The 227,448-nt window shown below is 55.6% G+C and overlaps 12 protein-coding genes and 2 long non-coding RNA genes across 26 annotated transcripts; 8 read left to right on the top strand and 6 right to left on the bottom strand.

The window, feature by feature from the left end:
- Positions 1-4,672: 4,672 nt before the first annotated feature.
- On the top strand, positions 4,673-9,905 carry LOC123605177 (3-galactosyl-N-acetylglucosaminide 4-alpha-L-fucosyltransferase FUT3-like). Its single transcript, XM_045491689.1, is given in 2 exon segments — positions 4,673-4,782; positions 8,405-9,905. A coding segment is annotated over 1 exon segment (1,152 nt). The 5' UTR covers positions 4,673-4,782; positions 8,405-8,416; the 3' UTR covers positions 9,569-9,905.
- A 2,367-nt stretch (positions 9,906-12,272) lies between these two features.
- NRTN (neurturin) lies at positions 12,273-26,295 on the bottom strand. Its single transcript, XM_045491688.1, has 3 exons — positions 26,165-26,295; positions 15,465-15,640; positions 12,273-12,839 (listed from the first exon to the last, which is right to left on the bottom strand). The coding sequence occupies exons 2-3, from the start codon at positions 15,631-15,633 to the stop codon at positions 12,415-12,417; spliced, it is 594 nt and encodes a 197-aa protein (XP_045347644.1). The 5' UTR covers positions 15,634-15,640; positions 26,165-26,295; the 3' UTR covers positions 12,273-12,414.
- A 7,997-nt stretch (positions 26,296-34,292) lies between these two features.
- Positions 34,293-39,303, top strand: DUS3L (dihydrouridine synthase 3 like). 2 transcript variants are annotated; one of them, XM_045491674.1, is made up of 13 exons: positions 34,294-34,526; positions 35,202-35,475; positions 35,730-36,242; positions 36,588-36,629; positions 36,754-36,906; positions 37,168-37,284; positions 37,486-37,551; positions 37,624-37,734; positions 37,980-38,076; positions 38,273-38,348; positions 38,663-38,851; positions 38,927-39,055; positions 39,149-39,303. In XM_045491674.1, the coding sequence occupies exons 1-13, from the start codon at positions 34,429-34,431 to the stop codon at positions 39,219-39,221; spliced, it is 1,938 nt and encodes a 645-aa protein (XP_045347630.1). In that variant the 5' UTR covers positions 34,294-34,428; the 3' UTR covers positions 39,222-39,303. The 2 variants fall into 2 exon arrangements, 1 of the variants encoding a protein (XP_045347630.1); XR_006715636.1 differs by lacking the exons at positions 38,927-39,055; positions 39,149-39,303 and having other exon boundaries at positions 34,293-34,526; positions 37,889-38,076; positions 38,663-38,779.
- Positions 39,304-39,418: 115 nt separating this feature from the next.
- Positions 39,419-41,670, top strand: PRR22 (proline rich 22). The gene is made up of 3 exons (XM_045491675.1): positions 39,419-39,961; positions 40,065-40,127; positions 40,532-41,670. The coding sequence occupies exons 1-3, from the start codon at positions 39,832-39,834 to the stop codon at positions 41,650-41,652; spliced, it is 1,314 nt and encodes a 437-aa protein (XP_045347631.1). The 5' UTR covers positions 39,419-39,831; the 3' UTR covers positions 41,653-41,670.
- Positions 41,671-43,227: 1,557 nt separating this feature from the next.
- Positions 43,228-87,440, bottom strand: CATSPERD (cation channel sperm associated auxiliary subunit delta). Of its 2 annotated transcripts, XM_045491672.1 has the most exons (22): positions 87,220-87,440; positions 84,506-84,560; positions 83,608-83,684; positions 79,556-79,628; positions 78,721-78,835; positions 74,645-74,712; positions 72,676-72,789; positions 69,030-69,113; positions 66,562-66,712; positions 65,589-65,684; positions 63,125-63,207; positions 61,727-61,903; positions 60,199-60,312; positions 59,345-59,434; positions 58,519-58,577; positions 55,474-55,552; positions 54,016-54,068; positions 51,543-51,617; positions 50,620-50,748; positions 48,854-49,037; positions 44,637-44,794; positions 43,228-43,515 (listed from the first exon to the last, which is right to left on the bottom strand). In XM_045491672.1, exons 1-22 carry the CDS (start codon positions 87,291-87,293, stop codon positions 43,248-43,250), a joined length of 2,376 nt encoding a protein of 791 aa, XP_045347628.1. In that variant the 5' UTR covers positions 87,294-87,440; the 3' UTR covers positions 43,228-43,247. The 2 variants fall into 2 exon arrangements, with proteins under 2 accessions (XP_045347628.1, XP_045347629.1); XM_045491673.1 differs by lacking the exons at positions 50,620-50,748; positions 51,543-51,617.
- LOC123605175 lies at positions 50,084-73,899 on the top strand. 2 transcript variants are annotated; one of them, XR_006715640.1, is made up of 4 exons: positions 50,084-50,466; positions 55,123-55,247; positions 72,502-72,621; positions 73,389-73,899. It is a non-coding gene; the product is annotated as an uncharacterized LOC123605175 (long non-coding RNA). The 2 variants fall into 2 exon arrangements; XR_006715641.1 differs by lacking the exons at positions 72,502-72,621; positions 73,389-73,899 and adding an exon at positions 62,757-63,118.
- A 457-nt stretch (positions 87,441-87,897) lies between the features above and the next one.
- LONP1 (lon peptidase 1, mitochondrial) lies at positions 87,898-108,092 on the top strand. Its single transcript, XM_045491671.1, has 18 exons — positions 87,898-88,424; positions 91,050-91,138; positions 91,757-91,876; positions 93,600-93,831; positions 95,378-95,439; positions 95,975-96,104; positions 96,487-96,570; positions 97,688-97,908; positions 98,649-98,787; positions 99,671-99,849; positions 101,907-101,994; positions 102,313-102,435; positions 102,515-102,631; positions 105,104-105,244; positions 105,659-105,824; positions 106,399-106,616; positions 106,711-106,875; positions 107,728-108,092. The coding sequence occupies exons 1-18, from the start codon at positions 87,993-87,995 to the stop codon at positions 107,902-107,904; spliced, it is 2,883 nt and encodes a 960-aa protein (XP_045347627.1). The 5' UTR covers positions 87,898-87,992; the 3' UTR covers positions 107,905-108,092.
- Positions 108,093-108,162: 70 nt separating this feature from the next.
- Positions 108,163-110,046, bottom strand: RPL36 (ribosomal protein L36). Its single transcript, XM_045491684.1, has 4 exons — positions 109,914-110,046; positions 109,644-109,738; positions 108,979-109,113; positions 108,163-108,293 (listed from the first exon to the last, which is right to left on the bottom strand). The coding sequence occupies exons 2-4, from the start codon at positions 109,734-109,736 to the stop codon at positions 108,204-108,206; spliced, it is 318 nt and encodes a 105-aa protein (XP_045347640.1). The 5' UTR covers positions 109,737-109,738; positions 109,914-110,046; the 3' UTR covers positions 108,163-108,203.
- Positions 110,047-111,152: 1,106 nt separating this feature from the next.
- Positions 111,153-115,852, bottom strand: HSD11B1L (hydroxysteroid 11-beta dehydrogenase 1 like). 5 transcript variants are annotated; one of them, XM_045491677.1, is made up of 8 exons: positions 115,745-115,852; positions 113,759-113,854; positions 113,547-113,677; positions 113,010-113,121; positions 112,589-112,680; positions 112,319-112,412; positions 112,024-112,189; positions 111,153-111,944 (listed from the first exon to the last, which is right to left on the bottom strand). In XM_045491677.1, exons 1-8 carry the CDS (start codon positions 115,764-115,766, stop codon positions 111,749-111,751), a joined length of 909 nt encoding a protein of 302 aa, XP_045347633.1. In that variant the 5' UTR covers positions 115,767-115,852; the 3' UTR covers positions 111,153-111,748. The 5 variants fall into 5 exon arrangements, with proteins under 5 accessions (XP_045347633.1, XP_045347636.1, XP_045347635.1 ...); XM_045491680.1 differs by lacking the exon at positions 115,745-115,852 and adding an exon at positions 115,409-115,705 and having other exon boundaries at positions 112,024-112,150; XM_045491679.1 differs by lacking the exon at positions 115,745-115,852 and adding an exon at positions 115,409-115,699.
- A 152-nt stretch (positions 115,853-116,004) lies between these two features.
- MICOS13 (mitochondrial contact site and cristae organizing system subunit 13) lies at positions 116,005-118,051 on the top strand. Of its 2 annotated transcripts, none has more exons than XM_045491682.1 (4): positions 116,005-116,249; positions 116,981-117,158; positions 117,375-117,426; positions 117,814-118,051. In XM_045491682.1, the coding sequence occupies exons 1-4, from the start codon at positions 116,221-116,223 to the stop codon at positions 117,909-117,911; spliced, it is 357 nt and encodes a 118-aa protein (XP_045347638.1). In that variant the 5' UTR covers positions 116,005-116,220; the 3' UTR covers positions 117,912-118,051. The 2 variants fall into 2 exon arrangements, with proteins under 2 accessions (XP_045347638.1, XP_045347639.1); XM_045491683.1 differs by having other exon boundaries at positions 116,071-116,249; positions 116,981-117,089.
- Positions 118,052-122,593: 4,542 nt separating this feature from the next.
- Positions 122,594-161,475, bottom strand: SAFB (scaffold attachment factor B). 2 transcript variants are annotated; one of them, XM_045491670.1, is made up of 21 exons: positions 161,092-161,475; positions 157,886-157,970; positions 145,154-145,218; positions 144,865-145,071; positions 141,700-141,762; positions 139,015-139,042; positions 137,563-138,073; positions 137,094-137,143; positions 136,167-136,261; positions 134,306-134,455; positions 134,146-134,228; positions 133,660-133,799; positions 133,407-133,495; positions 130,361-130,467; positions 127,904-128,194; positions 126,625-126,762; positions 126,367-126,409; positions 123,935-124,050; positions 123,623-123,723; positions 123,134-123,200; positions 122,594-122,926 (listed from the first exon to the last, which is right to left on the bottom strand). In XM_045491670.1, the coding sequence occupies exons 1-21, from the start codon at positions 161,452-161,454 to the stop codon at positions 122,797-122,799; spliced, it is 2,922 nt and encodes a 973-aa protein (XP_045347626.1). In that variant the 5' UTR covers positions 161,455-161,475; the 3' UTR covers positions 122,594-122,796. The 2 variants fall into 2 exon arrangements, with proteins under 2 accessions (XP_045347626.1, XP_045347625.1); XM_045491669.1 differs by having other exon boundaries at positions 123,623-123,729; positions 161,092-161,445.
- Positions 161,476-161,613: 138 nt separating this feature from the next.
- SAFB2 (scaffold attachment factor B2) lies at positions 161,614-194,759 on the top strand. Its single transcript, XM_045491667.1, has 21 exons — positions 161,614-161,947; positions 162,965-163,052; positions 167,504-167,568; positions 167,652-167,855; positions 169,628-169,690; positions 170,623-170,650; positions 171,568-172,078; positions 172,505-172,554; positions 173,097-173,197; positions 177,859-178,008; positions 178,098-178,210; positions 182,614-182,744; positions 184,216-184,307; positions 186,979-187,115; positions 188,661-188,951; positions 189,832-189,972; positions 191,129-191,171; positions 192,186-192,316; positions 193,775-193,866; positions 194,003-194,069; positions 194,366-194,759. The coding sequence occupies exons 1-21, from the start codon at positions 161,762-161,764 to the stop codon at positions 194,517-194,519; spliced, it is 2,838 nt and encodes a 945-aa protein (XP_045347623.1). The 5' UTR covers positions 161,614-161,761; the 3' UTR covers positions 194,520-194,759.
- A 3,501-nt stretch (positions 194,760-198,260) lies between these two features.
- Positions 198,261-200,860, bottom strand: LOC123605174. Of its 3 annotated transcripts, none has more exons than XR_006715638.1 (4): positions 200,545-200,860; positions 199,476-199,728; positions 198,579-198,678; positions 198,261-198,480 (listed from the first exon to the last, which is right to left on the bottom strand). It is a non-coding gene; the product is annotated as an uncharacterized LOC123605174 (long non-coding RNA). The 3 variants fall into 3 exon arrangements; XR_006715639.1 differs by lacking the exon at positions 200,545-200,860 and adding an exon at positions 200,088-200,198; XR_006715637.1 differs by lacking the exon at positions 200,545-200,860 and having other exon boundaries at positions 199,476-199,951.
- An 8,929-nt stretch (positions 200,861-209,789) lies between these two features.
- Positions 209,790-215,938, top strand: TINCR (TINCR ubiquitin domain containing). 2 transcript variants are annotated; one of them, XM_045491685.1, is made up of 4 exons: positions 209,790-210,103; positions 212,337-212,409; positions 212,617-212,705; positions 213,598-215,938. In XM_045491685.1, exons 1-2 carry the CDS (start codon positions 209,844-209,846, stop codon positions 212,341-212,343), a joined length of 267 nt encoding a protein of 88 aa, XP_045347641.1. In that variant the 5' UTR covers positions 209,790-209,843; the 3' UTR covers positions 212,344-212,409; positions 212,617-212,705; positions 213,598-215,938. The 2 variants fall into 2 exon arrangements, with proteins under 2 accessions (XP_045347641.1, XP_045347642.1); XM_045491686.1 differs by lacking the exon at positions 212,337-212,409 and having other exon boundaries at positions 209,792-210,103.
- Positions 215,939-227,448: the final 11,510 nt, after the last annotated feature.

Below are 227,448 nucleotides of genomic sequence, written 5' to 3'. Positions count from 1 at the left end.
CCAAGCCCGCCGGTAACCCCAGGGCTGCTTGCCTGCCACCCACATTCCGCGCCTGGGGCCGCCCTCCTCACTCGCTGGCCGCAAGCCAGGGGACCTGGGAGGCCAGCCCAGGGCATCCTTGCAGGCGGGCGCAGGGCCGGTCCCTGGGGTGGGGGGCACAGGCTGGAGCCTAGGGACCCCTTCGTCCCTGGGGCCACTGCCTCCAATTGAACTGATGTGTGGGAGCTGAACATCTCCCTCTTTCTGGAATTTTCTCTAAGCCTCAGAGGGGAACCTTACTTGGGCCCCAGCCACCTGGGCCAGTATCAGGGGAGGTGCCCCCGTCATACCCAAGCACCACGCCTGCACCCCCATCACCTTCTCATGTGGCTCAGATCACACATCCCAGGCCAAGGGGCCCCCCGCCAGCCACCCTTGGCTCACAGCCCTCAGGCCCCCGGGGAAAGAAATTTCCAGCCGGCTGGCAACCCCGTCACCCACCCGGCCTAGGGAGCAAGGCGCTGGGGGGTCCGTTGCAGGCAGAGACCCCAGCTGGGGGGTACAGACAGCCCCACCTCATCCCACACACCCGTGCCAGCTTGTCCTGAGCCTGAAGGAGGGGGTCCCCCCAGTCTGGGCTCTGGGACCAGTTTCCTTCCTAGGGAGGTCTGCCCAGGCTAGGCAAGCCTTGCCCAGAGAGGGTCAGGAGATCTCTCAGGCCACACAGCAAGTTCAGGAGAAGCACCAGCTCCCTCTGGCTTTGGGCAGGAGGGGGTCCTCTGACCCCAGGAGCTGGTGTTTGGTCCAGCTGCATATCCTGAGGCCCATAGGTTCAAATCCCAGCCCCCACATCCGACTTCGCAGCCTTGTGACGCAGGCAATAAAAATATCAATAGAGTGTGAAATAAAATTGTACGCAGAACAGGTGGCTTGAGGCCATAAAACTAAATGAAAAGAGGGACAGTGGCCGGAGGCCCCCGGAAGCAGGTTGACAAGGAAGAGGGTGAGGGCAAGGTAGGGTGTTCCGGGTGGGAGGAACCAGGGCAAAGGACACTGAGCCAAACGTGCCCGGCGGCTGCCAAGGACGACCACCGTGCCAGCTGGGGTGGTTTGGGAGGTGACCTGTCCCCGACCCCTGTGACTCCCAGGGGTTTCCTTTCCGGCCCCTGCGGAATGTCAGGACTCAGAGGGAGGGGTGGGCAGAATTGTAGTGACCAGGAGCCGCCCAGGCCTCCCATGAACCCCAGTCACCAACTTCCCCTGCTCTGTGGCTGGGGTGCCTGAAGTCAGGGGCTCAGCCTGGCTACAGTCACTGACCCCAGGAGCACCTCCAGCCTCCTGTTGCCCTCTGGGGTGCCCAGGCAGGCAGCTTCGGGGGGCTGGTGCGTGGAAAATCTCCGTCAGCACCCCTCCTGCTCCAGTCTGCACCCCACCCACGACTTAGTGACCGACGTCTAGAGCCCAGGTGGACCACAGGGGTCTTGGGGTCCTGGGGCAGAGTTGTGTGTGGGGACCCTCTGTGGAGAGCGTCTATCTGTGGACCGCCTCCATCTACCTCGCTGGCCACTGGTGACAAGAGCCTCTGAACCAGGGGGCCCCGAAGCAGGTGGGAGGGGAGCGACGGGGAGGACCTCCATCGGGCTGCCGTCCCAGCCCATCAGGAGCTTCAGGCGGAGGCGTCTCGAGCCTCGCTGGCCCGGTCCCGGGGGCAGACGAGGCCGCTCCTGGCTCCTCTGGGGCATCTCACAGTGTCTGATCAGTGACTTCCACAGCAGAGCCACCCTGCTTGGATCCTCCCCTCGACGGGGCCCTCCTTCCTTCCGGAGACGGTGACGGCGAGCACTGCCAGCGATGCTGGCACATGCCCACACGCCCAGTGTGCCCGAGGAGGGACAGCGAGGCTCTGAGAGGGGCAGCGCCGGGTCCCAGATCCCTCGGTGGCTGAAAGGCAAGACCAGGGCTCCCACCCAACACCGTCACAGACGTAGGCAGCCAAGCGTCGATCGCGAATGTGGAACAGACGGGACCTTATGGCCCCCCACTAGACACCTGCCTTGGGGGGTCTATTTTTCTTTTTTTTTCAGAAGATTGTATTTTTAAGTAATCTCCACCCCCCGTGTGGCTTGAACTCACAAACCTGAGATCAAGAGTCATGTGTCCTACCGACTGGGCCAGCCAGGCACCCCCGCCCCGGGGTTGAAACCCTTGAGATACAACTGATTTCTTTGTGTTTTTTTAAAGTGTTTATTTGTTTTGAGAGAGAGAGCAAGGGGGGGAGGGAGGGAGGGAGGGAGAGAGAGAGGATCCCAAGCAGGTTTCACACCGTCAGTGAAAAGTCCAATGCGGGGCTCGATCCCACGAACCGTGAGATCACCACCTGAGCCGAAACCAAGAGTCGGAGGCTTAACCGACTGAGCCCTCCAGGCGCCCCTGCAACCTGATTTCTGACTCTGTCTTCAAGCTTGTCTTGTTCTTCCGGCTTTTGTGTCCTCCTGGCCTGGCTCTCAGCCCAGCAGGGAAGGCAGCACAGTGTGGCCAAAGCTATGACGGGGAACATCGGCAGCGGCGGGAGCCAGAAGCAGGATGTGACCCGGCTGGGAGGGCAGGGGGAGGCAATCCGGGGAGGCTCCCTGGAGGACAGATCGGCCCGTAGCCTGCAGGACGACTAGGCTGTAACAAGGTGGCAGGGAGCACAACTCTGCTTCCGGCAGATCAGCATGAGTTACCAGAGGCTCCTTAGCGCATTTGAGATTCCAAGTGACTATGATGAGGACTGCTCCTCGGGCCCTTGGTCTCCCCGTCAGCAGCGTGGCTCTGGGAAGGCTGGGGTGTCACCATATCAAGGCTTGGCCGTGGTCCCAGTACACGGTGACATTAAGACCGAAAGCTCCGTGAGTTATATTTTAATAAGTCACCAAATACTTCAGGAGTAGATTTGGGTCGGCCTCCTCTGTAAATGCCCGGCCCTGCGCGGCCTCCAGCCTCCCAAACGTCCACCGGCCCCACTGGCCCAGGATGGCTAGACATTTGGATGACAACACTCCAGGCTGCCTCACGGAAACGATGTCTCCTCTGGACACAGGGAAGGGATGACACCTGAGAGGCAGACCTCAGGCCTTGGCCAGCCTGCAGCAGCCTCCTCCCTGCGGTCTCCCTGCCTCCTCTCTCCCCTGTGTGTCGAGCACTGCCTGGCTGACCATGGCCACACACGGCTCCGTGTGGCCTGGCCTCCACACCAGCTCTGGCCTCCTCTCCTGCTCGGGAAGACCCAGCCTTACTGAATCCCTCCATTCCTCTGTTCCTTGCTGCCTCGGGGCCTTTGCACAGGCTGTTCCTCTGCCCAGAAAGCTCTTCCCTCCTTTTTACAAAAAGAACTCCTATGGGGCTTTAGGTCACAGCTCACACATCCAGGAAGGCCAGGCCAGGCCCCATCTTCCTCACTGGTTGCAAGTTATAGTTTTATGCTCGCTTACAATTTCCTTATGGTTTTGTTTTTTTTGTTTTTTTTTTTTTACCCACTTGCTTCCTGCAGTATCCCTGCGGCCTGGAATGTAGCCAGAAGTCAAGAAATGTTCGTTGAAGGGCTAAACATAGGAGTGGGATGTGGGGGAACTAATGGGTAGCTGGACATTCTGCTCACCTGCCCCTCTCCATCCTCTAGGGAACCCCTGCCCACCCCTGGACAGAACCCACTTCTAGAACCAGTGATTTAGGTCAGCCTTTTCCCCTGAAGGATGGGCCCACTGCATGCCCAAAGCCACACAAGCCTCGGGCCACCGGTGAGGCCGGGCAGTGACTCTAGTCCCCGACTTCTAATACCATCCGTGATAGGATCTTAAGGGGAATTCAACTCTTCATGTTCCCGGACCCGATTCTGATGTGGGGGTGGGGTTCCCACACACACAATACCAGGCAGTTCTCAGAGAATCTAATTCAATTCCAAAACCGTCCGCCCAGGGACAGCATCAGATCCCACAAAGTTAGGGGCTCACGGCTCCAAGCCTGCCCCGCCCCCGCCCCCCCCCCAACTTCAGGTACCAGCCACAAGCCCAGGCCATTACCTGTGTTTCTGACGCACCAGCTAGAGACGAGTTTCCAAGGACCCGCTCCTAAGGTTTCATTAATTTGCTAAAGCGGCTCACAGAACTCGAGAAAACATTTAACATTTACCCGATCATTAAGGGATATGATAAAGGGTATGGATCAAGAGCCAGGTGGACAGGGGCACAAGGCAAGGTACCAGGGAGGGCTTAGGGTTTCTTTGCCCTTCCGGGCAAGCCACACTGGGCCTATGTCCACCTTCGTACCAACCTGGAAGCTTTCCGAACGCTGTCCTTCTTTACACACAGGCACAATAGCCTTAGTCACGGGGCGCAGGCTGGTTCAACCTCCTGGCACCAGGCTCCCACCCTCGGGTGGGTCCAAAAGTCATCTCATGGAAGGACAAGACACCCATTTCACTTTTATGGCCCCGAAGCATTTTCAGGAACCACGGATGAAGACCAAGTATATCGGAGAAATCAATTTGGGTCGTTTGAATGGCCAAATATACGTGCAGTCCTTACCAATCATTGTGTCACAGCCGAGTTCAGGGGAGTCCCACGGTCGCTTTTCGGCGATGGCCTGGCTCCTGGGACGGGGCACCCCGGGTCACCTGATGAAAGCTCTGGGGGTTGGGCTGAGCCGTGCTGCCGTGACAAGTATATTTCCTTCTCCTCCCTGGCGTTGTCTAATCCACACCCTGAGGAACCAGCTCTCCCCAGTCCTCAAATTCCTGGTCAGCTGCTAGCCACCCCTCCCCAGGTAAGGCCTCTTGGGGCAAATTTAACCCCTGCCGGAATGCATCGGATGCCCCCCTGGGTGAGGCTTGCTGGCTGCCCTCCTGGGGCCTTCCAGAGTCCAGGAGGGCCCGCGGTGGGGTGGTGGGGTGGGGCACGGGAACTTCCGAGGTGGGTGCCAGGCCTCGCCAGACCTCAGAGCCCCCTGCGCCCTGGCCTCCATTGGTAACCTCGAGCCCTTTGTTGTTCCAGACCTGGGACTCTCTCTGGCCTGTCTGGTGGGAAAAGGACTTACAATGCAGGGAAGTTTAGGGCTGGGTTTTCATTTGGTTCCTTTCTTTTCTTTCTTTCTTTCTTTCTTTGTGGTTTTTGTTTGCTCGCTTTTTGTTTTGTTTTGTTTTTTGCCGATCTGTGTGGCTTCATAGCACAAGGGCATTTTTCATTCTGTTTCCAAGAAAAAAATATCTTGGGTTCAGTTTGAGTGGGAACCCCCCGTCTCCCCCCACCAAATCTGTGCTCCTTCAAGGTCATTGCCAAGGACCTCCTGTCTCCCAGGAGGGGTGCCACACACCCAGGGCCCATACTGAAAAGCACCGGCTATATTCATTTTCGCTACATTTCTACATATTAACCTTTGGTGCAGGGCCAGAAGCCCTGAGACGCACGGCAGCATATGGGCAAAGCTCTGTCCCTTTCCCAGTCCCGTCTCAGCTATCTCCTGAAAAGCCTGTGTGCTGGGTTCCCTTCCAGAAGTGTTGGCACGAATACGTGATTCTGCACGCCACTCCTTTCCATCATTCAAGGCCACCTGTCAGGTGCTACACGCTGCCCCGACAGCTTTACCCCCCCCTTCCCCGGGGAGCACTGGCCCGCCAGCCACCGAGGACATTTTCTGAAACAGCTTCGTTGATCTACAATTCACACCCAGTACGATTCACCCATCTGAGGTGTACAATTCAATAGTTAACGTCATTTTATGACTTTTTTTTTAATGTTTATTTATTGAGAGAGAGAGAGAAAGACAGAGTGCTAGTGGGGGAGGGGCAGCGCGAGCGAGGAAGACACAGAATCCAAAGCAGGCTCCAGGCTCTGAGCTCTCAGCACAGAGGCCGATGCACGAACCGACGCACGAACCGTGAGATCATGACCTGAGCTAAAGTCCGATGTTTGAGCCACTCAAGAACCCCCCCCCCAGATGTTACATTTTAAAATAGGGGCACCTGGATGGTTCTGGCTGTTAAGGGTCCCTGTCTCTCTCTCTCTCTCTCTCTCTCTCTCCCTCAAAAATAAATAAACATTAAAATGTAACATTGCCTGTCAAAATGTTACATCATGTTAGAAATTGTGGCAAAAGGTACCTGACATAAAATTTGCTGTTTTAACCATTTTCAAGCGTGCGGTTCACAACGGCAGTGCAGCCAACACATCGATTTACGAAACTTTTTTGTCACTCCAAATAGAACCTCTATCCCAGGTAGCAAAGACTCCGGGCTCCCTTTCCACCCTCCCAAACCCCTGGTAATCTTTAATCTACTTTCTGTCCCTCTCAATTTGCCTGTTCTCCATGTTTCGTGGAAGCAGGATGACGGAATCTATGTCCGGCTTCTCTTACAAGAGAAGGGCAGTGCCCTCAAGGTTCGTTACACTACTGGCAGGTATCAGAATATCCTTCCTTTTGAGACTAACATTCCCTGGTGAGGATGGGCCTCATTTTGTGTACCCATTCATCCCTCAGAGAACATCTGGGTTGTTTCCAAATTATGGTGTTGGTGAACCATGCTGTTAGGAGTACAGGTGTACAAATATTTGAGTCCCTGCTTTAAGTTCTTTTTTTGCAGACCTCAGGGAGTAGGACTGCCGGCTGCAAAGTCAACTAGCTCGAGGTTTCTGAGCGGCAACGGAGCTGCTGTGCTACATGCGGAATTTTGTTTTACATTGTTTAATGTTTGTTTATTTTTGGAGGAGCGAGACAGAGCGGGAGCGGGGGAGGGGCAGAGAGAGAGGGAGACACAGAATCCGAAAGGCGCTCCGAGCTCCGAGCGCTGTCAGCACAGAGCCCAGCACCGGGCTTGAACTCACGAACCGAGAGATCGTGACCTGAGCTGAAGTCGGTTGCTTAACCGACGGAGCCACCCGGGCGCCCCCGTAATTTTTTTTAATTTCCTACCAGCTGTATTAAAAAGAGTAGAGAGACAAGGGGCGCCCGGGTGGCTCAGTCAGTTGGGCATCTGACTTAGCCTCAGGTCATGATCTCACGGTTCACAGGTTCAAGCCCTGCTGTAGGGCTCTGTGCTGACAGCTCGGAGCCTGGAGCCTGCTTCGGATTCTGTCTCTCCCTCTCTCTCTACCCCTCCCCTGCTCATGCTCTGTGTCTCTCAATAATAAATAAACGTTAAATAATAAATAAATAAGCATTTTTTAAAAGATTTTTAAAAATCATCTCTGCACACAACACGGGGCTCGAACGCACGACCCTGAGATCAAGAGTCGCCTGCTCTACTAACCGAGCCAGCCAGGCGCCCCTACTTTCTGTTTTGAAGCAGTGTTTGACTCACTTTTTCAATTGAAATTAGCGTTAAAGACTCTGTTCCTCAGACACAACGGCCACATTTCAAAGGCTCCATAGCATTACGGGGCTGGCGGCCACTGGATCAGAGGCTGCAAACACAGAGCGTTGCCCCGATGGCAGAGGGCCCTGCTGACAGTGCCTGATGTGTGGACAGAGTGGGGGACGCGTTGGGGGTTATGTCGAGAGGGAGAGTTTGGGCTCTGGGGCACGATGGCTGTGGCTCAGCGTACTTGGGCGAGACACGCATGAGTCTCTCCAAGCCTCAGTTTTCTCATCTAAAACGGGGGACGGGAGGGGCTGGGCTGAAGGAGGTTGCGGGGGCAGAGACAAGGTTCTAGATTTCTGCTCTAGCGGTTGGGGTCTGGGGTCTGCGGTCTGGGAGGACTTTGTGACCACAGGCGGGCACAGGAAGGATCTGGGAATGCAGGGACGCGGGCGGGACCACCCAGCACGGGACCAGAGGGGCTGTCTTGGAGCACTACTGAAAGAAACACTGAGTAAATCCAACATCAGGTTCACGCTGGCACCTCTAAGCACTTCCTTTGCTCTCCCCGCAAACCGGCCGGGCTCCCGTTCACGGCAGACCTCAGGGTTGGCTGTTGCTTTGGCCGGGAGCCAGGAACGCCCTGTGCCCGCCCGAAGCTCTACTCTACCCGGTGAGCTCTCGCCTCACCTTCAAACCCAAGCCCTTTGTACCCCTCCTGGACAGATCCCCGGGTTCAAGCCTCCACTCCAGGGCACTGGGGAAGAGGCTGGGACACTATGGGAAGGGCAGGGTCAAGGTGGGACCTGAGGGCCCTTGGGACCAGTGCCACCTCCCTGGGGACCCCTCCCCACATAGGTTATGCGGCCAGGTGGTTGGAGACACTGGGCTCAGGGCCAGGCGCTCTCTGCTGGGACACCAGCGATGCCGCTGTCTCCCTCTGAGTCACCTGGCCTCAGTTTCCTCAACCGCAGAATACAGGTAACAACAGTGCCAGCCTCAGGACTCACGTACGTCACCTGGCTGACACGTTGGGAACCCACGATTGTCTCCTTTGTTATCAACGATGCCGTCTCCACTCCCCCCTCCTCCCAGCTGCTCTGACCCATGGATGCGCTCGGCTGGACCAAGACCCGATGGCCCTGGCAACAGTGTCTCCTCGGGCTGCTGCTGCAACTGTTTCTGGCTCTGTGTTTCTTCTCTTACCTGCGAGTGTCCCAAGACACGCCCTTGTGGTCCGCCAGGTCGGGGGCCGATGCGGCAGAAGCTGTCCACGCGGCTCCCAACGGGTCCTCAGGGATGGTGTCTTCCCAGGGGGCGCCCTGCCCGACCCCCCCTGGGTCCTCTGCCCGCCCGCCCCTGGTGCTCCTGCTGTGGACATGGCCATTCAACCACCCCGTGCCTCTGTCCCGCTGCTTGGAGCTGTGGCCGGGCACGGCCGACTGCCGGCTGACTGCGGACCGCAGGGCGTACCCTCAGGCGGACGCGGTGCTGGTGCATCACCGCGAGGTCAGCTACGACCCGAGGAAGCAGCTCCCCACGTCCCCGCGGCCGCCGGGCCAGCGCTGGGTCTGGTACAGCATGGAATCGCCCAGCCACTGCGCGCAACTGAAGGCCCTGGACGGATACTTCAACCTCACCATGTCCTACCGCAGAGACTCGGACATCTTCACACCCTATGGCTGGCTGGAGCCGTGGCCCGGCCAGCCGGCCTCCACGGTGGTCAACGTCTCGGCCAAGACGGAGCTGGTGGCCTGGGTGGTGTCCAACTGGAGGGAAGACTCAGCCAGGGTGCGTTAGTACCACCTGCTGAAAGCTCACGTCCAAGTGGACGTGTATGGGCGCTCCCACAGGCCGCTGCCGGAGAAGGCCATGGCCCAGCAGCTGTCCCGGTACAAGTTTTACCTGGCTTTCGAGAACTCCTTGCACCCCGACTACATCACCGAGAAGCTGTGGCGGAACGCCCTAGAAGCCTGGGCCGTGCCCGTGGTGCTGGGCCCCAGCAGGAGTGACTACGAACAGTTCCTGCCCCCCGACGCCTTCATCCACGTCCACGACTTCCAGAGCGCCGAGGAACTGGGCCGGTACCTTCAGGCGCTGGACAAGGACCACGCCCGCTACCTGAGCTACTTCCGCTGGAGGGAGACGCTGCGGCCTCGGTTGTTCAGTTGGGCCCTGATGTTCTGCAAGGCCTGCCGGAGGCTGCAGCAGGACTCCACCTACCAGACCGTGCCCAGCATAGCTGCCTGGTTCACGTGAGCTGGCCGGGCCGGGGCGGGGGTCGCCCCACACCACACCCCTGGGGACACACCTGCCGGGACGCGGGTGGCCGGGGAGCTCGCTTAGCTGGGGCTTCACCGGCTGGCCACCTCTGCTGCCAGGAGACCGGCCCGGGCCACCTTTCCTGCCAGGGGCCTCCCCCCCCCGGAGGGTCTCACCCGCTGGGGACCCCACCCACGAAGGCACTCAGGCCCTGGGGAACCGGCCTGGGGGTCCCACCCGCTGGACGCGGTTCTGCTGGGTTTGCTTGGGGTTGCCCTTGCTGTTGTTAACCGCCTGTGGGGTGGCAGGTGGGCAATACTGGCACCAGTCTCCAGATGGGAAAACCGAGGTCTTCTCCCTTCTTTTACAACAGCAGCTCTCACCCCAGGGTCGCTCTGCCCTCCAGGGCATGCTCGGCCAGGTGCCGTGAGGCTTGTGGCTGTCACAGCTGGAGATGGGGCGATAGCCTCGAGTGGGTGGGGGGCCACGGATGCTGTGCAACAGCCTAGGGTGCCCAGGAACGTCCCCCACAACCACGAATGGCCTGGTCCCGTATGTCAAAAGATGGAAAAGCCCCCGAGGTCAAGCCCATCAGGCAGTGGGGAGTGGGGACCAGGCTGCCTGGGGGGTCACTGGGGGCCAGGGGCTGTCCGGCGAAGGAGGGGGGAGGGGCGGGTGTGGTGCCGTGCGAGTAGTCGGGCGGGCTTGTGTGACACGTGGCGACCATGCAGGGCGGGGAGCGTGACCATTGGCGTGAGTGTCCCCGCCGTGTGTGGGCAAAAGCCAGACCCCATGTGCTTTCCAGATGAGCGGTGACCTTGAGGTGTCCCTCGTAGCGTGCAGTTTTGACCGTGACGACTGAACGCATGTGGGAGGGCCGGGCCTCTGTGTGTGATCTGCTCTGCCGAGCCCCATGTAGGTGCCCAGTCTCAGTGCGTGCGTGTGCGTGTGTGTGCGTGCGTGTGCACTACAGGGAACCCAGCCCCAGGGATCTGTGGGGGCCGCCGGGTATGCGTTCCAATTCTCTGGTGGTCTGGGCCAGCGCCCTGTGGTTGGGATTCTGGAACTGAGTGGGAGATGAGGAACCGAGGTGCCAGGAAGTCCTGACAGGATGCACACACTCGCTCCTCCATCCACACACACGCGCGTGCACACACACACACACACACACACACACACGGTCATCCGGCTTCAGGGACCACAGACCTGGGCTCCAAGGTCGATTTTCCCACTATGGATCCTGGGCTGAGCACCTTCTGTCTCTGTGGCTCAAGGCCATCTGGGATGGGGAAACTGAGGCTTGGCTTCTGCTTCAAGCAGATAGGGACCCCGGCTGCTTCTCTGCCACGGCTGAGCTGAGTCAGCCCAAACTAACAGGAATCCACCACCCCAAACCTCAGAGCCAGAAGACTGCACGGGTGGGCGGGGACCCCATCCAGCCTCAGCTCTGAGACTTCCTTCCAGGCAGACCACCCATGGGCTGGGGCCTGGCTACCAGCCCTGCCCACGGGGCCCCTGGCAGTCCTGCCCGTTAGCTGCCTTCAGTGCGGCCAGCTGCAGCTGGCCACCTGGGCAGCAGGGAACTAGGGATGTTCCTGCTGGGCTGGATGAACCTTCCTGGGGCACCTTCTGATTTGGTCCCTCCAGCTTCGGGATACGGGACTGGGTCTGGGAGGGACACGGTGTTAGAAGGTGGTCCTGCGCTCTGCTGTGCGGGAGAGGACAGGGCCCGTCTCCGGGAAGAGTGAAGGAGGGAAGGGGCTGTGCCCGAGGGAGCCTCGGTGGAGCTGGGGGTGAGGGAAGAGGAGAGGGCAGCACATCCTCAGGAAGGCTGTCTGGGGTGGGGAGGGGGCTGCCCCTCCAGAACCTCACTGGGAGGTCCAGGAGGCCACGGTCCACGCCCTCTGGTCCAGGGTGCCGGTCTAGGGGCCCAGCACCCGCCCCCTGCCCTGCCCTCCTCCAAGCCTGGGACCCCCACCCCTCCCCACGGTCTGGGAACCCAACACCCTGGGGTGTCCCAGGCTTGCCAAGCATCAAGGTGACACCGCGGGCAAACCTCAACAGCGCGCCGGGCTTTTTCTGTCCTCCCAGGGGACGCGTTGTTAAATTCCCCCCGGAGCTCCGGCCAGGGCTTTTATGGGCCCAGGACCTACGTCCCCCGGGACCCGCTCTGCCCGGGCAGGCGCCGGATTCGGGCTGGACAGGGCTGGCGCCCGCCCCAGACCTATCCCCACAGGGAGATGGGCAGCGCGCATATATTTTTAGCTAGTGAAGGAGATAGTGCTCCGTCCCCTCCGGCGGGGGCCCACCGGCCTGAGGAGGCCCTTTAGGGGAGGGAGGCCGGGTCCACCTGGACCTCGGACTCATCATCCGCCTTGGGCTCTCTCTTCCCACCCACAAGCTCGCCTGACCGGGCGGCGGACGAGGGACACGTCGGGGAAGGGGCACGGGGACCTGCAGGCGAGTGGGAAGGACGGTCCCGGCCGACGTTGCCCCCACTCGCCCCACTCGGCTCTCTGTCCCACGGGAGGAGGACCCTCTTGTCCACCTCCTTTCCCCCAAAGCCCACGGGACCCTCCCACCATCCGGCAGGTGGAGCCCGCCCCCGCCCCCATTCCCAGCGCAGCTGGCGCCTTCTCCCCCCGCCCTCGGGTCCCTCGGAGAGGTGGGCACCCCCGGCACGCGGAATCACGACGCACGCTCCGCTTTCCACACTTTATCTGGAGCGGGTATTGGACAGTCCTGGGGCCTCGACGGCATCGTCTGCGCAGGGGCAGTCTGCGGCCGCGGGGCCTGCCCGGCGGGACGGTGGGCGCCGTCGCGCCGGCGCCGGTGAGGTAGGGTCAGACGCAGGCACACTCGCGCGCCGACAGCTCGTGAACCGTGTGGTAGCGGCTGTGCGCGTCCAGGAAGGACACCTCGTCCTCGTAGGCCGTCGGGCGGCAGCAGGGCTGCGCGCGCACCCGCTCCCGCCGAACCCGCCGCCGCTGGCGGAGCCGCCGCAGCCCCAGGTCGTAGACGCGCGCCGCCGCCTCGCAGGCGCCTGCGCAGTAGCGGAACAGCACCGTCTCGTCGGACGCGTAGCCCAAGCCCAGCTCGCTCACGCGCACCTCGAGCTCGCGCAGCCCGCACGGCCGCGTCCCCGACCGCGCACGCGCGCGCCGCCGCCGGGGCCCCGCCCGACGGCGCGGACGCGGGGGCCTTCCGACCCAGGGCGTCAGCTCGCTCAGCTCCACCGCGTCCGGGGCGCCCTGCAGCAGTGCGCGATCTGCGGGGACAAAGGGCTGCGTCAGCGGGTGGCTGGGGGAGCGCGCCGGACCCTCGCTGTTCCCCGGCAAAAACAGCCCCGCGCTGGGGCGCTGGCGCAGCTGTCGCATTCCCCCCACCCCCTCCACCCTCTCTGTGCACCCTGTCCCTAAGCACCGTTGCACTGGGACTTTTTCCCTTTCACAGAGCTGCTCCCTCCTCTTGGCAGGGAAGGAAGGGAGCACTCAGCTGGGGGGGGGTATCCTGGGCCAAATCCCTGTCCCTGATTGGGTCCCCCGCTGGCCCCACCCCTATGCTGGGCTGTCCCGGGGAACCGGCACACCCTCTCTGACCAGTGTTGGGGAGCTCCACACCAGGCTTCAACCGCTCACCCTTGGTTGAGCTGTTAACGAGTCTCTACGTCACTCTTTGGGGCCCACCCCCCAACCCCCCCCCCCCGCCCGCCGCCCCGTTCCTCCTGTTCCACTGCGTGGTGGGACTCAGTTTCTCCATCCACAGTACTGAGTCAGAAGTTTGGGCTTCAGCACGAGCAGAGGAGAAGCAGGCCTGCATGTGAGGCCTTGCGCGTGGCAACCACCTAACGTCACAGCCACCCCCGTGGTACAGGTAAGGCAATTGGGCATCCAACCCGACAGAGACTTGCCTAAGGCCACACTGTTAGCAGGTGGCAGAGACACAGACAAGCCCAAACAGCCTTCTTCCCGCCTCCATCGTGCACCCGAGTTTGGCCCCCGTCCAGTCCTCTTCTCCCACGGTCGCCGGGAGGTGCCCCGAGTCACCGATTCCCAGGGCCCCGTAGCCTAAATTGATTTCCCAAGCGGCTGGGCCTGCAGCCTCAGGACAGAAGTATAGACGTGGCAGTGGCAGGTGGTGCGGACTGTGGGACTGCAGGGAGGGGTTCCCAAGCCCTCCTCAGGCAGCTTCATACTTGTGGTTGGGAAAGGAGATCCTGAGTTTAGCCCCCTAAGGGCCCCCAGGCCGGCACCCCCGGCTCCCAAAGAAATAGCTTACGGCGTGGCCCAAGTGGGAGAGCCTGTCTGTCACCATGGGGATGTCTGTTCCCACGGGGGGTGGGGGGGTGTCTCAGGAGTCAAACCCTAGTTCTACTAGGCCACTTTCAGCCCTGTACAACTCAGGTAGGTGATGGCCCTGCTCTGGGCCTCAGTGTCCCCTTCTGCTCAAGGAGGCTCATAGGGTCCCTCAGCTTTGGCTGAGGCTGGACAGTGGAAAGCGTGGATCCAATGAGCATCACGTATCCAGTTCCTGAAGTCCAGGGCAGGACTGGGGTGGCTCTGGGGTCAGGTTCAGGCCTACCTCACTTAATGCTGCCTAAAATTCCACCGTGTTGTGCCCAGCCCTAAGGTATACATTTAGAGAGTTTTCCAGATAAAGCACAGATGCCCAGTTAAATTTGAATTTCAGATAAACAGTGAATAATCTCTTGGTGTTGCTGCCCTGCCTCCCTCCAGCAGGCCTGGCCACCGGCACAGGGGCTGGAACATAGGGGTGAGGTCAGCAGCAGCTTCTGCCCTTCCCCCTCCCACCGCCCCAACCGTGAAATTTCACCATCAGCGCATTGGTCTCGGGGCCTAACACTGGGGCTCTGAGGGGAGTCCGTGGTCACTCGCTTCCCTTAGGAGGGCTGTGCCCAGGGACGGGGTCCAGGGAGGAAATCACCGGCCCACGGACCGAGCCCCTTCCCGGTGCCTGAGATTTCACGATGGGTGTTGTGCCCTCGGGTTCTGGAACACTAGCGTTTGGGGGCCTCATCCGGGGTGTCTGGGACCCGTGTCCTGGAAGTTCTTTGACGCCGCAGGAAGAAGCGGCCAAGCGGCCGACGGAAGTGGAGCCCGTGCCGCCGGCTACCCTTGTCCATTGTAAGCCCAAGAAAGGAGGATTGTGTGGGCCCACAGGGCCGGCGAGGACTTGCACGCAGGCGTGCCTGTCGCCCCCCCCACAGGCCCGTTGCACGCGCCCAGACGTACACCTCGGTCATCCGCGCGGCTCCGCGTGGACACGTGCGCGCGCACGCACACCAGAGGTGGGACCCATGCCCGGCCCATGCCTGGCAGGAGGGCAGAGGGCAGGTGCCTGGAAGGAGTGGGGAGTTGGCCGTGGGGGCCACGCCCCCCCGGGGGGGAGGCCGTATTTCAAGTCTGCATCTCCCGCCTTCTAGTATGTCCATCTCTCCCAACTCCTGCCTCTTTGTCTCTGAGCCTTTATGCCTCTGTTTCTCTCCCCAGTTCTAGGTCTCTCGTGTCTCCCCCTCCGCTTGGTCTCTGTCCACCGGGCAGGTCAGTGGGGACTCGGGTGCAGCCTCCGTCTCCGCACACTCCCCGCTGTGCGGTGGGGGCCTCCGGGCCCGATGCCCAGGTCTAATCTCCATCTGGTCCCCTGGTCCCCTCAGGGCCAGAGCCTAATTCCTTATGACAGCTGAGCCAAGAGACCCCCCGCCACCCGGTTCTCAACCACCACCTCCGCCCCCATGCCACCCCTGCCAGGCCGCTGGGAGGACTGGCACCCCCTACACCCCATCTAAATAAGCCTCCGTGGCCCCTGCCGGAAATTCCACCGTTGTGCCCGCCCCTGGATCCCGCCATCTGACCCGCGACGGGGAGGGGCTTACACTGGGCCAGACGGGCGATCCGGGCGTCCAGGGTGCGAGGTGGCCGGCGCAGTGGGGACAGCGCGGGTCCCAGGCGGTGGCTGAGGAGCAGGCCGTCCCGACACATCCAGATGGAGAGCACGGAGCTGCAGAGCACCGAGGCCAAGGCTGCCGCCTTCCAGCGCTGCATACTCGGCCTGCGGGCACGGGATGGGCAGCCACATGGCCTCCGTCCGTCTTTCAGGCGACAAACGGGCACGGGGCACTGGGCCAGACACCGGGGACGTGGTGGGGCCCCTGATTTCAAACCGCTTCTGCTTAATGATCAGATATAACATAGAAATGATTCATCTAGGAGCCACTGAACAAGGTTGTGAAAAATGCTGCCAAGGAAAGGGGTGGGCGGGGTGCCAGGGGGAACGGGGAACCACCCCCACCTGGGGGGTCCCACAGTGCTCCCCTGAGGTGGAAAGCTGAGACTTGAACGATAGTAGGAGTTGGCCAGGCAGAAGAGAATGGCATCGCAGGCGGGGGAACAGCCTGTGCAAAAGTCCTGAGGCTGGACTGAGGTTGGCCAGTGCACCCAGGAGGCTGGGGTGGGTGCAGCCCAGTGAGCCTGGGGGAAGACTGGAAGGAGGGGAGGCCACTCCCAGCAGGGGGCACTGTGGGACCAGGGTGTGGTGGAGATTTGGTGATTTACAGCACGTTCTAGGAGGCAGGATCCCTGGGGTTGAGACTGTTCCTCACACAGTGAGGTCCTTGGGAGTGACTTCCTGTCCCTCTCTGAGCCCGGGTCCCCCCGCCCCTCCCCAGACACATACACTGATGCCCAGAAGGGGCATCCATGGACCACAGCTGCACTCGACCCACCCCCAGGCTTCGCACAAGCTGGGCCTTCCTCCCAGAATATTCTCTTCCCCTCCTCCTCCAAGCCCCGCCCCCTTCCCCTCTCAGTCTCCGCCTGGAGGGCGCCTCCCCGTGGAAGCCTTCTGTGGCTGCTCATACTCCCCGGGTGGCGCAGGTGTGCACCCTCTGGGCCACCACAGTGCCCTGAGCTCCCGCCCCCCCCCCCCCCCCCCCCCCGGTTAGGGCACCGAGGACTCCCTGCTGGGATCGCCTAGGCGAGTCGGCCCTGAGTGCACACAGTAGGTGTTTCACGACGCATGCGCACCCCCGCCCACCCGCGCCGGGACCTCTGCCGGCCGCTGGTTTACATTCCCCGCCTGGCCGTCTGGTGCCGGCCCGCGCGGGGCCTGGCGTCCGGCCCGGTGTAAACATTTGCACGGAGCGCTGAAAGCCGGGCTGGACGCGGGTCAGCAGCGCCTGTGCGCGGCTGTCGGGTGCCGGGCACCCCCGCGCGCGCACCTCGGGCCGCTAGTGCTGCCGGCCACCGCGCGCAGCCGGGATTTGCGTGAGATTTGCACCTCGGTTTTGCATGGGCGCCGCCCTGGGTGGTTAAGCGCAGGGCGTCTGGGACCGCCTCTCCCCGTCCCCACCCCCACCCCGTGGAGGCGCGGGCGCAGGACCTACAGCGGCCACCCAGCAGCAGGGGACATTAATTAAGCGCCTGCTGTGTAGCAGACCCCGTGCTGAGCCCACGAAGGAGGCGCCATGATCGCCGTTTTACAGCTGGGGAAAATGAGGCCCAAAGCAGGTAGGGCCTTACCCAAGGGCACAGCTAGGAAAGCATCTGGGATTCGAACCCGGGGTCTTTGGCGGGACCCACACGCATGGGCTGTGCTGTGCTTGGGAGCGGATGCTGGGTCATCCTGAGGGCTTGCCGCTTTGGGGGTGTTTGGTAGGGCCGTTTGCGCGGCTGTCGGTGGTGTTGGTGGAGAACGAGCTTCCTCCCCCACAGGGGGCGTGCAAGCAACCTGGGGCCAGCCTGGAGATCAGAGGTCACAGGGCTGTGCCTGGCACGTGGGAGGAACAGCGGTGACCCATGTGGCTGGAACAGAGTGAGTGAGGGGGGAGGGGAGTCCGGAGAGGGGCCCGGGGCGGGTCCCGCAGGGCGGCGGGGGCCGCGGGGAGAATATTTCATTGTCAAATTTGTACAGCAAGCGGGAGACACCCCCCACCCCCCCGCCCGAAGTTGTCAGGTGCCCACACCGCGCCCCTTTGCTCTAAAAGTGCCCCTGCTTTATGCCGGGTCCCGGTGGGCCTCACCTGGTCAAGGCCCTCTCTGGACGCCCAGCACCTCCCCAGCTCTCACACCCACGTTTTGAGGCGGGGAGATGGGGGGGGGGTGCCTCAGTTTCTCTGTGAGGCTGAACGAGGCCCCTGCATGATGCCTGGCTCTAGTCCTCTGTTTCTGCTCAGGGCTTCCCTCGGGGTGGGGGTGAGGGGGTGGGACGCTGCCAGGCCCGATGGGACTCCGGCCGTGAGAAGGCCAGGCCACGGGAGCCCCTGGTGTCCTTGGAGCCACGGGACCCCCCGGAGTCCTGATGGGGGCCGGAAAGCAGAGGGCCGAGGCTGGAGGGGGCCAGTAGGCGCAGCTGATAAGCGGCTGCTAACAATAGGCCTTTCAGCACGGGGGTCACCCAACTGGTTTGTCTCTGGCTGGGACCTGAGCCAGAGGGGTGCCGCGGGTGTGGCCGATGGCTCGGGGAGGGGCCGGTGTCCACCATCAGCCTCTTGGTGTCGTGGAGCCCCCGGACCTGGAGCCGTGCGCTCCCAGCACACGTGGGGGTCACACGCTCGGCCTTCTTGTCCTCGGAGGCACGCTTGGGTGTCCTCACTCCCATACACACCCAGACACGCCTGCCTGCGCCCACTGGGACCGGCTGTCCCTCGGCCACTCAAACACGGTCCCACTGATGCTCTGTGTTTTCACACTCATCCCCTCGAATCGATGGGCCTCACGCACTCGGGCGTTTCCACACACGTTGGGACTCGCACGACCACCCCATCCCACTCACTCGCGTGGCTGTTCTCACATCCATATACAAAGACGACCACATTGATGGGCTGGGGCATTTTCACACACATCCAGCGACATTATTACACCCCCAGGCATGTTCACAAGTCTTCCTCAAGCAAGATGACACCGACGGACAAAAACGCGGTCAGTAACTCGGATGTGTTCACACCCCCACCTGCAAACGTGGTGACACTCCCGTTTTTGAACACAGTCACCAGCTCAGTCCGTTACGCGGCACGGATCACTACCGGGGTCTCTCCGTCCCGCTACTCACGTGCTCGAACCCCCACCCCGGGGCATGTTGCCACCCACACCCCCACGCTCTGACAGCCACGCTCACACCGGCTCACACACTTGCACGCTTTCACACTTGTACGCCCTCACCCAGGATAGGCCGGCTTCGCTGGCACCCGATCCGGGGAGCTGTCACCCCCCCCCGAGCGCTCGCGCTCCCAGCCACTCGGGTGTTCTTAGCCTCTTGCACCCTTGGGGGCTCCCACACCAGCATTTTCAGACTCTCCCGAAGGACACACGTCGTCTCCGGCATGCTGCACGGAGAACGGGCACGGCCGCACACGCACGCATTGCACGCACGCACTGGGGCCTCTGCGCGTCCAGGGACACATACCTGCAGGCTCATGGGTGTCCAGCCGCGTGTGCATCCTGGCCTGGGGCCTAACTGGGGCCGCCCGTGCTTGCCCCTGCCACTCCCACACCCCGGCCACACACTCACACACATGGGGGCACGCGTGTGAACACCCGCTGGTGTGGCCAGGCGGTCAGCTCTGGACGTTCTGGGGGCGAGCGAGCGGCATAGCCGCGGAGTGCCGTGAGTTAGGTGAGCGGAAGGGAGGCTGCTGACCCAGGAGCGAACTGCCCTGTCCTGACGACCGGTACACGGCCCAGGTCCACGCAGCTCGGGTGCCTCCCACGCTGCCCAGACGGGGCCCGGCCAGCGGTCTCTTCTCAACCTTCAGAAAATATCCCGACCCTGGAGAGTCCTCACTGCCCAGGGACGGGAGCGTTCTTAGGGGCCGTGACAGTCCGAACTTCGCCATTGGGATCAAGGAGGACTTCCACATCTAGCCGGAGGCCACAACGTGCCCAGGGCTGGGAGGAGACTCAGAGAGGGTGGATGAGTAACCCAAAGTCACACAGCCAGGCGCTTCCGATCACCCAAGGAACAGCCGGGGTGAGGGTGTGGACATGTGGGTGTTTCTAGCAGCTTCCGTGCTAGTGCCAAGAATGCTGCTCATTATCCTGGTGCCCAGGGAACGCCCTGAGGCTCCACCTTTCCATGGAGCTTCCCAGGAGATGCAGGCCAGGCGTATGTGTTCCTAAGATCAACAGCCTCCTTCCCGCAGAACTCCTGGCCTCAGGGAGGAACCCGCTTCATGCTCCTTCCCAGGGAGAGGAAGGCTGGGAGGGGACCCTTCCCTCCGTCCCCTCATCTCTGTAGTCCGAGGGAGGCCTAGAAGCGGGGCCTGCCTGCATCTGGCAAACTCCTACTCATCCTTCAGAGCCCTGGCTCCCACATGCCCTCCTCTGGGAAGCCATCCCTGCTTCCCCTCTTGGATCCCCAGCCGTGGGTCCCTCCCTCTTACCCAGTCCTGCTGGCATAGTGTCTGGGTCCACAGCTGTCTTCTCGGGACTGGGGGATTTGGGAAGGACAGCCTGGGCCGGGGCCTTTCAAGGCAAGGGCAGGCAGGCTTCAGTATTTCTAGTCACAACGGCACGCACCTGCTTCAGCCCTGCAGTCTCCATAGTTTTGCTCACAGGGTGCCTCCCTCCGCGTCCAGCCTTGTCCTTCTCCACCTCACCCCTGGACACATCCCCGACCTTCCTGTGGGGGGGGGGGCATCTCCCCGAAGGGGGCCACTCAGCACCCAGAACACTAGCGAGGACCCAGGGGAGCCTGACCGGTGGCTGCTGGGACCGTCGTCACTGCCCACGGGCCGAGCAGCCATGAGGACGGATGTGTGGGCGGCCCGCACGTATGGGTGAGCTTGTGAGAAGAGGCTTGCAGATCCGGGGTTCTAGATTCTAGACTCTAGACTGGCTGATTTCCGATCCCTGCTCTGCCTCCTCCCTGCTGGATGCCATGGGGCCAGCTGCTGCCGCTCTGAGCCTCAGTTTCCCCATCCGTACAATGAGCTGCCCGAGACACCCTCCCACATTTGGAGGGCCATCTAATTCAGTGAAGTCCCGCAGGCCCGGCCGATGGCAGCAGGCTGGGCCTCAGACAACGTGCTGGCACGCTTCCTCCCTCCGCGCTGACAGCTCCAGGGCTGGTGGCCGGGCCCGTTTCTAGGGCAGCCCGGCTCCTCTCCGTCCCCCTAGATGGCTCCTGGAGGTCCCAGTGATGGGGAAACTGAGGTCCCAGCAGAGGCAGGACTTAGGTTCTCTCAAGGCAGGACTCAATGGTCCTGCAAAACAAGAAACAAATTCCGCAGCCCACAAAAATGTGCCCCCTCCCTGGGAGGCCCCAGGGCCCAGCCCCGCCCCTTGGTGGAGGTGGGGAAGCCAGGGCAGCCGCGAGCCGGCGACACACATCTGGGGGTAAACCAGGAACATCTGGCTAGCACAGCTGGTTCCGATGCTGCGTCTGCAGGGGCTGGGGGCCAGCCTGTGGGGCGGCCTCATGGGGGGGTGCAGTCACAAACACCCCCAGCCAACCTTCCAGGCCCAGCCAGAGGTGGGGGCCCGGCCTCTCTGCTTCCCCCAAGCCAGAAGCTCTGTGTTGCCTGATTGCTAGAACCATCGCTGGCTCCCTGCTACTCTGAGAATCAAGTCTGAGCTTCTGAGCTTGACTTAAGGGGCTCCGGGTCTGTCTTCACCCAAGCGAAGCCAATGGATGTACAGACAGAGTGACTTCTGGGGACACCTGTGCTGGTGGAGTAACTATAAGAACAGCTAACACCAGCACTAGTGAACAAGCCTACCGCTGTTGATTTTTTTTTTTTAATGTTTTAAAAATGTTTATTAATTTCTGAGAGAGAGAGTGCGAGCGGGAAGGGAGACAGAATCCCAAGAAGGCTCTGAGCTGTCAGCACAGAGCCCGATGGAAGGCTCGAACTGAGGAACTGAGAGATCATGACCTGAGCCAAAGTTGGACGCTTAACCGACTGAGCCACCAGGCGCCCCTCTTTCTTTTTCTTTTCATTTATTTATTTTATTCATTCATTCGTTCATTCATGGAGTGAGTGAGCGAGCATGAGTGGGAGAGGGGCAGAGAGAGAGAGGGAGAGAGAATCCCAAGCAGGCTCCGCATTCTGCTGGAGCCCCAGGTGGGACTGGATCTCAACCGTGGTGAGATCATGACCCAAGTGGAAATCAAGAGTCGGAGGCCTAACCCGCGGAGCCGCCCAGGCGCCCCCTACTGGCGCTGTTCTAAGCACTTTCCTCATAGTAACTCAGTGAGGTATGGACTATTTTCTCTCCATTTCATAGTTGGGAAAACCGAGGTCCAAAGACGTGAAGGTATCGGCTCAAGGTCAAGCAGAGTGTAAGTGGCCAAGCTGAGATCTGAACACAGATGGTCAGGCAAACTCCTCCTCATCCCTCAAAGTCCCAGCCCCGATGCCCCCTCCACATTCTTCCTCACTGTACCGTATGACCTCTCTAATAACAACAATAACATCAACGCCCTGCCACGTTGGCTGTTATGTTAATTTAGTGCCAAACAGTGTGCTAAGTGCTCTCCACGTGTTTAATTGTGCCCACAGACCTTGGAAAAGATGTTGGTATTTCCCACACGGGGAAGCTGAGGAGCAGGGACACAGAGCACCTTGCTCAAGGTGACGCAGAAAGTAAGTGGCTGAGCTGAGGTTGAACTTAGGTGTGACTCTGAACTTGTTCTCTCGAACGCCTCCACGGTCCCTGGGACCTGGGTAGCAGGGGTGATGCTGAGGGGCAGGGGGGCAGTGGGAGGGCATGACAGATCCTGCTGTTTGGGAGAAGGTGGGGCTGAAATCGACAGGAGTAAGAGGCTTTGGCAAAGACACTCAGCACCGCAGAAAGAGCGAGTCAAGTGCCCACATGGCAGCAAACCCAGTGTGCCGGGCTGAGCTCTGCCCCCCACACACCACATCAGCACTTATGGAGTGCCTACTGTGTGTGGCACCCGGCGGAGAACGCGGGCTGACCAAGGCTAACCTGGGCCGCACCCCTGCCACACTCCTCCCCATCCAATCAGGGAGGGGGGGGCCACAAATGAGAAATAAACAAGGTAATTGAGATGCTGGCAGTTCCAAGAACAAAACGAAACAAGGCGAAGCGATAGTGACTGGGGGAGGGGGGGGCGGCCTTTAGGTCGAGTGGGCAAGGGGGGCTTCTCAGAGGAGGCGGCGTTGGAGCTGAGACCAAGTGCAGACTTGGAGCGGGTGTTCTAGGTGGAGAGGCCCGTTGAGGGCGACCAGTGTGAGGAGCGGAGGGAGTCGGGGGGACGGTGTGGGGGAGAGGAGGTCGGGGAGACGGTGGGGCCGTGTGACCTGCGGGACCGGGGCTCGGTTCCCCACCGGTGCCTGGAGTCCTCTTCCAGAACCTGCGGCTGCGCAGGTGTGTTCTCAGGGAGGCCGGGCTGGGGAGCGTGTGCGATGGGGCCGCCGGCTTTTCAGACCCGCCACTTCCGGCCCTGCGTGCGGCTGGCCTGTAAAATTCCCACCTTGACCATAGCAGACTGGCCAGGCTGGCCCGGGGCTGGCCTTGCAGGCGTCCGGGGCGGGCAGGAGGGGGCTCCCTGGGGTGGGATAACAGGATCAGCCTAATTAGGCCTGGCACGGCGGAGCAGCTGGTGTGGGGCCCGGAGGGTGGCACAGGGGACGTGGGTCCTCTGCAAGTAGCCAGGACGGTGCCACCCCAAGCTGGCCATTAGACAGAAGGGGGGCCAGAGGCACAGACCTCAGGCGTGACTCAAACCCTAATGCTGATTTCCTGGGAACCGGGGCACCTGAGTCCCCAGAGTTCAAATCCTGAGTCAGGTCCCCAACACACTGAGCTTCTGAGCCTCAGATGGTGCCCCCTCTCTAGGCCTCGGTTTCCCCAACTGGGAAGTGAGACCCACCTGTGGCAGGCGGGAGCCCCTTGTCTGATTTCTTCCGGCAACAGCCCGAAGCCCAGTTTCCCTTGGATTTGAAGGGAAGATCATTCTGCTCCTGGACACCTTTGCTGAAGTGTGGCTGTTACCTCCCCTGAAAGTAACCTCCCAAAGGTGTCTGGGGACAGTCATGGTGCGGCTGTTGGTGGCAGGGCTCCTGGGCCTCGTCCTTCGAGGAAGACAGACTTAGACTCAGGGTAGACCCAGAGTGAGGAGCAAAGGGTGTACCTCAGGATAGGGGGGGTCAAGGGTGACTTCCTGGAAGAGGGGCATTGGGGCTGGGGCTGTGAAGGATGAGTAGGAGTTTTCCAAGTGGGAGAAGAAGGGGAATTCCAAGGAGCAGGAATTGCACACACAAAGATCTGGCTGGCTGGTTCATCGGGAGCCTCTCACCCACCCCCACCCCCCACCCCCAGGTGTATCAGGCACCAGGCTTGTCTGATCCTTTGCTTCAACCCAGCACATAGTAGCTCGATGCTTGGGAGATACGTGGAGCATGGAGGAACGATCCCCTGGCTAGCCCAGCCTGAGTTTCCTCAGCTGTGAACTGGGGAGAACCAGCCTCCTGCTGGGCCTGCCCAATGCTTACTCGGTGCTCACTAAGCAGAGTGAAGACCCCATCTTCCCTCCATCTCCCCATGTGGGCCTCCCCCCAGAGGCCCAGACTCCCTGCTCCACCTCGGGGACCAGGAAGGATGCATCTGCAGAGGCATCTACAGCCTCAGCAAAGAAGGCTGGGCCCAGGGATGCCAGAGGCATTAAAGGCCCATTCCTCTCTCCTCTGTGTTTCCAGCCCTAACCTCCAGGAATCCGTCCTTGAACGCCCCAGCCCGGTTCTCCCTGCGCCAACCTTTCAGAACAGCCTCTCCCTCCCACACTCACCCAGACACCCTGGGTTTTCCGAAACCGGCAGTGCCATTTTCTGCCTCCGGATCTTTGCATGTGCAGTTCCTCCTGCCTGGAATGCCCTTTCTTTTCCCACTTGGAAAACTCCTACTTATCCTTCACAGCCCCAGCCCCAGTGCCCCTCTTCCAGGAAGTTTCCCTTGATCCTCCTATCCTGAAGGAGACCCTTTGCTCCTCACTCTGGGCTCCACCCTGGGTCTACGTCTGTCTTCCTCGAAGGACGAGGCCCAGGAGCCCTGACACCAACACTCAGCCACACCGTCACCCTCCAACAAACATTTGTGGGAACAATCTCTTGATTGTGTCCTTGTGCCTGGCTGGAAACTCGTTTCTTCTCCTGCCCCAGACTCTTGAAAGCTATATCCTCTGCTCCTTTCCCAAAAACTGAGGCCTGAAACCTAAGGGGACAAGCACTGATGGCAGAATTTCAGCCAGTGTGCCCTGCCACGGAGGGGGGTGTTTCCTTTTCTTCCCTGTACCCCTAGAATTAGCTCTTTGCAGCTCATCACTGGGAGTGGTCTATAAAGCCCGGGGTTGGGGGTGGGGGCCTTCAGAACCCTGAACCTCAGGAATCCTAGGATGAAGGGAATGGGGAGGGGTGTCCAAAAGGCCCCAAGGCAAGGGGTTAGGGTGGGGGTAAACTGGTAAAGCTGGGAGTCGTCCCTCCACTGACATCCGCCTAGACCAGTCACGCCCCATTGGGGCTTCCTCAGCCTGGGGCACTTGAAGACAGACAAAGAGTGTCATGGAACACAGAGGGGAGGATGTTGGGCAGAGAAAGGGCAGGGCGGGCAGGCAGGAGTGAGGAAAGTCAGGGGTCTGGCCTCCAGCAACCCCCCCCCCCCCCGCCTCCCACCACCCTGGCCCTGCTCCCCAGATCCAGGCTGGGGTCCCAGACTTGCAGGTCACCACAGGCCCGCTGAGCCCAGCAAGTGACGACATCACAATGCACGCTGTTTCTTGGGGGAGAGGGTAGTGGCGCGCCAACCCCTGGAAGTGGCCGTTGCCTTCTCCAGTCCCACCCCAAATCCGCCCACTGTCTGCAGCCACTTCTGCCTAATGACGCCTAGCCCACAAACTGCACCTTCTGGGAGAACCGTGAGACTATCCTGAGCAAGAAATGCCTTTTCTAAAAAGCAAGGAAGGCACGGCCCCCTCTCCTTCAAATCCAGGCTTTGCCCTTAAGGGACTACCCTCCCCCCCCCCCCCATAAGGGTTTCGCGCCCTCTTGTGGCTGAACAGGCGGCTCTAGGAGCCGAGAGCGCCGGGCCCTTACCGGAGGACACCGTGTCCCCGGAGGCGGCGGCGGCTGGAACGCACCACTGACAGATGTTTACTTCTGCGGGCAGCTGGGCCGCGACGGCAGCTCCTCGGCTGGGGTCTGCGGATCCGAATGCCCGCCCCCCACAGCCCCGTGCACACCACAAGGCAGCGCGGCTGTCTGGGTCTCGCTCTCCTAGAGGCTGGGGAGAGGATTCGGCTGCCCCCGCTTCAACCCCTGTTCAGACGCACGCTTGGGGGTCCAAGGAGGCGGAGGCGCTCTCGTCCCGTCGGACAAGGACCCTGGCCAGATCCTGGCTTGGAGAGGCACCTAAGATCGCCCTGCCCACCTCTCCCCCCGGCCGTGCGCGGACCTGTCGCCCCCTTGACCCCACATTCATACACATACCGGTTCATGGCTGGAGGAGGGAAGCCACCGGTCTATCCCGAGCCCCAGTAAGCTCCCAAACCTCCGTCCAGGGGGCCGGCCCCCCCTCCCACCACCGGTGCCCTGCGGGTCCCCCGCCTGCCCCTGCTTACCTGCTCGGGGTGCCCGACTACCCGTCAGTGGTGGCCGCGCCTGCCGCCCGCGCCGGCCCCAGCCCCTGCCCCTGCCGCCGCGACCGCCATCCGGGCCGCCTGGGCCCGCGGCGCCCGGGGGGGCCCGGGCCGGAGGGGGCGGCCGCGGAGGGGACGCGGCGCGGGCCGGCCCATGGGGCCCCCCCGGGCTCGATCAGCCGCGGGCTGCGGCCATCCCGGCCGGGCTGGGGCTGGGGCTGGGGGTGCCCTGGACGGCCGGCGGCTCCGAGAGCGCTGGGTGCGGGGGCGCACGGACGGCACGGGCGGCCTGGGCGCGCGGCGCTGGGCTCCGGGGCTGCGGCGCGAGGGGCCGGGGCGCTCGGAGCGGCTCCACCGCGCGCTCTCCCGCCGCCTCCGCCGCTCCCGCCGCGGACGGCTTGGCCGGCGCGGGGCCGGGGGCGGGGCCGGGGGCGGGGCCAGGGGCGGTGGCTCGGGTTTCCCGGGACGGGAGCCGCCCCCGCCTAAGGGAGGAGGGGGGGCGGGAGGAGCGCAGGTGGCTGGGGTGCAGAGGTGAAGGTGATCTCCCCGGGCCCCGGAGACAACGGCGGCGCCCCTCTGGGAAAGCCGGGGCCCCAAGACGTCCCCATAAGGGCCCCCTTCTGGGAAAGGAGGTCCAGCGCCCCCGACGCCAGTACCCGCGGCTTTCAGCGCCCCACGCTCGGTTGAGGATCTGGTTTGACTGCCAGGCTCCCAGGTCCTGCCTGGTTCCCTTCCGGAAGGCAGGGCCCCAAGATGTACCCTCACCAAGGAAGCCCTTGAAGGAAACTCCCAGAGTAGCTGCCCCCTAATTAGCCGTTTTCCACCCCTACTCCAGAGACCCCGACGGCGCATCTTCCATGAATCTGGGTCCCCAAGAAGCACCCCGCCCCCAGATCCCCCTCCAGGGAATTAAGAGTTACAGCACTACCCAAGACGGCGGTGACAGCGGCCCACGATCTCCTCCCACCCCACTGATGATTGTGGGGTCCTCCCAGTCCTGCCCCGGGTCCTCTTTCCAGAAAGCTGAAGAAGCCCCCCCCCCCCATGACAAAGCCGTTCTAAGGAACTAAGACCTGAAGTTTTTCCCCGAGACAGTGATCGATCCCCTAAGACCGATGATACCCGCAGCCACAGAGCCCCTCCTCAAGTGGCCGTTCTCCCCATTCTGACCTCAGAGCCCTGCGGGGGATCCCTTTCCCACCCCAGGCGCTCCACGGCGCTCTCCTGGGAATCAAGACCCCGCGCTGCCCCTCCCACCTGCGAGCCCAAACCCACCGCGCCCCCTCCTCGACGGCTCCGCGTTCCTAAAGCGCCCCCTGGCGGCCCCAGCCGACTCAAGGGGGTGGGTGAAGAGGAGGGGTGGGCGGGGCTGGAACCTCCGTGGCCCCGCCCCACCCCGGCCTAGTTACCGAAAAACACCCGCCCTCGGCCCCCGCATAGGGCTTTTTCCCGCGCGGTCCCGGCCGCCTCCCGCGTTCCTTGGGCCGGGTGCTCTGGTTTCTCTCTACTGCCGCCCGATTTCTTGGGGCCTCCTCACTCTGGCCCAGGCCGCCCGCGTTCCTCTGATGCCAGCAACCCTGGGGTTTATACGGGCGTTAGACCTTCCTAGGACCCGCCGCACACACACACCCTCCCCCCCACCCCGCCCTCAACACACACACGCGTGCACGCACGCACACCCCCCAAAGGGCTTGTACAAGTTGCATCACTACGCGGTGATGGGGGGACGCTCAGGCAGCCTCACCCCCTGTACCGGGGCTCATGGCGGCGTAGGATGTCTGGGTGTGGGCTCAACGAGCAGGAGTCTGCCGGGGCGTGAGCGTGTGGGTAGAGTGGGGGCATAAGAATGAGCAGGTATGAGAGAAGTGGTGGCATCGGGTCCGCCCGGTCCTGGTCCAGGATGGGAAAGACAGGTGTCTGCTCCCTGCGGCCTTGGGCCGATACCGCTTGTACGTGCCTCAGTTTCCCCATCTGTAACACGGGGTATTATCGGTAGATCCTAGTAGGGTCGTAGTAAAGATTGAGTAAGTAAACGTGAGTAACCATGCCTTGCTGGTGGTGAGTGGTGCCCGAGCGCCTGCCATTCTTGTCGTCACGGTGTGCAGTGACACACACACCCTGGCCTGGAGACAGAGGTATGGCACCCATGACCATTCACACGGAGACCCACCCCAGATCTTTGATCCAGGCAGGGTCACGCCCAGGGCCATCCTTGTTCTCACGCTCCTGGGACACCCTCATGAGAACAGCGCTGACCCTACACACACAGGGTGGCCGCAGTCACCCAAGTCCTTGCCTGAGGACAGGTCCGGGCACACACACAGGTGTCCTCACTTCGCCTCCAGCCGGACACTTACACACATGGACCCAAAGCTCACACTGCTCCCTGACACACACACACACACACACACACGCCGTTCCCAGTGGAGACACAGACCCAGGTAGCTCACTGGCCCTCGAAGTGGCTCCTTGATTGCTCGTGCATATTTACACGCCACCCGGCACCAATACATACAACTCGCACGGACACACGCGTGGGCGTGGCGTGTGACCCGCTCCACACCCACTGCGGGCACGCGTGGCCGCACGGACACAACTCACTCCCCCGCGCTGTGCACGCACACAGCCCTCGTGGGTACTTTTCACCCAATAACTCACGACACACGCGCCACCCCGAGTGTGCGGTCGCCACCCCACAGCCACCCCCACATGCGCGCGCACACACGCGCCGGGCCAGTCTGGGAGGCGTCGCCCCTCGGCGCACAGGCAGCGCGGCCAGGAGCCCACCCCCCGCCCCACAGCCACCGTTAAGCTGTCACCAGCTGCCCCTTGGCCACCTCCCGCTCGCCCCGCGCTGCCTGTCGCCCCCTCCCCGCCGTGGCGGGGGCCATGCGGGTGGGGGTGTGCAGACACATGGGGCGCAGGACACACACATGTGCCCAGCATGTGGACGCTCGTAAAATGGTCGCCATGGCAACAGCAACTTGAAAGAGTCGCCTCTTCCTCCGGGGTGGGCAGGGGCAGGGGCTCCCGGCGGAGGCCACGGTGGGTGGGGCGAGACGGAGGCAGGAGGTGGGACACCGGGACGCGCTGGGAGACCCCGTCCCACTCGGGCCCCCAGGAAGCCTGTTCTGCCCCGGCCAGCGCCACTGGGGCCACAGGAGACGCAGGTGCACTCCCTCCTGTCACCCTCACACACCAGCGCGTCGCTTCACACAACCCTGCACCCCTGGCCGCTCTGTGGCACCAACCCACACACTTCGTTACCCCTTGGCCAGGCGGTGACAGACACCCCGTCACGCTGGCTGACTCACACGGCAGCTGGGAACTGGGGCACCGTGGGCGCGCCCTCCCTCCGGCCCCCACCCCCCTCGAAGGAGCTGTCTGGGCCCGGCTGCCCGGGAGGCCAAGGGGATCCAGGGGCCGGTTCTATTTGCAGGAAACACGGGTATTTACGACGCTTTATTTTTAAACCCTCCTTCTCCCAGACCGTGGCTGCTGCGGGGCGGGGGTGGGTGGAACCGAGCCTCGAGCGTCGCGCATCTAGTGCAGGGGACTGCGGTCTCCCCGGCACACGGAGAGGCGCAGGGAATCCGAGGCTCAGTGAGGAGCAGGGGGCACTCGGCCCCTGCGGTGACATGAGCCTGCTGACCCCAGGGTCAAGGCCGAGGCGGGGGTGGGACAGCACAGGTGCACCCAGAACCCAGCTCTGCCACCTGCCTGGCCTCCGTGGTGTTTGCCTGGGAATCAGTTCCACACACTCACTGCCTCCTCGGATGTCTCCCCCAGGTAGCTCCGGGCAATGCCCCCGCCCCCCCCCCCCCCCCCCACTGCTCTGTGCTCGATGGGCAGTTGTGAAACCCAAGGACCAGAGAGGTCAAGAGGCTGGCCCAAGGTCACACAGTAGAGAAGAGGCTCCAACCTGGGGCCGGATGATTCCAGAACATTCAGCCCCTGCCCCGGCCACTCCTCCACCCCTGACCCCCTCCCCCGGGGCTGGCCCCCTGCCCTCCCCGGGCAGTCACTGCTCCCAAGGGGAGCGCTCTGTTCACTGGTGGAGGCCCATGCAGAGATTCTGGGAGGCCAGCGGCTGCTGGCCAAGACACGGACTTGGCCGGTGGAGAAGTTTCCATCTTAGCATCAGGAGCTGGTCCAGGCCCCACGGGCCCAGGGCTACACCCCAGGACCCCCAGGAACCGGTCCTACAGGGGTGGGGGTGGCCCGGAGGCCTCTGTGTCTTTTGTCTGTTCAGGCACCCCCCGCTGGAGCCTCGGCCATCTCCATACCCTGAACGTGGCCCCACCCCACAGTGAGCTGGTAACTGAGTTGGCTGGGCCTCAGTTTCCTCAGCTGTGAAATTGCTCCCATATTTGCCCTGTGCCCCATGCAGACCCTGAGTGGTGGGTGGTGTCGTTCTCCCACGGGGAAATGAGAGGGCTTGTCGGGGGTCACTGGGATGGTGGCCAAGAGGCTCTTGTCAATTAATTAAGAGGCTCTTAATTTGACAGTCATCCCCACGCTGGACGACGCTGAGAGTGGAGAGAGGCCTCAGCCCCGACAGGGGGACACAGCCCAGGGTCAGAGTTAGGGTCCGGGGGGGCCGGTTAGAGCTGGTGGCCTCGGCCAGGATGGGGCCCTTGAGGCCTGTGGGTGGGCGGGAAGGAGCCAGCCGCTTCCAGGCGGGGGAGGACGGGAACAGGAGGGCTGGCAGCCATTTCTGCAGGGCCATTTGCAGCCACAGGCCACAGGTCAGGGGCCATGTCCCCGGGGGCCCCAGGTCAGCAAGTGGGAAAGCCATCAGGCCGGCCCGAGGGAGACCGGGCGGCGGGACAGGCAGCTGGGTGGGGGCGGGGCTGGGGCTCACAGAGGCACAGCCACACACACGCAAAACCCACAAATGTCTACACACTGTCACAGATACACATACAATAAGCACAGACACACATCAACACTCACCCACACTCAGAAGCACAATTATATCCACAGACACCCCGCAGTCACACACACACACACACACACACACTCTCTCACAGCAGCCCCAGCTGCCAAGGCTCGCGGGCGCCCTGTGCCACACACACACCCCAGCACCCTGGCTATGGCCATCCACCCGCCCAACTGCTGTCTCGTGTCCTTGGCCTGGGCTGCCCTAATCCCTGTCTCGTGTCCTGAAGCCAGAAGATAAGGGGCAGCTGCAGTCCCAGATAAAGGAGGCGCAGCCACAAATCCGGGGTGGCCCCGGCTGAGTCGGGCACGGAGCCCGGGCCGCACCCGCCTTGCTGCTCCCACCCCATCCGGCCTGGCTAAGAGGGACAGAGACGTGGAGGGGGAGAGACACGGGGAGGGGGCAGGGAGACAGAGAAGAGGGACTCGGAGAGAGATGTAGACAGAAGCAGAGGGAGAGAGACAGAGACCCCTAGGCAGACAGAGGGAGGGAGAGAGAATGCATGCAGCATACATAGTGACTGGCCAGAGTGCCAGCAGCGCCTGCCCTGGGCCCTGCCTCCCCGCATCTGAGTGCCTCCGTGTCCCCATCTGTACAGTATCCCCTGTGCCCCTGCCTGCTTCCTCCTTCTTCAAATGAGTCCAGATAGGGCATCCAGGGGCACCAGGGTGGCTCAGGCGGTTGAGCATCTGACTCTTGATCTCAGCTCAGTTGGTGTTCTCACAGTTCACGGGATCGAGTCCCGAATCGGGCTCTGAGCTGACAGCACAGAGCCTGCTTGGGACTCTCCTATTCTCTTAAAATAAATAAACAAACTTAAAAAAAAAAAAAAGGCATTCAGAGGATGACTCAGGGCTGAATCAGGTAGGGAGGACATCTTCTGAAACGTCCCCACACTCTCCAGGGCGACACCTGGAAGTTCTCATCCCCTGCCACAGCCTCAGTGAAGGCAGGATCCCCTAGAGCATTCCCAGCCCCTCTGAGCCTCAGTCTCCCAGCCATGATAAGACGCATTAATTCAGGGATGCGTAGGTGGCTCAGTCGGTTGAGGTTCCACTTTGGCTCAGGGCATGATTTCACCATTCGGGAAGTTCAATCCCCGCGCTGGGGTTGCTGCTGTCAGCGCACAGCGACTGTGCTTAGGATCCTCCCCTGTCTCCCTCCCTCTCTGCACCTCCCCACTTGCGCTCTCTTTCTTAAAAATCAGCATTAAGGGGCGCCTGGGTGGCTCAGTCGGTTAAGCGGCCGACTTCGGCTCAGGTCATGATCTCACGGTCCGTGGGTTCGAGCCCCACGTCGCACTCTGTGCTGACAGCTCAGAGCCTGGAGCCTGTTTCAGATTCTGTGTCTCCCTCTCTCTGACCCTCCCCCATTCATGCTCTGTCTCTCTCTGTCTCAAAAATAAATAAATGTTAAAAAAAAAAATTAAAAAAAAAATGAGCATTAAAAAAAAAAGATGCGTTCACTTGGCAAGTGTTCATTGAGCACCTACTGTGTGCTGGGGCTGGTGCTGAGTGCTGGGGACACAGAGTGACTACGGTGGACCCAACTCCTACCCTCTCTGGACTCATAATCCAGTGGGGAAGATAGTATGTGGCCTGGCAGGCCACAGGATGATGAGGCCCATGATTCCCGGGCGGGGGGTTGGGGGGACATGCTCAGGTGTGCCGCAGAGTCTGAAGGGGGCAGTATCCCCAGCAGGGGGCAGTTAGAGAGGCTTCTGGAGGAGAAGGAGGAGGGAGGGAGAGGAGGGGAGAACTAGAGGGTGAGTGGAATGAACAAGGTAATTGGGAGCAGGGAAGAGACTTCTTGCAAGAGGGAATGGCATATGCAGAGGCTGAGAGGTAAGACTGGCTGGTGGGAGGTCTGGAATGAACTCGATGCTTGAGTTGAGGGGGTGGTGAGGAATGAAGCTGGGGAAGGCAGCAGGGGCTGGGTCCTGTAGGAACTTGGGGGCTGTGGTACAGGGCTGGGGCAGCGGGGAGACATGGAAGGATTGGGAGCAGGGGAAGGCCGTGGTCAGATTTGTGGCTGGGAGGGGCAGGATGGGGCTGTCACGGGCAGGATGGAAGACTGATGCCCAGAAAGGTGGTGATGGACTAGAGAGAGACTCTGGAGGTCAAGTGAGCAGGATACAGGAACCACAGGCTGTGGGCGGAGAGGCGGGCAGCTGATTCCCTGGGCTCTGGCTCAGGACGGTGGAGCGGTCCCTGGGCCAGCAACCTCTGGGACCCAGGGATTCAGGTGGATTTGGGATGAATGCCTGTTCCCTCTACACAAGGTCAGAGAGTAGAGTAAGTGAGTTAATGCAAGAAAAGGGCTTAGGTGAAGTAAGCGCTCAATAATTGTTTAGTTACTGGTAAATAATTAATACTACTCCATTATAACAAGCAATTAATGTTACATCATCAATATTTATATTGTTATCAACGGGCAGTCCACAGTACCCTCTCCTCCCCTTACAGGAAGCCTTCCTTGATTGCCTTAACAGAAAGGGCAGGCCATCGCAAGGCAGACCCAGGGAGCCCTTGGAGGCCCCGAAGAGGGGAGGCTACGTTCAGGCAGCCCTCTGTGGGCCTCAGTTTGCCCACCTAGCCAACTATCTCCCTAGGGAGCTGGGGAGCCTGCCGGACGGTGCGGGGAGACTCCTGATGGACCCTCATCGAACAATAGCACGGGCATCTCAGGAGGGAGGAGTGAGCTCCCGGCCCAAGCACAGCTCGGCGTGGACTGCAGTGGCTTCTCCCAGTTTTGGATTCCACTAATTCCACCGCCTTATTCCCAGACTGTCCTACAGAGGGCAGCCGAGGCCAGCGACGGGGGACAAACCGCTCCGCCCACACCTCGGCTCCTACTCGAGCGCTCAAGGGCAGGGATTCGTCTGTTTCAGTCGCTGCTGTAGCTCTGGCATCTAGGACAGCACGTGGCACGCGGGCACTCAACTAATTACCTGTCGAATGAATGCCCCCGCGTAAAAGTAGGTGGAATTTAAGTTTGCTTAAAGCCCCAGCTTTAAAGTTTTTTAAACACTCCTGTGGGCCGACTGCGGCCCGTCGGGGGAGGCCCGCTTGCGGCGGGAGAGTCAAGAAGCACCTGCTCGCCCCGCAAACAGCTCAGCGGTACCACCGGGCCTGGGACCCGAGGCTCCGCCCCCACGAGGCTCCGCCCCCCACGCGTCGACGCTCGTATAATGGCGTCACTTGGAGCGCCCCGGCCTGCGCGTTTCCCCAGCCCGACCGGGAAGACGCACTCGCGACCCGGAAGGCCTTCCCGCCACACTCCGAGGCGGGCGTGAGGGGGGTCGATGGCGGAGGGAGCGGCGGAGGCCCCAGCAGAGAGCGGTGGCGGCGGCGACTCGGGAGCCAGCGCGCCGGAACGGGGGGTGGCGCCCATTAAACCTCAGTGAGTCGCCGGAGCCGGGGGAGAACCTCACGAGGCCTTCCCGGCAGCTGCAAGGCGTGCTGGGCGTGCTGGGCGACGGGGGCAGCAGCCCACACGGGAAGCTCGCAGGCTCTTCGGTCTGGGCCGTCCCGCCGCCCGCGGGGACCGCGGCGCCTCCGGACACCGCGCGCGTTGGGGGCTGTCACGTGTGCTGAGGACCCCACGGTGCCTGCCGGGGCGGGCAGGGTTTGCGGCCGGGGCCGCAGTGCGTGCTGGGGACTGTAGTCTCCGCGTACGGCGGGAATGGCACTGGGGCACCTCCGGCCAACCTCGGGCTTGTGTCTGAAGCGAGGGCCGTGGGGCACGCTGGGGAATGTGGCGGCTGTGGCCCTGTTGCAAGGCATGCAGGGACATGTAGTTTTCTCTGGCCGAGCGTGGCCAGGGACGTTCAGGTCTGTTTGTAGTTTGGCTCAGCGCTGTGGGCAGTGGGACCCAGGCAGAAAATAGGTCCTGCCTGTGGCCTCGAGGTGCATCCGGGCCAGTAGTCGGCGGGTTCTACGTAGTGCGCTTCCCATCAGCAGAAGCACTTAAGCAGGGACAGGCGTTCTCAGCCCCTTTCCCCAGCGTGCATTGCGACTGAGCTCCAGAAAGGACTCCCTCCACAAGCCCTTTCTCCCACCGCCTCTCTACTGGCAGATACCTCACCACCAAGGAGCAGTTCCACGAGTTTCTGGAAGCCAGAGGGCAGGAGAAGCCCAGCCAGGAAACCGAGGCAGGAGACCCTGGTGGCAATGACCTGGTTGAACCTGAGGCCAAGCGGATCCGACTGGAAGATGGGCAGACGGGGGAGGCAGCTGAACCTGGGGAGCAGCCGCAGGTTCAGAAGAGAGCCCGGGGCCAGAACAAAGGGCGGCCCCACATGAAACCCACCCACTATGACAATAATAGGCTCTGCCCCTCCCTGGTCCAGGTGAGTAATTGTTGCTTGAAAGTCCCAGAGACCTGCGGTCTGAGCCGCCATGCCCCCAGTTTGATCCTCAGGAAGTTATGACATAAGTGTCATTATTATTCCCATCTTTCAGCTGGACTAACAGGCTCGATGACGTCACCCGTGTGCCCAAGGACACACAACCAGGAGGGGAGGGATTTGAGGTTCTCAGCCAGGCTGCCTGGCTGTCTCAGCCCCTTCCCGTCCTCCCTCGTTGCCTCTTGGTTTGCACGCAGGAATCAGCCGCGAAGTGTTTCTTTGGTGACCGCTGCCGTTTCCTGCATGACGTGGGCCGCTACCTGGAAACCAAGCCGTCGGACCTGGGCCCCCGCTGTGTGCTGTTCGAGACCTTCGGCAGGTGTCCCTATGGTGTCACCTGCCGCTTCGCCGGGGCGCATCTGGGACCCGACGGCCAGAACCTAGTGCGGGAGGAGTGGGTCCAGGCCCCGCCCGTGCGCAACGGCCTGGACAAGGCCCTGCAGCAGCTGCTGCGAAAGCGTAAGGTCCGCTTTGAACGCGCCGAGCAGGCCCTACGCCAGCTGAGCAGGGACCGGGTGCCAGGCCCCTCCCCCGCTGCCGCAGTCCCCGAGGTCACGGGGGCCGAAAGTGCCCCCGGGCAGGACAGTGGTGACACCCAGCAGGCCCTCCCGGGGCCGGACGCCGGTGCCCTTCCCAGCGGCTCGGTGTGGACCCGTGGGCCCCTGACGGATGAGGACGTAGTCAGGCTGCGGCCTTGTGAGAAGAGAAAGGTACGTGTTTCGGGCTTCTTGTTCGGGGCACCGGTAGCGGCGGGGGCAGAGAGAGCTGGACAGAGAGTCAGGGCTGGGACGGAGGGAGGCAGAGGGAAAGGCTTCCTGCAGGAAGGGGCGTCGGGGTGGGGTTTTGGCAGTCGGGTCGGAGCTCTGCAGCAGAGGAGCGGGCGGAGCACGGAGCGGTCCTCATGGAGGGATGCGTTGACGTGTGCTGAGGCGCGGAGGGGGGCGCTGCCGGGCGGGGCAGGGCAGGGCAGGTGCTAGGCCGGGGAGAGGGGAGGCTCGAGAGCCCTCACAAGCCCGGCCGGAGGGGCGAGCTTCCCTGTGTTTACTGCCCTGCAGCTGGACATCCACGGCAAACTGTACCTGGCCCCCCTCACCACGGTAGGTCAGCCCGACGGTGCCGAGTGACCTCCCCTGCCTGGTGGGTCCTGGGGCCGGGGCGGGCGTCCGGGGTCCCCACCTGCCGCGTCCTCACGTGTGTGCGTCTCCCCCCGCCGCCCCCCAGTGCGGGAACCTGCCCTTCCGGCGGATCTGTAAGCGCTTCGGGGCCGACGTGACGTGTGGGGAGATGGCCGTGTGCACCAACCTGCTGCAGGGCCAGACGTCCGAGTGGGCTCTGCTCAGACGCCACCAATGTGAGGATGTCTTTGGCGTCCAGGTGGGTGTTGCCCGACGGAGGGAGGCGGGAAGGGCCGAGGGGCTCTCGGCTGCCTGGTTATCGAGCAGGGTTCGGGGCCGGATCTCCGACTCAGTCACTCCCGGACCTCTCTTGCCTCAGCCGTGGGCTGGAGCGCTGACCCGATGCCCCTTCAAGGGCTGAGGGCCTTGGCCCGGGGCCGCTGCGGGAAGACGGGGCCGCTGTCCGGATCCCCGTGGTGGGCGGGGGCGGTCTGGACCAGCTCTTCACCGCCTGCCACAGCTCGAGGGCGCCTTCCCTGACACCATGACCAAGTGCGCCGAGCTGCTCAACCGCACCATCGAGGTGGATTTCGTGGATATCAACGTCGGGTGCCCCATTGATCTCGTGTACAAGAAGGTAACGGCCGCTCGGCCCCGGACCCCCACGGTGTGGGTGGGGCAGAAGCCTGGGATCTGGCCTTGCCCCCTGCCGAGTCCCTGGAGACCCGCGGGCATCTCTGTGCCTCGGTTTGCCCGTCTGGGCAGCAGAGGCTGAGAAGGGCGTCAGGCGCGGCCTGCGTCCTGGCCTCCCTTGCTCCAGCCACCCATTTTCCCCCAGGGCGGGGGCTGTGCCCTCATGAACCGCTCGGCCAAGTTCCAGCAGATCGTCCGCGGCATGAACCAGGTACGCGCCTCAACGTCCCTGCCTTGTCCCCAGCCCAGCCCCGGGCCCCGCTGACTGTAGCCATCGCCGCAGGTGCTGGACGTGCCCCTGACGGTGAAGATCCGCACGGGCGTCCAGGAGCGCGTGAACCTGGCGCACCGGCTGCTGCCCGAGCTGCGGGACTGGGGCGCGGCCCTGGTCACGGTGGGTCTTGGGGCACAGAGGGTGTCGGGGCCGTGGGAGCGCTCGGCCGCCCTTCCTAATGGTCCCTCTCTGCCCGTCTCTCCCTCTTGCTCTCTGGCTCTCCGTTCATCTCTGTCTCCGTCTGTCTCTTTGCCTCTCTGTCTCTCCCTCTCAGCCTGTCCCTCTTGATCTCTCTGGGTCTCTTTCTCTGTGTCTGATTCTCCGCCTCCTGGGTCCTCCCTCCCCGCGCGTGGCTTCCTTTTCAGCTCCACGGCCGATCTCGGGAGCAGCGCTACACCAAGCTGGCCGACTGGCAGTACATCGAGCAGTGCGTGACGGCGGCCAGCCCCATGCCCCTGTTCGGTGGGTCCCCCGCCACCTGGCTCAGCCCTCCCGCCAGCCCTGCTCTCTCTCGGGCCGCATGCCTGGACCCCCCTCCCCGCCCCCCCCCACCGCCGGGACCCTTCCCTGCCCTCGTGGGTGTCGCCGGGCTGGCAGGAGCTCTCCCAAAGCTCCCATCGACACGCGGCTCCCTGAGACCCCAGCCTCTGTCCCTCAGGAAACGGGGACATCCTGTCGTATGAGGATGCCAACCGTGCCATGCAGACTGGCGTCGCCGGGATCATGATCGCCCGGTGAGTGTGCTCCGTGCGTGGAAGTGTCGCGGAGCGTGGGGAAGGCGCCGGCGCATCTGAGCTTTGTTACAGCAGCCGCCGCCCCCAGCCTCGCCGCCTCGTTCCCCCCGCTCTCCGTCCCCAGCAGGTGGCTCTGCCAGGACACGGGGCGGAGAGACGGGGTCCCGGCCGCTGGCGGCGGTCGGGAGGGGACCGGACATTTGCGCCCGTGCGGGCTGGCACTCTTGGGCTTTGGTGGTCGGGTGAGCTTAGCTGCGAGGCGGGGACCAGGGCTCCGTCCTGACGGCCCCCTGCCCTGCGCTGCCCGCCCGCAGCGGTGCCCTGCTGAAGCCGTGGCTGTTCACGGAGATCAAGGAGCAGCGGCACTGGGACATCTCGTCGTCCGAGCGCCTGGCCATCCTGCAGGACTTCACGCGCTACGGCCTGGAGCACTGGGGCTCAGACACGCAGGGCGTGGAGAAGACCCGGCGGTTCCTCCTCGAGTGGCTTTCCTTCCTGTGCAGGTGGGCGCCTGCGCTGTGCGGCTTGGGGGGCTGTGGGTGGACGGCTTGGCCTGACCCCGCGCCTGCCACCTGCAGGTACGTGCCCGTGGGCCTGCTGGAGCGGCTCCCGCAGAGGATCAATGAGCGGCCGCCCTACTACCTGGGCCGCAACTACCTGGAGACGCTCATGGCCAGCCAGAAGGCGGCCGACTGGATCCGAATCAGGTGCCAGGAAACCGAGGTGCCGCGGTGTGGACGGCTGGGGGGTCGGGGGGCCCCAGGCCTGACCCTGCCCTCTGCCCTCTGCCCTCTTCACAGTGAGATGCTGCTGGGACCCGTGCCACCCAACTTCGTCTTTCTGCCCAAGCACAAGGCCAACGCGTACAAGTAGTCGTGGGGGTGGGAAGGGGCGTCTGAGGGCCCAGCGGGGTCTCCTGCTGCGTGAGCAGACAATAAATTTTATTCTTTTAAAACCCAGGTTTTTCTGTCACCCCAAGGCTTCCCCGTCCTGCTCCAGTCAGCTTTGTCTCGACACCGGGCCGTCCCTGTCCCCCTCGGTTCCCTTTTCTTTCTCATCCGTGAGAGTCCCCGGCCGTCCCCATGGGCCCAGCCCTGTGCCGCCCGCCGCTGCCGCCCAGAGAGGCTCAAACCGCAAGGAAGCCACAAGGGCTCACGAGGCGGGGGCCTCGGCGTGCGTGGGTCTGGGTCCGGGCGGGCTGCCTGGAGGAAGGCGCTCTGGAGCAGTCCAGAGCATTGCCGGAGGCAGCAGACGGGAGTCCAGGGTCTGCCCTGCCGTCTGTGAGGCCTGTCTCTGGCCGTCGCCCCCACAGCCCCTGACGCCGGAATCCCGACCAGTGGGCGGGCCGCAGCCTGGAACCCGCCGCCCAGAGTAACCAGGCAAACAGAACTCTGTAGGACTCTGAACCTGTTCTCCGGGTGGGCCGCCAGTGCTCCCACCTGCTGCCCCCCTGGCCTGCCCGGGCCGGGACCCCTGCTTCCCCATGCAGCACCCCAAACCCTTCTATGCGCCCACAGCTCCCCAAGAAGGCTTCAGCCCCCGGGGCCCAGATGGCACTGAGGGGCCAGGCGGTCAGCCTCTCCCCGCCTGCACGGAGCCTCTTCCTACTGTGGGTACGAGTCGGAGGGCGCTAGATGTGGGGCGGGCGTGGGGGTGCCTGATGGGGTGGGGGACCGGGGCTCGGGCCCCCACCCACCTGCCTGCTTTTGTCCCCAGGTTCCTCCAACCTGTATCAGCCCCTAAACCCGGAGAAAGAGGTGTTTCCAGCCCCTCCGGCAGGTACCAGCCTCCCCGCAACCCTTGACGAGGACTCGGAGGGGTTGGGGGGGATGTGGAGCTGTCTAGGCCTGTCTTGCCCATGCCCCTGACCTTAGGTGGCCCCCAGAAGGTAAGGCCTGTGTCTCTTGTCCCTCAGGCCTTTAAGGGCAAAGCCTGTGCCCCCATTCCCAGACAGGTCCCCCCCCACCCCCAAATGATGCCCAGGGCCCCTGACTCCCAGATGGGTCCCCAAAGGCAGGAGCTATGTCCCCATCCCTCAAATGGGCCCCAAAGCCAGGTCTGTGTTTCCCATCCCCAGATGGGCCCTGCAGGTTTGGGCCGTGCCTCTCCCCCACCCCCCCCTCTACTCCTCCCCTCATGGGGGTTCCCAGAGCTCCTCTCAGAACTCCCTCCCTGGCCTGCAGGTTTCCAGATGGCGCCCTGCGGGTGCTTCTTTGACCCCCGCATCTACCGAATCGAGTGGGCCACCACTGACTTCGGCCAGTCGTCCCTGTACAAGCTGACGGCAGTGGGCGGTGGGGGGCCGCCCGGGGGTCCGGCGGGGGGCCCCGCCTCGCCAGGCACCTACCTCCTAGAGCCCCAGCACTACCTCAAAGCCCCAGTGCCGGCCCCACCACCCCCGCCCTACCCGCATTACCTGCCGGTGCCCGGGGGCCCCCAGTACCTTGTGCCCTACTTCCCCGCCGAGGGGCCGGGGCCGGAGGCTCTGGGCTTTGTGGGGGAAGGGGGGCCCCCCGCCTTCATGGAGCTGCCCCCACCCCTGCTCAAGGAAGGCCCAGGGCCGCCCCCACCTGCCCCCAAGGAGAACAAGCTGCCTCCCTTGCTCATCACGCTCCCCGCTGAGGCCGCGCTGCCCCCCGGCGCCTATGGCCACCTCAAGGGCAGCCTCAGTCAGCTCCACGGGCCCGGTGAGCCCCTGGCCTTCCCCTCCAAGGAGCTGCAGGGCGGTGGGGCCGGGCCGGCCCTGCCGTACCCGCCGGGCCCCGGGGAGCCCAAGGTGGCCGAGGCAGAGGCGGCCCCGCTGGGGGCGGGCGAGGCCAGGGCCCCCGAGGCAGCCAGGGCCTTCGTGCTGCCTGAGAAGGTGCTTCTGGAAGACGCCATGAAACTCTTCGACTGCTTGCCGGGCAACGCCGAGCCCGAGGGGTCCCCACGCAAGGCCCCGGGGCCAGCCCTGCCGGATAGCGGGGGCGGCGGAGACGACTCGTCCGGTGACATCCGCTCGTTGCACCTGCCAGACGAACTGCTGTCCTTTGACTACAGCGTGCCCGAGATCCTGGACACCGTGTCCAACGTGGACTGCCTTTTCAACTTCAAGGCGCTCGATGAGGAGCCGGCGCCCCGCCCAGGGCTCCCCGCCGCCAGCACCGTGGCCCCTGCCTTGCGACCTGAGCTGCCCGGCAGGAGGAAGGCCGGCACCTCGTCCACCAAGAAGGGGAGGCAGGGAGGCAAGGGCAAGCAGGCTGCGGGCCTGGCCAGCACCGACCCCTCGGGGCCCAGGCAGGACCTGGGAGCCGCCCCCCATTAAAATGGATTTGACCTCTCGGCTCGCTATTGGCTCGGTCGCATTGGGGCCCAGGGACGGTGGGCTGAGGCTGGCCGTGGGGGGCTGTCCCCTCCTCTGCCCTGTCGCGGGGGCGCTGGTTCGCACGGGAAGGCCCAGCGGGCCCTCGGCACCTCCTGGGTGCTGGGCTTCCAGAGCTGAGCTGCGGAGGCTTAGAGTCCCGGGGAATCCTAAACCACCCCCCTCCGAGCCCCGGAAAATTGGGAGTCAGCCTGCAGGGATGGGCGCTTCCGGAAGGTGGGGAGATGCCGTCCATTTCTGTAAGGATCTGTTGCCCGAGTGGCGAACGGGTTGCCCAGAGAGGGGTGGGAGATGAGGCCTCCCCCCCCCCTTCTCCCCCTGCAGAGGAGGAAGGGACCCTCCTGCCCCAGGGCCTGGGCTGGGTCCCTGGGACCTTCGTTGTTGGGCTCTGCCGGGGTAGCCCTGGGGGTGGCTGGGGTGGGCCCCCCTTCCCTGAACCCTCATTCCTAAGCTCGGGGGAGAGACAGCTGCTGGAACCGGGCTGCGGGCTGTGTGGCCGCGTCTGCGCTTACCCCGCCCGGCCCTGTTCTGGGCCTGGACAGAGAGGCCGGCGGCTCCCTTCGCCCAGCTTCCTTCTGAGCCCCCCTCTCCCCGCAGCCCCATCTGGGGTATCTTTGAGACGAAACTCCAGGGCATTCGGTGAAGGGAAGGCCCTGGCACGTGACGTAAGAGGAGGGGTTCGGTTTCCTTGGAGAAATGTTCGCTGCCAAGAGACGCCCGCCCAGGGAGGGCGGGGTAGGTGTGCGCGTGGAGGTTCCCCACCACTGGATCGCGACTGTTTGGGACAACTGAGGACGCCCACAATATACACCTAAGAATAATCAGGAAAGTCATGGGACTCAGGACAGGATGGCTGTCCCGGGCCGCCTGGGGTTCAGAATGAGGCGGTGGGTGGGGAGGGAAACCCCGGTGAATGGGTAGGTCGACTACACGTACCCGTGTACATTGTATGTACGCATGTGCACACGTCTGTGCACACGTGTATGTGCTACCTACATGCATGTGTAGAACAGGCATGCATGTCTACACACGTGTATAGGTCTGTGCCCGCGTGTGTGTAACCTAGGTGAATACACGCTATGGGTGTATACGTTCATGGCATGCACATGCGTGGACACGTGCATACGTACGCACACGAGTCCCAGGTATACACATGTACACATGCGAAATCTGCCCGACATGTTCGTGCACGTAGCAAAACACACACGTACGTGTTTGCATACACGTTAGGGTTTGTACCCAGGAAATGGAATCCCGCAGGTCGTGGTCTCCTACAGACATCCCCCCACCTGTCCTCGGGCCTTGTCCTCTACAGGACACGTTGCCGCGTCTCCTGCTTTTCGGAGACTTGCCTCTTGTCCCCCCGATGCCTGTGCTGGTTTATGTCACCGGCCTGCCCACCTCCTGTCCCAGCCCATGCAGGTGCCGCATGCAGAGGAACTGTGACGTGAGGACGTGGAGAGAGACAGTGACGGTGGGGTGTCGGGAAAACAAACCACGCCTGATACGCGCTGCCGCTGGCTTTTTTCCAGAATGCTTTAAGACAACTTTGGGCTCCTCCGCTGTGCGCTCAGCGCCTGCTTTGGAAACGGGCAAAGGTTTCTGAGTCTCCTGCACAGATTCATCCAGAACTCCTTGAGCCTGAGGCCCTTCTCGGTGTGCAGCAGTTTGGGGATCATGTAGGCCGACCACACGGACAGCAGCATGGCCATTATGAGTGGGATGATGGTGACTGTCGTCGGGATGATGGATGGGGGCAAGGCCCCGTAGACGTAGACGCTGAAGGTGGTCTCCAGGTGACAGTAACTGCAAAGGGGCGGTTGGGGAGAGGCCATGGGGCACTGCCCTTCACCCCGGTAAATGTGTTAAAACCCACAGACGGGACGGTTGGGCCCCGGGTGCTGGGCTGGGACACCGAGTTCCATGTGTGTCCACTTCAGCTTGTATCCGAGTGCTTTGGCGACAGTCATGTTTTCCCTCCCAGCATCCCTGTCCTCCCCTCCTCTGGGGACAGGGTGTCCCCTCAACTCCGTGCCCAGGCTCAACCTAGAGAGGCAAACAGACCAACCCATTGCTGACCGGAAGCGGAGGGCGGGCACGATGGGGCCACAGGCACCCAGCAGGCGGGGGTAGCAGGCCAGGAGGGAAGGGCGTCCCAGGAGAGGGGACCCAGCGTATAGGAGAACTCGGCAGGGTTCAGCTGGCAGCGCGGTGCGGAGAGAGGAGGTGACAGGCTCGAAGGCAGTCCCCTCTCTCCTCCGGATGTGCCACCCCAAGCCTCCCGCCCATGGCCATCCCAGAGTTGGCCCCCCCTAGGTCAGGGTGTGGGCTCTCAAGGGAAGGCAGGGTCTCCATGTGCTTAGAGAGGCGGACTTTGTATTTGGAGAGGACAGATGATGCGGGGGATTGTCCCCTAGTGCCCTGTCCGGTGGGAGACGTCGATAATCCAGACCAGCACACGTAGAAACGTCCTCGCGCACGGGGGTGGTAACCATTTGTAGGGAGCGCCGATTCCCATGGTGTGAATTCTCCCCCTGTAGCTGACCTCAGGCTACCAGTGCAAAGACAGTTAGCTTCCCAAACCCCTGCATATTTAAGAGTCAGCTCCTGCACTCCACCAGCGGGATGTGGTTTGCGGGGGTGATTCTGGTCCCCGAGGGCGGGGACGTGGCCGCTGGTCATTGCTGTTGCCCCAGCGCCCAGCATGGGCTCTGAGTAAGGACTTATTTAGCGAGTGAACAGATGTCTTTCAGAACTTAAAAGTATCATCCTTCCCAGGGACAGTCTGGGCTGCCAGGAAAATTGATGTTTATCCGGGATGCCCCAAGGGGTGGGAGAAAGGTGGGTCCCTCACGTGTGTGACCTGCCCTAGGGGAGCCATCCCCCCCCCCCAGGCCTCTGGCGCAGGGCGACCCGCCCCTGCTCACCTGTAGTAGGGATCCACAATAGAAAGGAAGAAGACATAGATCCCGTTCCTTTGGTCAAAAATAACCTTGTTTGCTGTTGGGCCTCCCAAGATCTGATACGGGACATCTGGCCATCTCAGAGGGGCGTCGTTGTCAGGGTCATGGCAGCTGATGTAGTTCTGGGGAGAAGGACAGAGGCGTGGCCACCAGCTCAGGGGCCGGGGAGGGCCGGGCCAGTGCCCGCAGATGCACCCCGTGCATGCACGGCCCCGCCTGCGACACATTTCACCAAACGCTCATGGGTGGGCGTCCAGGGCCAAGTGCTGGCGGGCAGGTGGTTCGTGGCCTTCGTGGGGGACGCCGTGGATGGCTGCTCGGTCTTTATCCTGCCCCCCTGCTTCTGGGCCTTCCCAAGCTATAGGGGCGGCAGCTTCACAGAATCCCTTACAGTCCTGAGTCTGGGTCTGGGCGCTGCCGGCTACACGTACAACTGGTGTTGTGGGCCGAGGTGAGCCCCCACCCCCGTCGCATGTTGGAGTACTAACCCGCGACGGTTCAGAATGTGACCTTATCCAGAGATGGCGTCTTTTTCACGTAAATCTGGCTAAAGTGAGGTCATCAGGATGCGCCCTGATCCAGTATGACCGGCGTCCTTACAAATAGGGGATGTTTGGACACAGGCATGCACAGGGAGAACATCAGTGTGCAGACAGAGGCAGAAACTGGGGTGTGTGTCTACAGGCCAAGGAACACCAAAGGGGGCCAGCAAACCACGAGCAGCCAAGCCTGGAACAAAGTCTCGCTTTCAGAAGGAAACAGCCTTGCCAGCACGTTGGTCCCAGACGCCTGGGAAAGTTCCTCCAGAGCTGGGGAAGCATAAATCTCCGGTTCGTGGTGTTTTTGCTACAGCAGCCCCGGCCAGCTAAGACACCTGGGAAATCTGAAGATACAGAGGAGACCCAGCCACCTTCCTGGGGCTTCTTGTTGGCATGGCCACCGAGCGTGGTCGTGGCACCAAGATGTGGTTGGGTGGGGGCAGGAGCTTTTCTTCCCTGTCTTCAGATCCCAGGATTTCATATAAAGGGGGAACTTCCCTGAAAACTCAACAGGTGCATCAGGCTGTCTGCCTGAGCTGAAGACCTCTCTCTTCTGCACTATTTGCTGGTGGACCCAGAAGGGAGGGAGCTGGGCTTGTAGACAAAAGAAGAGAAAGAAAATTTTAAAGCAAGAAAGTCAAAGTAATAGCCCAGCAATATGAAAAATAAAGGACTGGGGCGCCTGGGGGGCTCAGTTGGTTGAGCATCTGACTCTGGATTTCTGCTCGGGTCACGACCCCAGGGTTGTGGGATCAGGCCCCGCGTCAGGATCCGCACTGATAGCATGGAGCCTGCTTGAGATTCTCTCTCTCTCTCTCTCTCTCTCAAAAAAAAACTCATTTTGCATGGCAAAAGCGAAAACCTGAAAGACATAAAAGATAAACTGAGGGAAATATTTGCAACTCATATTGCAGTAAAGGGTTAGCTTCACAGATCTATAAAGAGCTCTTGAAAAGTGAGGAGAGTCTGAAATCCCAGCAGAAAAAATGGACACAGACTGAACACAATCCACAGTGCAGAGAAGTGGAAATGGCCCTCAGACAGGAAAAGACACAGCCTGGTCCACCGTGGAAGAAGTGTGCGCGGAAATAGACAAGTTCCTCCCGAGATAGTACACCTAGCTGGTGCGCTGTGGAGAGACAGGTGTCCGTGCACTGTGGTGAGAGGCACCGTGACACCACCCACGGAGGGGGCCTTAGTGGCATCCGCCTATGAGCCAGTAGGCACTTCCCTGGCCTGAAACCAGTTCTGCAGGACCAAGGGACTCAAGCTGGTGGGTAGAAGTGAGAGACCGGAAACATCCCGCGCCTGGCTGTTGGGCAGCAGAAAAAACCCTGGAGCACCCATCCTGTGGAGGGTGGTCATGTGACTTTAAAAGGAAGAAGCCCCCCCATGCCTCCTCCCCTTCGTGCACACAGCTCTTCCCATCAAGAGGTGGGGTCTGGGTGGGCCCTGGAAACTGCTTCTGAGCAGTAGAACAGGCCCGGGGGGGGGGGGGGGGGCGGGGTGTGCTGGGGGAAGGGGCTGGGCCTGGGACTTCAGGGGTCTGGAAGTTTCCAATCTGGAACCGTGAGGTCATGCTGTAAGGGAGCCCAGGCTACCCTGCTGGGGAGGACAGCACATGAACAACCCAGTGGCTGGCTAACAGAAGCCCCACATGGAAGAGGGGCCTTCTTGGACACCCCGTCCCCAGCTGAATGGCCCCTGCAGGGACGGTCCTGGCTGACGCCACAGCCACAGGTCTGAGGTGCAGGACTGGGAGGACGACCCTGCTGGGTTTGGGGTGGTTTCTTCTGCAGCACTCCATAATGGCTAGCGGTCCCTCACACCGCTCTTCGGCTTTTCTGGAGGTTTGGAAGTTCTCAGAATTAAAAACAAAAACACAGGGGCGCCTGGGTGGCTAAGTCGGTTAAGCAACTGACTTCAGCTCAGGTCGTGATCTCATGGTTTGTGGGTTCGAGCCCCGCGTCAGGCTCTGTGCTGACAGCTCAGAGCCTGGAGCCTGCTTCAGATTCTGTGTCTCCCTCTCTCTCTGTTCCTCCCCTGCTCGTTCTCAGTCTCTTAAAAATAAATAAACGTTAAAAAAAAATTTTTTTTAATCCTTCAGGAGTAAAAACAATTGAAAAAGCTGGGCCATATAAAGACCATATTAAAAAAAAAAAAAGTAACGGGACAAACTGGTAAATGCATGCTACGTTGAATGACAGCACTAATCAAAAGAATGCAACGCTATATGCGGGCACAGTCAGAAAATAATAAACCAATTATATGTACGTGGCTTTCTCCTTTGAAGAAAATGATCAGAGAGGTGGTGTTTGCACGGCAGTGTGAACCCACAGAATCCCTGAGCTGTGCATTTTAAAACGGTTCCTATAGTTTAGGTGAAGTTCACCTTGGATTGAAAAAAACAAAAAACAAAAAACAAAACCCAAGTAGAATCATTGTTCCCAACAAAATAAATGATCCAACTCACTCAACACAAGGAGTGTGAGAACACTTTGAAGGTGCCCAGCTAAGAAAGAAAGCGTAAAAAAAAAAAGGGAGCCCAGGGGCGGCCGGGTGGCTCAGTCGGTTAAGCTGCCGACTTCGCTCAGGTCATGACCTCTCGGTTCATGGGTCTGAGCCCCGCTTCCGGCTCTGTGCTGGCAGCTCAGAGCCCGGAACCTGCTTTGGATTCTGTGTCTCCCTCTCTCTGCCACTCCCCTACTCGTGCTCTGTGTCAAAAAAATAAATGTTAAAGAAAGCGGAGGAGTCCAGTGTCTACGCGCGGGAACGGGCATCAGGTGTGGGGAGCGAGCGCCACCTGCTGGCGGCGTTGCTGCGCTGCGGTCGCGCCCTCGCATCTGGAGGCTGAGCGGTTAGAAGCGGTTCCTGTGAAATCAGAAGGCTCACAAGAGGGCCCGCGGGGTCCCTTCCTTACACTGGCATCACGCCCTATTTCTCCATTGTGCGAGATCCCATGTGCACGACAGAAACGCCCCCACGGCAGGAACGACTGTGAATTTAATCGGTCCCAGTGGTGATAGGCATTTGGATGGTTCTGGAAGCTTGCATATTATGAGCATGCCTCGGTGCCTTTGGCCAACTCCCTTGAGAGAGCTTGCTCACTTCATAGTCCCCAGATGTCCTAGCGGGCATCCCCACCCCCAGCCACCTTGCTGTGGAAGGTCTGTGTCCCCCCGCCACCCCCCAAATCCCTGTGTTGAAATCTGCCCCCCAAGGTGGTGGTTTGGGGAGGTGAGGCCTCGGGGTCGGATCAGGTCAGAGGGTGTGGCCCCCACGAATGGATGAGCGCCCTGATGAGAGAGACACCAGAGGGCTCCCTGCCCCTGTGCCCTGTGAGCACACGGGGAGAGGACAGTGGTCAATGAACCAGGAAGAGGCCCTCACCAGACACAGAGCCCGCAGGCGCCTTGAACTTGGACTCCCGGCCTCCAGACCAGTGAGAAACAAATGTCTGTTGTTATAAGCCGTCCAGTAAATATTCCGTGACGGCAGCCCCCCTGTGGGTTGACACTTCCCCCCCCTCACCCCCCCCCCCCGCCCCGCGGAACCTCCCCCGCCACGTGACCAGTCATCACCACCCGCAGGTGACCGACAACGGGTTGTTCGGACCCCTTTTGGAAGAGGAGTAAACCCTACCTCTCGGTCCCAGGCGAAGGGCCTTTTGTCGCCTGCGCTCTCCAGGATGGTGGTCCAGTTCTGCGGCTGGGATCTGCACAGCGCCATCTGGGCGGTCAGGGAGTACGTGTACGTGAACAGCCCGTTCACCTCCAGCAGGACGAACTCTGCCTTCGTCACCTCCTGGAACTTTCCTTCCCGCCACCTAGGACACACGCGCAGGGCTTGGCTGCAGGGGGGTGCAGCAGCCCCGAGATGTCACGAGACAGTTCTGGGGACGGTGGGGGCGGCAAGCGAGGTCCCCTGGCCTCACCCGGCTGCCACTTGGCAGGGGACCAGCAGCAGGCGGGACGGGGCAGGGCCAGGAGGTGGGGGGCGGGGCGCGGGCACGGTGTCCTGTGGGGTGGCCACCAGAGGCCTCTCTGAGAAGCAGAGACTGGAAGAAATCGATGGGATGTTCTACAGGCGAAAAATGGCACTGGTAAAGAAGTAGATGAGGGGCGACTGGGGGGCTCAGTCGCTGAAGCGTCCGGCCTTGGCTCAGGCCATGATCTTGCGGTTCGTGGGTTCGAGGCCCACATCGGGCTCTATGCTGTCAACACAGAGCCCACATCGGATCCTGTCTGTCGCTGCCTCTGCCCCTTCCTTGCTCCCGCATGTGTTCTCTCTCTTCTCTCCCTCAATAATATTAAAAATTTTTTAAAAAATAGATGAATGAACGAGTAAGCAAGTAAACCAACAAAGAAAACCCTTCACAGCTGTCCTCTGACATTTTTCTAACGACATCTGCCAACATTCAAAAGGCGTATATTAGGGCCATTAATGAGGGTTGTTCTAAATCATTATTTTTTGGCACACGTCCTGTGCTCTCCTGCCAGGCGGGAGCTTACACCCCTCCTCTGCCCGGACGCCTCCCTTGATCTTCATACCCCGTGTGGGTTTGCGTCCCCGCCGCGTGGCAGCTCTGAGTGTGGGGCTGGGCCGTTGGGCCGGGCCGTCCCGTGTGCGCAGCCCACAGCCTCACCCGGGCACGGGATCAAGGCCACGAACCCGCCTGTTTGCAGGTGTGAGTCGGTGTCTGCTGCCTTCAATCAACTACTCTTTAGTCAGATGGTCTGCAGGGCACTGAGCTGAGCCCCCAGCCACCAAGTGCTTACTTAAATCGATTGGCATTCAGTAAAATGGAAAAGCTGCTTCCTCAAGCGCACTGGCCCCACGTACCCCCCCCCCCCCCTCATCGAGTACCCACCAAAGTGTAGCCATCACGCAGGGTGGGGTGTGCAGGGGGCGTGATGGAGGAAAACGGCAGAATCCACAGAGGGGGCAAATGAATGCTCGGACTCAACCATGTCCCCCAGAGCGCCCCCCACCCCCCGGGGACTGTATTTGGAGGTGGGGCCTCTACACCAGGAATTAAGGTGGAATGAGGGCCTCAGGGAGGGCCCTGATCCCACAGGAAGGGGAGGAGACGCAGTGTCGCGCGGGAGGACGCAGAGAGAAGGTGGCCGGCTGTAAGCCAAGGAGGGAGCCTCCCCAGAAGGGGGACCCCCGCCCTGTCCACGCTCTGACCTTGGCCTTCTGGCCTCCGGAACCGTGAGAGAATCACTGTCTGCTGTTTGAGCCCCCAGTCGGCGGTAAATTTCGTTATAGCGGCGGGAGCTGAGAGATTGCAGGGAGGGGACAAAACAAGGGCGGGGGAAGGTGTGGAGAGAGGGGTGGGGAGGGCGGCGGTGAGAGGGGTGAGGAGGGGGGAGCGTTATCTGAGGGGCCGGGCTGTGGGGTCTTACAGTTCCACCACCGGCCTCCAGGGGGTGTTGTAGTAGACGAGGCGGGGGCAGCCCAGCTTCTCGTACCGGTAGTTCACCACCAGGTCCTCGCGGGACATCTGTCCCCGGAAGTTGGGGTCATACGCTTCCCTAGGCAGACACGGGGAGGGGGCAGTGGATGGCCCTGCGCCGCCAGCCTCCCCCATCAGACTGTGGGCGTGCCAGACCTGTGCAGTCGTGGGAACCGAGTCCTTAAAATAAATCTCCGTGCCTCTCCTATCTCTGGCCCTCTCTCTGTCTCTCCTACTGTCTCTGTCTCTCTCTTAGGCTCTTTGTATCTCCGAGTGCGTCCCGTCACTTTTCTCTCTCCCTGGAGGTCCGTGCCCCCCCCAGGTCTGAGTGCAGGTTCACTGGCCGGGTTGGGCCTTGGCTGTGGGTGTGGACCGGAAGGTGACTGACTCCTGGCTTGTATCCGGGGGGCCGTGGTGTATAAAACACATGCGTGTCTTCGTGCTGGGGGTCGGGGTTCTCTGTTTCCCGGGTTCCAAGAAGGATCGAGTCCCACCCATCCCACCCCATGCCCACTTGGTGGCCCTGGGGACCAGCTGCACTGCACAGAGGGTCACCCTGGCCCTCACCCCCTCCTGCCTTGGCGGACAGTGTTGGGCTAACTGCCAGCTCAGAGGAACAGGTGCCCGGGCCCCATGAGCTGATGGCAGGCTGGCAAGATGGCAGAAAGGTGGCCTGGTAGGTGGGCAGACCTGAGCCACATCACAGTGGCCCTCCCACAGGCCCGGCACCTCCCCTACCTGTCCTCTCCCCACCCCGGATTCCCTTCTGTCGGGAAATCAGTTTAAAAACGATTTCTGAGTTGTCTTTGGGGCTGGGGGACAGTCAAAGGGAGGGACAATCAAAGGTTTCACCAACGGAAACCTTAGGCTCACTTCTCGATGATGTAGCTGTAGTTGTCCTGAAGGCCCACGGGGTCCAGGATGCCATTGGAACAGGCTGAGATTTTGCTGCAAGCGAGAAAAAGCGGCGAGAAGCTTCCAGAACCCACAGAGCACCAAAGGATTGTGAATTCTTCCCTTGGACGCGTATACCCCCGCCAGTTTGATTTTGGAGAACTTTCTTACTTCCATCCTCCCTACCAGGCCCAGAATCTCTCCAAGGAGCCAGAACTCGTGTGGGAGACCGACATCAGAGGCCAGGACCTAGGCGCTGGGTGTCCTGGCTCTTGAGACCATCATTTCCTGGGTTTTCTTTGTCGTGCTACATCTGTGCCTGCCTCTTTATGCAATATGGTTTATTTTGGGCCGGTTTCAGATTTTAAGGACTAGAATCATGCTGTGTGTGTCGTTTCGAATCTTCTGTTCCACATCCCTGGCACACGGCTATGATAGTCCATTGCATCGAGCCACTGCACCTGTTTATTTCCTGTCAATGGGATTCGAGCTGGCCTGCTTCCAGCTTGGAGCTATTAGGAATAATGCCGCTGAGAACATTCTGGAACCCTTGCCAATGTAAACGTGCCAGATTGGAATTGCTGGGTCAACAGATGTGTTTTCTAAAGCAGCTGAGAAACGTACATACCCGCGGCAAAGTCTGCGTGTTCCGGAGGCTGCCAGGGGCTCCCGGTCCTTACCAGTACCTGCTCCTGGCCGGGCTTTGTAAATTTCACCACGCTGGTGGATGAGAGTGATGGTCTCTAATAAAAGTTTTCATTTTCTTTTCCCTATGAAGTGAGGCTGACCGCGTTTTCGGCACCTTTTCCTATGCTTACCAGCCGTTTGGATTCCTTTCTTGTTCCTTTCTTGGAAGTGCCTGTTCAAGACTTTTGCCCATTTTTAAAAAATTAGTTTTTTTTTTTTTTTTTAATTATTAATTGGTAGGAATTCTTCATAAAGTCTCAGTAGCACGTGTGACGCTTGATCTTGGGGTCATGAGTTTGAGCCCCACAGTGGACGTAGAGATCACTTAAAAAATAAAATCTATTTTTTTAGTTTTTTATTTTATGAGGTATTTTTAAAGGTTTATTTCTTTAGAGAGAGAGTGCGAGTGGGAGAGGGGCAGAGAGGGAGAGGAGAGAGAGAATCTCAAGCAGGCTCTGCACGGTCAGTGCACGGCCTAACGTGGGGCTCAAACTCACCAACCGTGAGATCGTGACTTGACCCAAAATCAAGAGTCAGATGCTTAACCGACTGAGCCACCTAGGCACCCCCACCCAAATAAAGTCCGTTTACAAGTCCATTGCTGGTTACGCATGTGCAAATATCTTCCCCACGCTCTTTATGGCAAAAGCTATTTGTATATTGTTTAAAAAATGTTCCCTGCACATTATGTCCTTGTATATAAATATATCATTTGTTGATTCAACAAAATGTTTCCATTTGGGGGAAATGTGGTAAAATCATCACCTGTGTTTATTAGTGCCCTTGAGCAGGGGACATTGAAGCTGGCCCCGACTAGCTCCTGAGAGCCAAGCATTAAATCTGCTGGAATTTTGTGAGCCGGTGGATCATTCACGATGGTACTTGATATCCACACGGGAGTATTCACACCACAGGAATTGGCAAGGGCTGCAATTCGGGGCCTCCCCCTCCACCCAGAACTGGTTGTCACCCATTTACCAGCACGCCACTGCCTGCAGGGGAAGAGTATGGCAATTTGGCTGATCTTCTGGTTTCTTCCTTTTTTTGTGCCTTGGATTCTCGGGGCTGCGTTCCCTGGGGGTAACTATGGATACTGGAGCAAAGTTCCCCCAAAATATCAGCAACCAATTAAAACCAAAAACTGTAAGCAATTTTAATCAAAATGAGGAATTCAGGGACTCGCAAAAGACGACAAGAAAGAAAGAAAGAGGAAAGGGAAGGGAAAGGGAAAGGGAAAGGGAAAGGGAAAGGAAGGGAAGGGAAGGGAAGGGAAGGGAAGGGAAGGGAAGGAAAGGAAAGCGAACAATCACATGATTAGGAGAGAGAGCAAAGTGTAAATATCACCAAGCTGGTAAAGGAGGGAACACTGTGCCAGAAACCAAACTCAGCCTATCAGTATTCATTATTTAACTATTTCTTTTTTTTCCCCTAACATTTATTCATTTTTGAGAGATAGAGACAGAGCGTGAGCAGGGGAGGGGCAGAGAGAGAGGGAGACACAGAATCCAGGCTCCAGGCTCTGAGCTGTCAGCACAGGGCCTGATGCAGGGCTCGAACCCACGAACCGCGAGATCGTGACCTGAGCTGAAGTCAGACGCTTAGCCGTCTGAGCCACCCAGGTGCCCCATTATTTAACTATTTCTTATGAGAATGTTAAATATACATAAAAATGCACAGGAAAATGTCACCCGATTTCAACAGTTGTGAAACAACTGTCACCAAGCTTGTCACGTCCCAGTCCCCGCCCCGATATCGACACACTTACTTCTGAATGACGATCTTTTTCTCCTGGTCACAACCCACTGAAATGAGTGCCGTCTGCGGAGGAGAGAGGCAGGGATGCTGACCAGGGTCAGTGAGGGCCGCTGACGGCCCGGCTGTGTTAAGAACCCACGTGGGGACACTCACACCCAGGAGAGACAGGAAACGGTGTGCCCAGACCCTGACACAGTGACCCAGTCTCCCGGGACTCACTGTAACTGTGCCTGGCCCCGCGGAGCTCAAGCCCTAAGGGCTTGCCAGAGCTATGGGGGTGCAGTTAAGTCCCCTGTCACTAGCTTATATCTTAGTTCCAACCAGAGGCCAGTTTATAAATGTGGGACAGTACTTGGCATACAGAAGACAAACATGGATTTACCACGGGACAGAATGCAATATTCCCATCAATTTTACAAAAATCGTGGTAAAGGGGTGCCTGGGTGGCTCAGCTGGTTAAGCGTCTAACTCCTCTCCGGTTCACGTCATAATCTCATGGTTCGTGAGATCGAGCCCCACATCTGTGCTGACAGCACAGAGCCTTGCTGTCTTGGGATTCTCTCTCTCCCTCTCTCTCTCTCTCTCTCTCTCTCTGCCCCTCCCCTGCTCTCTCTCTTTCTCTCCAAATAAATAAATAAACTTTAAATAAATAAATAAGTAAATCAATAAATAAATAAACTTTAAAAATGTGGTAAAATACACATAACACGAAATGTCCCATCTTAACCATTTTAAGTGCAAAGCTCAAGGCCATCAGGCACACTCACACGGCTGTACACCCACCCCCACCAACTGTTTCCAGAACCTTCTCATCTCCCCAAACTGAGACTGTCCCCATGAGTCCTGACACCCCACCCCCTGCCCCACCCCTGGTGCCCACCATCTGTCTCTGTGGACAGGACTGCTCTGGGGACCTCAGAGAAGAGGAATCAGACAGTATTTGGACTTCTGGGATTGATTTCTTTCACTGAGCGTAACGTCTTCAAGATCCATCCATGTTGTGGTGGGTGTCAGAACGGACCGCCCTGTGTTTATTGGTTCACCCATCAGTGGACGTTTGGGTAGCTAACACCTTTTGACTATTACAAATAAGGCCACTGTGAGTATATGTGTACAGGTTTCCGGGTGGATGTGTGCGGTTTTCCGTTCTCTTGGGAGCACCAAGGAGTGCTGTCACCAGAGTTGGCCAGAGGTGTTCTGGGGATGACCGGGGAATGAGACGAGACACCTGCTCCAAGGATGGTGAGTCTTGAGGGGCAGACCTGGGGGGTGCAGTTGCGGGGCGCGAGGGGGGGGGGGTGGCGGGGGGGAAGGGAGTGACCCTGGACACTGGGACCAGATCACCTCCATTTTCAAATCCTGAACATGGGCTCGGCCAGCCCCTCGGGGAAACTCCAGGGGAGACCCACCACCGTTATTCTTAACGCTAACAACGAAGAATATGGGACAGTGAAAATTTGGGACATACCAGTGGCTTCAGGTCCACACATGAAATTTCCTTGTTGGCTACGTCCAGAGTGATGGTAGATAGTGTGGGTTTCTTTATGCTGCGAGGCAATGGGAGTGTGTATTATCACACATCAGTGTCACAAATAGTATCAGGGTTAAAAACAATCACCAACCCACCGATTTACTTATCCATCCATCCATCCATCCATTCATGATCCATCCAGGCCTCTGCTTGTCCATCCATTCATCCATTTGTTCCAGAATACTGACTGAGAGAACCTCTGCTCACATGTGGTGGCCCCACCCTCCCTTGAGTTTCTACCTCTTCTTGAGTCAGTTTTATTCATTTACGTATAATAACTTCTTGAAAACCACATCTGACATCCATTATTATTACCTAGCTACGTATAATGTTTTCTTGTTCTGTTTTTCATTGAAGTATAATTGCAATACAATATCATATTGGGGCTCCTGGGTGGCTCAGTCTGTTGCATGTCTGACTTCGGCTCAGGTCGTGATCTCGAGGTTCACGAGTTCGAGCCCCGCGTCCAGCTCCGTGCTGACAGGTCAGAGCCCGGAGCCTGCTTCGGATTCTGTGTCTCCCTCTCCTCTCTCTGCCCCTCCCCCACTCATCTCTGTCTCTGTCTCTCTCTCTTTCAAAAATTAAGAGCATTAAAAAAATTTTTTTAAAGAAATGCAATATCATCTTAGTTCCAGGCGTACAACATAGTTATTTAATGTCTGCATACATTGCAAAAGGATGGCCATTAATAGGCTAGTTACCGTCTGTCACCATACAAAGTTAATACAACATTACTGACCGTGTTACCCAGGCAGTTCAATACATCCCCATGACTTCTTTATTCTATAACTGGGGGCGTATTTCATTGTATACATACACCACGTCTTCTTTATCCATTCACCTCTAGATGGATTGCTTAGATTAGCTGGCTTCCATAATTTGGCTTTTGTAAATGATGCTGCAACAAACAAAGGGGCACGTGTATTGTTTCAAATTAGCGTTTCGGTCTTCTTCAAATAGTCAGACCTGGAATTGGGTTGTGTGGTGGGTCTCCGTTTCATTTTCTGAAGAGCCTCCGTCCCGTTCTCCAGAGCGGCTGCACCAGTTTGCATTCCCACCAACAGTGCAGGGCTCCCCTTTCTCCGCATCCTCGCCAACCCTTGTTTCTTGTGTTGTTGATTGTAGCCATCGTGATGGGTGTGAGGTGGTGTCTCGATGTGCTTTTGATCTGCGTTTCCCTGATGCTGAGTGACGTGGGGCATCTTTTCACGTGTCTGTTGGCCATCTGGATGTCTTCTCTGGAAAAGCGTCTCTTCAGATCTTCTGCCCATTTTTTCATCGCGTTGTCATTGTTGTTCTTGAGTTGCGCGTGTTCCTGACGTGTTTTGGACGTCGGCGTCTTCTCCCAGTCAGTGGGCCGCCTTTTCATTTTGTGGGTGGCTACCTTCACTGTGTGGGAGCTTTTGAGTTGGGTGAAGCCCCTCCCCTTATTCTTTCATAAGTCTCCACACTTGTCATTTTCTGTTCTACTGTTTGTGTCAATTCTCTCCTCCTTCGTCAGGATTGCGGGGTCGCCTTGTGTACTGGGCTTCTGAAGAACCAGCTTTATGTGTCACTTTGACTTTATCCTGTCTTTTTGCCCTCTGTTTAATACATTTCAGATTGTATCATCATTAACTCCCTTCTTTTTGTGGTTCCCCTGGTTCTTTAAGGTCAATGTTTACTTCATGCGTCTTCAGTCCGTTCTTCCCCCTCATAATAAAAGTGCTCAGGGCACAGATTTTCCTTTGAGTATGTTTCAGCCGTGTTGCATGGATTCTAGGATTCAAGGGTTATTTGTAAAAGCGTCTCTTACTTTCCAAGAAAGGGGGCTTTTTGTCATCGGTTTTGTTTTTCTGGCCATTCAGTTCTAGTTTTGTTGGATTATGGTCTGAGCATGTCGTCTGAAAATCTCTACTGGGAGATCTGGTTGATTTTTTTAATTGCCAAGTACATAAAAAATTGAGTTAAATATATTTTTTTAAATGTTTATTTATTTTTGAGACAGAGAGAGACAGAGCATGAATGGGGGAGGGGCAGAGAGAGAGGGAGACACAGAATCGGAAGCAGGCTCCAGGCTCTGAGCCATCAGCCCAGAGCCCGACACGGGGCTCGAACTCACAGACCGTGAGATCGTGACCTGAGCTGAAGTCGGACACTTAACCGACTGAGCCACCCAGGCGCCCCGAGTTAAATATTTTTTTAATGTTTATTTGTTTTTGACAGAGAGAGAGACAGAGTGTGAACAGGGGAGGGGCAAAGAGAGAGAGGGAGACACAGAATCCAAAGCAGGCTCCAGGCTCCGAGCTGTCAGCACAGAGCCCAACACGGGGCTCGAACTCACGAACCGCGAGATCGTGACCGGAGCCGAAGTGGGACGCTCAACCGACTGAGCCCCCCAGGCGCCCCTAGAATACTTTAGTTCCGATGTCTTAGCAAATTCCAATTATGTGATACAGTGATACAAAATTCCACATGTAGAATGAAGACTTGTTGAAATACATATTCTAGGGACCCCCTGTGCGTGGGGTCACGCAGGACGTGTCCTTCTGTGTCTGGCTTCTGTCACCACACACAGTGTCCTCAGGGTCCATCCACGTGGTGGCAGGCGGCAGGACCTCCCTCCTTCCTGAGGCTGGGTGACATCCCAGCGTGTGGATGGGCCACACTGTGTCCACCCACCTACTGGGCCGTCTGCGGATACGGGGCTGTTTCCACGTTTTGGTGATTGTGAATCAGGCTTCTGTAAACACGGGTGTGCACATATCTGTTCCAGTCCTGCTTCCCATTCTTCCGGGTGTAGACCCAGAAGCGGGATTGCCAGGTCATATGGTAATTCTATGTTCAATGTTTTGAGGAACCACCGTTTAGAAAGTGTTGCCGATTATTCTGGCCTTACTGTCCTTGGAGGGAGGGAGTCTGGATCTCGGCCCCGCGTTCCCAGATCTGTCAAGGGAACCCCGTACACAGGGGCCGCCCACTCCCATCTAGGCGACCGCGTACCTGGAGGTGAAGTTGGGGTTGGCCCTGCCCCAGTGGTGCTGCTGCCTCAGGGAGATGTTCTGTGGAACCGAGAACAAACACAACGGTGGGGCAGCCCGGGGTGGCTGAGGATCGGGGCTCGGGGGGGGACACTGAGGTAGGACGGGGCTTTGGGAGGAGGAGCCTGGAAAGCATCCAGCTGCCTCTTGATTCTAATTGTACCACCGGTGAGAGGCTTCTAGAAGTTCATAGAAATGACCAACCCCAAGCTCCTTCGTTTCCTGGCTGCCTTTGTCTGAGGGACCTGGAGTGAGGGGTGACTTTGTTTCCCCTCCTCTTTAGGAGGTGACGGGGACCGGTCCAAAAATCCCCCTGTGGCTGACTGATGCCTTGTCAGGCTCCCGTTTTGTGGAAACCTCCCAACCCTACCCTAGGCTTCTGGGGTCAAGTGCAAACTCCACGGTGTGACCGTGAGGCCTGGCTCGGCCCTGTGGAGCACCCTGGCCTCCTGTTTGGCCAGGACCCTCCTGCCCCCCCGCCCCCCGTTTCACCTCCATCCTCGTGCCTCAGTTTACCCAGCTACCCAGATTTCCCTGGGGCTATGTTAGGCTCTCTGTCACATCCTCCTGCTTGTCCCCTGTGCTTCCTGCCTGCAGGGAGCAGGGGAGGGGCGGGGAGCAGCAGGGCTGTGTCCTCTCCAGAAGCTTTAGCGCCTTATCCAGCCATGGGCGGGCGAAGAAGGAAGTTCAGGCCGAGGAAGCCTTCAGGCGGCCGGACCTGGCTGGGCCCAGTCAAGGCTGTGCCCTTCCCTGCACTGACCTGGTCCTGGGGCGGGGGCGCCACTCACCAGTCTGTGCTTGGTGTTTCCGTCATGGGTGTAGCCGTCCTCGTAGATGGCCACCTGCAGCCCCAGGGAGTGGGGGTTGCTCACCATTGCCTGGTGGGGGGTGGGGGGTGGGGAAGGAGACGCACACCATTTACTGGGGCCGGGGGACACAGAAGGGCGCCACTGGGGTCTCACCACAGGGGACCCCTGTGCCCCTTCGCACTAAAAACCAAGCTTGCTCTGCAAAGGCAGCCGCCCCTCCGATCCCCATGCCCCCGCCCCACCTCGTCTACCCCCCAGCGTGGCCTCTGAGCCCCGGCACTGCAGACAGCTTGGAGCTGCGGGACCCAGACCCGTCCCTGCTGGTGGGTCTGCACCCCCCCCCCCCAGAGGACCCCCCAAGCAGGCCCGTCCTGCGCAGGAGGCCGAGGGGAGAGCCCGAGATAAGAGCCGGAGCCAGCCTGGCCTCCCCTGGCTGGACTTCACCCCATGGCCTTACATTAATCCGCACCCTCCCCCCGAGAGTCTGGGCTTGGCCACTTGGGTTTCAGGTCTGGGGACCCCCACTGTCTCTTGAGCACCCCCCGCCCTGTGAGGGGAGGCGGGAGTCGGGACTGCTGGCCGGAAGCACAGAAGCGGGGTCCGGCTGGGCTAAGAGGAAGAGGAGTGGGAAGCATAGAACAGCCCAGAAGCAGGATGGAGAAGGAGGCACGGAGGCCCCCCGGGAAGGAGGCCAGCCGGGCGGAGGCCGTTTCTGCACAGCGTCACGGGTGAGGGCTCTCCCCGGCGGTGCCAGGGGACTCGCAGGGCCTGCGACGCTGGGGGGACCCCAAGTACCAGAAGCACCGGGTGGCGTCAGGAGGAGGTGGCCTTACCATTGGGACCGGTGACCTGCCTGGCCGCGGAATCATGAGCGCTGTGAGCTGCAGTTTGCTGTTCATGTCGATGCTGTACATCCTGTTGTCAAATTCTCCTTGCAGAAGCTCTACCTGGGCAGAAACGCCGCGCAAATCAATCCGTCGCATCAGATTCGCGGGGGCGGGCAGGCAGCGGTCTCCCCTGGGGATGGAACCTTCTAGTCTTTCATGCACGCCACTGTCTTCCCTGCCGGATCCTGCAGCACCCCCCCTCCCCCCCCCCCCCCGTAGAGCCTCGCGGCCCACCCCATTGCAGACGAGCCTCCTCTTTCTAGAAGTCTCCCCACCCCCCCACCCCCCCACGCCTGATTTTTGCCACAGTTGCTTCTTTGCCAAGTGCGCATCCCTAGGTGATGTAACTTGGTCCGGCCCGTTTTCAAACGTTGTTCTAAGCCCCTTGCAATCCACAGGCTCCCCCCTCACCCCGCCCTCTTCGTGTCTCTTCATCTCTGAAGCCCCCCGGCTGCTGGACCCGTAGATTCTCACAGTCTGGATTTTCCTGGTGCAGGTGGGCGTTGGAGGATGGGTCTGTTATTACACTTTGGCTTATTATCTAATACTGTGTGATTTATCTTTGCTGCCCAGCTTTCATCTGGGGGATTTTTACGTTTTGCTTTTTTTTTTTTTTTTTTTTAACATTTATTTATTTTTGGGAGACAGAGAGAGACAAAGCATGAGCAGGGGAAGGGCAGAGAGAGAGGGAGGCACAGAATTGGAAGCAGGCTCCAGGCTCTGAGATGTTGGCACAGAGCCTGACACGGGGCTCGAACCCACGAACTGTGAGATCGTGACCTGAGCCAAAGTCGGACGCTTAACCGACTGAGCCCCCCAGGCGCCCCTGCGTTTTTGTTTTTGTTTTTAAAGTAGGCTGTAGCCCAACGTGGGGCTCAAACTCACAACCTGGAGATCAAAAATCACAATGCTTTTCCGACTGAGCCAGCCAGGCGCCCCGTCACCCGTGGGTTTTTGTTACACTGTATAGTTGCTGGTTTGGGTGGGGCTTTTGGTGGGGGTGGGATTTGGGAAAACTACTAGCTAATGGCACAGCCTTTTTCCCCAGAAGAGTTCAAGGGCCCACAAGAAAATCCCCATGGCTGGGGACTGATAGTTTATTGTGGCAAGTAGAGGAAAGAAGAAAAAAATCACTCCCGTCTCCATAGATCGATACACTCAGTAGTTGCTTCCCATATCGCTAAATGCCGTGGATCCAAAGGCCATTTGGAAATGGACACCCTAGGGGCACCTGGGTGGCTCAGTCGGTTAAGCGGCCGACTTCGGCTCCGGTCATGATCTCACAGTTCATGGATTCAAGTCCTGCATCGGGCTCTCTGCTCTCAGCACGGAGCCTGCTTCAGATTCTGTGTCTCCCTCTCTCTCTGCCCCTGCCCCATGTTCTCTCTCTCTCTCTCTTCTCAAAAATAAGCGTTAAAAAAAAAAAAAAGAAAGGGTGCCTGGAACTTTGATCTAAACAGTTACGATCACATACTTTGCAAACGTCAACTTGGAGTTGGGGATCCATGAGAATCTCCTGAACGTTCATAGGGCACCTCTGGAAATCAAAAGCTGGAAACATCGGATCAGGGAGCGGGGTCAGTATTTCCACTTGCCCCACATCAGTGAACATCACGGCTGCCTCTTGGGACCAGATGTTTTGCCCTGAAAACTAAGAGAAAAGCAACTTGGGAGATCGGGTCGTTCTAAGTGTTTTTTGAGGATGTAAATTTTATCTCACGATTCAGGTTTAAATTTAGAAGGAAGACCAGATAAAGTCATCAGTACGCTTCATTCATTCCTTGGTGATTAACGATGGAAACTCCGTATTTCCTCAGCAGAGAGGATACACAGGAAATAATTCTAGACTTATCCACAGGTCCCGGACCGCTCTGGAAAGTTGGATGAAAGCTAATGACCCTCCCCCAGAAAATGCCGTGGTTGTCAAGAATGTGTCAGTGTGACGGGGTCCTGGGTGGCTCAGTCGGTTAAGTGTCCGACTCTTGGTTTTGACTCAGGTCATAATCTCACAGTTTGTGAGTTCGAGCCCCATATCAGGCTCTGTGCTCATAGCGTGTAGCCTGCTTGGGATTCTCTCTCTCCCTCCTTCCCTCCCTCCCTCCCTCCCTCCCTCTCCCTCTCTTTCCCTCTCTTTCCCTCTCTGTCTGCTCCTCCTACGTTCACTTTCTCTCTCAAAAATAAATTAACTTTAACAGTCCTCACGTTTCTTTTCTGGGTTAGCTGCTAATGAGTTACGGGCCCTTAGGAAAGAGAGAAATCTGAACTTCAGTTTTTCCTCTCTTGTAAAAGTTGGACGAGATTATCTCCTTCCTGGGGTTTTGTGAGAGTGAAATAAAATTAGACAGGCATAACGTAAAAGGGGATGTGAAATAACTCTGGCATCACCGCTTCCGGTCTCTCTGTGACTCAGTTTTCCCGTCTGTCCAATGGGGACAATACAAGGTTCTTCGACTTCTTTTTTTTTTTTTTTTTTTTTTACGATTATTTGTTTATTTCTTTTTTAGTTATCTCTACCCTCAACGTGGGGCTCGAACTCCCAGCCCAAGATCAAGAGTCACATGGTCCGCCAACCAAGCCCCCCAGGTGCCCCCGAGGTTCTACTTCTAAGACGATGGTCGGGATTAAATGGGGTTAACTGAGGGAAACCGCTCAGACCAGCACCTACTATATCCTGAACGCCCAGTAAGTTTTAGCTGCTGTGGCCGTAAATCCCATATTAATTAAAATCATTAAATGATTGCCGTTGTTATTAAAATACCAGTACTATTCTCATAACTAGAGTGATTTCCCGCCTTCAGGAAAAGGATCGGCAGTTTGAGAACGAGACCGTAATTCCTCACCGACACGGCGATAAACAGCACTTTGTACCTACTTTGATTAGAGAACTTGGCAGGATTCCGAGGCTGCCATAATACAAACTGTTCTCCCGAGTTAAAACTGCCAGTTCATTCTGATCTAGGAGAAAAGAAACAAGACAGAACAAAATGGAAATGAGGGCTGTTTCCGTGGACAAAACTGTAACAAATCTAACAAGTTGTTAAAAAACAATTACGCCCGATGCCATCATATAGACCAGGGGTCAGCAAACTTCTTTTGTAAAAGGCCAAATGGCAGGGGCGCCTGGGTGGCTTGGTTGGTTAAGCGTCCGACTTCAGATCAGGTCACGATCTCGCGGTCCGTGAGTTCGAGTCCCGCGTCGGGCTCTGGGCTGACGGCCCAGAGCCTGGATTCTGCTTCGGATTCTGTGTCTCGTCTCTCTCTGCCCCTCCCCCACTCATGCTCTGTCTCTCTCTGTCTCAAAAATAAATAAACGTTAAAAAAAATTTTTTTTTTTTTAAAAAAAGGCCAGATGGCAAATGTTTTCTGCTTTGCTGGTCAGGTGCTTTGTTACAAGTATTCAGCTCTGTGACAGCAGCTACAGACCAGTTGTAAATTAACGGACATGATTGCGTTCTAAGAAAACTGTATTTTTTTTTTTTTGAAGTTTGTTGATCTTGAGAGAGAGAGAGAGAGAGAGAGAATGAGCAGGAGGGTAGGCGAGAGGGAGGGAGACAGAGAGTCCCAAGAAGGCTCTGAGCCATCAGCACCAAGCCTGATGGGGGGCTCGAACTCACGAACCGTTGAGATCATGACCTGAGCAGAAACCCAGAGTCGGATGCTAAACAAAAAATTGTTTTCTTCCGTGACTGAACTAACCGGTCCTCCACGGGTGGGCCTGGAGGTTGTTTCTGGTCTTTCGCAGACACAGAGTTCCAAGGAACACGGGAGAGCATTAAAAGGTTTTTTGAAAGGGTCAACATGACCGGATGTGTATTTTTATTCTTAAAAAAAAAAAAAAAAAAAAAAAGACAAACAAGGGAGATTTCAGAAAAAGTGAGGCTTAAGCTGAACCTTGGGGAAAGCCTCTGATATAGAAAAGTGGAGGTGTGTTTGAGGAGCGGGGAGTGAATTAATGTACTGAGGGTTTCTCGACCTTGGCGCTAGTGAGGTTAGGGACCAGATCCTTCTTTGCGGTAGTTTGGGGGTGGGGGTGGGGTGCGTCCTGGCACTATAGGATGTTAAGCAGCATCCCTGGCCTCTACCCAGTAGATACTAGGAGCACGCCCCCCGATGAGACAACCACGGATGTTCCCAGACACCGCCGAGTGTCCCCAGGTTGACGAAATGGGGACTTGGCTGTATAACAGGTAAAAGGTTTCAGGTATGCAGGAAGTAATCGTATTTGTAATATTAAGAAGAAAAATTCCTCTAAGGGACCATGCACCACTGGTTTAATTATAAGGAAATGCTGTATCATGGATTTCTATAATTATGAGTTAATTTTAAATAGATACAGGGACATAGATAGTAGGATGTAATGCAACGATCAGCAAACAGAGGGAAATAGTGACTTGAAACTCAAGCGACGGCCCCCTTCGCCCAGTTTACTCCACTATTTGCCTTTCCAACCCACGAACCGTGTGAGAATTACTCAGGCGAATGTCATCTTTTAAGACAGCACCAGGACAATGATTTGGTTGCAAAGAAATCCTGGGGATGCCAGCTGGTGGGGGTTGAAACGTGTGCCCTCCAAAAAGACAGATTGGCATCCTAACCCCCAGGACCTCAGCAGGTGACTGTATTTGGAGATCAGGTCTTTCCAGACGTGATCAAGTCCCAGTGAGGTCATCAGGGTGGGTCCTAATCCAATATGACTGGCATCCTTATAAAAAGGGGAAACATGGGGCGCCTGGGAGGCTCAGTCCGTTGAGTGTCCGACTTTGGTTCAGGTCATGATCTCTCAGTTCGTGGGTTCGAGACCCGCGTTGGGCTCTGTGCTGACAGCTCAGATTCTGTGTCTCTGCTTCTGATTCTGTGTCTCCCTCTTTCTCTGCCTTGCTCCACCCCCCCCCCCTCAAAAAAACATTATTATTTTTTTTTAAAGGGGAAATATGGACATGGAGACATGCCCAGTAGGGGGCACAGTGTGCAGACATAGGGGACGAGGACCGTCTACAACCCAGAGAGACAGGCCTGGGGCACATCCTGTCCTAGAGCCTCTGTGGGGGGCACGGGCCAGCCCACATGTTGATGTCGGACTTCCGGCCTCTAGAACCTTCCCCCCACCCTCCTTCCCCGGTTTGTGGGCATTTGTGGTAGCGGCCTTAGGAAGGGAGCACCCGATGAACGGTCCATCGTGGTGAAAAGGCACAATAGTTTATGGCGGGAGCTGCTCTCGAACGTGCGATGATCACACTGTGGTTTGGTTTGGGCCGGACTGGATCTGGCGGGGTCGGCGGCGAACAAGCCCAGTGTAGGGCACCTTCTAGAAAGCTACCCGTAGGCTGGCCACGCACTGGCAGCGATGTTGTGGATGGTGATGTTGGCTTCCGAAACGGAAGAATACGAGATGCGGGGTTCTTCATCCATGGGGACAGGGTAAACGAGCTGACCTATGAGACGACAGGGCAGGATAATGAGGAAAGGGACCCCCGCCGCCCGCCCACCCCAGCCCTTGGTTAGCGACTCAAGTGGTAACCGAATGGAGGCAAACACGGCCCGGGGCCGCACCGCCATGGAGCGTCGCACAGAATGCGCTTAGGTTTGAGCAAAGCAAGCCTGGGTGGGCAGGAACGCCGGGTACCGGCTGCAGGGTTCCGGAGAACCGCTTTTCTCACTGCGGGAGGCGTGAATGCCCTGGAATGCCTTTTACTATATGTGTAACATGGAATCAGAGCTTCCTTTCTGGAATGAGCGCCCCGAATGCACCAGTCAGCCCTGAGCCCTTTCCTTGCGTGGGGTGGGGCTGGGTGGGGTTGGGGGGGGGGGGGACAACGGTGTTCAGGCGGCCTGACTGGTGCTGTGAAGCAGGCTGCGATTGTAGGTGCCCCTGCAGCCACATTGTGCCCAGGGGGCCCTGACAGTCCGCCTTCCCGGGGTGGGGCTGCCTTCTGTTCCCTGTCTCATGCTGGCTGGTGGGCTGGGGCTCATGTAGCAGGCCAGCCGGAGGTGCGGTGACTTTTCCCGGCCAGGGGAAGCCCTGAGCCACGTCCCAGAGTCGTGAACCTGTGGTTCCTGGTTGGAAGACCAGGGTTGTCCTAGGTGACTGGGGTGAGGGGTGACTTTCAGAACCTGCCTGCATGGCCCTAAAGACTAGAGGAGGCAGGAAATGGGGTGTGGTGGGGTGCTGGACACAGCGAGGGCTCACAGTGGGAATGGGTTGGTCCCAGTCTGCTCAAGCCAAGGGAGAGAAAAACCCACTGTGCTTTCCCCACCCGAGGGGACACCATGGGGACACCGAGGGCGGCCCCAAGCCCGGGCCTCGCTCACCTGCGTTTCCAGAAACCAACAGGCTCTTCTCAAACCAGAAGATCAGAATGCCTTTCTGGCCCGGGGTGATGAGGATGTCAAGGGTCCCGTTGTAGTCAAAGGGCAGCCCCAAACTGCGGTTCAGGGGGTGTTCTGAGTAGCTGAACATAGCCTGAGAGAAAGAGATCGCTGAATCCCGGGGGGTGACAGAAGGAGTCACTGAGTCGAGGGCATCCGCGAGCTTGGTCACTGGGGCTTCCTTCAAGCCTTATTATCGGGGCCAGTGGTTCTCACTGGGGCGGCCCTGCCCCCAGGGGACACTGGGCGATGTCTGGGACGTGTGGGGCAGTCGGGACTGGGGGAGGTCCTGGAGTGGTCGATGAGGCAGGGGTGCTGTCCCACACCCACAGCGCCTGGGATGGCCACAAACAACTATTCCTGCCACAGGGCACGCAGGGCTGAGGCGGAAGAGCCCTGCCCCCTCCCTCTGGGCTGCCAGAGACACAGCGCTCAGGGCAGGATGGATGGCACGCGGCCCCCAGTGCCCCCACCTCGAGGACACGGGGGCCGGGCCCGTCTGCATGACCCACTGGGCCTGTGAGCGCGCATCGGGCCCGACCCAGGCCCCCTGTGTAATACGCCGGCTGGCTCCGGTCCCCTGTCCCCGGGCTGGGCTGCCGGATGGCAGAGGAGCCAACTAAGACAACACGGCAAACACGAAGGAGGTCAGACTTGAATCGCTGACAGGGGAGGCCAGAGACAGTGCGGAGCTCCCGGCCACCCCTCCCCCATGTTGAGGGCCGTGGGGTCAGGCGAGGGGCTCCCCTCACTGCAGAGGGAGCCCCAAACCAAAGGCTCCTAAAGTTTCAGGCACTCAGGGGCCAGGGGGAAGGGAAGCCAGGAGCGGAAAAGCACTGAGCACTGAGTACTGAGTGCTGAGTACCAAGCAGAGAGATGTGCCCTGCTGGTTTCTTCCTTCTCCTTAAGGAGGCTGTGGTCAAGGCACCTCAACAGACTTCAGCTGGACTACAGACAGAGACCTAGGGTCAAGGGCCCCGTGGCGAGGAATGCAAACGTGCAGCGAGCAAACCCCCCAGTGTAGACGCCTGCCAGCCAAAGCCTCTGGGATTGTGGGTAGGCAGGCCTGAGAAATCGTGCGCCGGTGGTAACCACGTGTACACCACCGCACTCACTCCAGAGCGACGCACGGCCCAGGGAACCTTATGCTAATGAGGGCACTCACGTGGGGACGGGACCACGCACCTGATCAGGGGGTGAGGGGCTTTCAGCCACGGAGGTCAGCCCAAATTCTGGAAGCTTCCTCACAGCAGGGCTCCCCTGAACCACAGAGCTGTACATCCCACTTACAGTATCTGAAATGCCTGGGTACCGACTGTACCTAATCTTTTTCTGACTTAATATCTTTTTCTTCAAATGCACTTTCCAGTCTTATTCTAAAGGGTATCTGTGATATCTGTTTCATATGCCAAGTCTCTGAATACACATGAAAATAATCTTTAGCCAATGGTTCAACATGAAACATTTAAGACGATCTTTTGCGCGGTCAGTGACACATGCACCACACCTTGTATTGTATCCCTAGTGTTCAGCATAGTGCTTAGCACTTCCTGGACACCACTTAAATACTGCCAAGTGCATGACGGAGTGGACAAATGAATGCGGGCGGAGATGGCTGGTGGGCGTGTGAGTGGGTAGGTGGGTAGATGGATGCATAGGTAGGCAAATGGATGGATGAACGGCTGAGTAGGTAGGTGGAGTGGTGGGTGGATGAATGGATGGACAAGTAGGTAAATGGATGGATGGGTAGGTGGATGGATGGATGGATGGATGGATGGATGGATGAGTAGAGGGATAGTGGGATGGATGGATGGGTGGATGGATAAGTAGGCAGGATAGGTGGATGGATGGATGGATGGATGGATGGATGGATGGATGGATGGATAGGTGGATGGATGGATGGATGGATGGATAGGTGGATGGATGAAGGGATGGGTGAGTAGAGGGATAGTGGGATGGATGGATGGATGGATGGATGGATGGATAAGTAGGCAGGATAGGTGGATGGATGGATGGATGCATGGATGGATGGATGGATGGATGAGTAGAGGGATAGTGGGATGGATGGATGGATGGATGGATGGATGGATGGATGAGTAGAGGGATAGTGGGATGGATGGATGGATGGATGGATGGATGGATGGATAAGTAGGCAGGATAGGTAGATGGATGGATGGATGGATGGATGGATGGATGGATGGATAAGTAGGCAGGATAGGTGGATGGATGGATGGATGGGTGGATGGATGGATGGATGGATGGATAGTTAGGTAGATGGGTACATGGATAGACAGGTAAATGAAAAGCTAGATGGATTTCAGACATGAAAATCCAAGTGTGTGAGTTTTAACGAAAACCTGGCTTAGGGCAAAGGTCACTTAAGTCTTTCATCCCAGTCCAAAGCTACTCACCTTCCCTTGGTCAATGAGAAGCAGCCCAACCTGTGACAAGGAGTGAAAGTAGAAGACCCCACCCAAAGACCCGACTAGTTCTGCCTGTGAAACAAACAGAAACACACCACATATGAAGAAATCATTAACATGTGTTTGATTTTAACTCCAGACTACCTAATAAGCTAAAATGAAGGAAAGTCTATTTTGTTCTGGTCTATTTCCCCTCTAGGGAAATGTAGCCTGTAGGACAGAACCTTGAATGAAGGCAGCCTTGTTTGGGGGGTGCTGGGGGATGTGGTGTGACCCAGATTACCAGATACTTGCTTAAATCATTCCCTCCTGCCTTGTTTCCTCATGCCTGATTTCTGGTTGGTCAGCAAAGTGTCTGGAAGCCAAGTGGAGGCATGAGGTCACCCAAGGGCCCTAACCTAGGGGCAATGGGACAACACAGCTGGCTGCCTCCAAACATCTCCAGGTAAGAGAGAGAAAGACTATTATTTTATTTAAGCCTCTTAAGTCATTAAGGGGAATTTTCTAATATAGACAGTGCCATGAACTGAACTGTGTCCCCCCACCAAATTCGTATGTTAAAGTCATAACCCCCCGTCTTAGTCCATTTTGGCTGCTAATGGACATTTTGGCTGCTTAGTGCATTTTGGCCAAAATGCCACGCAGTAGCTTATAAACAACAGAAGTTTATTGCTCACAGTTGTGAAGGCTGCAAATCTGAGGTCAAGGTGCCAGCATGGGTCACGTGAAGGCCCTTCTGGGTTACAGTCTTCTTGCTGTGTCCTCACAGGGCAGAAGGAGGCTGGCAAGCTCTCTGTGGTCTCTTTTATAAGGGCGCTAATCCCAATCATGGGGACTCCACCCTCGTGATCTAAATGCTCCTAAAGGCCCACCTCCTAATACCATCACATAAACCACTAGAATGGCAGCACATGCATTTTGGGGGGAGGGACACAAACATTCAAACCAGCAACCCCGATGGAATAGTCCTTGGAGGTGGGGCCTCGGGTAGGTAATTAAGTTTAGATGAGGTCATAAGAGTGAAGCCCTGATGATGGGGTTAGCTTCCTCATAAGAGACACTAGAGTGTTCTCTCTTCTCTGTGTGAGGACACAGTAAGAAGGTGGCCATCTGTGAGCCAGGAAGAGAGCCCTCACCAAGGGCTGAATCTGCCAGCGTCTCGATCTTGGACTTTGCAGCCTCTAGAACTAGGAGAAATAAATGTCTGTTGCTTGAGTCACCCAGTCTGTGGGGTCTGTTGTGGTGGCCCAAGCTGACCAAAGCAGGCAGTCAATGCATCCCAACTGGCAGGAGTTGCCCATCAGCTCCCCACCAGACATGCCAACTCCTTCCCTGCTGGCAGAACCCCAAGGGGATGAATCACGATTGCTTGGAATCTCAGCCCTTCGGCACAAAAATAACAATAGCCACACATGCACGCGTGCGCGCACACACAGCAGGAAGACTACTGTATTAATAATTGGTGTTTGAGTGAAGGGGACATCGCGGAGAAGAGTAAACATCACCTAGAACTTGACCTTCTCCCCTGGGGAGGGGAGGAGTGCATTTTTGGTTGTACTTAGGATAGTTGTATTGTGTTGGGCAGAATGACGACCTTGTCAGTGTCTTTATTTGGAGATGAAGTACGGAGATGTGTATGGATGCCAAGCTGACCAGGGGTGGACTCGTGTTGGTTCGTTGTATGTGTCAGCTGGATGGAGCTAAGGAATGCCCAGGGAGCCGGTAAAACATTATCTCTGGGTGTGTCTGTGAGGGTGACTCTGGAAGAGATTAGCATTCAATTCAGTAGACCCAACAAAGAAGGCCACTCTCACCAGTCTGGGTGGGCATCACCCAATCTGTCAGGGCCTACATGGAACAAAGAGGAGGAGAAAGGGTGAATTTTTCTCTCTTCTTGAGCTGGGATGTCCATCTTCTCCTGCCCTTGGACACAAGAGCTTTTGGTTCTTGGGCCTTCAGACGCTGGGAATTGCTGTTGCCTGGTTCTTGGGCCTTTGTCTTCAGACTGAACAGCACAACCAGACTTCCTGGTTCTCCAGGTCACAGATGGCAGACTGTGGGGGCTTCTCTGCCCGCATAACCATGTGAGCCAATTCCTATTATCAGTCTGTCTGTCTGTCTATCTATCTATCTATCTATCTATCATCTACCTATTATCTATCACTTTATCATCTATCTATTATCTATTATCTATCATCTGTCTATATTATCTGTCATCTATCTATTATCTATCATCTATCTATATTATCTATCACCCAACTATTATCTATCTATCATCTGTTTATTATCTATTATCTATCATCATCTATCTGTCTATATCTAGCTATCTATCATCTATGTATCTATCATCTATCTATGTATCTATCTATCATCTATTACCTATCATCTGTCTATGTATCTCTCTATCATCTATCATCTATCACCTATCTATTATCTATCATCTATCTATATTATCTATCATGCAGCTATTATCTATCATCTGTCTATTATCTATCTATCTATCATCTACTACCTACCTACCTTTCGGTGTTTCTAGTGATGACAGTTTTCAACGAATCACACATGTTAACCCTGAGTCCTTCTAGGCCTACTTTCGGATGAAAGTATGTGGTCCGTTAGGTTCTAGGCTCCCTTGGGCCTCCTGGGCAGGGCAGAGAAATAGCGTCTGGGACACAGAGTTTGTGAGCAGAGTAGATTCTTTCTTCCTTCCTTTGCACATACTTCCCGAGTGTTTGGGGGGTGAGGCCATTCTCTGCATCAGAACAAAATCTCCTCATCCCCTGGGCTACCCCAGCAGCCTGTCCACTCCAGCTGTTGGGATCCCAGCTCTGCCCTGCACTCCTCTGGGCCCTCAACCCTCTATCGGTTTCCCGGGGCTGCCATGCGCTTGATGGCTTAAAACCACGGAAATTTACCGTCACCTTTGTGGAAGCCAGAAGTCTGGTGTTGGCAGAGCCGGCTCCTGCCGAGGCTGAGGAAGAAGCCACGCCACACCTCTCTTCCAGCTCTTGGTGGTGGCCAGTAATCCTCGGCATCCCTTGGCTTGTAGCCGCACCCCTGCCGGGTCTCCCTGCGTCTTCACACGGCCCTCTTCTCTGTGTGGGTCTCCCCATGTCCTCTCCTTTTCTTACAAGATACCAGTCCCTTTGGATTTAGGACCCATCCTGGTCCAGTGTGACCGCATCTTAACTAACTATATCTGCAAAGACCCTGTTTCCAAGTAAGGTTACACTCTGAGGTCTCTGGGGTTCTGGATGAACCTAATTTGGGGAGGGTGGGGCATATATTCGACCCAGGACAGTTCTCCCGTCTGTGTAATTGGGATGATGATAGTACCTGATGGTACGGATCTTTGGATGGGCCTGGGGTTAAGGGCCATAATTATTGTGCAGCCTTTACTGTGGCTTTACCACGGTGTCCTATGACCTAACACCTTTTGTATCCTTTCCTAACTCCCTAGTCTCCCTAGCCAGCTCCTTGGACCTTGAATTTCCCCTACCCTCCCAGCCAGCTGGACTCTTTAAAGAGAGAAAAGCCCTTGGCCACCCAGCGACTGCTGATTAGCCCCACCACGCAGGAGGTAAATATCTATTTGTTGATTTTGCTGTTCACGTTCTTACCAAATTGAACATACCTGTCTTTCGTAGGCAAACTTCTGAAATGTGTATCCCCGGGTGTTTGAGAAATACACATTGGTCTGAGATATCTGATCTCCATGCAAATAAGCAAACACGGAATTACTTATATCCTGGAAGAACAGACACATAGAAGTCTCTTTACTTTTTTTCCTAAATTTTTTAAATGTTTGTTTATTTTGAGAAAGAGAGAGAGACAGCAAGCAGGGGAGGGGCAGAGAGAGGGAGAGAATCCCAAGCAGGCTGAGTGCTGTCAGCACAGAGCCCCACATGGGGCTCAGACTTACAAACCCTGAGGTCATGAACTAAGCCGAAATCGAGTCAGACGCTTAACCGACTGAGCCACCCAGGTGCCCCATAAAACAGTCTCTTTAAAAGCAGAGAAAGGGTAGAGCTTGCAACTGACAGACACATACGTTCTAGAGAGTCTAATGCACAGCATAGCGATGGCAGGCAACAATATGTATTACCAATTTCAGAGTTGTTAAAAGACTAGATCTTAATTGTTCTCACCACACACCAAAAAGGGTAATCGTGTGATGGAGGTGTTAGTGAATGCTATGATGGCATTTACTGCCACCTATACGTGTGTCAGATCAATACACTGTGCATCTTAAATTGACACAGTGTTGTATCTCAATTATATCTCCATGGGAGGGAAAAAAAAAAGGAGATAGATGTCAGTGGTCACACTGCTGGGTGTTTATCCTAGAGATGAAAACTTCTGTGCGCACAAGAATGAAACCTTCACGGCAGCTTTGTTCGTAATAACCCCCAAAATGGAAACAACCAAGTTCACTCCATGGAGTATTACTCAACAGCGAAGCGGAGTGGGTTCAATACGAGTTTCCGGAGCATTCTGCCGAGAAAAGCTGGTCCCCAGAGTCACATGTCATACGGTCCCATGTATAGAACACTCTTGGAATGATGAGGTTATAGCGAAGGAGAACAGCTTAGTGTTTGTCAGGGGTTGGGGACAGTGGGGCAGGGATGGATGGAGAGCTTTGGGGTGATGGAACAGCGTAGTATCTTGAGGGTAGTGGCAGTTCTGGGACTTCACACGTGTGACTTCAAACGTGGCATAGAACCAGACACACGTGTTATTTCCATGTCGCTTTCCCAGTTTTAGTTTTTAGTATTTTTTTTAACGTTTGTTTATTTTTGAGAGAGACAGAGACAGAAGACAGAGCACGAATGGCGGAAGGGCAGGGAGAGAGAGGGAGACACAGAATCTGAAGAGGGCTCCAGGCTCTGAGCTGTCAGCACAGAGCCTGTTGTGGGGCTCGAACCCACGAACTGTGAGATCATGACCTGAGCTGAAATTGGATGCTTAACTGACTGAGCCCCCCAGAGGCCCCCTCAGGGGCCCCCCAAGTTTTAGTTTTATACTGTAGTTACAGAAGATGGAACCATTGGAAGAACCACTGGTAAAGGGGGCACGGGACTTCTTGTAGGGTCTGTAATTATTTCAAAATAGCAAGTTTAAAAAAGGAAGAAACTTATTTAAAGAAAAGAGAGAGAGAGAGAGAGAGAGAGAGTAGGGGGCACCTGGGTGGCTCAGTCTGTTGAGCATCCGACTCTTGATGTCGGCTCAGGTCATGATCTTGTGGTTCATGAGATCAAGCCCCACATTGGGCTCTCCTCACAGCTGGGATCCACGTTGGGATTCTTTCTCTGCTGCTCTCTCTCTCTCTCTCTCTCTCTCTCTTCCCTGCTCCCACTTGTGCACACACTTTCCCTCTCAAAATAAATAAACATTAAAAAAAAAAAAAAAAAAAGGAACAAAGGTGGATATATTCCTGCCAGCCAGGGGATCCCTCTCCTGAACCGGGGAGAAGAGACATTGCCCAAGCCCATCCTGTGACCTGATGTGCCAGCTCTCATGGCTTACTCTGTCCTTATTTTCATTCTTAATTATCTATGTTCAAAGCACTGTAAAAATGGACAGGCTACATACTGTATACTCACCACACAAAAGGGATGTCCGCTGTAACAACAATTATCACCAGAAATATGTGAAACAGGGTGTTCTATACCTAAAAGGAAAAGAGCATTAAAAAAACAAAAAAAACACAAAAACAAAAAACATGAGTTTGTGGGGGCATCTGGCTGGCTGTTGTAAGAGCATGCGACTCTTGGTCTTGGGTTGTGGGTTCGAGCCCCATGTTGGGCATGGAGACTACTTAGAAAAAAATATAAATCATAAAAAACACGAGTTCCCTAATTTCCAGGGAAAAGGGTAGAGCGGGGTTTCTCAGCCTTGACCCTACTGACATTTGGGGCCAGATTGTTCTCGGTTGTGGGCAGTATCTCCAGACAATGGCAAGTGTCACCTGAGGGACACAGCCGTCAGAGCTGAGAACCACTGGCTTTGCAGGAACTCTTAGGACCCTGCCAAAATGGCAGGAAAGGGGCGCCTGGGTGGCGCAGTCGGTTAAGCGTCCGACTTCAGCCAGGTCACGATCTCGCGGTCCGTGGGTTCGAGCCCCGCGTCGGGCTCTGGGCTGATGGCTCAGAGCCTGGAGCCTGTTTCCGATTCTGTGTCTCCCTCTCTCTCTGCCCCTCCCCCGTTCATGCTCTGTCTCTCTCTGTCCCAAAAATAAATAAACGTTGAAAAAAAAATGGCAGGAAAGGCTCCTTTCTCTTGGCGAGGCATTCATTGATTCTATTTTAATTATTTTTTTTTTAATTTTTTTTCAACGTTTATTTATTTTTGGGACAGAGAGAGACAGAGCATGAACGGGGGAGGGGCAGAGAGAGAGGGAGACACAGAATCGGAAACAGGCTCCAGGCTCTGAGCCATCAGCCCAGAGCCCGACGCGGGGCTCGAACCCACGGACCGCGAGATCGTGACCTGGCTGAAGTCGGACGCTTAACCGACTGCGCCACCCAGGCGCCCCTATTTTAATTATTTTAAATGTTTATTTTTGAGAGGGAGACAGAGAGAGACACAGTACAAGCTGGGGAGGAGCAGAGAGAGGGAGACACAGAATCCGAAGCAGGCTACAGGCTCTGAGCTGTCAGCACAGAGCCCGACGCGGGGTTCGAACTCATGAACCGTGAGATCCTGACTGGAGCAGAAGCCGGACGCTTAACCGACTGAGCCACCCCAGGGGCCCCTTGTGGATTCTATTTTAAAAGCAGAAGCTTCAGCTCCTAGGAAAATATACACGTGGCCACCAAGACATGAAAAGGTGCCCTCGACATCCCTGATCATTAGGGAAATGCAAAGCAAGACCACAGTGAGATAGCACACACACGCATCAGGATGGTTATTATCGGAGACACAGCAAACGAGCGTTGGCGAGGGTGGGGAGTGACTGGAACCCTTGTGCACCGTTGGTGAGAATGTAAGCTGGTGCCTGTGGCATGGAAAACAGGGTGACGGTGCCTCAAAAAATTGAAAATAGAGCTCTGGAAATCCCACTTCTGGGTCTACGCCCAAAGGAACTGAAGGCAGAGACACAAAGAGATATTTGCACACGCGCCCCCATGCTTCAATGCAGGATTATTCACAATAACTGAAACATGGAGAAAGCAACCCAAGGGTCCAGCGGCAGATGAATGGGTGAACTGAAACGTCACGTATACACGCAGCGGAATATTAACTGGCCTTAAAAAGGCAGGACATTCTGGGGCACCAGGGTGGTTCAGTCCATTAAGCATCTGACTTCAGCTCAGGTCATGATCTCACAGTTTGTGAGTTTAAGCCCCACACTGGGCTCTGTGCTGACTGTGCAGAGCCTGCTTGGGATTCTCTCTGCCCCTCCCACACTCATGCCTTCTTTCTCTCTCTCAAAATAAATAAATACTTAAAAAAAAGAGATAGAACATTCTGGCACCTATTACAATATGGGTGAGCCTTGGGGACATGATGCTCAGTAGAATAAACCAGACACGAAAGGACAAATCCTGTATGAGCTCACTTGTATGATCCCAGGGGAGTCTCGTCCACAGAGACAGAGGGTGGGGAGTTAGCCCTTTGGATGCTATTAAAGAAAGTTATGAAGAAAAGGGGAAGGACGGAGAGCAGACTGACTTATGTTACGAGGAACCCTTATGGTTCCTTCAATAAATTAAAACGTGGAGTTTCCACATGGCCCGGCACCTGCTCTCCTCGGTTATATTACCCCAGGGAACTGAAAACCTACATCCACACACAAACTCACGCACAAAGGTGCATAGTAGCACTATTCACGAATACCCAAAAGAACGAAACCAACCGAACGTCCACCGGCTGATGAACGGATAAACAAAAGTGGTTCATCCACACGGGGGAACATTATTCAGCCTTAAAAAGGAGAGAGGCAGTGACACCCGCTAAAACGGGGAGGAACCTCGAACACACGACACTGGGGGAAGGAACCAGATACAAAAAAGCCACAAGGGGTGTGAGTCCATGTGTGTGAAACGTCCAGCACAGGCTCATCCACAGACAGGAAGGGGGACCGTGACTGCCAGGGGCTGGGGCTGGGACTGGGGCTGGGGGGGAGGTGCCAGCTAATGGGGGACAGTCTCTTCTTGGGGTGACGGAATGTTCTGGAACTAGACAGAGGTGATGATTGTGCAACATTGCGAATGTTCTAAATGCCAGCGTACTTTGTACACTTTAAGATGGTTGGAAATGGCCAGTTTTTATGTGAATTTTATGCTTCCCTCCCCCGCACCACCTCCCGCCGAAGGAGAAAGAGGCATGAAGCTAAGATGGAAAAGAACCGAACTGAAGGTCAAAGGTCGGCAAGAGGACGGGGGGGGGGGGGGGGGGGGGGGGGGGGGGGGGGCTGCAGAGCTAGAGGGAGCCAGCCTGGGAGAGTTGGGAGGGAGGAGGCGGGGAGGGCCAGGAGGCAGTTTGGCTGCGGGCAGTGAGTGCTGTAAAGAATGGATGGGCTGTTCTGGAGGCAGCTCTGTATTTGGTTTGGATGTGAAAATCGATGGGCCCCAAGGCTGGTCAGAGCAGTTTCTGTGGCCTGGAACTACCGTCGGGTTCGCAGCCCCACTCGGGGTTACGTACATTCTCTACCAGCCCGCAGTCCACACCGCGCCTGCGCACGGCCCCCACGTATCCGGGATCTGTGTATCCGGTCACCTTGTTCTTGGAGGTCACCCTGGAACTCGCTCGAGAAAAGTCAGACAGAGGCCAAGCCAAGGTGTGGCTCTTCTGCTGTGCTTCTCGGTCCCTCTCAGGGCTGCAGGCCCCTCGCCGGCCAGGGCTCAGCAAACACCTGGCAGGTACCACACTGGCTGGGCCAGGTTCCGTCTTGTGGGGCCCACGATCTTTTGCCAAACTAACGCAAGCGAAGCAAAAGATGAACGAGTTGCCAGATGGCGATCTACCAGCCCGGTGGCTCTGGACTCGGTGATATCTGGGGACATTTGGGGCGTCAGGATGCATCGGTGGAGGGGCGCTCCTGACATGGGCTGGGTGGGGCCAGGGATGCCCTACACCCCACAGTGCCCAGGGTGCCAGCCCCCCCCCCCGCCAGAGATTGACCTGGCCCTAAATGTCTGCAGCAGTAGGGTTGAGAAACCTTGATGGACCTCTTTCTTTCTCATCTCAATGGGTACCCAACCATCCTTCTTTTCCAAAGAATAGTATCTTCCTTGTCTTCGTTCTCAACCTCGTCGCCTTGCATGCGACGGGATGGTTCTCTTCTCTCTCTTCATATGTCTTACCTTCTCTCCTGTTCTCTGTCCCTAACATGCAGTAGGTGGGACTGAATATTCCCATCACCCAGGCTTGTCACCAAGTGCGTACAAGCCATTCTCGGCCCTCCTCGATCCTTCCTGACATCCACTCCCACGCAGTTCCCGTTGATGTCCCTCATTGACTCCAATCAGTCAGAGCGGGATTTTGTGGCTCGTAACCACGATCCTGGACAGAAACACTAGGTTCCCACCGTGTAACCAATTTTCATTTGAATTTTAAAGAACAAGGTGATGTCCAGGGGCTGACATCCAAGGAGCAGCACTGTTTGTATTTCCAAAATCAACAACCTGTTCTCGGATGATCGCCAAAAAAATTTTTTTGAAAACCACACATATACCTATAGATGCGTTCCAGGAATTGGCTTCGTAATCATAAACATAGACTTTTTGATTCACTACTAACAGCAACACCGAGCCAGCGATATGTGCCGATGTTACTTCCGGTATGCCGACCTAAAAATAATGACACGTAGGAGATCCGTGAGTGCATCTTTTGAGAGGATTCGGGAAGTAAGACATCTAGATGCGCATTTAAGAGACATGCATGCTATAGCAAGAGCTGTGTGGTTCCTAGGTGCTGGGAACGGTATATCCTGGGGTCGGAGCCAAAACTGGGCGGTTGGAGTTGGTGTTCAGTGCCCTCGGATACCTGAATTCTCTCTAATCCCCTTCTTCCTTACCAAAACTTTCTCTGAGGGTAAAGCCTAAAGACTAACAAACGATGAACATAAATGATAAACATGTCGCTTATAAGAGAAATATTGGCATTTTAATTGATGGCAAAACCTTCTTTGGCTAGGGGCCAGTGGTAGAATTTCTCAGGGTAGTTACTGAGAGGGTAAAGGTTTTTCTGTTTTGGTTTAGGACAATTAAGGGAGGGCCCAAGATTACTGTATGTAATCTATCCTTAACTCACACACTTCCCACAATTCTCTTCAGAATTGTCTTTTTTTTTTTCAGGAAAAAGAATAGAATAGAATAGAATAGAATAGAATCAACCCTTCCTCTGGCTTAGAAATTGCTCTTAATGTCTTTTAAGAGGTACATTGTAATATAAGCCCCCAGGCTTACAAAAACAGACTAGTGTGATATTTCCAAACTGTATCTCCCCCCTCCGCCCCCCAAGAGTTACTTATGTTGGGAATCTTTCAGATGGTTAAGTAAGATAACTACCTTTATTGATGTAGGGAGGGAAAGTGGAAGGAGACTACTTTTGAAATTATCTCTTGTGAAAAAAATTTGTCTTCTGAAATAGACAATAAAAGAGTTAAATTAGGACAATTTCATACAAGAAAAGAAAAGAGACAAAGATAGGCACTCTAAAAATGTTCTGTTGAAACAAAATACCCCCCCCCTTTTTTTTTTAACAAGGAACCATTTAAGTTCTATCTATCTATCTATCTGTCTGTCTGTTTTTTCACGAGCAAACTTCTATAGACTGGATATTTGCATTCTTGAAATAACATTATTTTAAAAGTGTGACCATGTCAAATATAAAATTATATAAATGACATCTTTTATATATGTGACACTTGCCTTACCCAGGATGAACTTCAGTTTTGCCATTTATATGATTCTAATCCCACTGAAGTGAAAGGTTTCAGACTAGGAATGTGTGTGTATGAAAGAAACAATGTGTTCCCTCAGGCAGGAAAACTTTTAAGAAGTGAAAATTCATCAGGGTGCCTCAGTGGCTCAGTCGGTTAAGCATCAGACTCTTGATTTTGGTTTAGGTCATGATCTCACAGTTTGTGGGTTTGAGCCCCGCATTGAGGTTTGCGCCGACAGTGCAAAGCCTGTTTGGAATTCTCTTTCCCTCTCCCTCTATCTGTGCTCCTCCTCTGCGCTCTCTCTCTCAAAATAGATAAATAAACTAAAAAAGAAAGAAAGAAAGAAGTGAAAGGCCATCCATGAACATGGTATATTGCTTCCTTATCCAGAGCTCTTTCTCCTGCCCCCTCCAGGAGAGTTTTATGGTTTTAGACAGAAAGGAATTGCTGAGTTGATTCTTATGTGTTTTAAAGTTTTTGTTGTCACTGGGAATGATGTTTTTTATAACTGCTTTTTTTGAGTGTTCATGGCTAGTTTACGAGAGAGGTGTTGATTTTTTTTTTAATGTTTATTTTTTGAGATAGAGAGAATGTGAGTCAGTGCACAGGCTCACATGTGAACAGGGGAGGGGCAGAGAGAGAGGGAGAGAGAAATCCCAAGCAGGCTTGGTGCTGACAGAACAGAGCCTGACATGGGACTTGAAACCCACAAACCGTGAAATCATGACCTGAGCTGAAACCAAGAATCAGATGCTCAACCGATGCGGCCACGCAGGTGCCCTGAGAGGTGTTGATGTTTTTAATATCTGTGTTGTCTTTGGCCATCCTGCTGTACTCAGTTAGTGCTGCTGGTTAGTTCTTTGGATTTGGCAAAATGTTGTCTCTTTCTAATGTGTTTTGTATTTCACGTTTTTCTCTTGTCATAGTGCATTGGCTGGGACCTCCAATACATAGTTGAATGAGAGTGATAGGATTCTCTGTTATTTTTACCTTTATATTGTTTCTTTTACAGGGTTAGATACTTTCAGCAAGTATCCAGCTGACATCAAAACCAATAAAACACTGGGGGAGAAAAGAACATCATGGATTGTTGGGTGGAGCCACCCCCAAGACTCTTCCTCCTCTGAGCCACTAGATTCCATGTCCTATTCTCCTAACCCTGTCTCCCTCCAGTGCTGCCTCCCAGGTCTCTCTCTGGACCACAGCCTCAGCCCCTCACTTGTGTCCTTCTGCTGTCTCCCCTCTCTGCTTCCTGTTCTCCACCCAAAGGTCTCAGGAAGCATATGCTCTAGGAACATCAACAAGTTATAATTTTAGGTTAACTGGCAAGAAACGGGATCGTCGTGTCTGAGAACATGTGCTGACCATTTTGACAGATTCTGCCAAATTGTCCCCCACAGGAGGGGGACCCACTTTGGCCTCATCCACGTTTGCCCTCATCCTCACCAGCACGATAGGCAAAACGTGACATTCCATAATTTTATTAAACATTAGAATGTCTCATGGGGCGCCTGGGTGGCTCAGTCGGTTGAGCATCTGACTTCGGCTTGGGTCATGATCTCGCGGCTTGTGGGTTCGAGCCCCGTGTCGGGCTCTGTGCTGACAGCTCAGATTCTGTGTCTCCCTCTCTCTCTGCCCCTCCCCGGCTCACGCTCTGTCTCTCTGTCTCTCGAAAGTAAGTAAACATTAAAAAAAAATTTGAATTTCACATCAGTTCACGTCACAAAATATGATTCTACTTTTGATTTTTTTTCCAAGCACATAAAAATGTAAAGACGATTCTTATCTTGCCAGCCCGGCAAAATCAGATGGCAGGCTGAATGTGCCTGGGAGGCCACAGTTTGTGACTCCTGCTCTAAAGCAGACATGATGATGGAAAGCTGTCCGACACGGTTGCCACCAGCTACACTGAGTGCTTGAAATGTGGTTAGTTTGTGGCTTTTTCACTGTATTTAGTTTTAATTAAATTTTTTGTTTAATTTTTTTTAATGGCAGTACAATACACACAATATAAAATCTGTATTTCAAACTTATTTTAATGGTGATAAAATATACATAAAACAGACCATTATCATCATTTCTTTAGGGTGCAGTTTGGTGGCACTGAGCACAGTCACACTGTCGTGCAGCTGCCCCCGCCATCCATCTCCAGAACTTTCCATCTCCCCAGACTGAGACTCTGTCCCCATGAAGCACTGATTCCCTGCCCCTGCCCCACCCCTGGCTCCCACCATCCACTCTCTGTCTCTGCGGACGGGACTCCTCTAGGGACCCCTTGAGAGTGGGGTCACGCAGGATGTGTCTTTCTGTGTCTGGCTTCTGTCACTGTGCACAGTGACCCCAGGGTCCATCCACATGGTGGCAGGATGTCCTTCCCTTTTTTATTTTTATTTTTTATTTGAGAGCGAGTGAGAGAGTGCGCATTAGCCGGAGAAAGGGCCGGAGGGAGAGAGAGAGAATCCTAAACAGGCTCCACGCTCAGTGTGGAGCCCGATGCAGGGGACTGAATCCACAACCCAGGGATCATGACCTGAGCTGAAGTCGAGAGTCGGGGGCTCAACCCACTGAGCCACCTGGGTGCCCCAGAATGTCCTTCCTTTTTAATTTTTTTTTTTTTCAACGTTTATTTATTTTTGGGACAGAGAGAGACAGAGCATGAACGGGGGAGGGGCAGAGAGAGAGGGAGACACAGAATCGGAAACAGGCTCCAGGCTCTGAGCCCTCAGCCCAGAGCCTGACGCGGGGCTCGAACTCACGGACCGCGAGATCGTGACCTGGCTGAAGTCAGGCTGACGCTTAACCGACTGCGCCACCCAGGCGCCCCTGTCCTTCCTTTTTAAAGCTGAATAACGTTCCAGTGTGTGGGTGCCTCACCCTGTGTTTATCCATTCAGCTGCTGATGGAAACTTTAGATAGCCACGAGTGGCAAATCAACTTTCAAGGAAGGACAGAATTCACATCTTATCAGGAGTAGCTGAGTCCTCACTTGGCCCAGGGCCTGGCCCCATCCCTCCCCCCTTCCGTGGCCATCCCCTCGGCCAGGCCTTCCCACCAGCGGTCATGTCCAGACTCTGCCTCCCTCACTACACAGCCTCTCTCTCTCTGGTGACCTTTCTTCTCTCTTCGGTCTGTCTTGGCTTCCGGAGAGAGTGCCATCAACCTTGGACCTCTGTGTCCTTGCTTCCTCTCCCATCTGTCCCGCTGCTGTGTTGGCTGTTTTCCCCACCCACGTGCCCTGCCTTCTCCGTGACATCCCTCTCCTCCTTGGCTCCTGCCTTCCTCAGCCTCTAGGTCTCCTGCTTTCCGACCGCCCTTTTTCTTCTCCCAGTGGATTCACCAGAACCTCTGGCTGCTGGACATGTGATCCCCGAGTGACTACGCCGTCACGGTGTTGCCATTGCTTTGCGTGCTCGGGCCCCCGTGATGACTGATCATATCAGGATCTCTGACAGGAGGCACCACAGTGCTGTCATTATTTTAGTTTATTTGCCGGTGTTTTCCTCTCTCTTCCTTTGGCCCCCACACCAACTCCGAGCTCCCTACAGACCAGTAACCAGCAACACAGGACGGAGAGCCATCTTCCGTAACGTTTGTTGAATGAATGGATGAATGAATGAGGGCAGATCTCACGTTTTAACAGAAAGGACGGTAACGGGACATAAAACGGTCACTTACCCTAGATACAGGGCTATGTTTTTCTTGCAAGGATGTTTAATCAAGCGTGGGGTCCCAGATGAAAAATACAGATGGTCCTAGAGAGACAGTCACACAAATCTGAAGATCAGTAATAAGCACCCGATGAAAAGCAATTTCCAAATATAAAACATTGCAAGTGTAAAGGCGGAATTGAGGTAGGTGGATAATAGCGATGTAATTTTCCTGTTTTTATATCACACTCTGGTTACGTCAGATGTCATGCGGTGGGGGAGGGGAAGCCTGAGACATCTCTGTGCTGTATTTGCAACTTGCCGTGAATCTATAATTAGGTCAAGATAAAGTTAAAAGAGATTCACAGGCTAATGATTCATATCTCATTCCTTATGTATGTTACTGCCTACTTACATACATACGATCAGTTATTCGACAGAGAGGTCAGAGGACGAGGAATTATAAAGCTAACAAGGTAGAAAGCAGGCACTTGGAGAGGATTTAGAAATGCAGACACCGCTTCTGAAATAATGCCATGTCAGGAGGAAACGCACTTTAGCTGATGAACTAATTCTTTGTGCATCGTAGGGCACATAGGGTGAAAAAAAAGTGCCCTCTTGCACCGCGTTATTTAAGCAAAGTAACAGTCTGCTTCCTGTTACTCCAGAGTTCAAATTAAATGAAACTGGAGAAAAACTCAGGTGATCTGAGTTCTAAACCCACTTCCACCTCCTGGCTTTCTTCATGTTACTTGATCTCTTTCAACTAGTTTTTTAGTGAAACGGGAAAGATGAATCTCTACTTCAAAGCGCAGGCGTGGGGATTAGATCGTGTTCTATGCCTGACACAACACTGACACCCAAGAAACACTAGGAAGTGTTAGTTCTGGAAGTGAAAAATGAGACTGAAGTATGGAGCCACATACCCCTTGAATTTGCTGACTAACACGAAACACCTTTCCTGTCCTCACCGTGTGAATACTAGAGGTAAGTGACAAGAGAGACCATCTGTCATTTTTATTCAGCATGACTCCTACCAAGGTACCTCTTGGCTAACTCTAAAGCACCTGTTCCTGATGCTTTAGGGTCACGGGAGCCCCTGGGAAATCTGGTGCAACCGTGGGCCTTTCTCTCCCACAGACAGACATAGGTATACACAAAAATGGGGACGTAATTCCCAAGAGCTCAAAGGCACATTTGCAGACCCCATATTAGGAACTCCTACTCCCAGGTTTTTGGGGTTTTTTTGGCTGTGGCCAGGGGCAGGGAGACGGTGCTGGTGGCTGGAAAATGCTGGTACAGCATCTTGACGTGTGCCAAAAGCACCTGGAGGCTTGATAAACCACAGATTGCTGGGCCCCACCTCCGATTCAGTAGATCCAGGGAATTCTAACAAATTCCCAGGTGATGCTGATGCTGCTGGTCAAGGACCACACTTGGAGAACCAGGGTGACGAAATGGGAGAATTGGATAGAACCCGTCTTTTCAAGTGTGGAGACAAATCCCACCAGTAAAACTTGCTGGAGACCTCTACTTTTCACTTGGTGGTTTTGTGTCTTTAGGTAAGTGTGTCTTTATTTAAAAAAAAAATTTTTTTTTTTAACATTTTATTTATTTTTGAGACAGGGAGAGATAGAGCATGAACGGGGGAGGGTCAGAGAGAGAGAGAGGGAGACACAGACTGAAACAGGCTCCAGGCTCTGAGCTGTCAGCACAGAGCCCGACGCAGGGCTCGAACTCACGGACCGTGAGATCATGACCTGAGCCGAAGTCGGACGCTTAACTGACTGAGCCACCCAGGCGCCCCGGTAAGTGTGTCTTTAATTTTGCTGGGTCTGTTTTCACATCTATAAAACAAGGTTGGAGCTCCGGGGTGGCTCAGTCGGTTAAGTCTCCAACTTTGGCTCAGGTCATGACCTTGCAGTTCATGCGTTCGAGTCCCGCATTGGGCTCTGTGCTGACTGCTCAGAGCCTGGAGCCTGCTTTGACTTCTGGGTCTCCCTCCTCTCTGCCCCTCCCTGCTTGCACTGTCTCTCCCTCTCTCCAAAATAAATATTTAAAAACAATCTTAAAAAAAATTATTATTTGAACATTAAGGAATTACTGCCCCACGGACTTTGTTGTAAAGGTCAAGTTAGGCCATGCACCAGAAGCTCACATCTACTATTCCATGGGCAGACAGGGCCCTGCCGAACAGCTTACTCCAGGCAGGGTTTGCCGGAGGGCAGGAACTCGGCTTTAGCATCTGACTAGCTCCGTGGCACCCTGCAAACAGTATTCGCTGATCTGATATTTACCAAAATCTAAACATGTTCTGAGTAAGGAGTGAGATAAATACTCCATACCCTCATGGAGCTGATATTCTACTGACAGCAGTAGACAAAAAATTTGTCAAAACAGTAACAGAAGTTAGTGATTGATAGCAAAAACCGGTGGGGGGGGGGGCGCTGTAAATAAGATGTGCTAGGTGCCCCTGGGTAGCTCAGGCAGCTAAGCGTCCAACTTCCGCTCGGGTCATGATCTCACAGTTCAGGAGTTCCAGCCCCATGTTGGGCTCTGTGTTGATAGCTCACAGCCTGGAGCCTGCTTCAGATTCGGTGTCTCACTCTCTCTCTCTGCCCCTCCCCTGATCGTGCTCTGTGTGTGTCTCAAAAATAAATAAACATTAAAAAGGGGCGCCTGGGTGGCGCAGTCGGTTAAGCGTCCGACTTCAGCCAGGTCACGATCTCGCGGTCCGGGAGTTCCAGCCCCGCGTCGGGCTCTGGGCTGATGGCTCAGAGCCTGGGGCCTGTTTCCAATTCTGTGTCTCCCTCTCTCTCTGCCCCTCCCCCGTTCATGCTCTGTCTCTCTCTGTCCCAAAAATAAATAAACGTTGAAAAAAAAATTACAAAAAAAAAAAATAAAATAAAATAAACATTAAAAAAAAAAAAGGTGCTATTTAAGTCAGGATCAGAATGAGGAACCAGTCATGGAAGGAAAAGTGTGCCAGGCAGAACGAGTAGCAAACACCAACACCCCTGTCCCCAAGGCTGGACGGAGTTTGACTTGACTGGAGCACTGATTCACGGGTGGGCAGGGGCCACATCAGTGGTTCTCAAATTTGCAGGGGACACTTGGCAGTAGCTGGAGACATTTTTGGTTGTTTGTCAAGCCTGGGGAAGGAAGCGCTCGCTACCGGCGGTGGTGGGTGGGGGCCAGGGCTGCTGCTCAACATCTTACAATGTACAGGACGGCCCCCAAATGTCAGCAGCGCTGCTGTCGAGGAAAGCCTGGGCCAGATGATGCGGGAAAACGCTGGCCGCGCAAGGAACTTGGGCTTTATCCTGGGTGCCACAGAATCAGGGCAGGGGAAAGACGAGATCAGACTCGTTTACAAATCCCTCCTGCGGCCAGAGCGGGCGAGGGAAAGCAGCGCACGGCCTGGGGCAGTGGCGGCGGACGTGGCCCAAAGGGGTGGGAATCGGGCCCAAGCTTTGATGTGGCAGTGGAGGGACTTGGTGAAGGGCTGGAGTTGGGGAGAAAGAAGGGGCAACACCAAGTTCGATTCCTAGAACCAGAAACTGGGAAGCCTCCGCTCCAGGACAAGCCGGCCCCCTCCCCGACCCTGGGCAACACCCCTCCCCGGGGAGGGCAGCCCCACCGGCACAGCTGCTGAGCTCCGGCCACCAAGCAGAGCCGCAAGGTCGCCGCCGCCACCAACATCAACACCAGCATCTCGTATCAAGAACCGCCGGCGCGAAGACCCCTCAACCGCCGCTGGGTGTCGCCTCACGGTTTGGGCAGGCGCCGACCGGAGCCTGCGCCTGCGCACTCGGCCGCCAGCGCAGGCGCACCTCGTCTCCCAGGGAACGCGGAGCCGCCCACCTCAACCGCCCCCCGTGGACGTGAGCGCCCTGGCGCTCACGCTCTCTCCAGTTGGAGCATGCGTTCGTCGTCCCCTGAACTCAGCACCGGGCCCCCCCTCCCCCCCACACACAGCCGCGCATGAGCTGGCTGGTGTAAGCATGCGCACAGCGTTCCCCGGGAAGCCCGAATATGCCCACCGGGACGCGCTCCGCAGCCTGAGCGCCTGTCGCCCGTGCGCCAAAACCCAAGTGTATACACGGGGCTGCCTACAAGTTCTTACGGGTGCGCTTGCAGCACTAGTGGCTCCAGGGGCCCTGGAGCGTGCCAACGCCCCCCCTCCCCCACGTGACCCAAAAGGGCTTCGAGCGCGTCAGCTGGAAGGCCGGGGAAGGGGAGGGAATGTAGCGGGAAGACTGGGCCCCGCCCCACGCTCCTGCAAGCCCCACCCCCGTCGCTTCTGGTTCCACGCCCCTCGCCGGCGCCCAGGCACGCGCCGGGCTTCACGTGCGCACTAGCCTGGCGAGAGGAAGTGACGCAAGTGCCGTGCGTCGCCAGGATGGCCGGGCCATGGCGGCGGGCACAGGCTACGTGCGGCTGTGGGGCGCGGCGCGGTGTTGGGCGCTGCGGCGGCCGTTGCTGGCCGCCGCCGGGGGGCGGGTTCCAACTGCGGCCGGAGCGTGGCTGCCCAGAGGCCGGCGGGCCTGCGACGCCTCGCCTCCCTGGGCGCTGTGGGGCCGAGGCCCTGTGGCCGCGAGCCAGTGGCGGGGACTTTGGGAGGCGAACAGCCGCGGCGGCGGTGGCGCATTCTCCGGCGGCGAGGATACCCCCGAGGGCGGTGCCGAGGATGGGGCCGCGGGCGCGGGGAGCAGCTCGGGAGGCGGGGAAGGCCCCATCATAACGGCGCTGACGCCCATGACGATTCCGGACGTGTTCCCGCACTTGCCGCTCATCGCCGTCACCCGCAACCCGGTGTTCCCGCGCTTCATCAAGATTATCGAGGTAATGAGCGCCCCCGTCTTGACCTCCATTTCCCCACCTCTGCAAGCAGCGGGTTGGACCGAGGGATCCTTTAGCAGCACCTTCATGCCTCACGACTTTTCCCACGCATGAAGCTTCTTAAAAGTTGGAATTCGTGTCCTTGTCTTCTCATTAGTTTGGTGAGTTGGAGCCAGATTCCTCTCCCTTTCAGATTGAGTTTAGGATTGCCCAGTTAGAGTCCCACCCAGTCGTAGAAATCCGATGCTGGGAAAGACCGGAACTGTTCTGCGCGTTTGGGTAAATGTTTTGTAACACTCTCAGCTGGGGGGGGGGGGGGGGGTGCCACCTAGCTAGCTAGGAGCCTCTTTGGGATCAGGATTCATTCCTTTCCTAAACATTTCTTGACCGCTTACCACATGCCAGGTGAGGTTTTTAGGGATACAGCAGTGAATAAGACTGATAAAAATTCCTGCCTTTGGAGGTTATCCCACTAGAATGTGGGATACAAAAGGCAATAAATCAGGTTAGTAAATAAATTGTATGTCGGAAGGTAATACATATTATAGGGATAACAGAGTCGGGAATAGAGTACAGGAGATTTAGGGGGAAGGATGCTCTAAGAGGAGCGCAGCCTTGGTTTATTCGTTTAGTAGAGAGTTCCTCAGCTCCTGCTATGTAGCCGTAGCCGGCACTGAGGATACAGTAACAAACAAGTCAAATACAGCCCCTGTTCCTAAGGAACTTGTGTTCTGATGGAAAAGACAGCAAGATCATTTCAGACTAAGAGCCATGGGGGGTGGGGAGGATGGACCTGGGTGATGTAATCGAAAGCAACACGAGTGCCAGGAACTTGAGGTTTTAGAATACAAAGGACCTGAATGCCTTCTTTCGTCTCTTTTTTTTCTTTTAATGACGTGGAGATTAGAGTCTGTGGTGGAAAATGGTTATCTGTTAACTGTCCGAGCAAGGTCATGTAATGAGTCAGCCTCTGCGTTCATCTCCAACCTTTCCCTACACTCTAGTCTCTGCTAAACAAATCTCAGGACCGAAGGAGCCCCTGCCACCTCCTCTGAGGTGTCTGAGCAGCTATTCTGAGGGCCTTCTTTGGTTTCGAGTAGTGGTTACTTGCAGACCCCAGAGCCTGTGGATTCATATCCTGGCTCCACCATCCATAGCCCCTTCACCTTCAGAAAGCTGTTCCTCTGGGCCTCCATTTTCTCATCAGCAAAATGGGCGTCATAATTGTACCTCAATTCTCAGAGCTCATGGGGGAGGGGAGTTCACCTTTGTCAGGGGTATAGCCTTCTATCTCAGTCAGAAGCTGGTGCTACTGTTTCCTGTATGGTATTCTTCTGACCTCTCAGAAGTTTGCCCTGGGGGCCTTTCTCCTGTCCTCAACCCCAGCCGACCTCTGGGGCCAGGAGTGTTCACCAGGTAGGGTCCCCTCGGCCCTGCAAAGTGGCAAATGCCTCTTGTCCCCAGAGGTAGGATTCTTACAAGAGATTCTGTTTGCCTCGCCCCGGAGTTAGCCAGGAGGGTTAAATGAACTGCTGTGGAAAGCCTGAGACTGGCACAGAGTATGCCCTGTATTTCTGTCGTTGTTACCTGCTCAGTGATGGGACAGGGGCTGAAATGCAGCAGCTATTAGCAGAGGACAAACTGGAGAAACTTCCAGGGGACCGAGTTGGCAAAGCTCCGTCTACTCGTGTTTTTGTGGTTGACACTGTATGTGGCTAATTTGCCCCAGTCGTGTGTCCCCTCAGTATAGATCGGTGGCTCTTAAGTGTTGGTGGGCCATGTACCCCTCCTGGCTGTCCTGGACCTTTTCCCTGGGAAAGGTGCATCTGTGAGGTGAGGAATTCCTGAACCGTAAGAGACCCTGTTAAGGGATGAGTTAAAGCCCTGTTCTCAAAGTGTGGTGCCTAGACCGGCCACATGAGCATCACCTGAGAGCTTGTTGGAAGTGCGGATTGTCAGGCCTGCTCCAGGCCTCCTCAGGAAACTTCAGGGCTGGGGCTCAGCTGTCTGTCTTAACAAGTCCTCCAGGGAATTCCAGTGCAGGCTGAAGTTTGAGGGCCCTTAAGTGTCATTGTAATCTGGTGTGGGACTTAATGTCTGCTGGATGGAAATCAGTCGAGCCTTACAGATGTCTGTGCTCCTGCCCCATCAGATGTTTCCTAGAAGACGTTAGCCCTCTCCCTGCCATTGAAATGACATCAAGATAATGTCTTGTCATTCTGGAGCTTTCAGTCGTTGATGAAAAGGTTACAGATGGGATTGGGAAATCCTTTCAGTGAAAATTGGAGGAAGTTACCAGCCTGTGGGATGGGCCACGTTTGAATTATGCGCGTTCAGTGTTGATTTTCTGTCATTGATAAAATCATAATAGTCTAGACATTTTACCCCTGAAACAACTCTTGAAATGGGATGTTAAATCACTTTCTTGGTTCTCGCCATTGGGCTACTTTGACTTTTCTTTAGAAAGCAGTGGAAACCACTGAGGAATGCAGCCCTGCCAATCTGTCCCACGCCTTTGTGTGTTTGGTTTTTAGCATATCCCCGAGAATGATAGAGAAAACGCTAGAGCTGCTGTCAAAATGTCAGCTAGGAAACCTGCATTTCACTTTGGGGTCATTGTCATGCTAGGTTAAAAATAAGAAGTTGGTTGAGCTGCTAAGAAGGAAGGTCCGTCTTGCCCAGCCGTATGCCGGCGTCTTTCTAAAGAGAGATGACAAGTAAGTGTAACTTTTCCTTCACTCCTTCGTTGCAGTTGCCCTGGAGTGTAGCTCACCACAAATCCTGCTCCCTAGAGTAGCCGGACCTCTGACCTTTGACCTGCCGAGCATAAGGCTGAGAGCCAAGCATACGTTTTAGTCTAGGCTGAAGACTTGGCCTCGTGCATCGTCAAGATGCGAGGCGGGGAGGGGGAGTGGATTTTAACCTCCAGGACCCTAAGTGTTAAAGACACCCGCGAGGCCTCTTCAGCGCAGGGCTAGGCGGGCAGATACCTTGACTCTTGGTGGCAGTCCGCTCCACTTCTGAGTTAGAAGGTACATTCGAAGGCTCGGTAGTGGGAGGTGTGGAATGGAATCCGTTCTGTCCGGGCCTGCCCTTCCAGCAGACCTGGCCAGGAGCTGCTCACCTGTGTTCGTCGGCAGCCGCCAGGGGCGGCCCTCGGTGAGCAGGCGTCCTGCTGGGCCCTGAGCACCTGTGGGAGCGAGGCGGTTGCTCTCCATTTTCAGTTGCGGCTGGTAGGGGTGCTTCTCTTCTCTTCCTCCTCCCTCTCAGTCCGAGGCAGCCTGCTGAGAATCAGAGGGCCCGTGCCGACGCTCCTTTGTGTCCCTGTCCCTTAGCAACGAGTCGGACGTGGTCGAGAGCCTGGATGAAGTCTACCACACGGGGACGTTTGTCCAGATCCACGAGATGCAGGACCTCGGGGACAAGCTGCGCATGATCGTCATGGGACACAGAAGGTGCGGGGCCCCAAGTGCGTGCGATGGGGCAGGAAGAGAGGCCCCGAGTGCCCCCAGGTGCCAGCACGGACCACCCTTCTTGCTCAGCCCTGTCGCCTTGCCACGGCAGGGACTGGGCCAAAGCTGGAGGTGGCCGAGATGGATCACTTCTGGATCCCTCCCTCCTCGGAGTCCCCTGGTTGGAGTGGCAGCGTGGGTGATCAATGACAACCTGTATCTTTCATGCACATTATTCACAAAAGCATCCCGGGTACAGAGAGCAAATTGTCTGGGTGCGTCTGGGTGTTAGATGTTCCCAGTTGGGGATACTTCTCCTCTGGTGCCCTGTCTGCGTCAGCCAGCAGGTCCTGCTGGATATCCAGCCTAGCACTGTCGTATTTCACTCGAGCAGACACCTTTCCTTCTCGGGCGGTGTGGTTTCCATCTCCGCTCTGCTGAAGGGCCGCTCACAGCGGTGAGCCCAGCTTAAATCCTTGTTCGGCCACAGCTGATTGTGAAAAATGTGCCAGCTCGGCTGGGTGGACGCTGTCCGGTTTTCACATGTGCGCCAAGGAGCATCGGTCCTCAAGGTGCTTGTCAGGAGCGTCACGGTCACATCCACGTGGGAAACACTTCTGAGTCCTGCGCCATTACGTAGTAAATGTTGCAAATAGCCCCTCATCGAAGATGCTCGGCCTTGTCGAAGCGAGAGTTCCCGGTTCTTTTCTCTCCCAGAGCCCTGTCTGGGGTCAGCAAGGCAGCACCCCAGAACACACTCGGGGAAGTGGGGTGCTCCATGCACTGATTCTGTGAAAGGTCTCAATGGCATTCCCACCGCATGGAGCCCCACACCCGTTTTCATCTGCTCATGTTAGAGGCTGTTTTTGGGAAAGTGGCTGCTGCTGTCTCCTGGGGGGATTCGTGGGGGGGAGGGGAGGGGAATGCAACCAAAAGGAATAAAAACTGGGGTGGCTGCTGAGTGCCATCCTCGCCTACGAGGCGCCTTATGGAGTGGGTCCTGCGGGCTCCAGAGGCAGCTCTGTGCAACTTGCTGATGTCAGCCGGGGGTGGGGTCCGCGCCCGCCAGCTCCCAGGCCCGCCCTCTGGGGAAGGTGGCATGGGTGACAGGAGAGGGCCCAGAGGCGGAACGGCACGTTTGCATTCAATGTGTCACTCGACCCCTGGGGCCTGGTGTCTGCTGGGCACCTGGGTGTGGGCAGAAAGAGGCCAGCACCCCCTTCTCCCCAGCGGGGAGGGCATGAGCATCCAAACAGGTCACGGGCTGAGTTCTGATGGTGGTGGGTGCTTTCGGGGGGAAGCGAAGACGGACGGGGTGACGGTAGGCAGGCACAGATAGGGGACAGACCACACGTGGAGTGGTCAGGGAGGGCTTTGGCGGAGGTGCCCTCGAATCGAGGCCCGAACCGCACGAAGGAGCACCGTACGGTGAGCTTGGGGCTGAGGGAGGGCAGGCGGAGTCCCAGAGGTCCTGCTTGGTTGAGCTGACGGCTTGAGGTGGGCCCCAGAGCCGGTCACCGCTGGGTCACCCGTCACCCATTCGTGGAGGACAGCAGGGTGTTGGCGTGCGCACGGATTGGGCGGGTCAGCTGGAGGCCCGCGGTGTCGGGGGTGGGGGGGGGGGGGGCGCCGTGCCAGTCTTGGGGTTCTGAGACACCGGCTTGGTCCCCAGCTTGGCCCTGTAGCCACCCCGGCAGCTTCACCCCGGCCTCGTTTCTGTCTGCAGGATTCACATCAGCAGACAGCTGGAGGTGGAGCCGGAGGAGGCCGAGGCCGAAAACAAGCAGAAGCCCCGCAGGAAGCCGAAACGCAGCAAGAAGGAGGCGGAGGAGGGCCTGAGCTCCGGGCCCCTGACAGAGGTGATGGTGGAGCCCGCCTCGGCTCCCCCCGGCGAGGTGCTCATGGTGGAGGTGGAGAATGTCGTCCACGAGGACTTCCAGGTCACGGAAGAAGTGAAGGTACGGCGGGCAGCTGCCCAGGGAGCTCCCCTGGGCGGGGTGGGTGTTCGTCGACGCTCCAGCCTGTCGCGGCCGTCGGGTTCTTGCGGGATGCAAAACGTACTCCCCCCGCAGAAGTCCTAGGAGGGACTGGCATCCAGAAGGCAAAGGAGATGCACGGGGGCCCTTAGCTGCTCATGAAGGCGGCAGGACTTGAACCCGGGGCCGGCCCCAGCCGTGTCTCCTGTGCGGGAGCCCTCAGCCTTGCTTTCCATACTGGCTCCTTCCCCTGAAGCCCGGGGTGCTCGGGAGGGAAGCAGGGCACACCCGCCATTCCCCGTGGCTTCAAGACGGGAGAGCAGCAGCCTTCTGGCCACCTTGACCCCCGGCACAGGCCTGCCAGCAGCGAGCCAGCTGTCAGGGTGGCAGAACGTGTCCTTCCACCTGTTCTGGCGCGTTAGAGGCAGGGTGACCCCCGCCAGTGGGTGGGGACGAACAAGAAAAGCTTACATGCGTGTGGTCTCCCCGAGAACACGCCGTGCACAGCCGACGGCCTCGGTCTGAGCCTGCAGCGCGGTGTTGAACAGAGTTCTGGGGGGACCTCTGGCCTTGGTGGGAAGGGGTCCTGCGGTCTGTTGGTGACACCTGCCCCCGGTACCGGGAGGGGCTGCATTTGCTGTTGTCACACCCGCGAGCCACACGGGGGCCCTCGGAGCAGTGTTGTCCCGTCCTGGAGAGCTCCCCGTGGTGGTGCAAGTGTTCTCTGGCTCCACGCCGTTAGCCCCGTGGTTGGAGGGAAATGTCCAGTCCCGTCTGGCGCTAATTTATTTGAGTGCGAGTAGCTCCCGCCGCTTGCTAGACTGACAGCACAGCTCCCAGTTTCCTACAAGGGTCGTGTGGTGGGAGAGAGACGGGGCCAAAGTCAAAGATGCCGCAGGGGACAGATCAGGGAGACTTGACGGGGCTGCAGGCACCGTGGGCCTCTAGCTGCCTTCTGCAGTTCCTTTCTGGAAGGTCAGCTTGCTAGGGGCCACGTGCTTGTGGTGAAGGGACGCGGTCGCTCTCGGTGCCCACCGGTGCCTTCACTGGGGTGTGGCATGCTGGGAACCATGCCTTCTGGAAATCTTGAGGTTCTGGGCGTTCTACCTTAGACTGTCCCATCGTGTCCACCGCAGGGGGGATCCTCTGCCTCGGGAGCCTGGGGCGAGGTGCTGGGAGGGGGCAGGCTGGGAGCCCTGGTGAATCACAGGCACGTCCCCAGACAGAAGTCAAACCAGGATGTGCTGAGGTTGAGAAGGGGGATCGTGCTTGAAATAAGGGAATAAAGAAGCCCCCACCCCTCTTTTTCCCTCAAAACGGCTCGTCCTGAGGTCAGGATTTGGCGTGCTGTGAGGAGATAGGTGTTGATTTTCGTTTCTCCTGCCTGGGTCCTGAGTCCCTGGGACTTGGATTCAGGCCGTGCGCCTGGGCACCTGAGGCCATCCTTGGCCTGGGCCACAGCCCCTGCTGGCCCCAGGACCGATGGCAGCCCCCCCCCCCCCCCCCCCCCCCCCCCCCCGTTTGCCAGGCCCTGACCGCCGAGATTGTGAAGACCATCCGGGACATCATTGCCTTGAATCCGCTCTACAGGTTGGTCTCCGGCCCCCCTCTGCCGTCTGAGTGTACGGCCGACCGTCCCCCATCCCTGGGGCCAGGCTGGGGTTGCCTGCCTCTTTGTGCCGCTGGGTTGGCGGGAAGCTTTCTCAGAGCGTCGTCCTGACAGAGAACCTTGCTGGCGCGGGGGTTCGTGGCACAGGGCCCGGCGCTGCGTGAGGAGATCCTGCTTCCCCTGCGGCAAGGGGGCCCTGGCAGGGGGAGGGGGGTGGCCTACCCAGTCCGGGGCCTTTGCCTCCTTCGTGCTGACGAGGGCTTGGACTTGGTCGGAAGCCTTTTTGTCATTAGCTGCGGCTGGAGGGGATCTCATGGGGGGGGGGGTGCACCACACAGCTGCTGGAGGGGCTCGTGTCTGGGCACAGGGACGTTAGTCTCTCGGCTCTGGGACGGGTGGCCTCGCTCACCCTGCCGCCCGGCTCTCAGCATCCCAGGGCCTTGCCCCGTGCTGCCGGGGAGAGGGGATGCGGGCCACCGGCTTCAGCGGTCCCCACGGGGCCTCTGTCCCCTGCAGAGAGTCTGTGCTGCAGATGATGCAGGCGGGCCAGAGGGTGGTGGACAACCCCATCTACCTGAGCGACATGGGGGCCGCGCTGACCGGAGCCGAGTCGCACGAGCTGCAGGACGTCCTGGAGGAGACCAATGTGAGTCCCCCGGGCCCGGCTGCTTGTCCGCGGCTCCGCTTTCCGATATCACGTCCCCTCTGCACGGGTCCCTGTTCTCTCGTGGCTGCTTGGCGGCCCTGCGGGCGGTGCCTTGTGTTCACCGGGTGGCGTGCTCGGCTCGCCGCCAGTCTTTGGCCGCTATGAACGTTCTGGACCACAGCTAGCGGGCCTGCAGTTTACCTGTAGGAGGTGTTCGCGGAACTGGGCACGTTAGGTCCGAGGGCGCGTGCCTCCGGTGGGTACGGCGTGGCCAGGTGGGTCCGCCCTGTGAGTGCCCCGTTTGCGAGGTGCCTGCCCCCCCACCCTCAGCAGGCACAGAGGCGGCTTCTGACCGTCGCCCGCATCTTCCCTTTCTCGGCAGATCCCCAAGCGGCTGTATAAGGCCCTCTCCCTCCTCAAGAAGGAGTTTGAGCTGAGCAAACTGCAGCAGCGCCTGGGGCGCGAGGTGAGCCGGGCTGCCGACGTGCCTCTGTGGGGAGGGTGGCGGCGTGCGGGGCGGCCGCCAGTTCGGGAGGCTCTGCGCACCAAACCCTGAGGCCGGTCCTGGCAGCTGAGCCCGGAGCCTGTGGTCTCGGGACGTCCCCCGTCGGGACAGAGTCCTGCTGGGGATGGGGAACTGGCCCGGGAGAGGTTGAAAATCGGTTTCCCCACCACTCTGCGTTTTGCGGCCCACCTTCCCGATTGCGGGCGAATCTGTGGGCTGCCTGGATTTTCAGTTGCTCGCCATTCACTGTTGAGTGACTTTTTTCACTCAGCTTTATTTGAGAAAAACCTTCCACGTCACATCTGTAACTGGGAACTTTTTTAACTCTCAGTTATCAGCACGAGGTAATTCTTTTTTACGTATACGCTTATTTATTTAAGCAGTCTCTACCCCCCAGGGTGGGTCTTGAACTCATGACCCTGAGATCAAGAGTTGCATGCTCTTCTGACTAAGCGCACCAGGCACCCCATGAGGCAGTTGGGTTTTTTTTTTTTTTAATGTTTTTTACTTATTTTCGAGAGAGAGAATGAGCACGAGTAGGGAAGGGTCAGAGAGAGAGACACGGAATCTGAAGCAGGCTCCAGGCTCTGAGCTGTCAGCACAGAGCCCGACCTGGGGCTCGAATCCATGAACTGCAAGATCATGACCTGAGCCGAAGTCGGCCGCTTCACTGACGGCACCCCCTGGACGCTGCCCCTGCCCCCCACGAGGCAGTTCTTAACGCACCCCCAACGGGACGCAGGGGTGGGGGCTGTAGGCGGCACCGGGGCCCGGCCCCGGCCTCCGAGCCCTCGCCTGCTGCCCTGTCCTTCCAGAGGAGCTCTGTGCCCGTGGGAGGTGCGCCGGGGTCACGGTCGGGATCAAAGAGCAAACCACTTGCTCATCCGGAACCAAGAGTTTATTTTGGGGCCCCACTCAGGGAGACTAGGTTCAAGGTGGGGGGAGCTGGAGGCGGCCTCGTGGACTCTCCTCCTCCCGTGTCCTGAGGAAGCAGCGGCCCCGCCCCGGCCCGCGTGGGTCTGCAGACCTGCCCATGTTCCCTCCCGTGCGCTGTGACCGTAGCCTCTGGGCCCTGCAGGTGGAAGAGAAAATCAAGCAGACGCACCGCAAATATCTCCTACAAGAGCAGCTGAAGATCATCAAGAAGGAGCTGGGCCTGGAGAAGGAGGACAAGGACGCCATCGAGGAGAAGTTCCGCGAGCGGCTGAAGGAGCTCGTGGTCCCCAAGCACGTCATGGACGTGGTGGACGAGGAGCTTAGCAAGCTGGGCCTGCTGGACAACCACTCCTCCGAGTTCAAGTGAGCACCCTGGGGGCTGTGCTCAACATGACCTCCGCCCTCGGGGGCGGCCCCTTCTCGCTCCTCCGCCCAGACCCAGAAGCTGGGAGGTCGGGTCCCTTGGGCGCTCTCTGGTCACGGTGGGCGCCTGAGAAGCGCTTGACGTATGACGGCCCTGTCTTGGTGCCCCTGGGCGGAACAGACTTCTTTGTCACTCCGTCTCCCAGCTGGAGAATTTGAGGTTCAGAGAAGTCAAGTCAGCGAGCGGGGCCTCTGAGCTGGTAGATGGGGACGGGAATTTGAACCCCGGGGTGTCGGGCCAAAGCGGTGCTTGCTTGTGGCCCCTCTTTGGCATTTCTCCGAGGGCCTGGAGGTCCGCGCGTCTTCCTGGGGGCTCGGCCTTGTCCGGTGGGCACACGGCTCCCAGCCTGGGGGTCTCTCATGGCCGCGCTGACCTGCCACCGGCCGGGCCCATTTCCCACTTGCTCTGGGTGAGGTTGTCTCGCGTTTACCGCTGCCGCCTCCGCGGTACAGGCTTCTGACCAGTCCCTGTGCGCGCCACGTCTGGCTCGGGAAACGGGCCAAGCGCTTGTCCTGGGAACTGTGCCGGGGCCCACAGTGCGGCCTCTGCCAGGACGGCCTCCCCAGGCGGTCGGCGGCCCTTTTGGCTGAGGTGCTCGGTGTGGTCCGCGCAGTGGGTTCCACAGGTGCTGGCGATGTGGATTTGCCACGCTCACCAGCCCCGGTCTGTCCCGTGGCAGCGTCACTCGGAACTACCTGGACTGGCTGACGTCCATCCCCTGGGGCAAGCATAGCGATGAGAATCTGGACTTGGCCCGGGCCCAGGCGGTGCTGGAGGAGGACCACTACGGGATGGAAGACGTCAAGAAGCGAATCCTGGTGAGGCCCCCCCGCCCCCATCCCGGTGACGCCCCCCGCACGCCCCCACTTCCCAGGCTGCCGCCCCCATCCCAGGGACGCCCCTCCGCACCCACCCCCTGCTTCCCAGGCCGCCCCCCTGTCCCCCCACTCCCCCGCCCCCATCCTGGTGACGCCCCCCTGCACCCCCTGCTTCCCAGGCCACCCCCCCACCTCCATCCCGGTGATGCCCACCCCCCCCCCGCTTCCCAGGCCCCACCCCCATCCACCCCCATCCCGGTGACACCCCCCTGCACCCCCCTGCTTCCCAGGCCACCCCCCCGCCTCCATCCCGGTGACGCCCGCCCCGCCCCCCCCCCGCTTCCCAGGCCCCACCCCCATCCGCCCCCATCCCGGTGACACCCCCCTGCACCCCCCTGCCCCCATCCCGGTGACGCCCCCCTGCACCCCCCTGCCTCCCAGACCACCCCCCTCACCCCCATCCCAGTGAGGAAGGAGAGGTGGAGGGCTCCAGCTAGAGGCGGCAAGGGCAGTCTGGGCCAGGCTCCCTGCTCCAGGGGCCTCCGGTTTCTGAGGGGGACAAGAGTGCCTGAGATGACAGACGGACCTGGCCCCAGGGCCAGTAGGCTGTGGCTGGGGCAGAGAGAGGATCGGACGGTCCAGGATGTGGGAGGAAGGGGACACACTAGCCGGGCCTGGTGCTGTGTCCCCCACGGTCGGTCCCTGCCCTCCCCGGGGCATGTGACCCTTCAGTCAGCTCGGCCCCTCTGGGATACGCCTTGTCCCTTCCGCGGCCCCCGGAACCCTGTGAGGCGGCGTGACGGTGGCGAGGCCCACGTTGGGCGGGGCCGCTTGCTCTGCAGAGAGGGCGGCGAGCCTCACGGGAGCTCACCTCTGCCCGCAGGAGTTCATCGCCGTCAGCCAGCTCCGAGGCTCCACCCAGGGCAAGATCCTCTGCTTCTACGGTCCGCCTGGCGTGGGCAAGACCAGCATCGCCCGCTCCATCGCCCGTGCCCTGAACCGCGAGTACTTCCGCTTCAGCGTCGGCGGCATGACCGACGTGGCCGAGATCAAAGGGCACAGGTAGGCCCGGCCTCTTGTTGGGCTTCGTTCCCCCGCCCCGGTTCTCTTCCTGTGTATTAGAGGGGGCGTCAGCGGTGAGCGGGGCCCTGTGCTTGCGCTGCAGTAACGTGACCGAGTGCAGCCGCTCGAACGTGGGCTCAAAGCCTTCGCCTTCAGCACCGGGAGGGCGGACGGCCCCCAGCGTTTGTTCGCCAGGTCGTGGACAGATACCCCGGTGGATCCAGCTCCCGTCCGCCCACTCAGTGCCCCCAGTGCCGTGGCCAGAGTTCCGGGGCCGCGTGCTCAGCCCCAGGACCAGGGACTGTGGGCCAGGGCGAGGGGCGAGGTGGTCGTCCCAGCGAGGACGGGGCGGCACACCGGTGAGGTCTCGGCACGGCTCTTGGTTCTTTGCTCCCTCGCCAGGCCCAGGCAGGGGCTGCCATCCTGGGTCCGGGGTGTCAGAACTGCCTGGCCGTGTGCACGGCACCTTCCGTCAGGGCGGTCAGGATGTCGTGTTCTCCCGGGGCCTCCCGCCACGCCAGCCCCTGCTGAGGGTGGTTCTCGGAGCGGTTTCTTTAGGGAGACGCAGGCGTAACAGGTGTACGAGTATCTCGGGAGCTCCAGGAGTTCAGAGAAGGCATCCGGAGTCTGGCAGGGCCCTGGGGGACGGGAGTGGATGAGGCCTTCACGGTGCTGGGCGAGGAGTCAGTGAGGGCTTGTGGTGCAAGGGCGCCCGGGAGTCGTGGGGCCTTTGGGCCTGCCCCAAAGGCAGAGGGGCGGCTGTGCCGGCTCTTGGCTCGGGGCTGGAGTCTGAGCTGGGTGGGGGAGGCAGAGGCAGGCCCTGGTGGCCCCTTGGCCCCTGGTTCAGAAGGCCCAAGAGTGTGGACAAGGACCACTCACCCAGGCCGCGAAGGGGCCTTGGCTGAGGTTTCAAACAAGTATAGGTCTGTGACAAGTGGGGGTGAGTCACTGGGGGAAAGGGGCCCAGGAGGGCAGGCAGGTGTTCTCTATTGATGTCCGTCTGGGATCCCCAAACAAGGATGAGGAAGGGAACTTCTGCTGCTGTCCTTTAGTAACAGCAGCAAAATTTTCTGTGTCCACAATTCTCCAGGGCTCCCTCCTCCCTCGGGGTAAAAGCCCAGATCCACACTGAGGCCTGGAAGGCCTAGCACACCCTGCCCTGTTTGTTCCCTTCCCTCTCTCTCCCTCACTCACTCTACTCTGAAAGCCATATGGGCTTCCAGCACTCTGGGCCTGGTCCTGCCCTTGCCCCAGGACCTTTGCACAGGCTGTTTTCTTACGCAGAAAACTTCCTTCGAATACCCACACAGTTTGCCTCTTCACTTATTTTGCTCTGGGCGTCTCCCCGAAGCGTCCTTTGTCCCCGTCTTAGAGTAGTGTGCCTCTGAGATGGCATTGCAGGACCCCCATCCTTTTGTTGTCTTTGTAGTGTGGATAAAGTTTCTCTACCTCGTGATTTCCTCCTCTACCTGGCCGACCATCTGTCTGCCCTGCCGGGCCCTAACCTCACAGACACAGGGCTCGTGTCTGCTTTATGCTCTGTGAGTGCCAGACACCCGCAGAGCTGGGACAGTAGAGCAAGTAGATGGTCAGGAAACACCCGGCAAGCGCCAGCTGGGGCCAGGCCCTGGGCGCCGTGGCCCCGAGGCCTGGGAGGCCATGCTGTGCCTGCCATTGGGGAGGACCTGGGAGGCGGGTCGTTTGCTGCCGGCACCTGGCTGCTCTTGACCTTCCCTGCTCTGTGAGGTGGGCACCGTGGGCTGGGTTTCACCATCTGGATAGGAGGTGCTGGCTGGGGGGCTGGCCCTGAGAGGGACCTGCTTTCAAGTCTGTGTCTGTGCCTCGGGGCGGGGGGGCGGTGGGGAGGGTAGGCAGGGCGGCCTTCCCATTGCTGGGGCGAACAGGTGGTCGGGGTGACCGTGCTCTGCCTCCACTGTGGCCCCTGGAGGGCACCTGCCTCGCCGAGGTCCTGTCTGTGAGCTGGGCCTGTGGGTGCCGGTGTGACCAGCCCCAGGCTGGTGAGGGGCCATCCGTTCCTGCTGTGCTCTGCCCCCCAGGCGGACGTATGTGGGCGCCATGCCGGGAAAGATCATCCAGTGCCTGAAGAAGACCAAGACGGAGAACCCCTTGATCCTGATAGACGAGGTGCGCACGGACGAAGGGCGGGGCACGGGGCCGGGCTCAGAGCTGACAGGGCAGCGCGGCGTCCGTTCCCGGTGCCCTTCCCCAGACGCTGTCCCTCGGGCCTTCCGGGGCCAGAGCTCCGGGCAGTGCTGACCAGGTGGAGAGTGTCCCAGATCAAGCCTCGGGGGAACCCTTCTGCTTCCGCTCTGGGCCGGCCCCGTCCCTCCCCCTGGGCACAGTCCGGTCCCACCTGGCGCCCTCCCACCAGTGGCGTCTGGTCAGGAGACACGGGGAGCCGGACAAGGGGCTGAAGCCGTCTGCCGTCTACTGTCCCTTCAGGTGGACAAGATCGGCCGGGGCTACCAAGGGGACCCCTCGTCAGCACTGCTGGAGCTGCTGGACCCTGAGCAGAATGCCAACTTCCTGGATCACTACCTGGACGTGCCCGTGGACTTGTCCAAGGTGTGCGTCCTGCACGGGGCCTGGGCCCGGTGGGGGCGGCAGGTGCCAATCCTCCAGTACCTCCCTGCCGCCTCCCCAGGTGCTGTTCATCTGCACGGCCAATGTCACGGAGACCATTCCAGAGCCACTGAGGGACCGGATGGAGATGATCAATGTGTCTGGCTACGTGGCCCAGGAGAAGCTGGCCATCGCAGAGGTGAGGCCGGGACCCCCGCCCAGCCCTGGACCAAAGCGGCAGCCCCGCTAAGTGCCCGCCACCTAACCAGAGGGGGGTGTGGACAGCCCACAGTGGCCTTGCTCGGAGAGGGGGTGGCCGGGATCTGCCCGCCTGTGCAGTGAGGTATCGCCGAGAGCAAGGCGGGGCCTGCTGTGAACCGTGTAATGGCACAGCTCTGACGCCAACGTGGCATTTCCCTGCGCCACCCCATCTTCCGGTGGGGTGTCCGGTGACCCCCGTCGGATCCTGGTCCTGCCTGGGGCTCGGGTCAGACCCCGCAGGGGAAGGGCTCGGTGCCTCGGGCTGCCCCACTTACATGCCAGTTGCACGTTCCAGGTCTTTCTTCTGGCCAGCTGGCTGTAAATCCAGTTCCCACGCCCTGCTCTTTGGGTTTGAGAATTTGCTAGGACAGCTCACAGAACCCTGGAGAGGTTTACTTAGGTACCGGGTTACTGTAAAGGGTACAGCCAGGGAACCGCCAAAAAGGATCTGAGCCAAGTAGGGGCAGGGGCTTCTGTGCCCTCCCTGGGTGCGCCACCCTCCCACACCACCCAGTGAGTCCGAATTCACCCGGCTCCCTTGTCTAGAGTATTGACGGAGGCTGTTTTAGGTGCATCAAGTGAATCATTAGTCACCGGTGATGGACTCTGCTGGCAGCCCGTCCCCTCTCCCTGGGGGTCGGGTGAGGCTGAAAGGCCCATCCCTCTACCCCCATGGTTGGGTCCTCTGGCCCTCAACAGGGGCCACCTCACTGGCACGAGCTCGGGTGTGGCAGAAGGGGCTTATAGATCCCAACAGCTGTCCTTCTCACCCTGTCACTCAGAAAACGACAGGGTCTGGGAAGCTTTTATATCAGGACCTGGGATCAAAGACCAAGGACAGACTTCTTCTTTTAAAAATTTTTTAAGGTCTGTTTATTTTGAGAGACACACAAGTGTGAGCAGGGGGAGGAGGGCCAGAGAGAGGGAGAGAGAATCCCAAGCAGGCTCCATACTGGCAGCGCAGAGCCCGACGTGGGGCTTGAACTCATAAACCGCCAGATCGTGACCTGAGCCAAAACCAGGAGTCGGACGCTTCACCGGCTGAGCCACCCGGGCGCCCCCAGATTTCTCCTCATACCCCACTGTCTCGGGCCCCAGAACAGGAATAAGATAAAGACAGCCCGTGAGCACAGCTTTGGGGAGAACACGGTCTCTGGGGCTTTCAGGGCGCGGGGGACCCGTGCACCGTCTGGGGCTGTGTGCTCAGCTCTGTTAGCAAGCTCCCCCGTGAGCGTGCTGCTGCCTCGTCCCGCAGCGCATCTGTCCCCAGCGCGGGCTCTGGGCCCCTCGGAAGCCAGCTTCCGTGCCTGCACGCTTGCAGCCGTGGGCGTGGGTGCGGGTGCGAAGCTGCCGTCTTCCTGCCGGCTGGGTCAAGTTCCGTGCGTGCGTAACGCGTTTCCTAGGCCGAGGCGAGCCCAGGACCCAGGGCTCTGTGCGCTTCTTAGACGTTAGCAGTCTTCCGAGGCTGGAGACAGGATTCACACCCTTGGAGGATGTTGAGCAGAGCAGAGAGCCGGGTCTTCTCCCGGACGGGAGTCTCGGTTTCTGACTGCGTCTTCTTTGTGGGAAGGGGTTGAGCACGTTTCTCCCTGAGTCCGTCACAGCCGTCAGGGGCTGACCGTGGTCTCCTCTCCCCTGGGGTAGGAGGTGGGCAAGAGGAGCTCTTGGCTGAGGTGGTTACAGGGGTACCGGGGTCTCCACCCGGCCAAGGAGGGGCAGCCTGGGGGCCTGGGCCGGGGCTGCTTTTGAACCTTTAAAATGACAAGAGGAACACAGACTCCCAGAGGCTTCTGGTCAACCCATGTCAGCAGATGTACTGACGTGTGTGGTTGTGTCCCCGTGTCTCCCCTCCTGTTCCTCCAGTTGGCGCTCAGGACTGTCCCATGACCGCTGTGTGGCGGGAGTTGGGCTGGGCTGTGGGTGACATGGGAGTCCCTCGATCTCCCCACTTCTGTCTGTGCTCGGGGTGGCGGCCACTTGCCCTGACTCACAGGTCCTCAGTGTGTACGTGGGCTGAGCCCAGGGATCAGGGAGACCTTCCTGGGGGAGTGGCATCTCAGATGACATCTGGAGGAAGGGCAGGGCTGGGATCTGGGCAGAGACCCGGGTGCTGGGCAGCTGCAGGCTCACATGTGGGGTCCTGGCGCCTGCCGTGCTCTCCGCCCAGACTCCCTCCCTCCTAGCCTCGCTGGCTGCTTACCCTCAGGTCTCAGCTTTGAGGTCGCCTCCCAGGGCAGCTGTCCCCCAGCTACCCACTGGGGGCCGAGAGCTCTGTGCAGGCAGGCGCTGGGCCCACCTCCGTGATCTTTAGGCAGCCTGGGATCTTGGGAAGGCTCAGGGGTAAGCGGGGCCCACAGGAGAGGCCCTGAGGCCCTGGGGATCTTGACAACAGCCTCCCCCTCCCTGCCAGCGCTACCTGGTGCCTCAGGCCCGCGCCCTGTGTGGCCTGGATGAGAGCAAGGCCAAGCTGTCCCCAGAGGTGCTGACCCTCCTCATCAAGCAGTATTGCCGGGAGAGCGGCGTGCGCAACTTGCAGAAGCAGGTGGAGAAGGTGAGCTGGGCGGGCCGGCAGGGCTTGCGGGGGGGCGGGCTCTGCGGCCTGGCCAGGCAGGTGAAGAATTGTGAGGACCGGATGCCAGCTCTGAGACACGTCCTGCGTGACCCCACTCACCCCACTCACCGGGATGCCTAGAGGAGTCCCGTCCACAGAGACAGTAGACAGTGGGCTCCAAGGGTGGGGTGAGGCAGGGGGAGGGGAGTCACCGTTTCATGGGGACAGTCTCCGTTTGGGGAGATGGAAAGTTTGGAGATGGTTGCACGACTGCGTGAATGCCCTTATGCCACGGAGCTGTAAACTTAAAAATGGCTGAAAGGTTCATTTTCTGTACTTTACCATGATGTTAAAGATTAAAGACCAGCGGGGTGGGGGCCGCACCCACCCCGCTGCCTTCCCCCCCCCCCCCAGGTGTTACGGAAGTCTGCCTACAAGATTGTGAGTGGCGAGGCCGAGCTCGTGGAGGTGACGCCCGAGAACCTGCAGGACTTTGTGGGGAAGCCCGTGTTCACCGTGGAGCGCATGTACGATGTGACGCCCCCCGGCGTGGTCATGGGGCTGGCCTGGACTGCCATGGGTGAGCAGCCCGGGACGGTGGGGTGGGGGGGGTCCTGGAGAACGTCTCACACCGGTTCCTGTGCGGTCAGCTGGCGTCCCCCCAAGATACACTGGCATTGAAGGGAGTCCCAAGGGATCAGGGGCTGATCGAGGAGGAAAAAGATGCAGCCGCCAGGTGGCAATCTCCTCGCACAAGCTTTATTCGCATTGACGGGAGGCCCCCTCCCCTTGCTTGGGGAGCCCTGGGGATGGGGTCCCGGTGACCTTGCCCGGCCCAACAGGGAGGCTGGGGTGTGCGAGAGGCAGGCTCTGAACCGTGAATCAGTCTGCTTGTTTGGACCTCAGTTAAGCAGCCGCACCAGCCAAGAGGGCAAGAGGGCGGGCGTCTGTCGGCCCTTAGGCCGTAGGGCCGGTGCAGGTGCTGCATCGGATGAGCAGGCCTTGAGCAGGCCCTAGGCCGCGGAGAGCTAGTGAAGGGACAGTGTTAATGAAGGGGCATCCGCTAGGTGGCCCCACCGGTAGGGTCGGGGGAGCCACGGTCCCTAGAACCCGAGGGTCCCAGAGTTCACAGGCTCTGCGTGCTGGTCTCCCAGGAGGCTCTACGCTGTTTGTGGAGACATCCCCTCGGCGGCCACGAGACAAGGACGGCAAGGGGGACAAGGACGGGAGCCTGGAGGTGACAGGCCAGCTGGGGGACGTGATGAAGGAGAGTGCTCGCATCGCCTACACCTTCGCCAGGGCCTTCCTGATGCAGCACGACCCGGCCAACGACTACCTGGTGACCTCCCACATCCACCTGCACGTGCCCGAGGTGAGGCTCCACCTCCCGCCTCTGGGGGCAGCCCCGCCGCCTGTGCCCCCACCTTGTCCCGCCTGCCCACCCCCTGCCTGCATCTCCCCACCAGGGCGCCACCCCCAAGGACGGCCCGAGTGCCGGCTGCACCATCGTCACGGCGCTGCTCTCCCTTGCGACGGACCGGCCAGTTAGACCAAACCTGGCCATGACGGGCGAGGTCTCCCTCAGGGGCAAGATCCTGCCAGTGGGCGGCATCAAGGAGAAGACCATCGCAGTGAGGCCCCCCCCCCCCCCCCCGGGTAGGGCTGGCACCCTTGGGGGAGTCCGGATCGGGGGCCCTGCGCTGTGGCATCACACACACAGAGCGAGCCTCAGGCGGGGAAGGGTGACCGCGCAGTTTACAGACCATGAGGGTGAGGCCTGGGCCCTGCTGACCCGAGTCTCGGCCCCCCCCCCGTTGCATTGCAGGTAGGATCTGCTACCCTGTGGCCTAAGCGCCCAGATGCACAGAAGGCAGGGGACACGGGCCTCTGGGGGGTGGAGGGGTCTGCTCCGACCAGACCCTGGGTCCGGGGCTTCCTGTGTCGGGACTCCCACTTCTCTGCAGGGACCCCTCCCTTCCCCACCTTGACCCTACCCCCCACCTGCCTAGAAGGCAGGGTGTCCACAGATGGGGACGGACAGCCATCTCAGGCAGGGGGCTTTGCGGAGGCTCTCCAGGCCTTTCCTCACTTGTGAGTGGAACGTGTCCCTGGATGGAGCCTGGGGACAGATGGGAACCATTGTCCTCCAAGGGCCTCATCAGGCTGAGGGGCCCTCCCAGTGAGCCAGGGCCCAGGGAAGGACGAGGGAGCAGGCCGGGATGTGCGCTAAGCCTAGAAGTGCTTAAATGCATGTTTCCGTAAGGCTCCCGTGCCAAACCGCTAAAGGTGAAGCAATGGTGACTGTGGATTAATCCAGAAAAGTGGGGCTCTGGGAGAGCAGGTTCCTGGAACGGAGGCCAGTGATGTGGTTTGGGCTTTAGTTTCCTGATCTGTGAGCTAGCTCATGCAGTGCAGCCTGGCTGTCTGGGCCAGGCCCTGTCCCACTGCCTGCCCTGACCTCCCGGCCGGCCCCTCCTTCCCAGGCAAAGCGAGCTGGAGTGACCTGCATCGTCCTGCCAGCCGAGAACAAGAAGGACTTCTATGACCTGGCCGCCTTCATCACTGAGGGCCTGGAGGTCCACTTCGTGGAACACTACCGGGAGATCTTCAACATTGCCTTCCCTGAGGAGCAGGCGGAGGCCTTGGCGGTGGAGCGGTGACCGCAGCCCGGGCGCTGCTGGCATTCACGGGCCCCGTCCAGGCTGAAAATGCGCCAGGGCCGGGACTCTGGGCAGCTGAGCCCCCAGGAGGCTCGGGAGCGGCTGGAGTCCAAGGACCTCAATTATGGCTTAATCACGGAGTCTGACATATATGAACTATTTAATTATGATTAAAACCCTTTCCAGTACCGGCCGGCTGCTCGTGTCTGTGCGCCACGTCACCACCGCGCCCCTTCCCCCAGACCAATACAAGACCCCCAAGTTCCAAAAAGGCTTTATTACGTACAGAGGGGAGGGGCTCAGTCCTTCTTGGCTGCCGCTTTCCGCATGGCCGCCAGGACGTTGCTCAGCTCCTCTCTCTTCCTCTTGGCGCGGATGTGTGTCCCCACCTGCCGAGAAAAGAGACGGAGCGGTCAGTCTGGGCCCCAAGCCCCGGCCCTGCCGACAGTCCACCTATCTCCCCCACCTTTTTTTCAAAGCTATCATTAGGGGAAAACTGGGTTCTCAGATCTGACACATTTTAAATATTTAGACACAGCGCAAGCAGGTAAGGGGCAGACAGATCCCAACCAGGCTGCTGCGAGCTGTCAGCACGTGGGGATCCAATGCACCAACCAGGAGGTCATGACCTGAGCCAAAGCTGGAGGTTTTAACAGACTGAGTCACCAAGGCGACCGTGACATTTACTTATTTTGAGACAGGACAGTGGGAGAGGGAAGAGAGAATCCCAGGCAGGTTTCCTGCTCCCGGTGCAGAGCTCCATGTGGGGCTCGAACCCGTGGAGCCTGGAGATCACAGCCTGAGCCAAAACCAAGAGTCAACCCTTAACTGAACGAGCCACCCAGGCACCCCAACCACCTTCTTTTTCCACGTTTATTCTTGGGAGCACGCAAGCAGGGGAGGGGCAGAGAGGGGCTCGAGAGAAAGAGAGCGAGATCCCTCCAATCTGACACAGGCTCCGAGCTGTCGGCGCAGAGCCGGAGGTGTCGCGGAGGTTGCACCCCCTAACCGTGAGATCACGACCGGAAGCCCCCGCTTAACCGACTGAGCCCCCCAGGCGCCCCATCCACCTACCCTTTTCTTGATGAACTTGAGCGCGCGCTTGTCCTTGGAGACTTTGAGCAGCTCCATGGCTCGCCGCTCGTAGGGGGCAAAGCCACACACCTCTCGGATCATGTCCCGCACGAACTTGGTGTGCTTGGTGAGGCGCTGGGGGTTGGGGGGGGGGGGGGGAACGGCCGTCAGCGCGAGGCCGTCAGCGGGGCGCTGAGCGCCACGACGGAAGCGTGACTCCTCCTCACCCGCACCCCCGAGTCCCAGCCTTCTCGACAGGGCCCTCCCGCCCGGCCTTGACCTAGGCTGTTGCCTGCGCCCGGAAACCTCTCCCAGGGGGCGCAGCTGGGCACCATGGAGTCGCAGCTTAACGACGGAGCCCTTAAACCCGGTGCAGCGGAGATCACAAGCCTAACAGGGCCTCCGCTTTCCTTCCACATTCCAGCCTCGACCCCTCGACCCAGGCCCCGTGCGCCCGGCAAACACCCGCGCGGGGCGCATCCAGGTGTGCGGCCCAGGTGGGCGCTCCTCACGCAGGCGATTCGCACGGGTCTCCACTCGCTGCTCGGGCGAGTCTCACACCCCCCACGCCGCCCACGAGTCCCCGCCTGCGCCCCACCACTGTCGCCGGGGCCCTACCCGCCTCCCCCCAAGAGGCTCCCCCCGACGCGCGCACCCGCACTCACCCCGCGGCGGCGGCTGTGCCTCGGCTTGCTCACGTTCTTGGTTACCTTGTGGCCCTTGTTGAGGCCCACGGCCATAGGGTAGCGCAGAGCCATGGCTGCAGACGCGGATGGGGAGGGGAAGAGATGAGTGCGGGCTCGGTCCCCGCCGCCCGGAACCCCGCGTCCCGGCTCCCCGGGGCTCGCTCGCCGCACCCAGGCGGAGCCCGGGGCCGCCCCGGGGCCCCGGAGGCCGGATGGCAACAGATCCCACACACCGAGCACCGGACTAACCTGCTGCTCCTCAATGGCTCCCGCGGCGGAAGGGCTGTAGGCCCGCGGAACTCTGGGATATCTAGCTTCCGCGGGTCGAGCGAGCCAGAGAGGCAGGAACGCCGCGCACTCCCCCTGGCGGCTGGAGGCCCTGCAGTCTCCATGAGCATGCGCGAACCATCTCCCTGCGCATGCGCGCTTCCACTAGCGGACCAGCACTAGCCTTGGCCGTGGCTGCGGTGACTCCCTTCGCGGGTGGGTTGAGAGTCCGAATCCTACTTTTGCAGGCTCCTGGCTGAAATCCCACCTTGGCCACTGGCTTGCTGACCCTGCGCCAGGAACTTTACCACCCGGCACCTGAATTTCTTCATTTGTAAAATGAGGGCAGTAATAGTACCTATTCCAAACTGTTTAAGATACAGTGGTATTTGGCACAAAATAAAACTTCCATAAACAGATATTGGTTTCAATCTATATGATCCTAAATTCTTAGAACTGAAGATGTGGTATAGTGCCCCCTGATGGCACTTGATATAATTTGATGTAATTTTAGCTGGTTCCGGGACAGCAGGCAGGTTGAAACAAACAAACAAACAAACAAAACAAAAACAAAAACAAAAAAACACTTCTGGTTGTTTATCTTTCACTTCTACTTATCCCCAAACGATGGTCCCAGTTTGGGGCTGATCTGTTAGGGGTTAACCCTTGTAAACCCTTGCTCATTCTAGAGTCCTGCATAGCCAACAGCTATCGTAACATTGTATTTGTTCTACAGTTTTTATTTGTATAGTTGCTTTTTCCTTATGCAAGTGCACTAATTTATCATTTTAGGGAGAGGAGGCGTCACGTTTTCACTAACTGATATAAATATCAGTGATGTGCAGGTAGAGAATCCCAGCTCCTGCCACGGACGTCCAGCCTCTCTCTAAGCACCTTTTCTTACCTATGAAATGGGAACAGTGGCAACACCAGCTTCAGATTGTGATGATGCCATGAGATCAGCAATGCCAAGGGCTTAGTGCCTGATACACATTATCATTATTGCTGCGCAACCCCTGTACTTCATGCTGCAAATAAAACCTCTGTGCCAGTCAGTACCCTTCCTTTCACCAGCGACTTGCTAGGCAAGGGCTACCTCTCTCTCGGCCTCCATTTCTCCCCTCTAAAATAGGGTCGAGAAGTCTGGTCCCCATACACAAATTCCTCTTGACCCACCTGCCACCTGCAAACTGGAAGGACCAAGCAATTTGAACACACATGTGCAAGGGTAGAAGGATTTTTATAATGAAACAGGAGGCTGGGTCCAGCCCAGAACACGGTCTTTTCCTCCTCCCCCACCTCAGAACCCATCAGCAGGTGGACAGTTTCAAGGTTGTCCCTTGCTTGGGGCAACGGTAGGGGAATGCTCCAAAACTGAGTGGAAAGAAGAGATCAGGGCTGCAGAGGATCCAGGTGGGAGACGGATTGGGTTCCCAGGGTGGCTCAGGGGTGGTGTGCCCTGTTTCACACGGCCAGGGCCGTGGCGAAAGTCACATCACCTCTCTGAGCCTCAGTTTTCTCGTCTGCAAAATGGAAGCAGCAACCATGTCATCACTGGTGGCCCGGAAGGCTGAGGTCATGCCTTCCAGGTCACTGACAGGGTGCCTGGCACACGATCAGCACTTGCACACCGGGAGTGGTGGCCGTGTTTCCAGGTGCTGGTAGTATTTCTCGGTTTTTCCTTTTCTGTCTTGATGACTCTGTCTCGAGCCACGGCCACCGTCTCCGAGGTGTCTTCGGTTCGTGTCCCGGCTCCGGGACGGCTGGATAGAGGGTTCCCCTCTCTGGGAAGCTGAAGGGGTGCCACCCGCAACAGCTCAGGCAGCAGCGGCAGCGGTGACGTTGAGCTCCTGGCGGATGAACCAGGCCCTCGGGTGCGGCAGCCATCCCCGGAGCAGACAGAGCAGGCGGAAGCGCCACGGGTAGAAGACGCCAGGGGCGCGTGTGGCGCCGCCGCGGATCACGGCCAGGGCCGCCTTGGGCCCTGGGGCCGCCTTGGCCCTCGTGACGCCCCTGGGGACAGGAGGGTGCGGTGGAAACTGCGGCTGGGCGGCCCCTCACTGCCCCTGCCCCTGATGGCCCCGGGCCTCACCTGACTCCCTCGGCGGGGGAGGCGCGATCCCGGAGGCCCAGGACACACATGGTGATGGCCACGTTCACGTCCTGCACGTCTAGCTCCCGCCGCAGAGAGCCGAAGAAGCCGTCCAGAGCGAACTTGGCTGCCGAGTACGGGCGGGAGAAGGATGTGGGCACCTGGCCTAGGAGGGCGGGAGGGCAGCAGCTGAGTGACCACCGCCGCTCCCCCTCCTCCAGGGAGCCTTCCTGCCCTGGGGCTCGGCCGCATCGAGCCCTGTGGCCTCCCGACTCTCCGCCCCGCGTGCACGCACCGAGCAGCGAGGACACGACCACCAGAGAGCCTTTGCTGTCAGTCAGGCTGGGCAGCGCCAACGAAGTCAGCTGCACGTAACTCAAAAAGTTCACCTGGAGGGGGCGACGGCGAGTCACCGAGCCGCGGTGAAACTCGAGCCCGGAAGGGGCGGGGCTTTGAGGCGTGGGCGGGGCCTCGGGCGGGGGGCAGGGCCTGCGGTGGGGATTTAGGAGGGGGTGGAGTCTGGGGATTGGAGGGACGGGGCGCTGGCCGCGGAGGGGCGGAGCACCTGCATGAGCCAGCGTGTGGCCTGGACGCTCCTGGACCGCGAGCCTGCCGGGGTGGCGCCGAGGTGGTTCAGCACGAGGTAGTCCAGTCCTCCTGGCCCGGAGAGGCCCATCAGCAAGGAGCTAGTCCTTGAGGCTCCGCCCCTGGGCCCGAAGAGACCCCGCCCCTAGCGCCGTCGCCTTGAACTAGCGACGCCTCGGCCAGAGCGCCGACCCAGTGAATTCGGCCCCGGGTGGCGCCCCGCCTAATAGCAAAGAGACCGGGCCCTCCTCCCTGCATCCTGCCAGGCTTCGTCCCTGATCCAATAAGGCCCGGCCCAGAGTTCCAGCCCCTGGCCACGCCCCGGACCCCGTAAACCTCCACCCACCGACTACCACGGCCCCACCCCATTCGGGTCCTGCCCCGAAGGCCCCGCCCCTCACCCAGCTTGTCCAGCGCGAACTGCACCACGCGCTCGGGCACCTCAGGGGAGGCCATGTCCGCAGCGATGTAGAAGACCTTGGGAGCGCCCAGCTTCCGGCAGTTCCCTACCACCTGGGGGGGCCAGAGCTGCCCGTGGGCCCGTCCACCCCAGCCGGCCCCCACCCCCACCCCCCGCCACCTGCTAGGCCACTGGGGCCCCAGCCTAAAGCCCCCTCCCCTACTCCGAGCTTCAACATCCACCATCATTCATTCTCAATACTCAGCACGGGCTGTGGACACTACCCATCCGCCCACTGACTGAGGAACCCTCCCGGTTTTACCCCCGCTGTTTCACTGTACCAACCCAACACCATAACCCACGAGAAGGTACTTTTATTGTCTCCGGTTTGCAAATGAGGAAACTGAGGCACAGCGGTTTAAACAACTGGCCTCAGGTCACACAGGAAGCCTGGACCGTTGCAAGGATTTCAGTAAGCCCGGGCCCCGCTTTGCACCCACGCGCACCCGGCCATCAAACGGGAAACGGGATGTCTCACCTTCTGCAGGAGGGCCTCCGTGTGGGCAGTGAGCACCAGGTGGGAGCCCAGGCGGGCGTAGTGATATGCCAGTTCCTCCCCGACGCCCGCACTGGCCCCTGTCAGCAGCACGCGGGCTCCCTGGAGGCTGGCTGGCAGTGTGGGGGAGTGGTCAACCCTGGGGGTGCCCCGGACAGCTGGCCAGATTCCTCCCTCCCCCACCAGACACTCACCAGGGTCAAAGTTGTCATCCCAGTAATACGAGAAGAACAGGGCTCCCAGCCCGGTGAAGAGCAGTACCTTCATGGCCCTCCCCGGGGCTGCAGGGGCTGCGGCGGGAGAGAGGGTGGTGGGCACAGGCCTGGCTGACAGCCGCACCCATTTCCTCAAGTGTGATTTTGTGTGAAGAGGCTCCAGGCCCTGCTCTCGCTTCTCCGTCTCCGCAGCCACCACCTGTCCAGGTCACCAGGCTACACAGCTCCCCTGCTCCAATCCCCTCGCCTCTTCTGGGCTTTCACCCTCCCCCCAGCGGCCAAGTCACATCTTGCCTCGCCCTGCTCAATATCCAGGCTCCTTGAGGGTCAGAGGACCAGCCCCTCTTGCTCACGCTGCCGGTTGCCACACCTGCCTCCTCACTGTTCCTCGGAACCAGCCAGTCTCCATCCTGCCTGAGGGCCTTTGCACTGGCTGTGCCCTCTGCCCCGAATGCTCTCCCCAAATATAACCCAACGAGTTGCTCTCCCGCTTCTTTAAAGTCAGAGCAAAACTGATCTCCCCCTAGACTGTCGTGCTCCATGAGGCAGGAAAGAAACAGAAACCTGTTTCTGCTTTGTTCACTCTTGGGTCCTCAATGCCCCAAACTGTGCCGGGCACTCAGCGGGTACTCAACAGGCACCAGATGGACACTGAGTGACAGGAGGAACATTGCGGGTAGGAGCTGGGGGAGCGCAGAAAGATGACTCTGCCAAGGGACACCCAGAAGGAGTCTTAGGCCTGGGTTGGAGACACAAGAACCCATGCCACCAGGGTTAAGATGGGACGTCAGCTGTGGGAGTGAATTTACTCGTTCCAGGGAGAAGGTGAAAGAGAAACAGGCCAAGTGTTTAACGTTTTGGGGGGGGGGGGAGGGTCATGCATTTCCCCCCGGGGAAAGGCACAGGTCCATCCCATCTTGGGGTTTCAATCCTTCAAACTCAGGAGGACAAGAGAGGGGACTTCCAGAACTGAGAAATGGTGGAGTTGGGGTGTCCTCAGATCTTCACTAGATCCAGCCATCAGTCCTTTGCCCCCCCCCCCGGGCTCCCCCATCTTCATACGCCCTCCCTCCCCCCACCCCCTCAGGCAGCCAAAGGGATCTTTGTCCAAAGAAGTCTGATGTTCCCCTTCCTGCTCCAAACCCTCCTAGGGCTCACCACTGACCCCATAGAGACCAAGATCTTAACCTCAGCCCACAATGCCCAGCGGGTCGGGCCCTGGCCCGCCTGTCCACTCTCCTCTTCCACCATTCCCGTCTATGAACCTCCCTCAGTCCTCACAAAAGTGAACTCCTCGCCCTTCCCCAGTCGCGGCAGCCACCCCACCTCTTCTCACTTCCAGGGAAAGGCTGTGAAGCGCCTCAACCTGACCCTTAACCTGACCCTCTTCCGACCCTGGCCCTGACCACAGCAGCCACGCAGGGGGAGGTGGGGTCGGGTGGATGAATGGCCGGCTGGGCGGATGGATGGATGGATGGATGGATGGAGCAGTCGGCCTGCGATGGGGGACGAATAGGGGGAACCAGACGATCGCAGAACGTACAGGTCCCCTGACCTCCCCGGGCCTCAGTTTCCCCTCTGGACAAAAAGGACGTGGGCCGTGTTGCGCGCTCCCAACCTCGCACTTACCCACTCGGGCCTCAGTTTCTCCCCGCGGTGCAGAGGGGCTGGGGTCCGGGCCAGGGAACGAGGCGCGCGCCCCTCGGACCTCCCTAAGTGGTCGCGTCCGGCCGGGCCCCCGACCACTCCCCCTCCCGTAGGGCCCGAGTCACGTGACACCGAGCCCACCTCCTCAGGGGGAGGGGCCTGGACACGGAGACTTAGCGCCCGGGCGTTGCCGGGCAACGGCCAAGGGCCAGGCTAGCCCCCTCCCAGTCGTGGTCCTGGTCCCGCCCCCTGGACGAAAGCCCCACCCCCGACCCAGATCACGTGGCTGAGGGCCAGCTTCCCTCACACAATTCCAACCTCTCGTTGCCGTGACGACCATCTCACTGGCACACTCTTCCTGGGCCTGGGCCCTTATTCCCCCGCGCGGGCGCGGGTGGATCTCCCGGACTCCGACATCTTCTTGGGTCACGCTCCGGCCTCATTCTAGACGCCGGACACCTGTTTCCCCCTCACGCCCCCGGGACCGTGCCAGGCGGGACTACATTTCCCAGGAGTCTTTGGGGCCAGGCGAGCCATCCGGCGCCTCACGGGGCCCTGCTGACTCCATTTCCCAGGCAGCTTTGCGGCTCCCGGGCTCTGAAGATCACACTTCTCCGAATCCTTTCGCTGTAGAGCCGCCGTCCCTCTGCGGAGTCTCCGAGCCTTCGAGGGACTTCGACTCCCGGAGGCCTTTGCGGCCGACTAGGGTGACTACGTTTCCCAGAGGCCTCTGCGGCGCCGCCACCGGAAGCGGCGAGCGAGTCGAGTGTCCTTGCGCGCGGAGCCGAGGGACCATGGTGCCCCGAGTGTGGTCGCTGATGAGGTGCGTGGGGCCGCCGGGCGGGCTCGGAGCCCCCGAAAAAGTCCCCACCTGTGGGCACCCCCTCCGGTTTGCTCCCGATTGGATCTTCGAATTCCGTGGTGTCAGGTCCCCCATCGCCCAGATGGGGAAACTGAGGTTCAGGCGGGGAGGGGCTTCCCGAGATCTCCTGTCGCCTCCTTCCCGCGTCTCAGCGAACCCTTGCCTCCTGATTGTCTGTGTCCGAGACCCCTCGGAGCCTCAGTTGCCTCCTCTGTAAGGTGGGAATGCCGCACGCGCTGTTTCAGGAAGTTAACGCGTGCCCAGAGCGACGTATGACACACAAGAAATGACCGGGGTCCCTTGGAAGCCCCTCGAGGGTTGCGCTCGGGTCGTGCCTCCCGGGGCTGGAAGACAGAAAGTCAGGGGTCTTAAGTCTTCACTATTCCCTGCTCTGTGCGGGATCACGCGTGACCCACGGTCCCCCTCCGGGACTTAGTTTCCCAGGTAAACGGGGCCGAGTAGCTCCGCTTTGCAGGGTAAATTGAGTACAACACTCAATGGGCTAAGTAGGCGTCAGGCAAACCTCTGCGCTTCCAAAGTGCCTTCCGCTGCCTGGCTTCAGGTGTGGCGCTCTCAGGACTGTGGCAGCCCCGGGAGTCCAACTCCTCCCCAAAGTGGGCCTGGAGCCCCGAGGGTGGCCACCGGCGTCCCATGAGCTACTGAGCTGCTGTCCTTCCCTTCTCTGCCTGCAGGTTCCTCATCAAGGGCAGTGTGGCCGGGGGTGCCGTCTACCTGGTGTATGACCAGGAGCTGCTGGGGCCAAGTGACAAGAGCCAGGCTGTCCTTCAGAAGGCAGAGGAGGTAGTCCCCCCAGCCCTGTACCAGTTCAGCCAGTACGTGTGTGAGCAGACAGGTCTGAAGATACCCCAGGTACCCTGGGACTGGGAGTGAGGCTAAGGCTTGGGGGTGGGGGCCGTGGGGGGGGTTGGTGGTGTCAGTTCTGGAGTGGCTTCTGGTCCCTGGTCCCTCCAGCCCTGCGTGGTGTTCTCTGCAGTGGGCTTTGTGCTGCTTTCCGCTGCCTCCGGAGGGGGCTGGGGCTCCTGGGCCCTCCCCTTTTCACCTGCCCCTTCTCCCCTCTCTTCCCAGCTCCCAGCCCCTCCAAAGTTTAACTTTCACATCCGCGACTCCTGGAATTCAGGTAGGCCCCGGTCCCTGGGCTTGGGGTGGTGGCCCCTGATACCCCAGTCAGCACCCCCTGCCCCCATTTCCTGGCCATTCCTCTCCATCGTTCTCCTTCCTGCTCTGTGCACCCCCCTGCAGATCTAAGAGAGGACAAGGGGGTGGAGATTTCAGGGGGGTGGGAGCAAGATAGAGCCTCCGTTGAAGACAGGTCACTTTGGAGCTCACCGTGTGACTTCAGACAAGGCGAGGCCCTGCCCCATCTCTGCCTCAGTTTCCCCGTGTGGAACTGACCAGGCTGGAACTGGGGCCTCTCAAAGCCTTGCGGAGCTAGGGTTTCCGGGGGGAGCGGGGAAGCGGTGGCTGAGCCCTGTGGCTGAAGGCACTGGGCCCTCCCTCCCCACAGGCATCATTAAGGTGATGTCGGCTCTGTCGGCGGCCCCCTCCAAGGCTTGCGAGTACTCCAGGGAGGGCTGGGACTACCTGAAGAAGCGAATCAAGTAGCCTGTCAGAGGAGGCCACCTGCCCCAGCCAGGAACAGGGGCAGGGATGCCATAGAGCTGGAGACTCCAGACTGGGACTGAGACCCCACGCCAAGGGCAGCTCCCGGCCTTGCTGGCCCAATAAAGGACTTTGGAAGTGTTCCCGACCCGTGTGCTTGCCCTAGGGGCTTGGGGTGGCCCGGCTGGTGCCAGAGTGCAGGGACCTGGGCTTCTGGTGCCTAGCGGCTCGTCAGAGCTTAACTTTGACCACAGGCATTGGTTCACCCCTTTGCTGTCTGGGCCCTGCCCGCTGAGTCCCAGCCTGGTGTGGGGGTTGAGAGCCGACGCTTGGCCCTGGTGCTCTGTAGGCAGTGCTCCGGGCCCAGGAATGAGCAAGTGCTGATGGCCCGCCCAGGTTGGGGGTCTCAGTTCGCGGAGGGCTGAGCCCCTGGTGGGGCGGTCTGGAGGTGGGGACTCGGCAGAGTGAGCAGAATTCATCTGTCTCTGTGGCCGGGAGCTCGTGTGGCCGCCGAATCTCCGCCCGGCTCAGCTCACTGATCACCCGTGTCTAGTCTAGTCCTGGCCCTCCCTTGCCTGCTTTCCACCCTCAATCCCCCATGGTCTGGGGATTCCTGGGGACCGCAGGCTTCACGGTCATTGCAGTGGAGGGGGGCTCCCCGGCCCACAGAGGTCCTGCCTTCCCAGCGTCCCCTGCTCCCCTGGGAAGCCTTTCTGCCCTGGATCAGCTGCCTGGTGACCTGAGTGTTCTTCCCCACCCGGCGGGACAAGAGGGCGGACCCCGAAAATACTCCCAGCCCCGAGGGCATCCCACCATGATGGCAGCAGGAGGAAACCTGTGCCCCAGACGGGCAATAGGCCGTGGGCTTGGGTGGGAGGCAGAGACTGGCCCGGGCTGCTGCTCCAGGAGCGGAGACCAGGCCTGGGTAATGGTGCCCTGAGCTGGGATGGGATCCCCCGTGCCTGAGAGTTGTGGGAGTTCTGTTGCTTGGTCTAGTGGTCGGGCTCCCCTAGGCCCATGAGCAAGGAGAGGACAGCAGTTACACGTGAGGAAAGCAGAGACCAGAAGCCACGACGTTTTGCAGGCCCTTCGGGGATGAGAAGCTGGCGCAGGTCCACGGGAGGTGTGGGGAGGAGTGTGGTAGGGGATGGGTGGCCTGGCCTGGTGCGTTTGGGGAGGGAGAGCCCAAAGTGACCTGCCACTCTGCTTTCCAGGAACAGTGTAGGTGGGCCCCCCCGTGGCCAGTGGGCCCCTCCCATCCTGCCTGGGCCGTGGCAGGGGTAGGAGCAAGTCTAGGGCAAGGGCAGGACGAGTGGGGCCAGGGAACATCCCTGATCCTTGGGACCTCCCAGGAGGGAGCAAGCCAGGTTCAGAGGTGAGCCCGGTAACGCACCCTGGCCTGACCCCCCCCCCATCCACGGAGCCCTTCTACAGGGAAGGAAGCAGATGGGGGGCCCGTCGGATGGAGAAACCCGCGTGCGTGCCCGGGTCCAAGCCCTGCTCCTTCCGCCTGGAGCCCAGGTAGTAGGTAGTTAGCTTACGCCCTCCCCTGGGCACAGGATTTCCAGTTGCCTCACTCCCATGACCCAATCCTGGGCCTTTGAAAACTGGAGGGTTTGTGGGGCGCCTGGGTGATGCCGTCGGTTAAGCGTCCAACTCTTGATTTCAGCTCAGGTCACGATTTCGTGGTTTGTGAGTTCAAGCCCCACGTCGGGCTCTGCGCTGACAGAGTGGAGCCTGCTTGGGATGCTCTCTCTGTCTCTCCGTCTCTCTGTCTCTGCCCCTCCCCTACTCTCTTAAAATAAACTTAAAAAAAAAAAAAGGCCTTTGAAAACTGGAGAGTTTGTGCTCAGAGCACGCGAAGCTAGGGCTGTAGCACGTGTCACGTGAGGCTCCTTGCGTCCTCACGACCCTCCCGTTACCCTCACCACCATTTCACAAGGCGAGGCAGACCTGGAGGGAGAGAGGCCTGCCAGGGCCACCTTGCCGTGCTCTTGAACAACTCCCAGCGGAGCACATAGGAAGGGAAACCAGCCTTTGGAGGCAGGTTGTTAATGAGCCACCCTGGGAACGTGCTCGGCCCTTCCGGGGCCCCTCACCTCCATCCAGGCAGCTGAGTCCCGCAGGTCCGTCGAGTTCTGGGCTTTGGGCAGCGTCTCTGCCGGCTGGCATCAGTAGGGCTGGTCACGGGAGCGACTGCCGTCCCTGCGGGACGCACCTGTGTCAGGTGGGGAGGGGGCCGTGAAGCGGGGGCTCCGAAAAGGCGGAGGTGGCCTGGGGCGGCCTGGGTGGGCAGGAAGGGCTTGAGGAAGCACCCGGCCACCCCCACGGCTGCGCACAGCCAGGCCCAGGGCAGCTGAGGAAACGGGCTGAGGCGGATGCACCTGTCAAGAGAGCACAGAGCAAGCGGGGCTGGGTCATCTGACGGAGGAGATCCGATACCCCCAGGGCGCCGCTCCGGCTGCTCGAGGCCCCCCAGGCTCCCAGCAGCCCTGGGGGGATGGCCCACAAGGTTCCCCAAGCCTGAGGTTTCCGTCTACCCTGTTGGCCCCCGCCAGCTTTCCCTGCTTGCCTGGATGGCTCTTGTGTTCGGGGGCACGATGGGGGGCATCCCCCGAAACAAGCTCCGGTGTGCACCCACAGCCTGGGCCAGGGGTCAGCCGGCTGCTGGCCCCCTGCTCACACGGACCCAGCCTGCAGACTGGGGCGCCATTCGTGACTCCGCCATCCCCTCGTGCAGCCAGACCCAAACCCCTCTGTCCCCTTGTATCTGTCACCAGTGCCAAGACCACCTCCCTGGTCTTCCCACCTGCCCCTTCAATCTGTTTCCCAATGTCCCAAGATCGGGTCACTGCCCTACTCAGAAACCTTCTATGGCTCCCTGCTGCCCTCCCTTTGAGCCCAGACTCCTCAAAGGGCCGTTTCCTGCAACACAGCTGGTTTTCACCACAGCCCTCCTGCTACCCTTCCTCTGGACTCCTACTCATCCTGTCCACATACAGCTTGGCCTCCGCCTCCTCCGGGAAGTCTGCCCTGATCCCTCCTTCCCACCCCTGGGCTGAGTCTGGGCCTCGTGACCGCCCTGTGGGTGTCCCATCATGGCACTTACCGCTTCGGGGCCGCGTCTCCCCAGCTCAGCATCTCATGTGCTTGGGACCAGCCTGGGCACCGTAGGTGTCGAGCAGCACTCCCCCTCCCCCCCTCAAATACCCGCAGACCCTGTCTCCTCAGTCCCGACAGCCACAGGCGTCTCCAGGTGCTGCCGGGTGTCTGCCCACTGGGGACGGTCATCCCAGCTAACCACCACGGCCTCGAGAGTTTGTAGCAGTCGCGTGTCCACTGTGACCAGCGACCACAGACTGAGGGGCTTGATGCAACCCATGTTGACTGCACCACAGATCAACACGAGTCTCGCTGGGCTACCATGCAGGTGTGGACGGGGCTGGCTCCTTCTGGGCGCTCCAGGGGGAGTAATCCATTTCCTGCCTTTTCGGCTTCTAGAGGCCACTGCACTCCTTGGGATGAGGGCCGCTTCGTCTCCAAAGCCGGCCGTGTAGTCTGCTGGTCTCCGGCTTCCCCGCCTCCCCGCCTCCCTGCTCCCCCGTGAGGACCCTGGTGGCGGCACTGGGCCCACCCGGGTAACCCCAGGGAATTCTCCGTCTCCGGGTCCTGAACTGAATCTCATCTGCAAAGCCCCTTGGCCACGTTAGGTGCCGTATGTCCAGGTTGCAGCGATTGGCGTGGGGTCGTCTGCAGCCCCTCCGGAGAGGGGGGTTCGTCTGGCCCCCCACATCCGAGGGCTTGATCTCATGTCTGTCTCCCCCTAGCTGTGGGTTGTGGGGGGACAGGAGCCCAGGCTGCCCCAATGGCTGGGCATCCCCAGGCCCAAAACAGGGCCAGACCCTACTTGGACATGTCAAAGATGGGAGCCCAGAGGGGCAACCAGCCTTGGTTGGTTCCCACAGACCAAGCAGCAGCAGGCCTCCCTTGTGCTACTGGTGTCCTATGCGGGTGGGCTGGACCCCCCTCCATACCTCCCCCGCCCCCCTGCAAGACCTGGGAGCCACAGCAAGGGAGCCTGTGGACCACGTGAGGAGGCAGCACGGTCCCAGGTGCACACCTCGGCACCACACTGTGTTCTCGCTCCCCCCCCGCCCCCCCATGCAGTTCCACTCAGGAGATCCTAGGGGGTCAAAGCCACAGGGACAGGAAGTAGAAGGTGGGTGCTGGGGAGCAGCGTATAAGGGTTTGTGTTTGGGAAGACAGAAGGTTCTGTGGATGGAGGTCAGTGGTGGTGGCACGACGGTGTGCCTACGCTGTTGCCACGGGCCTGTCTACCTAAAAATGGTTAAAATGGTAAATTTCACGTGATGTGTCTTTCACCCGATTAAAAGAAAAGCACAGCGGCCTGTTGAGCCAGGGGTGGGAGGCAGGGTGCAGGGAACAGAAAGCTCTGGCGTCAATCAGAGGCCCTGGAGGAAGAGGGACAAAACGGCCCAGGCTCAGCAGGCGGCAGGTGAGCGCCACCAGCGGACTGCTTCCGGAAACCTTAACGGTCCCTTTAAGGCTGCCCCCGTCCGTCCTCCTCCCTCCTTCCCCGAAGGAAGAACCATGACTAAGTAAGCAATGCCGAGTATGATTCAACTTACGAAAACACGTGAAATGAAGAGAGACGACGCTTTAAATAAAGGGTATGTGAACAGAAACACATTTATTACAAAAAAACAAAAACCAAAAAAAAAAAAAAAAACAAAACACAAAAAACATTCACATTGTATTGAGCTACAATATGGCAGCAGATAAAAAAAATTATTGTACACAGTTTAAGAGAAACTCCTAACAGAACATACTCTTGTTGCCACGTGACAGAACACAGGAATCCAAGCGCTTAGTAGCGGCGAGTGAAGCGGGTGTCGTTGGGGCGGCTCCCCCGGTTCTGGCCTCCGAATCCACCCTGCATCCCGCCGCGTGGGATCACGTGGCCCCGCGAGGCCCCGCCTGGGGCGAAGCTGCCGCGCCTACGACACGACACACACGGTTCCCGTGTTGTTCCCGGGTCCGAGGGGCCCGCCCCACACGCCCCCGTGTTCCGGGAGCAGCGCCTCCAGCGGGCAGAGGGAGGAGGTCGGTGGGGCGCCTCCCGGACCATTTGCACACCGGTGGCCCAGGCGGGCCACCGTGCAGAGGGGAGAGGGCTGAGCTGGACGGGCGGCACAACACCTTACCCTGACATCCCTCCCCGGTTCATCATGTGACCTGGCCCAGAGTGTCCGGACATACTCCTTTCGCCACCTGCGAGACGAGAGATGCCGGTCACACGGTGCCTCTGCGCACCGTGGAGCGCACGTGGAGCGCAGAGGACACCGACGCGGGGCTCCCGTGACTCCAGTACCCTTCCTGAGCCACCCAGTGGACCCAGACCCCGCAGGCCCCCGCGGATGCACACGCCGGCCGTCCTCGCCGAGCAGCGGCAGAGAGCAGCTACCTGTGCCCACATCGTCTTCCCGTGCCAGACGGCTTCTGTCCGTTCCCCCTCCCTCCCCACATCCAGCCAGTAATGAGCAGGGCCCCAAGGAGGGACAGCAGAGGAAGCCGTTCCCGCCCTCGAGAAGCAGGGAGACGAGCAAAGACGGGCGTAGAGCAGGTGGAGCCTGAGCCTTCCAGGCGCTTCCCCACGAAGACAGACACGTCCCCGGCCGAGAGCCAGTCCTCACCTTGCCACCTCTTGTGGTCCCTGTCTACCATGCCTCCGTCAGCAGCACCCTGCCACGCACGGTCATCCTCTATTCTTCGGCCGTGGTCCCCCCAGTCACGTCTGCCCCTTAGGAAAAGATGCCTCTGATTTGGATTGCCCCCTCTGCGCCTTTCAGCATAGCAGGCGCCACGGGTTCCGGAAGGGGGGTTTCGCGTTCTGTGTTCCCGGTCCCCACCCTCTCTCCCTGAGCCAGGGCTCCTCAGGAACACACACCGATCCGGCCAGGGGCGTGTGAGGCCCCTGCAGGTGCTGTGGGGGGTGGGACACAAACCTGGGTGGAGGAGGCAGCCCCCGGCCCTCGCTCATCCTCTTGTCAGAGCCGTATCCCCAGCCGTCCCGGGAGTCCCGCCCATGGCGCTCTGGTCCTCCGTGGCGTTCAGGGTAATGCTGGACGAGAAAGAGCCAGAACAGAAAGAAGGCTTCGGTATCAAGCTTGGATCCCAAGGCCTCGGGGCCAACAAGCTGATAATGACGACAGTGACAGTAACTCAGAAGTACTGGCGAGCACTCTACACACGGTCGTGTGCCACAGAGGCCATTTCGGCTTGCTCAACAGCCACATCCTTGAAGTCTGCTCACGGACAAGTGAGGAAAACTGAAGAATGGAAACAACGGAGAAAGAAACCGAGGGAGGAGATCCACCCTAACCCAAAAGGAGAGACTTCAGGCACCAAAGGAGAGAAGGCGCTGGGGCCTAGTGGCCGCCCTGCGCCAGGAACAGACAGACAAGCCGTGCACCCGGGCCCGGTGCTCTAGCCCCTAGGAACCTCCAGAACCAAACGGCCACTAGGGATCCTTTCACACTCACCCAGACCTGGCGCCTCACCGGACCGACCACCAGCCACTCTGTGGCGTGGTCCGTGGAACCTGCTGGCCTGGCCCTGTTCTACGCGCCATCGGAAGGACGGAAGAGAGAGCCCTTCTAGGAATGGCTGTTTCTCGTTCTAGGAAATGCTGTTCTCAACAAGCGCTCACCACTGGCCCTTCACCCGAAGCCTGCCCTGCTTGCCGGAAGGACGCCCCAAGCCTTAGGGAGCTGGTGAGGCGGCTTCGGCTCCATTGTTGCTCTCATGATCCCACAAACCCAATCTGTAGCCCTGTGGTCTTTTGCTCCAAGATCACATTCTAAGCGAGAAAGCCTAGAAAGGAGTCCTGGTAATGAAGCCTCTTGGATGGATGCTCCGGCTGCCCTGTGGCTGCACGTGTCCGTGCTTCTGCGCCTGCTAAGCCAGGAGCTCGCCAGGGCCCGGGCCCGGGCCGGGGCCGGGGCCAGCCTGTCACACGGGAGCCCTGGCCACGTGTGCTTCCGCCTCGTGCCTCCACGGGCCTCGCGTTCCCAAATGTGTGCGGACACCTCCCTCAACCAAAGTGGGGGAGGTGGGGCTCAACTGTACCAGATGGACAAACACAGCACTGTTCCTTCCAGGCACAAAGCCAAAGCGTCCGGGCAGGACAACAGCTGCTTAAATGAGACCCCGAAGCCCCACTTCCATAAGGAACCTGCAGGACACACCAGCTTGTAAAAAAACGAAACAAACAAAAAAAAAAAACAACAGCTCACGATTCAGACCACTTCCTTTCGACAAACGCAAATATTTACGAACAAGCAAGCTTTTCTCGGCAGCCTTCCGAAGACACCGAACCGACAGAGAACACTTTGCACAAAGCCGATCTCTAGCTCTGCCCGGTTTTTCACAGGGTAGCCACACTCTCCTGCCCACCGACCAGCTGGTGTAACGGCTCAGCAAAACCCTGAGAGCCTGTGCTGGTGTCCCCTTCTGTGTCCCACGTCACTGCCTGTATCCAGGGCAGCACCAGGGTTACTAAGGACAGCACACGCAAGAGAAAACATCCTTTCAGGTTTGGGAGTGCTTCAGCCCACAGCGGCAGGAGAGAGCAGGCAGGGATTAGCAGCTGCGTGTCAGGAGCCGGGCCAACCGGTGTAGACATGGCTGTCAACCCATTTAGCCCCCACACCCCGAGCAGGGGGGAGTGAGCGCCCTCACTTCAGAGTTGGGAGACACGTGCTCAGCGCTGACACCAGAATGCGACTCTGGTTCTGGTTCCGGAGCCTGGACATCTAACCACCGAGCCCCACTTCACCAAAGAGAACCGCCAAGAGCAGGTGTAGATTCAGTTGCTCTTCAGATTCACCTCCAAGAAGAGGAAAAAGAGGCACGCGACGACCGCTCCGGAGGTAGCAGGGGACCCGCTGGGTACGGCCAGGACTACGCAGTCCCCAGCCACGCCCTCAGGAAGCGAGGAAGGAGGGCAGACAGAGCCGCGCTCCAGCAGGGAAATGAAACTCACGGGCAGCAATTGTGCCCCCACGCCGCCCTGACCACAACCTTCCGGAATTCCTCCCCGCACCCCCCGATATTCCAAGTAAACCCACTAAAGAGCGCGATGTGGAGAAGTTCTTAATCTAAACGTTCGACAAGTAAAAGAGAAACTCCAGCATATTTTCTAACATGTGAGTCCTGCAAAGCACGGGCCCCTGGCCTCTCATGGGCTGAGCTGTGCAGACGGTGACGATGGAGCCCTTCAGACTCACCCAAGGCTCCTTAGACATTGATACAGATACAGCATTTAGCTACTTCGCTATTCAGAAGTGAACGAACCTCAGCTGAGGAGGGAGACAGCACGGAGAGAGAATCGATTCCACGGCAAAAACCGTGGCTGCAACTCAAGTTTCTGACTCACCTGTCCTTCTCTTTCTCCCATCATGGATCTTGAACCTTCTCTCCTGAAAAAGGAAATTTAAATGAAAACATAAGAAGAGAAGGTAGGTCAGCTAGACACCCCCTCCCCCAATAGAAAACATTTCCCAAACCGAACCCAAGTTATTCATAGCCTGAAGGTCTCAAAGCCTAGAAAGGCCAACCCCAGTCCTTCATCATTCAGAACGAGAGGAAAAGAGAACTTGTACAAATGGGCAGGGTCATTGGGAGCCTGGCTGACCTGTCGACAGAGTGGTCAGGGTAGCGGCCCCGGTCCCTGTGGTCAAAGTCATGGAAACGGTCCTGGCGGTTGAAATCAGAATGGTAGCGCTCATCCAGAGCGGCCCGCTTTGCTTCCGGCCAGTAGGCATCGTCTCGCCTGGAGGGGGAATAAAGAAGTGATATAATTTCTCCTTCAAGTTCACAACCTTTGCGGAGCTGGTGAACTGAACCCTCAAACTGTCCCTGGCTCCTATCATTCCACAGAATGAGAATTAACTTTTTCGTCTTTGCTACACAAGCTGAGAGGGGCCAGTAGGGTGATGTGGGATCCGACTGAAGGACCCCCTTCTATTCTATCCAACAAGCCTCACTTGACCCTAAGGAGAAGAGCTTTGGTTTCCCTAACAGGAGGGGACGTGGGCACACCTGCACACCCGCAGGTCGCCTCCGGGAACAGCACACGGCCTCAATCTACCAGGACAGCAAGCGAGAGTCATGACCCCCAGCTCTCCTCAGTGCACTACCTCTTTTCCTCCAACGTGGACTTAACCCAGCAAAGACACCAGTGGGGGGACGTTGAGAGGCACCTGAAACATACTGTTTCAAAAACATGCATGACCGTAACGGACTCCCAGCAGCGGTGTTTTGCACAAAGGCATCAAAAATCCTAAAAGAGCTTGAAGGCCCTCGAAAGAAGTCTTGCGGGATATTACACGCAATCCACGCAATATCCACACGACAGAGGAAGGAATACAAAACGTGGTTCTTCCCGAGTGGCGATGCGTGCAGAAAAGTGGTGCTGGGATTACCACCCTGGACTCCCACCAGCAAGGACTGAAACCGGGCCCGCTTTTCACTGGGGCTAGCATTGGAGTATGCCCAAGTCATGTCGGTATGTCCAGGGAATTAAAGTTAATATTACTGGAAACGAGACACAACACATGGCTACAATGACAAAGCCTACACGGAGGCCTGAAGGAAGTTTCTTCCGGTTGCGGGTCACCCCCCTCGGCACTTGACTCGCATGTGGCCCCAGGCTGAAGAACTCCCTTCCCTCGGGGGTTCTGTGCTAGGACTTGAACGTGAGGCTTTCTTAGGCGCTGCTCTACCCATTTCCCCACTGACCCCTAACAATCTCAGGTGCCCGACGAACGACAGGACGTCAAATCGAGCTATAGCCCGTACGCGTGCGGCCTCTGAAAGGAGAATCTCGCGGAAGCGCGACGTGGGGGACCCTCACCCGATCCTAAAGGCCACAGGCCGCCTCCGGGGTGGCGGCTAAGGGCAGCTAGGCTCACCGGCCGTCCACGTCGTAGGGCCTCCGCACCGCGGGCCGCCGCTCCTGCTCGTAGCGCAGCTCCTGCTGGCGCCGCAGCTCCTCGCGCTCGCGGTGGATGCGCTCCTGCTCCCGCCGGCGCTCGTGCTCCACGTGCATGCGCTCGCGCTCCAGCCGCTCCCGCTCCATGCGCTCGCGCTCCAGGCGGTGGCGGTGGAAGGCCAGCCTCTCGCGGGCGATCTCCAGCCGCTCGCGCTCCTCCCGCTCCCACTGCGCCTGCATGCGCTGCTCCCACTCGCTGCGCTCGCGCACCCTGCGGGAGAGCAGCTGCTGGAGGGGCCGCGGTGCCGGTGGCATCACCCGGCCAGGCGAGCGGCCGGGACACGGGAGCCACGGCTCCCGCCCGCCCGGAGCGCGGACCGGCCCCGGGAGCTGCAGAAACGCGGCCCCGACCGGCCAGGGCGTCGGTGTGGCAGCAGCCCCGGGGTGCCGGCATGGGCTCTGCCGCCGGCTTGGTGCCCCCCAGTTCGGTCCCCGACCGGCGGGAATCAGAGCAGAGAGGCACGGGCACATAGGGGCTCCTCTAGGATAGGAGCTGAACCTCACTTCCCGAAACCTTTTGTGCAGATCAACATCTGATTCCATGAAACAGTCCGTTAAAAATAAGAAACAGAACACACTTGCCACAGGAAATTAAGTCTCGGTCAGGACCTCTTGTCCCTAAATGAGCTTTAGTCACCCCAGGGTGGGGCGAGCGCACTAGAATTGAAATCCTGACGATGTTTGTAAACTCAGGTGAGTTTACCGACAGGCAGCCCGTGGTGGCCGAGCGAAGGGCCGGGGAGCCCGCCCAGCCCGAAGGTGCGGCCAGCTCTGCTCGTTAGGGACACCAGCTACACCCCAGCGCATTTCCTGCCAGTCCCTGTACGTGTGACACGGAAGACAGTGGCCACGTTGTCCCCTTTCCACCCGTTGCTACGCCTTTACAGACAGCTACTTATACCGGCAGAAACGCATACTCTTGCCTCACTGCCGGGTTTTGGACAAGAATGGCTACAGCCTCCTTGATTAATGCGACATGTCCAGGCGCTCCCACATCCACCTTTACAGGTCGAGGGCAAGGGTTCAGGAAGGGCCCCGTGGAGCGGACAGGCCACGGTTTATACAAGCAGCACTCAGAGGCAGACCTTTTGATGGTCTCCTTTCACAACCTCACACAATCGGAGGCTTTCTCATGCACAAGTTACTCTAGGGAAGGTCTGGAGAAGTGGCACTTCTAGGTCTGGGGCACTAGACTCAGCCGCGCGGGCCCCCGCAGAATCCCTCCCCAGGGGCCGCGCCCCCGTCCCCCACACTGGAATGCACACAGTGCGCCCAACCAAACCGGCAGAAGCAAAAACCGGTCTCGCTGCTCTTTTCACGCGCGCTCCCGGTGCCCAGTGAAGCCTCCCTTCGTCCTGAGTCCTGCGGCACCTGACCCGTCCCTTCTGTCAACTCACTCGTGTCCGTTTCCTAGCAGGTTTTTTTTTTTGCCTCCTTACATTTACTTCACATCACGTTTATTCCCATCCCTCGTGGATCTTTCACGTACAGACAGAAGTTACATTTTCTCTCGGTCAACCTCTCCTTCCGGCCCCCAACTCTTGAACACACCAACTTCCGCTGTATACGGGTGTTGTCAGCTTTCATGTTTGTGTTCTGTCACCAGCTGACGGGGACTGTTTTGTCACTGATGGGAGCTGCAGACCCAGAGGGCCGACCAAAGGAATAGCCAAGTGACTTGAAGCTATTAAAGGATGGGAGAGCCCATCCTTTTGTCCCTGGCGAGAAATGTCACTACTGACATATGAAGTCCCCACATGCGCACGGGTCAGCTCTGTGGCCCTACGTCACTTCAACACAAGGGCCCTTTGTCTGGCGCCTGTCCCTGCGCGGCAGGAAGCTGTGAGTGCACGCACCCCAGAAAGGCCGTGCCCCGCCCCCTCTACTCGTTCTTACTCCGCCAGTTTTACGAGCGCTATTTTTTCAACTATAGTTTAAGAATTGTTTCTTTGTAAAAAACTGTCATACAGTGTGTTCAGTACTGCTTGTGTTTAGTTTTTAAAATTTCTGGAGACTTTTTCTTTAGCTATTTTAAGGATGGGGACATCTCTGCTCTCTCCCTGCGTGTGTCCCACTGTTTCTCTCCCTTCCAACCGCTCTGGGGGCACACCGGGTGTGTGAACCAGCACTGCTAGGCATTTCAACTCCCTGCCGTTACCTCCCAGAATCATTAAGAGATGGGCCTATCTGCATGAGAAGATCATTTGAAAATAACCACAGGATGGAAGAGCACAGCAAGTCTATTGAAGGCCAAAGGAGCAACTAGGTTTAAAGCAATATCCCACCCACAGGGGGCTCTGAAAATATGCCCCCATGACATGGCCTGACTAGTCCAGAGACAGAAGCAAACCAGGAACACTGCTGGACACAGACTCACCTCCGGGACTCAGAGTCTCTTGACTTCCGAGGCTCTTTGACTTTATCAAAAGACACAACAGACCGCTTCTCTCTGCTGGCCGATTTGCGATCCTGGCTCTTAGAAACCTGGTTCACCAAAAAATATTCACCAGTTAAGGTAGAAATGACAACAGGAAGAGTCAGGCGAGTCCACATCCAAGCATCCAACACGAAGATTGGAAATGAACGTTAACATTTAATGAGACAACCAGTTAATAGGCTGTTCCCTCCTAAGAAACTTCATGTTTTCCTGACCATACTTAAAAATCAAAACGTCGGGGCGCCTGGGTGGCGCAGTCGGTTAAGTGTCCGACTTCAACCAGGTCACGATCTCGCGGTCCGTGAGTTCGAGCCCCGCGTCAGGCTCTGGGCTGATGGCTCAGAGCCTGGAGCCTGTTTCCGATTCTGTGTCTCCCTCTCTCTCTGCCCCTTCCCCGTTCATGCTCTGTCTCTCTCTGTCCCCAAAAAAAATAAACGTTGGAAAAAAAAAAAAATTAAAAAAAAAAAATCAAAACGTCATCACCATGCCAAAATATCCAACGAGAATTTTCAAATGGGTCAAAATAGAAATATTATCTCCCTAAAACTTTTTAGATGATGAAAACCAATTAAAAAAAAAATGTATTTACTCATTTTAAGAAAGAGGGAATGAAAGCAGGGGAGGGGCAGAGAGAGAGAAGGAGACAGAAAATCCCAAACAGGGGCTCGATTTCACAAACCGTGAGGTCATGACCTGAGTCAAAACCAAGTCAGACGCTCAACCAACTAAGCCACCCAGGTGCCCCAAAACCAATTTTTTTAATACTTGGTCTTCTTCATCTAAAATAAACTCCTTGGAGGGACGCCTGGGTGGCTCAGTCGGCTGAGTGTCCGACTTCGGCTCAGGTCATGATCTCACGGTCTGTGAGTTCGAGCCCTGCGTCAGGCTCTGTGCTGACAGCTCAGAGCCTGGAGCCTGCTTCAGATTCTGTGTCTCCCTCTCTCTCTGACCCTCCCCCATTCATGCTCCGTCTATCAAAAATAAATAAACGTTAAAAAAAAAAAATTAAAATAAACTCCTTGGAGTGCCTGGGTGGCTCAGTCGGCTGAGCGTCCGACTTCAGCTCAGGTCATGAACTCGCGGTTCATGGGTTAGAGCCCCACGTCGGGCCCTGTGCTGACAGCTCTGAGCCTGGAGCTGCTCTGGATTCTGTGTCTCCCTCTCTCTCTGCCCCTCCCCAGCTTGCACTCGGTTTCTCTCTCTCTCTCTCTCTCAAAAATAAATAAAACATTGAAAAAATAACATAACATAAACTAAACTCCTTACTCTCAACTCTTTACTCCTGTTCTTTTCCTTCGTAATTAAACATGCAGCGAGTGCCCAACCATGGCTACCTCTAGTATAGCAGAGGATTCCTGATTTGTGTGACTGCGTTATCTTTACGAGATCTACCCATCTTAGCCCTGAAACTCATACTTCCATTTTGCCATTTTCCACTCAATTTACATAAAATAACTGTAAAAGAGGTCACATGTATTATAACATGTGCACAAACATAAGCACGCTGGAAGTTTGCAGAACTGGAACACTGGCTTGCAATAGCTAAAACGATTTGCCACCTCACAGCACAGGGTAACATGGCAGGCCCGAGGCTGGCGCCTGGGAACCTGGCATTCAGAGTGCCTCCAGCTGACAGTCCCAGGGTGGTCACTGTGCCTAGACTGTGCCCACTGTGGTTTCTGCTCAACACCTGCTTTCCTCTTAGAAGTCAAGAATTTCGGTATATATCTTGCAGAACGTCTAGGTAACCAGCCCCCAAATAACAACCTTGGGTGCTGACACCAACAGGCTAACGGGCTTCCCCGGGCAAGAGCATAGGCCACACGAAGGGGAAAGCACGAGGGAGCCTGCACAAGTCCTCTCTGGACTCTGTGTCTTTTCCCCCATGACTGGGCTGTGTATCCTTACTGCACCACTGTAGGCAATCTTAGCTGTGAGGACCATCACAGGCCAAGCCCCGTGGTCCTGAGGGTGAACTGGTGAATGTGGGTGGTCTTGAGGACCCTGGCCCCATATCTATCCAAGTTGCAAGACCCAAAAATTGAAGTTAGGGACACTGACAACCACCTAAGCCCTCACAGCAGGCAGAGTGAAATGGTAAGGACCCAAGACAAGTACTTTGTGAATTGTGTTCTCTGGAGCATCTGCGTGGAGAAAGAATACGGGACCAAGCCCAAGTGGAGATCCAACTCAGAAGGGCATGAAACCCCAGCTGGGTTACATAGGAGTTTAGGAATGTGTGATGGAGAACTGCCACCACTTTCAAGGGAAACCATGAAAATGGCCAGCTACATGTGGATTCGGGTGGGGGAAGCCAACTATTCCCATATCTTAATTTTATAAGGCAGTGCTCTAACTCTAAAGTCATGGCGCCTTCACATTTGAACTTTAAAATTAGCTTTAGGTAATAAGAAAACAAAAATTCTCATCAGAACAAAGTTACGTGCAAACAAAAGCTTTTAAACTCTTTCCGTTTTGGGGGGCAACTGGGTGGATCAGTCACCGGAAATCAAGCGTCCGACTCTTGATTTTTACTCAGGTTACGATCTCATGTTCTTTTTTCTTTTTTTTTTTTAATTTTTTTTTTTTTTTCAACGTTTATTTATTTTGGGGACAGAGAGAGACAGAGCATGAACGGGGGAGGGGCAGAGAGAGAGGGAGACACAGAATCGGAAACAGGCTCCAGGCTCTGAGCCATCAGCCCAGAGCCTGACGCGGGGCTCGAACTCCCGGACCGCGAGATCGTGACCTGGCTGAAGTCGGATGCTCAACCGACTGCGCCACCCAGGCGCCCCTACGATCTCATGTTCTGCAAGTTCGAGCCCTGTGTCAGGCTCTGTGATGACAGGACGGAGTGTGCTTGTGATTCTCTTTCTCTCCCCTGCTCTCACTCTCTCAAAATAAACTTTAAGAATAAAAAAATAAAAAAATAAATCAGCGAAATAAGAGAAACACTAAATACTCTAGTTAGAAAATTGATACTCACTCTCTCTTTGGATCCTGAAGTCTTGACACTAATAACAGGCACCCCTTTAGATTTATCCATCACTACGGTCCGCTCGGTTCCTCGACTTCCTACAGAAGAAAGGAGTTGTGTAATGGAAGAAACAGAAAACTCCGAGATTAGACAAAAAGGATTTCTCTCTATGGAAAAGAAATCTAGTATGCACTGCTGACAGCAAACCGTAAACCACACCAGCCAGGAACAGAGCATAGGGTGACATCACCAGTGACAGTACCTGATTTTGTGGTTCGAGATCGCTCTGAGGGGCCAGGTTTCTGATCATCTTGATCTTTACTCTTTTCTCCGCTTACATCTTCACCCTTCTTAGTGTCCTCTTTTCTATCAGCTTTATCTTCCCTCTTGAGGTTCGCAGATCTATAAATGACATCCCAGAACAGACGCACGTTACGTCCAAGATTTAGGCAGCAAAGCAGCCACGACGAGACTCTTGCAGTGAGTGCCACGTGACCAGGAGGCTGCCTGGGCGTCAGCGGGACGAGGCCCGACAAGGGGAGCCGCCTGCTCTCCCCAGGCACCCTTGGAAGAGGGGCTGAAGGAAGGAATCCTCTCAGGGAGTTACTGAAGGTGAACCCCCTCCACCAAACGTTAGTATAAACTACAGGGGGGGAGGCCTTGCGGTCTCCCTGTCTGTGGAAAACGTGCAGGATGCGAAACGTAGAAAGGCCATCTTGTCCACAGTTCCCTCAGAGAAGAGCGATACCTGTCACTGGTGCTGGACTTCTCCTTCTTCCCCTCACCCTCTCTCTTCTCAGAAGTTTTCTTCCCAGTTGGTTCATTTTTCGCCTGAAAAAAAGAATCAAGTGCAAGTATTACCTTATTTCCTAAAAGGGTCACATCCCGGTAAGAAAACCACCACTTACTTTTTCCACGGAGATCATCTTCCCGTGGAGCTCTGTTTTGTGCAGGTGGTTAATGCATTTTGTGGCCTCTTCTGCTGTGGACATTGTAACAAAGCCATAGCAGCGAGCTCCAGGACTCCGGGCATTTGTCACAACCTTAGCGCCCACCACCTCAAAGGAAAGCACACAAACGGGACTCAGACACAAAGCCCCCACTCACAGACCCCCAACACCCGCTGCGTGAAACGCACGGGACATCCCCGGTCACGCTGCTTTCCTCTGATGCATGAGTCCTGGCACCTGCCCTGGAACGAGGACTGTGGGCGACGCCCTGTCACCCAGGGCCTGACAAGTGGCACATGACAACTGGGGAGGATGACGCTACTGCCTCACTGGGACGACTCTGCGGATCTGCCCCACTTCTGGCCGCTCCCTCTGGGGATCAGACCTCAGCCGTCATTCTGTTAGCCATGTGGGCAGTGAAGCAGGAAGACAGATGTGCATGTGGAGACTGACGTAAGGATGCTAAACCCATCTTACTCCGAGCGATGACAAAATTCGGTAGGAGAGGTTTCTGGCACCAGAGGCACATCTTTGCACACTACTTACTTCTCCAGTGACCCTGGTAAGTTAAGGTTAGGCACTCTGGCTCAGGGCAGGTCCCACATAAGCCAGTATTCACCCTCATTATGCCACCCGGACACTCAGACCCAAGAGAGTTTCCGAGTGGGCTGTCCCTACTCAAGGACATTAAGCTGAGAATGAACCCAAGACACTGCAGGCTCCAAGGTGACATGTCCCTGCTGAGAGTACCCATCTGGGCCACAGGGGAATCGTGAAAGAGGCCCACCACGCATTACCGAGGCCCGGGGAATCATTAGTTATTTCTACAACCCCATCATATTTAATTTCACTCTTTTTGGTTCCTAGACATCGATAACCAAAGCAAATACTATTGGTTTTCTCCGCTATAAATTGTTGAATCCTTACTATAAACAGAGGCCTGTGCTTAAGTCTCACTTTGGCTTGCCCCAAAAGCTACCTCTGAGAAAATGAGCCCTGGATGCAGCAGTTTATTTAGGAGGTAAATCTAGAAAGCACATGGGGAAGTGGTGAAAAAGAGAAGGGAAGAGAGCCAACGCAGGTACTCTAAATCAAACATGGAACCGCAGCCGGCCTGGAGGGGTGGGGGAGGCGGGTGCCTCTATCCACCACCGCTCTTGGGCTGAGCGAGGAAGGGAATCAGGCAGAGGAGAAGGGGCCCGGCTGTGGGTGAAAGCAGGCGGGCTGAGGGACATGGGCCGGGGCACCAACAGCTCTGCAACAGCTACACACGCCATCCGAAGGAGCCAGTACCTCTGAGGGCCCTCAAGCAGACGGGAGCTCACACAGGGGAAATGACGTGCTCCCGGCCACTCGACTGTGAGCAGCAGAGCTGGGCCCACAGCTGCCCAGACCAGTCTGACCCTAAAGGCCCTGTTTACAACCCCTTTCTACAGCCTCCCTCCAGTTCCACAGTGACCACCATCTCGCAGAAGTGCTGACAGCACCTCCCCGCCCTGCCCTTTGCCACCACTGCTGAAGTTGAAGACTCAACACCACAGAAACGTATTTAGAAAATCCTCTAAAATTTACGTGGTGGCTTTGGAGCCTGGGAAAAGGGAGAAACAATACGGAGCAGGCGTGGGCTCTGGGAGCTTCCACCTCTCTCACCGCGAGCAGTGGAGGGACAGACCCGCCACAGGCTGTGAGCAAACATGAGCCAAAGAATGGCACGGCGTCGTTCAAAGCAGTCCCCGAGAGGGGACAATCATCTGCATGTAAAGGCCGTACTACATTGGCTTAAAAACACTTTCTCTCCTCGATGACCCCTTGGTCTTACCTTCCCATATTTGCTGAAAAGATTCTTCAAATCTGTGGCTCTGGTGGTAGAAGAGAGTCCGCTAACCCAGAAATTTCTACCACAACTGCTACGACCTATTTCAAAAGAAAAGTCTGGTCAAAACCACCACACTCACGAGAGTCTTAAAGACTAAAGTCATTCCAAACCAGATGCTTCCCCACTTCTCCCAGATGCCAGCACAACCCAAGCCGGCTAAGACAGGAGAGCCTGCCGCGTCCTCACACAACGCTGGGAAATGCACACCAGGTCTACCAGGGTGGTGAGCAAAGCCACTTTAACAGCAGTGACCCAGGGGCTATCAGGAACGTGGGAGGTTGGTTCACATAGAAAGTCACCAAATGGCACTAGGCAGCCCGGTGGAGTGGCTTCTGCCCATAGAACAGCTGCTATCAGGATGAACCCAATCCAGATGCTTCTCCTTCTTGTCATATATACCTTCCCACCTATGCCTCATCTGGATTTCTTCTCCTAGACTGCTAAGAAGGAATCCGAACCAACAAAACGTCGTCTCCGTTAGCGATTTTAATAGAGAGCGAAGCTGTTGATAAACCTGAGGTACCAGATAACCCCACGACAGCTGAAGTCAGAACATTTATTCCCATTTACAAGTATCACTGAGGCTAAGGAAGTCTGCAAATCAGAGGGCCAGTCAGGATCGATGAGCTCAAAGTGCTCCCTCGAAAACAAGTGTCTGCTTCCGATCGACAGGTTAACTCTGAGGACCTGGCCTGCCCTCTAGAACCCAGAACCTGCAGATGAGTAGCAGAGGAGGGGATAAAGCCTTCATGAGAGGCCCCGAAGCACATCTGGGAAAGAAACACCATATGCAACGAACCGGAAGCAGATACCCCACTGCTGCCAAGGCCCAACATGCTCCAGGAGACTGGGGTCGCCCCGGTGACCTACCCTTTTCCTCTTTGGAAAGCCTTTTTGTATCCGAGTCATCTTCGACAGAACTAGAGACAAAAGATAATGTCACTCCAGAAGGAAGCAGCAGAGAGGAAACAAACTCAAAATTATAAAACACGTGCTGAGGTTGCATACCTACCCGAAATTTAGTTCTGAAAAAATGATACCCCGACAAACTTGTATTGGAAATCTGACCTAACCATAAGATTTCAGACCCATAGGAGTTAATTAATTCTGCTGGGCTAAAGATAATTAGGAAGAATTAAAGAAAACAACCATGATAGGTTGAGAAAAGAAAAAAGATTATGTAATCAGTTTAAAATAAAGAGAAATAAAACATCGTTTAGAAGTAAACTACAATTGCATCAGTCTGGCTGGCCAATTGCAGAAAAAACAGCTTATGTGTGTCATTAAATGACCAATGAAAAGGAGATAGCGTCTGGTCTAAAACTGAGAAAAAACAAACCTCATTTTCTGATCAGCGCCCTCACTGGCTGAGGACTCTTTAGGAGCCGGAGGGACTTCATTACAAGCTTCAAAAGCAAACTTCTTCACGTCTTCTTTGCTATCTCTGGGGTCTGGGCTTGAGGCTTCCTGGGGCGCTTCCGCGACCTCCTCGCTAGAGGCTTCCGTGTGCTCTGAGGCTTTACTACTCTGCTCAACTGGCTTCTCTAGCCCTACAGGCTCACAGTCCGTCCGCGCGCCATCGCCCGGCTGCTCCACGGGCTCCCTTTTCACTACCGCTAACAGGGTGTCTGCCCTGCTCGCCTGAGCTCGTGCTGTTGACTCGCTGGCCAAATCTAAGTCACCCTCCTCCGGATGGGCGCTGCCAAAAAGGTCCTCTTCCTCCGCAAGCTTTCTGTCTGGCCCCACGCTACTTGTATCCTGTGCAAAGGGCTGCTCCAGCTCGGAACCTTCTTCTTTTACTGGCTCAGATTTACAAGTTTCCCCCAAAATGTCGAGTATTTTCTCATTTTCTACGGATTTAACAGGAATAGAATGGCACAAGGTTTAATTACCAGGGAAATAAAGCAATCACAAATGCGGAACCGGCACGGCTGCCACGCTAACACGAAGAGAACCGCTAGCTACACAGAGATTGGAAAACCCGCGGGTACACAAAGTTACACTGGTTACACTACCTGCGCTCCAACCGACTGCTACAGTAAGCCGCTACGCTACATGGAAGAGAAAAGCATCCCAGAGATTTAACCCCCAAAACCTTCTGGCTGATTCTTGACAGTCTTCATTCTGTCGTCGTTTACATAGAACTCTTCCAAATTTAGCTTCCAAAGTCCAAGTTGCTTAACTGAATGTATCACCATTCACTGAACAGCTCAATTTCCAAATTTCTTTGAATTTCTTTTAACAGAACAGTCCAACATGAAAACCAGAATCTCTTCCATCGGTGATCTGAGATATTTGCAGTCCAGAAAGTGAACGGTATTTGTTTGGAATTCTCATGAAGAAACTCTTTCCTCTTCTGGAATCCAGTTATGTCTCAATGTTTTAAAACGCATCTCCCTACAGCTACCTGCACTGCCTGAATTAAAAACCACAAAGTTAAGACACTGCCCAATATCACAAGATCTGTTTTGTGGGGTGCAGAGGTTATTAGCTCTTGAGAGGCATGCAAACTCTTTCTACATGTTTAAATGCCGTTTACGTTTAAAAAGGCATGAGATAGTCTCATCTCACCAATACAGTTTGTAAAATGAGAAGTCAGCCACTTTCACAGATCTGGTGATATGGCTGGGTTTCCAATCTCTATGATCCTGGTATGTTCTGGATCGTAAACCTTTAGAACAATGTATACTACAGTAAGGCAACTTTTTAAAATTAAAGAATTTAAATTAGAGAAGGTGGAAAGCTAGAATGGTTCCAAACCCCCGCTGGTAAGTTTTTCATTTAACAGTACCTGGCTCCAAGGATGGCTCTTCAATTTCCTGCAACAAAAAACATAAATAAGATTGTGCCAGATGAACGTAATCTAGTTCATTTACACTGAAAACTAACTAAAAGGGGGATTTCTGAAGTACATACTAGGAAACTCACAACTGCAGCAAGTGGAGAACCTGCTCGCGCATTCAGGAAAGAGCCTGCCCTCAGACACGCCACCTCCCTCCCCTCCGCCCCAAGCTCCCCAATGCAGGCTACTCTCCAAGGGCCTGGGCCCTGGTTGCGGATACGGTTTCTTTTGCCTTGTTTCCCCAGCACCTGGCAATCGTATCACTTTCAGTGGTGATGACATCATCACAGGCTTGTCAGTCCCCCTAGACTGAACTCTTAAAAGCCAAGAGAGCGGTGTTTTTGTCTACTTGTGGCGTGTAACAGAATGCCTGACATTTCATTCAACGTAGCGCTAATTTCTAAAAATTCAGAAGCACGAGGGAACATAGGTACAGGTAGTTGGACCTCTGTTCTTAGTTCACCTGGTCCTACTACCTCACCTCTGCCTGCCTGTCACTTGAGTGCTGTCCAACATTACACGCTACTACCCCCCCCCTCCCCCCCCGCCAGCTTTTCCAACCAGCGTTGCCACGGGGCCCCCTCTAATCCCTAAATATCCTCCAAACCCTTCCCAGAAAGTCCTGTCCGTCCAGACCATGGCCACTCCTCACCTACAACAGCATCTGGTCTCACTATCCCTTCCCCATATGCCTGCACTTTACCGCCATGGTGAGCATACGGTTCCTCGTGGCCTAAAGCCTTCAGCGATGGCCCCCACACCCTCTCGCCCCCAGCAGGCCCACGTGTCCCCGCCCCACCCCCAGGCGAGTCCTACACCTCCCTCAGCACTTGGCTTGGGGGCCATCTCTTCATAGAAAGGCTTCTCCTAATGGCTTCAGAGGCTGCCCACTATGGAAGAGCCCCTCTGTCAACATGCGGTCCTCCACACTGACATTCCCTCTGCGTAAGGCCCGTCATTCTGGACTTTAGGCAATACTGAGGAGCACCGACTAGGTTCCACGCACAAATTTAAACACCTCACACACACACACACACACACACACACATTAATCAGACAATCCTAACAGGTTGGAACTATCAGTATCAAACTTCTTTTCACAGACAGGGAGACTGGCACAGAGTGACTGACAAACTTCCTCAAGGACACACAGCACAGCCAGAATCTAAGCAATGGCTGTGTGGGTGGGAGTCCACACCAGTCCTGGTCTCTGCTCGACCCTGCTGAGGTACTTTCCATGGCGAGGAAGGGCCCCGGGAAGATGGTGACCACCCTTTCTTCTCATTCATCTCTGTATACACACCTGACACATGCTTGTGGGATGGAGGGGAATGGTCTGCACCTCCACTGGGAACTAGTCTGCCATCCTGGAAAGCACTGTGGAACTGTTCACTTCTCTCAGTTTCGTTTTATGCACTTTTTTTCATGCAACGTACCCCACCCTGGGAATTAAGCCTACAACTAAAGCCAAAGATCATTCTAGACAGAATTCTCTCCTTAACTTTCTCCAGAAAGAAATTAATGTACCTCTATTTGTCTCTGGAAGGGTTTATATATTTTCCACGTTAACACAGGAGTCTTTGACCAAAAAAACCCAAAAAACAAAAAACTAGAGCAAATGGCAAGACCCGGCTCCTCCTTTCCTTTCGGAGTCAGGAAATGGGTGGTATCCCTTTGCAGCTGGAGCGAGACATCAGGACTAAAGGTAAACTGGGCTCCACCACACTTTCTTGAGGTTTGCACCCTCCTCGCAGCTGGGATTCTGGCTTGCCAATAACCAACCTTGCCCCTGCCTGGCAGAAGCAAATGGGGATTGTGTCTGAAAGACGGCTTCTAATTAAGCAGTACAGGTAAATGAAAAATGACACCAAAAAACCCAAAAAAAACAAAACTGGCACATACTATGGTTTTATTTCCTTGCAAAATTTTCCAATGAAAATCAGACAGCTACCCAGATAAGTTTATTCCAGCAGTTTTTATCTAGGCAGGCTTGCTGAAAAATTAAAAGGAAACTCAAGACCCACATGTATGTAAATCCTACCTGAAAGTCAGTCCACATCTCATTTGTTCTCATCTAAGATTTAATATTTACACAGACGATACAGTCAAGGTGATAGAGTCATCAAAATAAAGCTCTGCATTTGCTGTGAGAAAATTCCCGTAGACGGAACCAGAACCCGAGGTTCCACCCTTCCCAGCTGTGACGTCACTGCTCTGGCCACCCCACCCCTCCTGCATCCTCATCTGGACCCCGAGAATCTCTCCTAGGGAGGGAGTGCTCCCCTCAGCCCCCCCACCCCCACCCCATCTCACCCAACAGAGGACACCACCCAGAACAGATCAGACGGGTGGTCTTTCCGCCGGCAATGAAACCAACAAGACCTTCCCAAACGGGCCCTCCTCTTGGCTGTACAGAAGCCACGGAGCTCGAAGGGGAAGGAAAGACGAGGAGTCCTTTGCAACAGGCACATTGTACTTGGAGAAAGTGGAAAGTAAAACCCTCTCTGAAGGTGCCAGAGGGGCAAACACACCTCACAATGCCTTGTACTTAGCAGTGCCATACAACATCTGAAGTGGTTGCCAGAAATGGTAGTCTCATCTTGGATTCTAAAATTATTGACACATACAATTTACCTGCAATATAGTGAAGTCAGATGATGAAGTATCTAAATTGTTTAGAGTTTCTTTGTCCTCCATCTGTAAAATAAACGAGAATACAGCTTATGTTGTCAATACAGGGTAACCCAACGGTACACCCATACAATGAAAAATAACAGCGATGAAAATCACTCCTGACACAGTGCAGGAATCAAAACAGCATTATAGTTTGACTTCACCTCAGTTTAAAGAAACATTCCAAGTGTATATACCTGCAGACAGAGTGTGAAACCCACTAAAATGGTACCAGTGAGGATTTTAAGACACAAGCCAAAGGAAAAAGGAAAAACAGTAGGTTTAATCTAAAAAGAGATTAAAATTAGGTAGTACAGACTCTCCCAAGTCAGTCGGAACCCCAAGTTCGGGGGCTGCTCTCCCATGAACAATGTCCAGAACCAGACTGCAGGACAGATTCTCAGATTTCTCGGGCCGCCACTTCTCCAAGCCTGAATGCTACGGCTACTGAGCCTGCTGCCCCAAGGTGGCTCCGGCCTAGACTGGGATGGATCCCTTGAGTACCTGACTCCTAGCCTCATCAATCTCCAAAGTGGAGTGTGGGGATAGGAACACGACTGCAAAGTCAGGTGGCCCAGAGGCACGTCTGTTGGGGAAGAACGACTGGTGTACTGATCTTCTAAGAGGCGGGCTCTACCCAATAAGGTGGGGGTTCCCCATACACATAAGGGAGATCCATAAAATTATTGGGCGAACCAAAATAATTTTAACTGCTTGCCATAACACCCCAAGCTGGTTATGTTTTAGGGAGGACAATAATGTTTCAAGTATTTGCTAAAGAAGACGGATGGCTATTACGTTTATCTGGCTAGGAAGCCACCCTTGCACCACTCCTTCCTTCCCGACGCAGCTGTCTCCAGATCGCCTGTGTGTGCTCCCAAGAGTGCAAGACCATCTGTCCTTTCTCTGCACAAGTGGCCACACACTGTGTACCCTGCCATAGCTTCACTTTCCTCTTGGAGATTGTTTTAATTCCTATAAACCTAATTAGTTCATGTACGTGGTTACATTAAAAGTAATAACTATAGGGGCGCCTGGGTGGCGCAGTCGGTTGGGCGTCCGACTTCAGCCAGGTCACGATCTCGCGGTCCGTGAGTTCGAGCCCCGCGTTGGGCTCTGGGCTGATGGCTCAGGGCCTGGAGCCTGTTTCCGATTCTGTGTCTCCCTCTCTCTCTGCCCCTCCCCCGTTCATGCTCTGTCTCTCTCTGTCCCAAAAATAAATAAACGTTGAAAAAAAAAAAAATTAAAAAAAAAAAAAAAAAAGTAATAACTATAATAGCAGAAGGGGTGATAATATTTCACACCGACGAGAGCAATGACCCTATGGTGCGGCTGTATGCTGGGCACTGCTCTAAAGCAGGGTCAGCAGACTTGTCCTGTCAAGGGCCAGCTGGTGAATATCTGAGACTTTGCAGGCCAAATGGTCTTTGCCATGATTATTCTACTGTACTGTTGGAGAAATCAACCACAGAAGACTGTCCCCAACAGGAGTGGCCATGTTTCAACAGATCTTTGGCCAGTATGAGGACTTTGGATCTAAGTTGGTAAGAAACATTTATCTTTTCAATCTTCCCCAAACCAATTATTTTTTGCAAGTGAGGTCTAGAGAGGTTAACTAACTCGCCTAAGGTCGCACGACAAATTAAGTGGCAGACCTTTACTGAATGGTCTTAGTTCTTAAACTATACCACTTCCATCAATCATAATTACTTAACCATCACTGACAGACACTCGAGACGCTTCCAGGCTTTTGGGACTGAATGTATTATTTTCTAATCAGAGAGGAAAAACCAACTTCAAGAAGCAGCAGCTAATAAGGAAGGGTAAGTACTTCATCTCACTGCTCTAGCGTTTGGGGTACTTTTGAGGAAAGCCACTGAATGAGACTCACGCCAAAAACTAAAATTATATACCCTATTTGTATCAAAATGAGAGTCATTTCTCAGAATCACACTTTCCATTCCAAGGACAGTCTGCTACCTCTAAGGATACTCAGGATCCGTTCCACTAGCAGAGAACAGAGGTTCCTTCCCTGAGGATGACTCAGGAGGCACCCACCAGAAGACATCTGAGAACCACTATAGAAATGAGGTGCCTCCCAGGAACCCACACATAAGCATTCCTACCGAGATGCCTCACATCTTCTAATTTTTACCACCTTTTCCATCTAGTCAACATTCATCCTCACAGAAATACAATAATCTAATAAATTTTTCGCACCAAGTCAACACGGTGTAGGAGTTAAGCACACGGACTCTGTCATCAGCCTGGTCTTCTTACTCTCTTACGAGCTATGTGTTCTTGGATCTTTACCTTTACTCTCCAATTTCCTCAAGGAGAAGATAGGCAAAACGTCATTTACATATGTCCTGTTGTGTCAAAAAGATTAAAGGACATCATGCCTAATGCCTGGCAGACAACATTCAATAAAAACACCCATTACAACTGTATTATAATTTGATTTGTTTCTAACGTGAAAAAACTAAGGCTTAAAAACTGTCAAAGCTGGGCGCCTGGGTGGCGCAGTCGGTTAAGCGTCCGACTCCAGCCAGGTCACGATCTCGCGGTCCGGGAGTTCGAGCCCTGCGTCAGGCTCTGGGCTGATGGCTCAGAGTCTGGAGCCTGTTTCTGAGATTCTGTGTCTCCCTCTCTCTCTGCCCCTCCCCCGTTCATGCTCTGTCTCTCTCTGTCCCAAAAATAAATAAACGTTGAAAAAAAAAAAAAAAAAAAAAAAACTGTCAAAGCTTATTATGGAAGGGTGACTAGGAGGGTACCAGACGGTTCTTTAACAGGAAAAGACCAACTTTCAACCTGTATTTTGGTATTTTCGAGGCTTCCGAACCATATTACTGTAGACCAACCTCCTAGAATAGGAAGGTCTTGCATAGCGCCCCCGAATGTTTAAGACTGCATTATGCAAATAATAGCACCTACTTGCGTACCTCACCAAGACACTACTTTTCCAAGCGAAGTGTGTTTTCAGAACTGTCTGAATTTTACACGTGAACAGATGAACTAGTTTTAAAAGGACCCAATTCCAAACGCAAACCTTATCATCTACCAAGATATTTGAGGAACTGACGAATCCTGGTACATCCTAGATAGAGACCCTGCCGAGTTACCTACAGCATGTTCTTGAAGCTGCTCAGGAAGGTCTTTCATTTCTCCCTCGACTAGCTCTCTGCTATCGGACAGGGACTCTGGGAGGTTATCCGCATCATCGTCTTCTACGCCATCTGCAACGCTTCCATTATCGATTTCTGCTTCATCCAACACGCTGATATCCATCATGTCGATGTCCTGCAAGTTCTCCAAACTTGTTTCAACGTCCTCCTGTGACAAAACAAAATATAACCATCACATGACTGCTATGGGTCATTCCACCAAGTTGATTCACTAACAACGCTGCACATACCTGTCCATCCCCAGAGTTTTCCTCCAGTCCATTGTCTTCCACACCCTCTTCTTCTGGTTTACGTCCTGGAGACAGAATCATTTACACCATGAGATCAGTGACATCTATATTCCAGAAGCAGTAACTTTTACAGGCCCTAAGCATTAAAGAAGTAGATACCAACACCATGGCACTTCCCAACTTAGGGATGGTAAGACCATTTGGGACTGGACAGCCTGCTCCTACCCCAGGCAGAAGAGTTCTGTTCTCAACAAGTGGCTGTGCAAGTGTGAGGAGCTAGAAATGAGTGCATAGGAAAGTCGGGGCAGATCAGACCTGTTTTAAGGCCTGGCCTCCGTGTCGAGTGGCTTTGGTTGTGGGAAAAGAGTATTTCACACAGTGTGCTGCTTTTTAGTTAAGAAAGAGCAAGCGTATTTTCCTACAGAAACTAACACAAAAGAACATAAATAAGCAAAAAGGAAAAACCATTCATAATTTTACCACCTGGAGTTATTAGTCCCCATGTTATCATATACTTACATACACAGACATCCTCTCCTATCTTGTTACCTACATATGCGTAAGATGCTTACAAAAATGGCACTGTACGGTCATTCTGTGATCTTGTCACTTAGTATCTTATGAACGTATTTCCATATTCTTTAACGGCATCATCTAGAGACACCACCATTGATCTGATTAATACATACAGGTAGAAATTCAAGAAAAAGCTTATGAAGATGAACATCCTGGCAGTTTTTTTAAACGTTGATTTATTTTAGAGAGAGAGAGAAAGAGCACATGCGTGAATGGGGGAGGGGCAGAGAGAGGAGGAGACACAGAATTGGAAGCAGGCTCCAGGCTCTGAGCTGTCAGCACAGAGCCTGACACGAGGTTCAAACTCACGAACTGTGAGACCATGACCTGAACTGAAGTCGGACACGAAATCGACCAAGCAACCCAAGAACCTCCTGGCAATTCTTTTTGCACATAGGCAATTACCATTCTAGAACGTATTTCTAGAAAGGGCATTCCCAAGACAAAGGGTATTTTTAAGGCTTTTATTAAAAAAGAAAAAAAGATCCTACCTATTATCAAGATAGGTCACTCCAATTCACACAGCTCCATCAACTATGAATGAAACTGCCAATCTTTCCAAATCTTTGGTAAAATCAGGTATTAATTTTTACCTTCGTCAATGTACTAGGCAAAAAAAGGAATAGTGTCTTCATCACAATTTATCTTAGGTTGCATTTTTTGTTCAGGAGGCTGGACTCACCCCTTAACTCTTCTCACTCAACCTCTTTTTTTTTTTAATTTTTTTTTTTCAACGTTTATTTATTTTTGGGACAGAGAGAGACAGAGCATGAACGGGGGAGGGGCAGAGAGAGAGGGAGACACAGAATCGGAAACAGGCTCCAGGCTCTGAGCCATCAGCCCAGAGCCCGATGCGGGGTTCGAACTCACGGATCGCGAGATCGTGACCTGGCTGAAGTCGGACGCTTAACCGACTGCGCCACCCAGGCGCCCCTCACTCAACCTCTTAATGTTTCTTATGAATAGACTGCTACATTCACAATCTGTTCTGAAGACAACAGTTCATAATGGCCGGCAAGTTGGCACTTTCATCTAAATAGTAATTATGTGGCCAATGCCTTTAATTTTTATACAAATTATCAGATGAATAAAAACAATAGAAAAAATGCAAATGATACTAGAAATGACAGATCTAAAGAGAAAAGGGAAATCGTTAGCCATGGTAGTAATGAAAACTATAGGGCAGAAGTGGAATTTTTGGTCCGAGAACAGGCTTGCTAAAATTAAACCCTTTTCGTCACGAAGAATGAAATCCCAGGTACAAAGTACACGAAGTACGCTGTGGAGGACGAGTCTCAACAGCAGAGTGTAATGCAGTGAGCTCATATGCTTTGGAGCTATAGCTCCTGGTCACGGAAGCAGAGCTCAGCTTCTGGAAGGATGCAGCAACGGTCGCTGATCAGCTACCTTTACTCAGTCACAAATCCTCAGAAAAACTTACTTCCTTCAAGACCTTTTTACCAAAATGAAGATCAGTTTCTTTAAAGCCAGTACCTGTTTTTCCAAGTCACGTAAGGGAAACAAACGTTAACTTGCTTACATTTAAGGATTTATCTTGTGAGTGTGCAAGATGCATTAACATTTAGGGCAAAGGGCGGGGGGGGGGGGGGGCGGCAAAAACACAAACCTAATCATGGATACCGTAATTGAGTTTTCTAAAAAAAACCCTCAGGGGTAAGAATTTCCTTATAACATCTGTTCCCTGATTTTTCCATATTCTAATTTCATTCAGCATTATCAGGAAATCTGAAAAGTTTTTTAGGAATACCTTCTTTAAAAACATAGAGCGTGTGGCACCTGGGTAGCTCTTTGGGTTAAGCGTCAGACTTGTCTCAGGTCATGATCTCAATGTTTTTGAGTTCGAGCCCTATGTCAGGCTCTGTGCTGACAGCTTGGTGCCTGGAGCCTGCTTCGGATTCTGTGTCTCCCTCTCTCTCTGCCCCTCCCCTACCCCACCCACACTCTGTTTCTCAAAAATAAACATTAACCCCCCCCCCCCCAAGAACATGACACTAACAGCACCATTCAATACATTATGTGCAAATAGTCTTTAGTGGCTGGCGGGGAACACCATTAGCGTTTTATAATATCTCCATGGCAAAATATGCCTTAAGCTTTAAAAAAATGTCTGGAACTCAACCCAGCGCTCTTTATATATAAATATACCAAGAAGATGCACTAGCAGCATGTCCATGGATTATATTTGATAAAGCTGGTATCATTCTAGAATATATACCTCGTACATCCTAGTTACTAGGAAAAATCTAAGTAGGTCACCGTGAACTTGCAACCCTTTACTGATCTCTCCCTTCCACAAGACGCAGCAGGTTTCCCACAAGCAAAATCAGTTTTCCACGTTCACAGTCACCTTTGCTCCAGAGCAGCAGCATAGGCACACTGCAGCCCAGACTCCTCACGGGGGAGCTCTCTCAAGTAAGAAATCAGCAGAGGGGCGCCTGGGTGGCTCAGTCGGTTAAGCGTCCGACTTCAGCTCAGGTCATGATCTCACGGTTTGTGGGTTCGAGCCCCACATTGAGCTCTGTGCTGACAGCTCGGAGCCTGGAGCCTGCTTCGGATTCTGTTGTCTCCCTCTCTCTCTGCCCCTCCCCCACTCATGCTCTGTCTCTCTCTCAAAAATAAATAAACATTAAAAAAAAAAAAAAAAAAAAGAAATCAGCAGAGAGGTCAAGAGGAACATGTATGTGGTTTGCTTTTTGTTTTTTAATATTTATTTGAGAGAGAGACAGAGAGAGAGACAGAATCGGAAGCCAGGTCAAGGCTCTGAGCTGTCAGCACAGGGCCCGAGATGGGGGCCTGACACAGGGCTCGAGCTCACGAACCACGAGATTGTGATCTGAGCCGAAGTTGCAAGTTTAACCAACTGAGCCACCCAGGCGCTTCAAGAGAACGTGTGCTCGGAAGAACAGGCTTCAGTACAAAAAGCATAACGCTGGTCGGGAAGCTTACTGAGAGCAACTATTTGGGAAAAGCCACTCTTCTAAAGAGAAGACAGGTATTTAAGTCGATCCAAAATGGATAAAAATGAAAACTACAGCTCTCTAGAATAAGTCAAAGTGCCATCTTTATGTCAAGAGAAAAGGAGGCCCCTCAAATCCTCCCTCCGGAGTAAACAGCATCCTTGTTCACAGCCTCCTAACTACAAGGTATTGCTCTACTCACTCTGCTCTGGCATCGGTAACCTGTAGAGCAGGAACCTGTCCCTTGCCCTCTTGCCTGGGATGCCATCTCCTCTTCCTCCCCAGAGCTTCTTTCTGCCTCAGGACTCACCAGTTAACTGCCTCCTCCGACTCTGCCAGGGTCCCCCAAAGCACGAGTGGCCAGATGCATGCGGGCAGGTCATTACTTTTAAAACGTATCTGATTAGGGGTTCATGGTTCCTAGCTTGAGCCTTGCGCCAGGATCTCTGCTGTCAGCACAGAGCCTGCTTTGCTCTCCCTCTGTCTCGGCCCCTCCCCTGCTTGTTCTCTTAAGTAAATAACTTAAAAAAAATAAAATGTATTCTATTACACAAACATTTATGCAATCATATGCTCAAACACAGTCACACTCCTCACTGTCATTTTTACTTCACAAATAAAAGATTCAGCCTCGTTTTCTTGCACTACATGTTAATCCACCTCCATCTTTTATTTTGTACTGTGGATATTCCTTAGGTTAGGGACTCCCACGCAAAGAGGCTTTATTAAAAAAAATTTTTTTTTCACATTTATTTATTTTTGAGAGAGACACAGCACAAGCAGAGGAGGGGCAGAGAGAGGGAGACACAGAATCCGAAGCAGGCTCCAGGCTCTGAGCTGTTAGCACAGAACCCGATGCGGGGCTCGAACTCACAAACTGTGAGATAACGACCTGAGCCGAAGTTGGCTGCTTAACCAACTGAGCCACCCAGGCGCGCCCGAAGAGATTCATTAAATCATTTCCAAAAACTGCCCAACTCCGCACATCCTTACTAACATGGAATATTAGAACGGTATAAAATTTTGCCAGGGTGAGAGGCCAAAATGAGAACTCTATTTTTTTCTTTGCTTTCCTTCAATTACCCGCAAAAGAATCTTTTTTCATTATACAGGCCAATATTTTTTCTTTGATCCATGAACCACTTGTTCATAATCTCTACTTTGTCAACTGGACTGTGAATTTTCCTTATTAAAAAAAATTTTAGTGTTTATTCATTTTTGAGAGAGAGAGAGAGAGAGCACGAATGGGGGCGGGGGGGGGGTGGGCAGAGAGAGACGGAGACACAGAATCCGAAACAGGTTCCAGGCTACAAGTTGTCAACACAGAGCCCGACACTGGGCTCAAACTCATGAGCTATGAGAGCGTGACTTGAGCCAAAGTCAGACAATTAACCAAATGAGACCCCAGGTACTTATTTTCCTTATTCTATAATACTTGCTCTCAATCTGTTGCATCTGAGTTATTTACGTCGTCTTTTACTGAGAGGATTAAACCTTTCGTGCAGCTAAGTTTATTAGCCTTCTTGTCTGTCGGTTTTAGTGTCATTTCAGGTCTTCACCAGGGTAACTTTCAAAGTACCATCCTAGCCAGAATTTTCTATTTGGCCTGGAAGGAGGAAGAACAGATCCTTTCCCACCATGAGATAGATAGCCAGCTGTTCCAGCATCATCTACTGAAAAACCCTCAGTGCCATTTTTAAGAGGAACAAATCCTCAAACTTCCCAGTTTCTGATATCCTATTAAAATTAGAGCAACTCGGGGCGCCTGGGTGGCGCAGTCGGTTAAGCGTCCGACTTCAGCCAGGTCACGATCTCGCGGTCCGTGAGTTCGAGCCCCGCGTCAGGCTCTGGGCCGATGGCTCGGAGCCTGGAGTCTGTTTCCGATTCTGTGTCTCCCGCTCTCTCTGCCCCTCCCCCATTCATGCTCTGTCTCTCTCTGTCCCAAAAATAAATAAAAAACGTTGAAAAAAAAAAAATTAAAATTAGAGCAACTCTACATCACTGGTTTTCCATTATTATTTTTTTTTTTTTAATATTTGTTTATTTCTTTTGATGGAGAGAAAAGCAAGAGTGTACATGCACAGGGGAGGGGCGGAGAGGAGGGAGGGAGGGAGAATATCCCAAGCAGGCTCCATGCCGTCAGCACAGAGCCCGACGTGGAGCTCAAACCCGTGAACTGTGAGATCATGACCTGAGCTGAGATCACCAGGCGCCCCACAACTTAGTTATTCTTATACATTTTCTTTTTAGATCACTTTAGGAATAACTGACAACTTTCTAATATGAAATCATCACATCTAGAAAAATGTTCTCAAAATTAGTCATGTCACAGGTTTTGAATATTGCTATTAGCTTTGCTATTTAAGGACACTAAACATACTACCTTTTACACCCACCTTGTCTTTGACTTACAAGTATTTCTGCCACCTCCAAAATCCAAGAGAATAAACAATTTTAACTAGCTAGCAAGTTCAGTTGGTACACTGTTCCCGTTAGCCAGAACTTTATTTTTTCACATTTCTGAAGCTGTCACTGGCTAATTTGATTGCTTCAACAGTATTTCATTTCATGAGGCACATTCAGTCCAACAGACCTTACAAACCCAGCACTGGCCCACGAGGAATGGACATCACAGTAGCAGGGTACCGCTCTCCACAAAAAAGAACATGGGTGCCTGGAAGAAATGGCTGATTCCCAAGGTACAGCAGGAAAGTACTAGAGGAATACCCTCTTGTGCCAGAAAATAAGAAAGTGGTCAAAGAGTGACACGGACGTGTCAAAAGACACGTGAGTCAGACTGGAGGGCTCTCAGTGGAACAATCTGAACATCAAAATAATCATCATAAGGTTTAACAACTTACTGAACAAAGTAAGTATCTCTAAATTCACACTGATAAATAAAGGAGAAGAGCAAGCCATCCCTTATGGCAGAAAACAGACGAATAAATGTAGATAGAATAATACATTTAAAAACTCACCAATGGCTAACCTAATGGATGCCACAAGTAATGGAGAATGAACAAGATATGAACACAAGTCTCAAAGTAGCCTTCTCATAGATACGGTTACAAAGAGTAAGAGAGTAACTTTCCAGTGGAGAAAAGGGAGGAACACCACTTTAAGTCAGTTACTCAAATGGACAGCATGTACCTCCACAGAGGATACACCGAGAAGAGCAACACTTCTGTTGGTACTGCTGACCAAAGTGTGTAATTTGAACCTAATGAGGGAAAGGAATATGAATGAATAAACAAACCCCAATTAAAAAAACAAACAAACTAGCCTTCGTAATAAACGATCTGTACTCTTCAAAAATGGCAGTATCAAGAATACAACAGAAACCTTAAAAACTGTTACAGACGGGCACCTGGGGAGGGGGCTCAGTCGGTTGAATGTCCAACTTCAGTTCAGGTCATGATCTCTCAGCTCATGAGCTGGAGCCTGGTGTCGGTGTCGCGCTCTGTGCTCACCGCACAGTGCATGGAGCCTGCCTCGGGCTCTGTGTGTCCCTTTTTCTCTCCCTCCCTCCTCCCCTCCCACCGAAATAAACATTAAAAAAAAAAAAAAAACCGTTACAGATAAAAGGAAACCAAAGAGACATGGCAACTGAATGCAATGCATGACCCTGGCTTTTTCTTCCTTTTGAGCCGTGAAGAGCCTAATGTCTAAATAAGGTCTGAGCTTAGACAACTTTATCGATGTTAACGTCTTCATTTTGATGACTACGGTTACGTAATACCCTTGCTTTTAAGCAATACTGGAGTATGTAGGGCAAAAGGGCACATGCCAGCAAATCATTCTCAAATAATTCAGGAACAAAACAAACATACATACGTATGTATACACACATACGAAGACTCAGAGGAGAATAAAAAAATTTAGTAAAATGCTAACATCTGGGGAATCTGGACAAAGGATACACAAAAATTTCTCAGTCTTACATCTTTTCTCTAATATTAACTTGTGTCAAACAAACAAATCAGCAGCACAGGATCAGGTATTGGCTAAAAAGCAAACGTATCAGTTTTGCTTTTTCCAGTTAAATTTACTTTTCTGACAGCTATTTTAAAACATTCTGCTTAGGGGCGCCTGGGTGGCGCAGTCGGTTAAGCGTCCGACTTCAGCCAGGTCCGGATCTCGCGGTCCGTGAGTTCGAGCCCCGCGTCGGGCTCTGGGCTGATGGCTCAGAGCCTGGAGCCTGTTTCCGATTCTGTGTCTCCCTCTCTCTCTGCCCCTCCCCCGTTCATGCTCTGTCTCTCTCTGTCCCAAAAATAAATAAACGTTGAAAAAAAAAAATTAAAAAAAAAAAAAAAAAAAAAAAAACAAAACATTCTGCTTAGGGGTGCCTGGATGGCTCAGCTGATTAAACTCTTGTTTTGGCTCAGGTTATGATCTTAGGGTCAGTAGACAGAGCCCCGCGGACAACTTGGAGCCTGCTTGGGATTCTCGCTCTCCCTCTCTCTGCCCCTCCCTCCCTCACGCACATGCACTTGATCACAAAAGAAATGAACGTTAAAAAAAAAAAAAAAAAAAACAACTCTACCTAACAGATTACTGGTATGACCCTACACTAGACAAGTGCTGAGATTACCTCAGACATACGTTCTAGGATTCTGATTAAAATAACCAACATGCAGATTTTAAACCATGGAGTTTGTCCACCAATCGGGCCAGAAAAAAGAACTTTATTTTCATTAAAATCTTGCTGAAGTGGCGGCCCCTGGCTGGCTCAGTCAGGTATGTGTCCTACTCTTGATGTCAGCTCAGGTCATGATCTCGAGGTGGTGGGATGGGGCCCTGCATCGGGCATGCACTGACAGCATGAAGCCTGCTTGGGATTCTGTTTCCCTTTTCCTCTGCCCCCTACCCCACTTACCCATGCCTGCTGAGTGTGCAAGTTCTCTCTCAAAACACATATTAAAAAAAAATCTTGCTAAAATGCAATAAAGTTGTTGAACATAATTCAGTAGAACTTACATACTTGCCCTATCAAACATCAAAATGTACTGTAGAGCTCCAGAATAGAATAAATTATGCCAACCAAAGAACCTGGTGCAAGAGTTTGTACTGAATGGTTCTGTTTTACACAAAGTCCTAGAAGAGGCAAAAGTAATCTACCGTGCAAGTAATCACAACAAATGTTTTTTAGGGAGGGTGTGAGGGGGCTCAAGGGAATGTGACTGGGAAAGGACAAGGAATTGGATAACACTGTTCCATATACTTGGATCCCTACCTACCTCACACCATACGCAAAAGTAAATTCCAAATGAATTAAACACCCAAATTAAAAAATAAAACAATAAACGTTACTCTACAATACAGAATATTTTTTACAGTTTCAAAGGAAAGGAAGGCCTTTTAAAACACAACATAAAATCTAGAAACCATATAGAATGGGTAGGTTGACAGTGCAGCCTGTGTTAAAAATTAAAACTTTAACAACCTGAGGTGCCTGGGTGGCTCAGACAGTTTAGTGCCCAACTGTTGGTATCATGATCTCATAGTTCTTGGGTGAGCCCTGCGTTGGGCTCTGTGCTGACAGTGCAGATTGGGATTCTCTCTCTCTTCTCTGTCCCTCGCAAAATAAATAAATAAAACTAAAAAAAAAAAAATTTAATAAAACAACCTAAACATCACGAACAAGTTTAAATTTTAAAATAGGAAAAAACAATTGCAATGTTTTTATAAAGAGAGAGTCCTCAAAAGTCAGTAAAACAAACTCAGCAGAAAAGTGGGCAAAGGGCATGAAATGAAAAGGCAATTAAGAAAATACAGATGGCCAATTACCAGAAGCTGTTTAATCTATGTAAAGAAATACAAATGAAAACTACCTGTGGAGAAATGCAGATAAATATGATACCTCTCTTCTACACAAAAGACAACATTTAAAAAAAATACATACTATTCAACATTGAGGGAGAATTTAAATAGACACTCCCCCTCCCTGTGGTTGGTAGGGATATTAACCAGTATAGCCTGTTGAAGAGCCATTTGTCAGTAGCTTTTTTTTTTTTTTTAATGCTTATTATTTGAGAAAGAAAGACAGAGAGACAGACACAGCAAGCAGGGGAGGGGCAGAGAGAGAGGGAGACACAGAATCCGAAGCAGGCTCCGGGCTCTGAACTGCCAACATAGAGCTTGACACGGGGCTTGAACCCACAGACCGCGAGATCATGACCTCAGCTGAAGTCGGCCGCTTAACCGACTGAGCCACCCAGGGGCCGCCATTTGTCAGTAGCTATTTTATTATTATTTTTTTTTAATTGTTTTTTTTTTCAACGTTTATCCATTTATTTTGGGACAGAGAGAGACAGAGCAAGAACGGGGGAGGGGCAGAGAGAGAGGGAGACACAGAATGGGAAACAGGCTCCAGGCTCTGAGCCATCAGCCCAGAGCCCGACGCGGGGCTCGAACTCACGGACCGCGAGATCGTGACCTGGCTGAAGTCGGACGCCCAACCGACTGCGCCACCCAGGCGCCCCAAGTCAGTAGCTATTTTAAAATAAAAGGCACATATCTTAACCCCACAATTCTTCTTCTGTTAAAAGTTACCAAAAAAGATATTCCCTTAAATACACAAAGATATTTCTGATTCATGGCAGCAAAGATCACTGAAAACACCAAGTAAAAACTGGAAAAAAAAAAATCTCAACAGTCTAGTAATAAACTGATGAGCTAAGTTGTGGAATGTTGATATGAAACATTACTATTAAGCTATTTAAGAAATCAGGTCTTTTTAGGGGCGCCTGGGTGGCGCAGTCGGTTAAGCGTCCGACTTCAGCCAGGTCCGGATCTCGCGGTCCGTGAGTTCGAGCCCCGCGTCGGGCTCTGGGCTGATGGCTCAGAGCCTGGAGCCTGTTTCCGATTCTGTGTCTCCCTCTCTGCCCCTCCCCCGTTCATGCTCTGTCTCTCTCTGTCCCCAAAATAAATAAACGTTGAAAAAAAAAAATTTTTTTTTTTAAAGAAATCAGGTCTTTTTACCTGTAATCACCGGGAATGCCCGTAAAATGGTAAGTGAAAGAAGCAACCTACAAAATATTTTGTAAATTAAGACCTATTTTCTGTTTTTTTTTCCCCCTAAGTTTATTTTTGAAAGGAGAAAGAACACTAGTGGGGGAGCAGTAGAGAGCGAGAGACACAGAACCTGAAGCAGGCTCCAGGCTCTGAGCTGCCAGCACAGAGCCTGACACAGGGCTTAAACCCACAAGCTGGGATATCACGACCTAAGCCAAAGTTGGACGTTTAACTGACTGAGCCACCCACGTGTCCCAGACCTCTTTTCTTAAAGAGAAAAATATATTTGTACAGCTGTATACATGCCTTTGTGCATTTTTTTTAAAGACTGCATATACACAGGAAAGTCCAGGAAAGTATCCCCAACCTTCTAATAACTGGGAAAAAAGGAACTTCTACATTTTACTTAATACATGTCTGTGTTTAAAAAACAAAAACTGGAGGGGCGCCTGGGTGGCGCAGTCGGTTAAGCGTCCGACTTCAGCCAGGTCACGATCTCGCGGTCCATGAGTTCGAGCCCCGCGTCGGGCTCTGGGCTGATGGCTCAGAGCCTGGAACCTGTTTCCAATTCTGTGTCTCCCTCTCTCTCTGCCCCTCCCCCGTTCTTGCTCTGCCTCTCTCTGTCCCAAAAATAAATAAACGTTGAAAAAAAAAAAAAAAATTAAAAAAAAAAAAAAAACAAAAACTGGGGCGCCTGGGTGGCTCAGTCGGTTAGGCATCCGACTTTGGCTCAGGTCATGATCTCACGGTTCGTGAATTCAAGCCCCGCATCCGGCTCTGTGCTGACAGCTCAAAGCCTAGAGCCTGCTTTGGATTCTGTGTCTCCCTCTCTCTCTGCCCCTTCCCCACTCAAGCTCTGTCTCTCTCCATCTCTCAAAACTGAATAAATGTTTAAAAAAAAAAAAAAAGATTAAAAAACATCAAAAACAAAATACCCACTTAGAATACTTCCTTTCTTTCTTTCTTCTTTTTCCAATCAAAAAGAAAAAGAGATCCAACAGGCTCTATTTCCCTCCAGGGTGACCATCTTTCTGTGATTTTCCAGTACTCTTTGCCCTGGCAAAGACATTTACTTGGACAAAGCCAAAAATGCACAATGTACTATAGACCACAGAAGTGACTTCATTCCAAAGTCAAGTCACCTGGCTGCTTTTCTCCAAGAGCTCACACTACACAGTGGGACTGACATTGGTCTTAGACATTTCAAACCCAATTCTTCACCACTGGCCAGACAATATAAATATTTCATTTTGTTTTTGGGCTTGAGCAACAAAGCCACCAATTATCAACAGAACTTTCAGAACAGTTCAAATGCTCAGTTTTAGTGGATTCTTTCTTAAAAGAGTAGCTGAATGTTACTGAATTAAATTACTGAGTGAATACTGAAGAAAAAGAAAGACAAGGAAGATAGAGCCCTTGCCCTCCACAATCTCAACACTGACGAGGTGACATAAGCATTAAAGCAAAGTATAAGGAGGCAGGTCATCGCACTGTAGAGGATCTAAGGAGGGAAGAGCTGTTGCCGACGGGATCACAGTTGTCTGCTGACGGACAAAGACTTGAATGCAGGCAGAGGGGGAAAAAGGGGAGGTGCAACACGTAAATTCAGGCAAAGAGGTTCAAGAAAGGAAACATGTCTGGGGCCTGACTAAAGCCCAGGATGTAGTAGAGGAAGGTGGTAGGGGTGAAGAAAGAAATAGAGATTTGGGTGAGATAGTGAAGATCATTAATGCCACGTGCAATGTGGCAATTTTGAAAGCAATGCTGTAAGAGTGACGAGCCTTGTTTTGGCCAGGTGGTATTTAAAAAAGAAGTTATGTTTTGCAAGTCAGAGAAATAGGAGACCCAAGCAGTCCTAAATACTCTCTATGTAAAGAAGAAGGTTAAGAGTCTGGACAAACAAGAGCTGCTGAGAAACCTACAGAGTAAAACGAACAAATACATAAATACCCTTCCCACTCTGTCTGAGTTCCTAAATACTAGAGAAACAAAATATACTAGAAGAATCTTACTGGAAACGCAAAGCTTCGTTCCAGGCCCTCTGGAGTCACAGGGTAGTCCACAGGCCCCAAACACAGCCAAGTAAGCAGGCAGGCACATTAGCAGAGAAAGTAATTGTGAAGAGAGCTCCTAAAGTTAGCAGTGCTTATAAGATTCTCAATACCTTTGCTGGATCTCTTTGACGTCTTCTTGTTTCCCTCAGAGGTAATTTCAATTTCATCAGGATTACCCCCTTCATCTTCAATTGCCTAAAGGGAAGGTTAAAAAGAAAAAGTTAACCAAAAAAGGCAACATGCAGACTTGACTTCCATGGAGACTTCAGGAAAGGGCTGCCCCCCAACTCCTCTGTGGTCTAGCTCTATGTTGGAACAATGACTCTGGAGTCAGACTCTACCAGTCCTTAGCTGTATGGATTAAGGCACGTTTACTTACTCTGAATAGTTCACTCTGGAACGTGAGGCTAATAAAAGTATTCACCCTAGAAGGTCATCCCGAGAACTCTATCATCTGTGTAAATCAAGCACTCAACAATCAGCTGTTTTAACACTATCATCACCACAACCTAGTTTATTCTATTCCTGGACCAAGGAGAACTCAAAAAGGGAAAAGCACTCTCTTCCATTTCCTACGACTTCACCCAGCAATGTGCTGTTGACCCTCTGTGACCCCCTCTCCATGCCGTCCCTACACTTAGCACTGTCTGGACAGACTACTTACTAACGCTCACGGGCTGAGATCATAGCGTGTGCAGCACAAGACTGAACTGACACGTATTACCTCATCAGGTCACCGACACCTATGACTGACTCCAAAGGTGTCGCTCTTAACCGCTAGGGGACCCACCTGAAAGGATACAGAATTATAAGGCTCTCCTGGCAAGCCGGACCTCCCATCCTGAGAGCCTGTCCTTCACTTGAACAGCCCACACCCACAATATGGGCATAATATGGGCACAATATGCCCAGCACCGAGGAGGCACTCGGCAAACTGGTACTGGGCAGGTCGCTGATGACCTCCACGGACGCTGGGCTGTGCTTTCCGGCTTTACCGAGAACCCTGTCTCTGGGTGCTATACTCTCCTGTGAGCACGAGTTCTATTTAAACCTGCTGCAAACGCTGTGTTTTATTTGTCGGTGGTTTCAGAAATTTCAGGTTGGAAGGAGTTTTCCAGTGTGGAAGGCTGAACGTGAAATGGGTCTTAGGAGCTTCCACATCTAGTCCATACCAGGAGCAAACAAAGTCTCTCCCTTCTCTCCAAAGCCACAGCAAGGAGGAAGAAGTGGAAGTTCCGCTCTGGGACCCAGGAAAGCACAAGCAGAAAGTCCCCCATGTTCTTCCTGGCAACAGAGGATTCTGGAATCCTGCAGGGGGGACAGAGAACTGCCCCCAGACAGAAGGCGTACCGTTCTGCCCCTCTGTACGTCTCCCCTGGGTGCCGTGTTTACAGGATCATCTCTAGGGGCACTGTGGGCTCTGAGTCATCCTTACAGAGCTCGGTGAACTACACTCTTTGTGCTCCCTCCGCCTTTTCCTCATTTCCTTCCTGGAAAAATGACTGGAGAAGGGACACTAGGTGGTAAAAACAGAAAAGAAAAGGAGGAGCAGTAGTTCCAGACTCGCTGGGGCAGGGGAGCGGATAAACACAAACGCTGATGGCATTTCTGCACGATCACCGCATCCCTGAGAAAACGAAGGGACAGAGGAGGAAGCAAAGACGGCTCAGAGAGGACAGTGCTGGAGGGTCCCCGAAGTCCCACACCAACCGGTCTCAGCCACCAACGGACAGGAAGGTTCAACGCCATCCTATCAGCCTTGCAGACCGTCTGGGGTGAAAAAAGGATAGAGGTCCCGATTTGGCTTTGCCGACGGGGGGCCCCGGTGGCTAAGCAAGCCCACGCCAACTCCCCAGGTGCCAACCCTCGGCCTGCGGGCACTTCTGTCAAGGTACACGTCTCGGCTGACGGGACTACGCCGAGTCTCGAACAAAGGAGGCCGGTATCCATAGTGAGAGAAACACAAGCTCCGACGAGAAAGGCCCAACCGACTCTGAGCTAATCGACTCCTGGTTCTCAAGTCCGAGCTTCCTCGTTGGGAAAATAGGAAACCCCTGCTTCCTCTGAACAGTGATCAGTAACAAATAAAGCCCTGACACCCGACTGCTTGGGAGCCAGGAGGGGGACAGAATCACAAATCACGTCGCCTGCAGGGACTGCCGGCCGGGGAGGCCAAGATTACCCGGGAGACGGCCCCAGATAGTGCCGGGCGGACGGGAAAAGGCAAAGAGGCCAAGCGCAACGCGCAGAAACGGGAACCGAAGGGCCCAGACGTGTAGCTAACGCGTGCTTTCCGCGCCGGCCCCTCAGAGCCCCTCACGGTGGGGGTCACGACAATCCCGCCTCTGCAAACAAGCCGCACAGGGGAGCGGAGTGAGCTGGGCCCACCACCGCCCCTTCACGTGCCAGGCACCGTGCCAAGCCCGGCTCGCGCGACCTCGGCTGATCCGGCCACGAGGGCGCCACCGTCCCTTCTGTCCGGGGACACACAGGCTCAGGGAGCGTCCACGGGCTTCCACGCCCGCGACCGGGCCGCGGAGCCCGGCGTCCAGACACCCGGACGGGAGCCCCCACGCTGCCTACGTCCGGGTGAAGTCCTGACGCGGTCTCCGCGCTCCTCCGGCCAACGTCGCTACGGCCCCGGTCGCCACTGTAAACGCTGCCCTCCCTTCCCCGGGATTTTCTGGACCTGCGGCTGGCAAGTCCATAAACCGCTTTTTGTCTTTTTTTTTTTTTTTTTTTTTAAGCGTTTGAAGCGCTCTTGGCACGCCTCTGTGAATTAGCCCTCTAGTCGAGGTGCGTCTGCCCTAACGGGTCAAGGCGCATCTCCATCTTCGGAGAACGCCCGGCGGCCGGCGCGGGTTCCAATCCCGCCGCCTCGTCTCCGCGGCCGTGTGACCTTGGCCGAGTCCCCCGACCACGCCCGGGAAAAGAGGGTTTGCGGGCTTCCTGTCATTTTCGCTGGCTGCGATAGGACAACGAGAGGAAGCCCCTCCGCGCAGCGGTTGGTGCGGAAAACAGGGGCCCTCGGCCTAGGTGCCCCGCCGCCCGCCGCCGCAAGGCCGCGGCGCTGTCCCCGGGTCGCGCCGAGGATTTCTTCTCTCTCCTGAGCGGCGCTGCGCTTCGCACCCAGAACCCGCTGGGCTGGGCGCTCCCGCTGAGGCCTCGGAGGAGCCGGGGAGAAGCCCGGGGCGCCAGGCCAGGCGCAGGCCCCGAAAAGGGCCGGAGGCGGACCCAGAGACCAGGGGACTCCCGTCGCGGCCGCGAGGACCCCCACGCCCGCCACCTCCTGCCGCCCCCAGGGCCCCAGCTCCACCTTTTTGAGCCGCTCCATCAAAACGCTCTTATTGCCGCTCGAGTCCAGATTCCGTTTCCTCAGCTCCGCCCGCAGATCGATTACCCGCAGGTCGCTGAGGCGCCGCGTCCCGGTCTCGGACGAGGCAGAGCTCAGAGCCGCTGCGCCCGCCGCACCCGAATCGCCTAGGCCTGAGAGAGTCTCCGCCATTCCAGGGACCCTGGCTCCGCCGCCCACTTCACACAGAACCGGGCCGGTTTTATCTCGGCTCCTAGCACAAAATGGCGCCGCCTGCGAGGGAACCGCTCCAGCCGCCCTGGCGCGCCTGGCTTCTGCGCAAGCGCACCCGGCGCGGAGCCGACGCTGCCGGTCGCGTCTGCACATGCGTGGTGAGCGCTCACAGGGATGGGCGCAGGCGCGTTGCAGCTCGCCTGCCTCCCGCCGCGGACGGCCGCGACACATGCGTGCTGCAGTTACGGCGCCTGCGCGTTGTGGTGGGGAACGTGCGGTTGGTCGACGCGCGAGCGCGCGTGCTGCTAATAAAGCTGGCCTGTGTGGCACGCATGCGCGGCCGGAAAGCGGGGCGGGAGAAAGCGAGTGCGTTTTCCTCTTAGGAGGCGCCATTTTGTGCTCAGAGCCGCTACAGCCGCCGGCGGTGTGGGAAGGAGGCGGCGGGGACGCGGAACCTGGGATGGCGGAGACTCTGGCAGGCTCCGGCGAGTCGGGTTCTGGCACAGCCGCTGTGGGGTCGGGTGCCTCGGAGGCTGGGACGCGGCGGCTGAGCGACCTGCGGGTGATCGACCTGCGGGCGGAGCTGAAGAAGCGGAACCTGGACACGGGCGGCAACAAGAGCGTCCTGATGGAGCGGCTCAAGAAGGTGAGGCGGCTCGACGTCCCGGGGTGGAGCAGGAGGTCGGGGCACGCCCCCGCGCGGGCCTGTCACCGCGGTTCCCGGACCTCCTTCCTCCACTCCCCCCGTGTGACGGACCCCGGCCCGAGCTCGCGGGGACCAGGGGGCCCGGCTGTGTGACCTTGGTCCGTCACCGCCCCTCTCTGTGTCTCGCCTTTGATCCTCCTTGCAACCAGTGCCCTCGAGTGCCGAAAGCGCGTCTTGATAGCCACCGACTGGCCCCTGCACTTGTTCCGGGCCCCGGTTGGAGACTTGGTTCTGTGACCTTGGATAGGTGCCTTCTTCTCCCTTGCGCCTCAGTTTCCCCTCCTGGAGAACGGATGACTGAGGAGCCTTTGAGATGTTGCAGGAGAGGGAGCTGTGCTGGTTCCTATTCCAGGGTCTTCGCTCGTAGGTCTTGCGCTCGATGGCTCTTCTTCCAGGGTCGTCCTCTGGCTGGCGGGCGCCTTGTCGTCTTTCCCGGTTTGCTTGAGATGTTTCCCCCAACATCCTTTGTAAGGTGTTGCTCCGTCTCCCCGCTTCTGCGTTTATGCACCACCCCCGCCCGCGTTTATCCCAACCCCGATTGGGGGGGGGGGCGTCTCCCCAACCAGAACAGGCTCCTTGCAGGACTTGAGTTTACCATCGAGTTCCCAGTCCTGTCCAGCCCCCCCCAGTACCCCCCTTGTTGAACGCCACTCCGACTTTTACAGAAGGTGTGTCTAGCGCAGGGTCGCTGCTGGTTACCCTAAAGCGGAAGGTAGGGCGATTTTTAGGGCCCGTTTAGAACCGTCATTGACCCCCGCTCGCACATCCCCCTGTGCTTCGGACCCAGAGAGGACCCAGACGTGCAAGCCTTTCGAAGGGCTTGCGGCTCAGGTAGCAGAACCAGCGTGGCTCTTTGCGAGCAAGGGTTTGACTTTGTGGGCGGGGGAGTCGTTACAGAGAACAACGCCAGCCCTGTCGCGCTCCTCAACTTTGTTCAATTTTATCTCTTCTCAACAGGCGGTTAAGGAAGAAGGACAGGATCCCGATGAACTTGGCATCGCGTTGGAAGCCACCAGCAAGAAGATGGCAAAGAGATGCGTCAAAGGTAGCGGCTCGTGCCTGTTGCCGCCTAAGGCCCGGTGCTCAGAGAACCTGCTACTGCTAGCGGGACTGGTCTTGCCGCACCGTTTCTGTCCGCGGGCCGGGAGGGGGGCTTTGGTGGTTCCCGCCTGACGATTCCGCTCGCTTTTTGTTTTCATCACCTTGCGAGTGGTTCTGGGAAGACGAGAGAGACTTTGGGGGTACTAAGTGGGACACCTGGGCTCTTGTCGTTGGGATTTACGCTGAATTAGGGTAAGGCCCGCTCTTAAACCTGCTGTGGCTTCCTCCTCGGTTCAAAAACTAGGCTTTAAACCGAGCGAAGGACACCAGCAGGAGACTAAATAGAACCCAGCTGCTCAAAGGGTCCAAAATAGATTGTTGGGAGCGTTTACACCCAGCCTATTTTCCGCTAGTGAGTTGTTTCTTGTTCGCTTTAAGACTTTATTTTTAAGCAATCTCTGCACCCAGCGTAAAACCCCTGAGGTCAAGAGTCACATGCTGCATGGACCGAGCTTGCCAGGTGCTCAGCAGTCAGATATTTTTTTTTCTCTCTCTCTCCCTTTTTTTTTTTTTTTTTTTTTTTGACACGGGATTCAAATACTATAAAATCCACCTGTTTACAGCACACAATTCGTTACTTCTTAGTATATTCATAAGGCTGTGTCGCTGCTACGGGATTCTAGAACGTTTCCATCACCCTATGTAGAAGTCTTTGTGCCTGTTAGCATTTGCTCCCCATTCCCCGCCCCCCTCCCCGGCCGGAAGTGTGTAATTGTTCTGTTCCACGTAAATAGGATCGCACAATACGTGGCCTTTTGTGCCTAGCTTCTTTCATTGAGCGTGTTTCCAAGAGTCTTCTAGTTGGTGACATCTGTCAGTGGTTCATTTCTTTTCGTGGATGGGACCAGCTGTTTCTGGAAGTATTTAGTTCCACAAAGCTTTGAAATCTTGTTACCGTCATTGGTTTTCGTCCTCAGTGTTTGTATGGATAAGGACAATCTGATTTTGGAACTTGCGTGTGATGTGGGTTATTTTCTTGAAAGGTGCCACCGCAAGAATTCTCACCGTGGGCTGTACCCTGTTCATCTGAAAAAGAGTTAAATTGAGGCAGTGGAGCACACCCGCTTGCAAAAGGAGAAAGTAATTTGTAGCGTTTTCAGTAACTTCAGTTTACTTCTTAGAAGGGCTGTTCTAGAAGGGCTTTTGCATGACTCATCTGTTTAAAAACTTTGTGTGTTTTGAAAGGTTAAACTTCTGAGTTAGGTTGCCTTAGGGATTTCCATTTAAGCTGAATTTTAAAACATTAACGTGTTGTTACTGCTCTTGTAATGGTCTGGTATCTATACTGATTAGTCAAGAGAATGCAGATTGAGAGCCCTGTATCTGTTAGAAGTTGTGTCTGAAAGTTCTTAATGTAGGTGCTCATTTAAAACTTGGGCGATTCGAGGCTTACGAGTCAAAAATGTTCTTGGCTCTTAACAGGGATCTTTGCATTGTTAGACAAACCAGATCGTGGCTGAGTGCTTCCAGTGCGTGTCTGAACATGTGGGTTGCAGTTTAGGTGACATTAAAACTGCTTGGACTTACCATTTTGTCAAAAAAAAAAAAAAAAGCTTTGGTGGTCTTTATTTCTGCTGGTATAAAGAAACGTTTATACTAGTACAACTGTACCTGGAATTGGAGGGGCACCGGTCCCTTCCCCTTTGTTTTTCTGAGAAGTCACCAGAAGGGTCCTGGGGCCGAGGGCAGCTCCTGCAAGTTGTTCAGCTAGCATGCTCTTTGCAGGTGTCTGCACATGTGGGTGTTGGTATGAAGTGCCAGACCCTCTTGTGTCTTGGCTGAAATTAGATCTTCAAAGGTTACGTCAAAGTGAAAAGTAGCTAAGCTTTAGACAGGCAAATTTTTGAAGCTTGTGGATGTGATTTTGAAAGATTACCGTTCTGAATTAGGTTTTCTAGCATCTTTGTCCGCCACCCCTTCAGCTTTTAGTTGCTGAAACCAGACCCTTGGAATTAGGGCGTGGCCCCTGCCCAGCTTTTGTCGTTCTGTTGGCCTTTAGGGAGGGCTTTTCTCCATCTGCATCTGTCCTGTTTACGTCCTTTGTGGGTACAGCAGGCTACTAGTTAGAGGGCCTGAAAGTGGGTGCAGCCACCAAACATTAAAAAAAAAATTTTTTTTTTTTTGACATTTATTCCTTTTTTGAGAAACAGCACGAGCAGGGGAAGGATAGAAAGAGGGAGACATAGGGGCTCCTGGGTGGCTCAGTCGGTTAAGCGTCCGACTTCGGCTCAGGTCACGATCTCTCGGTCTGTGAGTTCGAGCCCCGCGTCGGGCTCTGGGCTGACAGCTCAGAGCCTGGAGCCTGTTTCTCCGTCTCTGTGTCTCCGTCTCTCTCTGCCCATCCCCCGTTCATGCTCTGTCTCTCTCTGTCTCAAAAATAAATAAACATTAAAAAAAAAAAAATTTAAAAAAAAAGAGAGGGAGACACAGAATCTGAAGCAGGCTCCAGATTCCGAGCTGTCGCCACAGAGCCTGACGCGGGGCTCGAACTCACGAACTGTGGGATCATGATCTGAGCCGAAGTCAGGCACCTAACCGACTGAGCCACCCAGGTGTCCCAGCTGCCAAATGTTTTTAGAGCGCATGTTGCGAAAGGGAGTGCTGGATTCCCATATAACGGGAACCAGTGCAGCTGAGTCTTTAAGAACTGAACCAAGTTCTCAGCTGTCAGATGCAGCTAATAAACCTGCTGGTGTCGTGGGAGTGTTAATAATATAAAGAGCACAGTGCCTGACAGGTGATAAAGCTACACGTTTTGAGTGAGTGTTAACGGTGGCCCGGAGGGCGCGTGTGGGGGTACATACTGTTTGGATCTGTGCTCAAAGATTGAGGTTTCTTTTTAATTTTCTCATTTCAAAAAATTATGGAAGGGTTTAGGTACCTTAGAAGCTGTATTAGCTTAGAACACGTAAAACGTATACACGTGAAAGTAAAATTGTATCTCTAATTCTACCATTGTGTTTGAACCCCTGTTGATGACTGCCTTTGTTACTTTTACGTATGTACTGTAAATACGTCTTCGCATTTGGATGTATACAAACATGTACGTGCTATTTTTTTAAGTTTATTTTGAGAGGCCTGCTAGTGTTGTTGGGGAGGGGGGGCCGGCGGGAAGAGAGAGAGAATCCCAGGCAGGCTCCATGCTGCAAGCACGGAGCCCAGCGCAGGACTTGAACCCATGGAACCGTGAGATCATGACCTAAGCAGAAACCAAGAGTCAGATACTTAACCGATTGAGCCACCCAGGCACCTCTATGTGCTATTTACTAAAAGTAGACGTACTGTACCTGATTCTTTTTTTTTTTTTTTTTTTTTTTGTATAGGCATTTTCACGTATTCTTAAACATTCTTTAGAAGCATGATTTTTTTTTTTTTTTTTTTTTTAAGACCTTTGTGGTGTGCCACAGTGTTTTGCGAACTTGGCACTGTTGACAATTTGGGGTAAGGAATTCTTTCCGTCCTGTGCACTATCTTAGGTTGAACAGCATCCCTGCTCACTACCCACTAGATGCCAGGAGCGTCTCCCGGTTGTGACACCAAAAATGTTTCCAGTCATGGCCAAATTCCACCCAACTTCCCCTGTTGACAGCAACTGGTGTCCCATGAGTGAACAGACTCATGATGTGTTTCCCTTTGTAATGCTTGGGCTGTGTATATTTCTAGATAGGGTACTTTTGGTTTTGTTCTTTGTCAGACATTTTAGTGTTAGCACATGACCCTATAGAGGGAATTTCTAGAATAAAAAGTTTGTACAATTTTAAGGCTTTTTGATCCACGATGGAGCCCAAAGGTTTTACTTTTCTTCTAAGCCTAGAAGTTTCCATCCTCCTCCTCCAGCCCCCCTTGGAAATATTTAGCATTAGTCCTAAGTAGTTCTGCATTTACAAGATCCAGGATGACCATTGATTTTGTGGTAGCCTTTACCTTTGTACCTTGCAAAGAAAAGTTCCTGAGCCGGAGAATGAGGAGAGGTGGTCAGCCTGCCTGACGTGGGTGGAATGTGTGGGAGAAGCAGCAGCTTAATCTAGTGTTATTTTGGGATGAAGCTCTTTGATCACCAGGTGGACTTGGCATTTGTAAGTGTCTGTTTGTTGCAAAATGCCCGTTCATCCTTTGCTCGTTTTTCTTTTGGGGTGTTTTTTTTAGTTTGGAGTGGTTTTGAGGTCTTTTAAAGTTAGATATCTTGTGCAAAATCAAAATGCTTTGACAATAGTATAGAAATCCTCGATTTCCACGTCCTGGTTGCAGCAAAATTCCACACAGTGGGAGAACGGGTACTTCTTCTGTTTGCTTATGATGTATCCTCACCCAGGTTGAAATCTGTTAGCGTGCATAAACTAATTAGGAGGTGAGAACCTAAATGTTAATCTAACTGAAAGGTTATTTTGTAATTAGGACAAAAGATGGAGGAAGAAGGCACAGAAGACAACGGCCTGGAAGAAGATTCCAGAGATGGGCAGGTATGTGGCATCGAAGGCGGAGATGCCAGCAGGAGCGCCACCACCAGCCCCCCGGTCGTTGACGCGTTTCCTTCTCTTTCCAGGAGGATGTGGAGACAGGTTTAGAGAGCTTGCGGAATATGGACGTGATGGATGTCGGTGTGTTGGAAGAGAGCGAAGTTGAAAACAGCACCGCTCCCGACTTTGGGGAGGACGGCACGGACAGCATTCTTGGTTCCCTGTGTGACAGCAAAGAATATGTGGCGGCACAGCTGCAAGAGCTCCCCGCGCAGCTCACAGAGCACGCTGTAGGTAACTTGAAGACGCGGTGGAATGTGCCAGTAGCCCCGAGGCTCCCCAGTGCTCACGTGCTGCTCACGTGAGCAAGAACACCCTGCTGGTTGATTAGACCGCATCCACCATAGACACTGAACTCGGTGTCTAAACCTTCGTGGCAAGTTACATCCGTTGAAACTCCGTAGAAGTCTGATGTTAACTACCGGAGAACTTCTCTAGAATTCTGAGGAATATTTTGATAAATGGGTGGGAGGCACTTTCTACGCATAAGTCTTAAAAGACTGATGTACTTGGTCAGAGTATTTTCCTTTGGAAAAAAGGTTTTAAAAATGTGTGGGCTGATAAGAAAACAGGTCATAAGTTCATCATTTGAATTGTCCTATTGGTGGTTTTGTTTTGTTTTGTTTTTTTGTTTTTTGAGAGAGAGAGAGCACAAACTGGGGCAGGGCAGAGAGAGAGAATCCCAAGCAGGCTCCACACGTGGGGCTCGATCTCACAAACTATGAGATCGTGACCTGAGCCAAAACCAAGAGTTGGACACTTAACCAACTGAGCCACCCAGGCGCCCCTAAAGAAAACCACTTTTCGTATCCTTGTGCATAAGGGAGGGCTTTAATCTTGTTACCAGTGTTGCTTTCTCAAGCTTTGACTTTTAGTATTTGGCAGAGACCTCTCTGTGGTGGCCTTCCTAAAACTGATTGCCGTTTTAGCCTTACCACCTTGGCATACTCCGTCCTCTTAGTTTGGTTGGTATTTTTTGTTTGTGTTTGTTGGGTCCCCCTCCCTCCTCCCCCCCCCCCCCCCCCCCCGCCTTAACTGTTCTCGCTTTAAACTGGGGAAAAAAGTGCCCTCGTAAGACTGAACTTTAAACCTTAAACCGTAAAGGTCAAAAATCACAAACTCCAAATATCACTGCATCTCCGCCTAGGGTGCCATTGGGCAGCTGTTTTGCTGTCCTCTCTCAGTGCGATCCTGTTGTGTGTTAATTATTTCCAAGCATGAACTTGGTTTCTTCTTGGTTAATCAGATCACCCAGGTCATAAGCTTCAAACCTGGAAAAGGAAGCACATTCGGGAAAGCGTATTTTTGTGTTTCACTTAAGAAGGTTAAAAAGTTTTCAGATTGAATACAGAAGGTACCAGTTTGGTTAAATGTTTTAAATAAAGCCCCTAGGAGAAAGTGCCCAGTGGATGTTGTTTTTAAAGGTATTGTTACCAAGGGAAAGTGGAGAAGTGTGAAGTTTTTCATTTTCCTTTTGAGTTCTGCTCTGGGAAAATGTCTGGGTCATGTATGTGGACCACCAGTAAATAGAAACTGCCTGGGAAATGACTTTGTATGTTTGTGGGCCAGCACTGACAGCAGCCACCTTGTGTGAGACCCTGTCAGAGGAGGCAGGGAGGCCAACGATAAACTGAATAATCCAATGGTGAACTACCCGGTGGCACTAGCAGGTGGCGGCGGGCGCTAAGAGGGAAACAGACGTGTAAGTCACTTAGAAACTGGTGAGGTATGGGGTGCCTGGGTGGCTCAGTCGGTTGAGCATCTGACTTCGGCTCAGGTCATGATCTCATCAGTTGATGAGTTCGAGCTGTGCTGACAGCTCAGAGCCTGGAGCCTGCTTCAGATTCTATGTCTCCCTCTTTCTCTGCCCCTTCCCTGCTCACGCTCTGTCTCTCTCTGTCTCAAAAATAAACAAACATTAAAAAAGCAACTGGTGAGGTGTATAGGCCTTGACCTTCATAACTTTGTCTCCATTAAGCGGTCTTCCGTTTTTGTCTTTCAGGTGGATGGGGAGGGCTTCGAGAATACTTTGGATGCTTCATCACTGGACTTCAAAGTACCTCCGGTAAGTTACCACCTGGTTGTGCGTGGTTGGAAACATCAGGCGAGTGTTTAATATTCCATAGTGAAAAAGGATGTGCATCTGTAAAAAATTGATTTGAACACTGATTTTGAGCCAAAGTGCCTGGAGTAAGAGGTTAAGCCAAACAAGTTACAGTCTTGCTTTTTGTATTCTACTGGGGGCATGTTAATAACCAAAAAGAAAGTAACTAGAAAAGAAAAGAAGTTCATCAGGGAGAAGGCAATAAAAACTCCTGAAAGGCTTCCCGGAGGAGCCCAACCCAAATTGAGGTCTGACACATAGGTCAGGAGTTAATCCAGAGAAAGGGGAAAGAGGACTTGGGCCCGAAGGGAGGATGGCTGGTTGTAGGGGTGGAGGATGCAGGAGTGAGACTGCAGACGTTGGTGGGCCTGACTACCCCCATCTGGGGTCAGGGAAAAGATTTGGCCCGCTGTCTTAAGTACAGTGGGGAGCCAGGGAAAGGATTTGAGAAAACAGATGGTTTTGTTGACAGGTTCCAGTGATAAATAACAGCTTCTTTGGAGAGAACTAGATCTTACTCAAATCTGGCATGATGTATAAAGCAGTAGTCGACTGTGTGACCTCTCACTGTGGCCTTTGTTGCCCTCTCCAGAGGCCCTTCGGTCAGCTCAGACTTGGGTGGGGTGGCCACACCCTCCCCGGGAATTCGAATAGGCCAAGTGTCACTGCTGCCTGCCAGGCTTTGCTGGGGAGAAAGAAGCCAGCAAAATGGGTTTGTTCTCATGGAAATCATCCTAGAATGCAACACGGTGTCTTGACTGGAACCACTGGAGAAAGTCGTTTGAAACAGGCATTTATTCACACTTGATTGAAGCTGTGTCTGCCAGGGAAAGGTATCTGCCCTGTTTCTAAGTGCCTTGTGGATTTTTTTCTCTTTTCTTTTTCCAAAATAGGATATTGAAGAACCTCTCTTGGAGCCAGGTACTGATAAGAGAAACACGACAGTTAATGGTTTGAAAGTTTTCCCACTCTTGTTTTTCAAGCTGTCTATATATTCTAAGCTGTGTATGGTCATGTAAATTATTTTAATGGTGGACAATCCAGATCGTACGAGGATCAGAGATTGGAAACCCACTCGTATCACCAGATCTGTGGAAGTGCCGTTCTGGTTTCTGGAGGTCAAATATATGTGGTGAGATGTAGTGATTATTTTCATCTCTCTAACCACGTAGAGTGGCATTTTAAGTAATTTCCCCCTGTGATTCTTCCATGTGTTTCTACACATGAAACAGATCTTGTGATATTTTGCCCCAGTCTTTCTGAGTGATAACAGTTAAGGCAGGATAAAAAGCGGTTGTCAGGGCACGTTTAACCCGAGAAGTGACTGGATTCTAGAAGAGGAAACAGTTTCTTCAGGAAAATTTCCAACGTGTCACTCCCCTTCCGGACTGCGTGTCTATCTCCTGCCGTCGGAAGAGATTCTGGGTTTCATGTCGGACTGTCCCGTTAAAAGAAATTCAAAGAAATTTGGAAACTGAGCTGTCGTCAAATGGTGATCGCATTCGGTTCCGCACCTCGGACACTGGGAAAATAAGTCGAAGACCCACACTTGAACAAAAACCTGACGAAGACTGTCGAGAAGCAGCCACGTGGTTGTAGGTGTTTAAATCTGTGGGGGCCTTTTCTCTTCCATGTAGCGTAGCGGCTTACTGTAGCAGTCGGTTGGAGCGCAGGTAGTGTAACCAGTGTAACTTTGTGTACCCGCGGGTTTTCCAATCTCTGTGTAGCTAGCGGTTCTCTTCGTGTTAGCGTGGCAGCCGTGCCGGTTCCGCATTTGTGATTGCTTTATTTCCCTGGTAATTAAACCTTGTGCCATTCTATTCCTGTTAAATCCGTAGAAAATGAGAAAATACTCGACATTTTGGGGGAAACTTGTAAATCTGAGCCAGTAAAAGAAGAAGGTTCCGAGCTGGAGCAGCCCTTTGCACAGGATACAAGTAGCGTGGGGCCAGACAGAAAGCTTGCGGAGGAAGAGGACCTTTTTGGCAGCGCCCATCCGGAGGAGGGTGACTTAGATTTGGCCAGCGAGTCAACAGCACGAGCTCAGGCGAGCAGGGCAGACACCCTGTTAGCGGTAGTGAAAAGGGAGCCCGTGGAGCAGCCGGGCGATGGCGCGCGGACGGACTGTGAGCCTGTAGGGCTAGAGAAGCCAGTTGAGCAGAGTAGTAAAGCCTCAGAGCACACGGAAGCCTCTAGCGAGGAGGTCGCGGAAGCGCCCCAGGAAGCCTCAAGCCCAGACCCCAGAGATAGCAAAGAAGACGTGAAGAAGTTTGCTTTTGAAGCTTGTAATGAAGTCCCTCCGGCTCCTAAAGAGTCCTCAGCCAGTGAGGGCGCTGATCAGAAAATGAGGTTTGTTTTTTCTCAGTTTTAGACCAGACGCTATCTCCTTTTCATTGGTCATTTAATGACACACATAAGCTGTTTTTTCTGCAATTGGCCAGCCAGACTGATGCAATTGTAGTTTACTTCTAAACGATGTTTTATATCTCTCTGTGTATTTTTAATGGGTGAACCTATTTCTTTTCTTTTTCTCAACCTATTAACGGTTGTGTTCTTAAATTGTTAACTCTTATCTTCGGCTAAATCCAATTGACTTTTAAGAATCTGACATTGTATTTTGGGGGTCAGATTTCCTATAAAAGCTTGCAAAGGTGTCTTAAAATTTTATTTCAGACTAATTTTCTGGTAGGTATTCAGTTTTAGCACATACCATACTTTTAATTTAGTTCTCTTTCATTTTTTTCCTGTGTGAGTAACATTAACTTTTGTCTCTAGCTCTTTTAAGGAAGAAAAAGATATAAAGCCAATCATTAAAGATGAAAAAGGTATGATTTAACTTATGTGGCAGGGAGCCGCCTGTGGATCCCTTATTTCGGGAGGGAGGGGCCTACAGGTGCCCACATTTGGGATCCAGTAGTTGGTTTGATTGAGGATTACCGGGAGTTCCAACTAGCGGTATCTTGAGAGACTAGATGTAAATGTTGATGAGCTTCTGTGGTTTCTGTCTCTGTCGTGGGTGTCATTTATGAGATAGTGAAAGTCTGACTGCACTGCGTCCTATTCTCATCCTGTTCTGCCCATTATAATAATGGGACAAGGTTGTAGAAACTGCCATCTTGGGTGAGAATTGGGCACCCAGTAGTCATTTCCGTTTGTAACTGACGTGGGCCTGAGGATTCCTTGAGTAAGGAAGCCGTTTCCGCAGTCCGTATTTTTGGTCTTCCGTGTGTTGGCAGTAATTACGTTCCTAAACCAGAAGAGTTGAAATTGGATGTGGCTGGGGTTTAAGAGAGGGCCACGTTCTGAGGCACGCCGTGCTTCCTGTTAGGCCTGGAGGCAAAGCCTGATCCTTTCCCTCCTGCCCCAGGTCGTACCGGAAGCAGCTCTGGCAGGAACCTGTGGGTCAGTGGACTGTCCTCCACAACTCGAGCGACAGATCTGAAGAATCTATTCAACAAGTATGGAAAGGTACGTGCTCCCTTAACGTCCTGCCACCCAGCCTCTATTTGGCATTAAAAAATAAGCTCAGAGTTTGGGGAGTTCTTTTTTCTATCGTTAATCTGGTCGGTGGTCTTTTTTGTTTTTGGGGGCTTGTATATATATACATGTGTGTGTACGTGCACGCATACATATGTATGGAAAACAGAACCCCACAAGGTAGTGGGCCTTGTTTCCCAGTTGAGAGTGGGGAACAGCCAACAGGTAGTTCGTTGTGTCACAGAAAATGTATGTAAATAGCTACAGTCTAAACGTTGCTGTGGTTCATTCTAACTTGTCTTAAAGAAACTGCTGTTTTTGTGGCCCATTTACAACTTAAAAGCTGGCATGCTGGATTTTTTTCCTGAACAGTAAGTGACGAGTTAACTTTATATATTCCGGCGTTTTTAAACCTATAGTTCAAAAACTAGAACACGATAGTGGTTTAAAAATATATCAACTAATACGCTGTCCACAGGGGCAGGAAGAAAATAATACAATTTCGAAGCCTTCTGAGGACTCGAGAACATTTAAAACCGATTTTCATCATCCTGGAATTAGATAGTGAAGCAGTCTCATTTTAGGGCAGGAGGACTGCCCTGGTCTTGTGGGTGCCTGTGGGGAGTGGCCCTCCAAGGGGGGAGCAGGTGTGGGGTTCCCCCCACACACACACCCCCAGCATGGAGAAGCTGCTGGGAGTCCAGGCGGAGCTTCACAGATGTCCTGGATGCCCTGGAGGCCTGTCTTTGCTCAGGTCTGCGTCCCTGACTAGACGTCAGCAAATGTGTCAGTGTCTTAAGTGGACAGGACCCAGAAGCAGTGTTTGTAAGATGAATTTTTCTTCACAGTGAATGTCTTTCACAAGGGCTTCAAACTGACGCTGTAACCTATTCGTCGGTTATTTACTTGACTTAGACACCAATTATGAAGCCTAACAGCACATAGAAGGTCACGTCCTCGTAGGTCTTAACAGTCTGATGGGGAAATCGTTTAAGAAGTAAATACAACAGGGGTGCTTGGGTGGCTTCAGCTCGGGTCATGATCTCACGGTTTGAGTTTGAGCCGTGCATCGGGCTGGGCTCTCTGCTCTTAGCACAGAATCCGCTTCAGATCCTCAGTCTGCCTCTCTCTGCCCCTCCCCTGCTTGCTTGCTCTCTCTGAAGAGTAAACATTGAAAAAAAAAAAGTAAACATAGCCTAAACGATGGGTTTATTCAGGGAAGTTAACAGCATGCCATCAGCGTTTGGGAGGGACACCAGATTTAGATGTGGGTCTGGGGTTTGGCGCACCTTGCCGAATAAGTGCTGTTTAAGTGAGGCCTGGGTGATTCTGGAGTTGACCTTGCCCACAGGTCTCAGCTGTGGACTAGAGCAGTGGCACGGAGGCCCTGTGGTGGGACAAGTCTGTATTTTGGATCAACTAATCGGAGGCTGCTGTGGGGGGCAGAGGGCGAGGCCAGGGGACAGGGACAGGTGAGGTTGTCTTGGCTTCTGCTCTCGTGGCCATCAGAAGCGATGTCCTTGCAAGGGTACTTAGTTTGGTGGGGAAGTCACGTGACCCCACAATGGGCTCGGCCCCTTGACCTTGAGGAGAGTGAAGAATGGGAAATTCGTCTCTGAGAGAAGTGACATCTGTCCCCTTCAGAAAGTCCCCTTTGGCCCTGTGTGAGGTGCTCTGGACGGAGCGGGGCTCTCCTCTACTGGGAGAGCAGCGCTGCTCCACACCTGCGGGCGGGAACACAGACCCCCGAGTCTGCTGCGAACCTAGAGATGATGGAACGTTCCTCCACCCCACCCCCACCATCATCGCACAGGTGGGGACGTTGAGGTCCGGAGAGAGGAGAGGACTTGCTCACATTGACCTGAATCAGGTGGTCGGGGCCAGACTCAGGGCTCTGCACTCGCGTAGGTGCGGGCTCTCCCCTCAGTTCTCTGCACATCCCATGGGAACATTCACATGTAACACGAGCACGAGCATAGTGGGGTTTGAGTCTGCTCTGGCTCTGTCTTCTCTCTGACCTATTTCTTGGCCTCCTTGCTTCTCTTGCTGCCTTTTGCATTGAGTGCTTTTTATGATTTGTTCTGCCCTAGCTGTAACTCATGTATGGGACTAGTGTTACTATGGCCTGGTTTCTGGAGGTTGTAAAATTTAGTTGTTTATTTGAGTTTTTCCTTGTTTCTTGATGTGGACTTCCATCACCGTGAACTTCACTCTTCACTGCTTTTGCTACATCCCATAATTATTGTGTGTTGTATTTACTTTTTGTTTGTCTCAAGGTATTTTTTTTTTCCTCTTTTTTTTCACTTATTGGTTGAACTGTAACATTTCTTTTTGGTGGCCGCATTTAGGAATTCTATTACAAGGTTCAACTTGGGGTGCCTGCGTGGCTCGGTCAGTTAAGCGTCTGACTCTTGATTTTGGCTCAGGTCACGATCTCACGGTTCGTACGATCGAGCCCCACATCAGGCTGTACGCTGACAGTGCGGAGCCTGCTTAGGATTCTTTCTCCCTCTCCCCTGTGTGTATTCCCCCCTCACCCCTCTTAAAATACATAAATAAACTTAAAAAAAAAAAAGACTCAATTTAGCCCAGTCTGTCCCTTCAGTGATAATCTGGTTCCCTGGAGGCGTGCAAACCTTGTAACAGTGCACCGCCATTTTCCCTCCCAGCCTTTTTGGTCTTGCCATCGTGGTCTGTTTTCTATTTAATAACACAGTACGTTATTGGCTTATTTACGTGTGTAATATGCTTTGTGCTTACACCTTAAAGAGGTACATAAATAAGAAACAACGGGGACTTTTCAGTTACCTACGTGTGTATCTTTTGAGGTGCTCTTTATTCCCTTTTGTTGACATCCAAGTTCCTGTTGGGTATTATTTTATTCTATCTTTAAACCTTCCTTAAGGTACAGGCTTGCCAGTGATAATTTCCACTGCTCTTGTGGCTCTGGGAATGTCATTCTTTTGCCTTCGTTTGGAAAACTCTGTTTGCCGGGTGCCAAATTCCAGGTTCCTTGATTTTTTTTTTTTTTTTTTCTGGACAGCAGTGCTGCCTCCTTCCTTCCGGCTCATGTCATCTGACCTGTGGCTATGATTCTCACCTTCGCTCCTTAGGGCACGGGTGTCTGTTTTCCTCTGCCTTACCTGTAAGATTCTCTTGATCACTGGCTTGGAGCGATTCGCTGCCACGAATATTCTGGGGTTTCATCCACTGAGTTTTTCCTGTGCTTCTTGCCTTTGATGACCCATGCGCTGTCATAAAGCCTGCCGTTGCCATGGTTTGTTTTGGCGTGTTTTGTCTTTTTTCCTCCATTTATTTCGAGTAGCTTCTGTTGCTATGTTTTCAAGTTCCCTTACCTTTTTTCTGCAGGTCTGCTGTCCGTCTCCTCTGATGTATTTTCCAGCTCCAAAATTCCGGGTTGGGTATTTTCAAATACCTTCTGTGTGTTTACCCGGCATGTTGAGTGGTTTCTCCAGCTTCTTGAGGGTTTAGGATATAGCCAAAATAATTTTAACATCGTTGTTGACTAATTCTGTTATGGAGTCACTTCTGGGTCTTTCTCTATTGGTTGGTTTGTTTTCTTCATTAGAGTCCCTTTCTGCTTCTGGGCCTGCCTGGTTATTTTCGATCGGACGTCAGACTTTGTGATTTACATGTATTCTAGTTATTCGTATGTCCCTATAAATGTTCTTGAGCTTTTGCTGGGACGCAGTTCACTTATTTATTCCTCAGATTTGCTGTCTGGCTTCGTTATTCCTCAGATTTGCTGTCCGGCTTCGTTAGGTCAGAGCACGTTGGTTAGGCTAGTTCGGCTCCGGGGGCGGCACCCTTCTGGCTTCTCAGCCTCGTGCCCTGTGAATTGCAAGCTTTTCCATTCCAGCTGCTGGGTTCACTCTGGAAAAAGTGAATCGTTTGAGGCCCTGAGCAGCCCAGCCGTGGGGATTGCTTGCTCTCTTCTTACGGGTGGTTCTCTCGCCCCTGGCCGCCCGTGGGCTCCTCACAGGTGTGCGGCTCCCCGCAGCGGTCTTTATGCGGCGCTGCCCTCGTCGAGACTGGGCTCTCGCTGCCTCGATTGTTTCAGACGTTGACTTGTGCGCCGCCCGGGATACCGCCCCTCACCCCTCCACAGGCCGTCCCCCCTCTCTGCCCATGGCCAGGTACTTCTGGGAAGTGAGCCCAGACACCCATACGGCTCCGTGTGTCCTCTCTTGCAGGTCACCATCCCGTGTGGCCTGGTGTGCGGCGTCCGAAAACCCTTGTTGCCTGCTTTTCCTCTAGTTTTCTAGTTTCAGGCAGCCGGAGGGTAATTACTTGGTGCGTCAGCCTGGCTGGAAGTAGAAGTCCAGTTGGAGAAAATGATCCAAGTGGGAAGGACTTTTGATGAATTAATGAGGTCGGGTTGGTGAAGTTTAAATGTCTTTAGCTTTTCCTGTTTGTTTTTTGTCACTCCGAGGGCCGATCTTGCATCGTAAACAATTGTATTTTGATGGGATGGATTAGAACCACTTGCATAACTAGTCCTGGAGAACCACCAATTTGTGGAGAAGTAAAAAGTAGCGGAAGTAATTCCGATGATCAATTAACTGCTCATCAGTTTTGACAGATTGTGTGGTGATCTGTGCGGGAGAATAAGCGTGCCCTTTCTCGTGAAGGTTGTCGGGGCCAAAGTGGTGACCAACGCCCGCAGTCCTGGAGCTCGGTGCTATGGGTTTGTCACCATGTCGACATCTGATGAGGCTACAAAGTGCATCAGCCATCTCCACAGAACTGAGCTTCACGGAAGAATGATCTCCGTCGAGAAGGTGAGGCCGTTCTCGCCTGCCGTAACCCACGGAGCCGACAAGCGAGAAGACCTGGACCGTGAGCCATTTCTATCCGTCTTGTGTTTTAGGCCAAAAATGAACCGGCTGGGAAAAAGCTGTCCGACAGAAAAGAGTGTGAAGTGAAGAAGGAAAAACTAACTAGTGTTGACAGACATCATCCCGTGGAGATCAAAATTGAAAAGTAAAGTGGTGATTTCAAACCTTTCTCAGGGCGCCCGGGGGGCTCAGTCAGTGGGGCGTCCGACTCTTGATCTCAGCTCAGGTCTTGATCTCACAGTTGTGAGTGGAAGCCCTGCGTTGCCTCTCTCTTAACTTTTCTCTTGGGAGTGGGCGGGAAGAGGGCACGTGACAGCCACAGGGTCATTCCTCCTCTCCAAGGACAGCCTGCCTCTCCAGCTTCTCACTGAAGTGTCCGATTTGTGCATCTTGCTGCCACTTGAGTATTGTTTCTGTAAAGCTGTCGCGTGAAGTAACGCGTAACTCTGAGAAATGTGTTCGGAGGATCCTTAATAAGCGTTTGTGTCTAAACAACTTAGTAATCTGTTGGGAAAAAATGACACGCAAAATGGAAGAATAATAATTTTGTAATTTTTTTAAGTTTGTTTATTTTGAGAAACAGAGACCGTGCCAGTGAGGGAAGGGCGGGAGGGGGCGGTGAGAGAGAATCCCAGGCAGGCTCCGCTCTGCCACTGCAGAGCCTGACGTGGCGCTTGAACCCATGAAGCTGTGAGGTCATGACCTGAGCTGAAACCAAGAGTCGGACACTTAACCGACTGAGCCACCCAGGCGACCCTAAAGAATGATTTTTATTTCACTGTTCATGTTCTGGGTCCTTGCACAGTCTCTCAAACCTTGGAATCGTTTCCTGATCCAGACTGGTTTTCGTTCAGTTCCTGCTTTTTATCACAGCCACTTTTAAAAAACGTAGCATCATCCAAAGGAACGTAACCTGAACTAATACCGAAAAGAATTATCGTCGAGCTAGTAGTTTGTGCGGTGTCTGACCACCGTCAGGTATTACCGTGTCCCTCAAAAATGTCCGGTACCTCAGGGCACCTGTGAGTTCACTGTGGCACCCTGAGGGGTACCTTGGCACAGAAGTTGGGGAACTGTGGGTCTGGATGCCATCTATGAAGGAGGTGATTTGTATCTTTAACCAAGATGAAAATAGGGACAGACGGGTCATTCGGAGTAGGCATTGCTTACTTGCAAATTTTCTCAAAGTTAATAGGTTTATCTCCTGGAGGAGGTAGGCTTCCGTGAGGTGCTTGATGGTGGTACAGTTCTCAGTGCCCAGCACGGTGCGTTCATATTGTCTGTGCAACCTTCTTGCACACCTGGGGCCATTCTCCCTGCAGATTGAACCCGTTGCTGAGAAGTCTGTCCGTCTCAGTGATTCAGTTTTGCCTTTGTTTTTTATGTTAAGAAAACGGACGTCGAGCGAAGGTGCGGACATCGTTAACACTCCTAAGTTCAACTCCATTTTTAACAGTTTAATTGCCGCTCTTCATTCCAAATTAGTCTGTAGGCCCGTGAGTACTAGGTGTCAGAGTAGCCTTCGTGTATTTACAAGCGAGACCAGTGATTCTGTGAGCAGCTTCTCCCAAGAGACCTGTTCTGTCCGCAATTCTAAAACCGTATTTGTCAGATATCGGTAGCTGTTCAGAATTCTTGGTCGTCTTGGTGTTTGGGAATCCATTTCCCTCAGTGATTTTTCTGACCACCCAGTGAGATGTGTCTGGACGAAAGGAAGGGGCTAATAACTGGCTAGCGTGCGTCGGGTGGTTCCCTTGGTCCCTGGAAGAGTTTCGTGTCGCAGAGGGAGCAGGCTCCGGGTCGGGGACTGCCCGGCTGAAGGGCACACAGAGCAGCCCAGCTAAGAAGTGACAAGGCCAGGGTTCGGTCGCGGCGGGCAGTGAACTCGGGGCCGTTGACAGCCACACTGCCTTGAAGTGACTTGACTGGGAGATTGAGGAATTCACAGTATGTTTGAACCACAGTTTTTTTCTTCCAGTGAACACTTTCATTAACCTTTCCTTTCGAGAATCTCTAGGTTCAGTAGGTAGTCTAAGCGAAGGAGAGAAACTTTTCTGAAGAAGTGGCTCGTCTTCACAGTCTCGGATGAGTGGTGCGTTTGCTGCGGTTGCCATTTGGAAAGCACACGCACGTGTCCAGCACCAGCCCCTGCCCGAGGGTGGCCCCTTCCCGTGTGTCCCTCCAGCCTTTTTGTGTCCGTATGCATTCGTGTTTTCGAAATTACATTTTTAACTTTCGTTACCGAGAGGTTCCTCTGCGTGCGGGAGGTGCCGCGTGAGTACAGGACAGCGGGAGGGGTCTCCTCGGAGAGAGAAGGCGCCACCACAGGATAGCGAGGGCCGTGCGTCACCCGTGATTTGTCGCAGCTTTATCTGGAGTCACGTAGTCACCAGAACGATTTCCGCCTCTGTCAGAAGGGAAGGGACATGGACTGCGTAGCCGTGGAAGGGAGCCACGTCTGTGTGTGTCCCCCGACACGGACGTGAGGTGAGACGCTGCGGTGCAGCGTTCTAGTGCCGTCGCGGTGACGCCAGGCGGTGAGGCTACCCAGGCACCACTCAGCAGAGACACGGGCAGTGGAGCCCAGGGATGGTCAGGAAAGGCCCTGTGGTGGCCGTCACAGGGAAGTTCCTTGAGTAAGTTGACACGCGTATGGTGTTTTGGGTTTTGGCTTTGTTGTTTTTAGTGAAACCAATATGCTTAAAAAATTTTTTTTTTTTAAATTTTTCTTTTAACGTTTTTACTTATTTTTGAAGGAGAGAAAGAGCATGAGTGGGGAAGGGCCAGAGAGAGAGGGAGATGCGGAATCTGAAGCAGGCTCCAGGCTCTGAGCTGTCAGCACAGAGCCCGATGCGAGGCTCGAACTCACGACCTATGAGATCATGACCTGAGTCGAAGTCGGACGCTTAGCCTACTGAGCCATCCGGGTGCCACCCCCCCACACTTTTTTTTTTTTTTTTTTTTTAAGTGTTTGTTTATTTTTGGGAGAGGGAGAGAGAGAAACAGGAGCAGGGAGAGAAGGAGACACAGAATCCAAACAAGGCCCCGGGCTCCTAGCTCTCAGCACAGATCCCGTCACAGGGCTCAAACCCAGGAACCGTGAGATCGTGATCTGAGTCGAAGTCGGATGCTTAACTGACTGAGCCACCCAGGCGCCCCCAAATAACAGGTCTTGATTCTAGTACACACCATCAACTGGTGTGTGTATTTACATTTTCATAAATTTTAAATAGGGGCACCTCGGGTGGCTCAGTGGGTTGAGCTTTGGACTCTTTGTAAGTTTATTTTTAGCGAGAGTGTGAGCAGGGGCGGGGCAGAGTGAGAGAGAATCCCAAGCAGGCTTCTCGCTGAATGTGCCGCCTGCTTAAAATTCTCTCCCTCTCTCTCTCAGCCCCTCTCTCCAGTTCACACGCTTAAGCTTGCTTGCACGTGCACTCTCTCTCTCTCTCTGAAAAATTAAAATACAAAAATTAAAAAAATTTTTTTAAACGAGGTTTTTCTTAAAGTGTGAATATTATTTTAAAGACGACGTGCTGTGGAAGTTGAGGAGGGAGGAAGAGTGACCTTGGGAGAGGTTTCTCCAACAGGCTGAGCCCTGCCTGGGTTGTAGGGAAGACAGGGCAGGGACCTGGTCAGGGAACCCGAGGGGCCTGGCACACGGTGGGCATTTAAGGAATGTGAGATTTGATCGCCCGAGACAACAGCGTTAGGGAATAAGGGAGACAAGTTTGGGTGGCGACGAGGATTTATTTCACTGCTTAGAAAAAAGCTGCCTCCTGGTTGAAATGTGACAGCAGTTGCTGCACAAGCTGGGAGGTAGCCTGCCATTTTAACTCCCCCACAATATGCAGAAATGACCAGGCGTGTTGTTACAGGCCCGTGGCCCGCTACTTCGTGTAAGCCGCCACCTCCTGTCCTCATCCCGTACCTCCACTCTGTTTTATTTCATTTTTTTTTTTAAGTTTTTTGTTAATGTTTCTTACTTCGAGAGCTAGAGAGAGAGTGTCTGAGCAGGGCAGCGGCAGAGAGAGAGAGGGAGACATAGAATCCGAAGCAGGCTCCAGGGTCCGAGCTGTCAGCACAGAGCCAGAAGCGGGCCTCCAATCCACGGACCTTGAGATCACGACCTGAGGGACACTCAACCGACTGAGCCACCCGGGCACCCCTCCATTCTATTTTATACTGTATTTGGAAAAAATGTTTTTTTCCACACACGGCGAAACACTCGAAATTAGTTTTTAACGCACATTCGGACGTAGTTTCCCATGTGTGTGCCCGTGAGCCGCTCTGCTATCCCCGGGCATCGAGCAGTTGGCAAAAATAGCCACAAGCCTGCAGTTCCGTCCTGACGGTTCTAGATGTGGCAGAGATCTCCCGGGGGAATGAGGGCTCTGCCTCTCAAGAGGATATTGTCCCTACCTCGGTTTCCCGAGAGTCGTGTCCGTCCGCCTGCCGCCAGGCTGGTTGGTTTTGTGTGCAAGTCTGAAGAGGTGTGAGCTGCCGCCCGAGTCCCAGGAACTCAAGTTTTGTAACCATGTTTTTCAACAGAACCGTGATTAAGAAGGAAGAGAAGTTGGAGAAAAAGGAGGAAAAAAAGCCTGAAGACATTAAGAAGGAAGAAAAGGAAGAGGATGAGCCGAAACCAGGACCTGCAAATCGGTCGAGAGTCACCAAATCAGGTGAGCAGAGCTTTCCACGTGCCCACAAGAAGGGAGGAGCTCAGTGGGGGGGCGGGGGGGGGGGACGGGGGGGGGGACCGCGGGTTCTGTTGACAGGCGGCTCTGAACGCATCGCAGCCCCAGGGTGACGTGGCCTGAAGGAGTGTCTGGTGACGTCACACACGTGGGGACGCTCCCCCCGGTGACTTCTGCTCACTGGCGGCCCCGCGACTAGGCCTCTCGCTCTTCTGCGTAACATTTGTCAGGAGCACAGACGGATATGCGCGGGAGACGCGTCCTGGTTCTTGAAACTGATTCGATGCAGTTATGCAGGCGTGTGGTCAGGCTTCTCCTGCGTGTGTGTTAAAGGCAGATAGAGTCAAAACCGGAGATACGGTGCAAACCTCAGAACCTCTGTACCCGTTGACGTAGCTGCACTTGGGGCGTGCCACCTCTTGACATTTGACATTTTGTAAAGTTCATCGTGTTCCACGCCTTCAGATTTGCATGAGGCTCCACGGAATGACGTCTGGAAAAAATAAAACCAATTCTCCCTGCGCCTCCCTCCTCTCCTCCCCAACAAAACAAACAAAATTCAGCCATCTGGAGCATTGGAACTGGGTACAGCACATTACAGAGCGTTACAAATTAGGTCTTTGGCGTTTGGTGTAATTTACTGGCAGTGTCACGAGGAACATGTTTTTTGTTTTTGTTTTTGTTTTTTAATTTTTCAACGTTTATTTTTTGGGACAGAGAGAGACAGAGCATGAACGGGGGAGGGTCAGAGAGAGAGGGAGACACAGAATCGGAAACAGGCTCCAGGCTCTGAGCCATCAGCCCAGAGCCCGACGCGGGGCTCGAACTCATGGACTGCAAGATCGTGACCTGGCTGAAGTCGGACGCTTAACCGACTGCGCCACCCAGGCGCCCCGAGGAACATGTTTTTAAAATGTTCCTCAAGTATGGCAAATCTCCCCAAATCAGGAATAGTCCTGGTGGTTAGTCTGGTTATTGTGTCATCGAGGGGAAGATTCTATTTGGAGGCCTTTATTGCTGTGGATGAACGAAGGGAAGCCCAACCGTCTGATTGCGATGAGGGCCTGAATGCTGCAGAGTGTTCCAGGATGTGGAGGAGAAAAAAATCAAAATTGGTTCTCCTGGAGCTGCTAGGATTTAGCGCAAGGGTAAAGGAAGCTTGTGGGTTGGATGTGTGTGCGTTGCAGAATGCACCTTGGCTTAGATTTATGTTGCAAGATGTGAGGAAATCCCGGCCGCTTCATTCCAGGTGAGCAGAGACCTGGAATGCCTCGTGTCGGTAGTGGGTGCTTCGTGTCAGAACGGGAAGGAGGAGGAGACACAGAGGCTCCAGAGGTTAGCGTTAGTCACTCGAGGGAGCCTGGCGGGCCCCCGGTCAGCCCATGTGCTGCCTGCTCTTTGGAAGTGGGGGCCTCAGCAGGTTTTCATAGCTGGTTTTTTGGTTTTTTCCCTGAAGGAAGCAGAGGAATGGAACGGACAGTCGTGATGGATAAATCGAAAGGAGAGCCTGTCATTAGCGTGAAAACCACAAGCAGGTCAAAAGAGAGAGTAAGTATTGCTTCTGCCATCTCAGGTCCAACTGATCTGAGGGTGGTTTAACGGCCACTTTGATCTGCACTACGAATACAGCTTTGTTTCGCCCTTAAAATTTTAAGAGTTCTTTGATGTATTCAGAAGGCATATTATTAGCCGTTGGATGGTAGGTACAGACACAAAGATTCTACAACTTATTTCAAAACAGCACCAAATGTTTTCACTTCACACGACGTGTTGACCCCGATTCTCTGTCAGGTTACGCCATCTTCTGGAAGAATCGATTCGCAGAAAGCTGACCATTGGGTAGAATGGGCAGGACCCAGGCTGTTCAAGTCAGAAGGCAGGTTCTGCTCTTTGGTTAACCTAGTGGTAGCTGATTCATCGCTTTGGGCGATGCTTCATCTTCTGTGACGTTAACAAGAAAGAAAAATGGAGTCCGCTGGAAAATCGACTCACGTTGTCAGAGAGCGGACCTCCCGTTTCTTAAGTGGTACACGTAGCTGGACCAGCTAGTGGTTCCTCGTTTTGTTTTTTCCACTCCGAAACACAAACCCCTCTGCTCACCACCTGAAGGTTCTAGCTCAACCATTCATGAGAGCCGGCCCCTTCTAGTGAATGCCGAGCTAGCAGTATTCATCCAAGAACCCTTTGTGGTGCTGAGACTTATTTTTGAAATGAACGTTTGGTTTCTAATCCATCCCTTCCTGACGTCATTTTCCTTTTGGGGTACGTGAAAACCACAAAGACACTAAAATAGAAAAATCTCTCAAGGAAGCCTAGATAAACCATAATCTCACCACCTAAGTACCTCTGACGTTAAAAAAATAAATAGTAACACGCGCACGATGAGAACGTTCAGATCTTCAGATCGTATAGGAGGATGACAACAGAAGTAGGACAGAAGCCTCTTCGCTTTCACGTGGACTCCTCGCACTTCCTTTCTTTTCTCTTCGAGAGCGAGTGCGAGTGGGGAAGGGGCAGAGAGAGAATCGCGGGCAGGCTCCACGCTCGGCACAGAGCCCGACTGGGGGCTCAATCTCATAACCCGAGGCAAAACGAAGAGTCGGAGGCTCACCCAGCTGAGCACCCAGCGTGTACACTGGATTTCGAAATAATGGTAGTTTCACAGGAAGTTGCAGAAATAGTACAGAGGTCCTGGGTGCCCTTCCCCCAGCTTTCCCCAGTGACTTCTTTTGTGTCACTGTAGCAGAGTAGCAAAGCCAGGATGGTGACATTGGTATCCGGCGTGTATGTGCCTACGTAGTGCTAGGACTTTTCTGTTACTGGTGTGGACCGCTGTGAGCACCGCCATCAGGATACAGGACTAGCCCGTCACCACAGAGATCCCCTGCCTGTCACACCCACGCCACCAGCCCACCTCCAGCCCTGGGAACACCGGTTGTCTGTTTCCCATCTCTGGAATGTTGTTGTTCTGAGAACATGTACAGATGGAGTCGTGCAGCACGTGACCACAGCATGGTGCCCTTGAGAGCCATTCGGGGTGCACAGGTGCTGTCCTTTCTCTTTAGGAAGTCGTGATCATTTTAACCAGGCTCTTGGTTACGGACGCTCGGTTGTCTCTCGTCCCCTGCTGAGAACTGTGGTGGGACATTTGTGTGCACACCCCTTGGCATACTGTGGGTTTCTAGGTGCAGAGGGACATGGATGTCATTCTTAGGGATGGGTGTTAGCAGAATGCCCTTCCAGAAGGCAGCAGGTTACTACAGTCCGTGGCTGCGTCCGGTGCCCTGGCCGCTAGTAAGTAGGAGGTGGTGAGCCCAGGGCTCTGACCCCGAGACCCTGGTGCTACGCTGGCCTCAGCACGAGGTTGCACCCTCACCTGGACACTTAGGGTGTCTGTCCCCCTGCCTTCTACCTACAGTGTCTGTGATCAGACTCCAGTCAGTTTGCCCGTCTCCTCGACAAAGGGGGGTCATCGTGGTGTTTTGGGTTATGGATCTTTCTGTGATGAGATGGTCCTCTCTTTTTTTTGTTTTTTTGGTAAAATTTCTGTTCAAAACTTCTGCCTGTCTTTCTCCCACCACCCACGAGGTAATTAAGAAAGTAAGCTAAGGAAATTTTTTTTAAATGTCTCCCAGGCCCATTCTCTAGAGACTCTGAGGCTGTGGGTCAGCAGGTAGCCCTGCGTTCTGAGCTATAAAAGCTTCCTGGGAGAGTGATCGTGGGCAGCTTGGGTGTCGTGGCCCCTGAAGGCCTCAGGCAGGAATAGGAGTCAGTAGTTAAGGTTTCGTGCCCTGTCCTGGAAATGAGAGTGGCACGGAAGTTGCCCGTTAATGCTCTGGAGCTGATGAGGAGCGCTCTTTTACGTTAAGCATCTTTGACCTGTTCTGTTCGAAGGCTGCCTGCCTGAGGCCCGAGTCAGCGGCTGAGAAGTGTGGTCCGTCATGCAGCTGTGCATCCAGCATGCACGCGTCCCGTGGCTCTGTGAGGCCTTGTTCTAGACTACACATAGTCCTGGGCTCTGCCGCACTAAAGAAACCTGCCTGTAGGTTTTGTGGGGTGTCATCCTCCCTTCCCCTTCCATGACGCCCTTTGTTGGCAGGCCTTCCCGGAAACCACGTGGGACAGAAGAATTTTTGTCTACCCTAGATACGCAAATGTAACTTTCACTGTGCGTCTGTTGGCATTTTTCTGGTGTTAACCGGCCAATTTTGGTAAACAGAGCTCCAAGAGTCAGGATCGCAAATCGGAAAGCAAGGAGAAGAGAGACATCTTGTCATTTGATAAAATCAAAGAGCAAAGGGAGCGTGAACGCCAGAGGCAGCGGGAACGGGAGATCCGAGAGACGGAGAGGCGGCGGTGAGTGGGTCCTGGCAGGCTGGCCGGTTGGTGGGCTCCCCTGGGGGTGCTCGGCCTTTCTCCCTGAGCGAGTCTCCTGCCCGCCCAGGCGTGATGACTGCCTCGTGTGTCCCCGGAGACAGAAGGGTCAGGGTGGCGAGGGCCAGCGGTCAGCCTCGGCACGGCGATCGTCAGAGCTGGAGTCTGTCTAGCAGCACCTCTCCTGGCCCCTGGTGGGCCCCGGCACGTGGAGTGAGCTCATCCACGTGTGGCTTTGGTGGGAGGGTCTCCAGTGTTGAGGTCTCAGTCTTCACTGCCGAACCGCACGTAGATAAGATCCAAAGTGCAGCCAAGGGATGTGGTGCTTTTGTTAGAGGTGTTACTCAGAGGAGTAGCGTTCTCAGGCAGCCTCAGTCCCATGAGACGTTCTTTGCCACGCACACCTTTTTTTGTTGAGACAGTTTATGGAAGTAGGCCTGCCGTTCCCAGTTTCGCCTTCTGCCGTTTTCCGTCCATAGCTCCCTTGTCGTTTTCCTTCACGTGCTGCTCGGCAGAATGAAAGCCTCACGCCTCACAGCATGGTATTAGGAGAACTTGTCTGAGTGAAAGTGGGTCGTGTAGACACTCTCCGGTTGTGCTATGTTTGCTTTCCCAAGTAGTGTGGTTCTGGTCTCTCTGCATATGTAGCTTTAGAAAGTAGAAGCACCATTCAGACGTCTTTTGTTTCCGACTGGCTCCCAACGGCTTTGGAGCCTTTCCAGTCTCTGAGGGCGGGCACGAGGAGTGACAGTGACTCCTTTCTGGGATGCAGAGGGGGTGTACCCTGTCCCTGTCTCCCCCTGTTCCTGCCCCCCCCCCCCCCAGCTCCCAGGATGCAGGGGCCGGTGACAGGAGACCTGGTGCCGGGCCGCATAGCATCGGCCCCCTTTGCTCATGCCTAGCCTTCTCCTGGCCCCACAGTCCCCCAGGTCTGCTCAGACGCTGTCATTAGCACACGCAGCCACCTTGGAGGGAAAGGGTGAGGGAGGAAGGCTGTTTCGGGGCATCACTCAGTTACTTGTTCCTCCAGGGTTTTCTATGTGCACGGCGGCTTTCGTAGTAGCAGTTCTCCTCCGCTTTTCTTATTCTTCTCCCTTTATTTAAAAAAAAAATTTTTTTTTTTAACGTTTGTTTATTTTTGAGACAGAGGGAGACAGAGCATGAGTGGGGGAGAGGCATAGACAGAGACACAGAATGTGAAACAGGCTCCCGGCTCTGAGCTGTCAGCACAGAGCCCGACTCAGGGCTCAAACCCACGAACTGTGAGATCATGACTGGAGCCGAAGTCGGACACTTAACCCACTGAGCCACCCAGGCGCCCCACTCTTCTCCCTTTAATGTGTGGCTTAGTCCTCCTGGCCTGGACGCCAGGCTGGGTCTCTTGGCCCCCTCCCTGCCTGCGCACCCTTGGCTTTGCTTTTGTGAGAAGGGAGAGTCCGGAGGTTGGGGTTCCTGGCCCAGCCCGGTGCACGGTCACAGGGGTGCGTGCGGGGACATCAGGGCGGCCTTGCGTGTGTGTCCCCGCAGAGAGCGTGAGCAGCGTGAGCGGGAGCAGCGCCTGGAGGCCTTCCACGAGCGGAAGGAGAAGGCGCGCCTGCAGCGGGAGCGCCTGCAGCTCGAGTGCCAGCGGCAGCGCCTGGAGCGCGAGCGCATGGAGCGGGAGCGGCTGGAGCGCGAGCGCATGCGCGTGGAGCGCGAGCGCCGCAAGGAGCAGGAGCGCATCCACCGGGAGCGCGAGGAGCTGCGGCGCCAGCAGGAGCAGCTGCGCTACGAGCAGGAGCGGCGGCCGGTGCTGCGGAGGCCCTACGACGACGGCCGGTGAGGACCCGGCCTCGGCTGCCCCCCTGCCCTGGAAAGTCGGGGCCCCTCTCCCACCGGATCCGGTGCCTCTGGACGCCGTCGCGGGGCTCTGCGGTGTTTGCCTGAGTTACTCGCAAAGTCTTGACGGTGGCCGCTTGCTGAAGGGGTCGCCATGCTGTGGCTTAGCAAGGCCTCCCGTTGCATCCACACTGTGGTTCCCGGTGGGGCGGTGGCTAGGCCCGCGCTCGCCGCGGCCGCCGGTCGGCCAGGGATGGGGAGAGGCACCGGGCTGCACTTGGAAGAAGAAATTGCCTTCCCGTTCACAAAGTAGGTTTATTGGTCTCCAGCTCCTCTGAGCTTCTTAATTGACAGTCACCCATCACCCCACCACCCATGAGCCTGCTTTTCTGGTAAAAAATCAGGAGGAAGATAATTGGATGCCATCCTGAGCCGTATGCAGTTCACTATCACCCGATCTAATTCCCTTTGCTTTTGCAAAAAAAAAACTCAGAGGGAGGTTCAGGTTACCATAGAAGACAGGAAGGTGAAAATGTGGCAACTCAGAATGCCATTCCAGAAGAATCAAATATTTCATTTCACTTGCATCTGAGCTCACGCGGGGATCAAGGTATTAACAGCCTTGTGATACAATTAGCTCCCAGCAGCCCTCCTTTCAGGACTGTCAGATGAGAATGCTGGCATGCCTCTTGGCAGTTTGGGGGATTTTAATTTATCAAATCAAAGCGATAATGATTGAATGTTTAGAGATTAGCCCTGCAGGACATTTTAAATGATACCGGGTCTGGAGAGAGCTCCTCTCCCCACCTCCACCCCTTTCCCTATTTCCCTCGTTCTCGCTCATAAATGCAATTCATATCCTTTTAAAAACAAAAAATAGGCGAGATGATGCTTATTGGCCGGAAGGAAAGCGTGTGGCCATGGAGGACAGGTACCGCCCAGACTTCCCTCGGCCCGATCACCGCTTCCACGACTTTGACCATCGAGACCGGGCCCAGTACCAGGACCACGTGGCTGACAGGTCAGCACCCACCGTCTCCCGAAGCCACGGACACAGCCAACTGAGCCCGATGCAGGGATAGGTCTCTGTTCATTCTCTGATGTCTCATTTATTTGTGAGGCTCCTGCTGGCTGGCTGACCGGCTGCACGTGGGATTTAGAAGCACAGGCCTTGAGCAGGATGTTGGACTCGGGGCTCACTTAGGGTGTCCTCAGCTTGTATGGTGGGAAGGCCCTCCACTCCTTTCACTCGTTGTCCCCTTTGCAGGTCGGGGGCTTGAGGCGATTCCTATGTCTCAGCGCCCCACGGCCCACTCTCTGGGCCTCACGGCTCCCCGGGGCTCTCGCCCAGCCTCTGCTCCTCTGCCATGTCCCTCCTTGTTTTTATGGTGAGGATGCCGTTTACAGAAGTTTTCAGAAAGGCACCTGAGTCTGTGCAGGCAGGGCAGGCTGGCGTCCACATCCATGGGGTTCCCTGACTGACACAGGCTCCTGGGTTGGCATACTGTGTAAGAACTGACCGGACAACGTGGGAGAGTGTTTACTAGGCTGGCTGTGTCTGAGAAGATTTTTTTTTTTTTTTTTTTTAGCTGGTTCCTTTGTCAGTGTCTTCTTAAATGAGGAATATATATATATAGTTTATTAGAAAGGCAGCCCTCGATTTTCTAGTTTAAGAATTCTCTCTCTGGGGTTCTCATCATGGTCCCCTGGGCCGCATATCCCTGAACCATTTCTCCGTTCATTAGCTCTTCTGTAAGGGAAGGGAGAGCAGGGGGGAGAATCCTGTGAATCCTGTAAATCCTGTGAATCATGTGCTGACTGGGTCAAACCAGAGGTTAGGGATCCTCTAAAGACTTCTTGTTAGACCCTAGATTTGTTACCAGTCCAGATATATTAGTCTTTGGCTTCGTGGTGTGGGCCTCTGTTTCTGAGATCCCTCCAAGGGACTTTAGTTCAGTAAAATTTTTATTCCCACCTTCTTAGGATCCAGCTTCACTCCTACTCCCTGGAAGAAGGCTTTAGCTGTAAGCCAGCTTTTTTTCACAGGCCAGCATATCACAGTTCTTACTTGGTGAAATAGAATCAGTACCCCAATTGTGGAAAACTTGTGTGTGGCCTGCCGAAGTGTTGTCTAGTGCCATCAGCAGCTGTTGGAATGAGATGTTTCCCTTTTGCAGGAGGGAAGGTTCAAGGTCAGTGATGGGAGAGCGAGATGGGCAAGTAAGTAAAACCCGACCCCAAGCCTGGGGGCACCCTGCTTTTGTGTTGGGGTGGGCGAGGGTGAGTGAAGTGTGCATAACTGTTTTCTGATTACGGAGTTCTACGTGTGTTTCTAATACATAGGGTTTGTTTTTGTTCAGTTGGCTCTAGTAGATTGCGAACATCTCTGGGTTGTCCACTTGCTTAGAGTGTCTTTGAGTCTCAGTATTGTGAGCTGCCCCACAATATCCCAAATGGGGGAGGCATTTTGCCTGTGTTGGGGTGGGGGAGGGTTCCTGTGTCTCTGGTAATCTGCAGGTGCCCTGTGAGGGATGCTCAGAGAAAAGGGGAGCTCTCCAAGAGAGAGGTAGGGGATGGGCATCAGAATCATGCCTTTTTAAAATACTGGGGTGTTTTTTGAGGGAACATCATGCGATTATGTCTCGCTACAAAGACGTGCTGGGTTTTTGAGCACAGGATTGGTTGGCGGTTGGCCAGGGGCACGGAGTGGCTCCCGTCCTCAGCACCTGCCTCCAGTGTCACATAGACAGGCCTCTGCTGCCTCCATAGAATGGTGCGCACAGGGGTTCGAGGGCACTGCCTGTCCCGGGGTGTGGGAGGGGCCCTCCTGGCATCAGCAAGAAGGAAGTGTCCTGATTCTTCTGGGGAGGACTAAGTGACCCTCTCAGAGGACCCTTCAGCAGAGCCGTCAAGTGCCATCAAGTGCAGGGCTCTCCGAGCTCACAGGGCCAGAGGGGCCTCCGCTGGCACTTTATGTGGTGCCAGAGCTGGAGCTCTAGGGGTGCCCAAGGGTTCTCGAGCAAGGAGGGGATCAGGAAGCAGAGGGCCCACCAGGAGCTTCTGTGGCCTCGTCAGGCTTGGGAGCAGAGCATCCGGTGAGGTGTGAGGTTTGGAAGGGGCCCGGACAGGTCCCCTTGGGGCCACACCCCGGCCCGCTGCAGCAGGATCTGCAGGTTCACAGGCCCCTCCAAGAATGGCATGGTCAGGGTGCCCTGTCCCTCTCGTGCCTTCCAGCACTACTCAGATGAACGCCACAGCCACGGAGGACCGCCAGAGCGCCATAGCCGAGACTCCCGAGACGGCTGGGGGGGCTACGGCTCCGACAAGAGGATGAGTGAGGGCCGGGGGCCGCCGCCCCCACCCAGGTAAGCAGCGGGCAGCTCTGGGGGTCCCTGCCTGCTGAGGGACACCGCCCTGGATCCTTTCGTAGACTTGCCCCAGGACATCCCCGCCCCTGTGCCCCAGGGGCCTGTAGGTGTTTTTAAGGCAGGTCTTTGCATGTCAGAAGGTTCTGCCTCATCTCGAGGTGGGTTTTCAGGGGTTGAGCGAAGGGTGCGCCACTCCGGTAGAGGAGCGATGAAAAGTCTTCTTCCCCAGGTGACCTGTTGAGCTCTCGGTCCTTGAATGCCATTTTGTCCGTTTTGCCTTAAATATCCATGGGAAATGTAACCGGGGAGCTCCTCTGCAGACAAGAGGGGACACTGAGCACTGTCACTGTAGGGCTGGGTGGCTATCACCCAGCGCGGGGCAGTCTCGCCTTCACCCTCGCGGACAGATGTTGGGGGCTCTGATGGGCTCCTCGCCCGCGGCTCTGTGCGCTGGCCGGCCTGGCAGCTGGTACTCTGACCATTCCAGACTCAGCCTGAGTCTGGGAAGCTTTCCTGGACACGCCTGGTGGCCGCTGGTGGCCGCACATTGGACTTATGTTTTGGTTTGAATCACTTGGACTTTCTGTCTGAAACTTTTTTTTTTTTCCTTAAACAGCTCTTTTGAGCTTTATTCACGTGCCATATAGTTCATCCATTTGAAGTGTGCGATTTGATGCTTTTTAATGTATTCAAGAGTTGTACGCTCATCACCACAGTCCACCCCCAAGGGAAGTTCCATTAGCAGTCACTGCCCGGTCCCTCCCCACCCCGCAGCCCCTGCACCCCTGATCCACCATCTGTCTCTGGGTTGGTCTGTTGTGGGCGTTTCACACAAGTGAAATCACGTGTCACAGCCTTTTGTGTCCCGCTTCTCTCAGCATAGTGTTTTCAAGGTCCGGTCACACGGTCACCTGGGTCAGAGCCGTATTCCTTCTTGGGGTTCAGTAACAGGCCACATGTGGAGAGACCACGTTTTGCGTCTCCCGCTCGTGAGCTGCTGGCCATTGGGGTGGTTTCACCTTGGGGCTGTCAGAGGATCCTGCTGCTAAGCATATTTGTGCGCGGGTCTTCCCGTGAATGTGTTTCCCGTTCCCCTGGGGTAGATGACCAGGGGTGGACTCGCTGGGTCCCGGGGTCAGCCTGCCGCACTGTTGTCCGTTCTCACCAGCCACGTGTGAGGATCGCTGTCTCCACGTCCTCCGAAGCGCCCAGCGTCTGTCCCTTTGCCACCGGCCAACCCAGGGGGTCGCGTGGAGGTCTCACTCCCATGCACGTGGCTGCGCCGAGCTGCTCCGGGTGCTTACTGGCCACGTGGGTCTCCGTGGGGGCGTGTCCATCCTCACGCTTCGCCGTTGTCTCTCAGAAACGCGTGACATCGGGCAGGATCGGCCATGCTACGGCCTCCCCTTGCAGGCACGTGGGACACTCTCCGGTCGGCTTTTTGTTTTGACACAGGGCTGGACGTGACTGGGCGGAGCATCAGGAGCGCGTGTGGCCGGGTTCGGTGGACGCAGGCACGGCGGGCCGGGAGCACGCGCGGTGGCAAGGTACAGGCTGACCTGTGCCCAGGAGTAGAAGGAGGGTTCCCAGGACGCTCCCTGGGGACTGGTCCCTCCAGCGGTTGCAGAGGCTTCCAGGCACTTCTAAGAAGGGAGTGTGTGCAAAGTCTTTCTTTTCTTCCAGGTGGTGAGAGGGGCCTCTCTGGGCCCTCGGGGCCAGGACACATGGCAAATCGGGGCGGGATGTCGGGGTAAGAAGTTTTGCGCTCAGATAAAATTGATTTGTTCCCGCTCCTCATTTCCTCTCCCTTTTTTGCACGTTTGGTCAGTTTGCCGGGTTGAATGTTTTGAAAACAAACCCGAAAAGCAGCTCTTGGCAGCTTATGCAAGTCGCACCGGACACTTACCCGGAGCTCAGTCTGTGATTCTGATTTCCCTCACCTGGAAGAGCCAACGGGCCGTAAAGGCTGCACAGCCATGCGCTGTGCCACAGAACGGTGAGAGCGGCAAGCGCTTCAAGGGGACAAACGTGTGCCTTTGTTCCTAGGCGAGGCGGCTTTGCACAAGGCGGGCATTCCCAGGGTCACATGGTGCCCGGTGGCGGACTGGAAGGTGGACTGGCCGGCCAGGACCGGGGCAGCAGAGTTCCGCACCCCCACCCCCACCCCCACCCGTATCCCCACTTCACCCGCCGCTACTAAACCCCACTCCGAGTTTCCAGGTAGGCAGATGCACTGTTGAATCTCAGCCAGAGTTACCTTGAACTTGTGGAATCTTTTAAGAAACAAAAAGCAAATCCTGCCACCATGTTGTAGCTCAATACAATGTGAATTCACTTTTTTCTTTTTTTTTTTTAATAAACGTGATCTCTGCCATTTTTAAGACAAGATTTCTGTTAATAAGGCATTCCATTTTCCATTAATAAAAGTTTACGGTTCGCACCGGTGTGTGTCGCAGTGATTGCAGGACAGAGAACACTTCCGACCTCCGCGGCACCTATGTGTGTGTAGAGGCTCCCGTACCCAGTTCTCCTGGCCTCCCCGGGGAGTGGGACGTCCATCTCCCCTCCTTACAGATGAGGAAACGGGTGTGGGCCACCTGCCCAAGGTCCTAGAGCTTGTAGGAGGCCGCAGGGCTGGGATCAGAATCAGGATTTCTTTTTATTTTGTAAATGTTCATTTATTTTTGAGACCAAGGGAGACGGCGCGAGTGGGGGGAAGGAGCAGAGAGGGGGAGGCACAGAATGGGAAGCAGGCTCCGATATGTTGGCACAGAGCCCGACGTGGGGCTCGAACTCAACTGTGCAATCGGGACCTGCCTGAGCCGAAGTCAGACATTTAACTTGAGGCACCCAGGTGCCCCAGAATTAGGATTTCTTAATGGCAAGGGGGGGTGCATCGTGGGGCCTACAGACCAGTCGCTTCACCCCTCGAGTTGGTGTGCCTGGGGTGGGGGGCATCCAGTGATGGTGTGCGGGGTTGGGGTCTGGCTGAGGGCAGTCCCTGCATTTAATGTGTAATTTCCTCATTTGTCACTGTAAACAATTCTAATTTTCTTCGTTAAAGCCTGCCAGACAAGGCCTCTGGCCAGCCGTAAGTGCCGTACATGAGTCCTCTGATCCAGGCCCCTCCTGTGTGACTCCTCAGGAAGAGTTTCTACCAGAGAACAGCTGAGCCCATGCCAGCTGAGAGCATAGGTGACCCCGGGCACGCTGGGGCATCCAAGGGACCTGTGCCGGGGGGCGGGGAGGGGGTCTGGGTGTAAGCCAGAGGGCCTGCTTCCCACAGATCCTGGCCGTGATCCGGCGTGGTGAGAGTTAACCTCAGTGCCGCCTGCCGGGAACCTGGATTCCCTTCGTAACTAGGACAGCCACCCCACAGGCTACTGAACAATCACTGGTTCTCCCGGAGTAGCCTGTGTTCCCGCTGGGGTGTTTAGTTTTAAAAGAGCGATCTGAAAATCTGCCCAGCTTGCCGCGGAATCTAGACCGTTAAAGGCAGGTCAGCGCTGGCCTTTGGCGTCCTGCTCGTCTGAATTGCGGCAAGTAAATACCTCATGGCTCCCCCCACCACGGGGGCCCTCGGAGTCGTTTTCCAATGACAGGTGGGCACGATGCTGTCTCCGCGTCACCTCCTGCATGGGGCCCCGTCTCTTCTCTGCAAGTCAGAGTCTAGAAACGGGTCTGAGCTTCCCATGTTGGGTGATCAAAGCCATACCCAGCCTGGGGGTGTGGGTGAGACCCGTTTTGAGATCTTGTCACCTGGCTGCAGTTGAGTGACCGCCCTTCAGGGGGAAAGGGTGACCGAAGGTGTGACCCGTGGCCCTCAGCCAGGGCACCGCTGCCGAGCTGCCCCAGGGGAGCCTCGGAGAGCCGCGGGGGCAAGAACACCCCCTTCCTAGTCCGCCGAGCCTGCAGCCTGGGTCTGGCTTACGTGGATGCAGCGTTTGCTAGGCCTGCGGGAACACAGTGCCGCAAACGGGGTGCTTTGAGACCAGTCTATTCTCACGGTTCTGGAGGCCGGAAGTCCCCGTGTCGTCTGGGCCGGTTCCTTACGAGGCTGTGAGAGAGTCCGTTCCGTACGCTCGCCCAGCTTTTAGGGGATCGCTGACCATCTTCGGCATCCCTTGGCTTTGTCGACACGTCACCCTGAACTCCGCCTCCGCCATCGGCCTCCCTGTGTGCGTGTCCTTGGCCAAATTGCCCCTTGCTGTGCGCACGCTGGTCACGTGGGTTGGGGCCCACCCGAATGCCCTCATTTTAACTCCATCACTCACATGAGGGCTTTGTCCCCAAATCCAGTCGCGTTCTGAGGCCCTGGAGGCCAGCGTTTCAACACAGCAACGGGGTTGGCAGAGTTTACCCCCCGTAAGTGCTCCTCACGGTTTTCATACATACAGGTCTTCCCAGGATGCAACTTCCTTTTTTTTTTAGTTTATTTGCTTCGAGAGAGCACAAGCCAGGGAGGGGCAGAGAGAGAATCCCAAGCAGGCTCCGCACTGGCAACACAGAGCCCAACTTGGGGCTTGATCTCACGAACCCTGAGATCATGACCTGAGCTGAAATCCAGAGTCGAGCACTTCAACCTACCGAGCCACCCAGGCGTCCCCTCTGAGACGTGACTTCTGGGCAAGTGGAGCATTGCTCAACACTTGAGTCCAGGACCTTCCCAAGAGTTCCCCATTTCTGTGACCAGAGCTGCTGGGGCTGCCGGAGTCTAAATGCCTCCCAGCCGCCTCCATCCAGGATCGGAGCTGTGCGCGCGCGTGCAACTTGAGCACCAGGTCACGTTCGCACTATAACTGGGCCCTGCCCCCGAGCAGTGATAGTCTCTTCTTCTTTCTTCTGTTTCTGTCTGAGATGCATCGTATTTTTTTCTAATTGTAGTTGGGTTCTATTAGGTCTGATTTTTATGTCAGGAGACAAGGGAGGTGGAACCAGGCGTGTGTTCTAGAAGGGGCCTGCTAGTGGGCACGGGGATTGTTTGCACTTTCGGCTCCTGTGAACGTTGCTTACGGTGAAGGCCGGAGCACGTGTATTTGCTCGCGCACGTTTCCCATTCTGGGTAGGTGCCTAGGCATGGGATTGCTGGCTCCTATGGTAATTCTGTGTTTAACTTTGGAGGAACCACCTGTTCTCCACGATGTCGAAAAGTTGCGCCTTTTCCACGTCACCAACACGGGTTTTCTGGGGCTTATGACAGTCGTGTGCGGTGGTAAGGATAAACTGTGTCCATCCACGCACTGAACTGCCACCACGTGGACAGCCCTGGAGGTCACTGTGCACAGGGACAGGAGCCAGACACAGAAGGACACATCCCGCGTGACCCCACGCACAGGGGGTCCCCAGAGGAGTCCCGTCCGCAAAGGCAGAGAGTAGATGGTGGGAGCCAGGGGTGGGGTGGGGGGGCGGGGAGTCAGTGCTTCATGGCGACAGAGTCTCAGTTTGGGGAGATGGAAAGTTCTGGACACGGCTGGTGGGGGTGGCTGCACGACAGTGTGAATGTGCTTGGTGCTGCTGACCTGTGCACTTAGAAATGGTTACATTTTATGTGTATTTTATCACAATTCAAAAAATGTTGAGGGGCGCCTGGGTGGCGCAGTCGGTTGGGCGTCCGACTTCAGCCAGGTCACGATCTCGCGGTCCGTGGGTTCGAGCCCCGCATCGGGCTCTGGGCTGATGGCTCAGAGCCTGGAGCCTGTTCCCGATTCTGTGTCTCCCTCTCTCTCTGCCCCTCCCCCGTTCATGCTCTGTCTCTCTCTGTCCCAAAAAAAAAAAAAAAAACGTTGAGAAAAAAAAAAATTAAAAAAAAAAAAAATGTTGAGAGAGAGACGCGGAGCGCGAGCAGGGGAGGGTCGGAGGGTCAGAGAGAGAGGGAGACCCAGAATCCGAAGCAGGCTCCAGGCTCCAAGCTGTCTGCACAGAGCCCGACGCGGGGCTCGAACCCACGAACCGCGAGATCATGACCTGAGCCGAAGTCAGACACTTGACCGACTGAGCCGCCCAGGGCCCCTAAAAGTATTTTTTGAACATGGGGGTTCTGTGGGTTACCATCGGAGCAGGAAGCACTGGGTGTGGAGGTCAGGAGGCCGGGCTCAGGATCCATCCCATCTGCCTTGTCTTCCCGCAGGGAGTTCATGGTCCCTCTGCTTTGGCCTCCTTAACTGGAAGAAGAAAACAATAGTAGTATTTACCGTAAAGAGTCTTTATGAAGATTAAGTTAGTCAAATACGTGAAAAACTCAGAATTGTTGCTGGCATACAGTAAGTGCTTAATGTTGACAGGCACTGGGAGGCCCTTCAGGAAAAGGTCCTGGGGTGCTTGCTCGTGCTGTTCAGAGAACCTGGAAGAAGTTTTGAGGCCTGGAGAGAAGGAAGAAAGAGATGATCAGCTCCCCAAATAAAACCCAAATCAGAATTAATGCCTTATCAAATGTCTCCACGTCTACAAAAATGTGTCAACCTCATCAACTGCTAAATTTTGTACTCACACAGATTACGTTTCAAAACAGTTGCTAGGTGAAATTTTCTCACTTTGCAGGAATTCCCAAGCCTGCATGATGATTGCCAGTCTTAAATTGTGTGTGTTACTTCTAGTCAAAAAAAATCTCAAACACAAAGTTATAAAAGGCCCTTTGGGTTTTTTAAAAAAAACACAGACACAAAAGTCGCCAGCTAGTGGGGACGTAGTGCCTCCAAAGCGATTTGCCGGAGGGGCGCCTGGGGGGCTGAGTCGGTGAATCGTCCGACTCCGGCTCAGGCCATGATCTCACGGTTCATGGGTTTGAGCCCCGCATCGGGCTCTGTGCTGACAGCTCAGAGCCTGGAACCTGCTTCGGATTCTGTGTCTCCTTCTCTCTCTGCCCCTCCCCCACTCATGCTCTGTTTCTCTCTCAAAAATAAACATTGAAAAAAATTTCAAAAAAACAAAGCGGCTTTCTGGGGGTGAGGGGTGGGGCCTCCACCGATACTCCTGGTGGCGTGCCCCCCCATCTCCCCCGCCCCCCGGCCCCTACTCCCACCAGGTAAGATCCCCCCCTCTTGAGTCATATGGTCACAGGATGGTGAGTCATGGTTTGAATCTGGGCTGTCACCTTGTCAGGTGGGTCCACAGCTCAGCTCCGCCTTTGGAGCTGTGTGTCCTTGGGAAAGTGACTCACCCCTTCTGGAGCCCCCTGCTTTCCCGTGCCTCCAAGGGGTGTGTGCTGCCTTCATCCGGGCAGGATTTGATGGATGGCCACAGCAGGCCCACCCCACCCCGTGTGCTGGCAGCCTCCTTTGCTCGCTGGGGCGCCGGGTTCTCAGCAACGGTGATCTCCTCCCGTCCCCAGAGTGCTGTGCTCATTTTGGGATTGGAGCGTTTCACACAATACTTGCAGGATAACTGGGTGTGTGCGTTTTCCTGCGGCTGCCCTCACAAATTACGACAAACTCAGTGACTCGAAACAGCACCAACTCATCATCCCCCGGTTTTGGAGGCCAGAAGCCCCACACTTCAGGGTGGGCAGGGCCGGTTCCTTGTGGAGGCTGCGGCACAGGAACAGGTGCCCTGGGTTTCCAGGTCCCCCTCCCGTGCCCTGTCCCCGCCCCTCACCCATCCGCAGAGCCTTGCCGGAGTCCCTTCTCCGACCACAGGCAGGGAAGAGCCTCCAAGTTTAAGGGTTCGTGTGATCAGATTGGACCCCCCTGGGAATCCAGGACCTCCTCGCGGCCCGACAGCGCCCGACGGACACTTGCTCCTGGGTCCACCCTGGGATGCGGGGGCCACGTACTGAGGTCACGTGGTGAAGTGACAGTTCCTCCCTGCAGGCCGGACTCGAGGGTGACTCTCTACTCTGTGTGTGCGCCTAACCTTTGGAGGTGACCTCAAGGGTAACTTCCGGTGTCCCTGATGCCATCGGGGCTGGAAGTGGCCCCCGCGAAGGTGAAAGCAGTGCCGAGGCCCCCAGATCACTCCCGGAAAGGCAGGTGACCGGGAGCAGCAGGATGGCCCGTGGCTGTTGGCTTGTTACTGGCTCGTTACTTGTTGCCACCAGTGTCGCCTCCGGCAGCAAATCCTGGCCCAACGGGACCCGGTCCTGCTCCGCGGGAAGCTCTCAGGACGGGATCCAGTGAAGTGAGGGCCGTGCCGTGGCACTGGCCACGCCGACCGCCCCTTCCGACCTTGAAGGTCGGGGCTCAGATTCCACCCACCCCGAGGTCTCCCTTCCCACCTGGTCACTGTCACACCTGCCTGTCCTCCTCGCGTTCTGTCCACAGCCGGCACCAGAATGTCAGCGTCCGCAGGCATTGGCTGTCTCGTTCTCAGCTGTGTCTCCAGCGGCAGGCGTTTCAAGACGTAGGTTCCATTGTGCTTCAGGGCTGACGAGGCCAGCAGATCAGCAGACGACCGCCGCTGCAAAGATGGTCTGGGGCAGCTGGCGTGCTCAGTGGTAGAGTGTGCGACTCATGATCTTGGGGTGGTGAGATCGAGCCCTTCGCGTTGGGTGCAGAGATTACTTTAAAAAAATAAATAGGGGTCGAGGCACCTGGGTGGCTCACTCAGTTGAGCGTCAGACTTCCGCTCAGGTCATGATCTCACAGCTCGTGGGTTCGAGCCCCACATCGAGCTCTCTGCTGTCAGCACAGAACCTGCTTCGGATCCTCTGTCCCCGTCGGATGGCTCTGCCACTACCCCGCTCGCTCTCTCTCAAAAATAAACATTAAAATTGGGGCGCCTGGGTGGCGCAGTCGGTTAAGCGTCCGACTTCAGCCAGGTCACGATCTCGCGGTCCGTGAGTTCGAGCCCCGCGTCGGGCTCTGGGCTGATGGCTCAGAGCCTGGAGCCTGTTTCCGATTCTGTGTCTCCCTCTCTCTCTGCCCCTCCCCCGTTCATGCTCTGTCTCTCTCTGTCCCAAAAATAAATAAACGTTGAAAAAAAAAAAATTAAAAAATAAATAAATAAATAAACATTAAATAAATAAATAAATAAATAAATAAATAAATAGAAAGGTCGTTACTCACTGATGCCACGGCAGGAGCAGGGGTGGGGGCATGCAGGGCCACACGGGGAAGTGCCCGGGTCAGTCAGGCAGAGGGGGCGGGGGTTGGGGGGTACAGGGGGGCACAGAGTGGACAAGGACTTTAGTGTGGTTTCGGCCAGCAGGAACAGTGAAGCCGGGTCAGCAGGCCCAGGATTGCTAGTCTGAGTAAGGCCAGAGGGCTCTGGGGTGTAGGGAATGGCCTAGTTGTGTGGTCCTGGGCCCTGGGGTGATAGGGCAGGGGGACATTGGCCCTGAGTGGGACAGCCTCCAGAGGCCAGAGTTGGGGCTTGGGCTCTGTGATGGTTAGTTTGCATGTGAGAGGCAGTCCAGGGTGGGTCGGTGGGTCGTTTGCTATCTCAGAATTAGCTGGCCCCCGGGAGGGGCTGTGCCTCCAGGGTGAGTAAGGCCCCCGGTGTCAAAGCATCAAACAGCAGAAAATAAAGATACGGCCAATACACCTGGGCAATGGCAGACACACACTAAATGCTCATCAAGTCTCAGAGGGGACGCTGCACACGCGTTCGGACGGATGCAGTAAAGAGGCTGCCGTTTCTGTGAAGGGACTCTGGCAAGAGTTACCTGGGGCGGAGGCAGATGCCAGCTTCCCGTGCAGGTTCCGAGGCCCCAACTCAGAACTGCTGGTCTGATTCAGGCCTGCCTTCCAGTCGCCCCTGGGATCCTGACCATTGAGAAGCGCCGTGGTTTCCAGGGTATCCACACGGTGGCCCTTGCCGGGGACGGTTGGGTGATGAGACCAAGCCAGGCCAGAAGGCCAGACTCCACAGCTCTGCCCCTCGCCAGCTGGGTGACCTCAAGCCAGTTACCTTGAACCCCTCTGACTTGTGTCAGTGTAAAAGGGGCTGCGTGATTTCTGAGGACCCAAGGAGGCGGGGCATTTAAACTGCTCAGTACTCCGCACACAGCAGGGGCTTCGCCTTTGATGGTCAAGAGTGGCCTTTGATTCTTCGAGAAGAGCTACACGTACACAAGGCCTTCCACCTCCTTGCCGGAAATACCTCCCCCTAAGGATTCAGTGTGTCCTTCGGGCTTGGGAGGGGATGCCGCTCAGTCTCCGCTTCAACCACGCCTGTCATCTCATGATGTGGCATTAGCCATTTGTAAAACGAGAGGCCCGGGTCTGGCCTCCCGATGCTGCGCACGGCGGGGTTAAGTGCCAGAAGCCTCTGGTGGCTTCTTGCGGCCCCACAGTCCTACCCACCTCACGGCAGCCAGCTGTGACACTGCCTGGGCGTCCCACATACCCCGCCACGGAAACCTCGCGTTAGGCGCCTGCGGGAAGGCTCATAAAAGGCACTGAAGCTTCCCCTGCCTAGATGCTGCTGGCCGCAGAGGACCAAATATTTACCGACTCGGCTGAAATGAAACCCAGCAGGGTAGATTTCACCAGTGGCCCAGAAAATGTCCCCTCACTCCCCATCCCGGGGAAACAGGGCGCAGAGCGGGAAGCAACCCACTCGGCCAGGGTCTCCCCAGCAAGGCAGGAAGAAACATCTGGGCTCAAAGGCACAGCCCTGAACCCTTCCCTCCTCTGTTTAGCAAACGCTTCCCGGACCCTTCCTGTGAGCCGGGCTCCGTGCCAGGGTCACCGCCATGACCGTGACTGAGACAGACCTGCTTTCTGATGTTCAACAGATGGCTTCAAGCAGCGGGTGGGGTGAGGCGGGCTTCCTGGAGGAGGTGACCGGAAGGGCATCTGGGGAAGGAACAGAATGCGCAGAATCCCCCAGGGGGGAAAGGGTGTGGCACCTCAAAGGAATAGAGTGAAAAGCTTGGGGACCTTGGGGTCAGACTGGGCTCTGAGGCTTGGGCTGCCCAGGGAGCAGGCCCGTGGGCGATGGCGGGGGGGCGGGGGGTCCATGGTGGGTTTTCGGCAGTTGAGACCCCTGTCCTCCTCGCAGGGTTCAAGGGTGACCATCACTGTCTCTCTAGGCCCTTCCTGGCTTAGGGCGTTCAAATCCTCATCGTCCCCGGGCCCCTCCCCTCCAGACAAGTAGCACTTCTCCCCTCCGGGGCAGCCAGCGTCGGCCAGCCCCAGGGAAAGCGTGAGCCAAGGTGGGTTCCTGCACCAGGCTCTGGCGGAGGGCGCAGATGCGGTCCCCTCCCCGGAGACCAGAACGGAGGCTGTGGGAGCGGCGGGCTGGCAAAGCTGACGAGGTCGGTCACCCCACCCCACCTGGACTGAGTCATGCTGGCAGCCCATGGGTGACAGGAAGGGCCAAGATGCCATCGGAAGACCGGGGACAGGAGATGCTGCTGATAAGAGGGGTGGGTAGGGAGGGGTCGTTGGAGGCGCTCAGGCTCCTCTGTGGAGGAGGGCTGGGGCTCCAGAGGCAGGGGGAGGCACGGGGGGAGGGGAGGAAGAGGGAGCAAAAGGCAGAGACTTACAGAGAAGGGAGACAGAGGCTGAGCGAGACACAGAGAGAAAGGGACACAGACTCAGAGACAAAGGCCCCCCCGCCACGGGCCCAGAGACGCCCACAGACCTGCACAACTGTGGAGTTGAGGGGCTGCCGTGCCCCCTGCCCCCCATGCCCACCGGGTGGCGCCCAAGAGCCACGCTCTGTGCCCTCAGCCGGCCCGCCTGCCCCGCCTGCTCCTTTCTCTCCGCCAGCGGCTCCTGCCCTGGTCCCCCACCCCCACCCCAGTCCGCCCCCGCCTTAGCGGGTGGCTCTGGGCCCCAGGGTGAAGGCACAGAGGTGGGGGCTGAAGCCAGGGCTGGGATCCAGGCTGTCCAGAGCCTCCCTAACCCGGCCAGGTCAGGCCAAGGCCCCGGCCTGCGTGCGTCTGTCTTGGGGTGTGTGTTTGCATTGGTCCGGGGTATGGGTGCGTCTAAGTGTGTGTTTTCATGTGGGTGGGCGTGCGTGTATTTGTCTTGGGGTATGTACCTAGCAGGCCTCTTTGCCTCGAGGTGTGTGTGTGTGTCCCAGGGGCTGCGGTGTCTGTGTTTGTCTTGGGGCGGCGGGGGGGGGGGGGGGGGAGGTGACTATATGCAGCACGTCTCCACGACGCCAGAAACCTGCCACGACCACTTCTCTTTGAGTCACCCAGGGAATCCGAGCGCTGAACCTAGGGAGCATTTGCGGATGCTCCATGGGACCGCAGTCTCTCACAGGCCCCTAGAAGACACGCTTCCCAGAGAGCTAGGAACTCGTGTTCACACGCTGACTGAGTACGATTTCGGTTCTACTAAACCTAAGCACTTACTCTGTGCCAGGCCCTTGCTGGGACACTGCTTTCATGCCGGGGGCTCAGTTTCCTCATCTGTAAAATGGGCCTAAACATTAGCACCCAACGCAGAGCTTCGCTATGAAGCGACTGAGCTGAGTGTTTGTAAAGCTCTTTGGACACAGTCTGGCCCAGCCTATGGACTAGTAGGCGCCAGAAATCATCCCACTTATTCCTTAGAATGACAAGCACGTCCATTAAGCTGTGGGGTCAGTGGGAGGCCCTGAAAATCCTCCCTGCCACTCCTAGGGATTCACTGGTTGTCTTTTATTTATCTTTAAAATTTTGTTTTTAACGTTTATTTATTACTTTTGAGAGACAGAGCATGAGCAGGGGAGGGGCAGGGAGAGAGGGAGACACAGATTCCGCAGCAGGCTCCTGGCTCTGAGCTGTCTGCACAGAGCCCGATGCGGGACTCGAACTCACGAACCGCGAGATCATGACCTGAAGTCGGACGTTTAACCGACTGAGCCACCCAGGCGCCCCCACTGGTTGTCTTAAAAGACCTAAATAGAGTGGATGCTCAGATATCTCTCCGCACCAGAACTTCCTTTTTGATGAAGTCTAGCTCAGTGGTTCTCAAACTGCAGTGCACAGAAAAATGAGTAGTCTAGACCGTGCTGGGTATATACATCAGATCTACGTGCTGTTAGTGGCACTAGGGACCCAGCAGTGAGCCAAACACACAAAAATCCTCGCCCCAGGGGAGCTTCTGTTCAAGTGGGGGGGACATAATAAGTGAAGTCGATCTGTTATTCAACAGAAGTGAGTTATCATTGGTTATTATCCATCAAAGGCTTTCAATACACTTAGCCATCTTGCCTTCCAGAAAGATGGTACTAACTTACACTAGCAATGGACATGAGTACCCATTGCCTTGCATCCTCGAAAAGTCAAATATTATCAGGGATCAGATATCTTTCTCAAATATAAGAGTGGGAGAATTCTAGAAGATTAAACACTTTTGTATGTGAGTCTGTCTTTTATAATTTCCCACCTACATCTTTTGGGCGTCCAAAGTAACATCCATGTTCTTTGCGTGTGTCTCTCTATTCTTATTTGTTTCTGACAGCTCTTTATATATGAAGGATGCCACAAGAGAGATAGACTAGAATAACACAACTTACCAGCAGAGACCGTCGTGAGCCCTCATTTGCCAGACCTCCTAGCGATGAAATTTTATTGGAGGGGGGCCAGAGGTCCAAGAAGTGGTAGCTATGGAGGGCACCCTGACCTGAGGCAAGGCCTTTCCTAGCTAAGGATCAATGTATCCATCTTCTGAGATGGACTCAGCACTGTCAGGGTGTTTTCTAATGCATAGAATAGATCATGCCATTCCCTTGCTTCAAACCCTCCCATGGCTCCCCACTGCCCTTAGAAGAAAATCCAAACTCCGTCCCATGCCCTTCACAAAGCCATTCCTACCCCCACACCACATTCTCCTCTTGCCTCCCAGCTAGAGAGGCGCCTGAGCCCTGCCACGTTCCAGGGGCTCTGCCCCTGCCTTCTGATGTGGCGCTGAGAACGTGATTTTTTTCCCTGGGGGGCAGGGGGGGACCTTAGCAAAAAAGCTGCCCCTTGGAACTCACTTTCTTGGTCGTAAAATGAAGAACCAAAGTGAGTACTATCACTGGTCCAGTGAGAGCAAACGCGCCCTTCAGGGGTCAAGGAGTGAACGGGACCTTGTAGGGACGGTAGAGAACGCAGCCACAGAGTGCCCACGGCTGCCACTTGGTCTAGGGACACCAATGGAGCTCCGACTGCTTACGTGGAAACTCTCGCTCCCCAGATCTTTTTTCAAAAGCATTACGCACACGCCAACCAGATTCAGCCCCTGGGCTTCCGGTGTGAGAGACCCCCGATCCAAGGGGATAAAACCAGGTGAGAAATCTCTTCCGCATCACAAGAGCATCTGGGATTCCAGAATTCTGTGATGCCAGGTTCAGTGGCCGTCGCTCTCCAATTCTGGAACGTTCAGGGGGATGTATCCTGCGGGTCTAGAACGCCAGGCATTCCAAGATTCTGGGAGTCCGCAATTTCAGCGGTCCCACGACTCTGAGCTTCCCAGGTTCCGGAACTCAGGGATTCTCTGAGCTTGTCACTGTCCGCCTGGGTCTCCTATAATCGCCCGTGACAGATAATATAGTGTCTTGAGGCAGAAACCATGATCCCTTTAATCCGGCAGCCCAGGCAGAGGGCTACTGCCTACAGCCACCTGGCTTTCCTAACGGCTTAATGAGAAAGTCAGAATTAATTGGAACTGGCACCCAACACTCACAGGGCTCGGCGTGGCTGGCTTGGCCTCCGTATGCTCCCAGCGTCCCTGGGCCTCGCTCTGACCTGTTTGAGACACCAGCGGGTGTGATGGGAGAGCCTGAAGCTTAGGCTGACAAGGGAGGTGGCCGGGGCCGGGGTGCCGGTCCAGCCGGCCCGTCCACCTGCCCTAGAAAGAGGGCGCACCAGCCTGGGTCCTCGTTCTCCCATTTCTGCTCTGTGGGCCTTAGTTTCTCTCCTTTGACCTATGGGCTCGGCCTCACAGTTTGCTGTGGGTTACGCGTAAATGGCTCAGCGCTTGTGCGATAGTCTGCCCTCGGGCCCATGGACAGACTACCAGAAGGGACATACGGCTGGTTTGTCGTTTCAGTAGCTGTCACTAGAGAGATTATGCCATTTCGCACTCCAAAACCCAAGGCGTGAGCCTGCTCTTCTCCCAAAGCTGGGCCCAGCAACATGGTCAATGATCAAACTTCTTCATCTCTAGCAACTCGATAGATTTCGTTTTTTTTTAAAAGGGTATTTCGTGGTAGTTTCATTTTACATTTCATTTACTGTGAGTGAAAAGAAGCTCTGTTCATATGCTTAGAAGACATGCATATTTCCTTTCCAAAGACTGTCTTTTGCTGCTTTTTCTATTGGGTTGTTGGCCCTTCCTTATTGATTTCTGGGAGCTTTTTACATATTAAGGAAATCAGCTTTTCATCTAGCATGTCTTGGAAAGGTTTTCCTAACTTTGTCTATTGACCTAGGATGTGTGATGTGTGTGTGCACACGCGTGCACATGCAGGAATTTTATATTTGTATGCAATCAATTACTAATCTTTTAATTAAAGGCTTCAGGCTTAATGTCATGCTTCAACGCACTGGGACTGTTATTATTTTGAACTCCCATGTTCTCTTCTAGTAGTCTTATAGCCTCTGTCTTTTTTTTTTTTTTTTTTTTGCACGGGGGAGGCACATTCAGGGGATGGGCACCCACCTGAAATTTATTTTGCTTTTAGTCGCTTTTAAAATCTGCATCTGAAATCCGATGACTGTGTAACACGCTGGGTAGCAAGTGCACAGTGGCGTGATTCATGAAGTTAGGTGGCCAGCGAGCACTTGGCTAGGGTTCTGGTTCTGCCATTTTTCACTGTGTATCCTCAGAGAAGTCACTCAGCCTCTCTGGGCCTCAGTTTACTCATCTGTAAAATGGGAGATGATCGCACCAGGTGACAATTAAGAGAAGCTTTTTTTTTTTTTCTTTCTTTCTTTTTAAATCATATACCTGGAACCCCATCTGTCACTGAGCAGGTGACTTTTCTGTTTGCTATTTTTGTTTTCACCTGCTTTTCTTGGCGGAGTCAAATTGCACTTCTCTGTGACTACTCCCTCGGCACAGCCAATTAGCGAGCGACTATGCTTCAGGAATATTCTAAGTACTTCACCCCCAGCAATTTATCCTCATAGCAATTCCCACTGGATAGATGGGGACCTCCAGGACCAGGGAGGGTACGTTCCTTCCTCAGGAACTTCCAAGAGGCAGGGTCAGGATGGGAGCCCACACTCTGTCTTGTGCTGGCCTCAGCCTCTCTCCCTCCCTCCCTCCCTCCCTCCCTCCCTCCCTCCTCCTCCTCCTCCCTCCCTTCCTCCTGCCCTCCCAGCCACTGCTGGAGCAGGACTTCCCAGGGAGCCCAGTGAAACTGGCTTCTAAGTACAGACTTAGAGTCACTGAGGTCAAGCCAGAATCCTGGATACCAGAACCGGTCAGTTCTGTCCTGGCAGGTATGACAGTGGGTAGGGGCAGGCAGCAATCAGGAAAGGCTTTTGGGAAGAGGGCGCTTGGATCAGTGTGACTGCAGAGGCCAGCTGGGCCTGAGAAAGGGATTGCAAGGTGGGGGGGTGGGATGGGGGGGGGAGAGAACAAGCAAGGAATTGGGGTAGGCGATCCCCTGCTCACAGCCTCTTGTGGCTGATACTGGCCGTAAGTCTTGACTCCCGTTTCTCCCCACTAGGCACACATTGAACTCATAGTTGGTGACCGTGGGCAGGTGCCTCCTTAGTGGGAGCGTTGAACTCCTACTCATCTGCCAAAGCCCAAGCTCCGATGCCCACCCATCTGGGAAGCCATCCCCACCTCCTGGCCTTTCCCAGCCTGGGAGCTCCTACTTCTCAAGCCCTGAGTGCATAGGGCCGGGAGTGTCTGTGTCCTGCTCTGTGTCCCCACCTCCCCAACTGGGAGACCTCGGAGGGCAGGACCCTAGGTTGAGACTTCTCTGCTGCCCAGCACTGCCCAGACCAGCCCAGACCCAGACTAGGTGCTTGTTGTATGTGTCTCGAAGGAAATAAGGGAATAAATGGGTAACAAGCGTAAACTCCAGTCACTTCCTTCCAATGCCCACAGCCTTCCAGGGGTCCCATCTCCCTCGGAGTAAAAGCCCAAGTCTTCCTCCCCTCACCCCTCGCCTGTCTTTTTAACCTCCCTCCCTCCTGCCCCCGCCCCGCCACCGCTCCAGCCAGAGGCCTCCTCCGCACCGTTCCTGCGGGGCCTGCCCCGGGGCCTTTGCACTGGCCGCTCCCTCCTCCGCCCGCACGAGGACCCTTCCCAGGGCCGGCGCGCCCCCCTCGTCCTTCACGGCTCGGTCCGGACGCCGCCTCCTCAGAGACGCCTCCCTTGACCCTCGCCTCGGTCTAAGATGGCCCGCCAGGCTCCCGTCTTGCTCCCTTCCCTCCCCTCGGGCCGACGCCTCGTGTGTGTCCAGACTCATCTGCGTGACGCGCTCCTTTCGGGGCGCCCTTGGCGCGCAGGCGTCCGGGGCGCGTCTCCGCCGGAGCGAGGGGGCGGCGGCGAGGGGCCCCGGCCGGGCGCCGCCGCCGCCGCCGCGTCCCGCCCTCCGGGGCCCCCGCCCGCTCGCCGGGCGTGCCTGGACGGGCGGGCGGGCGCGGGCGCGGGGGCGGGCGGGCGGCCGGGCCGGGCCGGGGCCGGAGCGCCGGGCGGGCGCCATGGAGGGGCTGCGGCGGGGCCTGTCGCGCTGGAAGCGCTACCACATCAAGGTGCACCTGGCGGACGAGGCGCTGCTGCTGCCGCTCACCGTGCGGTCGCGGGACACGCTCAGCGACCTGCGCGCGCAGCTCGTGGGCCAGGGCGTGTGCTCCTGGAAGCGCACCTTCTACTACAACGCGCGGCGGCTGGACGACCACCAGACGGTGCGCGACGTGCGCCTGCAGGACGGCTCCGTGCTGCTGCTTGTCAGCGACCCCAGGTGGCGGGGCGGGGGTCCCGGGGCGGGGGGGGGGGGGAGGCGGGAGGACCGGGGGCGGGGGTCCCGGGTGGGGCGCGGGGTTGGGGCTGCCAGGAGGCGGGAGGGCCACGGGCTGGGGTCCCCGGTGGGGGAGCTGGGGCTGGGGCCCCCGGGGCCGGGAGGCGGGCGCAGGGCCTCTCCAGGGCCTGAGCGCCGGCTACCGTGGGAAGCAGCTGCAAGGAGGCGGGAGGCCGGCACGCAGGGGCCTGGCCCCCGCTTCGCGATGCCTCTTCTCTGGCTCTGCCCCCTCTCTCTGACCTGCCCTGTCTTCCTTGCCGTCCCTCCGCCCCAGTCTCCTTCCTCTCTCCGTGGCGCTGGCCCTGTGTGTTTCACTTCCGGTCACTCTTCCGGTCTCCGTCCCTCTGTCCGTGGCCGTCTCTGCTGCTTGTGCCTGTGTGACCCTCTTGTCTCTCTGCGTCTCTCTGCCTTCCCTGCCATCCCCACAGCCCTGCCCACACGCTTCTTGCCAGCACTCTGACCCGGCCATCTGAGTTTTCCAAAGGGGTGTCTCTGCCCAAGGAGGGGTCTGCGCAGAAGGGCATCTGGGACAGGCACGCACATGGAGAGGCCTGGGGCGGCTCCGGGAGATGGTGAAGGCTGCCGTGTGGCAAGAGGGACAAGGAGGTCGTAGACGTGGGCAGGGGTTGGTCCCAGGGCAGAGGCCGGCTTGGAAGTGTGGGCAGGGGATGGACTGAAGCCAGATGTGTAACCGTGGTTTACGGAGGTCACACTTGCCAGGTTTGGCCCTTGAGGTTTGATCTGCAAGCCTGGGGTGATGCTTTGAGCGCGGGAGCCTCAGAAGCGGGTCCTGGAGGCTCCAGGTTGCGGGGACAGCCGCCTTCCCCAGGTCCTCTGGAAGGAGGGTCTCAGGGGTGGGGTGATTCGAGAGTGGAGGGATGGGGGCTGTCATTTTACATGTTTATTTTATGTATTTTGAGGGGGGTGGTGAGCGGCAGAGGGAGAGGGAGGGAGAGAATCTCTGGGCAGATAGCGTGGAGCCCAACGCAGGGTTTGAACTCATGAGCCGTGAGATCACGACCTGAGCCAAAATCAAGAGTCAGAGGGTTAACTGACTGGGCCACCCAGGTGCCCCAAGGATTGTTTTTATTTTATTTTATTTTATTTTATTTTATTTTATTTTATTTTATTTTATTTTATTTTAAGTGTATTTTATTTTATTTTATTTTAAGTGTATTTTATTTTATTTTATGTATTTATTTTATTTTTTAAGTGTATTTGTTTTTGAGACAGAGAGAGAGTGCAGGTGGGGGAGGGGCAGAGAGCGAGGGAAAGAGAGAATCCCAAGCAGGCTCCACACTCTCAGTGCAGAGCTCCGTGTGGGGCTCAAACCCACGAACTGTGAGACCATGACCTGAGCTGAAGTCTGGTGCCTAACCAACGGAGCCACCCAGGTGCCCCCTGTGGGTTGTCATTTTAAACAGGGTTGTAGGGACAGCTTCACTGAGGAGGTGACAGTTTGAGTAAAGTCTTGATGGAGGTGAGGGAGGGAATCAAGTGGATATGCAGGCAAAGGAAAGTTTGGGCAGAGGGCACAGTTCGTGCAAAGGCCCTGGGGCAGGACCAGGCTTGGTGTGTTGGAGGAACAGCGAGGAGGCCTATGTGACTGGAGCAGAGTGAGCAAGGGGGAGAGAGGGAGGAGGGGTGGCCATGGAGGGGTGGAGGCAGATCATGGAGGACCTTGGGGGACCTCATGGAGGACTTGGGTTTTTACCGTGAGGGAGATGGGAACCCTGGAGGGCGGTGGGCAGAGGAAAGGAGGCTCTACTCAGGCGCCCTCTGGTGTCCACTGCAGGGAGGACAGACTGGGGGGGGGGGGCGGTGAGGGCAGAAACCTGGGGACCAGGGCAGAGGTCCAGGTAAGCGGTGGTGGAGACTGAACTACGAGGGAGCCAACTCACTGTTTTTCCAACACTCTAGGCAGGGTCCTGCCTCCGGGCCTTTGCACTGGCTGTTCCATCCGCCTGGAATGCTTTCCACCTGCCCTCCTCCCTTAGCGCTTTCAGGCCTTAGTTTGGGTATTGTCACAGTTCAGTCTTCCCTGATGACCCGGTTTAAAACTGCCTCCCGCTGACAGGGCCCACCCCCCACCCCTGCTCTGTCTCTCTCCCTAGCACTTATCGGCAGCTGACGTCTTTATGTTTCATCAGTTTTTTCACCTCATCTCCTCCCCCAGGCTGTAAACTCCATGAACACTCTATTGTCCCTCCTGCTCTCTGCTGTGTTCCCAGTTCAGTGCCCGGCACATAGTAGGTCCTCAACAAATATTTGTTCAGGGGCTGCTTAGCACATTTTCCCGGAGCCCTGGCAGTGCCTGGAAGTGGGGGGGGGGAGGTGAGTCCCGGGCGGGTTCTTGAAGATGCGTTGGCGGGACGTTGAGCAGATCACGGCTGTGAGTGCCAAGATGAGGGCTGCATTTGGCCTGCCACATGCGTCTTTCTGTCCCCGTCTTTCAGGTAGTTGGCGGAGGTGGAGGCATGACCAAGGGGACTGGAGGTGACGGCTGAGGGAGCAGGCTGGGGCAGGAGCCCCGACTTCACTCTGGGTAAGTCTCCAGTACTTTTTTTTAAAAAGATTGATTTACTTTTTTATTTATTTAAGTTTACTTATTTATTTTGAGAGAGACAGCACGAGGGGCAGAGAAAGAGGGAGAGAGAGAATCCCAAGCAGGCTCCATGCTGTCAGCACGGAGCCGGACACGGGGCTCGAACTCACAAAACCGCAAGATTGTGACCTGAGCCAAACCAAGAGTCAGCCGCTTAACTGACCGAGCCGCCCAGGCGTCCAAAAGATTTTTTTTTTCTTAAGTAACCTCTACACCCCATGTGGGACTCAAACTCACAACTCTGAGATTAAGAGTCGCTGTACCGACTAAGCCAGCCAGATGCCTCTGTCCCTAGTACAGAAAGGACACTGTAGAGTGTAGAGACCACAGATGTGGAAACTGAGGCCCAGAGAGAAGGGACTCACTTCTGTTGACTATCACCCCACGGCACACCCTCATGATTTTTGCCCCCTGGGTAAGGACGTGGGCCTTACTCTCTCACTTACCGGTAGACCAACATCTGTTGCCCCGAGCTAGCAGGAATGATGTTGCCCCGACTTGCTGTGTGACCTCGGGCAAAGCACTCCACGCTGGGCTTCTTAGGAGGCAAGAGTGGGGTCTGGTCGAGAGGGTCGGTTGAATTGCACTTTGCCTGCAATTCCTGAGACGGTCACCAGGGGGCTCCAAACAGCCAGGCTCCTGCCATCCCTGTGTCCCCGCCTCCCGGTAGGCACTGGGGCCAGCGGGAAGAAGGAGATGGCTACATGCGTCACCTGCCAAGTCGAGGATGTTAGGGAGAGGGAAGAAGGAAAACTGGCCAGACAGCTGGTGTTTCACCTTTCCACGGGCCTGGATTGAAATTGTTCTGTTCCCTCCTTGCTGCTGTTGCAAGTTCCGGGCTCCTGGGGGCGTGCGGTGACGTCCGGCCTGACCAGCTGATGCCTGCTACCCCAGACACACCTGATCACACCCAGGGGGAGGCCCAGTCCCTGACGCCCAACTGGGATGTTGCTACTCCAGCCCAGGCAGCAGGGAGGAGCCTGTGTGACCCTGAGGCCATGGCTCCCCCCTGGGGGCCTCCAGTGGGACCCCCGGTGCCATCTTGGAAAGCTCCCATATGCAGCCAGAGGGTATGATCCGAAGAGACGCACAGAGGGGAGAGGCGAGGCGCGCGAGGACGTCATCCCTTCACCTTGGACGTTCTCTGCGCCACACCTTTGCCCAAGCTGTGCCCCCTGCCTGAAGCACCTTTCATGCTCCTCTCGGCCACTCCAGCTCACCTGAGATTGCAGCCTCCTCCGGGACGTCTTCTCGGATTCCCTTCTCACCAGTCAGTGAGCACTTTGTCCTCCTTGGGGCCCACCCCAAGCCCCCTGTACTGCGAACAGCCTTTGCGTGGGGGCCCGAGGGTGCAGCCAGTTACTGGCGAAATCGCAAATGGCTACAGGTGGAGACTGGGGGGACCCCAGCCCTCTCACCCCCTCAATGGTGCCCACTCCCTCGGCGGTGTCCTCCTTCCCCTGAATCCCACTGCCTTGTCCCTTACACGGGGTCTCCCCGTTGGGTGTGAAGGGGTCTGGTTGAATGGGTGGGGTTGGGGGGTGCTGGACCGCATAGAGCCATGAGGCACAGGCGGTGATCACGGGGGCATTCCAGGCGACGTGGTGTGCGAACTCTGGGGACAGGACCCTCTGGGTAGAAGGCTGGGCCCCAGCTGGACAGGAAGGGAGGGGGCTCTTGGGGACCACCCAGATCACTCCTCGGCCCCCACTGCGTGCCCCAGTCGGCGCCCCATCCTCGGCCGGCCTCGACTTACTGGAGACGGACCACCGCGTGGTGGTGGCTGGGATTATGGCCCGTTTTACAGATGGGGTGTCCGAGGTCATCCTTCTCGGGGCGGCTGCCCCAGCAGCCCCTGAACGGAGGGGTCCCAGCCCAGGCGGAGGTCCCTGATGGAGGAAGGGGAGGGTTTCCTGCTTCTTGGCTGAAGGTGGGGGCGGCGGCGGGGGTGGGGGGGAGCGTTTCAGGCTGGTTTGACATTTAACAAACACTATGCAAATCACATGCAAATCACCACCCATTTCTTAAGCCTGGACAGCTCAGGCGTGTTCTGAGATACTAAGGCTGGACCTGGCCGTGGCCGGTCGCCTGGGGGAGGGGTTCAAAGCCTCTCCCTTCCCCCTTCCTCCCTTCCTCCCCTCCCGTCTCCCGTCTCTCCCCCTCCTTCCCTTTCTTCCTGTTACCACTTTTCTTCCTTCGTCACTTGGTTTGTTGGATGCCTCCCAGTCCTGAGGCGAACGCAAAGAGCGACAAAAGCAGCTCCCCGCGTTCCCGTTTTCCAGATGGGGAAACGGAGCTGCAGGGAGGCACAAGCCTGGCCTGAGGTCCCAGAGCCACATGCAGAAAGCGGTGCCCCCCACCGCATGTCGTCATGGACTGAAATGGACAGAGCCTGTGCCCCAGGAAGGAGAGGGGACAGTGGCTGGAGCCGGCAGGACTCTGAGGAGGCTCCAGGCCTGGCAAGGCTGGCAGAGCTCCGTGAAATCATCCTACGGTGTGGTTTGCCCTTGAGTGGCCACCGCGACCTTGGATCTGGAGAAACCTGACACCGCCTGATTCTACCCCTCGGGTCCTCCTTTCTCCTGCTACTCCATCAGCATGGCCTTTGAATTCCGCCCCCCTCCAGCTGGCATGCCCTGCCTTCTCTGTTTGGCAAACTCCTAGTCGTCCTGCAAAGCCCAGCTACAACGCCCCCTTGTTCGTGCGGTCATTTCTAATCCTCCACGAAGAGTCTCCGTTTCCCTCTGGGCTTCTGTTACCCTAGGTCTCTCTCTGGTCCAGCCCTGACCCCTTGAGGCCTGTAGGGTCACTGCCCACTCGGGCGCAGTTCTGGCACCTGCCTGGGAATGACACGACTCCAGACCTTTGCATGTGCACACTCTGTGCCCAGAATGCCCTTTCTGGTCTGTTCCACCTGGCACGCTCCTACACTCTCAAGGTCCTCGCACGAATGCCCCACTGCTGTGCACGCTCTGCTGTGCTCCCAGTCGGCCTCCGGGTCCTGCAGCCTCCAATCCCACTGGGATGGGCTTCGTGCGTGGAACTAGGGGGTGTCTCCCTCCTCCCAGCCTGACAGATCCTGCCTGGGGCCCCGGGATCACATCAGCAGGTTGGGACCGGGCAGAGAAGGGCCCTCTTCGCGTGTGTATGAATAAAAGATCACGTGAAAACAAGGTCAAGTTCAAGTCCCCTAACTTGGTCTTGGGGCTTCTGCCCAGGAGTGCCTGTCTCGGCCTCCCCTCCAGGACCGTGCAAGCTCTGCCCTCCCCGGGAACACCCTTTCCCTCCACTCCTATTCTGGCTGACCCCAACCAGGTCGCCCGGGTCACCCCTCTCTGGGCTGTGAAAAGAGGGGAGGCCTGGTCCCTCCCCCCACCCCCGCCCCGGGGCCTCTCAGGCTCCCGGCTCCACCCCAGGAGCAAGTCTGGGCGGCAAGGAGTTTCGAGTGAGACTTGGCAGCCACCGCCTCCCGCGGGGGCCCAGCGCGTCCCGGGGAGGGGCCACCTCCCGCCCTGGCTGCCCGCTTGGTTTGTGCTCCCAGAGTTCCAGGCCGGGGAGGGGGTTCCCGGGCGGCAAGTAAATCCAGGCGGTTCCCAGAGGAGGCATCAGTCGCCCAGCCAGAAGCTGCCGGCGCCCAGACTCCCGGAGCTGGTTCTCTGCCCCACTCCCTCCGCGATGCCCAGCCAGGTCTTGGCATTCGCTGAGTCTGTTCCTTTGTCCACTGGGCACGTACTGAGCGTACTCCGTGTGCCTGGCCCCGTGCTGGCTGCTAGAGAGGTCAAGACAGACCCTGCTCCAGCTGCCACAGACGGCGGGACAGGTTGTTCACTGCACAAAAACACCCAGCTGAGGGGTGAGAGGGCCCCAGGAAGGGGATACTTTTTTACAATTCACACAATGTCTCCTATTCAGGTGAGTGGTGGTCCTGATACACACACACACTTTCCATCCATCCATCCATCCATCCATCCATCCATCCATCTCTGTGTCTCATTTCACTGCTTTTTTCTCTTTTTTTCTTTCTCTTTTTTTTCTTTTCTCTTTTTCCCCCTTTTTTCCTTTTTCTCTTTTCTCTTTTTTTTTCCCCCCACTGTGTCTCTTTATCTCTGCCTCCCTCCAAGATCTCTATCTGGGTCTCTCCCTTGTCTCTCTCTTTCTCCCCACATCTCTGGCTGCTTATCTCTCTCTGTCTCTCACACCCCCTATCAGAAAGGAACCTCCCTCATGCCCTGAGCATGACCTCGGGGGCGTTTTCCAAAGCTGCTGGGCTGGTGAATCGCAGTCACTGACTGAACACCTCTGATCGTCAGCACGCTGGGGACGGCGTGGTGGCCCAAACACCACCTGTTGGCTCTCATGAGACTGCAGGGCCAGCAGAAGACCCACGAAGCTACGGGGAGGAGTCCGCTCCTGGGATCCCAGAACCCCCCACCTCTGGGCTAAGCCCACAGTCCTCCACCGAAAGACCTTGGGGATCCTTGTCCTTCTCCGGGCCTGTTTCCCCACCTGCCCGGGGAGGGAGTGCCTGGGCCAGGAGCTGCTCGCATAGTATCGGCTGTTTGTTGGCAGAGAAATCCTGACTCACCCCCACCCCCAACTGGGTTTGAAAGAATCCTCCAAGGGGGAAACAGTTTTAAGAAGAAACAAAACAATAGCAGACTCAGCTGCCCAGCCTACCATCTGACTCACCTGGCGTGGAAGCAGCCTTACTGCCAGCCCCCAAGAACGTGAGAGAAACTTGCCTGTCCCTTCCCCCGATGGCCCCTGGTACCCACTGCAGGCTGCTGGCCTCACCCTGAGGGCTCCAGGCCTGGCTCTACAGGGCTCCCGACTTGGCACTGACCTCACCCTTGTGCTCCGACCTCCAGACCCACTCAGCCTCTTGCTGTTGCTGGGTCCCACATGGGAGAAACTCTTCCTAGCCACAGGGCCTTTGCATGTGCTGTTCCTGTGTACGCAGCCCCCTCTCACCGCCTTTCATCTTCCGACTTGCAGGCTCAATGTCACTTCTTTGAGGAGGCCCTAAACAAGTCACGTCCCCCCAGTTTCGCATTCTCACATCATCCTGTTTCTTTCCTTTGTCGCATTAATTATTTACATTATTACTTATGCAGTATGTATTTTTCCCACGAGCCTGTGACACTGCAAAGGCTGGGATGGGGTCTCATCTGGTCACTGCTGGATCGCACAGCATTTAGTAAGGGAGTGGCGAGCCGGGAACACCCTCCCTTCCCAGGCTCAGTGAGGGACCCCTGCCGTCAGCACTGTGTCCGGCTCCAGCTGGCCAAGGGGCACAGAGGCTTGGGATTAGGATTCCATGCGCTCTGGCTCCTGCCACTGTGATAAATGGGAACAATTCAAAATTAATTATTGACCGCCCCGCTGAGCTGGTCCGATGTGGACAGATAGTGTGCCCTTGCCATCATGCCTGCCCAACATTTCTCAGGAGTTTCTAAGAGGTTGAGAGGCAGCTGGCTGGGGGGAGAGGCCCGGAAGACCCTGGAGCCAGATGGAGCTGGGTGCAAAGCCTGGCTCTGCGGGGCTGTTTTGGGCAACCCACTTTCCCTCTCTGAACCTCAGTTTGCTTAGGATTCGTTGCAGGAATCACCTTAACAGAGCGGAGCACAGTGGTTCTACAATCAACGCTACAGACTCTGTGAGTTGACTCTGGAGGCCTAATTCTTTCCCCTGACCCTGGCCGAATAAACCGGAGTCAGGGTGGGAGGCAGAATCCTTATCCACAGGTGGCTCTGCCCCCCCTTAGATGGTGAGCCATGGCAGATGGCAAACATAGATCTGGGTTGTAAGAACTGATCCAAGGCAACGACCACAAAGGAGCAACTGTCTGAGTTACTACTTCCTTTTCCTTTAGATTCCAGATTGCCCCCACCCCACTGCAAGGACACAGCGTCCCCTGGTGGGCAGTGAGTGAAAAGGCCGCTGCATTAGAATTTAAATGCCTAGTAGAAAGGCATTTAAATGGTAGAAAGATCATGGAAGCCACGGATGTAATTTAGAACTTTCTGGTAGGGGCGCCTGGGTGGCTCAGTCGGTTGAGGGTCCGGCTGCGGCTCAGGTCATGATCTCACGCTTCAGGGTTCGAGCCCCGCGTCAGGCTCTGTGGTGACAGCTTGGAGCCTGCTTGGGATTCTGTGTCTCCCTTTCTCTCTGCCCCTCTCCCGCTCATGCTTTCTCTCTGTCGTCTCTCAAAAATCAATAAACCAAAACAAATGTTTTTAAACTTTCTGGTAGCCACAAGAGGAAAAAAAAAGTGAAAAGAAACGGGTGAAATGAATTTTGATATCTTTAAAAAAAAAATTTTTATTATTTACTTTTGAGAGGGGGGAGGGCCAGAGAGAGAGGGAGACACAGAACCGGAAGCGGGCTCCAGGCCCTGAGCTGTCAGCACAGAGCCCCACGAGGGGCTCGAACTCACAGACTGCGAGATCATGACCTAAGCCCAAGTCAGACGCTTGACTGACTGAGCCACCCGGGCGCCCCAATTTTGATCTGTTTTCTTTAACTCAATACAGCCAAAACGTCAGTTTAACATGCAATCGATAAACAATTGTTAATGAGCTATCTTAACATTCTTTTCCCACCAAGTCTTTAGCACCTGATGTGTGTTTTGTGCTTGGAGAACATGTCGATTTACACCAGTCACATTTGAAAGGCCAGTGGCTCCCACACTGGACAGTATGGGATCAGGGAGTACGGTTCCATCGCCCGCGTGGACCAGCGCGGTCCCCTCTGCTCTGGTTCCCTCCTCCCCCACCCGTACAAGGTGGGGTCCTCTTCCCGGAAGCAGCCACTAGGGGGCGGCCGTAAGCACCCGAGTCAGGTCCCCGACCTCCTTTGATCTCATTGCCCTTGGAGGTAGGTCCTGCGGGGGCCCTGGGGGCCACAGGATTTGGGCTTTTATCCCAAAGAAGGTGGGAGCCCCGGAAGGCTGTCGAGGGTTCAAATCCCGCCTCTGCGTTCTTTTAGCCAAGTAACCCGAGGCCCGTGACTTGCCCTTCTGGGCCTGTTTCCCAGCTATAAAATCAGTCCAGGGGCCCCTGGGTGGCTCAGTTGGTTAAGTGGCCGACTTCAGCTCGGGTCGTGATCTCACGGTGCGTCAGTTCGAGCCCCGCGTCGGGCTCTGTGCTGACGGCTCGGAGCCTGGAGCCTGCTTCTAATTCTGTGACTCCCTCTCTCTCTGCTCCTCCCCCGCTCATGCTCTGTCTCTCTCTCCTTCAAAAATAAAAAAAATAAAAACATTTAAAAATAAATAAATAAATAAATAAATAAATAAAGATTTAAAACGTGTAAAAAAAATAAAAAATAAATCAGTCCAGTAATAGACCATCCGTCCTCTAACAGCTTCTGGCCTCAGGATGCTTACTTAGGAGCTCCAGCCTCCCCACAGCTATCAGGACCCGGATAAGGTGAGGCCAGAGAGGCACCACGGCCTCTCCACACAGCTTAAGAGGTGACGCCAAAGTCAGCCGTCTGGATAAGTACTATTTTGATAGCACATTGAAAAAGCACAACGAAGAGATAAAAAGTAAAAACTACTCCCAATGAATGCAAAAACATCTACAATGAACAAAGTATCAAAGTGCTAAGTATTGACAGGCACTCACCCCGCACCGGCTCCACCCTGCCTCCCTTGCCTCGCCCTATTCCGGGTTCTGCTGCACCTGGGAGGCCCTGCCTGTGCACAGCCTCCCCTCCTTGCACAGCCTCCCCTCCCCGACGTAAAGGCTTCTGATTGAACCTTAATTCTCCATGATTAAGCCCAGGGATCTGGGGGCCTAGCAGCACCGCAGGAGGGAGGCCCTGGCAGGGGCAGGCCAGGCTGGGCCTCCCTGGGGGAGAGGGGAGACCGGGAGGGAGGGAGGCCGCTGAGTGGCTGGAGCGGAAGCCGGAACTTAATGAGCCCCTCAGGATTAATTACCGGGCCCAGGAGCAGGCTGAGAAATCTATTACCCGAGCCTTTCCCAGACTCCGGGCTTCCCTCCTTCGCTCCATCATTTCCCGCCCCACCCCCCAAACCTCCTCCCCATTCTTTTCCAACAAAATATATTTATTTTAAAAATGCACCTTTATATCCTACCGTGGAAACCCAGATATGTATTTTTTTGAGCGGAGTAGATGGTGTCCATAAATTTGGGAGGATATACATTGAAATGAACATATAACTGTTAAAAAATGATCTGCGTGGTCCTGGTTGGAACCGTAGTAACAGCAGCCGCCCTGTGAGTACTTGAGTATGCGCTGAGTGTTTACACAGTTGGCTCAGCTCTTCTTGTCCCAACAGTAGCTCTGGGGGTGCCAGCTCTCATGACCCCCCACTTTGCAAGTGCTTCTCGGACTGTAGGAGCTGCGTTCCTGAGCCCCGCTGTCTGCATCAGGGTGGGTTCTGACTTGAGATCTTGTCCTGCAAAGCCCCACCAGGCTGCTCTGTCCAGGGCAAGCCACTCTGGGTTCCAGCTGAGACCAGAATTTGTGACATTTTTTTTCTCTCCTGCCTCCAAGCATTCGCCTCGGCCGTTCCCTCCACAAGGAATGCCTTTCCTTCTGACCTGTGCATCCTCCTCGGTCTTCAAAACTCAGGGTGCAAGTCTGCCTGCAGGAGGCTTTCCTTGTGAACCCCACACTGAGGCTTCACCCACCCCACCGTGGGCACCCTGTCTTCCGCCCAGCCTGACCCCTCGGGCAGGTAGGATATCAGTAGTGGGGGAGGGGGGCACCCGTGGCTCTTGGAGTCTGTGGGGAGAGGGGCCCCCCGCTTGTCCTTCGTCTCCCTCCTTCAAGCACCGTTATCTCTCCATCTTACAGGGCAGGACACTGAGGCTGGGGGAGAACCGACGACCTAAGTCACACACCAGGGGGGTGGGGGGCGGGGGACAAGGCCTGGTGACTCAACTCTGACGCTGGTGACAGGAGTCGCCTCCTGGGTCCACGGCCCCTCCCCCGTTGTGCAGATGGGGAAACTGAGGCGCTGAGAGGCAAACCGGCCTTGCTGAGGTCACACGGCCGGTCCTCGGGGTAGAGACGGGGACAGTGCCATTGTCAGAGGGGGAGTGGATCTGGAAGGGTGAGGTTACAAAGGCAGCAATAGTGTTATGGGAGGAGGAGCAAGGGGGGGGCAAGGAGGGGGGAGGAGGGTGGGACCCACGGGGACACCGAGGCTCTGCCCCCTTCCCTGTCTCTTCTCCACCTCCCTCTCTGGGCCTGTGTCTGGTCAGCTGGCTGCCGGGTGGGGTTGGGGGGGAATCTCACCATTTCCTTGGGGCAAGGGAATTAAACGGTGCCAAGCGGGGCAAGGTGACCCCGGAGGGACAGCCGGCCAACCCCCCAGGCTTTCTCTGGCCACCAAAGGTCCAAAATGCATGTGGGAAGGCTTAGGTCCTCGTGTCTCTCTCTTTCTCTCACCCCTGCCCCTCGATCTCATAACACCCCCAGACCCCCGCCCTCATGTTTAATTCATTTCACGGCTAATTAGAGCCAGGCTGGGGGAGGGTCATGGTGACCTTGGCCTCCCGCCCCCCGCCCTTCCTGCCGCTGGGGAGACCGGGGAACGGTGGGGGCAAATTCAAGGGGCTCTGTGTCCCCCTCTGCACCCCCAGCCTCCCAGCACCTCCTCCCAGGGAGCATGCTCCTCATGGCTCGGGAAACTGTGGGTGGCGGGGGGGGGGGCAGGCGGGGCAGGCAGGATGGGGGCGAAGAGGTGGGATTTCCAGCTCAGGCCAACTGCACTCCAGGGTCAGGATGCTCCTTCTGTCCCGCCCTCCCGTCCACCGATCGGGATTGATAAAAATACCTGGGGGGGGGGGAGGGGATGGGTGCAGGTGGGTCCCCCAAGGCCCCAGGTCCCAGGGCACCAGGCTGAATATTCAACAAGAGTGAATAGTCACCAACGCTCCGGGTCACATGAGATCCCGCCGTTGAGTGTGGCACGTGGCTCTCTGAAAATGTTAGCCACGGTGACGGCCACGGTCCTGGAGGACTTACCGTGGGCCAGGCGGGGGACTGAGCAACCTTGGCACTTATCACCAGGCCAGGATCAGAGGCGCCAACAGGGCTGGTGAGCGAGATAAATACTATTTGAAGCCATAGTCTCAAGAGTTCAAACCAATGCAAAACAAAGGCCACGTGGAACAAAATCGCCAATGTTTTTTTTTTTTTTAATGTGTATTTAATTTTGAGAGAGACAGAGAGAGAGAGAGAGAGAGAGCAAGAGAGCATGAACGGGGGAGGGGCAGAGAGAGAGGGAGCCACAGCATCCGAAGCAGGCCCCAGGCTCCAAGCTGTCAGCACAGAGCGGGACGCAGGGCTCGAACTCGTGAACCGTGAGATCATGACCTGAGCTGAAGTCGGACACTTCACCGACTGAGTCGCCCAGGCGCCCGAGCTATCCAATGTTACAGACCACTCTGACGCCCTGCTGGCCTCCCCACCTCTTGGCCCAGGTGGGACTTTGTTCTTCCCTCCCCGCTGGCTCCCACTGTGGGAAACAGGGGTGGGCATCCCCGTGACATCAGCCCTGCACAATAGCTCGCTCTCTCTCTCTCTCTCTCCCCCCCCCCCCCCGCATCCCCCGGAGGTCAAAGACCCCAGCTTCAGGCATCAGCATCGGGCAACCTGCGGCTGGGGGCCCAGCCTCGATGCCCCCATTTGTCCCCCGTAGGAGCAAAGCCTCTCTCTCACTTCTGTTTCCCATAATCAAGGTGGGTGGTAGAGACCAGGTCCCCCCCGCCACCCCCCCCTCAGAGACCACCATTCACGAGGCCCTCCTCCGCGGACAAGCACAAACCCCCCAAATTCCGGTTCAGACACACGCTGTAGGCCAATCATGGATCAGTGCTCAGCTTCCGCAGCCAGCCGTCCTGGGTTCAAGTCCCAGCTCGACCTCGAGCAAGCCGTGTGACTCGAGGCCGACCGTTTACCCTCCTCGGCCAAATGCCGCTGGATGAAACGAGTGCAACGGGCGCACGGGGCAAGCTGAGGCCGCCGCCCGGGTCCCCGCCGTCGTGCGGGGCGGGCCGGGCGCAGAGCTGAGCGGCCGAGGCTCGGGGCGGAGGCGGTGGGGGTGGGGGTGGGACGAGCGGGAGGCCGCGCGGCCCGGATCCGCGCTCGGCGGCGGCGCCGAGCGTTTCCATGGCAGCCTGGCGGGAGCCGGCCGGAGCGATTAGGCGTCCCGCGTCGCTGCTGCTAAAAATAGCCCGCGCCGCACCGGGCTCATTAGCCGCTGGGCTTTTGGCCGCCAGGTACCCCCTCCCGGCCCCCCTTCCCGCTGGCGCCCGGGCGCAGGAGGATGCGGCGGGGACGCGCGGCCCCGGGGCCCGGCCCTGCTCCCCGAGATCGTCCCCAGAGGCAGATCTGATCTCCCTGCGGCCGCTGCCCCTGAATCCTTCCTTGGCTCCCCATCGCCCTCGGCTCCCCTGACCGCCCTGACCCCCTCTGGATGCCTCTCAGGGGCTCGCAGCCGCCGCAGCCGCCGCTGCTCGGGGCCCCCCTGCCTTCTCCCCCTCCGCCTGTCCTGCCTCAGCGGATGCATCGCCTCCTCCGGGAAGCCCGAGTCCCGCCCAGCCCAGCTCGGCCCTCTTCTGGGCGCCTCGTCTCGCTAACCTGCGAGCTCTTGGAGGGAGGAGAGAGCGCGCTCCAGCCCCGGTGGCGGTGGCGGGAGAAGGACACGGCACACAGCCCGCGTTCAGGCTTTGTGGAAAGAGCCAGGGAAGGAAACGATCCATGTGGGATGCGGGGATGTCCTGGGGGAGGAGGGGTGGGCGCTCCGACTGTGCGTCCCCACAGCCCTCCGTGGGCCAGGCTCAGCCATCTGCTTCCTTTGCAGAGGGTGGCCCGGCTGCGTGACCCCGCCGAGGCCACTGGCTCTCTCTGGTCTGCTTTTGGGGAAGCAGTGGGCAGGATTTCCGGAGCCGGGAAGGGCAGTTCCGCGGCCGGCCACATGGTGGCCCGTTTGGCACGCTACAGCTTGGTTGCAGCAAGGCTGGGCCGCGCACAGGGGACTTCCGGGGAGATCAGGAGGCGGAGATGGGGCGCTGGGCAGTTTGCAGCAGGGGAGGGTTAGCGGGAAAGAGAGGAAGTCCGGGGCCTGCAATATGGGTGGTGACGGTGTGCAAAACTTTTGATTATCGGAGACCTGTTGTTGCCATGATTCCACGACCCCGTCTGTGAAACCGTTAAGACCGTGGCTTCAGTGAAAGAGAAGCTCACCGTTCGTGTCCTCACTGTCCCGGCATCATCCCAGGCTGCCGCAGTGGCCCCACAATCACCAGGGACCAGACTTCTTTTACCTTGTTCCTCTAGCCCCTCAGCTGAACTCCCATCTGTGGACCATAGTGGCTGCTCCAGCTCCTGCCATCACAAATACCTCCCAGCCGAGAGGGCGGAGGCGGGAGGGGAGAAGGGTTGGAGGAGGGCCTGTGCATCCGTGCTGAGGTTACAACCTGGAAGTTACATGAGTGATTTATGCTCATGCCCTGTCTTCCACTCTGTAGCCAAATGGTCACGCTGAGCTGCAAGGGGGGCTGGGAAGTATAGTCTTTAGCGGGGAAGGTTCTCTTTCTTTCTTTTTCTTTCTTTCTTCTTTCTTTTCTTTCTTTCTTTCTTTCTTTCTTTCTTTCTTTCTTCTTTCTTTTCTTTCTTTCTTTCTTTCTTTCTTTCTTTCTTTCTTTCTTTCTTTTTTCTTTCTAAGTTTATTTATTTATTTTGAGAGAGAGCAAGGGAGGGGCCAAAAGAGAGAGAGAGAGAGACAGAATCCCAAGCAGGCTCTGTGCTGTGCTGACAGTGCGGGGCTCGACGCAGGACTCGAACCCCCCACCCCCACCCCCACCCCCACCCGCCCCCGGCGCCCCTGGGCAGATTCTATTTCTAAAGGAGAAAACAGAATGAATATCAAGGGCCAGCTCGCAGCCTCTGCCACTGAGGGGGCTGGGAAGGAAGAGTGGACCTTTGTGACTGTTTCCATGATCCTAGCAGAGTGATGCCCTTTCTCCTCGATCTCTGGACAAGGAGACTGGCACGACCCCGTCCTGCTCCCTCTCCCCCTCGCTCACTCTGCTCCAGCCACACGAGCCTCCTTACTGTTCCTCCAGCATGCCAGACTCAGTCCTGCCCAACAAGGGCCCTCGCACAGGCTTCCCTCCGCCTGGGATGCTCTTTCTCCACATCTCTCCATGGCTCCCTCCTTCCCGTCCTTCAGCTCTCTGCTCAGCTGTCACCCTCTCCGAGACCTTCCCCGAACGCCCTGTTTAAAATTACAACCTGCCCTCCCTCCCCTCTTCCTGCCCCTTCCAGAAGCCTTCCCTGCCCTCATATTCTTCCGAGCACTTTGCACTCTTTAAAGCCCTGTAGGTTTACTCGCTCTGTCTCCCCCACCAGGCCGTGAGCTGGACCAGGGCAGAGCTTTCCGCCTCTTACGTTCGCTGTCGCGGTCCCAGTGCCTGGACCAGTGCCTGGCCCTCCGTCGGGGCTCAGGAAATATTCTGAACGACAGCCCTGAGTATATAAAGAATTCTCCTTTACAGATATGGAAACTGAGGTCCTAGGGGGAAGGGCGATTCACCCACGGTCCCATGGTGGTGGGCAAAATATGGCCGCGTTGCCCGCCTGGCTCCCATCTCCTCTCTGTCGGCCTCTTTCCCCACCTTTCTCCCCCCCCCCCCCCCCCCCAGTGAGCTACTCACCAGTTTTGGTTCAGGTTCTGCTTGTGTTTCCTGGAGCACATTCCTGATGCCTGAACACATTTCTGATGCTTGCAGCAGCCGAGACGAGCCTGTGCCTGGGCCCCTGGCCGCTGTGTCGCATTTCAATGCCACGCAAGTATAAAGGCACGTGCAAATTTAAAATCGCACCCGAAGTTCTTCCGGCCCCGATTGTAGAGGTGTGGAGAGATGAGGCACGGCTGGGGGGGGGGGGGAGGGCCCCGGGAACACGGCCAAGAGCAGACAGAGGTGGAGGTGCACGCCTCTTGCTTCCTCCCCGCTGTTGGGCGAGGCTCACTGCCACCCAGGGTGGGGCAAAGCTTTGGTCTCGGGTTCGAATCCTGCCTTGCGTGGCCTCAGGTATCTTCTTTTCCACCCGCCCCCGGCCTCAGGTTTCTACTGAGAAATAGCCCACTGTGTGCAGAGCCTGGCCTACGGACGGTGCTCCCACGAGGCAGGAAGGTGAGGACATCAACTGGCTCCCCGAGGCTGCAGACCACCCCCCCCCCACCCACCCCAGACCCTCTTCACCTTCCCGGCCTCGCTCCCTATTCCCTCGGCCGCCCTGTGCCAGGTTTCTGTTTAGTTTAATAATCTCCCGAAAGTTTAATTGTTGTTTTATTCATCCGTGACCTTTTTCTCTCATCTGGAGACGTATTATTGCTAATCTACAAATTTCAAGAACCAGATTTATTTGCAAAACCAATTACCTGCCTATGCAAATGACCTCTTTCTTCGCCCGCCTCCCAGGCCAGCTGGCTGGTGGGGGGAGAGGGGGGAGCCGCCGCCCGCCCCCGTTAGAGCCGCTGCTCAAACGCTTGGAAGCCAACTTATCTATAATTCCTCCGAGTGGGGCAGCCCTCTCGGCCCAGGAGTTAATTAGAATCGCAGTAATCAAGGAGGCCCTGACCCCACATCTCTCAGCTCTGACCTCCTAGAGGGGCCTCTTGAAGTGGCCGGAGGCTCTGATT

Source organism: Leopardus geoffroyi, chromosome A2 (assembly GCF_018350155.1).
Source record: "Leopardus geoffroyi isolate Oge1 chromosome A2, O.geoffroyi_Oge1_pat1.0, whole genome shotgun sequence".
In the NCBI taxonomy this organism is placed as follows: domain Eukaryota; kingdom Metazoa; phylum Chordata; class Mammalia; order Carnivora; family Felidae; genus Leopardus; species Leopardus geoffroyi.
This window is presented reverse-complemented; position numbering and strand designations above follow the sequence as displayed.

What these genes read in the sequence shown, in the direction of transcription:
- NRTN (XM_045491688.1), bottom strand. Translation starts at nt 15,633, where the DNA reads ATGCAGCGCTGGAAGGCGGCAGCCTTGGCCTCGGTGCTCTGCAGCTCC. An exon ending in GATCGCCCGTCTGGCCCAGT is followed by an intron (nt 12,840 to 15,464) that starts GTAAGCCCCTCC and finishes TTGTCCCCGCAG; the next exon opens with ATCGCGCACTGCTGCAGGGC.
- DUS3L (XM_045491674.1), top strand. Translation starts at nt 34,429, where the DNA reads ATGGCGGAGGGAGCGGCGGAGGCCCCAGCAGAGAGCGGTGGCGGCGGC. An exon ending in GTGGCGCCCATTAAACCTCA is followed by an intron (nt 34,527 to 35,201) that starts GTGAGTCGCCGG and finishes CTCTACTGGCAG; the next exon opens with ATACCTCACCACCAAGGAGC. An exon ending in GCCGGGATCATGATCGCCCG is followed by an intron (nt 38,349 to 38,662) that starts GTGAGTGTGCTC and finishes GCCCGCCCGCAG; the next exon opens with CGGTGCCCTGCTGAAGCCGT.
- PRR22 (XM_045491675.1), top strand. Translation starts at nt 39,832, where the DNA reads ATGCAGCACCCCAAACCCTTCTATGCGCCCACAGCTCCCCAAGAAGGC. An exon ending in GGAGCCTCTTCCTACTGTGG is followed by an intron (nt 39,962 to 40,064) that starts GTACGAGTCGGA and finishes TTTTGTCCCCAG; the next exon opens with GTTCCTCCAACCTGTATCAG. An exon ending in GTTTCCAGCCCCTCCGGCAG is followed by an intron (nt 40,128 to 40,531) that starts GTACCAGCCTCC and finishes CCTGGCCTGCAG; the next exon opens with GTTTCCAGATGGCGCCCTGC.
- CATSPERD (XM_045491672.1), bottom strand. Translation starts at nt 87,293, where the DNA reads ATGCTGGTGTTGATGTTGGTGGCGGCGGCGACCTTGCGGCTCTGCTTG. An exon ending in CCCTCCCTACATCAATAAAG is followed by an intron (nt 78,836 to 79,555) that starts GTAGTTATCTTA and finishes CATTATTTTTAG; the next exon opens with GTCGGCATACCGGAAGTAAC. An exon ending in TCCAAGTTGACGTTTGCAAA is followed by an intron (nt 60,313 to 61,726) that starts GTATGTGATCGT and finishes GTTTCTGCCCAG; the next exon opens with GTAGAGCTTCTGCAAGGAGA.
- LONP1 (XM_045491671.1), top strand. Translation starts at nt 87,993, where the DNA reads ATGGCGGCGGGCACAGGCTACGTGCGGCTGTGGGGCGCGGCGCGGTGT. An exon ending in GCTTCATCAAGATTATCGAG is followed by an intron (nt 88,425 to 91,049) that starts GTAATGAGCGCC and finishes TTGTCATGCTAG; the next exon opens with GTTAAAAATAAGAAGTTGGT. An exon ending in TTTCTAAAGAGAGATGACAA is followed by an intron (nt 91,139 to 91,756) that starts GTAAGTGTAACT and finishes CCTGTCCCTTAG; the next exon opens with CAACGAGTCGGACGTGGTCG.
- RPL36 (XM_045491684.1), bottom strand. Translation starts at nt 109,736, where the DNA reads ATGGCTCTGCGCTACCCTATGGCCGTGGGCCTCAACAAGGGCCACAAG. An exon ending in GGCACAGCCGCCGCCGCGGG is followed by an intron (nt 109,114 to 109,643) that starts GTGAGTGCGGGT and finishes CCCAACCCCCAG; the next exon opens with CGCCTCACCAAGCACACCAA. An exon ending in TCAAGTTCATCAAGAAAAGG is followed by an intron (nt 108,294 to 108,978) that starts GTAGGTGGATGG and finishes TTTTCTCGGCAG; the next exon opens with GTGGGGACACACATCCGCGC.
- HSD11B1L (XM_045491677.1), bottom strand. Translation starts at nt 115,766, where the DNA reads ATGGTCGTCACGGCAACGAGAG. An exon ending in CCACACGCTGGCTCATGCAG is followed by an intron (nt 112,413 to 112,588) that starts GTGCTCCGCCCC and finishes CGCCCCCTCCAG; the next exon opens with GTGAACTTTTTGAGTTACGT. An exon ending in TCCCCCGCCGAGGGAGTCAG is followed by an intron (nt 111,945 to 112,023) that starts GTGAGGCCCGGG and finishes TCCTGTCCCCAG; the next exon opens with GGGCGTCACGAGGGCCAAGG.
- MICOS13 (XM_045491682.1), top strand. Translation starts at nt 116,221, where the DNA reads ATGGTGCCCCGAGTGTGGTCGCTGATGAG. An exon ending in CGAGTGTGGTCGCTGATGAG is followed by an intron (nt 116,250 to 116,980) that starts GTGCGTGGGGCC and finishes CTCTGCCTGCAG; the next exon opens with GTTCCTCATCAAGGGCAGTG. An exon ending in CAGGTCTGAAGATACCCCAG is followed by an intron (nt 117,159 to 117,374) that starts GTACCCTGGGAC and finishes CTCTCTTCCCAG; the next exon opens with CTCCCAGCCCCTCCAAAGTT.
- SAFB (XM_045491670.1), bottom strand. Translation starts at nt 161,454, where the DNA reads ATGTGCAGACGCGACCGGCAGCGTCGGCTCCGCGCCGGGTGCGCTTGC. An exon ending in CTGACTTCACTATATTGCAG is followed by an intron (nt 139,043 to 141,699) that starts GTAAATTGTATG and finishes TTTTTGTTGCAG; the next exon opens with GAAATTGAAGAGCCATCCTT. An exon ending in CCCTACGACGTGGACGGCCG is followed by an intron (nt 126,763 to 127,903) that starts GTGAGCCTAGCT and finishes TTCCCCCTCCAG; the next exon opens with GCGAGACGATGCCTACTGGC.
- SAFB2 (XM_045491667.1), top strand. Translation starts at nt 161,762, where the DNA reads ATGGCGGAGACTCTGGCAGGCTCCGGCGAGTCGGGTTCTGGCACAGCC. An exon ending in GGCAAAGAGATGCGTCAAAG is followed by an intron (nt 163,053 to 167,503) that starts GTAGCGGCTCGT and finishes TTTTGTAATTAG; the next exon opens with GACAAAAGATGGAGGAAGAA. An exon ending in AATCATTAAAGATGAAAAAG is followed by an intron (nt 172,555 to 173,096) that starts GTATGATTTAAC and finishes CTCCTGCCCCAG; the next exon opens with GTCGTACCGGAAGCAGCTCT.
- TINCR (XM_045491685.1), top strand. Translation starts at nt 209,844, where the DNA reads ATGGAGGGGCTGCGGCGGGGCCTGTCGCGCTGGAAGCGCTACCACATC.